The following is a 263,316-nucleotide window of genomic DNA, read 5'->3' as shown; positions in this document are numbered from 1 at the left end:
GTGGACCGTAAGAGCACTTTCGGGTACTGTTTCACCTTGGCATCTGCTTCGATATCCTGGATGAGCAGGAAGCAGAAGTCGGTGGCTTTGAGCACCGCCGAAGCAGGATATATTGTTGCTAGCATAACCTTGTGTGAGGCAGTCTGGTTGCAAAAGCTCTTCAGTAAGCTGTTTGGATTTACATTGGATACCACTGTGATTCTCTATAACAACCAGAGGTGGGATTCAATTATTGAGGAATCTCGTATTCGTCAATTGCTCCAGCAGATAGACATCATCAGGGATATGGTAAGTCGATGAGCAAGGAAGCTCCATCACATTAAGATGATGTACAGGTTGATACACCTTGTCAAAGCCTTGAGAAAAGATCTAATCTATGATTTTCCCAAACGACTTAGAGTCGGCAAGAAACCTTTGTACAAGGGTCCTGCATGTTGCATACATTGAGATTTGGGAGCTCTGAGGGCTTGTGGTTCCTACTGGAGCAACATATGACCACAGGGTGACTCACCCTCCCCTGGTGGTGCACACTGGAACAAGATGATTCGCTCTCTTGTGGGACATGATGATTCGCTCTCTTGTGGAACAGGATGATTCGCTCTCCTGTGTAGCAGGGTGATTATTTCTCATGTGAGGCCTGGATTGATGTGTTCTCCATGGCAGCCTGGATTGATGTGTTCTCCACGGCGATTGTAGCAGGATTGATGTGTTCTCCTATGAGGACAGGATTGATTAGTTCTCCTGTAGAGGCATCCTACCCATGCAGTCTGGGACTCATGGGAAGTACCTCTCATCTGATCAATGAGCAGGGAAATGAAGTTAGGGACCATAGTAGTACCGGTGGACGCATCATTGTATCTACCGTACTCCCTACGCTAGGATGACCTCCATTGATCTGGGATCAATGATACTGGTCTGGGACCAGTGGTAGGAGTTGTACCATACTATGACGCTGACTTCGGGTCGGTTGAGACTGGTCTGGGACCAGTGGTACATACTCCGAGATTGACTTCGTGTCAGTGCAGTACTGGTCTGGGACTAGTAAGAGTGGTGCATACTATGACGCTAACTTCGGGTGGGTTGAGACTGATCTGGGACCAGTGGTACACTCTCTGAGACTGCGATACTGGTCTGGGACCAGTGGTAGGAGTTGTACCATACTATGACGCTGACTTCGGGTCGGTTGAGACTGGTCTGGGACCAGTGGTACATACTCTGAGACTGACTTCGTGTCAGTGCAGTACTGGTCTGGGACCAGTGAGAGTGGTACATACTATGACGCTGACTTCGGGTCAGTTGAGACCGGGCTGGGACCAGTGGTACACTCTCTGAGACTGCGATACTGGTTTGGGACCAGTGGTAGGAGTGGTACTTACTATGAAGTTGACTTCGGGTCGGCTGAGACTAGTCTGAGACCAGTGGTACGCACTCTGAGACTGACTTTGAGTCAGTGGAGGATGATAATGGTCTAGGACCAGTGGAGTTGTACTCACTATGACGCTTACTTCGGGTTGGTTGAGACTGGTCTGGGACCAGTGGTACATACTCTGAGACTGACTTTGAGTCAGTATGATACATCCTCGATCATTTCTTCTTCTTCATAATTCGGACAAAAGCAGAGAAGAACAGAACAATGCAAGAGCAGAGGAAAACAGAGAAAAACAGTACATGTTATGAAACCAGCTCACAAAAAGATAGAAAAGAGAGATCCACGCCTTAGAATTCAGACTCTTCAAGGGGGCAACCTCCTTTACATTACATAAATGAACAATTCTTGGATGATACAAATGAAAAGACCTCCTTTCTATATATAGGAGTCCAAGGGGTTATAACATAATCAGAGCCGACATAACAATAATAATGTAAGGGCACAATAATAACAATAGTGGGCTTCTATGGGGCACAATAGTAACAATATTGGCACTACATGGGTACATCAATATAATAAGTGGGTTGTACTAATAACAATAAGGGGCTACACTAGTAGTATAGGGGCCTAACATGCCCCTCTCCTTCAAAAAGCGTTGTCCTCAACGCTTGAGTAGTTCTTGATGCTTCTGTATAAAATTCTTGTCCTCCCATGTGGAATCTTCAGCAGGTAAGTTCTTCCACTTGATGAGATACTCTAAAATTGATTGATTTCGCAGCTGTCGGGTTCTTGTTTCTGTGACTGCTCCAGGTTCCATATGATTTTTCCTTCCTCTTCAATTTTTTGCAATATTGTTTGAATTGGGATCTTTTGCAACTTTTGAATAAGTGGCCATACTTCTTTGTCCTTCTTCCATTCATCCCTTGCTTCGTTTATCCAATCTGGTTGGATAATATAAATAGCACAAAACAATGCTTCCACATCCTCATCCTTGAAGAGTCTTCCCATTCGGTAAGGTCGCCATTTTTTAAGTGCATGTAGTATTGCCAACATTTCCTTCTCATAAATAGCTTGCTTGAGATGTAGCAATAAAAATACCCAATCACCTATATCAAAACATTTTTCACTACGATGTTGATCTACCTATTGTTTCGTTTGATTTTTGCACCGAAGTGTCGTTATCCTTTAAAATTTGGAGAACTTGTTGTTGATGCTCAATGTGATCTTTCACTGCTTGAACCTTTTTCTTCTTGATATGTCCTTCTATCTGTGGAGTTTGAGGAGTGGTAATTTCTTGCAATCCTTTACAAGATATGGTCGGATTCATTTCTTGATGCTCGATGTGATCTTTCACTTCTTGAACATTTTTCTTATTGATATGTCCTTCTATCTTGATAGTTTGAGGAGTGGTAATTTCGACCAATGAATCACAAGATATGGTTGGATTCATTTCTTCTTTCTCGATGTGATCTTTCACTTCTTTCACCTTTTTCTTCTTGATATGTCCTTCTATCTTGAGAGTTTGAGGAGTGGTAATTCTTGCCAATGCTTTACAAGATATGGTTTGATTCATTTCTTCTTTCTCTGGGGTGGGGTCATGGCGTATATCTTCTTCTTTTGATGTTTCTTGATCGTTTTCTTCCTCCTCTTCATATTCTATGTAAAATAATTTCTTCTCAGCACACTTATGACCTTTAGTGTATTTGCTATCACAATTGTAACAAAGCCCTTTTTCTCTTTTTTCTTCCAATTGTTGTGGTGTAACCCTTGTAGGTTGTGGAAGGCTAGGAGAAACATCACTTCCATATTTATAGTTGTGAGGGGTACGCTTCCTGGTTTCCATAATTTTTCTTTCCACTATGTTGCAAAGCCCTTTTACTCTTTCCAATTGTTGTGGTGTTGCTCTAAAGAAGGTGTTTCTCTTTGTATCCTCATAATGTGCTATCATTTCCTCCGTGAAAATTGACCACGTAACAAGTTTTTTACGAGAACAAAGCCCTTCGTACCATAAAAATTGATCTGGTTCTAAATATGAAGATGCAATACATACCTTTTGTAACAGTTGTACACCATGTAGATCAAAATATTGCTCCATCTGAAGTATCCAATTTACCGGATCCTTGCCATCGAACTTCCTCATCTTGCTTTTCTTGATTTTAGGAGCTCGACCTTGAAATGAATATAACTCCGTACTTTCAGATCTTTAAGTTCTGAAATTGTGACCTATAGTAGCCCTCTGTGTCCTCTTTCCAATGCGACCAGTCTGATCCAAATTGGATTCTCTAAGAAAGAGTTATACACAATCTCCCAAGATGACCTGATTATAGACCTTTCCAGAAGAGCGAACTTGTATGAAGTACCACGTGTCACTGTTTCAACCTTCGACTCTGAAAACTATATAAAATAAAACTACAGTCCGTCCCCTTTCTGTACCTTCTTACTAAATTTCAATCCGATGCTCAGAGAGAAAGTTATGACGATTTTCCCCAGGTCACCTGTTTTGAGTGTAATTCAGGAGTCTGCAAAAATACCAACTTCCTCAGTTCATATCTCCGAAAATATCGTGCAAAAAGCTCTGAAATTTGGACCCAAGGTTCAGTGCGATTTCTTCTCAAATGGGTTTTTTTTGCGACTTCTGAAACGTCACAGAAAAAAAGTTATAGCGAAAATGCCACGATGACCTGTTTGGAGCAGCGAAACCCTAGAATCCAAAGCTCTGATACCAAATGTTATGAAACCAGCTCAAGAAAAGATAGAAAAGAGAGATCCACGCCTTAGAATTCAGCCTCTTCGAGGGGGAAACCTCCTTTACATTACATAAATAAACAATTCTTGGATGATACAAATGAAAAGACCTCCTTTCTATATATAGGAGTCCAAGGGTTATAACATAATCAGAGCCGACATAACAATAATAATGTAAGGGCACAATAATAACAATAGTGGGCTTCTATGGGGCACAATAGTAACAATATGGGCACTACATGGGTACATCAATATAATAAGTGGGTTGTAATAATAACAATAAGGGGCTACACTAGTAGTATAGGGGCCTAACAGTACAGATCAGTGCAGGGCAGAACAAGACAAAGCAAAACAGGCAGAATAGAGAAGAGCAGGGCAAGGGTCAGGCTGTACAGGGCAGTGCATTTGATGGATGAATAGTAATGATCGATAGACAGATTGCAGATGAAGTTCTCCATGGTTGAGAGGGAGTGTTAAAATTGGCAACCAGGGCAAAACTTCATGTGGGTCATCTTATTCATGGTTGATAATATTTTTATTAGATTCCTCTTGTCGAGAGGTGTAGGATTGATATAAAGATCATCTGATTCCGATAAGTATTCATGGAGACATGAATTTATTTTGATTATCGAATTATTATCAAGCCGACCTACAACTCATGTAGGCTCAGAAGCCCAACAGTCGCATCTATTCACCCACCAACGTTGTGTATAAATATAAGAGGACTTTTCCTCATTTGGACTCACTCATATCATCACATCTCTCTCTCTCTCTCTACTACACAGAAATGAGTCTCTTCTCTACTGCGCTGAAATGGGTCTCTCTCTCACACATGTGAAGCCGAAAGCTGTTGAATTTGAAGCTGCAACTGCAAAAGTAAAGATTGGAACTGCGCTGTAGGTTCATCTGAACCTCCTCTGAAAGCCTCAACTTTTGGTGGTGGAATGAAGTCAATCCGATGAACAATTTGCAAGATATCAATTGCCCTAGTTTGAAGCCAGAAACTGTTGAAACTGAAGTTGCAATTGCAGAAGTAAAGATTGACCTGCATGGCCTAGAAGATCTCCTCATCTGAACTATGTTGTAGGTTCATCTGAACCTCCTCTGGAAGCTGAAACTTTTGGTGGTGGAATGAAGTCAATCCGACGGTCGGTTTGTGAGATATCGTCTGCCCTAGTTTGATAATGAAGCCGCTAATGCTGATGCTGCTGATCTAGGGTTTGCTACTGCTGATATGAATCAGATTTATTGTACTATTTCTCTCTGCTGAATTATTGAAGATAAAAGAAGATTTTATCAAAGGGTTTCCCCACACATTGTGGGGTTTGTCCCTAGCTAACCGCCACATCTTGTGTCTCTTGTCTTGGCTTGTTTTCTGTCGATCGTTTAATGTTCTATCTGCACTTTACTTTATGTATATGTGATTGCTAATATGTGGAATATAATAAGAAAAAGAAGTAAATTGTTATAAGCATAGAACATACCATAACTTAACACTTTTCCACCTTTCTTCCACCATCAACCCTTCAAAATCCCCTTTTGGAACATCCTGTAGAACCCTTGCAGACTTCCTGTAGAAGATCACGTGAGTTGTTTTTCGAGGTCTGAACACTGTGAAACTCTCTGGAAGGGTGTTAGGGTCCCCTTAGGCCTTCTTCTTACCTTCCCGACCTCCTGCAAGCGCCTACCCCAGTTCCATTCGCCAACCAACCTCTGCACAGTTAAAAACAGTTAAAGCACATGCACATATGATTTTTACAAAATTACTCAAAAATACAAAAAGATGTTCCTTTTCAGATTTCACTACAGAAGTAGCTTAGACACATGCACTTTACCTCCCCAAGAGTCAATGGCATCCCTTTCTGTAGTTTCATCCTCTTTTTTTGCACCAGTAGGGGTAGTCAATAAAACTAGGGTTTGCTAGGGTTTGCATTTCCTTTCAGCTTTCAGCCTCTTTCTGCAAGTAGATTAGCTTCCTTTGAGTTACTTTCATCCATCACAGTTAAAAGCTTCTTCTAATAGGTCATAGAAGTTGGCTTAAGCTCCTAGCGGACTTGTACCAGCTGATCCAGTGACAGCCTGTGGCAAGAGCTAGTACTTGTGCATATGGCACCGTCGCTTCCAAGTTTGTTACGAACTACCGGGTTGATAAAAGTAAAGAAGGGAGTCCCAGGAGTTGCAACATTATTGCTGCAATACTGGAGCCCACCACCATATTTGGCCTTACTTCATGCCATATTTTACTAAGGACATTTCATCCTACTACATGGTCATCATCATTGGAAGACATTCATAGCTCTTCCCTAGGCAACCATGCATAAGCCCATCCAAATATCATTCAAAAATAGGAAATGAACATTAAATCAAAATTACCTTTGTGATGGTCTCTCATCATGACATCTTCTAGTTTGCATCAACATCTTGCATATTGACACATATTCAAAAGATATTAATTTTCAAGTGTCTCCATCTTTTTTAGACTTCCATCAGAGTCTTTATATCTTTTCTAGAGATATCATAGTCAAATATTTTAGTCCTTGGATCTGGATTTCCTTCATAGTTGTGCATTCCAAGATCTCTTCCTTTCTTTCTTCACACATTTTCTTCTAGGAACTATTGATCATAGTCCTTCAAATCAACCACCTCATATTTCAGATGAGGACGCATTATGTTGACTCCATCTAATCAATGTGTGACCCATTCCTTCATGCATCCTTTCACTGGAGGAGATCCTCTTTTCTTGATCATGCTCTTGAAGTAGAGAATTCATCCGCGTTGCCAACAACCAAATGACATGACTCCAAATTATCGGAAAAATCATACATAACTCATTCTTCTTTATGTCATCCATAATTCCTTCAACAACTTCCTTGATTGAAAAGGGCTTCAATCCCATGATATTAATTGCATCTAATGTCACCATACCATTATCCCATCAATTCCACAAGTTTGGAATTCTTGATGAAACACTTTCTTCCTCTCTTTATTGGAAAACCTTTCGATGAAGATTCCATTAGAGAATCTTGAGGATCTACAATATCCTAATCCAGCATATGTTTCCCTTTTAGATGATGTATGATGAGCTTTCTACTAGATGACTTCCTTTTTATTCTTTTCCCATAAGTACTATTTATGCTTCTAATGAGGTTACCAAGAGCTATATCCTTTCATGGATCTAATTCAGCTACCATTCATGCTTCCCTATGATGATGTCATTATCTCTTTTCTTTCAATTCTTCTATGATGCCATGATCCATCCTATCATGCTCCTACTTTACAATAGGAAAACTTAGAAACAGAAACTATAAAAGAACTAGGTGAGGAAGACTATCTCAATAGTGGAGATCTATTACTTCCTCCTTCTTGGATTTCTTCTTTTCAGCTTCCTCCACTTCCTCGGTGATGTGGGATGCTTTTCTCTCTTTTTTTATTTTCCTTCTTGATCTTAGGAAAATCTCTCCTATAGATCCCATATTCTTGACACCCATAGAATTGTATTTTAGCCATGTTCTTCTTCTTTTTTTGAGGATCAAACTTTCCAAATCTTCCCTTTCTTTTTGTCATTGTAGCATATGCTTGATTATGCTCACTTGATCCCACATCAAGTTTTCCCTTTACCCTGGATTCTTCAATCTTGCATAGTGACCACAGCTTATGGAATGGAGTAGCTTCTTTCTTCCCATAAATACTTGAAGTAAAGTTACCCCACTCCTCAGGTAGTGCATTTAGTACAACTGTAGTCATTTCCCTGTCAGAAATTACTTCTCCTATATCTTGAAGTTGATCCATGATCTCAGATATCCTCATAAAGTATGAGACTATACCTTCTTCTTTTGACATTTTCATCCTGTAAAGTTCTTTCCTTAGAAAGGTAAATTCCATTGTAGTGCTTACGGAATACAACTCTACCAATTTTCCATACATTTTTTTTGAAGTTTCAAGTTTAGATACATATGGGATGAGGGGATCATTGATGGATTCAATGAGAATCCTCTAAGCCCTGATTCCCCCCTTCATAAACTTTACAATTTATTGAGCGTCTTCTTTTCCTGGCTTGGTGATGGATCCTTTGACATGATCCATGACCTCATTTTCAATGAGATTCAAATCTGTCCTTTTCTTCCATGCAAGATAGTTTGAAGCCCCAACCAATTTTTTGCTTTCCTTGCAAAAAGACATTTTGACAGATTCAAATAAGGTCATATACTTACTTGTTAAGATGTTTCTTCCACTTGTTTCTTTCTTGAATTTGATGATGATATAGATGATAGAAACCTTCTCCTTGATGAAGGTAGATTTCTTCTTCAAGATAATGATGTGATCTTTGTTCTTGAAGTGCTTCTCTTGGATTTATATACTTCAAGCTACCTTGCTTTGTAGATATTTCCAACTTGATGAGGGTCTGTGGTATTTTGATGATGACTAGAGGATCCAAAACTTTTGTTGGTGTAGACTTCTTCTTCGATCTAGGGTTTGATATTTTGTTGTATATCTTGACTTCACTTTGATATCTTTCAATTTTATTTGATGTCTTTCTCGATATCCTTGTGTGTATATTCATAAGATGCCCTTCCTTTACTTTGTTACCTTAGCTCTGATACCATGTTGAGAAATCTAGGGCATCAAGTATTAGGTGATTTCTCTTCTTATGATAACTGCTTGTGAATTTTTTTTTCTTTCTCAGATTAGGGTCTTCTCTTTCTTAGATTATTTGTGTTATTCTTCATCAAATATCTACCAATGCATAATCCATAAAGAGACAAGAGACATAGAATATAAGATATCATCTAGGGCCAAAACCTCTCCCACTTGAGAGGAAAACCTGAACAAATTCTTCTTCTTATAGAGACTATGATTGACGAATACTGAGACCAAAACCCTTAACCTATTTTCCTCTCCAAGACCAAGTCACATGCATTTCTTGATGAGATTCTTCCTTGAATCAAACTGATGGCTCTTTCCTCCTCCTTTGGCCAATGCAAGTCAAATTGTTTGCACTTCTGAAACTTCAGTCTCTTTCCACAGAACTACAATACGTACTTTTGTAGTTTCACACGTTTGAGGAGAAAAAAAACTTGGAGATTCCTTCCTTCCTTTGCTATTCTTGAGGACTCTTCTAGGTGAACTCGGCTAGAAGTAGAGCTAATAAGAAGGCCATTTTGGAGACCCTTTCTTGGGCTAATATGGAACTGCATAAACCCTAGTTTTTTGCCATATATTTGAATATATTAGCCCAAAGACAAACCCAAATAATTTAGTCTTCCTTTCTTCCTTCTCGTTGATTACAGTGTTTCTCTCCTTGACTCTTCGCACTCCTTCTAATGCAGACCATTACCAAATTACTTATCTAACATTTTGCATTCAAATGAAATCCAAATTTCCCTATTTATAGTCGTTGGAGCCTGTAATAAGTCAACTTGAAGAGGGTGAACCAACATGTCTCTTTTGTGTATATTATTTACTCTGTCCTGTCGTTGATTTGAAGGAGAGGTCTTGTGCTTGTCTTGGAGGGATTTCATACTTATTTAATGACTCATACAAATGTGTAACATGCCCAAGAAGGGTCCTTCATACATGACATAGACTCAAATTGAATTTTATGACTAGATGACAAATCCTAAAGGTTCACAATGGGAGCCATCACTAAAAATAAAAATCCTTGCTCATGAAACTCATGAGACGAGCATTAAAATAGTAATTTTAGTTTCCTTATTTACATCTTACATAAAATCACAATTACACATGTCATTATGAAGACCGAACCTAGTTACACTTTTCAACAGGGAGAAAGGGAGGATCACTCTCAACTCATCCTCCTTGTCAGTGTCATAAATGGGAGCACAGTCAAATTGAGAACCAACAATTTCCCAATTCTCCTTTTCAATATGGAAATAATTACCAATGTCATTTTCCAAGGGGCCAATGGGATTACATTCCTCAAGGTTCTCAAAAGGAGAATCATCAAGAGTATTATCCTTGCGAAAGGTAAGGTTAGTTTCAACTTCACTTTCCATAGACTCATTCTTTACTACACACATGTTGTTAGAATCATCTCTTTCATTGCGTGGATCCAACGATGACTCGCCTTCCTACTCGTTACTTAGATTCTCAATGTCTTGATGATGCTTGATGAAGGATTCCTCTTGGACGGTTAATGCAAGGTATACTTGAAAGTGTCTAATAAATCCATCAACGAACTCCTCAATACATGAGATTCTCTCAAGTTCATGATCATGAAACCATGAGTTATGACCACCAAGAGATCCCATGAAAAAGAACAAAAGGACATCCTGGTGAACCACTTTCTCTTTTGAAGCATGTGCATTAAATATTTCTACATGGTCAATTGTGGAGAGTAGATTACCATCAAACATGGGCACCTCATGTACCATCCTTCTTATGACATGATTAGGGTGTCCAAGGACGTTGGCGATCTCAAAAGCGGGAAAGTCATCAAAGAAAGACAACCTATTTGAGGTATACATGTAAATTATGTAGGAGTCACAAGGGTGAATTTAAATATGCCTAAAAAGTTGCTTGCTTCACCCTACAAGCATCGACCTTAAAGTTCAATGAAGAAATAGGGCTTTGTTATTCCAATGGAGTCGCCAATAATGATATGTCCATATGTCATATGGGGAACAAAACACATGTCTCGTGTCCCTAGCAATGGCACCAAAATGTTGCTGCTCAAACTAGCAGGGGTCCTAGAAGGGGATCCTAGAGGGGCAACTACTAGGTCAATGGAAACAATGGAGAAATAACCCACTGTCACCTCAGCTAAACTCCCTACTCTTTACGGACTTTCACCGATGGGAGGAGACCCGATATGAAGGGAATCACTAGATGAATGAGTAAATTAAGAGGTAAGGAGTGATTCCTTAGGCATATTCACAATAGAGACTCAAATGCATGGCTTGCTTGAGAAACAACGCATAAGGATCTCTAAGAAGGCCCAAGGGGATTTCAAGGCCTAGGGTTTTTAAATAATACTTATGAAGGAGGGACGTAGTCCTAGAAACCATTCTGAAAACTTGGTTCCAAAATGGTCTTTGTGAGATTATCTTCCAAAGGTTGCGGGACCACCCGGGACCAAGTGGGCCCAAAATTAAGTCAAGTAAGAGGACTTTGTCACTCAAGGCGGGGGGGGAGGGCTTGACCTAATTGTGCAATAGAAAAGGATCAATGGACAAATATTCTTGGAATGGAATGCAATGATCCAGATGAGGTCACTAGCCAAAGGAATCCTAGGGAAAGAATGGTCCCTGGACTAGGGCTTGCAATATCTCGACATCAAAACATTGGATTTTCTTTGAATTTGGATGTCCTCTAGAAAAAACTCCATCACAGTTGTGGACCAAAAATCGAATTGTTTGGATGGCTAAATTGTGATAGAATCGATGCCCTAGGTGACCTATGTAGGTTAGACCTAGAGAGAAAGAGAGAGGTGAGAAAAAAATGTTTTTTAGGTGATCATCTATGGAGGACCAGTGCCTAATCCTTTGGGAGAAATGGATTCAAGATGGTTCCAATTCTTAGGATGGTTTCATTCAGTCAACGAGCCCTCTAGAACAATTTCGCATGTCAATTAGGGCATGAGAAGAATTGCTTCAAGGTATTTATACTTCAATGTGCAATATGTGATGACTTGTATAGATAAATTTAAATGAAATATCTCTAGGAGCATTCACTTATTCAAACATGGCCCATAACATGATGCAATGCTAATAAAGACAAATTTATACCCTTTTACCAAAAAGCAGCAAAAATTTGGCCTAGTATAGCGAAAATCTCAGCATCATTTGTGTGACATAGAAAAGAATGACAAAATCAAATTAAAATAGAACTTACATGTGATAAAAAGTATATCCAAACATCATCATATGCCAATATAGAAGCTCCAAGATAAAAATGAAGATATCCAAACATCAAAATTCATCCATCCACCCAATTTAGCCCTCCAAGAGAATAGAAAAAATCTCACAAAAGAATATGATCAATCCAAGTGATGATGAGAGAATGAATCAAATCATCATATATTTATACAATGTCTAATGAATTTGATTTAGCTTATCTTGGCCTAATTTATCCCCTAGAATAAAATAATGTGCAAAATAACAAGTACTTTTGGTGACAAGCCTACCAAACTAACTCAATAACAAAGGAGTAAGTCTCTCAAGAAGGTCAAATGATCAATAACATGTGTCTTTCAGCCTTAAAGGGGGGCTAATGAAGTCCATAGGTTCCATAATGTGAAATACGACTCCGAAAGTAGTGGACAAGGGATTGGCCCCTTGTTTTCCAAGTAATAAACCTGTGGTGCTTCCAAATGGATGCGAGGGCACACAAGTGTCCTCGTGGGTCTCCAAACAAATTGAACATGCCTGTAGCCCATCTACAAGGGCTAGGATGATGGTATAGGTCATGCCACATCATCATATAGATCTTGTATCATCTGTCAAGTGTATGGTGTAATTGTGGAGTCGGTTGGGCATGGTGAACTAGGTGCATTTGCCTTGTCCAATAGGTGAACCACGAGAAATATTTGAATGAATCTAGGGATCCATGGAAGTTTATTTGTTGTTGTGGAGTCCCATGCATATCTGCACACACCCTACATGTACCAATGTAGCCCTCTTGAGGGTGAGGACCCCGTATAGGGAGACAAAACCCAAAATGGAGACCATTTGTAATCTTGCTTAAGATCCAATGCATCCCCTTGCCCTCCAGTACACCAAATCATTAAATAAATCAAGTAAAAGAGTTTAAAAACCATCGAAAACATGTGGTCACTTCATAATGGCATGCCCTTCCATAGTGGGCTTTGGCATGTGCAAATGTCTCCAAGCTCAAAGGGGGGTTAACCAAGCACCCTATTAGGTGGTTTCTTCTTCTAAAGGGGTGGTATGTCCATGGTGCATCCTTCAAATCGTGGTGACATGTGATAAAGTGGTGGAACAAAGTAGGGGATAAAGAGGAAAACCTAGGTCACATGCCATGGTGCAAGGGTAGCTAATAAAAGGGAACCCCATATTTGGGTAAATGATGTGTAGAGGGAGAAATCGTGGTACATGAGTTATCCCGACCTTGATTTTCCGCCATTATTCATATGAATTTTGTCTTTTATGATTTATCTTTGGCTAATTGATTGGGGCTCAAATGAATGGGAGCATGATGTGTAAAGTATAGTTGTGGATACCCCCTTTAAGGTGGGGAAATTCATCACCCACAAGGGGTTAAGACAATCATGGGTTCCTAAATGATAGAGGATTCTCATCTAGGGCCTACAGCAACCATGGTGATGAACATGGAAGTGGATAGAGCTCATGTATTGGCTTTTTCCCACATGCTAAATGTGTTTGTTCCGCCCATTTTTCATTTTGTCGTACAATTTCCTATTGAATGTGGCCAATTATGCTTTTTCTTTTCTTTTCTTTTGCATTGACCTCTGGGCATCATTCCAGGCCTAACCCAAGGTGTGGGCAAAGGGAAGGGGATGGCTACCCTTTTTGGACCTTGTGGAGGAATGTGGACCCAGGTGAGAGTAGTGATGAATGGGATTGTAATGAGCGGAAGGGGTGATATATGTGGATCAGGGAGTGAGACCACGCAACCAAAATCAGGTTTTCTCATGTAGTGCCATCTCTAAAGCCCAAACGTCAGTAAAAGAGATCCCATGGGACTAGGGTGCAAGGTTAACATCCAAACGAGACCTAGGGGACAAGAGCATAGACCTAGTCCACTCTTTCCGCCAAATCCCCCCATTAATCCATGCCCAAGAGTTTCCATGATAAGTAAACTAAAATACTCAATCACCAAATGAGAAGGCGTACCTTTAGGTTTGGGAGGCCCACCTTCAAACATATGATCATGAAAGATGGGTTATAGGCACCACATGGCTGACTTAGGTGGCGGAGAAATGGCACAACGAACTAGATGGTGGCTACAAGGCGCTGCTGCCTGTCGGTTGAGGACCATCATGGAGAAAAAAAATCTCCTAGGGATATCACCCACAAAATGGTGGGTAACACTTCTCAAATCTAACATAGTAAAATAAATAGCATCCTTTAATTGATCTATAAAATCATCAATGTGAGGAAGAGGATAATGATCCTTTACCGTGATCTTGTTCAAATCTCGAAAATACACACACATGCGCCATGTACCATATTTCTTTGGAACCAAAACAATAGGATACCCACAAGGAGATGTACTAGGTCTTATGACCATTTTACCAAGCAACTCTTAAATTTTTCTTTTGATCTTTGCATTCTCTAAAACTAACATTCTATACATGCCAATATTTGGAAGTGGTGCATCATGTTGCAATTGTATTTCATGTTGGATTCCTCTTTTTGGAGGTAACCCTTCAGGTTCCTGAAACATCTTGTCATAAGTATTGATAACTTCATCCAATTAATACCTGAGTTTTGAATCACATCCTAAGAAAGCTTCAGATTCAAAAGTATCTTTAGCTTTTATCATCAACAACACAATTCTTACTAGCATTCACAAGCATTTTCATTTGTCCTACACTAACAAGAGATAAGTTCATCTTCTTGCAATGTGCTTTAATAATATACTCAACTCCATCTTTGAAAAGATGATACTTGTTTTCGTTACGATAGAATATTGTTTTTCGGATATATCAATATGGACTCCCTAAGACAATCCCACAAATGTCAAGCAGTACAATATCAAGTTCAACCTCATCTATAAAATTAGCAGTGATGGAAAATTTGATTTTACATTTTCTTATCACTTGCAATTTGGCATAATCGCATACCCAACCCAAAGGGTAAGGTTTGCATGAGGTATAGTCTCTAAATTAAGTTTCTTGACAATTGCTTCAAATATAATATTGACTTAAGATCCACTAGAAAATAGTGTATCAACCTTTTTAGGTTTTGTAATGACCTTGATATGAAAAAGCTCACTTCTTTATTTATCATTTTGAGATTCAATATTCCTGCTATAGGAAATGTTACTTGCGTTAGAAGCTATACCTTGCATCCCCATGGCGGTGATTTTAGTTTCATCGCCTGAATCAGAGCCTATAATTTGTTGAGTTGTGGCGACAGTCTTTTGTTTCCCCTTGTTATTAAACTTCTTTGGTCTCAATTCTAGATGTAATTTCGAACAATGGTCTTCATCGTGGTCATATTTTGAACAATGTACGAAAGTAAGTTTATCTCCCTCTTTCTTGATTGTAGCGCTCTTCTTTCCTTTGCCTTTAGCTTTCCCTTTTCCTTTGACTCCAGATTTAGAGGGTTTCTTGCTAGACTCTTGAAGAACATTCTTGCCTCTTGATTCTAAATGCGTAGCTTGAACACATACTTCATCCAGATTGGTGGGATTAAACATAAGTATGGTATGTCTCAAATAACTATGCAATCCACCAATGTATTTAAGAAGAGTATCTTGTGAGGTCGAATCAACACCCAAGATTAATGCTCTTTTTCTAAATTCTCGTGTAACTTTGGACACTCTGACCTTTAGCTTGTCTAAAAATTTCCAATCCATTATTGTTTTTTGCATGTAAGCTAATGGATAAAAGTGTTTCCTTAATCCAGCTATAAAATTATTCCAAGAAGAGATAATTTTACCAAGTTTCTTCCAATCTTCTTGAGTTCTGGCTTCCCACCAGATAAGAGTTGCATCTCCCAAATGAAGAGAAGCTACCTAGATCTTTGTGACATCATCATCAATCTTTTGGATGTTCCAATAAACTTCAATTTGACAAACCCAATTATCCAACTTTTTAGCATTTACTTCTCTGCCACACAACGGAAATTTAAACTTGACATCAAGCTTAAGCAAAGGAGACTTAGCATGTCCTCCTGGGGATGTAGGAGGAGTTGGTCTATGGAAAGAAGGACGTGTAGAAGGGGGTGAAGAAGGAGGAGGAGATTGAGGCTTGATCCCCTCACCACCATCAACTTTTGGATGATTAGAACCTTCTCCTTGCCACTATGTTGTTCATTCATTATACAACATTTTCACCATCTCAGTCATATCAAAGAAATATTTTCTAAAAGCTCTTTCATCCTCCGACATCAATTATTGTCCTTGTCATTCTTCATGACCCATGACTTGCGGAGTATGTGGTTTTCTTGAGCCAATTTGAGGGTTAGATTCTTCAAGTGTTCCTTCTTCGCTTCTCAATCTAGACCTTGTAAGCATTCAAAAACCTTGCAAATTCTATCAAACCTTCACAACAACCATGCTCTGATACCAAACTAATCCAAAAATGAAAGTGTAGGTTTCAATGATTAATTTTCAAGTTTGTTTATGTCATTTTAGACAACATATCAAAATTGCAAAAGTACACAAATACAAGGTAATCTGCAGAAATTTTACAGTAATAAGAGGACAAAAACACAGCATAAGACAAGATCAAATTGATAACAAAGTTCACCCATCTTGGGTTATGTCTCTGGGTCCAACTTTCAATGATGATCACTTCATTAAAATGCTCAAATACTCATTACTTTAGTTAACAATCTTCAAACTGAGAATTTGACACTTCCACGTTGCTCACAACACTCAAAAACCCCCATCTAGGCTCTTCTTGAGCTCAAAAAGGCTTAAAATTGAGAAAAACACCCCCTTTTAACCAAATTGGTCTACAATTGCAACTCAATAGGTCTCAGCCCTGCTAACTTGGCAACAAAATTGTCCTAGCCAAATTAGTCGGGAGTTTAGGTTGGTACTCTGCAGGTCAGGGTTTTGATCCTCCATGCCCTTCGTTCATTGCGTTTGTTTTAAATAATAAACAAAAAAATTAATATGGGTCGAAGCCCCCACCAATGACCCTGCTCCTAGTTCCACATTAACCACGTGGCCTTGGGCCATGTTACCTGTCACCTGTGTGTAGTGTATATAGGAGAATTTTTTTCTCCTAGATGGTCTTCAATTAGCATCCAACATCCCCTTACAGCCACCAAATAGCTCAATATGCCATTATCTCTGCCACCTGAGCCAACCATGTGGTCCCTCAACCACTTGTTATGATTGTATGTTTGAAGGTGAGCCTCCTGACCCCGAAGGTATGGCTTTTCATTGGTATAGTTAAGTAATTTTCCTTAATTGTCATGGGCACTTTTGGGCATGGATTGGTGGGGGGATTCTATGGAAAGAGTGGGCCAGGTTTGTATTCTTTTCTCCATTGCTCCATTTTGTGGTTAACCTCGTATCCTTTTCTACAAGGAGAAAATCCGTAATTTCCATTAATTTCATAAAATTACATGTTGTAGATGCGAGAACGCATATGCAGAACTGTGGTCAAAGCCACTTACAAAAACTATACTTCAAAAGAAGTATACCAGAAAAGCCCTCAGACAGGGCAGCAAGTAAATGGGTATGTAAACCCCAATGCAGTCTGCAGAAAACAGACCAGTGGAGGATACCCATACCCATAACCACAAATAGCAAAAATAAAGCTCCTGAAGATGGAAAATGTGAACAGTAAACTCTAAATCTAGCCTCCCAGACAAGTAGGAGAGGCACGAAATGAGGAAGAGAGTAGCCATGGTAGCCACTCCTCCCCTGCCCCCTCAAACTCTCCACCTAAAACCGAAGAGACCAGAGGTAGAAACCAAACTGCCCCCTACATCCTCAGCATCTGCAGAAATCCCAGCAAGAAACAGCCATGATGAAGCGGCATGAAACGATGCAGAGACAGTCACCTCCACATCCCAGTTCCCTCAACGCTCCAAAAAACCGCAGAGGTATGCTAGCAAGCGACCAAAAATAGCACCATCTTCCATAGCAGAGGAACCCATCAGGTCCCAACCAGAGCAGAGGCAAGTACAGGGGCAGAGGCGGCTAGGGCAGCCACCTCGCCCCCACGAAGAGTAAAACTAAGACCAAAAATCCCTGCACCCGCTCTGCGACTCAGATCAAAAATGCCAAAGGTCTACTCCTTGGCTTGACCGCTAAAGCAAAGCGGCACGGTAGGGTCGAGCAGAAAACCACCGAAACCTGCAAGACACGAACACTCGCCGCAGCCTCCCGACTCAAAACACAATGCAAGTCCCCCGGAACTCTTTCGTTGTCAGAGCTCAAGACGAGCAGACCTCCAACCCGGAGTCTCAGAGCCGAAGACGAGAAAAAAAACTTAGTGTCGTGCTTTGGTAAATGAATATATTGCGCCTCACGAGGGTTCAGATCTGCAGGATAGCGGGGGCCGAAGATGTAGCTCCGCCACAGGCTGTGCAGGAACTGTAAAAACTTCAAACCCAACTGAATCTTCCCCCGACACTCAAATTCAGACAGCAGACTTCGGCAGCACGGCAATGGCGTCGAAGCTCCCAACACCGGCGTCAAGAATGGCTGCCAGAAACCTCACCAGAGGCGGCCCTGCTGCCTCAAGCGCAACGGCGGCAGCAAAGGGCAGAAGAAAAAACCCTATTTCCCGGTTAACCTCGTATCCTAATCATGTGGAATCATCTTTATTGGCCACTAGCTTTAGGGTTGGCACTACTTGGTAAATCTCGACTTTGGTTGCGTGGTCCCACTTCCTGACGCCACATACATCACCCCCTTTCACTCATTTTAGCATCATTCATCTCTTTTCCCATCTAGGTCCACGTGTCCACTGGGTCCACATAGGGTTAGCTACCCCCTCCCCTTATCCGCACCTTGGGTTGGCCCTGGAACGATGCCCCAAAGATTGATGCAGCTAAAAAGAAAAAGAAAAAAGCATAATTTGGCCACTCTCAATAGGAAACGTACCACAAAATTCAAAATATTGTTAGGACATACAATTTAGCACGTCAGAAAAAGTCAAACATGAGCTCTACCCCTTACCCATGGCCATCACCCTGGTTCCTATGGGCCCTAGATGATCCCCCTCCATCATTAAGGAACACTTGTTTGTCCCAAACCCCTGGTGGGCGATGAATTGCCCCACCTTTAGAGAGGGTATCCACTGCTATATATTACACAACATACGCTCATCCCCTGGAGCCTCGGGAAGTTATGAAGAAAAATCAAAGGCAAGGGGCATATGAAGAAGGGTAAGAAAACAAAGCTAGGGGTAACTCATGCACCACGATTTGCTCCCTTCCACACTCATACACCCAAGTGTGGGCTTCCATTATTATAGCTAGCCATGCACCATGACATGTGGTTTGGATTATTCACCTGATCCCCACTCTGCTCCATTTCTATATCATTTGCCACCTACCATTTGAGGGATGTACCATAGACATGCCACCCCATTTAAAGGTTGAAACCACCTAATAGGGCCTTGATTAACCCCCTTATTGAGCTTGGAGACACCTGTACATGCCAAAGCCCACTATGGAAGGGCATGCCACCATGAAGTGCCCTAATAGTTCCATGACTTGTAAGCTCTTTTACTTGATTATTCTGATGATTTGTTGTATTCTAGGGCAAGGGGACGCATTAGATCTTATGCAAGACTGCAAGCGGGTCTCCATTTAGGGCTTGGTCTCACTATACAAGTTTCTATCTCTCCAGAGGGCCACATTGGCACTTGTAGGGTGAGTGTTGAGAGCCATGGGAATCCACCATAGCAGAGAGTACTTCATGGATCCCCAGTACCACTCGTTGATTGCTCGTGTTCCACCTTTTGGATGAGGATGATGCATATGGTTCACCATGCCTAGTCGACTCCACTCATGCACCATACACTTGGCAGATGATCTAGGGTTAAAGGATGTCTCCTGCTGCAGAGGGAGGGCTTATGTCATCATCCTAGCCCTTACAGATGGTCTATAGGCATTTTCGATCCACTTGGAGACCCATTAGGATGTCCTTGTGCCCCCACACCCACTTGGGAGGACCACGGGTTCTTGCTTGGAAAAAAAAGGGCCAACCCCTTGTCTGCTATGTTTGGAGTCCATTTTTGCATCATGGCACCCCTTGGACTTCAATAGGCCTCCTCAAAGGCCCAACAACTCACTATATTGATTATTTTGCCCTCTTGAGAGGCTTATTATTCTGTTATTGAGCTATTTTGGTGGGTTGTCACCAAAAGTATTGTTATCATGCACATTATTTTATTTTAGGGGCATTATTAGTCAAGAATAGGCCATTAGAATCCCATGATTGTATAAATAGAAGTGAGCAAGATTCATTCTCATCGTCATAACTTGGATTGGATTAGTATCTCTTATGAGATTTTCGCACTTTTTGCTGGAATGAATTTTTTGAGCTTTTCTTGATGCACTATGATGTTTGGATTGTGTTATTGTCTTTGGAGATTCTCTAATGAAAAGTTGATAAATGGATATACTCTCTCTCATGTATGTTGAAATTTTGACGACAATCGCAATTATTTCTCTTGTTGCCCTAAGACCCAGTTCTGCGAATGGGGCTTTGCACTAGGCCTACTAGATTTTTCAACATGTCTAACATTGAACATCTACCCCTATAATGCGTAAAACACTCAACATGTCATCTTCTACCTCTAGATGAAAGTGGAAACACAACTCAAATTTGTGGTTATGTTTGTTTTATTAAAAAAAAATTGCATTGCCTTTATATAGTGGTCATGTGAACCTTTAATCATTGTTCACATTAATTGCTTATAAATCCATTTGAGGTAATTGGCCTCTACCAAGTTAAAGAGTCTAAAAATTATCAATTTTGGTTCATTAAAAATATCAATGGTTTCGATATCACCGTCCTTTAAGCCCTTTGACATGAAAATATGTTAATGTCAAGATGGTGTTGCAACTAGAAAACAATCACTGTCGTTGATGTTGCACTAGCCTAGTTGCCCTATGGTTATTCTACCAAATGTTGATTTCGAAATCCATTGGTGATCAACAATTGCATTACTTTCGTTATTTTGTGTTGTTTGTGTCGGGTTGTCTAACAACAATAGACAATTGATACCCTAAATTCTTTTATAAATATTCCTGAATGAACATCCATGGTAGCTCTAGTGTTCCCTTCTATAGTAATCCCCCTTGCTTCAATTGTTCATTCCCAAGTTCAACTAGTGATAATTGTGGCAACATGAGCATGAATCCTTCTTAGTTATGATCATTGTGATGCTTGACAACTAGTATGATTTACATAACATGTTTGGGGATGACAACAAACACACTATTGTAAATGTTTGTGTTGACTCTTTACTATCCATGGCGAATTATTATCTCCGGGATTTTAAACATATCATTTAGGAGACACTCGTGTGTTTGTCACATGGTAGTATTTGCAACAATAGTTAGGGTTTAGGTGCAAGTTCTAGGAAAATTTGGCAAAATACTTCAATGAACACATATTCGCTTTCTTTCAAAAGTCCATGTGTCTACATTCGTTTGACTTTTTAAGCCATCAAGTTATGATACTATAAATAATTCAGGACTCTTAGTGATACTTCATGAAACATATCATAGAGGATGGGAAAGTATCTATGTTTAACCTTGAAACAAAGAAGTTTCATCAACATTGGTTTATAAGAACATAAACTATTTGATAAACAAAATTTTGCAACCATTGCCATAGATAAAGAACCCTATCAACCATTGTCATGGTATATCTAAAACATAAGATTTTTGCAGCCATCAGAACTTGCAATTTCTCAATCCTTGTACCTAAGAATATAGTCAAAAGCATTTTCCTATCATCGCCCATGAACTTGAGGCACGAACTGAATCCACACTATCAAACAATGTGAGATCCTTGATCACAAAACTCTAGTGCCAACCTAGCATCTACACCATCCCACAAAATTTGTTGTGGGGAACTCATCTACACCATGAAACAATGTGAGATCCTTGGTCACAAAACTCTAGTGCCAACCTAGAATCTCTTCTTCACCCCACAAAAATCGTTGTGGGATTTCACCACAAGCCCTCTTGGCTCTCACTTATTTTGGAGGCAACAATGAGTTTATCCTCAACTCCTTGTACTCAGTGAACTAAATCAATGCCTTTGAACCCCCCTATGTGCCATTACATCTCTAGCAACCTCTTCCACTAGATCTCTCCAAAGTTGGATGCCCACACAGGCAATGTCTGTGAAGATATTGACAAACATAATTAACATTCCATATAAGACATTGTACGTGATAAACTATAAGTTTATTTTTTCCCCATTCTATCCCATTCCAACAATGTTCACCTAGTCAATAAAACGCTAAGCTTTATTAGTAGAGTTAGGAATGAACACATACTACACAACAAAGCACCCATGCCAATCATCCAATGGACAACAATGCAAACTACTTGTCTAAGTAAATGCAAGTGAACGACCAAGATAAAAAGCCCAAACCTAAGAAAACTAACAAGGCAACATGCATTGGCATCCTCTGTTCAATCGGAATCCAAATGAATGATCATGATGGAATCTTAAATCTTGCATGATTAGAAATTGAGCAACAAAGACAATGACAAAACAAAAGAATTTGCTCTAATCTATCCAATGGACTCTACAACACATATTGCCTCGACCAGCCATGATAAACAACCTTAATTCCTGCATAATTAGAAATTTGACGATAAAAAGTACTTACGATCATGTTTTCAACATGCTTAAAAACACGATACTTTGCCCAATACTTGTACAGCAGAATTTATACTTTTGAGGCCAAGTTCATGCACGACGTGAGTGAACTTGAACACAAAAGTTGTAACAAAATAATGGTACTACCTATCTGACAAAATCATTTTGGTTTCAGAAGATCCATGCCCGTATACTTGAATTTAAAATCTCTTAAAAAGAATAGTGATCATTGGTGTGAAAATTATTAAAACTGTCATCAAATTGAAGATTAACTACCAACTAAACAACAATGAATTGGGTTCCATCTAGGAATTATCTCAACAGTTTCATAAACTGAACTGTAAGGACCATCAACAACAAAGCAGCTTGTTTTCAAAGCTATTTTAATGCAATTTAATGTTAAGAAACTATAGACTATCTGATTAACTTGCTTTAGATTTGTATCTTTTAGCATGATGTTAGTTGGAAAGCTCTCAATGTTGAAACAATAGTTCATTAAATGAACACAGAAAAATGGAGAAACTGGTAAACTGCAGCAATTGTAGTTTGTATAAATATAAATTAAATAGTTGAAACAAAAGAGCTCTTCTTTAGGAGATGCCTCCCTAGAAAAACTACATGCTGCAGAACCTGCATCATTGATAATTCAGATGAAAAGGTTTCATCATAGAAAATAATGACACAATAACTTTGGGGCTAATGTGCTTATCATCTCAGATTTCTTGTACATCCTTACACTTGAGAGCATTTGCTATGCTTCTTCGAGCAATGAAGGCTCACTAATAGAGTATCTATATTCTTCAAACAAAATTGAAGAGATTTCTAATAGGCGAAGCAAGTAAATCATAGGGCACACACTAGCTGTTTGCTGCCAATTTCTCATTGCTCCTTCCAAATTCGTCCAGTGACTCTCAGTTTTAGTTCTTTTCTGTCACCTCCTGAGAAAAACAATGCCATGTTTCTGTGGATGATCAAACCATCATGGCTATCACGCACCTTCCTGTGGCTATCTCTGATGCTTCGTGGAACACCTTGCCAAAGTAATTTTCGCCCATTTGCTCCAACCTCAAGACTGTAGCTAAAACTTTTTGCTTCATTATCATCTCCCATGAATCGCAAGAAAGCTATATAGACAGGTGCCATGCCCAATTGAAATGCTTCAAAATGTAGGCAAAAAAACTGCCCAAAGCAATTGAATACCTGATAGAAAGTGCCAGAAACAGATGAAAAAAAGCCATATATATCAACTGACAGCAGTATAAAAACAAATTTGAAGCTCAAAATATAGGACTCACAGTTAACATCCAAGTAGCATTCTCAACTTCATGAGGATTTGATTTTACATATCGATGGTTGAATGTACTGCCACTATGCATATCGACTTTATGATCATCTCTTAAATGAGCTACTAGAAAAGGAATATCACCAGTAACAGTACATTCAGAACCCGCATATGGGCAATTGTATGGCCTGAAAGTGCACTGGGCCTCGTGTTTTAACTTGCTGTAGTATGGAAATATCTCCTGGCAACCATAGCTCTGGTACTTGCAAGGAAGTTCAAGAGAAGCTGCCACCTTTTCCAAGGCCAAACATCTGATATTACCAAGCTCATACCTGCAAGTTGGACAGCGGTTGTGGACTCTAGATTTGCATCCAGAGCATAGCGTATGACCATTTGGGCACTGCCACCACAGCCAAACAGAAATTCATGACACTATTAACTTCAATATAGCATTCTGATATTCCCAAAATAAACTAGATAATGGATAGAAGACAAGTACAAAAGAGTTTTGTCATGCCAAAGCACAATAAATACAGAACAACTAAAAGATGACATCTTACAGATAAACAAATCTCTAGAAGGGAGGGAAACAGGTTAACCATAAATCATTCAAGCAATTCAACTAAGAGAAAATTGCTACATAGAAGACACCCACAACAATGTAATACACTAAGTCACAGCACAACAATAAAAGAACTATTAAGTGGAATGAAATGTCCGAAACGCTGCTGCCACAAGTTAAATTAGTCCACAGGAAACAGTAATCCAGGAAGACGTTTTATGCAACTGTCAGCAAGTAAATACGAAATACTGTCCACATCAACATACTGAGTTTCTCACTTCCTGCCATGGATCAACAAGAAGAGTTATTTCAACCCTCTACTGGCTGTATATCAGGTATATATTTCTAAAATGATATATCTCAAGTAGAACGAACAATCTACATACCAGATCCACTGCTATCACATAAGATGTAGCCTTCAATTGCAATTTGCAAGGTAAGCAATACCTTATCATCATAAATTAGATAGCTAAAAATGACTCTTTACAAGGTGCTATTGTGCCTGTAAATGACTGTCAGTACATAACTAATTATAGAGTACTGGGAGAACCGCATTGAGCACAATAAAACTGTTTGACTCATTCTAATATTTTTGTTATTGTTAATGAGTGGCAAATTAACCAGACATATCTCCATAACTGCAATTGACATTGATATAGTCAGAAAACAGGCATCATGCAATACCCAGTTACCAAAGTTGAGATGATAGAAATGAGTTATATAAAGTGGTGGAATATAGGAGTAAATAAACTATGTTTATTATATTCATATCCTCTCTATTTCTTGTTCAATTAAACAAGCACTATTAGACATGTAGGAATATACACTGTAACGCAAAAAATTGCAGCAGCCAAGAAAATTCAGCAGTTCTTCAGACAATGACAGGAATTGTCAATCAACATATGCTATTAGACAGGGAGTATTACATCCCATTATGCCAAAGATCCAACAGATGAAAAAGTCCAGCAGCTCTTCAGATTGTGACAGGCACTGTCAATCAATCATAACTCCACACAGCCTGGTCAAAAATGAAACTGTCCTATCTAATCACAAAGTCATGAAATATGGGAGAATGTGCTCACATGTAAACTTGCCTGTAGAGTTAAAGCCTTATCCAGCATTTGTCAAGCTCATTCCAAAAGATAGTTAACTCCTAACCTGTGTTATATTGAAGTCAGGTACTGGTAATATGTTCATGGTAAATGTTAGTTGTTAGTTAGTCATTCAGCAGAGGACTTTTAATTCCTTGCCAGGGTTCTATTTGTCTGACTGAAGTGTTAGGGAATCTGTCATCTTGAGGAATAAAGTATAATTCTCTCTGCCAATTACTGGTTCTTGGTCGATTACCTCCAAGCACCTCTCATCCTCCAGAGGCATTAAGCATCCAGCTGATAGTGTTGTCATTGGCATGGACAGTAATAGATCACTGAGGGCAAATAAAATCCACCATGCTCTCTCTACACATATACCAATGACTGGAAAATGTACTGAGATATATACCACCCATCACCAGATGAACAGTAAATATCCCAACGCATATTCCATCCATTGGTATATGTGCATAGATAGCATGGTGGATACCATTCATAGATCAGTCACCAGTGAGACAGTACCCCCTGCACAAAATACCATGGGATCACCTCCTTCTACTGCTCTCTGCTCTCAGCATAAAGTGCCACCTTTCCTTGTTCTCATCACAGAGCTCATGGACAGAAGCCCATCAGTAGTGTAAGGTTCCCTAATTTACTCATACATGAATATAAAGCTCTAATTTATTCAACAAGAATTAAGGTTCTGATTTACTCATATATTTTTCTTTAACAAAATATGGAAACTACCCAGCCAAACTGGGTACAACCTAGGTACTCAGTCCCAAAGTGCGGCTCAATTGACGCAATCTGGTCCCCCGTGCCCAAAAACTTAAGAACAATTGAACTCTTCCTCTCAGTAAGTAAGATTCTCAGAAATTTCCCTTTCTCAGCCTCCTCCCCTTCCTCAAGATTTTCTTCTCCTTTTATTTCTCTGCCCACCGCCTTCTTCCCATCTCCGTGTCATTATTTTTGTTACGTGTAACTTTTTATAAAAATCAAATCTCATTTGATTTTATGGATTTTATTTTGAATACGTAGGATTTGATTTAATTAAAGTTTATTATTATTTTAATAAATTAATTTGATTTATTTAGTTTATAATTTTAATTAATTTATATTATTATTTTATTAATTTTAATTTTAAATATAATTTGTAAATTAAAATTAACATTTTCTTTTAGTTTAAGGATTTATCATATATATATATATATATATATATATATATATATATATATATAGGTATTTAAGGTGGTATACGTATTACCTACCTAATTTGATATATATGATATTCTGGTGGGGTAGGGATTTATTTCGATAATTAATTCATTACTTTAATTTATATCTCTCCCTGTAGTAACCAGCCTATATCGGTCCATGCATACGTAGCTATTGTATGGAGGTCTCGTATGTATGCTAATATTCATATTTTATTTATAGTTGTAGGTGGGTGATTACAAGCAGGTTTCTTCCCTCCTAGAGGGACTGGTCGCCCTTGGATGTTAGTGGAGGGCTGGAGTCACAATAAGGACTTGCCAGCTTCTCCCCGGATAACACAAGAGGGCAATATCAGGCCTCTCTCTCTCTCTCTCTCTGGTACAATGTGGAGATGTAGATCCAGAATTCCAAATCACAAAATAAATGCTATAAAATGCATCTAACAATGGGGAGGGGCCACCATGTTGTTAGAAAACCTGGTTAACATTAAGTTCTGTAATCAGCATTGAGCAAGCAGTCAATAAGGTCTGTTAATACTAAATATTTCTATAAATTTCAATATTTTTCTTGTACGCTCATCATAGAATCCATATATTTGCATGAGTTGCAGGCTTACAGAATTTTCATGTAGCATAGTATTTCTATCACTCTGGCATCTCAGTTAAGTCATTGCCCTGTATTTTCTATGTCTAGTCTGAATTATATGGCAAGATGCAACGGATGTCCTTCATTGCCGAAGGTTTGCACTGTAAATGCAAATGTTGTGCAAAAATATTGGAATATTGTGGGATCCTTCAAGTGAACCACAAGATATGCCACTGTCTATGATTTCCATGAGCAGTGCTTTCAAAGAAGAATTCCGGACTCCAATTTAACTAACAGTGTCTCTTTTTAACAAAGTAATGTCAAGAGTGTGGACCATTGCCCATTAATGCAATATGCTAAGCATTAACCTACACACTCCTGCCTCCATGTCATGGAGAAGTCCCATGTGAAATCCTCTTACATCAAAAAAAGATGTTAGCATTCACAGCCCCCCTAGTGTCAAGCCTTGAATTAGAGGTCTGTACCAGAGTTGCAAACATCCCAATTTTATCACGAAATCTTGATTTTTTGGGCTAGACAATGTTTACCGATTTTTACTGATATTTTCTCAATTTTTACGATTTTTAGGTTGTTGAGAAATCACCAGGACAGCAATTAGGGTTCATTTCTCTTTACTTTGATAATTGTTTGTGATTATATGTTGCCTTCTTATTAGTTTGTTATGTTCTTTTCATCAAACAATTACCAAAACCATAAACCATGAAGATCACAAAAAGACAATGAACACAAGCTATAGGCTCCAAGCCAAGGCAAAACCCCACAAGGGGGGAAACCCAGTCAAATCTTCTCTTCTTATAGAATCAGATCAAAGTGAGAAATCCAAGACCCAAACTTCAAGACCAAGACCTCCCACATGACCCAAGCCAGCCCTCCTTTCAAGCTCTTCCAGCAAGTCAAAGTCAACTCAAGTCAACAATAGTAAATGCCTTCCAAAACTGATCAAACCTCAGATTTTCAGCCCCTGCAATTTCGCATGTGTGACAGAAAATAGGGCAGATCTCTCTCTCATTTGACTTTTGTTCTTCTCCTTGACTTTTTTGCTGGTTTTCTCTCTCTTATTGGCACAGACATCAAACTTGCTTGTAATGCTCCAAATGAGATCGAGTTGCACTGTATTTATACACATCCAGGAGGTCGAATTGGTCCCTTCCAGGGCCGACTTGTCCAGGCAGGGCCAACTTGGCCTTGGGACAAAATTGACATTTTTGGCTCAAATAAAAATCTTTTTCTTCTTTCTTTCAAAAGTCCAAATGGGACTTGACTCCAATTCCATAATTTGACTCGTGACAAATATCTTTTTTTGACTCAATAAAACCTAGAAGCATGAAGAACATGCTTGACCTAGAAAACAATTTGACTTGAGCATGAAACCCATGCTTATAAAATAAAACTTATTTTTCTTCTTTTGGCTTTTTACATGAAATATATAATGACAAGTACAATGATAACTATGAAAATCAAACCTAGTTACATTTTCCAACATACGTTTTCCAAACCCTTGCCGATTTTATCCCAATGCTGATTTTTGCATCATTGGTCTGTACAAAAGAATCTATGCACAGAATTATACATCTTCTCTAGTTGTGAAAGATTGTTGAAACAACAAATATGATGGTACCACTGTTGCAATCAAATCTGTTAACAACAAAGCATCAATGCTTACATGATACAAGGTAATGTCCAGTGTCCACTAATATCGGACCTCTATGTGAAGACTTTTATTCCTGAATAACGCCAATATTAGACGAATAGCTCCAAGAGTGTGTTGGTTACAGTTAGTTTGTTAAGACACCTATTGTCAAAGACGTTGGCACCAGCACAGTGGTCGAAAATTGGAGACTGATCAGATCTATCATTGAAGCCATTTATTCTGATGGACTCATGAGTAGAAATTATTGCTCTTTCTGGTTATAGTCAGTTGGTGGACATTTGTTTGGTACAAGGTGCACAAGATATTTATTTGGAGAAAAATTTGGTTGACAATTGCCGCCCAGAAGCTGCACAAGAAAATCTGCTTAAAGAGATTTTTTTTTTAAACCTTCACCTTGGAGTACCATTTAGCCTTGCCTGAAAGTTGTCCTTTCAATCCAATTTGTCAAAGGTCTTGCTAACCTTGTCTTGTAGTTATAGACCCCTTCTGCAAAATTGTATCATTTGCCAACTCTACTTGAGCATCTGGTGTCAAATCCTATATGAAAGGTAGGACCTGTTATCCACCAAAATGGGTAACACCATATGAGAAAACTTTTCTCCTACTCTTGGTAGCCAGCCAATTAGCCAGATAACAAGCAACCCCTAACAACCACCATTAGTTGATGATATGCGCTATATCTCCACCACTTTCATCAGCCACTTGCTTCTCACCCATCCAACCTGAGCACATGGGCAAAGCTGGGCTTCCACTCAAAAGGTACATTGATCATTTTGCAATCACGTACTTATGCTTGTTTGTTTTTGGCATTTAGTATGGATTAACGGGTGATTTGGAAGATTGTCAAACTAACCGTGATCTAGTTCTCTCACTTTACTTGGGAGATTAATCTTTGATCCTAGTCCAATGGGAGCTCCCTTAAGGCCCTTTGGGTATAAGAGGGGCACTACTTGGGAAGCCCTGATTGAGATAGAATAGTTCCATCTTCCCATATCTCATCATTAACACCTTCCATCTTACATTACAAGCCCATATCTCACTTCCATTCTTCGGGTTCAACTTGTCATTGGTTCTTTGGACTTTGGCACTCATATGTCCACATCCCTGGGTAAAGCCCGACAACTTTTCCCTAAGAAGTTGATGAACCTAAAATAAATAGAAAGAGCATATCATGGCCACAATAAAACTAAAGAAAAGAAAAATCAAAATGCAAAGGATGGCTAGGGACTTAAAGACTGGCACATGGGCAAAAGCCTAGCATGAGCTCTACCTCGCTCATATGTCCATCACCTAATTCCTGGGCATTTATTGTTCCATCACATCGAAAGAAGGAACGCTTGCATGTCCCAACCCAGATGAGCAATAAACCAACACATCCTAAAGGGGTAATACCAATGTTGCACGATGTGGGGACATTTTTTTGGAAGTGGGGACACAGAAGCATCATTTCCCAAAAATATAGGAAGCGAGGCCTCTTGGAAGCATCTACTATATATATATATATATATATATATATTGCATTTATATTCCAAAAAAACATCCCAAATACAAAATTAGTTGTAGAAGATATGATAACAGGCATATTATTACATACATCAAGATAGATATGGCATCCATGATTCCATTGTACATCAATGATTAACTATTCGAGCATCAACCATCTAGATTCTAGCAATTACAAACAAACATCAAATTTTTAAGCATATCATAAAACATTTAGAAGATCAAATCATCAAACATTCAAGTAACTTATCTAGCGAGTGAGCAACTTTCAACATGAGTCATGTCCAAATTCAAATAATAATGTTTACAAAATAGGCCACTTGGCCACCACTAAAACTCATGTACACACTAAACTAGGAAGAGTAAGACAAAAATGTTCAAATTCACAACAAGACTACAAGTCTAATCTATGACAAAAGTAGTAAATTGTGAATATATCTACTAATCCCTCCTTCCACCACGAACAGGACATGAGCCTCCACGTGGTGGCAATGAAGAAGATGGTGAAGATGGTAGCTCTGGTAGTTGTGGCGGTGGAAGTGATGAAGATGAAGCCCTTGTTGTTGGTGTTGAAGCATGGAACCTGGGAACCAAGCAACCAAATGGGGGTGGCATCTCAACTCAATCATCATCATCTTGGATAAGAGCACCCTCCAATTGCTCTAATCGCAACACTCCATCCTCCAAATCGAGCTCCTCTAGATTTTTGTCCCAAACCTTAAGGTCTTTATTAGTCTTTGTATCATCACAATAATTTGCCAACAAACGCAAGTTGTAGTAAACATAAACCAAGCTCTTCGCCTAGTCTAAACTTAACCTGTTCCTTTTAACACTATGGATGAAAGAATAAGAGCACCAACACCTCTTTGTAGAAGAAGTATTTACCACCTATGATAGCACCTGCAATGCCAAATTTTGTAGAAGTGGAGTAGTACCTCCATGCATGTTCCACCACTCGAGAGGAGATAAATTCTCTCAATCTCTAATTGCATGCATGCTCCCAAATGGACCACTGCTAAGCATACAATTGCTCAAATGTTTCTGTAGCATGGCAGACTCCTCCTCATCAAGGACTAAATAATCCAATGCTTTCATATAACTAGATAGAACCTCAGGATCTAGGTGTTGTTTTCTCCTGCTCACCCCCCCAAGTGCTAGTGTCGAAAGCCATGATGGTTAATAGCATTAGGTGTCAAAACATATCCTAAGGTATGCAATGGAATGTTTAGCATATCCCATTGTTTATCCACCTTTGCATGAATATAATTGTACAAGGCGATATCTCTAGGCTCAACAATGTCTTTAATCTACCCCAACATGTTATCCATTTGCTCATACACCTCCCCAATTATTCGTTGATCTTAATTTGCAAACTTGATCATGTAATAAATTGGTTTGGTGAATTGCAAAACATATTTAATTTGTGACCAAAAGTAACTGTCAAGAATAGTGTCCTTGGCTACATTTGCACCATCTCTTGTGAAAATTCAGGATATCTTTAGGCTCAACAATGTCTTTAATCTACCCCAACATGTTATCCATTTGCTCATACACCTCCCCAATTATTGGCCAATCTTAATTTGCAAACTTGATCATGTAATAAATTGGTTTGGTGAATTGCAAAACATATTTAATTTGTGACCAAAAGTAACTATCAAGAATAATGTCCTTGGCTACATTAGCACCTCTCTTGTGAAAATTCAGGATCTCGAATCACTACTGCAGCAACTAATTAAGTTCCTTCTATTTGTTAATTACTGAACAAATTATTTATTGTTTCCTACAGTAAACACCAAAACTAATACAGTGCAATCTTCACCATTTAAATTATATGTGGAAACAAGAAACTAAGCAAGAAAGAAATATACAACACATTACACCATTATTTTTGGACAAATGTCCCTGGAAAAACCCAATTCAAGAAAATCGGTGCAACAAATGAGGGTTTGTATTATTAAGCAGTAGTTTTCAGAATACAATCTCTGGATGCCTTGTTGGTTATCCAGTACAGAGAATATGCCTGACAGAGAGATGAGTGAGATGTACCTTACACTATCACTGGAGATCCTAACTGATTCAGCCACAGAATGGCTAGTCCTTGTTGCCTCTGTGTTGCCTCTACGCAGTCACCACATAGGACCAGCGTCACCCGCTCTGCTGATTAATTTTCCTTTCTGAGACTTTGATTTTGTCCTCTTGGTCTCATACCCCGGCTCCCGGCTTCAAAACTCGACCTCTCCAACAAAAATACGGATCTCCTCTCAGGCTTTGCGCTGCTTTTGTGTCAACCTACAATACCCAACGCAACCTCTACGTGGCCCTGTGTTAGCCTCTCTGGATCTCTCCCTGCCTTCTCTGCGATGTATCCCTGGATCTGGAACCTCCAACCAAAAAACTATCCTTGCCCCTCACTGCAAGAAATCTCCTCGATCACCTCTCTGGCAACTGTTGCAGCTGCTCTCTTGAGAATTCGATCCCTAGATCTCACTCGATGTCTTTTCCAAATGCCCATCGAAGTTTTTATAATCCTCCAATTGAGAACCAACGGCCTAGATTAGATACTAATCAATGGCTCAGATCATTTGGACTCGATCTCCGTCTTCTTCTAAAAGTTTCACCCACAGTTAGATTAATGCCCTTTAATTATTTTAATTTCCTAAGTTTATACTTAGGCACCCATTAAAAATAATTAATTATTTTAATAAAATTGTCTCTGGGTGGAATTTCCCAAAACGATTTCTAGGTATTGTGGAATACATGTGTCCTAGCCTCCCTGCAAATTTTGAGACTAAGAGCACATCCAATGCTACCAAAAATCAACACTCCCTCTTAGCGAGGAATGTTCTCTAGTAATGCAACCTGTTGAAGCATCACTTTGATTCTGTTACATCTCCCTCTGCGCTATTGATGTCTAACATCACTACCCGTCAACTGCTGCACAAATGTTGCATTTGTACTGTTATTGACCCTGCCACTGCCAACACTGCATCTGTACTGCAAATCCCTCTGAAATTTTGCATTTGTGCTACTGTTGGCCCTGCCACTGCCAACACTGCATCTGTACTGCAAATCCCTCTCAAATTTTGCATTTGTGCTACTGTTGGCCCTGCCACTGCCAACACTGCATCTGCACTGGAATTTTCTCCAATTGCTGTTGCTACTGCATCAGCAACAGAAAAGTATCCAACATTACTAAACAGGTGTTCAGTATGATGCATCTATTGTTGAAGTTCTGACTGTTGCTAGTCTTTGTGCTGACCCTTTGAAGCCTCTACGTTGTTGCTGACTTTGCGTTGTGCCAACTGCACTACTGCCATCTCTGCTCTGCGCTGCTCAATCTCTGGCGCTCCTAGCCACTGCTACTGTCACTCCAACACTCCTTTGCACCAACTAACACTAGTCCATCCTACTACTTCTGATATGGGCTCCTGTAGCAAGGTATTGATCTAAGAGTTGGACTCCTCAAGGATCCTGCCCAACTACAGTCCTTTCAAACTACAATTCTAGATCACCCCACCTCCCTCCTGGAGGTATCTAGGCTCTCATGGCAAACTCCTCCTCGATCTTCGCGGATGCAGCCTTCATCATGCTTCTCGTCTTTGTCCTTCTTCTTGAGAGGGCATTGTGTAGCATAGTGACCAAATTCACCACACCGAAAGCGCATGATCTTCGAGACATCCTTCTTCCGCCTCCGCTACTCGTGTTTCCCCTTGGATGCAAGGACTGCATTCTCTTCCTCCTCCTTAGGCTTCGGCCAACTACTGTTGTTGTTGTCAAGTTTACACTTGACCAAGTCTCTCCTCATCTCTTCTTGCTGAAGAGCGGCCCACATTCCTTCCCAGTTTGGCAATCTCTCTCTACCCAGGATGCTTTGGACAAATACTTGCCACTCCTCTGAAACTGAATTCAAGGCCAGTCTTACCATCTCGGAATACTTGCGACGGTTGCCAACAAATCTCGCGTTTCCTAAAGCCTAGTCAGGAACGGATCAATGTGCTCCCCCTTCTGCATCTGCGTGGATCTCATCTTCTGTTGCAAATACATCTTCCACTGCTCGAAAGATCCTTCGTATGGTGTGGCCAATGCTTCCCACATCTGTCGGGCAGTATCCTTGCCAACAATGTGACACACTACGTGATCTCTCACTTCGTCGAGAATCAATCACTTGGCCTTTGCCATCTCAACCTTGTATTTCTTGAGCAGATCTGGATTCGCGAGCACACCTACCACATTGCCGACATAGGTCTTGAGATCGTGCTCATCCAGAAGGCATGTGATCCTTGCCTTCAAATCACATAGTTGGATGCACAATCCAACCAATCCTGATCTCATAATCCACTAGCTGCCATCTCTGCCAATGAAAATGTCGAACTGCCTCCTCTCTCCTCTGTGCAGCACTAGGATGGCCTATGCACTCCCTGCTGGAGTTAGTAGATCTGCTCCTTTCCACTGTTGCTCAACAATAGAGAAATCGAACTTCTTGGCTAGAAGTCCTCTGAGGAAAAATACCCTCAACAGTGTTTCTCTTCTTCCTTCTCATGTTTTTCTACCCAACAACTGCTGCAAAAAACTACGTCACACCAGAAAGCTCCTCTACGCTGAACATTCTGCATTGCTCCCTCTGACACTGGCAACCTTCGATCTAGAAGTCTTACCTCTCTATCAACTCACTCAGAGAGAGACCTTCCTCGAAAAAATTTCCCTCCTGCCCTGCACTGCGCAATCCCTCTAAGAATTTGATTTGCTGCCTACGCAGCACTTCGACTTCCCTTCTTCTCTTCAACGTTGCATTCTTTCGGTTCTGCTCTCTTATTTCACCTATAGCTCTGATACCATGTGAAAATTCGGAATCCCGAATCACTACTGCAGTAACTAATTAAGTTCCTTCTATTTGTTAATTACTGAACAAATTATTTATTGTTTCCTACAGTAAACATCGAAACTAGTACATTGCAATCTTCACCATTTAAATTATGTGAAAACAAGAATGAAATACACAACACATTATAACGTTATTTTTGGACAAATGTCCCTGGAAAAACCCAATGCGGGAAAACCAATGCAAAAGCTAAGGGTTTGTATTATTAAACAGTAATTTTTTAATACAATCTCTGGATGCCTTGTTGGCTATCCAGTACATAGAATATGACTGACAGAGTAATGAGTGAGATATACCTCACACTATCACTAGAGATCCTAACTGATTCAGCCACAGAATGGCTAGTCCTTGTTGCCTCTGCGAAGTCACTACGTAGGTCCAACATCACCCCTTTTGTTGATCGATTTGCCTTTCTGAGACTTCGATTATGTCTTCCCGGTCTCACACCCCGGCTCCTGGCTTCAGAACTCGACATCTCTAGCAAAAATACGGATCTCCTCTCAGGCTCTACGCTACTTCTGTGTTAGCCTACGCTGCCCAACATAGCCTCTGTGTGGCCCTGTGTTAGCCTCTTTGGATCTCTCTTTGCCTTCTCTGCAATGTATCTGTGGATCAGGAACCTCCAACCAAAAAAACTATCCTTGCCCCTCACTGCAAAAAATCTCCTCGATCACCTCTCTAACAACTGCTACGCTGCTCTCTTGAGAATTCAACCTCTAGATCTCTCACTATGTCTTTTCCAAATGCTCATCAAAGTCCTTATTATCCTCCAATTGAAAACCAACGACCCAGATTAGATTCTAATCAATGGCTCAGATCATTTGGACTCGATTTTCGTCTTCTTCTAAAAGTTTCACCCACAATGAGATTATTATCCCTTAATTATTTTAATTTTCTAAGTTTAGACTTAGGCACCCATTAAAAATAATTAATTATTCTAATAAAACAGTCTTCAGGTGGAATTTCCCAAAATGATTTATGGGTATTGTGGAATACATGTGTCCTAGCCTCCCTGCAAATTTTGAGGCTAAGAGCACATCTAATGCTACCAGAAATCAACATCTCTATCAGTGTTAATGTCCTCCCATGATTCAAAGGTCACCATATTAGTTAAAGCTTGTCACACCTTCACTAGTTGCCTAAAGGTGAGGTAATAACTTGCAAATCTTGTTTTTTCAAGTTTAAGCAACTGCAACTTGGAGTAAGTTCCATAAAAGTAGTTTACCCTTGTATGCCCGGTGATAAATTTATTTAGTTGCTTCCCTCTCTTGTAAAGCTCATTAATCCATCCACATTCTTTATGCTTCACAATATCATGCATCAAAAGGTTCAATGTGTGCACCAAGCACCCGGACCAAAAGATGTGTGGATGAGTACGCTCAATCATTTTTCCTACTGCCTTACAATTTGCTGCATCATCAATGATCACTTGAACCACATTATTAAGACCAACATCTTTGATTGATTGCAATAGGAGATCTGCAATGTTTTGGGAAGTTGCACTGATGGAGGAGGAGCCATGACATGCAATAAACATTGCACCACTAGCAGAAACACAAAGAACATTTATCAAATGTTGGTTTCTAACATTTGTCCATCCATCTGATACAATGGATACCCCACAATCCACTCACTCATTTGTAAAACGTGTCAAACCTCTTTGAACCTTTGTTTTTTCTCTTTCTAATAACATTGTTCCAGCATTCTCATAGTTGGGGCTCTTGTATCCTTTTCGGGCTACATTGATGGCCTTAACCATATCATGCCAATAGGGAGAGCGCAGCGCATTGAATGGTACATTGCAAGCACAAAGAAACTGGACTACCTTTCCATCCACATCATCCCTCCCAGCAGCATTCAAGAAATCCCCTATTATTCTTCTACTTCCAGAGCTTGCAGAAGTACCATGAAGAGATGAGCTACCAAATCTAGAGGTTGCTCTTGATTCAGAATGAGTTTTTTGTTTCCTGTTTTTCTATTGTGCAGCCTACTTTATTTGGATCAGTGTTACTTGGGAGCGAGAGCAAAAGCGGGGAGCGGGAGTGAAAACGGGTGCAAGAGCGACATTTTCAGAAGCTCCCAGTTTGGGAGCGAATCCTGGAGTGTTTTTTAATATAATATGTACAATTTTTATATTTTGATACATATATGTCAACAAAAACATGTAAAATGATGAATTAGATATAAAAAACATAAAATAAAATAAAAAACAAACAAACAAACAACATAGATTGTCATTGAACCATATAACAACAATCATCTAGAAGTTATAATCTTCATCAACCACGTCCACAAGTTAGTACCATAGTAACATACAACATATTGAGTCTCATGATTCATCGATCTTAAAGTTTCAAGCTTTCAAAATTCAATATATAACATTTATCATCATTGATCACCAAAGTTGTACTTGTAAGCTAAGTGTAACCATTACAACAAATAATATCTAACATGAAATGAAATGTTATAAAATGAAATGAAACAACTTTCAACTTTCATAAAGCATCATATTCATAATTCATTACTAATGAGTTATAATTGCCAACTTCAAACATAAATTGTCACATATTGCTTAAAAAAATATCATAATAAATATGATATAGTCAATAGTTATGAAAAGTTAAAACTACTAGAAACTAGAAAAGACAAGTAAATCTATTATCTATTGCTTATGCTTGGGCCTCTTGCCACCACGAGAAATGTCTAAATTTTTAGTCTCGTTGGAAAATCAGGATCTTTGTCATTAATATCACCCTCTAAGCATTAATATCCAGAGGTATCTTTGTCATTACCTCTGTATTTGTATAGGGATCTTTGTCATTAATATCACCCTCTAAGCGTTAACATAAGATAGAAAAAGCATAGCATGTCAAGTCAATATTTTGTTTGAGTGTTGCGTACATTTTTAGGAGGGTCATGATAGAGGAGTTCAATAACCAATGTCACTAACATCAAGGTACATAGAGGGATTGGTGCTCTTGATTAAATACGAGTTCCATACCCTAACACATGACAAAATTCAATGGAAACATTACAATCCTGAAATCCTGAAAAACTGATAAGTCTGCTGGATTTTGAATGAAATCTAAAATTCTACTTTCTCCATATGAAATCCAATGAGGTCGGAACCACTCTCAAGCATCCTAAGTCATTTCATGGTAATTTTAAAAATTGAAGTAAAAGGATGAAAATGAAGATCAAGGAGAATGTCACTTTTATTTTAAGAATTTAACATTACCATGAATCGCATATCAATACTAAGGCCATAGACTTGATCATTAAGTTGCCCCACTCAAAACTTAATTTTTTCTTTGAAAACAAATTGCATTTGGAACATTACTACAAAAAAAATTTGCAAAAAAGGCTAAACGCTCCTAAAATGCAAGGAGCGTTTTTTTCTAGGGAGCGCGCTCCTGAGTCGCTCCCGCCCAGAGCGCGGATTGGGAGCGGGATCGGGGGGGTGCTCCCCCGCAACACTGATTTGGATGTATTTTCTTCTTTGTTCAGTGGAAACCTTTGGGCAAATTGCTATCACCATGGCACCCTTTTTGTCATCACTGTCCAACACCCCACAAAGATGCCTCCTCACACAAGTATATGAACATGAGGGCGCAAAAAAATTGTAGCTTGCACCACCTTTTCCCCCTTCAAGTTTGGTCACATCATTCCACAAGGGTGTCAATGCAGCTTTCCCCTCTAGAATTTCAATGTCCTCTTCATCCCCTTCCTCTTCAAACCCTTCCTCCTCATCATATATTGGGTCACTCATATGGGAACCACTATCCTCTTGTTCTTCTTTCCTTTTATTCCTACTCCCCCTTGCCATCATGAAATCCAAAAGTGGAATGATACATAGAATCCAAAAGAACACCATTTTGGAATATGAATATAGATGGACAACCTGCAATGAAATGAGCAAGAAGAAAGAATGGGAAAGAGTAGGAGAGGGAGGAGAAAACATACAAACAACCATGACAAAAAAATGATGGAGTTTGGGATTTACACTTACCTCTGTAGCTCTTGTAATGGAAGCCCTTCTTTACTCCTCCAAGCTCCTCCTTCTTCACTGCTCCTAGCTCCTCCTCCTTCACTCCTCCAAGCTCTCCTCAAGCCTCTCTTCTCCAAGCTCTCCAAAAATACAAGAGTGAGGAAATGAGAGGGAGAAATGAGCTTTATCTCTATTTATTATTTCCCTAACTCAACCTAAACCCACCCCAACTCACGTCAAAGAAAAAATAAATAAATAAAATTAGTTTTATGGGTCAGTCGTCACAAAACCACCCATAGGGCATCAGATCTACTCAAGATTCGTACGGATCTGTGTCCTATCTGCCGTGGATCCACCGTCGGAATCGCGGATCAAGCCGACACAGTTCCAACTTTCCAGGAACCATGTTTGTCGATCCGATATGCGGTTCTTGATTTCTGAACCGCGGATCCGAAGGCAGAACCCCCTCGGATCCATACGAAACGCAATCCTATATTTAATCCTTTTTTTGGGGGGGGCGGGGTGGTTGTGCAACATTGGGTAATACAACTGCTACATCATACAAAGCAAACTCTAACCCTTGAGCTACAAGCAGTGATACAAAAAAAAAAAACAAGAAGGTGCATAAGAGGGGTGGAAAAACAAAGGTCGAGGTGGTAACTCATGCATCCATGAATGCTCCCTCCTCAAATCTATAGACTTAGGATGTAGAAAACCCCATTAGCTAGTCCCTTTGACCGTGGCACTTGGCCATGAAATATTATCCCCTTTGTTGCCATTGTTACTAATCACTAACACCTATCAATTGAAGGGTGGACCAAGAAAATGTTACTTCCCATTAAGGGCTGGAAACACCTAATAGGATTGACCTTTAGCCACTCCTACCTAGGGAGAAAACACCATTGCAAGATCAAGAACCTAATTTTGGAAGGGGATCCCTGTTTGAAGTATTTAAGTGCCCTTAACATTCAAGTTTGGTTCACTTAGATGCATTGATGATCTTTGTCCCAGATGATTGATTGCTTTCACTAGAATCTTTGTTGTTATTGTCAAGTGGTCCTGCAACCTATGTCTTGGGCACCTTCTCCATAGGTAAACAAGTCCTTCAAAGAAGTATATTGGTACAAACAAGTAAAGCATTGAGACTATTGGGCCTGCTACCAACAGCATCTGATGACAAGTCTCAAAGCACCTCCTGCACCGAAGACATTGGAGGATTTTGTACCAAATTCGATGATTCTTCAGAATGACACCACTGAACCTAGCATGCCCCCAGGTTGACATTAACACCAATTGATGGATGGCAACTAATTCATAGCCCAAATGAGGATCGTCTCACATTAAGAGACTAGGGAGGTCTAGTTGCACCTAAGAAGCCCTCAATGTTGGAGCAAAGGAGGCCACTATTAGCAGTTGGAGACCCATCGATACCACTTTGTGGTGCCCAAGCTGAATCTTGGGACCCCACAAGATGCAATGAGCTGGATTGAGGGCCTATTACCACACAAACTAGTAGGGGTCGTAAAGGGAATCCTAAAGTGGCAACTGCTAGGACAAGTGCAACAATGGAGACTTACCCCACTGTCACCTCAACTAAGGCTCCCTACTCTTTACGAACTTTCACCGATGGGAGGAGACCCGGTATGAGGACTCACTTACAAATAATATATCAATGCAATGGATAAGAAGTGATTCCAATCACCATTTCCAAGGAGAAACTCAAAATTAGGGTTGTGTGCTTTGTAAGCAAGGTGTACGATTTTTCTAGGAAACGTTGATGAGGATTTGAGGGTTAGGTTTAGGGAGTATGTCATGCAATGGAGCTTCCTATTCCTCAAAATCCTTATGGAACTTGGATTCCTAAGTGATCTTTGAAAAGTTAGCTTTGATAGGAAATGGGACCACATGGGACCAAATGGACCCCAAGTTAGGTCAAGGGGAGAGGCTTTAGCAACCAATGATGAGCTTGACCTAATCAAGAAAGAGAAGGGGATAGAAGAAAAAATTCAATGAAAGGTGGCACAATGATCCCTATGAGGTAACTAGCTTAAGAAAAACCAAGGGGAAGAATTGGTCTTTGAGCAAGGGCTTGCGATATCTCAAGATCCCACCATCGGAATCTCATGAAATTTGGAGAACTTTTTGAGGACACACCAGTGCAGTTGTGGACCAAAAATCGAAGTATTTGGATGGCTATATCATGAGATATTTGATGCCCTAGGTGACCTATGGGGCTAGACCCAGAAAGAAGAGGAGAAGGTGAAGAAAAATAAGTTTTAGGGTGATCACCTATGGTAGACCAATGCCTAATCCTTCAGGGAGAATGGAGTCAAGCATGATTATGATTTCGGATTTGATTTTCTTGGTCAAGGAGGCCTTAAAGGAAACTTCACTTGGCACTACGGCAAAGGAAAGCAACTTCAAAGACTTTATACTTCGTTTTGCAAAATAAATGGCTTATCAAGATAAATTTCAACCATGAAATATCCCTAGGATCAATCACTCATCATACATGGCCCATACATGAAGCACCACTATCTAGGAACAAAATTTCCACAACTTCACAATAATAGATGCAGCAAATTAGCCCTAGAATAGCGAAATCCCCACAACAATGTATGTGACAAAAATAGAGAAAATAATAACATTAAAATTTCACTTACATGTACTAGAGTATATCCAACCATCAAAAATTTGCCTAACAAGAAGCTCCAAGACAAGAGAAAATGACACAAACATCAAAATTCATTCCATGCTCCAAAATTTCGTCCACTAAAAAGGATAGCGAAGTTGTCTAAAGAGATACAAGTCCAACCAAGTGATGATGCTTAATTGAATTCACATCATTTGTATTTATACACTTCTAATGAGTTTGATTTAGCTAATTAAGCCTACATTAGCCCCTACAATAAAATAATGTGCAAAATAACTAACTTTTCGTGACAAGCCCACCAAACTAGCTCATAAACAAAAGAGTAAGCCTCTCAAGAGGTTGAATAATGAATAGTGCATGTTGTTGGGCCTTGGAAGAGGCTAAATGGAGTCCATATGTGCCATGATTTATAGTTGAACTCCCAAAAGCAGTGGACAAGGCGTTGGCCCCTTGTAATAACCTGCGATGCTCCAAATGACATGTGGGGCACACAAGTGTCCTCATGGGTCTCCAAACAAATCGAAGATGCCTGTCGATTGCCTGCAAGGGCTAGGATGATGGTGTAGGTGATGCCACATCATTGTGCAAGTCCTAGATCACCTACCAAGTGTATGTTGCAACTCTGGGGTTAGCTGGGCATGATCGATTGTTGATTTGGGGTAGCATCGGATGTGCTCTAGCCACGAAAATTGGTGGAGAGGCTAAGGCACATGGGATCTCCAATAGCCAGAAAGGGTTTGGGAAGATTCTAAACAATTTGGGAGAAATTTAAATAATATTTTTAATGGAGTCCATATTAATGTGAATTAATATAAAACTATGTTAGAATGGTCCAAAAGTCATGGATCAAGCCAGATCTAATCTTAGCCATTGATTAGGGACATAATCTCGGCCGTTGATTTGTCAACGAGAAAAGTATAAGAGGAGGCTTGAGGGTCACTTGGAGAACACACCAAGAGATCAAGATTTAGAATTTCTGGTGTTGGGTTTGCTGAGAAAGTTGAGAGAGTGATCTGGAGTTGCAGCTGAGGGGCAGTGAATACAGAAGCAGAGAGGCAGAGATAGTGCCGGGAGGATCAGCGCAGCAGCCGAGAAAGCTGACGCAGAGGTCAGAAGCCGGAACTGTCAGGAGCAACCGGAACTGCTAGGAACTCTTGGAACAGCCGAGAACACTGACGCAGAGGGCAGAAGCCGGAACTACCGGGAACAGCCGGAACCGTCGGGAACTGCCGGAACTACCGGGAAAGCTGACGCAAAGGGCAGAATCCGGAATTGCTGGGAACAGCAGGAACTGCCGAGAAAGCTGACGCAGAGGGCAGAAGTCGGAACTACCGGGAACAGCCGGGAACTACAGTGAAAGCTGACGCGGAGAGTAGAAGAGTAGAAGAGGCTGACGCTGGCATTTTTTGTGGGGCAGATTAGAGCTGAGGAGTTGTCAGAGTGTTTATCTGGGGTTTCAGCTGGAGTATCTGTCTCTGAAGGAGAGGTACTACGACCGAGATTTTTCTCTATTGGGTGAGCCGGATTTGGCACCCAGATTGTATTCTAAAACTGCTTAATAAATTAAACCCTTAGATAGCTGCACCGGTTTCTCCGCGTTGGGTTTTTCCAAGGACATTAGTCCAAACATAATGGTGTCATTTGTGCGCTTGTTTCTGTTTCCTTCAATTGATGATCTGTAATGTGTTGAGCATGTACTTGTATTTATTTCCAGTATTTACATGGTAAATAACTTGTTAACTAACAAAACAAGTAGGTAGGAATAAATCAGTAAAGTGCATGAAGGGTTTCTAATGTGTCAGACTTAGAAATTCCAACATGGTATCAAAGCGTGATTGCAGATCACAGTAGAACTGAGGACATCAGTCGAACAGAGAAGCAACAGCAGAAAACAGTTGTCCCGAGGGACAAAAGTTGTTCCTAGCAGAGAAGCAGCAAGGAAGAGGTGACGCAGTGCCTGGGTCATCAAGTTTGAGCCCGAAAGAGGATCAGCATAGTAGCAGAGGGGAGCAGACTCGACCTAAGTAGTGCCCAGTCATCCTTCTCAGTCAAGAAGGATTGACGCCCGTAGCCAGGAGGTGCGAATTTTGTTGGTGTCGAGATTGCGCAAAGCCTAGAAGCTCTAACCTTCAGTTTGTTGGGGCTTAGGAGGTTGTGGGTAAGTTGCAGAGTGAAGCTGGTGGGGTACTGTAGTCAGAACAGTACCTAACAAGGCAAGACCAAGGGGAGAAGTTGTTGCCAAGGCGGATTTCTAGCCAAGGAATCCAGATCAGTGGTGCAGTTGCACAGACAATCGGAGATGGGCAACTTGACAGTTGGCAAAAGGATTTCCAGGAGGGAAATCGGGACTCAGAGCGAGTCCAGAAGAGAACTTCCAGGCGGGAAGTAAAGAGACTCGGAGGAGTCAAACTGAGAACTTCTAGACGGGAAGTAGAGAGACTCAGCAGGAGTCAAACCAAGAACTTCCAGGCAGCAAGTAGAGAGACTTGGAGGAGTCGATAGAGAAGAGTAGAGAGATGGTTGTGAATGGGCTGAGGGATCAGGATAGGCTAGACAGAGCATCCAACTTTGTGGTATGCAAAGCCAAGATCCTGTCCATTCTAGATAAACATCGTATCAAGGCCTTCGCCTTGAGGGATGATCATTGTGCCATGAGTGCTCACACACCACTTGAGCGAAAGTGGGGAGACATTGAGTTGTAGACAGACGGGCTACAGGCGATGAGGGGCAGGATCCTCGAGGTACCTAGCCTTTTGGATTAGACCTTGCTACGGGAGCCCCGAAGAGGAGTAGTAGTACTGGCAGATGTCAACAGAGACGGATGAGGATGGAGCGACAGAGGGAGCTACAGTGCAGGATTCCCAGGACAGCGTGAGGCAACAGTGCGAGAAGCACAAGAGTGTTGCCCTAGTGCAGGATGGCGCAGAGAGGTGTATGATAGTGTGAGATGCACAGAGTTGTTGCAGTAGCGCAGAGGTCAGAGAGGGAGCACTTATCAGTGTCAAAGGGAGCTTCAACATCAAGAGTGTTTCTAGCCTGACGGAGACGTCAGAGTTGGGGGATCAGTTACTTCTCAGTAACTGAGTTGCAGTGCAGTAGTTAGCAGTGGTAGTGCTATGGGCAGCACGATGCAGCATGTGAGAGGGGTTGCAGTGCAGATGCAGCAGTCACAATGGCAGGGCCATGGGCAGCAGCACAGATGCAGAGGAAGTTGCAGTACAGATGGAGCAGTGGCAGTGGCAGGGCCATGGGTAACAGTACAGGATGCAGCAGTGCAGAGGATGGTGGGCAGCAAGCCTATCATCAGCACAGGGACCAATGTCGGATGATCAGAGTAATGCTCAGTGAGGAGTGTTGATTTGGGGTAGCATTGGATGTGCTCTAGCCATGAAAATTGGTGGAGAGGCTAAGGCACATGAGATCTCTGTTAAAATTGGCAACCAAGGAAAAACTTCATGTGGGTCATCTTATTCATGGCTGATAATATTTTTATTAGATTCCTCTCATCGAGAGGTGTAGGATTCATATAAAGATCATCCGATTCCGATAAGTATTCATGGAGATATGAATTTATTTTGATTATGGAATTATTATCAAGCCGACCTACAACTCATGTAGGCTCAGAAGCCCAACAGTCGCATCTATTCACCCACCAACGTTGTGTATAAATATAAGAGGACTTTTCCTCATTTGGACTCACTCATCTCATCACATCTCTCTCTCTCTACTGCGCAGATATGAGTCTCTTCTCTACTGCGCTGAAATGGGTCTCTCTCTCACACATGTGAAGCCGGAAGCTGTTGAATTTGAAGCTGCAACTGCAGAAGTAAAGATTGACTTGCGTTGCCTAGAAGATCTCATCTTTGGAACTGCGTTGTAGGTTCATCTAAACCTCCTTTGAAAGTCGCAACTTTTGGTGGTGGAATGAAGTCAATCCGACGAACGGTTTGCAAGATATCGACTGCCCTAGTTTGAAGCCGGAAACTGCTGAAACTGAAGCTGCAACTGCAGAAGTAAAGATTGACTTGCGTGGCCTAGAAGATCTCCTCTTTGGAACTGCGCTGTAGGTTCATTTGAACCTCCTTTGAAAGCCGCAACTTTTGGTGGTGGAATGAAGTCAATCCGACGAACAGTTTTAAAAATATCAACTGCCCTAGTTTGAAGCCAGAAACTGCTGAAACTGAAGCTGCAACTGCAGAAGTAAAGATTGACTTGCGTGGTCTAGAAGATCTCCTCATCTGAACTGTGTTGTAGGTTCATCTGAACCTCCTCTGGAAGCCGAAACTTTTGGTGTTGGAATGAAGTCAATCCGGCTGTCGGTTTGTGAGATATGGTCTGCCCTAGTTTGATAATGAAGCCGCTAATGCTGATGCTACTGATCTAGGGTTTTCTACTGTTGATATGAATCAAATTTATTGTACTATTTCTCTCTACTAGATTATTGAAGATAAAAGAAGATTTGATCAAAGGACTTCCCCACACATTGTGGGGTTTGTCCCTGGCTAGCCGCCACATCTTGTGTCTCTTGTCTTGGCTTGTTTTCTGTCGATCGTTTAATGTTCTATCTGCACTTTACTTTATGTACATGTGATTGCTAATCGGTGGAATATAATAAGAAAAAAGAAGTAAATTGTTATAAGCATAGAACATACCATAACTTAACATGGTATCAGAGCTGAGGTGAAGACAAAGCCCGAGCAAGAGCAAGAGCAATCATCGAAGAGAATATTGGCAAGGCTATCCTAAAAGAACTATGGGGTCCTCAACACTCTTTCCTGCTGAAGACAAGCTCCGTGAGAAAGATGACTATCACGGATGGAAGATGTCTATCGATCTAACCCTTGAGAATCAAGGAGTGTTGGATCATGTTGTTGAGCCTCCATCAAATGCATCCGCTGCTGCCTGGAACAAATGAAAAATGGAGAAGTCAAAACAATAGAAGATCATCCTGGACTCTATCGACAAGCACTTGGTGGCCTACTTCTCTGAACTGGACACCTTCAAGGAAATATACAATAGACTGGTGAGTTTAGTTAAAGTTAATGATGCAAATCAAGTTTTGTTTCTTAGAAATAAGCTGAGGTAAATCAAAAAGAGTAAGGATGAAAGTATGCAAGCATACTTCTTAAGAATCACCGAGATCAAGAACGATTTCCTATATATTGGGGAAACTATTACTGACAGAGAAATGGCACTCACAACTCTTGGAGGATTACCATCCAAATGGTACGTGTTCAAAACTACTCTTCTGAACTATAATGTAATTCTTGGTTTCGAGGAATTAAAGGCTAGATGCATTCAAGAAGAAACAAGGAAGAAGTGCAAGCAATGTTCATGCCAAAAGGTCCTCCTGCTGCCTTTTCTTCTCATGCAAAGAGAAGAAAGGACTCACACCGGGACAATGATCAAAATCCCTCTGATGGCAAATCAAAGGAATGTCAAATTCAACAGCAAAGGTAAGAGGAGAGCTGGAGATCGAGGAAGAGGACAACCATTCAAGAAGGCTAGAAAGTCCAGGATGTATTAAATGCACCAAACCTCAAAAGGAACCTGGTGTCCATCTTGGCAATGGAAGACAGAGCCTACAAGGTAACCTTCAGCAATGGCAAGGTATGTATATAATGTTAAAGATGCCTTTATTCTTGGGTTTAGTGTTGATTCATTATATCAGGTCGATGGAAGTCCGCTAGGTGTCATGTCTTGTGACAGAACTCTTTAGTCCGAACTTTGGCATCAGAGGTTTTCCCACCTTCATTACAAAGCTCTACCCGATGTAAGACAGATGGTAACAGGGATGCCCGAATTCCAAGTAGAGAAAGAAGGTGTATGTCTGGGATGTGCCAAAGGAAAGCTGAAAAGGGGACCATTCCCTTCAAGTCAAAGCATGACCTCCGATATATTACAACTAGTTCACTCAGACATATCAGGTATGATGCCTGTGAACTCCTTGGGAGGATACTCATATTATCTCACTTTTACAGATGACCATTCTCGAAAGACCTGGATATACTTCTTGAAAAAGAAGGATGAAGTGTTCCCTTGGTTCCGACACTTCAAAGCCCTAATCGAGAATCAAACCGAAAAGAAGATCAAGATCTTAAGAACTGACAATGGGACTGAATATGAATCTAATGAGTTCCATGATTTTTGTAAAGAGGCTGGCATTAAGAGGGAGACTACTACACCACATACTCCTGAGCAGAATGGTGTGGTGGGAAGGAAGAACCACACGATGATGGACGCTGTCTGGGCCATGCTACATGATCAAAGACTTCTGAAGTTTCTATGGGTTGAAACTACAATCACCGCCGTATATGTACAAAATCGATGCCCTCATCAAGCATTGGGTTCCAAGACTCCTGAAGAAAAGTTCACTGTAAGGTGAACAATCTTCCGACTTTGAGGAGCTCTCAAGAAGCCGACACCAGGGAACCAAAAGAAAAGGATGATGAATCAATGCCTGATGTAGAAGAACCCATGGATCTGATTGATTCTCATCCACATGAGCCTTCCTCTTCTAGGAAGAGGCCTTCATGGTTTAGGGGGATACTTGATGATGTTGAAGGACATGCTGCACCCTGAGGAACCTTCCATCAAAGTAAGAAACTTAACAGGAATCAGGGATACCTGACCATCATGAGCACGATCATATAAAATGAGCCTTCGTCATTCTCAGATGTCGTCAAGCATCAAGTATGGAAGGATGCTATGACCGAAGAATATGAATCTATCATAAAGAATGATGTTTGGGAAGTAGTTCCCAGACCCCAGGACAAGACTATTGTTACTTCCAAATGGCTTTACAAGATAAAGCATGCAGCAGATGGAAGCACGGAAAAGTATAAGGCTCGTTTTGTTGCTCGAGGTTTCTCCTAAAAGGAAGGTATAGACTATGATGAGATATTTTGCACCTGTTGCCAGATATACGACCATCCGCTCGATCATAGCCCTTGCCGCTTCACAAGGACGGAACCTACATCAGATGGATGTCAAGACTGTGTTCTTGCATGGCTCGATCAAAGAAGAGGTCTACGTCGAGCAACCCGAAGGATTTGAGATTTATGATTGAAAATCTCATGTATGCAGGTTGAAGAAGGCTCTCTATGGGCTGAAGCAAGCACCTCGAGCATGGTGTGAGAGGATCGATAGCTACTTGATGAAGCTGGGATTCACTAGGAGTGAAGTTGATCCTAACCTTTACTTTAAGGTTGAAGATGACAAGCCTCTCATACTGGTGTTGTATGTGGATGACCTCTTTCTAACAGGTGCAAACCCTCTCATTCACAAATATAAGAGGGAGATGGCTTCTGAATTTGAAATGAAGGACCAAGGACTTGAAGTGTGGCAGAAGCCAAGGGAAATTTTCCTATCTCAAGGAAAATATGTGGTAAATATATTGGAAAGATTCGGTATGATGGACTGCAAGCCTTTGACTACCTCGAGGATCTTAACTTTTAGAAGTTATATGGTAGTGATGTCGGACCAGACTTGGGAAATGCCTCTGAGTTTCAAAAACTCATTCGCATTAATGTTCTTGGTGAACCTCCGTCCGAACATATGTTTTGCAGTTAGCATTGTGAGCTCATATTTGGTTGAGCCTCATTGGATTGATGCCAGGATTCTTCTGAGATGTCTTCAGGACACAATCTCTCATGGATTAAGATACACTACCGGAGATGTGAGACTACTTGGATATACTGATGTTGATTGGGCAGGCAGTGTGGTGGACCGTAAGAGCACTTCTGAGTACTGTTTCACCTTGGAATCTGCTTCAATATCCTGGATGAGCAGGAAGCAAAAGTCGGTGGCTTTGAGCACCACCGAAGCAGGATATATTGTTGCTAGCATAACCTCGTGTGAGGTAGTCTGGTTGCGAAAGCTATTCAGTGAGCTGTTTGGATTTACATTGGATACCACTGTGATTCTCTGTAACAACCAAAGGTGGGATTCGATTATTGAGGAATCTCGTATTCGTCAATTTCTCCAGCAGATAGACATCATCTGGGATATGGTAAGTCGATGAGCAAGGAATCTCCATCACATTAAGATGATGTACAGGTTGATACACCTTGTCAAAGCCTCGAGGAAAGATCTAATCTGTGATTTTCCCAAACGACTTGGAGTCGGCAAGAAACCCTTGTACAAGGGTCCTGCATGTTGCATACATTGAGCTCTGGGAGCTCTGAGGGCTTGCGGTTCCTAATGGAGCAACATATGACCACAGGGTGACTCACCCTCCCCTGGTGGTGCACACTGGAACAAGATGATTCGCTCTCTTGTGGGACAAGATGATTCGCTCTCTTGTGGAACAGGATGATTCGCTCTCCTGTGTAGCAGGATGATTAGTTCTCCTGTGAGGCATGGATTGATGTGTTCTTCATGGTAGCCTGGATTGATGTGTTCTCCATGGAAATTGTAGCAGGATTGATGTGTTTTCCTGTGAGGCCTGGATTGATGTGTTCTCCATGGCAATTGTAGCAGGATTGATGTGTTCTCCTGTGAGGCCTGGATTGATGTGTTCTCCATGGCGTTTGTAGCAGGATTGATGTGTTATCCTGTGAGGACAGGATTGATTAGTTCTCCTGTCGAGGCATCCTACCCATGCAGTCTGGGACTCATGGGAAGTACCTCTCATCTGATAAATGAGCATGGAAATGAAGTTAGGGACAATAGTAGTACCGATGGACGCATCGTTGTAACTACCGTACTCCCTACGCTAGGATGACCTCCATTGATCTGGGATCAATGATACTGGTCTGGGACCAGTGGTAGGAGTTGTACCATACTATGACGCTGACTTCGGGTCGGTTGAGACTGGTCTGGGATCAGTGGTACATACTCTGAGACTGACTTTGAGTCAGTGGAGGATGATATTGGTCTGGGACCATTGGAGTTGTACTCACTATGACGCTGACTTTGAGTTGGTTGAGACTGGTCTGGAACCAGTGGTACATACTCTGAGACTGACTTTGAGTCAGTATGATACATCCTCGATCATTTCTTCTTCTTCATAATTCGGACAAAACCAGAGTAGAACAGAACAATGCAAGAGCAGAGCAGAACAGAACAAAACAATACAGATCAGTGCAGGGCAGAACAAGACAAAGCAGAACAGGCAGAATAGAGCAGAGCAGGGCAAGGGTCAGGCTGTACTGGGCAGTGCATTTGATGGATGAATAGTAACGACCGATAGACAGACTGCAGATGAAGTTCTCCATGGTTGAGAGGGAGTGTTAAAATTGGCAACCAAGGAAAAACTTCATGTGGGTCATCTTACTCATGGCTGATAATATTTTTATTAGATTCCTCTCATCGAGAGGTGTAGGATTCATATAAAGATCATCCGATTCCGATAAGTATTCATGGAGATATGAATTTATTTTGATTATGGAATTATTATCAAGCCGACCTACAACTCATGTAGGCTCAGAAGCCCAACAGTCGCATCTATTCACCCACCAACGTTGTGTATAAATATAAGAGGACTTTTCCTCATTTGGACTCACTCATCTCATCACATCTCTCTCTCTCTACTGCGCAGATATGAGTCTCTTCTCTACTGCGTTGAAATGGGTCTCTCTCTCACACATGTGAAGCCGGAAGCTGTTGAATTTGAAGCTGCAACTGCAGAAGTAAAGATTGACTTGCGTAGCCTAGAAGATCTCATCTTTGGAACTGCGTTGTAGGTTCATCTAAACCTCCTTTGAAAGTCGCAACTTTTGGTGGTGGAATGAAGTCAATCCGACGAACGGTTTGCAAGATATCGACTGCCCTAGTTTGAAGCCGGAAACTGCTGAAACTGAAGCTGCAACTGCAGAAGTAAAGATTGACTTGCGTGGCCTAGAAGATCTCCTCTTTGGAACTGCGCTGTAGGTTCATTTGAACCTCCTTTGAAAGCCGCAACTTTTGGTGGTGGAATGAAGTCAATCCGACGAACAGTTTTCAAGATATCAACTGCCCTAGTTTGAAGCCAGAAACTGCTGAAACTGAAGCTGCAACTGCAGAAGTAAAGATTGACTTGCGTGGTCTAGAAGATCTCCTCATCTGAACTGTGTTGTAGGTTCATCTGAACCTCCTCTGGAAGCCGAAACTTTTGGTGTTGGAATGAAGTCAATCCGGCTGTCGGTTTGTGAGATATGGTCTGCCCTAGTTTGATAATGAAACCGCTAATGCTGATGCTACTGATCTAGGGTTTGCTACTATTGATATGAATCAGATTTATTGTACTATTTCTCTCTACTGGATTATTGAAGATAAAAGAAGATTTGATCAAAGGACTTCCCCACACATTGTGGGGTTTGTCCCTGGCTAGCCGCCACATCTTGTGTCTCTTGTCTTGGCTTGTTTTCTGTCGATCGTTTAATGTTCTATCTGCACTTTACTTTATGTACATGTGATTGCTAATCGGTGGAATATAATAAGAAAAAGAAGTAAATTGTTATAAGCATAGAACATACCATAACTTAACAATCTCCAACGCCCAGAAAGGGTTTGGGCAGATTATAAACAGTTTGGGAGATATTAAAATAATTAATATTTTTAATGGAGTCCCTAAGTCTAAACTTATGGAAAATAAAATATCAATGTGAATTAATATAAAATTGTGTTAGAATGGTCCAAAAGTCATGGATCAAGCCAGATGTAACCTTAGTCATTGATTAGGGACTTAATCTCGGTAGTTGATTTGTCAACGCGAAAAGTATAAGAGGAGGCTTGAGGGTCACTTGGAGAACAGAACAAGAGATCAAGATTTCGACTTCGAGGTGTTGGGTTTGCTGAGAAAGTTGAGAGAGTGATCTGGAGTTGCAGCTGAGGGGCAATGAATACAGAAGCAAAGAGGCAAAGACAGAGGCAGAGATAGTGTCGGGAGGATCAGCGCAGCAACCATGAAAGCTGACGCAAAAGGCAGAAGCCGAAACTGTCAAGAACAGCCCGAACTGTCGGAACAGCCGGGAACGCTGACGTAGAGGGCAGAAGCCAGAACTGCCGAAACTGTCGGGAAAGTTGACGCTGAGGGCAGAAGCCGAAACTACCGAGAACAGCCGGAACTGCCCCGAAAGCTGACGCAGAGGGCAAAAGCGAGAACTGTCGGGAACAGTCGGAACTGCCGGGAAAGCTGGCGCAAAGGGTAGAAGAGGCTAACGCTAGGGTTTTTCGTGGGGCAGATTGGAGCTGAGGAGTTGTCGGAGTGTTTATTCGGGGTTTCAACCAAAGCGTCTGTCTCTAAAGGAGACGTACTACTGTCGAGATTTTTCTCTGTTGGGTGAACCGGATTTGGCAGCTAGATTGTATTCTGAAACTGCTTAATAAATCAAACCCTCAGATAGCTACACCAGTTCTCCCGCATTGGGTTTTTCCGGGGACATCAGTCCAAAAATAACGGTGTCATTTGTGTGCTTGTTTATGTTTCCTTCAGTTGATCTGTAATGTGTTGAGCATGTACTTGTATTTATTTCCAGTATTTACACGGTAAATAACTTGTTAATTAACAAAACAAGTAGGTAGGAATAAATCAGTAAAGCGCATGAAGGGTTTCTAACGTGTCAGACTTAGAAATTCCAACATGGATCAGGTGCATCTTCCTCATCCAATAAGTGAACCGCAAGCAATATTTGAATGGTTGTGGGGATCCATGGAGTGATGTCTGTTGTTGTGGAGGCCCATGGCTGGCTCTCTACACACACCCTACATTTTCCAATGAAGCCCTCTAGGGTCAGGACCCCATATAGGGAGACCAAACCCAAATGGAAACCACCTGCAATCTTGCATAAGATACAATGCTTCCTCGTGCCTTCCAGCACACCTATTCATTAAAGAAATCAAGTAAAAGAGTTTATAAACCATGGATAACAAGTGAGCACCTCATAATGGGGTTTGGCATGTGCTTATGTCTCCCAGCTCCAAATAGGATTAACCAGGCATCCTATTAGGTGGTTTCTACCTCTAAATGTGGTGGTATGTCCATGGTACATCCTTCAAATGGTGGTGGCACGTGGCATAATGATGGAATGGAGTAGGGAACGAAAGGAGGCAACTTGGATCACATGCCACGGTACAGGGGTAGCTAAGGATAGGAGGGAGCAATCATGGTGGATGAGTTACCCCAGCCTTGAATTTTCCACCCTTATTCATATTCCTTTTGCCTTTTTATGATTTTCTTTGGTTAACTAATCAGGGCTCTAAGTAATGAGAGCATGATGCGTAAAGTATAGCAATGGATATCCCTTATAAGGTGGGGAAGTTCATTGCCCACGGGGGGTTGGGACAACATGGGTTCCTGAATGATAAAGAAGGTTCATCGAGGGCCATGTAGGAACCAAGGTGATGGCCATGGAATGAGGTAGAGCTCATGTCATGGCTTCTGCCCACGTGCTAAATGCTTTTGTCCTGGCAATTTTTTGCATTTTGTGGTACAATTTCCTATTGAATGTGGCCAATTATGCTTTTTCTTTTTCTTTTAGCCGCATGAACCTTCGGGCATCATTCAAGGCCCAAGCCAAGATGTGGGGCAAGGGGAGGATGCGTTTGACCCTATGTGGACCCAATGGAGGAATGTGGACCCAAGTGGGAGGAGAGATGATTGGGGGTGTAATGAGCGGAAGAGGAGTAAATATGTGAATTGGGGAGTGGGACCACGCAACCCAAATTAAGGTTTCCCACGCAGTACCATCCCTAAAACCAATAGGTCAGTAAAAGAGATCCCACGGGACTAGGGTGCAAGGTTAACATCCCAAAAGAGACTTGGGGTACAAGATCGCAAACCTAGACCACTCTTCAAGACGAATCCCCTCATTAATCCATGGCCAAAGTTTCCATGATAAATAAACTAGAATACTCAATTACCAAATAAAAAGGCATACCTTTAGGTTTGGGAGGCTCACCTTCAAACATACAATCATGACCGATGGGTGAGGGACCACATGGCTGGCTCAGGTGGCGGAGAAATGGCACATCGAACTAGTTGATGGCTACAAGGGGTTGTTGGTTGCCAGCTGAGGACCATCATGGAGAAAAAAATTCTCCTAAGGATATCACCCACAAAATGGTGGGTAACAGGGCCAGCTTTTAAATCAAGAACTTGACATGCTTCTACACCACTTTGGACACCTCCAAGTGACCCTCAAGCCTCCTCTTATACTTTTCTCGTTGACAAAATCAACAGCCGATATTAAGTCCCTAATCAACGGGTAAGATTAGATCTGGCTTGATCCATGACTTTTGGAACATTCTAACACAGTTTTATATTAATTCACATTAATATTTTATTTTCCCTAAGCTTAGACTTAGGGACTTCATTAAAAATATTAATTATTTAAATATCTCCCAGACTGTTTAGAATCTGTCGAAGGAGATCTCATGTGCCTTAGCCTCTCCACCAATTTTCGTGGCTAGAGCACATCCGATGCTACCCCAAATCAACAACATCCTCTAATAAACCAACCTACATCTTCTTACATCCTAGGCTAGTACACATACCTCTGCAAATTGGTGATTTTCTTCCTAACACCAAAATGCCTTACAACCTTGGAGGTGTAAGTCTCTCTAATCAATTGCGGTTGCTCCCCTTTAGGAACACATAGCTTATCTAACCTGTAGAGTAGCACATTCTGGGGATGATAGTCAATTGTATTGTCACTATCGTCCACATGACTCTAGCCCTGTAGCTATTGATACATCTCCTTGAAGTCCTCATCCTTATATGCCCCTTTGTATGCATCATGGGTGAAAGGTTCCGTGTGCATCAACATTCCCAAAGTTGTGATTTTTTAGGCAAGTGGCCTTAAAAGCATGTTGGCCAATTTGTTTGTGTTGCGCTTCTTATACTTGACTACTAAATGAAACTTTTATAAAAACCCCATCCACTTGTAGTTTTTGGTCTATTGTAACTTACTCTAGGACTACAGGTACTACAGTGGCTGGTGATCTATGTGGATGACGATTTCCTTTCCCATTAGATAATGTTTCCACTTTTCAATAGCTTGTAAAATAGAGCTCCATGTCATCAATAGGGCAGTTGAAAACCGCACCATGAAAAACTTCAGAATGATAGCATACATGCCTTCCCCCCTGTATCAAGACCACTCCCATAACATACCCACTCACATCCATCTCCACTTTGAAGGGTTGTTGCATGTTTGGTAATGTAATAACCAATGCTTGATTGATTTTCTTCTTCAATTCTTCAAAGGCCTTCTATTGAACCTCCCCTCACTGGAAACTCCTGCCACTCATTGTTATGATGTGGAGTGGTGTAGCTATTGCAAGAAATGAGGCTATGAATTTCCTTGCATATTATGCCACCCCAATAAAACTCTTGACCTCAAAAACATTTGTAGGCACAAGTCATTTCATGATGGCCTTCAAGATCTATCTTGATCTGCTTTCCACCAATGACATAGTCTAGATAGTAGATATACCAAAAACAACTATGCAAACCCACATTTCTTGAGATTTGCTAACAATTAATGCTTCTTCAAAATATCTAGCAACCAAATCAAGTGTGAAATTAAATGTGACATAAGACAAATGTTGGTTATGAATGCAATTCTCAACATTTTTATGTGGTCATTTTCTTCCATATGTTCTTTTGCTTATAATACTTCAATCCAAGCCTTGTTCCACATTTATCCATTCTAGCTCCAATTACTCAAGTTCTAATCCTTCTCTTGTAGATTTCCCTATGCAAATATGTTGCATTGTTCTACTAGGCATGGTATAATCATCTCATTTATTTTCTTCAAATAATGTCATTTGCTCCATTGCAAAATCTTAAGATTGAAAAAAAAAAGATATTTTGTTTTGAAAGTTGCAACCAATGTTAGGATATTCCGACACATAGGATATAGTTAAGTTCAACTTGGTCTAGTATAGAGTTAGGTTAGAGTTAGGTAAAGTGTGTTTCTTTACCGTTGTACATTTTGTAACTTACAATCCGACGGTCACGATATGTAGTGATCCGACGGTTCACTCTCACCTCGGTATTACCGACACTTGATCCGTGGCTTGACACCCGATTGGTCCATGAGTTCTATTTAAAGCGCATGGAGGGTCATTGTTCGGGTAATCCGTGCATGAGAGAAGCTTATGTAAATTTTCATTCTTTGATTAATAAATTGCCTGTAGTACCCACGTTGGGACAGGCCGTGGACTGTTTCCCTCCTTGCACTCTGAGGGTTTTAACCACGTCAAAAATACTGGTGTATTGATTTGAGATCTGGTTGTGAGCGGTGTCCTTTTGGTATTCTTTCTGTGGAACTTACCCTGTAAATTCCTACATGGTATCAGAGCTATTTGAGGGCCGCGTCCGTTGGTGATCCAAATCTGAAGCCGGTAGAACTGCATGCGGCTGTCGTTTCCTAGATCTACTGTTTCTGACTGCTTTCGGGCCGAGAGGACTGCTCTGTTGCGTTCGGAGCATCTGTTCCAGTGAGGAACCCCTTTCGTTTCACGCGAAAAGGTTTCCGGTAGCCCTAGCTGCGTCATTTTTCAGATCGGGAGGTATACAGTGTTTTTTTTGCAGTTCACTGTTATTTTCTCTCTGCTTATTTCGGTCTCAGTTTATTTAGCCTTTTTTTAACCGGATCTATACCTTTCATTTCTGCGTATGCTCTTTGCCCTGCGACTCTGTGCGATCTGGGCAAATCAGAAACAGAAAGGAAGGATTTTTCTCATGCGTATGCTCTTTTCCCTGCACCTTAGTGTGATCTCGGAAAATCAGAAACATTGAGAAAAATATTTAGTTTTTCGGCTAAAGCTAACTTTGAGATTTTTTTTAAAATTTCTAGTTTTTTTGCTAAAGCTAACTTCGAGCCGTAAGGTTCGTTTTTCTTTGCATATTCGTGTTGGGTTTTGTGTTTTGTGTTTTGTAGGGAAAAAGAGCTTTCTCAAGGCAAGCACGCAAACCAAGGCCCCCCCCCCCCTCTCTCTCTCTCTCTCTCTCTCTCTCAAATTTTTTGTATAGATCAATTGGTTCAAAGCTATTTTAAGAGAGTAGAGGTCTTGGGTTCAAGTCTCCATTTTGTGGGGGCGGATTTTTTTCATTCCCGCACATTCGCGCACTTTGCCGGCAACGTCAACATTTTTTTTCAAAAAGCCATAACTTCTTCATCCGGAAGCCTTTTTCAGAGCCGTTTTTTTTAAAACCGCCTATTTTTTCGAGATCTATCCATTGGAACACTTACTTTCAGCATCTTCAGCTTCAGTTTTTTTTAAAATGGAAAGTCCATGCCAAGTCATTCTTGACAGCACTAACTACTTCCAATGGGTAGCCTACATGGGAGATTTACTTAGAAGTAAAGGTCTCTACAGAATAGCCACAGACCAAGAGAAGAAACCAAAAGATGAAGACAAGGCGGCAAAATGGGAAAATAGACAAGATCAAGCACGTGGTTTGATAGGGATGTCTGTTTCTCCTGATCTTAGATTCCACATTGCAGAACTTGAGACTCCTCATGAAGCATTAGAAAAACTTGCTAAAGTTTTTGGAATTAAAAATGAAATTAGAGCCCATCAACTTGAAAATGAGCTGCTTACTTTGGATCCTAATAATTTTTCTTGCATTGAAGATTTCTTGTCCAAATTCAAGACCCTTAGATATCTCTTGGAAGGTGTTAAAGTTAAGAAAGAAGATGGTAACCTTATTTATTCCATCCTTACTAAGTTGGGACCAGCCTACTCTGTATTTGTTTCCACTTTCCATTCTACAAGGGAAGCTTTCATTTGTCAAGGACAAGACTACAAGGCCCCTTCCTTTGACTCCTTTTGTGATTCCTTAATAAGAGAACAAGAAAAACTCTTACACCTTGGTCTTCTTAATCTTGGAAACTCTTCCACGAAAGCGTTAGCCGCCCAGCAGCAACCAAATTCAAAGAATCCTAAGAAGTCATATCCTCAAAAGAATGGTCCTAAACCATCTCAGCCTCAAAATGAAAGATCATTTCAGCAAAATGATAAGACCAATAAAAACAAATGGAAGAAGACTGATAGACATTGTAACTTTTGTAATCGAGATGGCCACTTAGAATCTAAATGCTTTAAGAAGATGGAAGCCTTGGAAGCCGCAATGAAGAAACATAACATCCATGTGGAGCCTACTTCAACTTCAACTTCCGGAATGGCACTTTCTGCATGTCATTGTCAATCATCTCAGTCTGGTTATGCATTAAATGTATCTTCTTCTTCTTCTCATTCTCATGAGTGGCTCATTGATTCTGGAGCCTCTTGTCACATGGCCAAAAACCAAGCCATGTTTTCTTCTTTAAATGATTGTAACACCAAAAATATATATATTGGTGATGATAGATCTCTTAATGTTGTAGGGACTGGAACTGTTCATCTAGACAATGGTCAGTTTAATGATGTATTATGTGTTCCAACCTTATCCTGCAACCTTCTATCTGTCTATCAGATAACTCATTCAGGTGAAGGTAAAATTGTTGAATTTTCACCTCATGATGTTGTAATCAAGGATCTAAAAGATCCTAAACAGATTCTAGCTACTGGTCTTGCTGATGATTCCAAAAGGTTGTATAAGTTTCACAACTTTGGGTCATCCAATCTTCCCTCAGTATTTGTTGCTCATAATGATGAAGTGAGCAAACTTTGGCATGAGCGATTTGGTCACTTAAACTATCGCTCCCTTCAGCATCTATGTAAAGAAAATATGGTGACAGGTCTTCCTATGGTATCTTGCAGAGATGGTGTTTGTTCCGGATGTGTACTCGGAAAACATCATCGGGACAGTTTTGACAAACGTGCCTCTTGGCACGCCTCAGCCCCTTTACAGCTTGTGCACAGTGATTTATGTGGTCCTCTTCCTGTTGCTTCATTCTCTGGCTGCAAGTACTTCTTAACTTTCATTGATGATTTCTCCAGACGCACTTGGGTATACTTCTTAAAACTCAAGAGCGAAGTATTTAACACTTTTTTGGCCTTCAAAGCCTTTGTTGAAAAACAATCTGGACATCAAATTCTTAAGCTAAGAACTGATAATGGTGGAGAATATGTTAAAAACACATTCATCAACTTTTGCACCGAAAATGGAATTCAAATGCAACATACTGTTCCATACACTCCACAACAAAATGGTGTAGCTGAAAGGAAAAATCGCACCTTAAAGGAAATGGCTAATTGTATGCTGCAATCTAAAGGACTCAGTCTTAGTTTTTGGGCCGAAGCAATTAATTGTGCAAATTATATAATCAATCGCACTCCTACTAAGGTTCTAGAGAATATCACTCCAGAAGAAGCTTGGAGTTCCATTAAACCAGATGTAAGTCACTTTCGTGTGTTTGGAAGTGAAGCATGGGCCCATATTCCAGATGAAAAGCATAAAGCTTTAGAACCTAAGAGTGAGAAATGTACTTTTGTTGGATATTCTGAAGATGTAAAAGGTTATAGACTTATTCCATTTAAGTCCAAAAATGTTATCATTAGAAGAGATGTAAAATTTGATGAAAATAAATCGGCCTGCGAGCCTAGTCCGGCGGATGTGCCACCTCTTCCTATCTCTTCTACTTTTGAAAACATTTCTTCTTCAGATGATGAAAGCGAGGATGATAATCCTCCCCCACCTTCTCAGGATCCTCAACTTCCAAGATGGGTCCGTGCTACTCGGGATGCAGCAGGTGATCTTGCCGGTGATCCTACAGATCAGCGACGTACACGTTCTCAGTTTGAAAGAGCCTCTTCTTTACTGGCTCAAGCTCCAGTAAATCATGATCCTGACACTTTTGCAGAAGCTTCAGGCCATCCACATTGGGAAGCAGCTATGAATGAAGAATATCATTCATTGATGACAAATGATACATGGGATCTTGTTCCTCTACCAAAGGGACGCAAACTTGTTAGATGTAAATGGGTTTACAGAACCAAGTATGGACCAGATGGGAAAGTTGATAAACATAAAGCTCGTCTCGTTGCTAAGGGCTTTTCACAGGTTGAAGGCATTGACTACACTGAAACCTTCTCCCCTGTTGCCAAAATGAACTCTATCCGCCTTGTTCTTTCCCTTGCTGCCTCTTTAAAATGGGAAGTCCATCAAATGGATGTTAAATCTGCCTTCTTGCATGGGGACTTGCAGGAAGAAATCTATATGGAACAACCCATTGGCTTCATACAAACAGACTCCAGCCTTGTTTGTCGACTTAAGAAATCCCTTTATGGCCTCAAGCAAGCTCCTCGGGCTTGGTATGCCAAAATGGATAGCTTTCTTTTAGAATCTGGCTTTTCTAGGTGTCATTCTGACAATACTGTCTACACCAAGAAAGTGGGCAACTCTCTTATCATCCTTGTTCTTTATGTTGATGATCTTATTCTTACTGGTAGTGATCCCAACCTTATAAACCATGTGAAGTCCAGCCTTAAAAAGAAATTTGAAATGACAGACTTAGGACACTTACACTATTTTCTCGGTCTTCAAGTCTTGCAATCCCAAGAGGGTATTTTCCTTTCCCAGTCCAAGTATGCTTGTGATATTCTTCGTCATTTTCACATGGAAGACTGTAAGCCAGCCCCTTCTCCCTTTCAGTCTGGAGTCAAACTTTCAGTCTCTTGTACTTCTCCTGAAGTTGATGCTACCTTATACCGTCAACTTGTCGGAAAACTCTTGTATTTAACCCATACTCGTCCTGATCTTTCCTTTGTTGTTGGCCTTGTTGCTCGTTTTATGCAAAACCCCCGTGAAAGTCATTGGAAAGCAGCTAAAAGAATACTTCGTTATGTTCGAGGTACAGTACAGTTTGGGATTCATTACAGTGCCAAAGCAGCTCCTCTGTTAGTTGGTTTCACTGATTCTGATTGGGCTGGTGACCCTGATGATCGGAAGTCTACTGCCGGTTATGTCTTCACTCTTGGTTCAGGACCTATTACATGGGCTTGTAAGAAACAGGCTGCCATTTCTCTTTCGTCAGCAGAAGCAGAGTATCGTGGTGCCGTGGAAGCTAGTAAGGAAGCCTTGTGGCTTCGTCAGATCCTATCAGAGTTTGGCTTTGAGCAGCAGCATCCAACCACACTTTGGTGTGATAATCAAAGTGCCATTCAGCTATGCAAAGATCCAGTCCAGCATCAGCGCAGCAAACACATTGAACTACACATGCACTTCATCAGAAAGCTCATTCATGACCATGTTCTTGAAGTGCAATATTGTCCAACAGATGATCAGGTTGCAGACATCTTCACAAAGGCTCTCACAGAGGCGAAGTTCACTAAACTTCGATATATGCTTGGAGTTCAGGAAGTTGTCACTAAGGGGGGATAGGCTCTAGTGCCTCCTTCCTTCTCCTATTGTGTCATATTTGTAAATCCTTCAATCCTATCCCAAGTTGTTCTTAAGGGGGGATGTTAGGATATTCCGACACATAGGATATAGTTAAGTTCAACTTGGTCTAGTATAGAGTTAGGTTAGAGTTAGGTAAAGTGTGTTTCTTTACCGTTGTACATTTTGTAACTTACAATCCGACGGTCACGATATGTAGTGATCCGACGGTTCACTCTCACCTCGGTATTACCGACACTTGATCCGTGGCTTGACACCCGATTGGTCCATGAGTTCTATTTAAAGCGCATGGAGGGTCATTGTTCGGGTAATCCGTGCATGAGAGAAGCTTATGTAAATTTTCATTCTTTGATTAATAAATTGCCTGTAGTACCCACGTTGGGACAGGCCGTGGACTGTTTCCCTCCTTGCACTCTGAGGGTTTTAACCACGTCAAAAATACTGGTGTATTGATTTGAGATCTGGTTGTGAGCGGTGTCCTTTTGGTATTCTTTCTGTGGAACTTACCCTGTAAATTCCTACAACCAAATGCAAGAATGCACTTAAAAGGATGTAATGTTTGTGTTTTCATCTTTCAAAGAGGGGTTTTTCCAAAGTTTGCTTTGTGGATGGTTGGAACCAAATAGGGTGCTTGGATGCATCTTTCCTACTCGGTTGCAATGAATGGCAAATGGATTGTTACATTTGACACAAGTTTCCAAAATGAAGCCTCATCATGAACCCATTTAAACAATTTCTTCTCAAGGTGAGTAGTGTTAGGTGTCGGCAGATGTTAATGGTAAATTTTATTAGTGATTAGATATTGCGTGATAAATGTTACATTAACTGCTTAACAAGGTTGCATTTTTGTGGATAAGTTAGGGAACGCAACATCTTATGGAGATATATAGTGCAGATTCTTTTTTGCCCATTGTTGGCTCCTCTCTCTCTCTCTCTCTCTCTCTCTCTCTCTAGAGAATGTGACAACAGGCTCACAAATAAACCCCAAATAAAGAATACAACAAAGAGTGACAACAGTGACAACATTCTTGCAAATAAAACCCAAATAAATAATATAACAAATCTATATAATCCAATAGCATTCTCCCTCATAATCTTTTCATTTGCATACTTATGATTTAAAGGATATGTTAACTGAATGGGGACACTTTAGTCAATAAATAAAAGGTTAACATCCATTAAATGTATCACAAATTTAAATTTCATTTTAGGCAAACACCCCAATGTTTGTTAGTCTAAATCATCACCCATATAGCTTGTGAATATGCCTGACATCGCCCATAAGTCAATGCATTCTACCCTCGCTATTGATTGGGGACGACCGAAATCGGGGAGGCTACCCACTATGGCAAGGGCTGGTCAATTCAACCTGTCCAAGTTCTAATCTCTTTCTACAGTTTGAATCACGCCTCAAGCAAGCGAACCAACAATCACAGATGCAGGTTCCCCCAAAAAACTCCCCAACTTAAAGCGAGGCTCATCTTTACTACCTTTCCTCCAACATCAACTATCAAGAGGATAGCACGGGCATTGCTCAACCAATATATAAGGGGTCAAGGAAGAATTTCTCCCATGACTAAAAGAAATGGGAGGAAGCAATGCATCTTCGTATTAGGTTCACAGTGATAGTTTAGGTATCATGAGAAGGAAAAAGAAATTTTTTGGTGTGCACCCACCAATGTCAAGCATGGAGTTAGATAATTTTTTCCTGCACCCATATATAATCTAGATGCGTCATAGCATGATGCTAACTTCTAAGAAATCAATATGTGAAAGTTGAAACAACGACTTTGTGAACCATTGCTGAAAAACTCAACTCAGTTAACGACTCAGCAAGGGTGGAGTGTAAGAATTCAACTCAAACTTGGCAAAAACTTAATAATGAAAACGACTCAAATGCGCAATTTTCTCTTCCCTTTTGGCATAGCTGAGCTTTCACATCCACCCACAAGTTGGACTCATCAAGCATCAAATAACCTGAAAGACTCACGGATCAGCATCTGGCCCAATACATACAGGTTTGACTGGTTGTTGATGAGTTTGAATTACCAACAAAGAGACAAATTCAAGAGCCATTACCCACCAAAAGTGGATGACCCCATAGGAGAATTTTTCCCCTTGACATTTCTTTAGCTGGCAACCCCTAATAGCCACCAGTGTAGCCGATTCATAGTGCCATTTGATCTTCGCTCCCTGAACCAATCATATATCCCCTTGCCCACTTGTCAAGAGCGTAGGTATGAAGGTAGGCAATCCAGTCGTAAAGCTATGTTTTTCATTGTGCAAATGGGTGCTTATGCTTGTTTCTCCTTAGGCATATTGGGCAAGGATTATTGGATGACCTTGAAGGAGGAAGGGTTTTGACTATAGTTTTGTTCCCTCACCTTAAATGGGGTTAATCCTCAATCTTAGTCATGTGGGATCTCCCCTATTGGCCTATGTCTTTAAGAAGGGCACTACTTGGGAAACCCTAATTTTGGTAGCGCATATCCATTTTCCCTTCCACATTTTTCACTCCCCTCCACACATTACAAGCCATGTTTTATCATATTTCCTCTTTTGGTCCACATGACCACAGGGTCCACAAGGCACTGGTACACCCCTCCCCTTGTCCACATGTTTGGGTCGGACTTGGAAATGTTGCCCCAAAGGTTGACGTAGCTAAAAGAATTTTAAGAACATATCATGGCCACAAGCAAGAAACAAAAGAAAAGAATATTATAAATTGAAAAAAATAGTTGGGACATTTAAATAGCATGTGGGAAAAAAGCCAAACATGAGCTCTACCCCATAGCATTATGGCCACCACCCTAGTTCCTTGGGCCCATGAGCCCCGCATCATTAACAAACCCATCCACATCCCAACCCATGGTGGGCGATGAACCACCCCACCTTAAGGGGGTAATAGTTGTTTATATCATACACAGCATGCTCTCATCTCTTGGAACCCCGAATAGTAATACAAAGAAAAATCAATATAAGGCAAAAGGCGAATGAAGAAGGGTGGAAAAACAAAGGTCGGGGTAACTCATGTGTCCACGATTGCTCCCTCCTATATCTATACACCCAAGTATGTGGACATCCCTCATCATTACCAACCTTGAGCCCGTGGAATTTGGCTTTGAGACCCGTGTTCCCATCAATCTCATCATTTATTCACATGACCCATATCACTTGAAGGATTTACCTTGGACCTATCCTTCCCATTAGGGATTGGGAACACCTAATAGAGTTGTTTATTAGTCACTCCTACCTAGGGAGTTAACACTTTTACGAGCTTAAAGCCCCAAATTTGGAAGGGAAACCCATTATGAAATCTCAATGTGCCCTTGATTAACAAGATTAGTTCACTTAGATGCACTAATGAATTATTGTACCCGATGGTGAGGAAGCACATTGGATCTTATACACTAATGAATCATTATACCTGATGGTGAGGAAGCACATTGGATCTTATATGTAATTGGCAAGCGGCTTCATCATGGGTTGGGCAACTTAATTGGAGCCCAAGCGCACTAGAAGATCATATTGACACTCCTAGGGGAAGTGTCAAGAGGCATGGGACTCCATCATGTGTTAAGGCACCATTTCATGCTATGGGCACCTTCAACAGTCTATTCATTGCCCCACATTATACGTGAGATGATGCACTTGGACCAATGTGCCCCAATCAGCTTAGCATATTATGCCAGTTGATCCAAGGCCCATAGGCAGTTTTGTCTCACCCTTGAGACATGGGAGGGAAAGCACCATCATCAAAGCCCTCATTGGGAGCATTATACAAGCTATTCTATCACTACGAGACAAAATTTGTGTCCCAAACCCAATTTGGGGCCCCACGTTATGACTTGCATGGAGATCAAGGGGTCATGCCCTTGTTCGAGATAAATAGAGCCCTCTCTAACATTTTGGCACAAACAGGACTCCATATGGTCTTCCAATAGCCCGACATCAGCATGACATCATCAACTCAGCTTGCATTTCGATGGCTAATTTATAATTTGTAAAGGCTATTTGGTCGACCTGTTACCTAGGCTTGTTTCTTGCACATTGTTTTAATGTTTTGGGGGCCAATTAGGCTAATTCGACTTAGTGAGGTTCATATAAATAGAACTCACTCCCATTTGTGAGAAATCATCATCATAACTTGGATTCTTCTCTTGTAAAAGAACTTGCACTTTTTCCTTGCATCTATTGGAGGTTTCTTTGATGCATTTTGACTTTTGGAGCTAAATTTTCAATCTTCTTTGGAGCTATCTCATGATTTACGAAAGGATATATCATACTATCATCATGTAAGTGCTTTTTGTTGAATATGTTCTTGGAATAATGTCTAACATATGGAATTGATGTAACTAAGTTAATGCTCTTGTGCCCTAATTTGTTGAATATCATTTTGGAAAGCTATTTGGTTCTCAATTGCATATGTTATTGATTGTATGCCAAATGATCAATGTTCCTAGTGGATGCAGTTTTGTCATTCTTGCATGAAACTCCATAAATTTTGAGTAGGTAAATGTTGAAGGTTGGTAGTTGGGGCATCAACCTTTAACCTCCTTAAGGAGGATTTTGGCCAATTTAAAAGCATCTAGAACAACATAGCCCAAAGGACTAGGCACTAGTCCAAGGATTTTGCTGATCAAACTCCTCTTTCTCCATATTTCTCCTCCTAAATTTCAATCCCCTAAAAGTAGGGCAGAAATCTAAGGCTTACAACGAAATTTTAGGAAGGTGATTTTTTGGGAATCTGAGGATCCAAACATCAAGCTCAGGGTCTAGGCTACCTATGCTCCAAGTTTCGTGGGCATTCGCCCAAGTTTCATCCATAAAATGTCTTGCCCTAGGTGCTACTCAAAGACAGAAAACCTAGGCCTTTCTCTCTCATCTTGGGGCCTTCTTTGAAGGTTGTATGAGCATAGTATTCGATAGAATAAATCTCAAGAAGCCCTTTCTTCTCTTTTCCTTGATCTTGGGAGTGCCTTGGAAGTATTTCTTCCCACTATTATTCATAAAACCCTAGGTCTAGCATGAGTCTTTCCTAGGTCTCTCAAAGGGAGCACAGAGCCTCTTGGAAGTGGTAAAGTATCACATAGAGCTTATTTGAGAGGTCCTACACTATCATTTGGAGTCTTGATCTTAGGAATACATATTACCATAACAAGTCTCAAACCCTACATCTTGATCTCCTCCTAGGCCTTTTTCTTGGAAAGCGTTTAGCTTCCTTGAAGCATTGAACCATTTGTTGTGTCTCTCCTTGAATGGGCTTTGCGGAATCACATCGTACCTAAATCATTGATCTATTCATTCTAAGTGATTCCCTTCCTGCCGAGACTCCTACCATCAATGAAAGTCCATAAATAGCAGCGGGCTTTGACTGAGGTGACTAACAATGGGTCATTGTCCCATTGTTAGCACTTAGCCTAGCTCTCTATCTTGTAGGGTTTCCCTCTCCAAGGGCTGCTAAATTGTGTGGTAACAAGACCGAGTTAACTTAGCTCAATAGCAAGTCAAGCATGTTCAAAATTCAAATTATGTAGCTGCGGTCAGTTTTTAAGTCAACAAAGTCAAAGGAAAAATAATTATTATTTTAAATTGTTCAAGTCAGCCCCAAGATGACAGGTCAGCACCACCTCTTGAAGGGGTTTGACCCATATATATTGACATTCAATCCTCCTCATTTGGCATCGTCTCATCATTAATTCGGATCTGCTCAAGAAGGCTTCTGCTCACACGTGCGAAGGACAAAGAAAACATTTTGACCAGCAAAGTTTGACCTATTCTATCTCTGTTTGACCAGCATTGACTTGGCATTTTCTGGGCTGCATTGACTGAACCTTTCACTAGTTTCTTGGAGCAAATATTCTGGCATCTTTGACTAAAGGTTGACCGATTTTCTGGACAGAGATTCTGGCATTGACTTTTCTGCTTTGACTAGCTTTGTCTGCAGGTCAAACTGGGCAGTTTGAAGAAATTTTTCAAAGTACCAGCAGGGCCAAAAGTCAGACCCTTTGACCTCAGTTGACCAAGGGCGGCAAAAGGCCAAATTTCAGCCTCTTTGACCATATTTGCCCTGTAAGCAAAAGCTTCACTTTCTCTTTTTTGACTTGGTTTGACTTGGAATAACTTATGGTCAATGTGATGATATTTTGACTGAAAAATCAGATGTCCATTTTGATTGAATTGAAAATTTTCCCCTAGGAAAGGATTTGCTAGGTTTTTCCCTGGTTTAAGTTTACACAGGATAATTTTTTCTGGCTCTAGTGCGTTATTTGTCTTACTGTGATTTCCACTGCCCTACTGTATTTATAGTTGAAATTTTCTGAAGTGTAATTGCTATATGATCTGGAATGTGCTAAACAAGTAATTGTATCATTGGAAGTAATTATTTGGCAGAAAATTTGTGTTTGTTTTAATTGCACTATAAAAATCAACAAAGCAGAGCTTCAATTAGGGTATTCAGACATCCTAGTAATTTTTTCAACCATGATATTAATATCTTCGAAGGGCTTCATAAGCTCACATGTTCCTGGTAGATCATTATTTAACTGAGAGGGCAGTCATTGCCAGATTCATTGGCAAATGGCCATGAAATAATAGTTCATTTTTCCTTCTATCAAGACTTCATGTAAAAAGGAATAAGCATTTTGGCATGAAACTTTAAAGCTGTAAAAGCCACCTTTGCAATATTGGTATGGGTAGCTTCAACTCCAAAGGAAATTTAGACTCAATACCATCCTATGTAAACGTAGTTAAACTCCATAAAATTGGGCTCCTAAACTAGTTCCAGCCAATCCCACCATCTATATACTAGCTACAAATTGTTTAAAATAAAACTCCATGTAATTAGTAAAAGAAGCAAGGCTCTAGAGGGGCTTGGATGGAAAAACATAGTAACACCCATTAAAAGTTCAAAAGTTTGCTTCTTTTTTTGTGTGTGTGTGTATGGGTGTGTGTGTCAAATTGCTAGGTATTTGTTTTATGATTTTTTGTTCACAGTTTGCCACTGGTTGATTTCACAATTTCAACTTCTAAAGTTAATTGTTGTTTTCAATCTTAAAAATTAACTGTAGACAAGCATAGGTAGATGACAAGAATTTGTCTTCTGTTCTTAAGATTGATATATTACACACAATCAAAACATAATTTCCCGCATGAAAGTTAGATAACTACTACTGAAAGCAAATATTCTTCCATGTAAAAAAGAAAATTCCTTCTATTAACATCAAGAGAAATATGCCTATAATAACTATCAATACTTAGAATAAATATAAGGAATCAGGATTTGCCAAACCTGATGAATGGGAGGATACATGGAATTTGTGCACACTGGACACTCCAACAGTTCATGGACACTACTAGCAGCAGTAATATTAGATTTGACAGTAACACGATTGGTGTTCTTCACTTCACCCATTTCTGGATCTAGTGAATTCAGTGGAGATGGATCTAAAACTTCTGACAAGTCATGTATGTCTGCACAGTGGATCTTGCCTGATGCCATCTCTCAATTGAAACAACGAAAGTGGTTGTTATTGCAACCTTAAAATTGAGTAGATATCCCCAAAGCCTCTAGAATGCTATCGACCAACAACTAGAGCAACATCCTCAGTTGAAAAGATATGCCAGCTTTTTGGAAGCAGAAACAAATTTCAAGTTATGCCAAGAAGTTATTCAAGTATCTTAAGCAACAAAATACCAAAGTTCTATTAAAGAACTTTCTAAATGTGACAGATACACTTCAACGTGCAAAATATTGAAGAAAAGCTTCCCATACCTGCAAGAAATGTCAATCAGCAAATTAAACCAGTCTGTTAAAAGAAATGTCAAATAATAACACCAAGTTATTGTTTTAAATGAATGAAACAGGCAGTGAACTCGTGTGTGTCTGTGTGTGTGTGAAGTACCAAACCAATCAATTTAACTAGTTATTTCTTATTGTATGCTATTTAACTTACAATAAGAACACGACAAGAGCAGTAATTTTTCTAGACTTTTAAGTTCTGTTCATAAATGGTGATATTATAAAACACAAAATCCCTAAAGTATTGGCCAAGTCAACAAGTTCTCAATCCTTGATACCGAGTGAAAAAACAATTTCATAAAAAGAATATAAAAGCAGTTTACAATTACATATCATGTTATATAAGGAGCCATCATGTTCTGAAACTATGACAATAGAAGAAATTCCAAGCAAGGTTAATAACAATGAACAATATATTCATTTTGAAGGGTTCAGGCAAAATATGTAATTAGCACTCAACATGAGTGCGAAAAATAAGTGAAACCACGCCAAAATCTCATCCTTCAAAATTTTCAAAACCATAAAAATTCTGAAAAAAATGATAGCTCAATGTTCCAAGCAAGATTGAGACTTGGTGCAGCAACAGAGGTAGACCCAGTGCAACAGCATAGACGGACTTGGTGCAGCAGCTGAAGTGGACTTCGTGCAACAACAGAGGTGGACTTGCTGCAGCGGCAGAGGTGGACTTTGTACAACAGTAGAAATTGAACGGATGATTGTGAAAGGGGACTGAAGACTCCTTCAGACTAGGTCTGCAAAAGTCTTCAGAACTTGAGGAGCATTAGATTCTATAGGGAGTGTTTTACTTACATCCAGCTTCACTGGTAAAGTTTTGTATGTACATCATACATAAATGAGCTTTTTGTTGAGCCAATTATTGTGTGCTCTTCTTGATGTGATGGTTCATATTTTCTGAATTGCTGTTGATGCTCTGAATGTTTAAGGAAAGATTAAGTAATCAATTGACAAAGTAGGAAACACTGATTCACCCCCTCTCAGTATTTCCAACTCAATAATAAGTAAAACTACATATCAATTAACAGGTTGAGCCACCAAGGGGCTACTTACTTATGTGGAGGGGGTGAGGTAGGGAGAAACCCCACTTGGCTCTTTTATTTTGCACGTGGATCACTCTGAGCAATTGGACCTGTTGCACCTATTTTGTCACAATTCCAAGGAAGCAATTGTACAAAAATGTTCAAAGTTCTGAATCATCAGTCAGCCAGCACTTTGATGTATCATTGTAAACCCAAATTTTGTAAATTGTAATGTAAATGATGCTAGTACGATAGTTTAATTATGTAACAGTATAGGTAAGCCTATGATTTGGGCGACAAATTTCATCCTAGGAGGTTTTTCATCTTATCGCATTATGTGTATTTCTAAACATAGATAATCAACAAAGTTTTTCCCTCCAGCTTAAACCCCAAAGCTAGGGTGGAATTTATTGACAAAGTCTTAGTTGAGTCTTAGTGTTATATCGAGCCTTCATAAAACTGGTTTGGGAATAATTTAAGTTATTTGGTTAAATTATTTTATTACAGATCACTTGCTCTAATAGATCATATTGTGTCGTAGAATTTGGTAAACATTATGAGGGTCTATAACGAATGGGCATTCCCCCTTTGAAGATTGAAATTGTAAATATCTATTGTAAAAAAAAAATTAGGGCATGGCCCCTCGCAATCAGACAAGATGGCTAAAGTATTTGAGGGTGGAAAAATAATTAATCCCCTCAACTGTCGATTAATTAATTTTTCTAGCAAAATAAAAATTAAATCCTAAACCAGAAAATTAATTAATATAGAGACAAAAATAAATTCTAGAGAAATTAATTTCTCCAACTCGAAAATGACCAAAAAAATTCGTCAGTCAAAAAGAAGTTAATTTTTTGAGGTCCACCACCACGGCAAAAATAACTATTTTAAAAAAAATTGACCCCTTGGACCTTGGTGGTTAAATCAAAGTCAAATTTTTGAAAAAATTAATCGAAAATATTTATTTTTGGGTTAATAAAATATGGTTTTTATGAGAAATTCGAAAATCCCTAAAAGATAAATATTTTCGACAGCAGAGATTAAAAGATGATCAAATATTTATCAAAGGCCGAGATTGTATTGATAGGGATCAAGCCAACTAGACGTTATTTTTCACTTGGAGGATTTATCTATAAATTAGAAGTCATTATGTTGTCATGTCATGATGAAATTGGTGACTCTAGTCTATGTAATTTTGTAACGTTGGTGTTGTTCCACTGATCTACTGATAACGTTTGAAATATCATAATAAAAAACTTTCGGGTTCAATTCATGGTGTTCTTTGTCCGATGATCTGTGGTATGTGTTGGTTATGTGCTTTCTGTGAAAATTCCGAAATCCGGAATCCTATTGCAGCACCTAGAAATAATTCTCCTAATTTTCAAATTAATTTTATCAATTTATTTATTGTTTGCTACAGCAAATATTGAATCAATCACACTGCAACCTACACAAATAAACTGCAGAAGAAATAAACGCAAGAAGAAATACCGCACACACACATAAAATGACAGTTATTTTTGGACAAAAGCCCATGGAAAAACCCAACTTGGGAAAACCAGTGCAACAGCTGACGGTTTTATTATTAAATAGCAGTGAAATCTGAGTACAATAATCTGGATGTCGAATACTGGCAATCCTGCAGAGAAAACTGGAAAAAATATCTTGAGCGAAATTACCCTCACTGCCAGCAATCCCAGCGCTCTACATCTCTCTGAAAATCAAGTCGTCCTCCTAGCTTTGCACAACCACTGTGTCATCTCAGCACAGTATGCTACACACTCTACCCAAAACAACTAAAAATCAAGCCATCCCGCCTTTTACTGACTGGGAAACTGGCCCTCCGACACTTTAGAAATACTTTTCAACCTCTGTAACTAAAATCCAGCTTCACCCCACCAAAATCGAACTTGCTCATTGAAGCCTTTCCGCTGCCTCTACACTACAACTTGGAGAAATCTCTACCTTTCTATGAAACTACACTCGTTGGACCTAGAATGCCTCCTCCAGCCTCACTGTCTCTACCCCTTTGTCACTACTTCAATCTCACTGGTTCTCTCTCTGAAAACTGACTGTTGCTATTCTGGAAATTGATCTGCTCATGAAATTGAAAATTGTGAAGTGTCTTCTCCAAGCCCCAATGACTTCTTCTTATAATCCTCTGTCGAGACTTCAATGGCCAAAATTAGATCTTAATCGATGGCTAGGATTCTTGAAGTCGATCTGTGTGAGTTTCTAAAAAATTCATACCTTAACTTAATAAATTATGATTAATTAGTCATATTCCCTAAGCTTAAACTTAGGAAATATTTAAAAACTTACTAATAATCTAATTAAGTCATGCATTCTAGCCTCTCCAAAAAAATTCTAGGCTAGAACACATCTAATCCTACAAAATCTAACACTTTCCTATATTGTGCTTAAAATTTTATAAGCTTATTTATTCATTTGATGGTGATAAGAACCAATGTTGCGAAAATCACAATCGGTATTAAATCGACGAAGGGAAAAAATCGAAAAAAATCATAAAAATCGAGAATCAGAAAATACAAAAATATTCATTTTTTTTTTTTTTTTTTTTAATATCTAAAGCATCTTCAACATAAAATAAATACATTGACACATAAATATGATAAAAAAAACTAATATATAATATGTGTAATATCATTTCTAGTGCTACATCACACATAACAATGAATCATGTCCTGAATAGTAAGTCCTGACTCCTAAGTCCCAGCTCAGCCTCAAAATATCAACAAAAAATATAATAACGTATCTCATATCATGAGTCATAATGTCATATACAATGAAATGAACCAAATAACTAATATTATTGATTTCCACTGCCCCTCTTGCGAGAAAATGCAATAGCTTTCCCTTTCCCTCTAGATGCAGATGCCAGTGGAATTGGAAGTGGACCCTGTTGTACTCTAGAAGTTGAAGAACTAGGAGCTATAGGAGGTAGACCACGTCCTTTACTGGTAGCAAGGGTAGCCTGGGTAGGTGGTGTCACCTCCTCCTCCTGTTGCTCCTCCTCCTCTACGTCTTCCACTACCTCCTACTCTAACCAATCATCGGCAGACTGCATGAGAGGCCTCTCGACCTCAACCCTCCATGCAGCAGTGGTGTCAATCCCATCCAATGAGATGGCCTCCATATCAGGTATCCTCTCAAGTTGCCTCACCCACAATCGAAGATTGTTGTAGATGTAGACCATGTCATTAAGTCGTTGGAACTCCAACCTTTACAAAGATCATAAAATAATAATTAAAAAAAATAAAAATATATATATATATATATATATATATATATATCTTATTTAATGAATTCAAAAAATTAATTGGAAATTTAGAATATTTTAAGTTTTAAGTTTAACCTGTTGCGCTTCTTGTTGTGTATTTTTTTAAATACACTCCAGTTGCACTCGCATCCTGAGGAGCTACATGTTTGGTTGAGGATTCCAATGGCAAGCTTTCACAGATAGGGTACTCTCGCACCATAGCTTCTCCACCATGCATCTACAACAAAATTACAAATAAGATAAACATAAAACAAAAAAAATTGAAATTTAAAAGTTGAAGGAAAGTATGAAGTTATGAACTTGAAGAGACAATGAAATTTGAAACAAACTAAAAAATACCTGGCATTTTAGTCTTCCTATCAACCAAAGCCATCTCAAAGCTAAATGTGCCACCTGCCACCCTGTGTATCTCCAATTCTTTGGAGATTTTTGCACCTTCTGCTGGAGATCGCACCATCCTCTGAACACAGGTTAAGAATCCATCCATGATCTCAACATCGTATAAAAACCCACATGGGTGAGAAAATGCGGAGTTCAAGTGGATCCCTGCAACATGAATGGACGATGGAGTGTGTTGTTCCATCGTTCATCAATCACTTCCCATAGGAGGAATTGTTTCTAAAACCCCTCATCTCCCTTATCATCATAGTAGGCCCGAATGGATTCTTTGGCCTTGTCCATGATCTCATACAAATAGCCCATTGCGGGCTTGTCACCTTCAACTAATTGAAGAACCTTTACTAAAGATTCAGTAACGTTGCACACCTCCGCACTCCCACCCAAAAGTTTTCTTGGTATGAAACTAATCTGCATATGGCCTCTCCCTCTAGTTTGCGGCTAAATGTCAAAACACGCCACTCATCTGAAAGAAACATTCTCTTCACATCCCACATAGAATTCAAGAGGGATTGAAGAGATATGAAACTAGTGGCAAACCGTGTAATGGCGGGGCGCACCAACTCCTTGTTGGTGAATTTTCTCATCAAGCTAAGCACCGATGCATAATTATATATAAATTTTGTAATGCTTTTTGATGAGTCAACAATATCTTTGACAAAGGAAATTTTTCTATGTCGTCCAACATCAAATCAATACAATGTGCAACACAAGGTGTCCAAAATAAAGTAGGATGTCTCACCATAAGCATCTTGCCAGCAGCAACATAATTCGCAGCATTGTCCGTTATGACTTGGGCAACATGTTTTGCACCCACCTCCAAAATAAACACATCCAGCAAATCACATAATAATTTTGCATCTTTGATATGTGCAGATGCATCAACAGATTTCATAAACATTGTCTGCTTGGGACAATTAACCAAGAAGTTTATAAGGCTTCTCCTCTTTTGGTCGGTTCAATCATCTAACATCGCAGTGCGTCTTGTTTGTGCCCATGATGCCCTAAACTCCTCCAATCTTCTGGTGTAGTCAACATTTTCATCTTCAAGAATGTGGCCTCTAAATTCATCATAAAAAGAGATTTTGTACCATGGGCCAACAATTGCAATAGCATCAACAGCAGGCTGAAAAAATGGATTATTCCTTCCAACGCTGAAAGGAATATCACTCCAAAAGAGAAACTTGCCCAACAACTTGTCAGCTTGTTCTTTCTCCTTTTTTTTTAAGCATTGAAGAGATAGATTGTTGTGAACCAATCGTGGTTCTAGGAACAAAAAATGATCAGATAACTACAGGGTTGGTTGTAGATATTGATGTTGAAGTAGAACCAGTGCCACTTTCTTATTCACCTCCTAACACTCTCCCTGCTAGTTGCTTCCTCAAATCTGACTTGGACAGTTTGGCTTGCTCTAATTCTTCCAATGATCTGAGGGCTCTTCAGATGATTTCCGCATTTGTATTGGTGCAAGGCCCTACCTCATGTTCAGGGATTTGTGCAAGGTGATACTTCAATCTATAAACTCCCCGTGTCATATGATGCCCACACAACTTGCAAGACAAATTTGATCTATCAAACCCTCCATCAGGTTCACCAAATTCCCACAGAGAGTCCAATTTCCTTAGCATGTTTGTAACTTGGTTGAACTCTTGAATTTAATGTAAGATGAAGCTTGAAGTTGAAATTTGAAACTTGAACCTATGGCACAAGAAGAATTGCAAGTTAAAAAAATTGCATACATGACACAACACATTGAAATTTTGACAACAACAAAAAAAAACTCAACTTAATCGAACAATAATAGAAAAAATGCACATTCAAACCCAATTAAAAATGATGAAAAAAAATAAAGCACAAGAAAAAATTAAACTAATAAATCTAACAATCAAGTTTTTGCATTTTTAACCAAAATGAACCCTCTCCACTCTATGCAACCAAAGAATAAAATATTAAAAACAAAAACAAAAACAAAAAAAACACCATCAAATCCACTCAAAAATCATTGATAATCAATGGGTTATAGAAACCCAAGTAAAAACAAGAAAAAAATCAAAAAAAAATTGGCAATTTTGGTGCCCATACCTGGAAACCACGGTTTGCCGAAGAAATTTGGTCCAAACATGAATTTCTCTTGCTTGGGATGCTTAAAACTCTCGTTTTTTTCCTCTTATGCCCTAGTAGCCACCTTCCTCTCCTCAGCTCTCAAACAAGTCTGTTATCTGCTAAAAATGAGAAATAAAACTCACGAAATCGCTTATAAAACGGGTTGTCCCAGAAGGTCACGATTTTTACCGCTCGAATCATGATTTTTTCAGAGAAAAAATATATATATATATAATAAAATAAATTTGTAAAAATCGGGCGATGTTATCGGCAGACTTGAAAAATCGCAATTTTTTTAAAACATCGCGATTAAATCGCAATGTTCACAACACTGATAAGAACATTCTATTGGTAGATTTTGGGTCCATCTTAAATAAGCTAGTTCACCATATGTCTAACAAGTTTGCTTGAAGAAATACATAGAGTTTGCAAGTACATCGGCCCTTGGGCTCCAAGTTCACAGACTTTGGGAGAGAGCCGACCTTGTTTGGGCTCTAGGTAATTTTCTATGTTTTTCTTGCTTCGCTAAGACTGTGAACAATACCATAACTTTCGAAACACATTTGAACTATTGTCAATATTAATCATTTAAAAAATTATTTATCAAAAATATTTTTACTCTCAAGCATTGTACATTCGTAAATAATTGTGATTTTTCTTTTTTGTAAACTAACTTTTCTAACCCTTGTTTGGCAGCTAGTTGGTGTTTGGCATTTTATTTTAAGTTTTTTTGTATATATTGGGGTTTTGGGTGTTTTTATTTTCATTTGTGCAAGTGAGATTCAAGGTCCTCCACAGGATTTGATGGGGTTTTGAGCTAGATCTAGCCCCATGAGGGTAAGATCTAGTCTCTATTCTATTTGCAAGGCCAGCATCAAAAAATATGAAAATCTGAAGTGGAATAATATTTTTGTGCGGGTTTTTCCAATTTTTTTAGGGCCTCAAGGCCCAGCGTTCCCTTTAAGCCCTAGTCTCTCCCCTTTTCTGGCCTCTTCTTCCTAGCGATGGCTCTTGATCCCCTTGTAGTCACCATTTAGGGCCTGATTAGGCTTAGCCATAGGCTCTCAGGGTTGTGTCTTCCCTTGTCATGAGTTTTTAGCCACTCAACCTACCTCCATTTCCATTGTCGTGAGCTAAATAGGCCTCGACCTCTCTCTTCTTCCTCATCTCCTGCCCTCAGCTTGCCTTATCTCCTCTTCATCCTCCTTTCTTGCTTTCTCTACCTCAGCAACAGCCTCTTCGAGGTTATCCCTTGGGTGTCGCAGACCTCTACAAGGCCTTGGCCTTGAGCCACAGGGCCTTAAGGCCTTGAGCCCTCCTCACTGTGGACCTTTCTTGGCCTTTGGCCCTTCTCTACCCCAACGCTCACCTCCCAAGGCCAATCATTGCCCGATCTTAGACTCTTAGCCTCATCTTGCCTTTATGTTGGGTCATCCTTTGATTTCAGAAGCTAACATTTGGTGTTTGCAGCGAAGTTGGCTAAATTTTGTGGTTGCAGGTAGACTCTCCATTAGAGAAATCTCGGACAAAGGCTTCTAGCAAATCTTATAGGCCTTGAGCCTAAGTGGTTTGCCCTCAAAACCTATATTCTCCTTACTGTTTTGCTACACCTCTCTGATAATTTTCTAACAATGGTTCAATAATCATCAAAATAGCCTAAATCACCTAACAAGTTATCTAAGTAAATTGACAATTCATTCCAATAAATTGGTTAGTTACTTTTTGGCCTGTTTCATGAAAACTGGATGACTGTCATAAGCATTTCCAAGTCTGATTATAACAGTGACAATGCCATCTAAGCTCATCAAGAATTTTGTTTTGGCAAGGCATTTTGACTCTGGGTTATCTCATTTACATCCTTGCATTTGTAGGCATCTCATATCTTGCAAATAAATTACTTTGTTGCCATCATAGCAAAGTCTGATATAAAACATTGTCATAAGCATCTTTTCACTGTTTGCATTTTATCCCAACTTCTCCCATATAGCTCAAGAGGAAGTGGTAATTTTGGTATTGTTTAGGCATATTTATCACTAATTTGCTCACTGCTGTCATAACCTGCTTACTGTTGTGTCCTAAAGGTCTAATTATTCCTCATTAAAGATGAGTAAAATAAAAGTTTTCACTTGTTTATGCTCCATTAATCACTCATTGTAGAAAGGATAGCTAGCATTAAAGTGAGTTTATTGTTGGGCTAATTGCCATATTACTTCTATTATTTCAAAGGCACTAACATATCGTTGTAATGTGTGATTTCAATAAGTTCCAAATTTGCACTAATAAGCTCACTCCCTAAAGAACTGAACATATAGTCCAATAATCTTGTTCAATGGTTGCTTAAGTTAATCTAGAATTTTGTTGGATATTGGTGTCCCTTGTTCTCTTACCCATCGTCATTAAAGACCCAAGTGTTCTTAACTTGAGGACTTGCTAATCCAATTGAATATTTCTTGAATAATTGGCATTGAGGAATCTAATTGCAATTATGCTTCGAATTGTCTAAAGAGCATTGATAATCTTATTTTCTCTTTTGAGTAAGCATCATTGGCAAATTATCTTAAGTGGATAAGTGCTCTAACTGTCATTAGATTTACAGTTCTTGCCTATGTTGCATATCTATTGTGAATGATAATTCTATATTGGTAAATCATTAGAGCATCTATCTTGTTGTTTATTATATCTTGGTTATCTCTTGTATCTTGTGGGCACTAAGAGATACTGAGCACCTTCATCTTGTGTATAAGATTGTTTTATCATTCATTGACTAAGTAATCTTGTTATAACATAATCATAAGGAAGTACTTAAAATCAACTATCAATCTTAACTCAAGATCACTCACATCATTTTGCACTACATTCTAGGATTAGCCTTGCATTAATAACTTCCCTCCAAGCATAAGCTTGGCTGATAGAGAATAGAACCACCTTTCTCATCTAGCTTGAGGAACCTAGCACCTCTTTAGTAGTTAACACGGTGACCTTGCAGTCATCAGAGCCACAATCTCTACAGCGCCAGAGGCATCGAGTGGCTACAACCTAAGGGGACGTATCATTAACCAAGCCTTTGCTTGCTTCCCCTTGGCTACTTTCTCACAACCTACCCTTAAGACTAGCTTCAAAATAGTTAAGAGGAAGGATACATTTAGGTAGGCATTTACTTAAAATAAACCAAGATCTTGCATTTCACCTAAGTCATAGGATTTGCAAAGCATATAGGATAGACAAGCATGTGAAAATTCCAAATTTTCGAGGAACCCCTATTGCAGCAAATCTAAATCTACTTCACCTACTTGATTTTAATTATCAAGTTATTCTCTGAATACTGAAGCAAATTACTTCTACAACCTCCATTACTTTAATATTTGATTACATGACACAGAAAACTGAGCAAAGAACAAGATACATAGCACAATTATTTTTGGAGAAAATAGTCCCCGAAAAAACGCAATACAGGAAAATTGGTGCAGTAGCTCTAAGATTTTTCTATTATTAAGCAATAATTATGAATACAAATGTTGGATGCCCTCCCAACAATCCAGCGACAAAGAAAATACAATGGCGGAAAAACTGAGTGAGTTTTACCTCACTTCACACGGTAGATTCTAGCTGACGCGGCAGCGAAACTAGATAACCCTGACTACTTCTGCGTTGGCCTTGTGTAGGCCTTACATTAGCCCTACAAGCTATGCATCAACCCTGCGTTATCCCTCTTCTGCCCACTGCGTCAACCTTCCCGGTTGTTCCGGCAATTCCAACTTTCTGCGTGGAGGGCAGCTTCTGCTTCTGCTTCTGCGCTGGCCCTTCTGGCACTGCGTCAGGGCTGCATGGACCTAGATTGGCACAGTGTCAGTCCTCTTAGTCGTTGCGCTACCTCCTGTAGCTTCTCTATGCCTCTCTGTCAGTACTCCTGAACTCTACATGCCGCTTAGCTAAAATTGATCACTCAGTTCGAATTCTCAGTGTCCTAGCCCTAGAAATCGAACTCCAGATCAATTTGTTCTCTCCATGTGTGTTTCTAAATGAAACCCAAGCCTTCTTATACTTTTCTCGTTGAGACTTCAACGGCCAAGATTAAGTCTCTAAGCAATAGCTAAGATTAAAACTTGACTTGGTCCGCCTTCTAGATCATTCTCACCCTTATTCTGATTAATACCCATTAATATTTTAATTTTCCTAAGTTTAGACTTAGGAACCAAATTAAAAATATTAATTATTATAATAAAATACAATCTAGGTGGAATTTCACCAAACGATTCCTAGGTCCTTTAGAACTCATGTGTCTTAGCCTTTCCACCAATTTTCATTGCTAGAGCACATATGATGCTACCAAAAACTAACACTCCCTCTTAGCAAGGAAAGTGCTCTAGCAACAATGTCCAACTGCATGTTGCTCTATTTCTGAATCATCTCCTTTTTGCACTATTGCTACCACAAACACTGTGTTGTTGCTACAATTGTGCTGCTACACGACACTGCCACTGCCACTGTTGCATCTGTACTATAGCTCCCTCTCAAACGTTGCATTTGTTATGCTACTAGCACTGCCACCGCTAACACTGCATTTGTACTGCAACTCAGTTGCTAATAGAAGCAACTGAAAAATATCCAAAGTTACTGAACTTAATTGTGTTCAGCATAATACCACAAATGTTGGAATCTGACTGCTACTAGTCTCTCACCCTCTGAATCGTCTGCGATGTTGTTGACTCATGCACTGTGCCATCGGCACTGCTACCAACCTTGCTCTGCACTAATCAATCTCTGGTCTCAAGCTACTGCATCTGACTCTCCAAACAATCCACTGCATCATTTGACACTAAGTCCATCTCGCTACTGCTAAATCTCGAGCTTCCGTAGCAAGGAATTGATCAAAGAGGTGGACTCCTCAAGGATCCTGCCCACATGTAGTCCTCCCAACTACAGCTCAATATCGCCCCATTTCCCTCCTGGAGATGCATGGGCACTCATGGCAAACTCATCTTCGTCAATCTTTGTCGGAGCAACCTTAGGATCATGTTTCTCATCCCTATCCTTTTGCTACAAAAGACATTGGGATGCAAAGTGGCCCATCTCGCCACATCTAAAACATTTCACCTTCGAAATGTCCTTCTTTCGCTTCTGCTTCTATTGTCCCTTGGATGCTAGAGTTGTGTTCTCCTCCTCCTTGGTCTTCGTGCTCCTCCCACTATTGCCATTGAGGTTGACCTTTACTAGCTCCCTCGTTAATTCCTCCTATTGAAGAGTTGCCCATATCTCCTCCCACAAAGGTAGTCTTTCCCTGCCTAATATACTTTGGACGAAGACTTGCCATTCATCCGAGACTCTGTTCAGGGTTGTCGTTACCATCGTGGTAGACTCAGGAGTAGACCCCACTAAAACAAGTTGGTCTCTGGTGTCCTGAAGGCGTTGAAGATAGGAGTTAACCCCTTCTCCCTTCTGTATCAATGTCTGCTGCAACTTTTTCTCTAAGTACATCTTTCGTTGTTCGGAAGAACCTTCGTACAGTGAAGACAAAGCTTCCCACATCTCTCGGGTTGTATGCAAGTGTGAGACCACATGATCTCGAACTCCATCGACTATGAACCTCTTCGCCTTCCCCTGCTTGGCCTTGTACTTCTTCTCCTGATCATTGTCAGCAGGAACAACCACAACACTCTTGACATACGCTTCGAGATCATACTCCTCCAGAACAACTAACATTCTTGTCTTCCATATGACATAGTTGGAAGCTCCTGCCAACCTATCTTGATCTTTGAGCCCATGTGATGTCATCTCACCCAAACTGTCGAACTGACTCCTCTAGTCACTGCTCAGCACTCCTGCCCAGCAAGTGAATAATTCGAACTTTTTGCGAGTAAATTTCTCTAGGGAGAAAATTCCCCTTCTATGTGTCTTCGCTCTTTTCCGAAGGATTTCTGCCCAAGAAGAATTTGCGTCCTTCAAGCACTGCGTTGAGGCTCTGTGTCACTCCCTCTACCTCTGCAAACTCACGAACTGGAAATCGTACCTCTCTGTCAACTCTCTCAGAGAGAGATTTCCTCGAAATCCTTGCTTCCCGAAAGGACTGTGCAATCCCTTCAAGGGGATTCGAATTACTACCAAATGCAGTTATTGGCCTCTCTGCTCAGTGTTGGATTCACTCTTCCTGTTTCAAAATCAATCCTCTGATACAATGTGAAAATTCTTAATCCTCAAGGAACCCCTACTGCAGCAAATCTAAATCTACTTTACATACTTGATTTTAATTATCAAGTTATTCTCTGAATACTAATGCAAATTACTTTTGCAGCCTACACTACTTTAATATTTGATTACATGAAACAGAAAATTGAGCAAAGAACAAGATACACGAGACAATTATTTTTGGACAAAATAGTCCCTGGAAAAACCCAATTCAGGAAAACTGTTGAATTTTCTAAGTCTATCTGTTAGAAAATTAATCTGTATTTTGTTGGTTTATTTCTTCTTCTTGTAAATTCTGAACAAGTTATTTAAAACATTTAAATACCGAAATAAACACAATACAGTCACAACATCTACAGATGATCAACTGAAAGAAAACAAGCACACAAGTGACACCATTATTTTTGGACAAATGTCCTCGGAAAAACCATTAAAAATATTAATTATTTTAATATCTCCCAAACCGGGTACAAACTGTCCAAACCATTTTTGGGTCTTGGAGATCTCATGTGCTTTAACCTCTCCACCAATTTTCATGGCTAGAGCACATCCGATGCTACCACAAATCAACACTCCCTCTTAGCGAGGATTGTGCTCTGGTAATACTCCTCACTGAGCATCACTCTGATTGTCTGGCACTGGTACCTGTGCTGATGCTAGGCCTCCCCGCCTAACATCCTCTGCACTACTGCATCTTGTACTGCTGTCCATGGCCCTGCTACTACCATTGTTGCATCCATATGGCAGCTCCCTCTACATTCGTGTCGTTGCTAGTCCATTCTCCCAACACTACATTCGCACTCAATCCCCTTCACATCATGTTGCATTGTGCTACTGCCTACTGCTATTGCACTGCAACTCAATCACTGAGAGGTAAGTAATTGATCCACCCAACTTTTGACATCCCTATCAGCCTAAAAACACTCTCGATCATGAAGCTCTCTCTGTCGCTAACAAGTGCTCCCTCTACTGACCTCTACATTGCAGCAACAACTCCCTGCATCTCGCACCGTTGCACACCTCTCTGTGCCATATTGCACTGGTGCAACACTCTAGCGCCTCTCGCACTGTTGCAGACTGCTAGCCTCACGCTGTCAGGGGACTCCTGCACTGTAGCACTCTCTATCGCTTCATCCACATTCGTTCCTACCAACATTCGCCAGTCCTGCTACTCTCTCTTCGGGGCTCTCGTAGCAAGGTATAATCCAAGAGGTTGGGTACCTCAAGGATCCTACCCCTCATCGCCTGTAGTCCTCCTGACTACAGCTCGATGTCTCCCCACTTCTTCTCAAGTGGCACATGAGCACTCATGGCACAATCGTCATCCTCCTCGACTTCTTTCTCCACCTTCGCTAGTGCTACCTTAGAGTTAGAAGCCTCTCCCTTACTCTTCTTCCTCAGACATTGGTTCGCATGGTGACCCAGTTCCCCACAATGGAAGCACTTGACCTTAGAGAGGTCCTTCTTCTTCCTTTTCTCCTGCTTTCCCGCAGATGCCAGAGTTGCATCCTCTTCCTCTTCCTTCTTGATCCTGGCCCCTTTGTCGCTACTCCCCGTCTTGGTCAGCCATCTGATCTCTTCTTGACGAAGAGCTGCCCACAGTTCTTCCCAATCTGGAAGATTCGCCCTGCCCAGTATGCTCGGACAAATGTCTCCCGATCCTCGGAGACTGCGTTAAGTGTGGTCCTCACCATCAACTCCTGATCCGGCGTGGCCCCTATGGAAGTCAGTTGGTCACGGATCTCCTTCAACTGACCGAGAAAGACATCTATCTACTCTCCCATCTACATCTGGTATGACCTTAGTTGATTCTCCAGGAGCATCTTCCTCTGCACGTAAGTATGTCGGTACAATGTCTTCAAAGTGTCCCACATCTCCTTTATCATTTCCTTCTTAGCAATAGGTGGTACCACATGATCCTTGACCCTATCAAGGATGATGCACTTTGCCTTAGCCATTGCCTCCTCGTACCTTTCATTAGCTATCGAGTCAACTGGGATAGCAATTACTCTCAAGGTGAAGCCCTTGAAACGATGTCTGTCTAGAGTGGACAAGATCTTGGCCTCTAAACCACAAAGTTGGATGCTCCGTCCGGCCTGTCTTGATCTCTCAGCCCATTCACAACCATCTCGCTGCTTTTTTCTGTCGACTCCTCCAAGTCTCTCTACTTCCCGCCTGGAAGTTCTCGATTCGACTCCTCTCGACTCTCTCTACTTCCCATCTGGAAGTTCTCGATTCGACTCCTGTTGATTCCCTCCACTTCCCTTCTGGAAGTTCTTGGTTCGACTCCTCTGAGTGTCTCTACTTCCTGTCTGGAAGTTCTCTTCTGGACTCCCTCCAAGTCCCGATTTCCCTCCTAGAAATACTTCTGCCAACTGTCAAGTTGCCCCTCTCCAATCGTCTGTGCAAATGCAACACTAATCTGGATTCCTTGGCTAGAAATCTGCCTTGCCCTACCTTGGTCTTGCCCTGTTAGGTATTGTTCTAACCACAGTACCCCACCAGCTTTGCTCCCGCAAACTGCCCACAGCTTCCTTCGCCCCAGCAACTAAAGGATTGAGCCTCTTGGCTCTGCGCAATCCTGGCACCAGCAAAACAACTCCCTCAGCCAACTGCGTCAACCCTCCTGGCCTCTGCATGAGCCTCTCTCTGCCCTCCTCAGCCTCTGCGTTGGCCTCTCTCTAGCCCAGACTGATGACGCAGTCCCTCTGCATCAACCCTTCCTCTATCGCTTTTGCAAGGATCAACTATTGTCTCTCGGGACAACTGATTCTGCTGCAAATGCTCTGCTCAGCTAATGCCTTCAGTTCTCCTGTGATCTGCAACCACGCTCTGATACCATGTTGAATTTTCTAAGTCTATCCATTAGAAAATTAATCTGTATTCTGCTAGTTTATTTCTTCTACTTCTAAATTATGAACAAGTTATTTAAAGCATTTAAATACCGAAATAAACATAATACAGTCACAACATCTACAGATCATCAACAGAAAGAAAACAAGCACACAAGAGACACCATTATTTTTGGAGAAATGTCCCCGAAAAAACCCAATGCGGGAAAACTGATGTAGCTATTCTAAGGGTTTATTATTATGCAGTATTTCCTTGAGTACAAATGGGTGCCTAAGCAACTCACCGACAAAGAAAAATACACGACAGCAATACCTCTATATTCGAAAATAGGTATTCAGAAAACTTGTGCCACGAAACCCTCTCCGGGGACTTTAAAGCTCAGCGCTGACCCTTCTGGCCTCTACGTCAGCCTCCTACTGACTTGCGTCATCCCTAGAACACTCTGCATCAACCCTCTGAGAAACTGCGCAGCCTTTGGGACCCTCTGCGTCACTCCAGCAGCCTCTGTGTGGATGATGCAACCCCTCTGGCCTCTGCGTTGTATCTGTTGGACTCTGCGTGGCCTAAACTGGTTGTTCCTCTCACTCTCCCTACTTCTGGATTGGTCTCTCAGTATTGTCTCTGCCTCACTGTCCCTCGTTGCTGATCACTAATTCACTTTTGCTTAGCAACCTTGCTCTAGCAAAATGAATGACTAATCACTCTGGTGTGTTCTCCAATTGACTCTCAAGCCTCCTCTTATACTTTTCTCCTTGGTCCTTCAACGACTGAGATTAAATCTCTAATCAACGGCTAAGATTAGATTTGGCTTGATCCATGATTTTTCGAACCTTCTAACCCAGTTTTATATTTATACCCATTAATATTTTATTTTTACTCCATTACAAATATTAGTTATTTTAATATCTCCCAAACTCGGTACAATCTGTCCAAACCATTTCTGGATCTTGGAGATCTCATGTGCTTTAGCCTCTCCACCAATTTTCATGGCTAGAGCATATCTGATGCTACCACAAATCAACAAAAACCAGTGCAGCAACTCTGAGAGTTTTCTATTATTAAGCAGTAATTCTGAATACAAACGCTGCATGCCCTCCCGGCAATCCGGCGACAGAGAAAATACAATGGTGGAAAAATTGAGTGAGTTTTTCCTCACTTCACCCGACAGATTTCGGCTGATCCGACAGTGAAACTGGCTAACCTCGGCGACTTCTGCGTTGGCCTTGCGTCAACCCTGTGCTGCCTCTTATGCCCACTCCATCAACTTTCCCGGTCGTTCTGAAAATTCCGGTTTTCTACGTGGATGGCAACTTTTGCTTTTGCGCTGGCCTTCTGGCTTGCGTCAAGCCCGTGTGGGTCCAGATTGGCCCAGTGTCAGTCCTCTTAGCTGTTGCGCTGCCTCCAGTAGCTTCTCTCCGCCACTTTGTCAATACTCCCGAACTATCCCTGCCCCTCAGCTGCCACTGATCACTCAATTCGAATTCTCAGCATCCTAGTCCTAGAAATCAAACTCCAGAAGAATTTGTTCTCTTTGTGCGTGTTTCTAAATGAACCCCAAGCCTCCTTATATTTTTCTCGTTGAGACTTCAATGACCAAGATTAAGTATGTAATCAATGGCTAAGATTAAAAATTGACTTGATCCGCCTTCTAAATCATTCCCACCCATATTTTGATTAATACCCATTAATATTTTAATTTCCCTAAGTTTAGACTTAGGAACCCCATTAAAGATATTAATTATTTTAATAGAATACAAATCCAAGTGGAATTTCACCAACCAATTTATGGGTTCTTTAGAACCCATGTGCCTTAGCCTCTCCACCAATTTTCATGGCTAGACCACATCTGATGCTACCAAAAACTAACACTCCCTCTTAGCAAGGAAAGTGCTCTAGCAACAATGTCCAACTGCATGTTACTCTGTTTCTGAAGCATCTCCTTTTTGCATTGTTGTTGCCACAAACACTGTGTTGTTGCTACAGCTATATTGCTACCCATGACACTGCCACCACTAACATTGCATTCATACTACAACTCAGTTGCTGAGAGAAGCAACTGAAAAACATCCAAAGTTAGTGAACTTAACTATATTCAGCATAATACCATGAATGTTGGAATCTGACTGCTACTAGTCTCTCACCCTCTGAATCTTCTGCGTTGTTGCTGACTCTTGCACTATGCCATCTACACTGCTACCAACCTTCCTTTGCGCTGATCAGTCCCTGGACTCAAGCTACTACATTTGTCTCTCCAAACAATCCACTACATCATCTGACACTAAGTCCATCTCATTGCTGCTGAATCTCAGGCTCCCGTAGCAAGGAATTGATCCAAGAGGTGGACTCCTCAAGGATCCTGCCTTCATGTAATCCTCCCGACTACAGGTCAATATCGCTCCATTTCCCTCCCAGAGTTGCATGGGCACTCATGGCAAACTCATCTTTGTCAATCTTTGCTGGAGCAGCCTTAGGATCATGGTTCTCATCCTTAGCCTTTTGCTTCAAATGACATTAGGATGCAAAGTGGACCATCTCACCACATCTGAAACATTTCACCTTCGAAATGTCCTTCTTCGGGTTCTGCTTCTACTGTCCCTTTGATGCTAGAGTTGCGTTTTCCTCCTCCTCCTTGGTCTTCGTGCTCCTCCCACTGCTGCCATTAAGGTTGACCTTCACCAGGTCCCTCCTTAATTCCTCCTGTTCAAGAATTGCCCATATCTCCTCCCATAAAGGTAGTCTTTCCCTGACTATTACACTTTGGACGAAAACTTGCCATTCATCCGAGACTCCATTCAGGGTTGTCCTTACCATCACGGTAGACTCATAAGTAAACCCCACTAAAGCAAGCTGGTCTCTAGTGTCCTGAAGGCGTTGAAGATAGGAGTCAACTCCTTCTGCCTTCTAGATCATTCTCACCCATATTTTGATTAATAACCATTAATATTTTAATTTTTCTAAGTTTAGACATAGGAACCCCATTAAAAATATTAATTATTTTAATAAAAAACAATCCGAGTGGAATTTCACCAAACAGTTTCTGGGTTCTTTAGAACTCATGTGCCTTAGCCTCTCCACCAATTTTCATGGTTATAGCACATCCGATGCTACCAAAAACTAACAAAGTAGCGATTGTTCATCTGGTTACCTGGTTCATAATTGATCTAAAGCAAGTTGACTCCATAAGACACTAGTCTCCTAAATAATTTAATCTAATCACTAAAAACTTGCTACAATCAAGCAAGTTGCCAAGGCATTCAATCGTGTCTCTCAGACTTGTTTGTTACCAATTAGTCTTGCATTTCCATCTACCATAGGGACTACCCCCCATAGCCTACTATTGGGAGGTCGCTAGAACGAAGAGGTCAAGTATTAGAGTGACAGCCCCCAACTTGAGTCGTTGTTGCAATTCTTGTACAATCTAAGTGAAAACATTTTCTAGCACCTTTGCCGGGGACCAATTTATTGGGCTTTGGCATTCCAGCAATTATCATTACTCTTCTTAACCTGCTAATCAATGTTATCTTCCTTATCCTACCAACGACACAACATTTTTTGGCATCGTTATCATGGATATCTTATTCTTGGCGCTTCAACGAAATCTTCTTAATCTTTTTCTCATTATCTCATCATTCCTTATCCCATCAACACCACATTTTTGGGCGCCATTGCGATATTTTCCTTATCTTTTCATCTTTTCATCACCTTTGTGAAAATTCTATCACTGCAACCATTGATTTCTTTTACCTACTTATTTGCCAATAAGTTATTTACGAAAAACCCTTCAATAAATATTAAAATAAATTCTGCTGCAGATATCACACCATAATACAGAAACAAACACATGTACAAGAATCTTCAATCAACACATCAACACAAATATTTTGGAGAAACGTCCCTGGAAAAACCTAATGCGAAAAAACTGGTGCAGCATAGGAGGATTTTATTATTCAGTGATTCTTGAGTACAAAGGGGTCCCAACCTGGCTTACCCAACACAGAACAAATTCTCCAGTACTTCTCCCAACCGCAGCATCAAGCTTATTGGCCTCTACGCAGTTCCCAGACATACTGCATCAGCTCCTGCCTCTCTACGTCAGCACTGGGCTTCTCTACGTCACCTACGCAAGCCTTCTAGTGACTGCGCAATCTGCTGCCTCTACATCTACCTGAGAAGCTCTGCATCTACCTCTCCAACCTCTACGCTGGTCTGGTGCTGATCCCGACTCTCTGTTCCATACTCGCTGCCTCCTGCTGCTCCCTAGACCACTAGTTCGAATTTCTTAGCTAACCCCGCTCCAGAAATCGAACTGACTGGTCTCCCTCAGTGTGTTCTCAAACTGACCCTCAAGCCTCTTCTTATGCTTTTCCTGTTGGTCCTTCAACGACCTAGATTAAATCTCTAATCAACGGCTAAGATTAGATTTGGCTTGATCCATGACTCTTGGAACATTCTAACCCAATTTTATATTAATACCCATGGGCCATTAATATTTTATTTTTCCTAAGTTTAGACTTAAGAACTCCATTGAAAATATTAATTATTTTAATATCTCCCAAACCGATTAGAATCTGTCTAAACCATTTCTGGGCCTTGGAGATCTCATGTGCTTTAGCCTCTCCACCAATTTTCATGGCTAGAGCACATCCAATGCTACCTCAAATCAACACTCCCTCTTAGCAAGGATTGTGCTCTAGTAATACTCCACACTGAGCATTACTCTAATCATACGGCATCGGTACCTGTGATGATGCTAAGCCTCCCTGCCCAATATCCTCTACACTGCTGCATCCTGTACTGCTGCCCATGGCTCTATAGCTGCCACTGCTACATCTGTACTGCAGTTCCCTCTTCATCTGTGTTGTTGCTGGTCCATCTTCCCAACACTGCAACTCCCTCTACATCCATGCTGCTGCTGGTTCTTCTTCCCAACACTACATCTGCACTGCAAAACCCCTTCTCATCATGTTGCATCGTGCTACTGCAATGCAACATCATACACACTTCTGCTACTGAAATGGATTCTTTATCATCCCCATCTTCTCCCTGAAATAATCAAACTCGGTTCTTCCAAGGGCCTTGGTAAGGATGTCTGCCACCTATTCTCCTGTAGGAGTGTATCTCAATTATACAACTCCTTGTTGGACACAGGCTCTGACAAAGGGAACCCAGATATCAATATGCTTTGACCGATAGTGAAACATTGGATTCTCAGAGAGCTTGATGCAACTATGATTATCACACATGATCCTGGTCACCTCCATATTTCTTTTGAATAGGTTCACAAGCAGTTTTCTAAGCCATATGGCCTCGCACAAGGTTGTGCTTGTGGCCATATACTCTGCCTCTGCTGAGCTTAGAGCCACGGATTTCTGTTTCCTACTGCACCAAGAGGTCATTCCTGATCCAATGTTTAAACAGTACCCAGAGCTACTTTTCCTATCCACTGAACTTCCCGCCCAATCTACATCAGTAACTCCATTCAATCTGATATCCTTACTCCTAGTGTACAAGAGTCCCTAATCGATTGTTCCCTGTATATATCTGAGAACATCTTTCACTGCTACCCAATGCACCCTCTTGTTGGGTTGTGTTATATTCTTTCCACGACTAGCCTACATAGTTAACCGGGGGGCTAGAGGGGGCTGGAACCCCCCTTACTTGCGTTGATTGTGCAGTGGGGCGATAATAGGGGCGCGGTAGCCTCCACTGTCCGAGGGTTTGAGAGGGACGGGTAGCTCCCCTCTACGGGGTCCGGGGCAGCGCTCTAGGGGAAAGATTTTGGACCCTATATTAGGTTGGGCAGACCTACCTATGGTTTTGTGCATGGTTTACGCACATGGTTCTAGATGCGATGGTTGTCGGTCCATGGTTTTGGACGCGGTGGTTTTCGATCCATGGTATTGGATGCTTCAGCATGTATAAATATGTATTGTAACATTGAAAGGAACAAAATCAAAAATCAATCTGGTAGTCCCGGTTTTGGGATCCAGGGGAAAATCCCTGTGTATATGTGTTTTATGTGTTATTCTCTCGCAATGTTTATTTTCTGTGTTTTAGAATTCATATGCAGGTAATTTCTGTACAGGGTTAAAACCTACACCTCATAGATTCCATCATGAACTGACTGAGCGTGTTGACAGCGTAGCAAATGTCGGGCCTGGTATTGACCAGATACATCAGAGACCCTATGAGTTGTTTGTATAAGGTGGGATCAACATCCTTGTCTTCTGATGCATCAATCTTCTTCCAGTTGGTAATCATTAGAGTAGACATGGGTCTACGGTCCTCCATCCTAAATCTTTTCAAGATTTTTGTAGCATATCTCCCTTGCCCAAGGAAAATCTCCCCCTTTTGCTGCCAAACTTCCAACCCTAGGAAATTATGCATTCGTCCAAAATCCTTCATATCGAATTTCATGGCTAGATTCTTCTTGCAATCCCCGATGAGCCTGGATGATCCTGTTAGAAAGAGATCATCCACATACAATACTAAGATTAGAGGCTCATTCTCTACAACCAAAGAGTAGAGATTTGGATCTGCGTCACTCTTGACAAATCCCATCTTCTACAAGTAGCCACCGATTCGACCATACAATGCTCTAGGCGTCTATTTCAGCCCATACAAGGTTTTCTTCAATCTGCATACATGAGACTTCTTCTCATGTGCCTCAAAGCCCTCTGGTTGTTCAATGTATACCTCTTCTTCTATCACCTCGTTCAGAAATGTCGTTTTGACATCTATCTGATGAATCTCCCACCCCATCTGTGCTACAAGAGATATCATAGTTCTAATAGATATATACCTGGCTACCGAGGCGAAGGTCTCTTCATAGTCAATTCCTTCCTTCTAAGCATACCCCTTAGCCACAAACCTGGCTTTGTATTTCTCAACACTGTTGTCGGCAGCGTATTTAATATTATAGATCCATCTCGAACCTACAACTGATCTGTCTTGAGGCCTTGGCACTACCACCCAAACATCGTTCACCATTATGGAGTTGTACTCCTCTACCATCGCATCCAACCAAACCAGATGTTGAGCTGCCTCCTGGAAACTAGCAAGCTCCCCATCCTGAGCTACTAATGCCTAATATAGTTGTTTTCGCTCCCTCTTATTGTTCCTCGGCGCACCGATAAAGCCCTCTGCATCTCGCAGAATCTAACGAAGTTCCTTGCTCGTTCTTCCTCTGCCAGCAGGTGCTTCTATTAGCTCCTCCTCATCCTGAGATTTATCCTGATCCGAGGAAGAATTCTTCACTTCCTTTGGTTGAAGAGGTTTGACCAACGGCTCCTCCTTTTACTACTCGGAAGGTATTCCTCGAGATTTTCTGAAAGCCCTGTCCTCCATGAACTTCACATCTCGTCGAACTACTACCTTCTTGATCCCTGGAAGATAGATTTTGTATGTCTTAGCATTCTCGCTATATCCCACTAGATATCCTTTCTCTGCAGTTTGATCCATCTTCTTCCTCTTTTCATCAAGTACGCAACAATATGCTAAACTCCCAAATATCCTGAAATGACTGACTTCAGGCATCTTCCCTGTGAAAACTCTCTGGAGTAATCTTGCCCAATGCCCGATGAGGAGTCTTGTTCTGAACATAGACTGTTGTGTTGCATGCTTCTGCCCACAAGAATTTTGGCATATCCTGATCATACATCATGGCCCTAGCTGCTTCTACAATAGTCTTGTTCTTCCTTTCTGCTATTCCATTCTGCTCCGGATTGTAAGGAGTTGTCCACTCTCTTCTGATGCCTTCCTTAGCGCAAAAATCAGTGAAGTCCTTATCGACATACTCTCCACCATTATCTGAGCGCAAAAATTTTATTTTCTTTCCCAATTAGATTCTCCACCGGAGCCTTTAACTCTTTGAATCAACAAAAAACCTCGTCCTTGGTTTTCAGAAAATAAATCCAAGTTTTCCTTGAGTGGTCACCAATGAAGGTAAGGAAGTACTCAGCACCACTAAGAGCTTTAGCGGACATAGGACTGCAGATATCTGAGTTATCAATCCTAGTACGCTCTTAGCCCTGTTCTTACTTTTAGGAAATGCTGCTTTAGCATACTTTCCCAAAGCACATCCTTTGCATACATCATCTCGTTCCATACTAAGATCTGGAACTCCTATTACAGTGTTTTTGAGAATTCTCAAAGCCCCATGGTGCAAATGTCCCATTCTTCTGTGCCATAATTCGTTCAAATCCTTGTCACCATGACTGCCTATTAGTGCCATTGGTGATTCTAGTTGTAGTTTGTACAACCTGTTACTTTTGATCCCGATCTGCACTTTCTTTTTCCAGCTTGGGTGTTTGACACATACTTTCTCCTTGATGAAGAAAATGTCATAGCCTTTGCCTTGAAGTTGCGACACAGAAAGAAAATTCATTTCCAATCCTGGTACATGCAGCACATTGGTAGCACATAACCGCTCTCCCGTTTCTGTTTGAAAAACTATGGTACCCCTCCCTACTCGAGTACACTTTGCCTTGTTCCCCATGGTGATCTGAAAGTTCATCCTCTCCTCCCGATAATCTGAGAAACATTCTCGGATTCTCGTCATATGCCAAGAGGCTCCACTGTCTATATACCATACTTTTGATGATGCAGAGCTAGTCACACAAGCCACTTCTTCTTCCAGCTTGGAAGCCAACATAGAGAAATCGAAGTCACTATCTCTTGTGCAATTTTCTGAAAATCTGTGCAAGTCTTCTGATGTAAATGCCTCTGCATCATCGTCTCGACCCATAATTGATTTTCCCTTCCTGTCTCTGATTACTTGCTCTGATACCATGTGAAAATTCTATCACTGCAACAACTGATTTATTTTACCTACTTATTTGCCAATAAGATATTTACAAAAAAACCCTTCAGTAAACATTAAAATAAATTATGTTGCAGATATCACACCATAATACAGAAACAAACACATACACAAGAATCAACACAGATATTTTGGACAAATGTCCCCGGAAAAACCCAATGCAGGAAAACCGGTGCAGCATAGGAGGATATTATTATTTAGCAATTCTTCAATACAACTTGTGCCAAATTGTCTTACCCAACAGAGAACAAATTCTCCAACACTTCTCCCAACCTCAACGTCAAGCTTATTGGCCTCTACGCAGTTCCCAAACCTACTGCGTCAACTCCTGCCTCTCTGCGTCAGCACTAGGCTTCTCTGCGTCACCCACGCAGGCCTTCCAGTGAATGTGTAGTCTGTTGCCTCTGCGTCTGCCTCCCCAACCTCTACGCTAGTCTTCTGGTGCTAATCCTGACTCTCTGTTCAGTACCCGCCACCTCCTGTTGCTCCTTAGACCACTAGTTCGAATTTCTCAGCTAACCTCGCTCCAAAAATCGAATTAACTGGTCTCCCTCAGTGTGTTCTCCAACTGACCCTCAAGTCTCTTATACTTTTCCTGTTGGTCCTTCAACGACCGAGATTAAATCTCTAATCAACGACTAAGATTAGATTTGGCTTGATCCATGACTTTTGGAACCTTCTAACCCAGTTTTATATTAATACCCATTAATATTTTATTTTTCCTAAGTTTAGACTTAGAAACTCCATTAAAAATATTAATTAATTTAATATCTCCCAAACCGGTCAGAATCTGTCCAAACCATTTCTAGGTCTTGGAGATCTCATGTGCTTTAGCCTCTCCACCAATTTTCATGGCTAGAGCACATCCGATGCTACCCCAAATCAACAATCTTATCCTTCGTCCTCTCACCAATCTTTTCATCTTCTCTATCCACACCTTTAGCACCTAGACATCTCAGCTGATTTCCTTTTGGGTGGCGACTCCACTTATTCATCCATTTACAAGAGCTTACTCTAGAAGAAATTATGGTCGCTTGGTTAACCCAGCTCCTGATCCTGAAAAGGCTCTAAGAGCTCGGTTAAACAAGTTACATTCTAGTAAGCATTTGATCATTCTCGGACATGGAGCCCTCCCTGATATCCACTTGCTTTTCCTTAATCCCATCAATCAAGACTTCATGGGTTACTTTGGGCCTTACAGCTTTGCCAACATTCTAGGATATCCTCATGACCTTCCAGATGATTCTACTATGAATAAGCTTCTGATATTCCAGGGGAACAATGCAATCAACGTTGATACGCACATAAGAGAGTTCGACAATTTTATGCAAAGATATGCTCATGCAACTGCATACAATCATGAGGATGTTAGAATGAGGCTTTTTGTCCTTTCATTAGAAGATGACACATTGCAATGGTTTTAGGTCAAGCCTGATAATACTTTTGACTCGTTGCAAGCTCTTACCACTGCATTCAGACATAAATTTGGGGACAAAAGAGAAGAGAAATATTTGGTTAAAGCGCTTAATTCCATCAAGAAAATGGAAAATGAAATAGTTTTAGAGTTCATTCAAAGATTTAATTGTATCCTTAAATATATGATTCAATACTACAAGCCACTTGACAAGACAATGATGGAGCAATACTTTGAGGCCTTTTGTGTTGACACTCAACATGAGATAAGACGTGCCAAACCTGCCAATTTGGTTGCTGCTTAGAAAGTAGGTGAAGAAATAGAGAAGGATAAGAAACCTTCAAGTAAATCTGAGATTCCTAGTTTTGAAAGAGGTTCAATTAAGCCCAAAGGAAAATCAATAAAGGAGGTAGAGCATGATCACATTAAAGAGTTAACGCAAATGCTTAAGGAAATGAGAGTTGAACATGGTCGAGAAATAAATGCCATGCAGTCTAGGATTATTCATATGGAAATAAATCAAATTCGACCTAAAAAGGACAACAACTCATTGCCACAAAGGAATCCTCCAACTGAGCAGAGACCTCCTAATCCCTTGGAATCTACAAATATAGTGCTCCATCCTTTTTGCAGACCATATCAAAATTTCCATCATGAAGAGTCTAGTGTTGTTGCTAAGAATATCTTAAATAATAAGATAGCAACAGTTGCAAATCAAATCAATATGTTTGGAAAAGAGTTCCATTTGCCTTTAGAAGATTGGATGGAGGTTATTGAAAATAGCCATGATGTTAAAACTCTTAGCATAAACAATGTCGAAGATGAAAGTTAATTTTTGCTTGAAAATCGGTCTAAGCAAAAGCGAAACATGGAGAGAGTTGCTTCTAATGTTTCAGAGGTGAATTTGGATTTTGACTTATGGGAATGGATCAGCCATGCAAAAATAGTTGTACCTATCAATGAGATGATCAATAGTCTTGTTCAAAGAATTATGGTCCCAAAAACTATCAACGCCCATCAAGTAGAAGTTCCTAAAATTGAGCACCATGCTCCCTCACTTTCTCTGCGATGTGGTGGTTCGATTGACATAGAGAAGGTTCTAGAAAAGGTATCTTCCCCCAAGGATCCTCCAAAAGAACCCATTGTGATGCAATCTAGCATTGGGAATTATGTTGTCCTTTCTGAAACTATAACCTTACCCGAAGATAAAGAATAATCTAAGGAGCAGATCTAAAACATCAGTTTTGATGGTGCTCGATCTCAACAAGGCAAAGGAGCTGGAATTGTTTTGACTTCACCTTCAGGGCATGTTTTCAAGTTTGCTTTCCGATTAGAGTTCGAAGCTACTAACAAACTAACAATATAGCTGAGTATGAAGCTTTGTTGATGGGCCTTGAAATAGACAAAGACTGCAAAATAAAATTGAGTGTGAAAGGGGACTCTAATCTTATGATCAACCAAATTAAGGGTATATTCTCATGTAAAAGTGATAGACTTAAAAAGTACATAAATGTTGTATGGGAGACCATTGAATTATTTGATGCCTTTGGTCTCAAGATCATTCCTAGAGAAGAAGATAGTCAAGTAGATGAACTTCTTATATCTGCCTCTACTTTCCATATATCTGATAATTTGATAAAGGACAAGGCCAAAACGGAAGTTATTTTCAAACCGTCAATCCCGTATAATGCAAAACATTGGCAAGAGTTTGATGATGAGAAAAAAATTGTTCGTTTTCTTAATCATTTGGATGAGTCTGAAAATTTTCAAGTTTGCTCTAAGGAGGAAGGTTCTAATTATAAGGGCCAAGATATAGCAAATCCTACTCCTCAAAAAATGGTGCCTATGGAGCCATTTTTTGACAAAATTGATGCTACCAAAAGGAGTGATGAAAAGAAGATGGACCCTGGTGAATTTATTGAAGTAAATATTGGTTTCCCCAAAGACCCAAAGATTGTCAAAATTGGTAAAGGGGCTTTTGAGGAAGAGAAGGAAAATTTTATTGATCTACTCATTGAATACCGTTATGTCTTGGCCTTTTCCTATGATGAACTCAAAGGCTACAGAAGATGTTATTGAACATACAATTCCTTTGAAAGATGAAGATGCTAAACTATTTAAGAAGAAACTTAGGCAAATCAATGCTAAGTTGGCCCCTCTCGTTCAAAAGGAGTTACAGAAAATGCTTGTCGCTGGTATCATCAAACAAACTCGGCACTCTTCCTAGTCTTCGAACTTGGTGATTGTTATAAAGAAGAATGATAATAATAAGTTGTATGTTGATTTCAGAAATCTTAGCTTCGTCTGCAAGAAGGACAATTATCCTTTACCTAACATGGAGAATATGCTTCAAAGGATAACTAGATCTAGTATGATGCCATTATTGTATAGATTCTCCGCCTATAATCAAGTCTGGGTTGAATAGGAAGATCGTCACAAGACTACCTTCACAATGCCTTGAGGTACCTTCGAATATCTCAAAATGGCTTTCGGGTTAACAAATGCGGAGGCTACTTTTCAAATGGCTATGGATTATGCTTTCAAGGAATTAATTAGCAAAATCATTGAAATTTACCATGATGATCTCATTGTTTTGTCAAAGGATGGTACAGCGCATATTAACCATCTTAAGTAGGTTTTTAACAGATGTGGAGAGTTTGGCATGTCATTAAAGCCCACCAAATCTGTATTTGGGGTAACCGAAGGAAAATTACTGGGTCATATCATTTCCAAAGATGGTATCAAGATTGACCCTGAAAGGGTTGAAGTTATTCAACAAATTCCATTGCCGCACTGCAGTCTTTCTTAGGAAAAACATATTTCCTTACAAGATTCATCCCAAACTATTTTGAAATTGCTAAGCCTATATAGTGTCTTTTGAAGAAGGATGCAAAGTTTGTTTGGAAAGATGAAGGTAAAAAGGGATTTCAAAATATCAAACATGTTATAGCTAAAGCCCCAGTCCTGGTTTTCCCGAATTATTCAAGGGATTTTATGGTCTTTTCATTTGCTTACGAAGGTACTACAGCAGGTGTCCTCTTGCAGAAGAACAAAGATGGTCATCAGCAGCCAATTGCTTTCATGAGCAAGTCTTGGCAGAATTCAAAATTAAATTATATCATGATTGGAAAGCAATCTTATGCATTGGTCAAGTCCCTTAAGCATTTCAGAACATATGTGGGTAATTCCAAAGTTATTGCCTTTGTTCCACACTCTACTATCAGGGATATATTGACTCAAACTGATTGCTTAGGAACTCGTGCTAGATGGGTAACTAAAATTCAGGAGTATGATCTTGAGATTAGACCAACCAAGATTATCAAAGGCCAAGGATTAGCTCATACGTCGACAGAACGTAACAAAAAGGATTTACACTTGGTCTGCCAAAATGGAGTGGTTGAAAATTTTGTTTCCCCCGAGCTTCAAAAGAAGGAAAAGATTGAATGGTATAAGATATCATTTATTATTTCATAAATCTAACATGCCCTGATCACCTGGTAGCTCATAAAAGGAGAGCTCTCAGATTAAACGCATCCAAATATTGTATTTTAAAAGATGGCCTTGGATAGAGAAATCCGAATGGGATAATACTCAAGTGCGTAAATGAAGATGAAGCTAAGAAGCTTATCAATGAGTTCCATGCAGGATTTTGTGGAGGTCATTTTGCAGCAAAAACCACAGCCTACAAGATTTTGCTTGTGAGATATTATTTGCCTACCATTTTCTCTGATGTGCATAAATTTGGCAGAAATTCCAAGGAGTGCATCGTTACACAGGAAAACATAAGTTAGCAGCCTTGCCTCTTCAACCAATTATAGCAAAAGCCCCTTTTCAGCAATGGGGGTTGGATTTCATTGGTAAGTTTAATCAGAATTCCAGTAATGGTTATTCACGAATTTTGACTGCAACAGAATATTTCACATAGTGGGATGAGGCCATTCCAAGAAAGCATGCCACAGAGAAGGTTGTCATGGATTTTATTGAGAATTAGATTATCACTCGATTTAGTGTTCCTGCCAAAACCACCACTGACAATGCGAAAGCTTTCAGTTCTTCCAAGTTCTCTTCTTTCTACTTCAAGTACGGTATTATTGAAGAAAAACACCAACACAACAAAAAACATTCAACAATAATGACATAGTTCTCACATACCAACTCAACTTATTTCATTAACATGGAGATGTATATATACATGAGGAGAGGTATTAGGATTTTGTCAACTCCACAAATCACTCCTTAATTCTCTCAACAATCATCCACAAATTTCTCACCTGTCATTCCATTAATTTCTCCATAAATCTCTCACTAAAAGCAACAACTTTAATTATTTAATATTTGACAAATGATCCATTATTCCATCATTTCTCCCCCGTAATGATCATTTGGAAATATTCCAAGATCATCTCTGAATTTGCAGAACTTTTCCTTAGACAGTGCTTTGGTGAATATATCATCTACTCGTTCATATGTTCTGTAGTACTTGATCTCGATCACTCCTTGTTGAACCAGAACTCGAACAAAATGATACTGAATATCAATATGCTTGGTCTTCTTATGGAAAACTGGATTCTTGATCATCTAAATAGCACTTTGATTATCACACATCAATTAAGTGGGTTTGTCTTGTTGTTCATGTAGATCCTCTAGAAATCTTCTTAGCCAAATTGCTTCACATGTCGTTGTCGCTGCCGCTTTATACTCTACTTTTGTTGTCGAGAGAGAAACTGTCGGTTGCTTAGTAGTACTCCAAGCAACTGTCGTTGAACCCATACTGAATGAATACCCTGAACTTGATTTCATGTCATCCATACATCCAGTCCAATCTGAATCTACATAACCAATCAACCTAAAATCTTTTCTAGTCCTGTATACCAAACCATAACCAATTGTTCCATGCAGGTATCTTAAAATCCTCTTTGTTGTTTTCTAATGCAATTCCTTGGGTTATGCCATAAATCTTGATACCATACTGACTACAAAAGAAATATATGGTCGAGTTGTAGTTAAGTAGATCAAACTTCCAACCAATTGACGATACAAAGTAACATCAACTGAATTGGAGTCATCATGTCCGTATAAATTCAACCCAACTTCCAAAGGAGTTGTCGTTGGATTGCAACTCAACATTCTAAACTTCTTCAAAATGTCCCAAGTATACTTGGTTTGTGACATGAAAATACCATCTTCCTTCTGCCAAACTTCAATACCTAAGAAATAATGCAACTCACCAAGATCTGTCATCTCAAACTCAGCAATCATATGTGACTTAAACCTTTGAAATAGTTTTGTATTGTTCCCTGTGTAGATCAAATCATCAACATATAAGACAACTATCAAAATGTCATGTCTTCACTGAAAGATATAGAGATTGGGCTCAAATAAACTTTTAACTAAGTCGTGGTCATGAAAATACTTATCAATTCTTGAATACCATGCCCTTGGCACTTGCTTAAGACCATACAAGGCCTTCTTCAACTTATAAACCTAATCTTCTTTTCATGGCACTTCAAAACCTTCAGGATGCTCCACATAAATTTCTTTATCCACATAACCATTCAGAAAAGTTGATTTTACATCCATTTGAAAAATTGGCCACTTGTATTGCGCAGCTAATTCAAGAGCCATCTTGATTGTATCCAACTTTGCCACTGGGGCAAATGTCTCAATATAATCAATTCCTTATTTCTATGCATAGCCCTTTGCAACTAAACGAGCCTTATACTTATCAATTGTGGCATCTGATTTATACTTGGTTTTATAAACCCATTTAGTGTCAATTAAATATTTTCCCTTTGGTAATTTAACCAAGTCCCATGTATCATTTTTCACTAAGGCATTCAATTTTGCTTCCATAGCTTCATTCCACTCTTTCTTTCTTGATGCTTCTGCATAATCCTGTGGTTCATCCATTTTCATTACCTATCCCATAAGTGCATAATTCACTAGAGAACTTTGAGATCTAGTAACCCTTCTTTCAAAATTTATATCCAACATATTGCTTTCTAAATGACCCCTTTCAAGCCACTTAGGCTTCTTCTTAACTTCATCTTTTTTTACTAACTTGGAATTTGATTCATCACCAATATTCACTACATCTTTCTTCAATTCAAATTGTACCTGTTCTGGATGATAGATTCCCTTCTCATCAAACACAACATCTCTACTTATTATCACCTTCTTTGACTTTGGATCAAACAACCTATAACTTCTTATTTCAGTACTATATCCAATAAAGATACACTTCACACTCTTATCATCCAATTTCTTCCTATTTTCCTTAGGAACATGTGCATATGCAGTACAGCGAAAAACGTTCATATGTGAAACACTTGGTTTCTATCCTGACCATGCTTCTTCTGGAGTCAAATTCAACACTGCCTTTGTAGGACATCGATTAAGAGTGTATACTGTTGTGTGTATTGCTTCATACCAAAACTCATTTCCAAGTGACACAGTTTTTAACATGTTTCTAGCCATTTCAACTATGGTTCTATTCTTCCTCTCTACAACACCATTTTGTTGAGGAGAATATGAATTAGTAAACTCTCGCTTTATTCCATTCTTCCTGCAATAATTCAAAAACTCATTTGACTTGTATTCTTCCCTGTGAAAATTTTTGAATCTACAAATCAGAAATCCTACTGCAATCATTGGTTTAACATCGCCTACTTGTTATTTCATTTAACAAGTTATTTAATTACATAAACATTGATGTAAACACTACTGCAGACTACACTAGTATAGAGATCATAAACTGAAATAATAAATGAGACACACACATAAGGGACACCGTTATTTTTGGACAACATGTCCCCAGAAAAACCCAATGCGGGAAAACCAGCACAGCAGATAGAGGGTTTTATATTATTAAGCAAGCAGAATCTGAGTACAACAGGTTGCCTCTCACACCAGCAAACCTTACAGAGAAATCACGATAGCAAGAAATACATACGAGGGTTTACCTCGTCCCCAAGCCCCAATTGATCCGATGAGCGATCTAGCACCCTCCCAACAAATACTACGCAATCACTACATGGACCTGCATCTTGCCTCTAGAGAACTACGTCACCCCAACTGCTAGATCAATCTGTTGGATGAAGACTGTCGTTCAGCCCTCCCGACTCAGAACTTTACTTCCCAGCAAAATCTCGAACTATAGACGACACTCTGCACTGCCACTGCGTGAGCCCCTCCTGCCCTGCATCTGCTCTACATTAGCCCCTCCTGGGCTGCGTAGGCCTCTGCGTTGTCTTCCTGTCATTCAAGTTGCCTCTCTGCCACATACTCTTTGGCTCAAAACTTACTTTCCGATCCAAATCTCTGCTTCTGCCCCTCTCACTGCAACAGATCACTAGTTCGATTCTCTCAGCAAACCGTGCCCCAGAAAATCAAACTGACTGATCAATATGCTCACTTGGTGTATCTCCAACTGACCCTCAAGCCTCCTCTTATACTTTTCCTGTTGATGAATCAACAATCGAGATTAAGTCTCTAATCAACGGCTAAAATTAAATTAGACTTGATCCTCGTCTCTTAGAAGCTTCTCACCCATATTTTCATTAATACCCATTAATATTTTTACTTTCCTAAGTTTACACCTAGGAACCCCATTAAAAATATTAATTATTTTAATAAAATACAATCCGGGTGGAATTTCACCAAACGATTTCTAAGTCTTGGAGAGAGAGCATATTTGATGCTACCCAAAATCAACATCCCCCATTATTTGTTCTTAGGGTGAGAATTTGTAGACCACTTTGCTTTTCAACTAAAGCCTTAAACTCAAGAAAATGAGAAAACACTTCAGACTTCTCTTTCAGAGAATACACCCATGTCTTCCTAAAATAATCATCAATGAAATGTGAAAAAACATTGTGCCTTTCCAAAAAACACAATCTCCATTGGACCACACAAATCTGAATGCACCAACGCTAGACATTCTAGCCTTCCATGTTCTATCTGAGAAAATTTCACTGTGTTGTTTCCCAAAAATGCACCCTTCACATACATCATCATCCAACTTGGTATAAGGAAGACCACTCACCATGTTCTACTCTCTTAACAGCACCAAACTCTGAGAATTTAGATGTCCCATCTTATAATGCCAAATCTTACTATTTGCTTCTTCTGTTGTATTCAAACTTTGTGAATTACTTGAATCAAAGGAGAGCTTGAAAATTCTATCTTCAGTCATTTCACCTCTTGCTACAACTGCATTTTTATTCAACTTATCCATGATTAAGCATTCTTTATTATCAAACACTAACTTGTAGTTTTGCTCTATCATCTGTCCTATAGAAAGTAGGTTCTTCTTCAATGTTGGTGTCAACAAAGTGTCCTTAATTAACTTCTTCTTTCCATGTAATGTTGGTATTGCAACTGTGTCTTTCCCTTTTGCCTCAAAACACTATCATCACCAAATATGACTTTACCATAATAATTGCTATTAATTTTGGTAAACAACTCCTGTTGAGATGTCATATGAGTTGAACATCCTAAATCAATATACCATGCTTCACTTTCTTCACCATGTGCCATCAAACTTGAGATGAATAACTTCTCATTCCTAGTTTCTTCAACAACTATATTAGCACATTTTCGCTCCATATCTCGCATTTTTGCATAACAATCTCTTTCAAGATGGCAAAACTTTTGGAAATAATAACACAATAGATGATTCGAAACGTTGACTCCAAAGCAATGTTGTGATTATTCTGAAATTCATTTTGATAATATTTCAAGTAGCATGTGTGACAAGCAACTCTAGAGTGACATAGAGCCTGCGCATGCCCAGTTGGATGGTTAGCTTTTTAGGGATAGTCAAGTGTCGAGATTGCTCAAAGTGACGGTAATTTCTCTCAGACAATTTTTGCCAATATATTTTCTGCAAGATAGCCAATTTTCGGCGTCCAAACTGCACTCAGATAATTTCACTGCTGCATAATAATAAAAACCCTCAACTGCTACACTGACTTTCCCAAGTTGGGTTTTTCCAGGGACTTTTGTCCAAAAATAACTGTGTCAATTTTTATTTGTGTATATCAGTATATTTCTCAGTTTCCAGCGTTATTATTTTTCCGCAGTGTTTTTGTGAAGATTGCAGTGAGTTTATTTCATTGTTGTCGTAGCAATAAACTGCTAATTTAATTAACAGTGAGAAGACATAATACCAGTTGCTACAATAGGATTTAAGTTGTAAAATTTTCACAACAAGCACCCTTTTTGGGGAAATGCATCCCCCACACTAGGGAGAGATTTTCCCCCTACATCTCCACAAAAGGGGGACGTGGGAAACATTTCCCCAGGTATCCCCTCATCCCAATTGCATGGGAAGCGATAAGTGCATACACCCTATTAGCCACCATTTTGTGGGTGATATCCCTAGGAAAATATTTTATCCAAGATGATCCTCAACCAACAACCCCTTGCAGCCACCAACTGGCTCATTATGCCATTTCTCTGCCCCCTGAGCCAGTCATGTGGTCCCTCACCCATTTGTCATGATCGTATGTCTGAAGGTGGGTCTTCCGAACCTAAAGGTATGCCTTGTCATTTGGTAATTGAGTATTGTAGTTTGCTTATCATGCACACTTCTAGGCATGGATTAATGGGGGGATTCGGCAGAAAGAATGTGCTAGGTCTATGTTCTTGTCCCCTAGACCCCTTTTGGATATGAACCTCGGATTCTAGTCCCATGGGATCTCTTTTACTAACCATTTTGCTTTAGGGATGGTATTTCACGGGAAACCTTGATTTTGGTTGTGTGGTCCCACTCCCTCATCCGCATATATTACCCCCCTTTCCACTCATTATGACCCCATTCATCATTTCTCCCACCTGGGTCCACATAGGGCTAGTTTTACCCTTTGCCTTGCCCACACCTTCGGTTAGGCCTGGAATGATGCCCTGAAGGTTAATATAGGTAAAAAGAAAAGCAAAAGCATAATTGGCCACATTCAACAAGAAAATGTACCACAAAATGCAAAAGATGGTCAGCACAAAAACATTTAGCACGTGGCAAAAAGCCAATACATTAGTTGTACCCCATCATCATGGCCATCACCCTAGTTCCTAAAGGTTCTGTGAGCCTCCTTCATCATATAGGAATCCATGATTGTCCCAACCCCTCGTGGGAAATGAACCGCCCTACTTTAAAAGGGGGTATCCACTACTATATCTCACACACCGTGCTCTTACCCCTTGAGCCCCGAGCGGTTAATTAAAAAAAAGTCATAAAAATGCAAAAGGCATATAAAGAAGGGTGGAAAAATCAAAGTCAAGGCACCTCATGTACCACGATTTCTCCCTCCTATACAATATATACCCAACTATGGGCTTCCCTTCTACTAGCCACCCTTGTACCTCAGCATGTGGCCCAAGGTTTCCCCTTCTCATCCACTACTCTATTCACCTCTATATCACATACCACCACCTTTTAAATGATGTACCTTGGACATATTATCCCCTTTAGAAGTAGAAACCACCTAATAGGATACTTGGTTAACCCCATTTGGAGTTTGGAAACATTAGCACATGCCAAAACCCATTATGGAAGGGTAGGCCATTATGAAGTCCCAACCTGTGGTCCATGGTTTGTAAGCTCTTTTACTCAATTTCTTTAATGATTGGTTGTACTGGAAGGCTAGGGGACGCATTGGATCTTATGCAAGATTACAAATGGTCTCCATTTGGGTTTGCTCTCCCTATATGGGGTCCCAACCCTCTAGAGGGCTACATTGGCACATGTATGGTGTGTGTTGAGAGCCACGGGCCTCCACAACAGTAGAGAGCAATCCAGAGATCCCCAAAGATGTTCAGAGATTGCTCGAGACTCACCTATTGGACAAAGAAGATGAACCCAGTTCACCTTTGCCCAACCAACCCCACAGATGTACCATGCACTTGGCAGCTGACCTAGGACTTGTAAGATGATGTGGCATCACCTACACCATCATCTGAGCCCTTACAGATGATCTACAAGCATCTTCGACTTACTTGGAGTCCCATGAGCTCACTTGTGTGCCCTCACAACCATTGGGAGCACCACAGGTTTATTATGTGGGCAACAAGGGGCTATCCCCTTGTCCCTTACTTATGGAAATCCAACTCATTATTTTGGCACTTATGAACTTCATCAGGCCTCTTAGAGAGCCCAACAACATGCATTATTGATCATTCGACCTCTTGCGAGGCTTATTATTTTATTTGTCAGCTAGTTTGGTTGGCTTGTCACCAATAGATAGTTATTTGCACATTATGTTAATTGATGGGCTAATGTAGGCTCAAATTAAATAATTCGAACTCCTAATGAGTGTATAAATAAGAGAGACATGAATTCATTTTTATCATTACTTTGGATTGGATCTCTCTCTTCTTTAGAGAATTTCGCACTTTTTCAAGACGATGAATTGGAGCTTTACGAATGAATTTTGATGTGGATATTAGTTTATCTTCTCTTGGAGTTTCTCTCTTGTCAATTGTGAATGGTTGGATATATTATGTTACATGTAAGTGCATGTTTTTGATGTTATTCTTGTTTTACTTTTTCATGTACATTGGACTAGGATTTTCATTATTCTAGGGCTAATTGATGCATGAATTTATTGCTTCAAATTATGGAATTTTGTCTCTATTATAGCATCTCTCAATGTATGGGCCATGTAATATGAATGAAATCTCCTAGGGGTAATTTTATCAAAGAATTTGACCTTGATATGCAATTTCCTTTGCACATCGAAGCATGAAATCTGCAAGATTACTTTGCCTCGACCTAGAATGCTAGCGACGTGGTCTTGAGGCCTCCTTGACTGCGAACCAAGAAATCCTACTCATATTCATCATAGACTCCATTTCCCAAAGACTAAAGCACTGATCTACCAAAAGGTGGTCACCAAAAATCACATTCTTGCACCTTCTTCCAAGTCTAGCCAATTTGGGGCACTTAGGGCATCAATTTCTCGACAAGTTAGCCATCCAAAAAATTCGATCTCCTAGGCTCCCCTACGTTGGGCTTCCTCTAGCTCTCCTCCAATTTTGAAGTCATTCCGACAGTGGAATTGGGAGAAAAGCCAAGCCCTGGCTCCGGGATCAAATCTCGCCCAAGCATCCCCAAGGCTAGCACCTCATAGGGTCAAACCAACACTTTTAAGTGAAAATTCCTTCGTTGATCCTTTCCCCCACCTTGTCTAGGGTAAGAACATCATTGGTTGCTATATTATTTCCTCATACCCTACACTGGGTCCACTTGTTCTCATTCCTTTGAAATGACAATTCTTTAAGAACCACTCAAGATACCAATTTCAACAAGGATTTTAGGGATTGGGAAACTCCTTCACAAGTCATATTCCATAAACCTAACCCTCAAACCTTCTTTTCCCTAGAATACATTGTACCTTGCTTGGAAAGCAAGCAAGCTCCATCATTCAAACTCTTCTAGAAAAGGGATTATTTGGGTCACTCATATCCATCCATTGACTTATCTTTCATTGGTGACTTCATAATATATCAGGTCTCCTTCCATTGGTGAAAGTTCGTAAATAGAAGGGAGCCTTAGCTTAGGTGACAGTGGGCTAAGTCTCCATTTGTTGCTTTTAGCCTAGCATTTGCCCTTTAAGGGTCCCCTTTTAGCTCCATTGCTAGTTTGAGCGGTAACACACCAAATCCTGGGGGATGCATACCCGTGGAACATTGATTACAAGGAAACCTCCACAATCTACCAAACTAGTTGTTGCACAATTAATCAAAGTCACCTCAAAAGCACATCTACATAAAAATTGTGAAGAAATAACCTATAAGGAAGACCTTACAGCATCCTATACGAATCCATGCGATTGTATTAATCTACGATGCGGCCTCGTATAATTAAACTAATTTGTTGTATGGATGGCTGTTGTACAACGTGCTACTATACTGTTGAAATTCAAGTGTAGCTAGGACTAGAATAGTTTTTCCCAATTGGTAACTACTTCTATTGATGCAATCAGTTCCTTCTTTATACTTTAATCAACAAGTAGCTATACATGAAAAACTTCAACCATTCAAATCTTCAAAAAGAGTGGTAAATAGAGATCACAATGGACAATAAACAATAAGTGACAAGAGATACCAAGATTAGGCTCACAACCAAGGGAAATCCCAAAAATTCTTTCCTTAGGAGAGAGAGGTTTTGTCAATCAAAAGTACATCAAAAGTTCCAATAAATTCAAATCAATCTTCAATGAAATACCAATCAAAGTTTGACAATAGGAAGAGAGATAATCAACTTCAATTTAGTTGTACTAGTCTGCACAATTAGGTCGAAGTTCAATTCCATGATCACTATGACAAGAGGCCAAAACTAATCCTTAAGACACCACAGACAAGTTAATGAACTGTCGAAAAACTCAACCCAAAATTTCCAGTCAAAACCCTCAATCAAATTCAAGTGAACATCAAAACAAAAGAGCAAGGTTATAGTAATCAAAAATCAAGATGCTTCTGAAGTCTTCGGCCTCCAAACTAAACAAAACTGAAGTCAATTTGATGTCGAAATCACCAAAGACAATTGTAGAAAATGAGCCTTGAAAGAGATAGTCAACGCAACCAAAAAAAAAAACATTTTTCTGATCTTCGCACGTGTGGATAAGCTCTAAAGTTGTAGATCGAACCCGTTTGTTGTTGTCATGATCAAATGAGAGCCAACAAGTAAATATATATATGAGTCATGTGAAGGCTAATTGGCCCTAATGGGGCCAACAAGCAGGTCTTGTTGATTTCTGATAGCATTGAATGTGCTCTTAGCCTCAAAATTTGCAGGGAGGCTAGGACAAATGTATTCCACAATACCTAGAAATCGTTTTGGGAAATTGCACCCGAAGACAGTTTTATTAAACTAATTAATTATTTTTAATGGGTGCCTAAGCCTAAACTTAGGAAATTCAAATAATTAAAGTGTATTAATCTAACTGTGGGTGAAACTTCTAGAAGAAGAAAAAGATCGAGTCCAAATGATCTGAGCCATTGATTAGAATCTAATATGGGTCGTTGATTACTCAACTGGAAGATTATAAGAAGGACTTCGATGTACATTTGGAAAACACACCAGGCATATACTCAGTTACCCAAGTAAGATTGATTTTCTCACTAGTCGAAGTTCAGAAAGAGGAAATCGAATCAGAGGGAGAGTTGCAAGTGAGAAGGAGAGAGGGCATCAGCACCAGTCGAGAGTGCAAGAGCACAAATAAGACGTAGAGCAGAGGAGGGACAATGTAGAGAAGCAGTGACGCTAGGACTGTGCAGTCCCTACGCAGACACTCACTCGATGTGACACAGAGGGGACAACAAGTCCTCTCCAGAGTCTGAATCTCGCTGAGAAGCATGAGAATATTGTTTGCAAAATTTCTCAGAAAAATTCATCTTCTATTCTATTGGTTGCATCTTGTACATGAGAATTTTTATAAAGATCAATAAAGAAACCATCATCTGTTGCACCGGATTTCCCACATTGGGTTTCTCCAAAAACAATTGTCCAAAAATAACTGTCATTGTGATTATACTTGTGCTAGTATTTTTCTTTGCATTTACTTTCTGCAGTATTTTAATTGTGAACGTTGCAGTAGAATTTATTTCGATATTTGTTGTAGGAACATTCTGAATAACTTATTTCTGAAGTAATAAGTAGATGAAATAATATCAATCATTACAGTTGGATTTCTATTTAGAGATTTTCACATGGTATCAGAGCTAAGTTATGCAAGAATGCAAACTGAAAGAGCCAACTTTGAAGAAAAGAAGGGAATTGCACAGTCCAGTCTAAAAGGGCAAAATTTTCATAAGAAAATATCTCTCTGAGAGAGTCGACATAGGAAGATTTCCAGATTAAAGTTTGCCAGTAACAAAGGGAGCAGCGCAAAAGCTTCATCACAGAGCAGTCTTCAAGTGAAGACGCATTTTTCTGCAACAGTGGCTGGGGCAAGAAAAGCGTCAGAGATCGATAGGAAAATAGCACAAAGAAGGATTGAAAATCAAGACGTCTCTTAATTATCTTCCAGATTGGAAGAAGAATTCGCATTCTTGTCGAGTTCAGCTTCAGTAGATGTTTGGTATATTCATAGCGGAGCTTCAGCCCATATGACTGAAGTACGAGAATATTTCTCGAGCTATCAAGAAGAACAAATGGACTTCCAGATTACTATGGGAAACAAAACGAAGTGTACTTCAGTAAGGAGAGGCACCATAGCATTTCAGACGGAAGCAAGAACCAGCATCAGAGCCACTAATGTTCTGCATGTGTCCAGATTAGGAATGAATCTAATTTCAGTGTCCCATTTACAAGACAAAGGATACGATGAATACTTCATTGGAAGGAAAGTATATGTCAAACATCCAAGCTAGAAGAAGAAGAGACAAATTGGAGCTCGAAGCAACAGAATGTATAGGTTGCAACTCAAGTCTCCAATGGCACTAATAAGTAGTAATCACAATGGTGAAAAGGAACTTAATGAACTGTGGCTCAAACAAATGGGACACTTACACCATGGAGCATTGAGGATGCTCAGAGACACTGTTATAGGAGTTCCAATCCTTAGTACTGCGCATGATGACGTATGCAGAGGATGCATACTAGGGAAGTACACTAAAGCAACCTTTTCCAGAAGTAGCAACAAAGCAGAAGGTGTATTGGGATTGATACACTCATATATTTGTGGTCCTATGTCCACAAAAGCTCTTAGTGGCAGTAAATACTTCATCACCTTTATTAATGATCACTCTAGAAAAACCTGGATCTATTTTTTGAAGACCAAGGATGAGGTCTTTGATCAGTTCAAAGAGTTTAAGGCTCTCATTGAAAACATGACAGGGAAAAAGATAAAGGTATTGCGTTCAGATAATGGTGGAGAGCATACGAACAAAGACTTCACAGATTTCTGCACAAAGGAGGGCATGAAAAGAGAATGGACAACTCCATATAATCCAGAGCAGAATGGAGTAGCATAGCGAAAGAATAGAACTATTGTTGGGGTGGCAAAGGCTATGTTGTATGACTAGGACTTACCTAAATTCTTATGGGCAAAGGCTTGCAGAATAGCGGTGTATATCGAAAATATAACTCTTCACAGAGCATTGGGGAAGAAAACGCTCGAAGGTGTCTTCACAGGGAAGAAGTCGGAGGTGAGTCATCTCAGGATATTCGGAAGTGTGGCATATTGTCACATTCCAAACAAGAAGCATAGTAAACTGGATCAGACTGCAGAAAAGGGGTGCCTCGTAGGATATATTGAGACCTTGAAGGCATACAAAATCTACATTCCTAGCAGTAGGAAGATGTAGTAAGACGGGATGTGAAGTTCATGGAGGATAGAGCCTTCAGGAAATCCTGAGAGATGCCAGCAGAAGGTCAGTCAATAGATGTTCCATTAGTCCAGCAACAGCAGGCGCCACGAAAAGGAAAAGCATGAGGACAGACACCTGGATCGAGCACAATGACCAACACCGGTATCCCTCAGAAGAAGGAAATCCAAGTTGTTGTCAGCAGATGCAACAGTGGGAACAGGAGGGGGGTTTGATTGAGCCTCCCACCACTAATGGTAGAACAAGCAAGGAAGTATGACAGACATTGAGGGACGCAGAGGAGTTTGTCGAAGCTCCTAGAACTGCGAAGAGGCAACGTAGACAACCCGATAGATACCAAGCCTTGGTAGCACAGTTTAAAGAACCCTCTAGCTTTTAAGAAGTTGTACAACACCAAGTTTGGGTGGATGCCATGGTAGAAGAGTATAGTTCTATCATGACGAATCATGTCTGGGAAGTGGTACCTAGACCAGGGGATAGATCAGTTGTAGGATCAAGGTGGATCTACAAGATCAAGTAAGCTACAGATGACAATATAGAGAAGTACAAGGCTAGGTTCGTGGCAAAAGGGTACGCACAAAAAGAAGGAATAGACTATGAGGAGACCTTCGCCCCAATGGCTAGATATACCTCTATCAGATTCGTTATATCCCTCACAGCTCAATTGGGATGGGAGATTCACCAAATGGATGTCAAGGCATCGTTCTTGAACGGGGTGATAGAAGAAGAGGTGTATATAGAATAGCCCGAAGGCTTCGAAACACATGAAAAGAGAACTCATGTACGCAGATTAAAGAAAGCCCTGTATGGGCTCAAGCAGGCACCTAGAGCATGGTATGATAGAATTGACAGTTACTTGCAGCAGTTGGGATTCGTCAAGAGTGATGTTGATCTCAATCTCTACTATCTAATGGTGGGGAATAAGCCACTTATTTTGGTATTATATGTGGATGATTTGTTTCTAACAAGGTCATCTAGGCTCATAAAGGACTACAAGAAATCTTGAAGCAGAATTCGACATGAAGGATATGGGGTTGATGCATTATTTTCTAGGGTTGGAAGTTTGGCAGAAGAATGGGGAGATCTTCCTTGGGCAAGGAAGATATGCTATAGAAATCCTGAAGAGATTCAGAATGCAGGATTGTCAACCCATGGCTACACCCATGATCACCAACTAGAAGAAAATAGATGCATCAGGAGACAAGGAGGTGGACCCCACCTTGTACAAACAGCTCATTGGGTTGCTCATGTATCTGGTCAACACTAGGCCAGACATTTGCTTCGTTGTCAACACCCTTAGTCAGTTCATGGTGGAACCAAAAAGAGTGCATTGGGCAGCAACTAGGCATATTCTCAAATATGTGCATGGAACAGTCGAATATGGATTGAAATACACCCGCGGAGATGATGTCAAATTGAATGGATTCATAGATGCAGGTTGGGCAAGTAGTTCAGTGGACCAGAAAAATACCTTTGGGTATTGCTTCAGTGTTGGATCAAAAATGATCTCTTGGTGTAGCAGGAAGCAGAAGTCAGTAGCTCTGAGCTTAGGAGAAGCAGAATATATGGCAACCAGTACAGCTGCGTGCGAAGCTATATGGCTTAGAAAATTGCTTGTGAGTTTGTTCAAGAAAAGGATGGAAGCGACCAGTACTTTCTACGATAATCAAAGTTGTATTAAACTCTCTGAGAATCCAGTATTTCATGATCAATCGTAGCACATTGATATCAGATGTCACTTTATCAGAGACTATGTTCAGCGTGGGGCAGTACAGCTGCAGTATCTCTCCCCAGGAAATCAAGTAGCAGACGTACTCACAAAAGCTCTAGGAAGAGCTAAGTTCATTTCAGTAGCAGAAACAAGTGGTTTCTCAATTGCAGTGGCAGGAAATGAGAGGGAGTTGCAATAGAGATGCGGTGTTGGCGGTGGCAGGAAATGAGAGGGAGTTGCAATATAGATGCAATGTTGGCAGTGGCAAGGTCAGCAATAGTACAGATGCAGCATTTGCGCAGTAGTTGGCAAGCAGTGATGTCAAACATCAACAACGCAGAGGGAGATGTTACAAAGTCAGGGTGATGCTTCAACAGGTTGCATTACTAAAGCACATTCCTCACTAAGAGGGAGTGTTGATTTCTAATAGCATTGGATGTGCTCTTAGCCTCAAAATTTGCAGGGAGGCTAGGACACATGTATTCCACAATACCCAAAAATCATTTTCGAAAATTCCACCCAAAGGAAATTTTATTAAAATAGTTAATTCTTTTTAATAGGTGCCTAAGTCTAAACTTAAGAAATTAAAATAATTAAAGGGTTATTCAGTATGAACCACGGTAGATGGTTCGAAACGTTGAACCAAAATCTGATGATGTGATTAATCGGAATGCATTTTGAATAACGATATGCATCATAGAAGTCTCAAATCAATAATAATTAAAGGGTATTAATCTAATTGTGGGTGAAACTTCTAGAAGAAGACGCAGATCGAGTGATTACTCAACCAGAGGATTATAAGGACTTCAATAGGCATTTGCAAAACACACCAAGCAGATACTCAATTACCCGAGTAAGATCGATTTTCTCACTAGTCGAAGTTCGGCAAGACGAAATTGAACCAGAGAGTTGCAGGTGAGAAAGAGAGAGGGCATCAGCATCAGTGAGAAGTGCAGGAGCAGAAAGAAAAAATTGAGCAGAGGAGGGATAGAGTAGAGAGGCAATGACGTTGGGACTGTGCAGTGCCTACGCAGAAGTTGATGCAGCGAGACCAATGTTTTAAAACTCCGACTCTGACTCCAACTCGATATCGACTCGACCGGTTTGATTTCAATGACTCATTCATTGTAAAAAATACATTAAATATTTATTTTTTTATAAAAAAACATAATTTTAAAGATTTTTGTTCATGTTTTCAAACACAAATCTTTAGAATATAGAGAAAACACAACATATGATCAAAGTAGGCTCATGAATATATCCATTATATCAAAATGGCACCCAGTGCACTATCCAATACAAAGTTCATACTTAGCCACCAATGCGAGGATTCTTTTTTGCCTCAGCCTAAGGACAATCACTAGACTACAACAACAATAATATCAATTCTCTGCCCCTAATGAAGTCTCAAAACCCTTGATTTAATTCTGGTCAAGCTCCAGAACAATCAAAGGTAAATATGTATTTATTAGTCCATTACCAAAACGTTTGCCTTTTTAAAAACATTGTATGGCTCAATGCATTGTTTCAGTTTTCTAATTCATGCCACTAGGATAACCATACTTCGGCCTTGTAATTTTCAAAACTTTCTCACAATGATAGATTACTTTCGGGCTATAAATATGCAATGAACAACAACCCAACCATTGATATGTAGGAGGCGGAACAACTTTTGACAAAAGTGTTTTAGGATTTTTGTCAAAGAGCTGAGCCAGCCGAGTTGTTACCGAGACATTATCGAGTCGGCCGAGTTGTTACCAAGTCGACCAAGTCAATGACTGGCTCGGTAACAACCCAGCCAATCGTTCTGTTTCGGCCACGAAGCCGACCTGGCCAGGTATTGTTTCGGTCTGACTTGACCAAGTCGGAGTCGACTCGAACGTTTTTAAAACAATGAGTCAGACGCAGAGGGAGCAACATGTCCTCTCCAGAATCTGAATCTCGCTGAGAAGCATGAGAATATTGTCTGTAAAATTTCTCACAAAAATTCCTCTTCTATTCTGGTAGTTGTATCTTGTACATAAGATTTTTTTCTGAAGATCAATAAAGAAACCCTCATCTGCTGCAATGGTTTTCCCACATTGGGTTTTTCCGAGGACAATTGTCCAAAAATAATTGTCATTGTGATTATACTTGTGCTAGTATTTTTCCTTGCCTTTACTTTCCGCAGTATTTTAATTGTGAAGGTTGCAATAGAATTTATTTCGATATTTGTTGTAGAAACATTGTGAATAACTTATTTATGAAGTAATAAGTAGAAGAAATAATAATAGTCACTGCAGTTGGATTTCTATTCAGAAATTTTTCTCTTGAAGCTGACTTGTAGGAGACAACAAATTAAATTCTTCACGTTTTTGCAATGAAAAATGCAAACCATAGTTGCATTATTCTTCAACACTCCCTCTTAACTAGGGAGGTAGTTTTTCATTCTCTCTCAAGATCAATCTTCCCAGCCAATTCATAGGTCTCATGGCCCACAGCCTAAGGAAGAGAAAATAATCCAAGTTTCTCTCTCTCAAACTCATCATAAGGAAAGATACATAACATGTATCGCAAAGCATCTCCATGAGGTCTCATGGCACACAGCCTAAGGGAGGAACCAACAAAGCTTCTCCTGAACCACAAGGTCTCACGACACACAGCCTACAAGAGGAATCATCGATACATCTCCCAGACAACAATGTCTCACAGCACACAGTCTACAAAAGGAATCATCAATACATCTCCCAGACAACAATGTCTCACAGCACACAGTCTACAAGAGGAATACATCTCCCGGACCACAAGGTCTCACGGCACACACCCTACAAGAGGAATCATCAATACATCTACTGGACAACAATGTCTCATGTCCCATATCCTACAAGAGGAATATATCTCCCGGACCACAAGGTCTCACGGCACACAGCCTACAGAAGGAATCATCAATACATCTCTTGGACAACAATGTCTCACAGCACACGACCTATGGGAGGAATCCATCTCCCGGACCACAATGTCTCACGGCACACATCCTATGAGAGATGGTCTATCCGAGATGCTATGTAATCAATGCTTCCTCTCACTCAAATATGGGTTCTTAACAACTCCAAGTTGATCTCTAAAATATCCAAACTTCATCCGAGACAACAACATTGTCAATACATCAACAACGTGCTCATTAGTAAGAAAATATTCAAACCTTACAACTCTTCTTTAGACAATATTCTAGATGTAGTGATATTTGATTTCAATGTGTTCTTTAGACAATATTCTAGATGTAGTGATATTTGATTTCAATGTGTTTTGATCTGTTATGGAACACTAGGTTCTTAGATAGCTTCACACAACTTTGATTATCATAATAGATAATAGTCGACTCTAACATTTGATCAAATAAATCATAGAACAATTTTTGAAACCATATAGTCTCGTAGCAAGCAGCATTAGCAGCAATGTGTTCAACTTTAGTTGTACTCAGAGCAATAGAGCTATGTTTTCTGCTAGACAATGAAACCATCGCAGAGCCCAGGCTTAAGCAATATCCAGAGTTGCTCTTTCTATCATTAGTGTTAGTTTTTGTAGCATCGGATGTGTTCTTGCCATGAGATTTGATGGAGAGGCTGGAATACTGTATTCTCCAATACCCAAAAATCGTTTCTGGAAATTCCACCTAGAAACGACTTAATTAAATTTATTAGTTAGTTTTTGATATTTCCTAAGTCTAAACTTACAAAATATGATTAATTAATCATAATTAATTAAGTCATGGTGAGAATGTTCTAGAAAAGTACATGGATCGATTTCTAGGTAATCCTAACCATCGATTAAGATTTAATTGTGGTCGTTGAAGTCCCAGCGGAGGATTATAAGAAAAAGTCAATGAGGCTTCAAAAAGATACACCAAATCAGTTGAGCATTTGATTTTGCTGGGAAATCGATCTCTAGAGTAGCAGCATTCATTTGTCGGGCGTGATTTAGTGGGATCAAAGCAATGAGAGAGGGGCAAAGATAGTGAGGTCAAAGGAAGCTTTTCCAATTCCAGCAAGTACATTGCAGAGAGGCAATGATTACCACAAAGAGGCAGCACAAAGCCCTCTTGAGGAGATTTTCATTTTGCTAGGGAGAATGAGAAATTTTGAGCTAGAAGTTGGGCAGAGAATCTTGAGGCAAAGAGTATCAGTTTTCCAAACAATAATTGACGAGACAGTGAAAGGAGACGTAGTTCCGAGCTTGTGGGACACAGTAACTGTGTAGGCTGACGTAATGATTATGCAGAGGGAGTAAGAAGCAACTCAATTCGAGTTGAGGTCAGTGTTGGATCACCTATGGAGTGAGAAATTTTTCTCACTAGTTATTATTGCCAGTTATTTCTCTATTTGGATTGCTAGTTTAAGCATCCATAGATTGTACTCAGATTTTCACTACTGCATAATATCAAAACCCTCAGTTGCTGCACTGGTTTTCCCGAGTTGGGTTTTTCTAGGGACTTAGTCCAAAAATAACGATGTCATATTGTGTGTGTGTGTGCATCTATTTCTTCCAGCGTTTTTATTTCTTTTGCAATATTTTATTTGTGAAGGTTGCAGTGTATTTAATTCGATATTTTTCATAGCACACAACAAGTAAATTGTTTAATTGAATTAACAATTAGAAGAATTAACATCAGTTGTTGCAATAAGGTTCAGGGTTAGCTGAATTTTCACATGGTATCAGAGCACAGATGATCAGTCGAAGTGCTCGGTAACAAAAAGGGAGTTTCATTGTTCACTGAGGGGCAGCAATTCGAAACCCCAAAGGCAACACAGTTACCTTAGCCAAGAGGTCAAATTCTTGAGGAGAATCGATTTTTATGAGAGAGGGACAGAAAAATTCGATCTCTACTTATCGCGAAATTCCAGAGGCAGAGGGAGCAGCCAGCAATTTGTCGCAAAGCAAATCTCTAGCTGGACGAAGCAATTTTCCAACAGTTTGCTAGAGCAGAACTAGCGTCGGGAGGAAGAAGAGCACAAGCTGAGAGAAAATTTTCCTCAAAGAACTTCTAGTCTCAAGATGTTCGAATTCCCTTGCAGATCAGCAGTCGTTGTGAGCAATTTTTCTCACTCCAGAAGGGAGTGCAAATAGCCTAGCAACAACCAAGTAGTAGGGAAGAGGAGATTCTCAACATCATCTGAGATGGCCACTGCCGAACTTAGTGATCAGGACAAGTTGGATGGAGCTTCCAACTAAGTCATCTGGAAGGCAAGGATGTCCTTCCTTTTGGATGAATATTGCCTGAAGACAAATATTGATGCAGTGGTCGCAGTTCCCACAAATGCAGATCAGTTGAAGGAATACCGAAAGGAGACAACGAGGGTAAAGAGATTGATCCTAGATAGTGTCTGGGATCATGTTGTATCACACATAACGGCCAAGGGAACAGCCAAGGAGATGTGGGATACACTTTCCACGCTATGCCAGGGCACTTCCGAGTAGCGGAAAATGTATTTGGACGAGAAGTTGAAATGCACCAAGATGCAAAAAGGGGAAAGCATAGGCCCCTTCCTCACCAAGATTCAGGAGATCCGAGATCAGTTGTCAATTGTTGGGGCAACGCCTCAACCCATAGAGCTAGCACGATTGGCCCTCAACAGTGTCTCAAAGGAGTGGCAAGTATTTGTCCAAAGTATCTTGGGTGGAGAAACCTTGCCAAGTTGGGACAGGATGTGGGTTGATTTGCAACAGGAGAAGTTGAGACGAGCTCTATTGAAGAGCTCCATTAGTGGCAGCAGCAGCGAGTCGAAGCAGGTGAAGGAAGAGGAAAATGTGGCCCTCGCATCTAAGGGTCCCAGTCAGGGACGGGGGCAGCAATGAAAGAAGAAGAAGGACCTGTCAAAGGTCAAGTGCTTCAGATGTGGTGAGCTTGGTCACTACAGCACTCAATGTCCTCTCAAGAAGAAGGACAAGGAGGAGAAGCAAGACCAGGCGGCAACTCATGCCGAGATTGATAGGTTGTTCTCCAAGCTGGAGGAAGGCTTCGCCATGTTTGCAGAAAATCTCCCAAGAGAGAAATGGGGTGACTTGATGTTTTAGCCCCAAGGTGCTACAGATGGGCAATATTCTTGAGGAGGTCCACCTAATGAATCAGTACCTTGCTACAAGAGCCCGCAATATTTAGTAGCATGATGGCTCAGTGGCAGTTGATGCAGTCAAATGCTAGAGTGACAGATGCAGAGTTTAGTTGCAGTTAAATGTTGGGGAGAGTAGTGCAGAGTGGGCAGCAGCGCAGATGCCTCAGTGATAGCCTAGATACTAGCAGCAGTTAGAGACTCAGGAGATAGATGCATCATATTGATCACAGTTGATTCAGTATTTAGGATGTTTTTCAGTCGCAGATGTTGCAGTTGCAGCAGCAGCAGATGGAGAGGGAGTTGCAGTGCAGATGCAGTGTTGTCAACAGTTCAACACGGTCAGCAACAACACATATCAGAGTTGCGTAGTGGTTGGTGGACAACAGTAGCCAAACATTAGCAGCGTGACAAGAGATGATCCAGAGACAGAGTGTTGTTTCAGTGGGTTGCAGCACTAGAACACATTCCTCGCTAAGAGGGAGTGTTAGTTTTTGTAGCATCGGATGTGTTCTAGCCACAAGATTTGGTGGAGAGGCTAGAATACATGTATTCTCCAATACCCAAAAATCGTTTCTGGAAATTCCACCTAGAGACGACTTAATTAGATTTATTAGTCAGTTTTTAATATTTCCTAAGTCTAAACTTAGGAAATATGATTAATTAATCAGAATTAATTAAGTCATGGTGAGAATGTTCTAGAAAAGTACATGGATCAATTTCTAGTTAATCTTAGCCATCAATTAAAATTTAATCGTGGTCGTTGAAGTCTCAACGGAAGATTATAAAAAGAAGTCGATGGGGCTTGGAGGAGATACACCAAATCAATTGAGCATTCGATTTTGCTGGGAAATCAATCTCCGGAGTAGCAGCATTCAATTGTCGAAGGTGGTTCAGTGAGAGTGAAGCAGTGAGAGAGAGGCAGCGATAGTGAAGTCGAAGGAAGCTTTTCTAGTTCCAACGAGTACACGACAAAGAGGCAGTGATTGCCATAGAGAGGCAGCACAGATCCCTCTTGAAGAGATTTTTGTTTTGTTGGGTAGAAGGAGAAATTTTGAGCCAGAAGTTGGGCAAAGAGTATCAGTTTCCCAAACAGCAGTTGACTAGACAATGAGAGGAGACGCAGTTCCAAGCTTTTGGGACGTAGTAACTGTGTAGGCTGACGCAATGACTGTGTAGAGGGAGTAAGGCGCAGCTCAATTCAAGCTGAAGTCAGTGTTGGATCGCCTGCGGATTGAGAAATTTTTCTCACCAGTTATTATTGCTAGTTATTTCTCTGTTTGGATTGCTAGTTTAAGCATCCATAGATTGTACTCAGATTTTCACTACTACATAATATCAAAACCCTCAGCTGTTGCAACGATTTTCCCGAGTTGGGTTTTACCGGGGATTTAGTCCAAAAATAACGGTGTTATATTGTGTGTGAGCATCTATTTCTTCCAATGTTTTTATTTCTTCCGCAATATTTTATTTGTGAAGGTTGCAGTGTATTTAATTCGATATTTGTTGTAGCACACAGCAAGTGAATTGTTTAATTGAATTAACAATTAGAAGAATTAACATAAGTTGTTGCAATAGGATTCAGGGTTAGACGAATTTTCATAGTTAGAGCTATTGGCCCAATCAGCATCAATGAAACCATACAATTGCCATTCACCATTTGAAGCATACATCAGACCATGCTCAATGTTACCTCGCAAGTACCTCAATATGGGTTTAGCTGCAACCCAGTGTACATGACAAGGCTTGGACCCCGTATAGGGAGGCCAAACCCCAAGATGAAAACCCACCTGCAATCTTGTATAAGACCCAATGTGTCTCCTCACCTTCCAGCACAACAGTTCATTAGTGCAATTGAGTAAATAAGCTTACAAATCATGGAACCAAGTGGACACTTCACAGTGGCATGCCCTTCCATAATGGGCTTTAGAATGTACAAGTGTCCTCAGATGCAAGGAAGAGGGTAATCAAGGACCCTATTACGTGGTTTCAGCCTCCAAGAGAGTGACAAGTCCATGGTAGATCCTTCAATTAGCATATGTCATGTGACATAATGATGGAATGGATTGGGGCATCAAAGGGAGGCTCCAAGCCACATGCCATGGTACAAGGGCAACAATAATGAGGGAAGCCCACACATGGGTGCATGGATGAAGGAGGGAGCAATCATGGTACATGAGTTACCACGATCTTTGTTTTTCCACCCTTCTCCATATGCATTTTGTCTTTTATTGATTTTTCTTTTCATAACTGCTCAGGACTCCAAGGAATGAGAGCATGATGCTTAAGATATAGCAATGATTACCACCATAAGGTTGGGCAGTTCATAGCCTACCAAGGGTTGGGACAATCATGGGTTCCTTAGTGTTGCAATGGGCTCATATAGAAGCCCTCGAAACCAGGGTGATGGCCATAATGATAGGGGGTAGAGCTCATGTTGGCTTTTGCCCACGTGCTAAATTTGTATGTCTCGACCATCTTTTGCATTGTATGGTACATTTCCTGTTGTAAGTGGCCAAATTATGTTTTTTACTTTCTTTTTAGCTACATCAACCTCTAGGGCATCATTCTAAGCCTAACCCAAAGTGTGGACAAGGGGAGGGGGAGGCTAACTCCTTGTGGACCCAATGGACAAATGTGGACCCAGATGGGAAATATGTGGAAAGGGGTTATAGTGAGCAGAGGGGAGCGATGTATGTGGTGTCAAGAAGCAAAACCACCCAACCAAAATCAAGATTTCCCATGTCGTGTCAATCCTAAAGCTAGTAGCCAATGAGGGAGATCCCACCGAACTAGGATACATGACTAACCACCAAAATGAACAAGGGGACAAGAGTACAGACCAAGCCCATTCTTTCTGTCGAATTCCCACACTAATCCATGTCCAGATGTGTCCATAATAAGTAAGCAAAATACCCAATTACATAATGAAAGCCATACCTTCAAGACTGGAAGACCCACCTTCAAACATACAATCATGACAGAATGGGCAAGGGCGCATAATGGTTGGCTCAGGTGGCAGAGATGGTGGGACATCAAGCTATCTAGGGACTACAAGGGGTTGTTGGTTGTCGGCTAAAAATAATCTAGGAGAAAATTTTCTCCTATGGGTATCACCCACTAGTGGTGGGTAATAGGCCACAAAGATCCCATCAGGTTTTCACCAAATTTCCAATCCCAAATAGTAATGCATAAGGCCAAGATCCTTTATCTCGAATTCGGAAACCAATGCCCTCTTACATTGGACAATTAGTACTACAGCTCTTGTCAGAAACAAATCATCTAAATACAATAGCAATATCAGGGGTTCACCTTCAACAACCTTGCAATATAAATTCGGATCAGCATCGCTCTTCTTGAAGCTAAGACTCAACAAATAACCATCAATACGAGAGTACCATGCACGAGGGGCCTGCTTCAAGCCATATAGGGCCTTCTTCAATTTATAAACATGTCTCTCTATCATGGACCTCAAACCCTTGAGGTTGTTCAATATAGACTTCTTCTTCAATGACCCCATTCAGAAAAGTTGTTTTGACATCCATTTGATGCAACTTCCAACCTACAATAGATGCAAGAGCAATAACAGATCTAATAGATGCATACCTAGCAACAAGAGCAAATGTGTCTTCATAATCCTCTCCCTCTTTCTGGGAGAATCCACGAGCCACGAATCTAGCCTTGTATTTTTCAACACTTCCATCAGCAACATGTTTTATCTTGTAGATCCATTTTGAAGACACAACGGATTTACCCTCAGGTCTTGGCACAATCTCCCAAACATTGTTTTTCAATATGGATTGGTATTCTTCAGTCATAGCTTCTTTCCATACTTGTTCTTCAACAACTTCTTCATAGGATGATGGCTCGAACTCAATGATCTTACACATCAAGGTTGTATAACTAGAATACTTCTTTGGCTTCTTACTCTCCTTGAAAGTTCCACGAGCAGCAGCATGACCTTCGGCTTCCTTCAATGTTTTCTCTAACCAGGTTGGTCTCTTTCTTGTCTTAGCCACAGGGGCTTTTGAAGATTCAACAAGTTCATGATCAATGTCTTCTACATGAGGGTCTTCATTCATAGGTTCAAGTTCTTTGGACCTTGATTCCACATTCTTTGGGGCTACTTGTACTTCATCATCAAAGTCCAGGTGTGAACCCTTGGACTTCCAAAATGCAGTATCCTCATCAAAAATAACATCCCTGTGAGTCTCAATATATCGTTGCCCTATAATATAGACCCTAAAGGCCTCTGAATTCTCACAGTAACGAACAAAGGTTCCCTTCTTTCCAGATGGTTCCAACTTTGCCCTTTTCTCTTTGGTTACATGAATAAAAACAGGACAACCAAAGATTCTTAAATGTTCAACATTTGGTCTCTCACCTGTAAAGATTTCCTCAAGAGTCTTGTAATCCAAAATTCGATGTCGACGCCGGTTTTGAACGTAGAGGACAGTTCGTACAGCTTCACCCCAAAGAAACATAGGTAATTTTTTATCATGAAGCATGGTTTTGACAGCTTCCATTATAGTTTTATTCTCTCTCTACAATTCCATTTTGTTCGGGGTAGTAGGGAACTATCAGCTCCTTCTTGATTCCAACATCCCTGCAAAAATCAATTTATTCATTTCATGCATACTCCCCACCATTATCGAACCTTAAAGTCTTGATTCTTCTTCCTGTAGAATTTTCAACTTGTGCTTTGAACTCACGAAATTTCTCAAGTACTTGATTCTTGGCCTTCAAAAGATATATCCATGCCTTGCGAGAATAGTCATCAATAAAAGATACATATTATAAGCATCTACCCGAGGTATCCACCCAAGGTTTTAACAGGCATGGGCCCTGTTGTCACTCAGATTCTATGACACCGCGACAACCGCTCAGGGCAGGGGTTGTCACTCTAATCCCTGCCCACTCCGTTCTAACTGTCTCCCAACAACAGGCTAAGGGGGGTAGTCCCTATAGAAATGAAGTGAAAGAAAACAAGTTGGGAACCAACTTGTTCGGGAGACACAGATAAGTGGCCTAGCTACTTAGTCAAATTTAGCAAGATTAATGATTAGATTAGATTTTAATTATGAGACCAGTGTCTTATGGAGTCACAATTCTTGCTTAACGTAAATTAATGTCAAGTAACCAGATGGACACTCATTGCTTGATATGATACACTAACTTATATGGGATGCAAGTCTTAAGAGTTAGGCATGATGCATGAATGTTGGTAAATTTTAGATTAAATGTCTATTCTAAGTTGAACCTCTCCCTTGACTGTTTTGAGAAACAGTGTTCAAAGTAGGTTGTGGGGTGGAAGCCGACAGAAAACAAGCAAAGGCTTGATTAATGATACCTCCCCCTGTGTTCCAACCACCCAGTGCCTTCGACGCTACATAGACTGTGGCTCTGACGATTGCAAGGTCACTATGTTAACCACCAAGAAGTGTTGAATCCCTCAAGTCAGATGAGAAAGAGTTTCCCTAGGAGTCTATCAACCAAGCTTATGCTTGCATGTAAGTTGTTAAGTGTGACTACTCTTCAAATGAAACACAAGATGGTTGAGTGAAGTGAGTTAAGATTGGTTAAGTCTTTAAGTACTTAAATTTGTGATTAGCCTTTAAAGACAAGAGTACTTAACAATGATTAGAAAGCAATCTTAAAACAACACAAGTATTTAAGGATACAAGTGTCAATGTTAACCAATATATCAATCCACAAGATGCCAATTAGATTTCAAATGCCCACAATGACTTAAAACCATCAACAAGATCAGAAAATTAGAGCCTAGATATGTGAGTGCTTTAAGTGCAAACTTAGATAATCAAAATCGACAATAACCTTTTAGAAATTTCAGCACTTATTAGCCTTATGACAGCAATTAGGAAATCACTTTAAATCCAAGAGATAACAAGCATATAGTGACTAGAGATGATTACTGAGATGTCCAATAACTTGCCGAGGTAAAACTATGATTTCTCAACCCTTTTAAGATATTTTGTTCAGCAAACATCAGATCTGAAAACTCATATTACAGCAGTAAGAAAATCATGCACATAGTGAGTTATTATTACCAAGATATGCCCAGAACTTCTTGAAAACTTAAACAAATTTACTAATGAGCTTTTATGAAGTTTTAGGGCTTCTTAATGTGCATGATTCAGAAAATATTCAGATCTGATATAACTTATTACAACAGTAAACAAATCATCAAATCAGTAAGTTAATGATGCTACAATAAGTGCCCAATATGCCCAAAACTAGGAAAAATTTACCAAAATTGAAAAATCTAGTTTTTTGGGGCTTTTAAAGTGTAATATTCAGAAAATAGCATATCTGAAAAACTTGTTACAGCAGTGAAAAAACCAGTGAACTATTAGTGCTTGAACAAATGCCCAAAACTTGGAAAAAACTGCCAAAACTGAAATTTTGAACCCTTTAGGCAAATTATTCAGAGAAGTTCAGATCTGATTTATTTAGTTATGCAGTAAAACCAGTGTTTTACAACCAGGACCAGGACTCCGACCAGGCCGAGGATCGACTCCGACTCCGACCAGGATTCGGTAATGACTCGGCCTAGTCGATTTCAATGACTCGGTCGTTGTAAAAAATACATTAAATATTTATTTTTTTTATAAAAAAACATAATTTTAAAGATTTTCATTCATGTTTCCAAACACATAGCATTATAATATAGATGGAAGACAACATATGATCAAAGTAGGCTCATGATCTGAGCTTATACTTAAAGAATCAACTCAAGTGCTAATCACTAATATATGAAGTCGATACAAGTGGGTAGTAACTTATGAAACCTTGTATTCTAGACTTAGGGAACCTGGTTGCTGTTAGAGAAGGTCCCTTTGTGTTGGATTCCCCAACCTAAAGTGAGGGGCAATAGTTATTGAGGTGACAATGACAACTCCTGTGAGTTACACTTGAGCTTAGTACCCCCTTGTGTTGGATTACCCAACCTAAAGTGAGGGGAAGTAGCTGTTGAGGTGACAATGACAACTCCTATGAGTTACACTTGAGATTAGTAACCCCTTGTGTTGGATTACCCAACCTAAAGTAAGGGTAGGTAGTTGTTGAGGTGACAATGACAACTCCTGTGAGTTAAACTTGAACGTGGTACCATGTGAAGGCTTTGCACTAAGGGCTGCAAGTTTGGGTGATAACAGGGACAATACTAATAAGTCAAACAACTAAGAGGAGGATTGGCAGTTACCCCAAGGGCTGTCAATTAGATCAACACTATCTGATTAGTTAAATCTGTGTTTTCCTTCTCTCTTTCTCTATGCATTTCTAGCGTAAATTAGCTGAACCCCATTAGACAACTTATAAGTTATAACTATGTTTAATCTATCAGAGTTATCCATAACATCAATTAGCATAATCTTAACCCACAAAGTTCCCACAAGAACAAACTGCCATACAATTATGTATGTCTGTATACTTATGTGCTTAACTCTCGAGATTCAATAATTGATTATGGTTATGATGCTTCACATAAGAAAATGTGGGAAAAAGACTCTGCTTTTACGATGCTCAACCTCTGGATCTTTCCAAAGGTCAAGTTTTCAATTCTGTGTTGAACATTAAAGAAATTTACCAGAATTAGGCAATATTCCCCTTACTCTACTCCATATTATCCTCAGATACCTTCTTCCCTACTCTATTACATAGCAAATGCAATAAATTCTCTTTAATTTCTAATCGTTAAATGAGAAACCAAGAATGTCAAAAATGGCAAAGGACAAATTGGATAAACTAAACCTCATGTTCTGTGCACAAAATTATCCAGCCCAGCACGGATACCATAAATTTAGTAGTAACACTTATCTGCCCTTCCAGACATGCACACAGCCAAAAAATCACTGCTAGCCAGGACAACTTGCACAGTAACTACATCAGAGTTCTATCATCACTGAATGGTGAGCCATTTTCAGCATTATGCCAATTTTTTGACATTGACATCATCAAGAACAAGACAATCCAATATCAGCATTCATCTCTTTCACAAGGTCCTAAATTTTTGTACTGGCTACAGCTGAAAATCAAAATTCATCGATTGCACTGAAGCATCAGAAGTGAGATCAGCATACATAAGGTAGAATTTCTGCAGTTTATTTTTACTGACTTCAAATACAGTGATTAATACCTGTACAAGAAACAACAAACAATCAGATCAACCCACTGTGTCCTCTCTGTAAATTACAGTTGAGATTTTGTATTCACAATCAAATACATGTCATTGAATTAAATTCACATGCCTCCAATTATAAAGTGTTGAATTAAATTCACATGTTTAACGCTGCCCAGCCGCTTTTTATTGACCCGGCCTGTTCAATGCGGACTCGGCCTGGTTGACCGAGTCAGCTATGACTCGGCCTGGTCATTAGATGACTAGGCCGAGTCATAGCTGACTCGGCCAAACTGGCCGGTTACTTGGCCTGGTCGCATTTTTTTTTTCCGACTCGGTATGACCAGGCCGTTTCCGAGTCAACTCGGCCTGGTTGTAAAACACTGATTTTGTCAAGATATCTCAAATTAGAGACCAACTCAAAGCCATTGATGAAGAAGTATTTGATAAGGAATTGGTAGCTATTGCTTTGGGTGGTCTCCCTAGATCTTGGGAGTCGGGACTCATTTGCATCAGGCAGTGTTACTTTGGGAGTGGGAGCGAAAGCGGGGAGTGGGAGCGATAATGGGTGCGGGAGTGACATTTTCAAAAGCTCCCGGTTTGGGAGCGAATGCCGGAGTGTTTTTTATATAATATAAATATTTTTTATGTTTTGATACATATATGTCAACAAAAACATGTTGAATGATGAATTAGATATAAAAAACATAAGAAAAACATAGATTGACCATTGAACCATATAACAACAATCATCTAGAAGTTATAATCTTCATCAACCACGTCCACAAGTTATTAACATACAACATATTGAATCTCATGAATCATGATTCATCAATCTTAAAGTTTCAACTTCAAGCTTTCAGAATTGAAAATTCAATATATAACATTTATCATCATTGATCACCAAAGTTGTACTTGTAAGCTAAGTTTAACCATTACAACAAATAATATCTAACATGAAATGAAATGAAATGAAACAAATTTCACAAAGCATCATATTCATAATTCATTACCAATGAGTTATAATTGCCAACTTCAAACTTCAAACTTAAATTGTCATATTTGTTTACAAAAAATATCATAATAAATATGAAAGAGTCAACAGTTAGGAAAACTGCTAGAAACTAGAAAAGACAAGTAAATCTATTATCTACGACTTCATGTGGCCCTTGCCACGAGAAATGTCTAATGTCTGAGCAGGTCGTGGTGGTCTTCTAGGAGTCTCCTCCTGAACAGATCGACGACCAGAACTAGAAGGCACATGCCCTCCACGTGAGGTTGTAGATGGAGACGACGACAACAAAGGAACAAAACTCGAAACTCGAGCAATGCTACTAGATGGTGGAGGTGACATGGTTGTTGCTTCATCTTCCTCTCTCATAAGTTCCGCTTCCAGGTCTTCAAGATGTATAGTGCCATCCTCCAAATTATCATCCTCTGAGTGGTTGTCCCAAATTTTATATGTTGGATCCTCATAAGCTCGATCACAGTAATGATTCAACAACCTCAAGTTGTAGTGCACATAAACCAAGCTTTCTGCCCAGTTTTTATTGAGTCTGTTTCTTCTCACATTATGTATGAAGCTGTAGGTGCTCCAACACCTCTTTGCAGAAGAAGTATTTACAACCTGCGAGAGAATTTTTTTTGCCAATTTTGGCAAAAGTCCCTGGCTGCCATATGCTTCCCACCATGTGAGGGCATCAAATTTGTCTCTATCTTCCATTGCATGGAAGGTACCAAACAAACCAGTGCAACTGAAGTATTTGCCTAATTCAAGACGCAGACTAGCACATTCCTCCCTGTCAAGTATGAAATTGTCTAATGCTTGCAAATATCCTGTAGATACCTCTTCATCTATATGGGGTTTGACCCTAACCCCACCCCCTAGTGTAGGTTGGCCCAACCAAGATGTAGAGTAGTATTTTGGCATAAGGATATATGCCAAGGCATGTAGTGGAACATTAAGTTTATCCTACCGTGTACACACACAATTGTGAATCAGTGTATACAAGTTGGGATCATCTTTATGAACAATATCTTTTATTTGCCCCAACATGGTATCCATCTGCTCATACACCTCCCCAATCACTGGTTTATCTGTATCTGCAAACCGAATCATGTGATAAATCGGCTTGGTGAATTCCAATACTTGCCTCACACATGCCCAAAACATACCATTAAGAGCGGTCTCCTCCACCTGTTCAAAACCTTGCCTGTCAGCTGCATTTGTAGCCCTTTCCTTTAATACTCGCCACTGTGGACTCGATACCATGCTAGCCAATGACTCTCTTACCTTCAAAAGGTGCTTGAAGGTGAGGTAATAGCTACCAAATCTAGTCCTTGCAATCTTCAACAACTCCAATCTTGAGTGACTGCGGAAAGGGCCATGGGTATTGCTATGATTTGTAATAAATTTTATCATTTCTTTGCCTCTCTGGTACAAATCACCAATCCATTTGTATTGTTGGTTTTTGTTCTTAACAATATCATGGATCAAAAGGTTCATTGTGTGGACCAAACACCCAGACCAAAATATGTTGGGGTATTTATCCTTAATAATTGCTCCCGCTGCCTTACAATTAGGAGCATTATCAATGATGACTTGTATGACATTGTATGGCCCAATACAGTCAATTGTTTCAGGTAATGGTTCTGCATAGTTGATGCCGGTCTTGAACTTGTCTCAGTAATCATATGCTGAAAGAATGATGGCACCACTAACAGACACAGCAAGAACACTTATCAATGGCTTGCCTTTTACATTTGTCCATCCATCAGATATAATGGACACCCCATGGTCAGTCCAAAAATTTGTCATTCTACTCAAAGAATGTGATATTTTTGCTTTTTCATGATCAAGTCCAACGGTTCTAGCCTTGTCATACCTAGGGCTCTTGTATCCTTTAGGGGCATCATTTATGGCAGAAACCATTTCATGCCAATAAGGTGAGTGAAGAACATTGAATGGTATTCCACATGCATAGAGAAACCTGTAAACTTTTGAATCCACATCATTCTTACAACCTTCATTAAGGAAATTTGATATGGTTCTACGCCTTAAACTTGGTGACCCTGTGCCTCCATATCCACTGCCATGGGAGGATGCTAAAGGAGTTCTTTGTGCATGTGATTGTGAGCTTGGTTCAAAGAAACCCTTTGATTTTTTAGATTTGTATTGGGCTTCCTCCTCTACCCTTATGTATTTGACTCTATTTGCTGTTGACACACCTGTACAAGTTTTGATTCCTATTTGTTTATCTCCATCCCATGGCCTTTTCCCTCAGAGGTGCTTTCTGGCACGGGTTTATGAACCTGTGTAATTATTACTGCAATGGGGGCAATGAAATTTAGTGGTTCCACAATGGGGTTTGGTCTTGTTTAGTTTTTTGAGCTGACTCATGTTCACTCTCCTCCAGCTCCCAAGGTACTCCTCTCCGGGGTTTTCATCAAATCCACTATAACCCACTTCTTCATCCCCTTCTTCATTTTCAACCCTCCTTTTTCTACTCTCCAACACCATAATAACCAAAAAAGGAACCAAGAAGAAGAAAATGCCAAGAAATATAACCATGATGTTTGAAATTTGAAGTTTTGAATCTGCAAAAAAATGGAATGGGAATGGGAATGGGAAATAGAGAAAAAAAATATTTATTTATTTAGGAATGAACATTAAAAAAAAATTGCTAGAATAGAGTGTAGAGCCTACCTCTTTGGCCTCCAATCTCCCCTTGCAAGCTCTTTAATCTCTCCTTTCTCCTTGCTCTCTCTTGCCCTCTCACTCTCTTGCTCTCTTGCTCTCTCCTTGCTCCTTGCTCTCTCTTGCTCTCTCCTTGCTCCTTGCTCTCTCTTGCTCTCTCCTTGCTCCTTGCTCCTTGCACTCTCTTGCTCTCTCACTCTCTTGCTTTCTCTCTCACTCTCACTCTTTCAAATAATGAAATGAATATGAGGGAGAGGGTTTATTTATATTACCCCCCTCCCCTCCCTTTCCTTCCTTTATTTTCCTTGCCATCGTATTTTTTTTGTTTTTGTTTGTTGCCTAAATCGTGGGAGTCGCTCACTGCTGTCGGGAGTGATTTTTCCAACTCGGGAGCGGTCAGGAGCGACACTCCCTAGTTTGAATTAGAAAATGGCAAGGAGTGATTTTTTTTTTTTTGTTATTTGGGAGCACGGATTGGGAGCGGGATCGAGGGGGGCGGGTGACGCTCCCCCGCAACACTGGCATCAGGTATTAGCGCAAGAGAGAATGCCCCAACCTTTGACAAGCTATGGGCAACATGAACTCAAGAGTCAAGACTCTATTCTAGAGGAGACATTGAAGATCCAAGTATAGAAGCATTTGCAACTCATGCGAAGGGAAATAAGAAGAAGAAACCAAACTTTGGCAAATTCCAAAGAAGTGTTGGTAAAAGACAAGGTCCAATATTTGCTTCAAGGAAAGATTCTACCTCTCATAGAAGACTTCCTCCTTCTCCAAATAGAAGAGATATAAGAGACTATAGAGATAGAAGAGATAGAAATGATTTAAAAAATGTTCAATGCTTTCGTTGTCAAGCTTATGGTCACTATCAAGCTCAATGTCCTCAAAAGAATCGAAGAGATGACTATGAAAGGGATGATGATCGTAAAAGAAGAAGAAGACATCATGCATCTGCTGTTGATCTAAATGAGCCATCATCAAAGAGGAGGCATAGGAGAAATGATTTTGAATCTGAACACTCATTTATTTATGCTCTTACAAGTTCCATTGAAAATCATGATGAAATTTGGCTTGTGGACAGTGGTGCTTCTAGGCACATGACTAGAAACTATGATCATCTATCTGAATTACTTGAAAAGAAGTTCACTCAAAAGGTCGAGCTTGGAGACAATGGAAAATATGAAGTCAAGGGCATTGGTATGTCATCCTTCCAATTGGAATCCGGAGGTAATGTATCCATTAACAATATTTTATATGTTCCTGGTTTAAAGAAGAATTTGTTGTCCATATCATCTCTTGAAGACAAACGATATATAGTTGCTTTTGTTGATGGACAAGTTTTATTATGTAAGAAGAATGCATCCTTTGAATCTGCAAAAGCCATTAGGGTACGAATTGGAGGACTATATAATCTCCTTGGTCATTCATTTCAAGCTCTTCTTTAAAATACTACAGAACTTAGTGAGATTTGGCATAGAAGGTACGCTCATATGCACTACAAAGCTTTGGGAAGATTGAAAGATTTTGTTAAAGGAGTACCTGAACTTAAGACAGATCATGATGGAGTATGCAAAGGATGTGCCCTTGGGAAAAATGTTAAAGGAAGATGCACTAGCAGTGGTAGTAGGTCCAAAGGAATATTGGTTCTTATACATTATGATGTTTGTGGGCCCGATGCACTCAAATTGTCAAAGTTCCAAGGAAGTGGAAGTACCAAATATCTCAACAAGATCGGATCACCTATTAGTAGTCCATGTGTCATGGTCAAGCCATTCTGCAAGTTATATAGTGTAAATGATCCTAGTAAGACCTTGAGTATATGTAACTAGTAACAACTTAGGTAAGCCTATGATTTTGGCGATGAATTTCTTCTAAGGAGGTTTTTCAACCTCACTGATTATTTGTGTTTCTAAACACAACTAATTATAAGAGTTTTTTCCCTCCAGCTTAAACCCCAAAGCTAGGGTGAAATTTATTGTCAAAATCTTATGTGAGTCGTAGTGTTTTTAGTCGAATTTGATGTAAAAGTGATTTGGGAATAATTTAAGCTAGTTGGCTTAATTAGTTTATTACAAATCACTTGGTCTACTGGATCATATTGTGTCACAGATGGGTTATGTGTCTTGAGGGTATAAGCCGAATGTGTATTCCCCCTTTGAGGGTTGTAAATGTAAGATCTCATGTGTTAGAGAGTGGAAAAATATCAAATCCCCTCATGTGTAAAATTTAAATTAATTAATTTTTCTGGCAAAATAAAATTAAATCTTAAGCCAGAAAATTAATTAATTAGAGTCAAGTTAGGTTGTCTTAGGAAAATTAATTCACCAAGTGGAAAAATTCGTGGGTCTCAAAGGAATCAATTTTTAAAAGTCTTCCACCAAGGGAATATTGTATATTTCAAAAAAATTTGGACCCTTGGACCTTGGTGGTTAATTCAAAGTCAAATTTTTGAGGAAATTAACTCAAAATAATTAATTTTGAGCTAATAAAAATGGAATTGAAAGATAAAATCGAAAATTCCTCAAAATAAAAAAAAATCAAAGGCCAAGATTAAAAGATTTTGAAGTGTTTATCAACGGCCAAGATTATTTTGACAAGGATCAAAGAAACTAGCCATTATTTTTCTACTTGGAGGATTTATCTATAAATTAGAGAGTCAGTTGAGTCTCTAGTCACGTGATCTCTGGCTAGAAAATTGTCGTTGAAGCATCTTTGTAACGCTATTGTCCCACTCCTAACTATTTTTTCTATCATAATAAAGACTTTGGGGTGTAATTCAAGGTGTTCCATGTTCATGATTTGTGTTATGTACTGACAACGGGCTTTCCGACATTGTGTTGAATATTGGTAAGATTTGTTTTTCATTAGATGGAGATATAATCATGCTATTGATAGTTTTGGGCTAATCTTAGGTGGTTTGATTTGCCATATGATTAACATATTGTCCTGAGATACATAGTTGTTTGCCAGTACTTCAGTCTTTGGCATAGTTTTAAAATTCGGCTGATTCGAAACGGAAACGGCCGAGTTGATCCGTTTCATTGCCCAAAAATGTGACTCGATGGAGGAAACAGTTTAGTAGGCCGAGTCAGCGATGAGTCGGCCGAGTCATGGCTGACTCGGCCAACTCGGCCGTTTCTGTATTGACTCGGCCGAGTCATAACCAGCCTGTAACCCCATCAAAACAACGATTTGACATTTTTTTAATGACATTTTGAAGTGTTTGCTGATGGGTTTGAACTCCAATGTGTTTTATGAATTAGTTAAATGTTATTTGAGGTCCATTTCCCCCTCCCAAAACCTATTTAACACACTCAAATGCTCTCTACTATTGATATGCTATTCAAATTTCATGGTAATGTTAAATTCTTAAAGTAAAAGTGACATTCTCCTTAATCTTCATTTTCATCCTTTTACTTAAATTTTTAACATTACCATGAAATGACTCAGGATGTTTGAGAGTGGTTTCGGCCTCATTGGATTTCATATGGAGAAAGTAGAATTTTAGATTTCATTCAAAATCCAGCAGACTTATCAGTTTTTCAGGATTTCAGGATTGGAGGATTGCAATGTTTCCATTGAATTTTGTCATGTATTAGGGTATGGAACTCGTATTTAATCAAGAGCACCAATCCCTCTATGTACCTTGATGTTAGTGACATTGGTTGTTGAACTCCTCTGGGATTCACTCCCAAACCAGGAGCTTCTGAAAATGTCGCTCCCGTTCTCGTTTTCGCTCTTGCTCCCAAGTAACACAAAGAAGAGAAACCGTTTGGATCAAAAACGGTTAAATGATCTAGTTTATGTCCAATACAACCTCCGGCTCAGACGAAACCATTTGCTGAACAAAAGACCTGATTCAGATCCCATTGTGTTGGAAGACATTGATCCAACATCAGATTGGGTAGTGGAGAGTCGTCCAGCAGAGTTTGATCTTGATGAGGATCTTGATTTAGATTTAGATATTGAGACATCAGTTGAACTTGAACATGTTGTTCAGTTGAATGCAGATCCCAATCCACCAGCCTCAGTCTCACAGCCAGCAAGGACTCCAGTTTTAGGTGCTTCCTCTGCTCAGCCACGACAGAAGCTCAGTCGCATATCTACTCTATCTCAGCTTGCATCTGCTGCAGTTGCACAACCTGCTAGTGGTACCACTTCTACCGCTGCAGTTGGAGATGATGATGATGAGGAGGAGCCATGGGGCCCCCTATCTGACTCTGATGATGATCCAGAGATTGATCGACATGATCTTGGCTCCTCTGGCAGTAGCTACTAGCCAATAGCTGTAGTACTAGTACTGGAGTCTGGTCACAGTTTACTTTTGTTGTAGAGGCCATTTCTAGCCTCCTTGGTTATGTGTTTTTTGTTTTGAGTCTTTGATCATGTATGACAGTTGACTATGTATTGCCATTGGGTACCATTTTGATATAATGGATTGGTTCATGAGCCTACTTTGATCATATGTTGTCTTCCATCTATATTATAATGCTGTGTGTTTGGAAACATGAATGAAAATCTTTAAAATTATGTTTAAAATCTTTAAAATTATGTTTATTTATTAAAAAAAAATATTTAATGTATTTTTTACAACGACCAAGTCATTGAAATCGAGCCGGCCGAGTCATTACCGTTTCGGAGTCGGAGTCGGAGTCGATCCTCGGCCGAGTCGGAGTCGGAGTCGGAGTTTTAAAACTATGGACAAAATATGATGTCACTGTGTCATTGTTTGTCATCTTGATATTGTGAAGCTTGTGAAAATTTCTGAATCTAATACATCTAAAACCCCTACTACAATATCTAGTTTACTATCTCCTACTTGTTCTTTACATTAACAAGTTATTTATTAACATAAACATCAAAGTAAACACAATTGGAGCCTTCACAAATATACAGATCAACAACTAAAATAAATTGAGACAACACAAGGGACATCGTTATTTTTGGACAATCGTCCCCGGAAAAACCCAATTAGAGAAAATCGATGCAGCATGTATGAGGGCTTTATTATTAAGCAGATTTTTGAATACAACTAGGGTGCCAGAAATGGCTCACCCTTCAGAGAATATCCTTGACAGTAGTACCTCTATCCGAAGACAGATATTCCGACAAATCAGCAACCGGATGAACTGTGTCACCCTCTCTGTAACTACATCACCCTCTCCCAGCTAATCTACTCTCATACTACCCCACAGAACCTCCTCAATGCAGCCTCTTCAGCCCAACGTCAACCTATACAGCCCTCTGCGTGGTCTACATCAACCTCTGCGGCTTTATGCATCAACCTCTGCGGCTTTCTGCATTAGCCTTTGCGTCCTCTGCATCTGCCTCTTCGACTTCTGCGTCCTCTGCACTGGCCTCCTCAACCTCTCCGTCAGCCCTTCTAAGCTCTGAGTTGCCTCTTCCGGCACTTTGTTGCCTCTCTGATATGTATTCTTCAGCCTTGGATCGAAATCCCTTGCTGAACTGCCCCTCACTGCAACTGATCACTAACTCGATTTCCTCAGCAAACCCAGTCCCAGAAAATCAAATTCTTGATCTCTCTTGGTGTGTCTCCAACTGACCCTCAAGACTCCTCTTATACTTTTCATGTTGACTATTCAATGGCAAAGATTAAGTCCCTAATCAATGGCCAAGATTAGATATGGCTTATCCTCGTCTCTTAGAACTTTCGCACCCATTTTATATTAATACACATTAATATTTTAATTTCCCTAAGTTTAGACTTAAGGAACTCATTAAAAATATTAATTATTTTAATATCTCTTCATCCGGGTGGAATTTCTCCAAACAATTTCTAGGTCTTGGAGATCTCATGCGCCTTAGCCTCTCCACCAAATTTCACGGCTAGAGCACATTCGATGCTACCAAAAATCAACACTCCCCCTTAGCGAGGAATGTGCTCTAGTAATGCCTCACCACAGAAGCATCACACTGATCCTCCCCATCGTTCCTCTATGTTGATGTTAGGCCTGCTGCCCCAAACCCACTACATTGTTGCTTCCTGTACTGTTGCCCATGACACTGCCAATGCCACTGCTACATCTGTATTGCAACTCCCTCTCAACATGTTGCATCATAATGTCCATAGCACTGCCACTGCTACATTTGTATTGCAACTTCCTCTCAACATGCTACATCATGTTGCCCATAGCACTGCCACTGCTAACTGTTGCACTGCAACTCAGTTATCGAGAAGTAAGTGACTGACTTCACCCAAACACTGACATCTTGGTCAGTCTGGAAGCCTCGTGATGCTTAAGCTACCTCTGTTGCTATCCTATGCTCCCTCTGCTGCCACTGTGCTGTTGCAACCTCTTTTGTGCCTCTCGCACTGCTGCGACCTCCACTACGCTGCTACAAACTTCTGCACTCTAGCACTGCCTTGTCCTTCCATCACACCTTGCTCCACCCGACCCCTGTCATCATGCTATTGTCGTTAAGGGCTCCCGTAGCCGTATGTGATCTAAGAGTTTGGGCACCTCAAGGATCCTGCCCCTGCATGTAGTCCTCTCAACTACAACTCTGTCTTCCCACCTCTTCTCTAGAGGTGCATGAGCACTCATGGCATAATCGTCATCAGTCTCGACATCCTTCTCCGCCTTTGTTGGAGCTGCCTTAGAGTCGGAAGCTTCTCCCTTGCCTTTCTTCCTGGGGCACTGAGATGCATAATGTCCCAGCTCCCCACAGTTGAAGCACTTAACCTTGGAGATATCTTTCTTCTTCCTCTTCTAAACCCCCTGCTGTCCCGCAGATGCTAGAGCTGCATCCTCCTCCTTTTTCTTGCTTTGAACTCCCTTACCGCTACTCCCCACCTTGGTCAACCTCCTGATCTCTTCCTGTTGAAGAGTTGCCCACATCTCTTCCCAACTGGGGAGTCACTCTGCCCAAAATGCTTTGGACAAACATCTCCCAGTCCTCGGAGACTGCATTCAGAGCAATCCTGATCATAAACTCTAGATCCGGTGTAGACCCCACGAAAGTAAGTTGTTCATGAATTCCTTGCAACCGGAGAAGGAACGAATCTATCTCCTCTCCTTTCTGCATTTGATATGACCTCAGATAATTTTCCAATAACATCTTCCGCTGCATGGAAGAGCCCTGGTACAAGGTGGTCAGGGTCTCCCACATTTCTCTTGTTGTGTTCTTCTCAGCAATATGTAGTATGACATTATCTTTGACCCCGTCTAGGATCATGCATTTCGCCTTCGCCTGGGCCACCTCATACTTCTCATTTGCATTTCAGTCAACTGGGACAGTGACGATTTTCAAGGCATAGTCCTTGATGCGATGTTTATCGAGGATTGCCAGGATCCTGGCCTTCTAGATGACAAAATTGGAAGCCCCGTCCAATCTGTCCTGATCCCTCAATCTGTTTACTGCCATCTCTGCTCCTCTTCTAGACTCCCTCTAAGTCTCGACTTCCCTCCTGGAAATCCTCCGGCCAACTATCGAATCACTCCTCTCCAATCCTCCTTTGCCGCTACAACTCGGATCTAGATTTCTTGGCTAGAAATCTATCGAGGTAGTGCTTCCCTTTACATTGGTTCTATCTCCTTAAACACTATTTTGCACAGACAGAAACAGCATACCACCAGCTCCTCAAATCACAATTTGCACAGTTCCCTTGGCCCCGACAACTGAATAACTTGAGCCCTTCAGGCTCTGCGCAATCATGGTGTAGGCTAAATCTGCTCCTCCTTGCCAACTGCGTCAATCCTTCCTGGCTGAGAAGGATGATGTGGCTCTGCGTAAGCCTATTCTGCCGCTCTCCCTCTGCGTTGGCCCTTCTCTTGGCTCAGAATGCTGACGCAAGCTTTGCATCACCCTCTTTGCACTGCGTCACTCCTCCTCTTGCCTCTTCATCTCTGGAACAGCATTGTCCCTCGGGACAACTGCTTCTCTACTACAAATTCTCAAATTTCTTCGGTTGGTGTCTTCAGTCCTCTTTGATCTGCAATCGCTCTAATACCATGTGAAAATTTCTAAATCTAATACATCAGAAACCCCTACTACAATATCTAGTTTACTATCTCCTACTTGTTCTTTACATTAACAAGTTATTTATTAACATAAACATCGAAGTAAACACAATTGCAGCCTTCACAAATATACAGATCAACAACTGAAATAAACTGAGACAACACAAGGGACACCGTTATTTTTGGACAATCGTCCCTGGAAAAACCCAATTCGGGAAAACCGGTGTAGCATATATGAGGGTTTTATTATTAAGCAGATTTTTTAATACAACTAGGGTGCCAGAAATGGCTCACCCTTCAAAGAATATCCTTGGCAGTAATACCTCTATCCGGAGATAGATATTCCGGCAAATCAGCAACCGAATGAACAAGCCCACAGTGACTCTAGTTGTTCCTTGTGCTGGACAGCGAAAGCTGCTCCAAGCACTCCTCTGGAACTGCGTCACCCTCTCTCGGCTGATCTGCTCTCAGTCTGCCCCACAAAACCTCCTCAACGCGACCTCTTTAGGCCAGCGTCAACCTAACAACCCTCTACGCTGTCTGCGTCAGCCTCTGCGGCTTTCTGCATCCTCTTCGGCTTATGCGTCCTCTTCGCTGGCCTCCTCAGCCTCTATGTCAGCGCTCCTAGGCTCTGTGCTGCCTCTTCTAGCACTTTGTTGCCTCTCTGATATGTATTCTTCAGCCTTGGATCGAAATCCCTTGCTGAAATTCCCCTCACTACAACTGATCACTAACTCGATTTCCTCAGCAAACCCATCCCCAGAAAATCGAATTCTTGATCTCTCTTGGTGTGTCTCCAACTGACCCTCAAGCCTCCTCTTATACTTTTCCTATTGACGATTCAACAGCCGAAATTAAGTCCCTAACCAACGACTAAGATTAGATCTGCCTTGATCCTCGTCTCTTAGAACTTCCTCACCCATTTTATATTAATACACATTAATATTTTAATTTTCCTAAGTTTAGACTTAGGGAACTCATTAAAAATATTAATTATTTTGATATCTCTTCATCCCGATGGAATTTTTCCAAACGATTTCTGGGTCTTGGAGATCTCATGTGCCTTAGCCTCTCCACCAAATTTCACGGCTAGAGCACATCCGATGCTACCAAAAATCAACAAAGTTGACCTCTTAGATTGATGAATTGATTCACATTATTAATGGTATACAACCCAATGATAGCATCGTACATAGCCTTAATAGTCTTATGTTCAGCAATATAGGGAATCAAATGATCCCTAATGGATTCCAATAAAATGCTTCTTGCCAAAATATCATCTTCGTGATACTTAACTTTTCCTATTTGATCAGATGGTTCAGTGACTTTACCTGTGACAATTCCCAAGACTTTGTTCCTTTCAAGAATGATCTCAACCCTTGCCTTCCAAGCCCTGTAGTTAGTGGCTCCTTCAAGCTTGCTTTCAGTCTTCATGAAGGAAGAATTCATGATGAAGATTGTTGGTCACAATAGAGGACAAAACCCAAAAACCTTTTAAGTTGTCTTCAAGATGTTCTTCAAGTGCTCTTCAAGACGATCTCTCTGCTCTTTTCCTTCACCAAAGCTCTAATACCATGTTGAAATTCTACTAGGACTAGAATAGTTTTTCACAATTGATAACTACTTCTATTGATGCAATCAGTTCCTTCTTTATATTTTAATCAACAAGTAGTTATACATGAAAAACTTCAACCATTCAAATCTTCAACAAGAGCAGTAAATAGAGATCACAGTAAACAATAAACAATAAGAGACAAGAGACACCAAGATTAGGCTCACAGCCAGAGCAAAACCCACACGGGAAAAACCCAAAAATTCTTTCCTTTTGAGAAAAAAAATATTTGTCCATCAAAAGTGCATCAAAAGTTCCAATAAATCCAAATAAATCTTCAATGAAATACCAGTCAAATTCTGCCAATAGGAAGAGAGATAATCAACTTCAATTCAGCTATACTAGTCTCTACAATTAGGCCGAAGTTCAGTCATGTGATTACTTTGACAAGAAGCCAAAAATAATCCTTAAGCCACCACGGAGAAGTTCATGAACTATCTAAAAACTCAGCCCAAAATTCCCAGTCAAAACCCTCAACCAACTTCAAGTCAATGTCACAATAAAAGAGCGAGGTTACAGTCAGTGAAAATCAAGATGTTTCTGAAGTCTTCAACCTCCAAACTTAACAGAACAGAAGTCAATTTGATGCCAAAATCACCCAAGACAATTGTAGTCAATGAGCCTTGAAAGAGAGTGAACAAAGCCAAAAGGAATCCTTTTTTTTGTCTTCGCATGTGTGGATAAGCTTTGAAATTGTAGATCGAACTTGTATATTGTTGTGATGATCAAATGAGAGCCAACGAGCACACATATATATGATTCATGTGAGGGCTAATTAGCCCTAATGGGGCCGACATGTAGGTCTCTTGAAGTCGATTTGTAGGAGACAACAAATTAAATTCTTCTTCATGTTTTTGCAATAAAAAATGTTGACCATAGCTACATTATTCTTCAACATATACGACCTCCTCCTTCCCTCTGTTATGGCTTCTCTCCTACTCTTCAATTCTACTCAATGGGTTATTATCATGTCTAACAAGAAAATGTGTCTAGACTCTATCTTGACCTATCTTTATACCTTTTAGATGAAAACCTAATCTCTCAGTGAGATGTATGGTTGCGATCAATCCTAGTCTAAGTCATTAATGCATGAAATACACTTTATTGGACTCAGCAACAAAATATAAGATTTTTCACTTCTTCCTCATGTGAATGACAAGATAGAATTACTTTTCTAAATATTTCAAACCAACACATTCCCACTAAACTTGTGCAAAAGTTTATGCATGAGCTATATTCCTCAGCAACAAACACTTGGGGATGGGGTTAAGTGAAAACCACAAACAAATTCATAGGTATAAACTAGGTATGTTTTTGCACTAAAAAAAGTGCTCCCAAATGAAGAGGAGTGTGCTCAAGTATGAAGCAAATTAAGCAAGTACATCAATAACATGGAATCTTTGCTAATTTGCTAATCTCATCAAATGGTGGAACATATATGCTTGTATACCACAAATCTACATAAAGCAACATGGGAGCTTTCACCAGGGTGTTAACACTTTTCCGTAAAGAAGCATTGGAACACCTACATGGTGTGAACTGAAATAGCCTAACCAGGCAGAAAGCTTGTTGTTCCATTATTGTGAGGCAGCGAAGAATGATAAAACAAATAAGACATGGGACAACAATCTAAAGGTGGTTATTTTGGACGATGGAACCATAGTTTTAAAGCACTTGGATGCCAGACTTTTGGGTGATCATATTTATGAAGTGGAGATGCCACCCCCATTCACCAACAAGTTTCCAAATGCAAGAGCTTTGTCCTTAGCTTCACAACCTCCAGCATTGCAATGGGGCCAAGTAGCTACTTATTCCACAACCACTTCCACCTACTCCTACTCCTCTTGTTCATAGATCACAAGAAAAGAGAGTAGAAGTTTCTCACGGCAAGAGGGAAGCTCACTAGATACTAGATTTATTTGTCTTTTCCTTATCTAGAATTAATTTACTTTCTAGAACTTAGTAATTTGTCTTTATTATGGCCTAATTTGTAAACATTGTATGACATTTAAAAATTTAAACCTTGAACTTTGAACCCAGCTTTGTAATTTGTAAACATTATGACTGTTAAAAATTTGAACCTTGAACTTTGAACCCAGCTTTGAATGGTTGACTACATCTTATATTATGGCCTATTTTGTAAATGTCATGATAGTTTATGTTTGAACTTTCAACAGTGAACTTTGAACTCACCTTCGAAGTTCAAACTATTGACTGCATCTTACAACTCCATGGTAATGAATATGATACTCTAATTCATTATGTGATTAACGTTATACATTACATTGTGTTGATGACAAATGGTCTATATTGAAACTCTAAGGTTGATTTGATGGCTGATCATTGATCATTGATGACAGTGTTTTATGTTACAACTGCTAGATGATTGATGTTATATGTGTCCAAAATGGTTGATGTTTTATTGATCATCATTAATCCAATAGTTAAATCTATGTTTTAATGTTTTCTGCAAGCACATTCTGCATGTTTTCTTGAATATATATGCATCAAAACGTATTAAAATATGTATTATATAAAAAACCTGGATTTCCAATCCCAACAGTATAGTGCTGATGCATTTATGCTTGTGAAACATTAAATTTTGTATTTACTTTGTGATGCATTAGCATTTGTACTTTCTACAATCATTTGGTACATTGGTTATTCTATAGCAGTGTATTTCGTATACTATTTAATAAATATGGAGGTTTGCACCTAGCCTTTTTCTATCACTCTCAAAGCATAATAGATCCGAGATTAAGATATTTATGCTAATATATTTATGGCCTTTTAAATATGGTAAGTGAAACATCTAACATAGTCTTTGTACATTATGGCAATTAATAAGCCATCGGCTATTTTTTTCATTGTATGCACACAGACAGACATCAAAGCACTTCACTTCTATCAGCGCAACGATTCCCAGCGCAGATCAGACAATAAGAAAGGCTTGACCAGATTGATTTAAAGCAATTCTGAGTTTGAAAAATTTATGAAGAAATGCCAGAAGAAATAGAGAAAAATCTCTGGTACAGGAAGCTCCATTGAAAAGAAAATGTAGCGAGTCGTGTGAATTGCTGACTTAAACTATAAGGAAATTAATCTTCCTTAGTTTGGATGTTATTAAAGCAAGTCAAACCATCTGTTTCCTTGAGTAAGTTTACAAACCAATGCGAACCTTGAGCCATAAAAAGATCACAATATCCTTAATGGACCCAATGCGGCTTTGGTTTCGTGGTTAGCAAGTCGGCATTTGACCAATCCCTGGGGAGTTTTAATGTCCAGTTAACAGACACATCCATTCTGCAGAGGATTCTGTTTTCATACCCTATTACAAATATCGCCCAAAATAATCCTTAGGCAAATAGAAGACTATGAACCCAGCATTGCAAAATAACTTAAGAACTTAATTCTTAGCACATAAATTATTAATTAATGGGTTCCGGGAATTGCATTCTCGCATGTGAATCAGGGAAAAACAAGCCTTACCTGTAAGTTCCCCAGTCTCGAAAATCTTGTAGGATGCAAAGAGTCCGCTCAAAGGGTGTAAGTTCTCAGAAAAATCTCCAAATGCGTCAGGGAAAATGAATTCTTGCGCTTTCCCCAATTAAAAAATTAAGAACCCGAACAGGGGAATAAAGAAATCTCGTCTTTCTTGTTCTGAGACAATTAAACCTCAAATCCCGCCCGCCATTCCTCAAAGTTCGAAGAATTTTGCTATGGATGGAGAGGACCCGAAGGGCGGGACATACAGCAGAAGGCTGGTCGATGGGCACTCAAGAAAACGCCTTGGAAAAATGCGGCAGACGCCATTGATATTCTCGTAGCGTTCGCTGCAGTGAGAATGATGCACGACCGCACCAACAAACTCGAAATAAATTAAGAAATTGACCCTCTGTCTGTTTCACCTGTAGATATGTACAGGCGGATATCAATACCATTATTCAATACAATTGATAAATATTTTCTGCAGTGATTTCATTATTTGTTATTGGTTGATTTTCAAGAATTTTGGGAGGGAATAATAAAGAAGCTGGTTTTTGAATTTGTTGGTGTGTCTTTTGATGCTTTTTATTTGATTTGAGTATTGAGTGGAGTGCAATGAAAGACACTTCGGGGGCCACAGAAAGGACATGCACTCCTCCAGGGGCTCGCAACTACCGCACATTCCATTCATGTTACTCTGTCAAATAATTCAGGAGGGGTTGAATTTCAAGCTCATGTCACTGAATAAAAAATTTAATTATTGATACCTTGCCAAAGGGTTCGGTTTGAAAGAAAGAAATTGAATAATAAAAAAATCGATCATTGATACCTTGCCAAATGGCAAGAGTTATGTTTGAATGAAATTAGTGATTGGTACTTCCTAAAGACTTTGCTTTGGATTTTTTTATATGATTGAAAGGTGGATTTTGTTTTTTTTATTATTAAGAAAATATATGTTTATAAAAATATTTATGGATTTGATAGTTGTATTTAGTTATAAAATATATGTTAATAAAAATATTACGGATTTGATCATTGTATTTAATTTGAGTGGTTAAAAGTAAGTTTTTGGAGCGTAAGTTAGTATATTATAAAGTATATTGTTAAGGTAATTTTTATAATTTTGTTGGTGACTAGTTTGTTTGGAGGTTATAATGGTAGCTTGTTAGAATGTCACAATAGACTCAGTCCATTTTACTTGCCAATTTTACTAAATATTAAAAAAAAAAATCACTTAAGTATAATCTATTTTATAGCAAAAAAATAGCTATCTCATTTATGTTTAAATTCAAACTTTTTAAGACATTGAATCGATGAAGCAAACCCAACTTACAAATTACACCAAATGCCAAAAGAAAAGTGACACTCAAATAAGAGTCCATTCTAATAGTCACATTGAATGGTACTTACCAATTCCACCAAATACAAAAAAAAAATAACACCCTACACACAAAAAACACCAAATGCCCAAAAAAAATCACTCAAATAAGAGTCCATCCTAATTGTCGTGGTGAATGCTACTTACCAAATACCAAAAAAAAAATGTTATATCTCCTTTATGATTTAAATACTACTTTCTAACGCATTGAATCGGTGAAAGACACCTTATTTACAAATACCAAATAAATAAATAAATAAAATAAAATGTCACTCAAATAAAAGTCCATCTGCATTACCAATTCCACCTAATATATATTAAAAATATATATATCTTCTTTATTTTTAAATTCAAATATTACCCCTGATGGGGTGATCCACCACGTATACACCTGTCACATGTGAGGTCATTGGGGCTCATCATGCCTCCATGTGGTCACTAAAAACTTGATAATATGTTGACCATGTATTCAATACACGTGAATGATGAGCTCACTCGCACATTTCGTAGTTAACTACATGAGTAGGCAAGTGTTGTGCTCTAGTCTCAACATTTGGGCGATGAATTTGGTAGGGAGGAGAACAGAGGTGCGCAAGACAGGTTCCATGGTAGCTCATTGGGGTCACGACCTTGGTTGAGTAGCGAAGTGGAAGCTTGTGTTAGTTTGGTTTGCGTTGGGGTAGGACTTCTGGCTTGTTCCTGTGATCCGGGCAATCGAGCAGTTAGGGCGTCGTATTGTCTCCACGCCATTCTTGGGACAACCTACCACAGGCCCTCAACAAGGAAACGAAAGCTCCAAGAACTCCCTTCTACTGTGTGGGGTAAGGTATCAGTGTCTACAACTTCTTTTGCTTGTCATAATAGGTGGGGGACTTTGTCTTTGTTTGTTTGGGGTTACTCTGCTGCCATTTCATTGTTGGGAAATACCTCTAGTTTTTATTTGTGGGGGGTTGCTACCCCGGTCTCTGGTCAGTTTTGTTGGTGGTCGAGGTGCCCATCTAAGATAAGTGTCACAGATTTTATCTTATCGTGCACTTGGGGCCATGTTGTTGGTTTCAGTGAGTTAATTAGGTGGTGGGAGGCATCTTCCCTGCACCGCTCCTAGGTTTGGGTGGATGCTTGCTCTTCCTATTTTAAATTTTGTGGTTTTTGGAATGCTAGTATGCACCCACCCAGGGCATCAAGTTCTTGGTCTTAGCTATTGTATTTGTTATTGCAGGTTCTATGAAGACTCTTCCTCGACCCTCCCTTCCATTCAACGGTTCCCTCTTGCCAAACTCATTAAGCCCCGCCAACAGGGTCGGCCTCGCCGAGGGGGGGGGGGGGTAACACCAGGGCGTCCCGAGCCAGACCACAGTTCGTCCTCTGACAACTTGACCAGTCGAGAAACAGAGGATGTTGCAAGTATCTCTCCAACTCACTCCCCAGGTCACATAGTGGCTCCTGCTACCATGGAGTCCATCGTTGAGTAGCTTCGGAATAGTCAAATCAACATGGACATTCTCAAGGACCAAAAGTATGAAGATCACAACGAAATTGTGGCCTACCTCAACGACATCCAATACAATCAAAGTGAAATTATGGAACAATTGGACACCCTTCGTCGCAGCCACTATCACACAAATGACCACCTATGCAACCTAGAAGCGCAGGTGGAACATACAGATTTCCATATGCATGATCATGTTGGTTATTTTGCAACTCCCCCTGTACTACCCTACAATCCCCCTCCCTGATATGCCACTATTAGTTTTGGTCCTCTTTTTGTTTCTTCCTAGTATGTTAAGGTTACAATGTCTCCCGAAAATGATGGTTGTCAAGTGTTTTCTCTGGTATCCTCCAGTCCCCAATCTCAACAAGTTTGGTCGAAATGAGAGAAAGGGGACGTTGACACTGACTTTGTAAGCAACGCTTTCCTGAAAATGTAATGAAAGTTTTTCGAACGACAAGAAAAACCAAATAATAATTTCTAACACATTTTACTAATTATAAGTATAAATGGATTGTTGTAAAAATATTAATCTAACTTTAAACTTTTTTGGTAAATATAAGGCAATACATTTCATTAACAAAAACAAGATTTACATCGGGAGTATCGACCCAAACATGGTCATAACCAGAGTGCAGATATCATCAACCAGCATCATTTCCCATACCTATAAACATATCCAGAGAAAATCCCAACAAAAATACATTAAGTTTGAACATTAATAATTCTCGAGGCCGAAGGCCGCCACCATCTCTGACAAAGAGAGAAATAACATGAAAGTCTAAACATTTTGTCTAAAAAACAACAGGGAATAACTTAGATAACCATTGCAACCTGGTTGTAGGCAAAAAACTTCTTTTCCTCCCGCTAGAGGTCGACATAGAAACTGGAGGTGCACTACTATACCCAATTTCATGTACCAAGACACTAAAAGAACGTCCAACAAGACAAGGAGTAGGAAATTAATATACCATACCAACTACCATGAACAACAAACATACAAATATACCAGAAAAAGACATTGTTCATCCTTACTCAAACCAAACAAGTGCACTCCCCTAAAATACCCTCAATTTCCCCAGTTGTGAAATCGTTATCCAGAAAAAACAAATTTGCATAAACAACCACCAACTCAAAAATAAGCTTGTTCGCTATATTATACAAATATAAAACAAAAAACATTGACACTCTGTGTTCATCGAGATGAAAGTAAGCTCAAATAAAAAAATTGTTTTGCCACCCATGTCTAGCTACTCAACAGAGAACCCAAAACAAGTAACACGCAGTCCAAAGCAGGTGTATCTCAGTACACCATAAAACCATAAATGAGAGAGTGAGGAGTTCACCTCACTCTAGTGCTATGCACAACGTACCTTCACCATAGTAACGTCACTCGCATGCATTTATATTAATAAAGGTGTAAAACCCAAATCCACCCACCTTCTCCATACCACCCCATGACAAAACAATGACAAGTGTATACCCATCCCTCCTTCCAAAAAAAATTGTTTCTATCCCGTATCTCACCCCACTGGAAAATCTAACTTTAAACTTTGAAAAACGTAACTTTATTTAAAATATGTCTTTTAACTAACCAAATTATATTACAACATAAAAATCCAAATAAACAAAACTTTTAAATTACAAGCCTATTATTTTTTTATACGATTGTTTTTTAAAACAAAGTTTGTTTTTATTCGATTATTGACTTTATTCAAAAACAAAGTTTTCAAAAACTACCTAAAGGAAAAATAGCTCATCTCCTTTGTGGAAATATCTAACGATGGATTATCATCATGGCAAATTTGAGTAATACCATGCGAAAACTCACACATGTTTGGTTTCCTAAAGGACGCAACAAATGCATTTACATAGCCGTAGCTTCATAGTTAACTCCCTTCCCACTATAGTTACATTAGACTCTTTTTAGAAATAAAATGGAACATGAATTAGATTCTTTGGACCAAAACAAATACTCAAAATCCTAAAACCCTTTGGCTCCATTAAGCATAAAAAGCAATGACAAGCGGGGTGCTCGATGAGAGCAATGACAAGCTGGGCTCAACAATGCTCGATGAGAACTTTAGCTTGGAAAAAGGGGAAATGTGATGAGAGATACCAATTAAAATATGTGATAACTAGAAAATTATATTTTAAAAATGTATATTATTAAAATGAAGTATAATTAGTAAATGGGAGGATTGTGTTTAATGTTTTGGGTGGACATTTTATTTATTTTTAAGAACCAAATGAAGTAATAATGATTAGAAAATAGTGAACGGGATTATAAAGATGCAGATTGAGACCAGCTGACATGGGGCAAAAACAATGAAGGCAACTTTAACCTCAAAGAGGCCAAGCGCATAGCCCTTGGGCTTGACTTTCCAAACCCTGATTAGGTATGGAAGGACCTATGGCAGAACCAAATCTGGATGAAAATCAAACTGTTCACGTGGTTAGTGCAGCATAAAAAAATTCTGACTTGGGAAAACCTTAAGAAAAGAGGGGTATCCGGTCCTTCTAGATGCCAACTATGTGAATTACAAGAAGAAACTATGGATCACTTACTCAACTTATGCCCATTCACTTCCACCTTGTGGAACTGGGTAGCTTCAATATTCAGACAAACAGACAGGGACATGGGCAGCATTACTAGTACTTTGAAGAAGTGGAGGAAAAATTTCTCTGATAATGATATAATCAACAAAGCTTGGGCTCTAGTTCCAGGCTTTCTAATATGGGATGTCTGGAAAGAACGCAACAACAGAATATTCAAGAATAGGAAAGGTTCTTCCCAGAACATCATGGCTCAGATTTTAAGACAGCTCAAGGAGACAGTAGGGACCCTCATTAAAAACCCCCCCGAGGACCAACCAAAGATATGGATGTGCAGATACTACTACATTTGGGTCTTTAGGGGCTTGTCCTACAGGGCAAAAACATGAATGTAAGTCATATAATAACTGAAAAGTATTTCTGGCAACCTACCCCTTAGGGTTTTATGAAATGCAATATAGATGGGGCCTCAAAAGGAAACCCGAGTATGGCTAGGTATGGAGGAGTAATAAGAGATGAAAAGGGTTTCATAAAAACCATCTTTCATAGCCATTTGGGGAAGGCCACTAACAATATGGCAGAGCTCATGGCCCTTGAGCATTGCCTATAAATCTCGAGGGACTCAAATCTTCATAATACCATAATTGAAGCTGATTCTGAATTGGTTATTAATTTGGTCAAGAAAATTTGCTATGGCTCAGCTCCAGATAAAGTCTCGAGACATTGGCAACTTCTACAAGTTTATCAACAGATTCAATCCCACCTGCAGATCATGAGAACCCTCAGTTTTACTCATGTTCGCCGAACAACCAACAAATTAGTGGACATATTAGCTAATGAAGGCGTTCTCTGTGCTAAGAGCAATAAAATATTTGACTGGATAAAGACTCCCCAAGGTAGATTGAGGGAAGAATGTCTCAGACAGGCAAAGGCGGATAGGGAGTTCTATCAGAACAGGGGAAACTAGCAGGATGCAGTCTAATGGAAACAGAGGAATTTTGATCTATATGGTTAAGCAGTGCATGGTTATATGCAGACAGGGTAGCTGGTCTTCGGGTGGGGATATGCACCCAGAACTCTACAAACCCAAAGTTCTCGGGTGGGAGTCAAATTATAAGACAAGTCTTTCTATGAAAATGAAATCCACTAAAGAGCGCCTTTGGATTAGCTATACCGGGAGATTGGTTAACTTGCTGGCAGATTGGCAAATTTGAAGCAATCCTAGGCATTTCGCTAGGCAAGTAGCAAGACGGTTACCATGCCATTTGGACCCGAAATTAGCTTAAGCGGTGGCTTTATTAATCTTTGGGTCCGGGTGCGTTGTTAATGAACGTGCTAGTTTCGCAGCAAGGTTGAGATCGGTGGATTTCAGGCGGATTACTTGCTCGAGGGTTAGCCTCCCAGGTGGACCCGAAATCTTTATAGTGTTGTCTCTATATCTGTATCGGGTCCGATTCTTTGATTAAAGGGTGTGCTTGTTTGCTATCCGAAATAGATCCTCGACCGACCGATCTTTGGAGGTGGATCGAACGGTCTTGGCGACAATTTAAATTATGGAGGTCATGATGTAATGGTTAGTGGGCCTTTGGCTCGGATCCCAAGGCCATGTGTGGCTCGATAACTATGTGGCCCACATCTCCTTCGGGTAGGTTGTACTTTATGTAACTGGATTTTATGTTATAATTAAATAGATGGATTGACTCTTGCTTCAGCCAAAAAAAGTAGGTTACAAGTATGTCGATTAATCTTCGGAAGTCTTTATTATCAGAAGTTGGCCTATTTAGAGAGGAATTTATTTTTTCCTAAAACTTATTTCTTTTCATTTCGCTAAACTGTGACGAAGGTTTAAAATACATGGGTTTTTACCTAAAGCTAAATGACTATTAAAAATCAGATTGGCTTTGACTCTTATCAAATATTGAAAAGAGGCTTAAATGATGGAGCTTTCGATGGTTAGCTTGTGCACGTAGACTAGTTCTCATAAAATCCATTCTTGAAGCCATCCCAGTTTTTTGGATGACTCTATCTTGGATTCCAAAGGGAATCCTAAATGTAGTATGAAAATCTTGTTGCGTATTTCTTTGCCAGGGATCAAAGGACGGTCGTGTCTTTTCATGGGTGAAATGGGATAAAATCTTCCTCCTAAAGAAGTGGTGGGGGGGGGGGTTGGTGGTTAAAGAATTTTTTTATGTTCTCAAAGGCATTGGCTTCAATGGTCGAATTGAGCCTTATCTCTACTGAAATTTTATGCACTGAAATAGTCCATAGAAAATATATTTACCCTTTCTCTACTGAAGACTAGATCAGGTCACCAAACAAACACAAGCCTAATGTATCTATCGTTTGGAAATTCGTTATCAAATATTTTAATGTAATCGAACATAGGTTAGCCTTGAAGGTGGGTTTTGGAGAAAGAGTGAGAATTGGTCAATATCCATGGATTAGATGTGGAGGTAATCATTTATTACCTCAAGAGATGATGGAGTTCTTGAATGCCAATGGAAGACGAACCCTGAACCAAGTGGTTGTCCCAGACAACACTTCTATATGGGCTCAAATATGGATGAGTGCACGTCAATTAAATTTACCAGAAGGCTAAGTTGAATGGTGGCAGAACTACAATGATTCACTCAATATCTCTCATGTCAGGTTGGGGGATAGGGAGGACATTCTGCAATGGGTTTTTCCCTTCTTAGGGAATATACTCCTAAAACTAGATAATTGTTCATCATGGCTAATAAAGAACTAGGAGATCTTTCTTGGTGGGGGGAAATGTTGTCGAAGCTCAAGTGCCCTACAAAATCCAGATTGTTTTAGTGGTGTATTTTAGAAAATAAACTCCCCACGAGAGAAAACTTAAAGAAGAGAAGTTTCGTTGGGCCAAATTGGTGTCCCCTTCATAAAGTAGTTGAGGAAACTATTGATCACCTATTTCTGTTTTGCCTTTATACCTGTGTTATCTGGAATTCGGTTCACAAATCTGTATATGTTGGTCATTTTTGGCAACGCATCTCTTGTAGGGATGCGTGGAAAATCTGGTGGGACGCAACAAATCCAAAAAACTCAAAATCATCCCATCATCATTAGTTGGGGAATACGACTTGCCTAGAATAAAGTCATTTTATAGGAGAAAGAAGTAATTCCTCATAGAGTGGTTGCTCAGTTTGTGGCTATTTATGAGATTATTCCAGATAATGACTCTAGCCATAGGCCTCGAAATGTAACAGTTGAACAAGTGGATAGGTTAAGACCCTGGTTATATTTTGGCAGTGCATCACAAGACAGGGGTGAATGTGGGGGTGGATCAATTCTTTATTTATGAGAAAATCACTCCTTTAAGCTTCAAAGCGGTTTGGGCCATGACTCAAATAATTTTGCAGAAGTCTTCAACCTCAAGCTTTTGCTTCTTTTTGCTATTGAAAAAGGTTGCACGCATCTTGAGATCTTTGGTGACTCACTCATTGTTATATTGGTTTAATGAGAATGTTAGGTGTCACATGCACACACTCAATCCTATCTTAGAGGAGGCTTTACTTCTTAAAAGAAATTTTGATTATATCTCATGTGTTGATATCTACAGGGAGAGTATTGTTATCGTTGATGAATTATTCAAGGCGGGTGTGCAACAGGCTATGGGCACATGGAAGGTTTCGAGTAGAATGGAAATGAACACCATTAATACTACCATCACCCATTTATAGATGGCTTGCAAGTGGAAAATTCTCAAGACTAAGGACTATGCATCACTTTTTTACATAGCTCATATAACTCTTTTTCGTCAGACTCTCTCCTCGTGTTGATGGGAGGCTATTTTGTTTATAACTCTTTTTTTGAATAATATGATTCCTTTTGTAATTTCTGATGCTTATCCGAAAGGGCTTAAGGTCGAATAATGTATGTATGTATTCACTTTTTTTATATTGGATGGTTGTAGCTATAAACAACCATCCCCTCATGCATTTTTGGCCAATCTTTGATCTGTAACAGGTCTCTGAAATACTATAGATATGATTTCTTTTGGTTTTTGCACAATGACTATTAGTCAAACAACACTTTTTTTAATGTACTTTTGTGCAACTACATGTAATTTTCACCACTTTTTAATGAAAATTATGATTTTTCCGTATAGATTGTAGTAGATATGGCTGCAATGAGGTCAGCTTCATGGCAATACTCGAGATATGGTGTATTATTATTGAATTTTGATAATAATTAATAGTCGTATTTGTGAAGAATTAATAATCACTCTTGATAGTTAATTGATTATATATATATATATATATATATATAAAGGATAATATTTTGTTAATTTAAAAAAAAAAAAAAAAAAACATATTTATCAATAAAATATTTTTATTAAAAATATATATGATAAATGAAATTTCAATTAAGACATTGATCCGGAGATCAAAATTTTGCTAAAAAATGAAAGTGACCAAAATCTTTCTAAATCGGTGTAAAGTTGTAATGTTCATCATTTTGATTCCAACGACACTTGAATCACCTCAATCCAATATCGTATGACAAAGTTATGATGTTCTGATCATTTGGCTCAACAAATAAAAAATTTGCAAGTGTGTTGATTGGGTTGTTGACTGCGCAGTCCGTACTGTTGATGTCAGCGTGTTTATTGGGCATACGGTCGACCAACTAGAACTCAGCATGTGTTGGGTTCGTACAGGTGCAGGTTGTCACGATTTGATTAGTCGAAGTTATGTTTTGGTGGCCCAATGGGAGGCTCCATGTGGCCCAATCGGAGGCCACTACATGGTGCCTCCACATTGGATAAAAAATTATTTATGGGCCTGGTGGCCTCTGCAGAAATTGAACCGATGACCTGCCACTACATAGTCTAGAGCATTACCACCTTGCCTACGGGTAGTTCTTAACCCATATACATCGCCACGTGTATTTAAAGCTTATACCTTGGCATGATTAGAAGAGGGGTCAGGCAGCGAGCCTCAACCTTCTGTCATATTACCCCCCACAGGACCTGGCATGGAGGCGAACGGAGCGGAATGTGATGGGGATCAACCCCTGGTCACAGGGTATTTCATACAACTGAGCACGCAAAGGGTTAGGAGCTTTCAGATAGGGGCGAGGATTCAGCCCCAGTCCCTGGTGTTATGACGCCATGCAACCTGGTGTGGAGTCAGGTCCAACAGGGGCAGTATTTAAAGCTCAACCTCACCTGTCAGGCACGTAACCTCCAATGGAGTATTTGAGGGTTAGTGGGGCGGGCGGACCGTTTGTCTAGCCCCTGGCCTTATGGATCGCCATGTGGCCATATTTTTGTGGCCATATGGATGCGGGCGGAATTGTCACCTCTCGAGCGGTTTAAAGGGAAAAAACGTCACTTATTTTATAGGTTCAACCAATTTGGAGGACAAATAGCATAAGAAACTTGGGAGAGCCATAATTTGATGATATTTTGGTATTTTTAAGCCCAAGAAGAGCCCAGATAGAGGTTTTGGACATTCTGAATCCAATGGAAGCCTCTCTTTATTAATTGGAGCACTTCTAGAAAGAATTTTTGCAGGTTTGAGTCTTTGAGTGCAAAGGACAATCAATGGGTTGAAGTAGTTTTGAAGGATTTTTTAGCATGGAGAGGACCTTGTAGGGGTTTTCCAACCTTCATATGTTATCTGCAATAGTTTTGAATTTTATGGTGAAACACCTTTTTATCTTTTCTCATTATGTATTTTTTAGGAAAGCTCTTTTTAGTACTTCAATATGGATTTGTTGTACATTTATGCTCATTTTCAGATGGAGTACAGGGCCTTGATGTGAGAGTAATTGTCTTGTTGACTGTTTCATGACTGAATGTAGGTGGTCATGCTTTTTAGAGCGAGAGTTCTTTGCAGGAGAATGTTTCCTTGAAGTGGAAACTAGCCACTCATCTGTCAACACATTTCATGTACTCTTTTATCAATAAATCTACGGAGCAGTCTAGCTCTGTTAGCAGGCCCGTAGATGTATCCTGGGAGGGGTGAACTCTGTCACAAAATTGTGTTTTGTCTCTCTTCTTGATTGACTTTTTGAGTTTCGTGATGATATGTTACTTGTTTAAAGTTCATATGAAAACTAACTCATCATCCTTGAAGAGAACATAAAACTTGTTTACATAAGACCCATTTTTGTTTACTTGCAAAGCGTCAGAGGACGGTCAATTTTTAGGAAGGAGAAGTTCTCCTCCAATTTCATATGAGACATCTTAAAAAATAATGAAATAAATATATGTTATACTATTATTTGTTGAAAAGTAACTAGGTTCGGTCTTCATAATGACATATGTAATTATGATTTTATGTAATTGATGTAAATAAGAAAAATAAAATTATTATTGTAATGTTTCTCTCATGGGTTTCGTGAACAAGAAATTTATTTTTAGTGTGACTCCCATAGTGAGTCCTTAGGATTGGTCATAAAGTCAAATTGAGTTATTGTCATGTATGAAGGACCCTTCTTGGCTACGTTACATTTTTGTATGAGTCATTCAGAGAGTCAAAAGACCCTCCAAGACAAGCACAAGCAACTCCTAGCAAGTCGACGTCAAGATGAATTAAATGATATCCTCAAATGACATGTCGGCTCACACCCAAGTCAAGTCAAATTATTTTGATAGGAAACAACTATAAATAGCCCAACTCAGATTCCATTTCAGAAATGAATTGCAAAGCAGTAATTCGATCAAGTCTGAAGTAAAAGAAGTGTGAAGGGAGCTTAAGGACCAGTGAGTAGATGAGAGGAAATTGCAAAGTATTCCAGCATTGTTTGGGATTGTTTTGGGTTAAAGGTATCTCCGCTAGTGTGAAGTTGCAGGCCTGTAAATTGTATCAAGGAGACCAAGAAAGTTACAACAATAAAAAGGTAACTAAGTTGGGTGAAGGACTAATCAAGAGGAATTCAAATTAAAGGGAAGAAGCTAGTTAAGGGCTAAAGTTGGTCAACCATACAAGCTAGAGTTTCTAATTTGGAACCAGAAGCTGCAAAATTAAATGAAGGGATCAGAATTTTGAAGAAAAGTCAAGAAGAAGAAGCAAAGGGTTTGACTATTGTTGACTGAAGGAAGAGGAATAAGGCTCGGTGTCTTGGTCTTGGAGTAGAAACTAGGTCAAGGGTCTTGGTCTTGGTCTTGGTACTCGTCAATTGAAGTCTCTATAAGAAGAAGAATTTATGTGGGTTTTCCTCTCAAGTGGGAGAGGTTTTGGCCCTCGCGAATAGCCTACATTATGTGTCTCTTGTCTCTTTATTGTTATGCATTGGTAATTGTTTGATGAAATAAGAACACAATAATAATCTAAAGAGAAGAATCTAACCAAAGAAGTAAAAAGCATTCACAAGCAGTAATCTCTCAGAGAAATCACTTTATACTTGATGCCCTATATTTTTCAACATGGTATCAAAGCTAAGGTGACAAAGATAAGGAAGGGAATCCTATCAAGGCACACTCAAGGATCAAATCTCAAGGAAGGCATCAAACAAAATATCATCTTTAAGACAAGATCTACAAAGGAACCATTATAACCCTAGATTGAAGAAGGAATATACAAAGAAGTATTGGGATCATCATCAAGAAAAGAAGGCCAAGTTGAACAGATCTACGAATCAAGGTTCTTACCATTAAATACATCACCAATAAGTCACCATTGATCTTCATCAAAGGATCCAAATAGATCTCACTCTTTGTGGGGTCAAGGATCACTCTTGAAGAAAACTACCTTCATCAAGGAGAAGTTTCTACTCTCTATATCATCATCAACATCAAGGAAGAAACAAGGAGAAATGAGCATCCTATCAAGTAAGTATATGACCTTATCTGAATCTGTCAAAATTTCTTTTTGCAAGGAAAGTAACAAATTGGTTGGCGCTTCAAACTATCTTTCATGGAAGAAAAGGATAGATCTAAATCTCATTGAAAATGATGTCATGGATAATGTCAAAGGATCTATCACCAAACGAGGAGAAGAATATGCTCAAGAACTTGAAAAATATATTGAAGGGGAAATTAGGGCTCAAAGGATTCTCATTGAATCCATCAAAGATCCCCTCATCGCATATGTATCTAAACTCTAAACTTCAAAAGAAATGTATAACAAACTGATAGAGCTGTATTTTGTAAGCACTGCTGGAGAAGTCATCTCATTAAGGAAAGAACTCTGCAAGATAAATATGTATAGGGAAGATGGAATAGACTCATACTTTATGAGGATATATGAGATCCGGGATTAACTACAAGATCTCGGAGAAGTCATGTATGATACTAAAATGACTACAGTTGTATTAAATGCACTACCGGGGGAGTGGGGTAACTTTACTTCAAGTATTTATGGGAAGAAAGAAGTTACTCCATTCCAAGATCTATGGTCACTATGCAAGATTGAAGAATCTATACTAAAGGCCAAATCTGACGTGGAAGCAGGTGAGAAAAATCAAGCTTATGTTGCAATGACACGAAGAAAAGGACAATTTGGAAAGTTTGGTCCTCAGAAAAAGAAAAAGAACATGGCTAAAATCCAATGCTATGGGTGTAAATAATATGGACACTAAAAAAGAGACTATCCTAAGATCAAGAAGGATAATAAAAAAAAAGAAGAAGAGATGAAGCTCCTATCATTGAAGAAGTGGAGGAAGCTGAAAAGAAGAAGTCCAAGATAGAGGATGTAAGAGATCTCTACTATGACTGAGATAGTCTTCCTCACCTAAGTTCTTTTCAAATTCCCAAGTCTTATATTGTAAGACATGGCTATCATGATTCACTAAATGGGATGCATCAAGGCATCATAGAAGAATTGGGAGCAAGATCTCGGGACATCATCATAGGGAAGCATGAAAGATGGTTAGAATCTATGAAATTCAAGAGTATAGCTATTGGGAATCTCATTGGAAATATAAGTGGCAAGGTCATCTAGTTCAAGGTTCATCATACATCTGTCAAAAGGAAACATCTGTCGATGGGGATACTTTAGATCCTCAAGAATCTCTGATGGAATATTCATTGAAAGGTTCACCGACCATGAGGGGAAGCAAGTGTTTCATTAAGAATTTCAAACTTGTGGAATTCATGGGATGATGGTATGATGCCATAAAAGTGAAGTAGATCAAGAGATTAAATCTCTTTCAATCAAGGAAGTTGTTGTAGGAAGTATGGATGACCCAAAGGAAAATGAGGTATGTATGCTTATAGTCTATATTGAAGAGTCTTGACATATGGTTGCAGTTATCATGAACCAATGATCTATCTTAGGAGCATGATCAAGAGAAAGGATTTACTCCCTCAAAGGGATGCAAGAATGCATGGGTCACACATTCACTAGATGAAATCAACATAATATGTCCTCATATGAAGTATGAGGTGGTTGACTACAATTGAGGAAATTTTATTGAAATCTCGTGGGAATGAAATGTGTGAAGAAAGGAAGGAAGAGGTCATGGAATATGAAACCATGGTAAAGGAAATCAACATCCGAAAGGCCAAGAATATTTGACTAGGATATCTCCATGGAAGATATGAAGACTCTGATGGAGTCTGAAAAGGAAAGAGACCCTTGACAATATATATCTTTGGGAGATGTGTCTATATGTATGCAGGATGCTGGTGTAAACTAGAAGATTTCATGATGAAAGACCATCACAATTGTCTATGATATTAAAAAACAAAATAATTCTAAGCATAACATAATACTAATTAGAGGGATCAGAGTCCATAGTTGTAACTTGAACGAGATCCTCATTGTTTCTATGGGTGGAATACCAAGGTGTTGCTCTGTGTGATTGAGCTATTGGTCCAAGTCCCTCATATGACGATGCAAATGCCCCAGAGAGTGTAGGATGTCTGCTCAATGCTCGAACCAATCCATCAGGATTTTGTTGAGGAGAAATTTCAAATGGAAATATAAGTCAATGGTGTACATGTATTGGTTGAAACAATTGCGTGTGTGTCTAATATCTAACACCCAATCTGCCAGTGCTATGAGAACCTCTATGTCCGAGAGTAGGGGTACCTTCTCATTCCATACATGTAAGCTCATCCTCGATGGGGCTCGAGTGAGCTCATGAAATCGAGCAGTTTTTTCCTCCAAGCGATGGTGGATACGTGAATTCCCTCAAGAGGTCTATTCCTGGTAATAGGTTTCTCCTTGGAGAACACGTGCACATTGACGGGGCATGGTGAGGGGCCCAACAAAGATTGAAGAGCAGGTTATCAGAGGGGGAAGGGTACAAGCGACAATCACAAAGAGAGGGACCACATGTATAAGGGAAAAAGCCTTGTGATAGAGCAACAAAGGAGACTAGGATCCAATAAGGCATTAAAAAAAAAAGTAATCCAAAAAAAAGGACGAGACAACTCGAGAGGGAGTGAAGAAGAAGACACAATTCCAACAAAAAAAATAGCCAAGGAAAGAGGACAACCTCAAGAGTCAATTAAGAGAGAGAGCATAAAAACAGGGAAGTGAGGCAAGAAATGTGAGGATAGCGCTAGACAAGAATGATAGGTGAGGATATATTAGTAACAAATTTAGATGTAGAAACAAAGACCAGATGAGGGAAGCAACTCAAACCAGAAGATATCGAGAGAACTCTCGTTGAAAGTATTCAACATCTAGATAAATGGTCATCTAACATGCAAGGTGAGCCAAAATCGGAGGCAACATCATGTGTGACAAATCTGTGAGGAGAGGGAAACTATTAGGCAAGTCTTATATTCCAAACTAACAATTAGAAGTTGATATTGAATCTATATTTTGTAAGGGATGGTTGAATAATTTTGGAGCAACAATTGCATGCTAGAAGCGGTAAAACAGGGTTTGGCCCAAGGCTTAAGAGGGTGGGTCGGCTAATGACCTCAGTTCAAATCAGCAAGAGCCAAAGCTTGAGGTGCAAACGGGGAGCTCTAGAATGTAACCACACAAAATGTGAATTGAACAATGAATAAGGGTGCCATAAACTGCATTGAAGTAGTATTGAACATCACACTAGTAGAGGCTTGACGAGCAGCGTGATTAGACGACAAACATTCAAGGCTATGGTAATGATCATGCATGAGTGCAAATGAATTACAATCAACTCACATGTGGCATTACCTCGTGATCAATAACGCCATTAACACTCTTTATGAGGGTACAATGTCATGTCCCCAACCACTTGGCTATGTGGGAAGATGAAAACTTACACCCCATCTAAGAATTATTAATTAACTTTTTATTTTTAAAAATTACAAATAATTAGTTATTTATATTTTCTATTAAGAATATTAAAAATTAACTACTATTTATTTTATATTTAAATTTTATTAATATTATCATTAACTTTTAAATATTTAGATGTTGCAATTTCTTAGTATTATTAATATTCCCTGAAACAAAGTTAAAATAAAATATTATATCATTAAATTATAATTAAAAAATAAAAAATAAAATATTTAAACTCTATTTAAAAAAACAAAATATATATTGTTATTTAGTGAAAAAAAATCAAACATTTTAAAAATAATTATGAAATATAACATATAGTTTTTTATGATCTAATTGGTTGACATTCTCATATTTTAATATATAAATAAATTTATATTACAACTTAATTTGGTTATATATATAAATATTTACATTTTCACGTTTCTCACTTAATAATTTACATATAATTTGCTTATTACACTTTTCAAGGTATGAATTTGATAGACACTCTTAGCCATCAAGTAAATTTTTTATGACTGGTTTCTTTGCAAAATTTCTCTTCACATGTGTTTGGTTTTTATTTTTACGCTGTAAGGCGTTCCTCTTTGAAATCAACTCTCCTAGGTGCCACCTTGCACCATTCTGCACCTTCAGATTTAATGTTAGATGATTGAACAATAATTAACCTTCAGATTAATAGTTAATAACAATTTCATGTTAAAAATGAGTTAATAGTTAATAATATTTAACTATTAACTACCTCCCTTTGAAACCCATATGAACAAGAAGATGTTGCGAAAAGCTTTCTTTAAGGTTTTTCTTCATTTTCAGGATTCGATTTTGTGACATGAATCACGAGTAGGCAATAATGTTGGCTTCTATTCCAGAGCCAGATCCAATGGAATGAGGCCCTAGTTAATGAATCGTGCGGTTGGGTCGAAGATACGGTGGTATTTCACCCTGCTTTGAGACAATGGCAAAGCGCCTTCTGAAATGGTCTTTATGAAGCTGGAGTCGGGCCATACAATGGATATAGTTTGGGACATGTCCCGAGAACTAAAATTGGTGGCTCGAATTTGGATAAGCTCCCTGGCTGATCTTTTGCAACATGCTAATTTTGCCAATCTCATAATTGTGTTGCATGCCATGGTTTCCCAGATCCTCTTCGCTCAAGCAGCACGAGGTTGGTCTCTTCCTCATTTGTCTTTTCTGCAAATCTTGATGAGAAGTTTTGAATTGCATTTTCTTGATAGAAGTTGTTAAAGATTTGCGGTGCCTTCTTGATCGAAAGTATTGAACGTTGATATGATTGCAGTCATTTTGTTGATAAATATTTTGAAGGCTTAGAAGTATTGCAGTGCATTCTGGAATCGAAAGTTAATAAAAATTAGCAGAATTCCATGGGTCATTTTATGCATTGATCGATCAGATATTTATATTCTCACACTTCCAGCTAAACGAAAAAAATCTTCCCAACCATCCCTGAGTGATATCTTCACTAGGGTTATCGAAGGTGGAGATATATACGTTATCAATTGCTCGAGGAGAAGGTTGGATTTACGAGGATAGGATTTGATTCGAGTGTGAATATATTCTGTAATTACTTTACTAACCATTTGAAATTGGACCGGTCTATAATTGTGCCCTTGCAGTCCTTTTGACAATTCTTTTTATTTGGCAACGCATGGGATAACGACGACAACTATTAATGGGTTTTGAATATTAGATCATCATCTGGTTAGTGGTACATGTGAGGAGAATCAATGTTTATCAATGTTTAGCTCGAATAATAGGTTCTCTATTTGAATTCTCCTGTTTTCTGTAGTATGAGACTTTATAAGGATAGTACAGGAAATTTCAAAACGTTGGACATATTTATATGTTAAAATATATTAATCTTTTATAATATATTTGTTTATACTTTATGCCTTGTAAAAACAAACATATTGGTTTATATGTCAAAATATATGAATCTCTGGTAGCACAACTCGTTGATAAAAGTTTTTTAGTAAAGCAGTCTGTATTCAATGTCTCGGTAATACAACTTGTTGAGAAAAAGTTTATTTAGTAAAACTGCTTGTATTCAAATTTCACTTGGCTACTATCTGTGCTGGACAAAAAACATTTGACTTAAAAAAAGCAACACACTATCTCTTAACATCATTATATTTTTTGTGTCTCTTTCTTACTATTACAAATTTAAAACCTTAACTACTTTATAAAATGGATTTCCCAAAATCCAATCACATTTCTAATATTTAACACAATTTAAAAAATATTAGTAAAATTATTTAATAAAATTGTTTTCTCAACTAAATTTAACAACCTAATTCTACAATCATTCATTTCATTAAAAATATTATTTTAAAAATAATCATTCATTTGATTAAAAAAATCACTTTAAAAATAATCATTATTTTTATTAAAAATATAACTTTAAAAATAACAATAATAATAACAACAACGAAATTGCTCCCTCTCATAATCTTACACATTTTCACCCCCATTTAAAAAAAAACCTAAATAATAATCGTAATTAAAACATGGTATATGCTCTAACATTGGAATTAACGAATTTAACGGGAGGCATATAGCCATTTTCACTTAGTTTTAGTGATGATGGTGTACAGCGTAATCGAAGTATTTTCTTTTATAAACTAATTTTTAAGTTTTGGAATGAAATTCAATTTTTTTTAATTTATTAAAAATTATTTTAAATAATATTGTTTTAGTTAAATAATAATATTTGTAATAATTAATAATAACAATTTTTTTTATAAGGTTTTGGAATAAAATTTGTTTTTTAATTTATTAATTAATTAAATAATATTTTAAATAATATTAGTTAAATAATAATGTTAGTAATAATTAATAATAACCATATTTAATTGATAATAAATTGAATAGTTGATAAACATTGATAGCTATTAAAATAATTATTAGTTGTTTAATTTATTAGTTATTTAATTGATGTAACACTAAAAATATATAACACTAAGAAATTATAACATCATCACATAAATTTTGAAATAGATAAATGTAACACTAAGAATTTAGAATATTAAAAATTTATAACACCATCACAATTTTTTTGAAATAGATAATTCATTTATAATCCAATTTTTTTTTTTTTTTTTTTTTTTTCTTTTATCAAACTAATCTTTTAGGTTTTGGAATGAAATTCATTTTTTTTAATTTATTAATTAGTTAAATAATATTTTAAATAATATTGTTTTAGTTAAATAATAATGTTTGCAATAATTAATAATAACAATGTTTAATTGATAATAAATTGAATAGTTGATCAACATTGATAGCTATTAAAATATTTATGTGTTATTTAATTTATCATTTATTTAATTGATGTAACACTAAGAATTTATAACATCATCATATAAGTTTTGAAATAGATAAATGTAACACTAAGAATTTAGAACACTAAAAATTTATAACACCATCACAAACTTTGTGAAATAGATAAATGATTTATAATCCATTGATTTCACGAGGTATAGGTGGTTTTTTACCAAGGCTATGGGCTATGAACTTTACCCAACATCAGGCTTATCCATCACCTCAACCACCACAGCCTCAGTAACCACCCACCAAATTACCCACTAAATGCACAAGTAGCACGAAACAATAAATCAAAAGAGCAATGAAAAATATTCTTAGATTATTATATAATCCATACATTTGTATTATGGAAATTCTAGAAGTCATACTCTAAAATAAACCACACCTATTAGCGTAACTATATTTGTATCTAAACATAATTTATAATTGAATTATTATTACAAACATAATATTACATTAAGAAATATATTTTTAATATTACATTAACCCACCAAATTACCCACTAAATGCACTTGAGTAACACCAACACAAGTGACACAAGTAGCAGGAAGCAATAAATCAAAACAACAATGAAAAATATTCTTAGATTATTAGATAATCCATACATTTGTATTATGGAAATTCTAGAAGTCATACTCTAAAATAAACCACACCTATTAGCATAACTATATGTGTATCTAAACATAATTTATACTTGAATTATTATTACAAAAATAATATTACATTAAGAAATATATTTTTAATATTACATTAAAAACAATTACATATCCTCTCCGATGCAATTATAAACCAGACACATAAAAATGTCCCTAATTTATCTTATTATAAATAAATAGATAATAAAAATTAATAATATTTCAATAAAAAACTTTAATATTTCTTCTTTCTATTTTTAATTTATTTTTATTTTTAGAAGCTTGAAAATCATATAATATATCTTTTAAATTAGATAATAATTCACTACATTGGGAGTAATTATATTTTCATTTCCTATAATCTTTCAAATCTGAACCATAACGTATGTTTATTGCACATCTCAATCACTTATTAGTCATTAATTATCTCATGATAAGAATATATGCTACACCAAGGAGGCTAGAGTTGAACTTATGAAAAATGATTAGCACTACTATTTCTATCAATCATGTGAGAAAATTTAGTTGAACTTATGAAAAGTGATTAACACTACTATTTCTATCAAACGTATGAGAAACTTATGGAGGCTAGAGTTGAACTTATGAAAAATGATTAGCACTACTATTTCTATCAATCATGTGAGAAAAATTAGTTGAACTTATGAAAGGTGATTAACACTAATATTTCTATCAATCATATGAGAAAGGTGGTTTTTTACCAAGGCTATTAGCTATGAACTTTACCCAACATCAGGCTTATCCATCACCTTAACCACCACATTCTTGGTAACCACCCACTAAATGCACCTTAGTAACACCAACACAAGTGACACAAGAGCAATGAAAAATATTATTAGATTATTAGATAATCCATACATTTGTATTATGGAAATTCTAGAAGTCATACTCTAAAATAAACCACACCTATTAGCATAACTATATTTGTATCTAAACATAACTTATAATTGAATTATTATTGCAAACATACTATTATATTAGGAAATATATTTTTAATAGTACACTAACCCACCAAATTACCCACTAAATGTGCCTAAGTAACACCAACACAAGTGACACAAGTAGCACGAAGCAATAAATCAAAAGAGCAATGAAAAAGATTCTTAGATTATTAGATAATCCATACATTTGTATTATGGAAATTCTAGAAGTCATACTCTAAAATAAACTACACCTATTAGCATAACTATATTTGTATCTAAACATAATTTATAATTGAATTATTATTACAAACATAATATTACATTAAGAAATATATTTTTAATATTACATTAAAAACAATTACATATCATCTCCTATGCAATCTTAAACCAGACACATAAAAATGTCCCTAAATTATCTTATTATAAATAAATCGAAAACAAAAATTAATAATATTTCAATAAAAAAGCTTTAATATTTCTTCTTTCTATTTTTAATTTATTTTTATTTATAAAAGCTTGAAAATCATATAATAATTCACTACATTGGGAGTAATTACCTTTTCATTTCCTATAACCTTCCAAATCTGAGCAATAAATCAAAAGAGCAATGAAAAATATTCTTAGCTTATTAGATAATCCATACATTTGTATTATGGAAATTCTAGAAGTCATACTCTAAAATAAACCACACCTATTAGCATAACTATATTTGTATCTAAACATAATTTATAATTGAATTATTATTACAAACATAATATTACATTAAGAAATATATTTTTAATATTACATTAACCCACCAAATTACCCACTAAATGCACCTGAGTAACACCAACACAAGTGACAAAAGTAGCACGAAGCAATAAATCAAAAGAGCAATAAAAAATATTCTTAGATTATTAGATAATCCATACATTTGTATTATGGAAATTCTAGAAGTCATACTCTAAAATAAACCACACCTATTAGCATAACTATATTTGTATCTAAACATAATTTATAATTGAATTATTTTTTTTCCAAGGAAAAAATCGGTAACTTTTTATTTAAAAAATGAAAAGTTACACTAGCAGATGCATTGAAGCATTTCCGTAAGATGCCCATTGGGCTCAAGTGCTTTCGCACCCCATGCAACGTTACAGAACTAACTTGCATTAGAAGGAGAAAAAGAGAAAGAGAGAAGAAGGGAGAAAGAGGCAGAAAAACTGGAATCCGGTAGTGAGTAAAGGACTCACCCTTCAAGTTTTTCTCCCCTTTTTCTTTTCGACCTTGTGCCACTCTCCTTGAGTGGGCTCAATCGAAGCTATGACTAACTGTGTTTCTGCTTTCTGTGAGGCTGTTTCCTTGTCTGAGTCTGAAGTATCTGAGTGGTGATGCCTTTTGATCCCTCCCATATTCAGATCCTCGCTTGCCTTCTCTGCCTGATTTGAGTGAAACTGTGAAGCCTTGTTGTCTGATGTGGTTCCCTTCTAAGTCTCCATTTCTTGAGAAACCTCGGCATTCTCTGCGGTGGTCTCTTCCTCCTCTGCTTCTGATTCTTCGTCCTCTGAGTCTGGGGGGGGAAATTGCCATCCTTTCCTCTGCATCCCTTTCTGCTTCTTTTTACTGTTTACTTTCTTGGATTATGGACATGTGCTTTGCAAGTGTCCTCTCTGCCTACAGAGCCTACATCTGAAAGCGGTGTTTTCATAGTCTAGTGCTTGCAGCCAATTTTGTTGTTTGTAGATCAGCCTTATGTTGTCCGGCAACCCTTTACTTAGATCTACTTCCACACAAATGCGTGCGAAAGTGTAGACCCTTTCATCAATCCTTTCTAGATCTATTTTGATATATTTCCCTATGCTGTTCCCAATGCCTTCCAATACTCGTTCACTCCAAAAGTGAAGGGGGAGGTTGTATAGGCGGACCCAGACCGACACTTTGGATACGGTCATTTTGTTTGGATCGAAATCTGGAAACCATGGGGTCATAAACAGCCTCAGTGTTCCCCAAAACCAAGGCCCAGCACTGATGACTGTATCTCTGACTTCCTTGGATGCAAATCTTACTATAAAAAACCCCTTGGAGCATAGATGTATATCACATTCCATGGTCCAACTGGTGAAGATCCAGTGGAATAGATCCATTGGTTTTGGCCAAAAACTGTTAAAACGACATATTAGGGCCTGCGTTTCATAGGACTTAACGAAATCATCAAGCCCTGTAGAATCAAAGTTAAGGGCTGGGGTTTGCCCTAGCTGATCTACTATGTATGGCCTAGGTGTATATCCGCCTTGTTCTGGAGAGGACCCTGAGTCTCTGTTGCCCTGTGAAATGTTTTTGTAGGAGGAACCTCCCTTGGGTTGGTGCTGAGGTGCTGTCTTTTTCCCCTTGGGTTGGTGCTGAGGTGCTGTCTTTTTCCCCTTGTCTCCCCCTGAGGAGCTTGGCTGTCCCTGAGGCAGAGCCCCTCCTCTCAGCCTAAGGTTTATGGCAATGATTGTTCCTGGACTAATCTCATAGCTTCTCAATGTTCTACTATATTGGAGGGACCACCTACCACTGACCAAATGTTGGATCTGAACTGGGTATCCCGTCTCTGCCCATATTTGTTGTTTCAGCTGCAAGATGGTGCTTCCTGCATGAACCCACACTAAACGGGTTTTCCCCTCAGGGGATTTAATAAAAATCTGAAAACAAGTTGTTATTACCTGCTCTAGCTGTAAACAATCTTCCAGATCTGGCCTCGTATTGGATCGTTTTTCCTTGTGCATGTCTAGATCTGCAAACCCTTTGCCCGATCTATGCTTGTTGCCAATTTGCTCTCCGCATTTCCCATTGAACATAGGCTTTAGGCTGCCGCACTTCAGATCTGCCGCCGCTGAAACCCCCGAAACCTCACGGCCAAACAAAAAGGAGAAATCATGCAAACTGCTGATCCACTTCGACAAGGGGAACCCGGCCATGGCGAACGAGATCGAAACAACAGCCGAATTACTAACCCCTGCCATGCATTTTACTCGAAGCTGCCTGCTGGTTGTTGACCTCTCCGCTGGCCTCCGTTGCAGGAGCGATGCTCCATTCATCGCCATTACTGATGCATTTACAGCGGCCATGATCGCAATCAGGGAATACCTTTATAATTGAATTATTATTACAAACATAATATTACATTAAGAAATATATTTTTAATATTACATTAAGAAATATATTTTTAATATTACATTAAAAACAATTAGATATCATCTCCAACACAATTATAAACCGAACACATAAAAATGTCCCTAATTTATCTTAGTATAAATAAATACAAAATAAAAATTAATAATATTTCAATTAAAAAACTTTAATATTTCTTCTTTCTATTTTTAATTTATTTTTATTTTTAAAAGCTTGAAAATCATATAATACATCTTTTAAATTATATAATAATTCACTACATTGGGAGTATTATCTTTTTATTTCCTATAACCTTCCAAATCTAAACCATAACATATGTTTATTGCACATCTGAATCACTTATTAGTCATTAATTATCTCATGATAAGAATATATGCTACACTAAGGAGGCTAGAGTTGAACTTATGAAAAATGATTAGCACTACTATTTCTATCAATCATGTGAGAAAATTTAGTTGAACTTATGAAAAGTGATTAACACTACTATTTCTATCAATCATATTAGAAACTTATGGAGGCTAGAGTTGAACTTATTGAAAATGATTAGCACTACTTTTTCTATCAATCATGTGAGAAAATTTAGTTGAACTTATGAAAAGTGATTAACACTACTATTTCTATCAATCATATGAGAAAGGTGGTTTTTTACCAAGGCTATGGGCTATGAACTTTACCCAACATCAGGCTTATCCATCACCTTAACCACCACAGCCTCGATAACCACCCACCAAATTACCCACTAAATGCACCTGAGTAACACCAACACAAGTGACACAAGAGCAATGAAAAATATTCTTAGATTATTAGATAATCCATACATTTGTATTATGGAAATTCTAGAAGTCATACTCTAAAATAAACCACACCTATTAGCATAACTATATTTGTATCTAAACATAATTTATAATCGAATTATTATTACAAACATAATATTACATTAAGAAATATATTTTTAATATTACATTAAAAACAATTACATATCATCTCCTATGCAATTATAAACGAGACACATAAAAATGTCCCTAGATTTATCTTATTATAAATAAATAGAAAATAAAAATTAATAATATTTCAATAAAAAAACTTTAATATTTCTTCTTTCTATTTTAATTTTTTTTTTTTTTTTAAAGCTTGAAAATCATATAATATATCTTTTAAATTATATAATAATTCACTGCATTGGGAGTAATTATCTTTTCATTTCCTATAACCTTCTAAATCTAAGCAATAAATCAAAAGAGCAATGAAAAATATTATTAGATTATTAGATAATCCATACATTTGTATTATGGAAATTCTAGAAGTCATACTCTAAAATAAACCACACCTATTAGCATAACTATATTTGTATCTAAACATAATTTATAATTGAATTATTATTACAAACATAATATTACATTAAGAAATATATTTTTAATATTACATTAACCCACCAAATTACCCACTAAATGCACCTGAGTAACACTAACACAAGTGACACAAGTAGCACGAAGCAATAAATCAAAAGAGCAATGAAAAATATTCTTAGATTATTAGATAATCCATACATTTGTATTATAGAAATTCTAGAAGTCATACTCTAAAATAAACCACACCTTCTAGCATAACTATATTTGTATCTAAACATAATTTATAATTGAATTATTATTACAAACATAATATTACATTAAGAAATATATTTTTAATATTACATTAAAAATAATTACATATCATCTCCGATGTAATTATAAACCAGAAACATAAAAATGTCCCTAATTTACCTTATTATAAATAAATAGAAAATAAAAATTAATAATATTTCAATAAAAAAACTTTAATATTTCTTCTTTCTATTTTTATTTTTAAAAGCTTGAAAATATATAATATATCTTTTAAATTATATAATAATTCACTACATTGGGAGTAATTATATGTAATAACGTATGTTTATTGCACATCTCAATCACTTATTAGTCATTAATTATCTCATGATGAGAATATATGCTACACTAAGGAGGCGTTAGAGTTGAACTTATGAAAAATGATTAGCACTACTATTTCTATCAATCATGTGAGAAAATTTAGTTGAACTTATGAAAAGTCATTAACATTACTATTTCTATCAATCACATGAGAAACTTATGGAGGCTAGAGTTGAATTTACGAAAAATAATTAGCACTACTATTTCTATCAATCACGTGAGAAAATTTAGTTGAACTTATGAAAAGTGATTAACACTACTATTTCTATCAATCATATGAGAAACTTTAAGTAGCACGTGCACAAATAAATTTGATTACTTAAGCATGACATAAAAAATTGCAGTCTCAACTTTTAATTGCAACTCGACTACGTAGGAAAGCCCACATTTTACAACATTTTCTTAAACAAGAGGGGCATCTATGCCTTTCTCTAACAAGAAAAGAGACAAATGGTTTATTATAATTTTTTTTAATATAAAAATGGCATGTGTGCAATTCTTGCAAATAAATTGTGTCATGGGTAGGGGGAGAAATTACATTTTATTTATAAATATAAAAAAATGTACAATGATGGAATTTTGACTATTAAATTAAATTATATTTTGACTATTTATAATATTTTTACATTATTAATTTGAATAGTAAATAGAGAACAAAGTAAACGTGAGATTTAGGTTTTCTTTGAAATGAGTGATTTATGTCCAGAGACAAATTCCATAGAAGATTTTTTTTTCGGGAGTTTCCAAACGAGGTTGGCCTTTTAAATGTTGAGGTGGCATGGACTTTCAAGGCGCCAAGGTGAAATGTAGTTTAAAACATTGGGTTGATGTGTACCTTTAAGCGTCGGGGTGATATGTCATGGTAGGCTTGGATAGACCTTAGAAACACCAGGGTAACGAATATGTTAATAGATGAAGATAGAAATATCTCTTCCCCAGAGGATTTTACCTTAGAAGCTTTCGAAGGAGGCACAAGTGACTCAGTTTAAAAATGTGGAACTCTGGGGTCTTGGGTTTTCAGTTGATGTAAATGAAAGACATTCTAGAAGTGGATAGAGGGGGACTCTTAAGCTTTTTCCTTATTTTTGGTGAATAAACCATTTTTTGGCAATGACAGAGTACAATGAGTGGTTTCCAGGTGCATATTTGTTCAAGTGGTTGCGAAATGTTGAGAAACATTTATTTTCTTCATCTTTTCCAGCACGAAGACTCAGATTGGAGTTGCCTATCCTTCAGGTAAATTTTGTCTAGGCATATTGTCTAATAATATCATTGAGTAATGTACTATGGAGCTTACATTCACAAGGAGGATGTATCACCATACTTTGGTGACTCTTACACTCAATGTTGACTCTCAACTCAGGGGATTTCCTTCCTTTTTGAGCCCAACAAGAAGAACAAGTTAGCCACTTATGTCTTATTGTTGATTATTGTTCTTAGAATGAGTAGTATTGGTCATGTCCAATGGATAAGCTTCTCATATTCTTTTAGATATTTATGTCTTCCCATTGTTAGCAGAAAGAAAGCAAAATGTGGAAGAGGAATTCTTGTTAGCTAACTTTGAAATCAACTTAGGTTGTGTCTACTAAAGGCCACTTGTATAGCAAAGAGCTCCTTATCCATATAATCACTCAATAGTGATTTCATTATTCAATCATTAAAACTTGTCACAAAATTTATATTGATATTATCCATTCAAATTTAAAATAAATTATGTATATTAAAATGAAGAAACATTCAATAAAATAGTCTATTAATTCTACAAATGGTGCTTTTAGTAATGAACCCATCTTGCAATTATAATCCATGATATAACTATATTATGCAAAATTTAAATTTGGAAGTTTTTCTCACATAAACACTAATAAATAAATAAAATTGCATAGAATTTTGACTTCCATCTTCTATGTTACTCTTTCCTATGCTCTTGCCTTACGATGTTCCCATTGCAACATGTGGTGCAATTGCTAGTTATCCATCAATTAATTATCATTTATTATGTGTTTTTGTTGTGTCAAGAGGCGTTCTACCACCCAATATGGCAAGAATGTTGTAAAACATTAGTTATGTATGGCGTTATGTAATTTAATATAATGTTACGTTGACTCAGTTAATATTGAAAAAAAATAAAAATAATAATTATATATAAGTAAAATTAAAAATTAACTCAAAACTTGATCCCTGTCGGCGGATCTGGATTTAAGATGAATCTAGACTGCTTAATTTTTTGTTGTGAATGTAAAAAAAAAAAATTGTTAATATAAGTTTTATGTTTTATGTTAATAATGTTTTTAATTCTAACTTGATCATGAAATAAGCTTCAACCAAGTAATATCATAGATATATATGTTTTATATCACTTTGAAAAGATCAAAAATATTCAACCATGCTCATTCTAAATGTGAAACTAGCGAATGATTCGATGCAATTATGTGTAGTCACTATTATGTAATTTCAAAGATTTTACAAATCATGTTAAACTCATTTTGAAAAAGAAATAAAGTAACTTACTCAAATCCATTAACTATATTGTATTTTGAAAAGGAACAATCAATCTTAGCTTTTAATTTGAAGAGTAGGATTTAAGGAGGACTTTATAAATAGTAAAACAACTTTGAAGCCACTTTTAAATAAGAATTTGAGAGGATTCTAATATTTCAAGCAATACTAATATGTAGGCATGCATTTTGAAGAAATTATGAATCTCCTCACACGAAAGAAGAACAAAGCATTTTGGCAAACATGCAAACACCTAAAAAGCACAAACCCAATTGTGTTTAAATTCAAGTGTGAATGTATTGAAAGCATCATAGCCTTGGTAACCACACATTTGAGATTTTCATATCCAACCACAAAATAAATTTGTTTTCTAATCAAACTAATAAATAGACCCATTTTATAAAAACTGAGATTTATCACTAGTGTGGTAACAATAAAGAAACTACATAAAACACTCAAAATCAAATGAAAAACAATTATTTCCCCTACACAAACAAGAAAAGTTAGTCAATGTTTTATATAGAGTACCAATGACCCATGGGTGTGGACATGTCGTGTGAGTCTCAACCTTTAAGCTTCATGCTTTATTCTTTAGTGTGGACATTGTAGGATTACATTGTGTGATTGAAGACATAGACTCTTCAGACATGCTTCTAATAAATCCAATGATCAACTATGGAATAGTTTATGCTTATTGAAAGCTTCATCTTAAAGTCTTAGTATTGTGGGTGTTGTATTACTGGGAATCTTAGCCAACAAAATCACTAACTTCTTTTTTCTATAATTTTATTTAAAAATGCTTATTTATGTGGATTTTTATGTCAGAGGTCAAATTGACAATTTGAAAAATTAAATAACTATGCTGAATAATATAGAGAATTTTGAAATATTCAATATTTAACTACTAAATAAAGAAAATATAAATAAATACCTATTACAATACCAATGTCATTAACAAACTAAATACCATTGCATATATTTTTTGCTAATTACAATACCAATGTCATTAACAAACAAAAAGTCAAACTGAGGGGGATTTTTTTTTTAATTAAATAAGTATATTGGGTCTACCTTCACACCTTTATAATATAATACATTCGATTTAAATTTTCCTAATTACAATGCCAATGTCATTGGTATACTAAAATGATCGAACTCAAGGAAGGAAAACATTTATATATGTATATCATGTCTATATCTCACCCTTCTAATATAATAAATTTAAATTTTGCTAATTTCAATGCCATGGCCATTGGTATGCTAAAATGGTCGCACGGAGGGGATATTTTATTTTAAATACGTATACAAATATTATATTCATTGTAAATGTGGTGTAGGAAATAGAATGATGTGAAATGAATATAAGATATAACTTAGAAAGCACGTGATATTTGTCTTTTACACGATTAAGGCTAAATGCACAAATTCAATTTTATATTGAATTACAATAATCTTATCAAATTCGGATACACAAGGGTGTTAGAGATGCAATCTCTTTGGGAAAAAGTCAAAAAGTGGCAGAAGGAGAAATCTGCCTCTAACAAAAAGGAACCGAAGGATATTTGCAGGGAATCAGAGCTTTTATCAACACTCTTTAAATTTCCAGACATGTCGTCTTTCACTAGAAAAAATATCTGGGAATTAGAAAAAAGAAAACAGAAAATTTTGGAGGCTGAAGAGGCAACATGGAGGTTAAAGAGCCGAGCATTATGGCTCAAAGATGGAGATAAAAATACGAAATTTTTTCATAGGTTTGCAAACAAGAGAAAGGAAACAAATACTATCTGGGAAATCAAAGATGAGGATGGAATCATTCATACTACTCAGGATGCCATATCTCGACAGGCTATGATTTTTTTCAAAAAGGCATACAGCAAGAACTCTGTTTGTGACATTGAAGACATTATACGGGGAATAGACCCATATCCCATTATGTTCAATGGTAATCAAAACAATGCTCTATATGCTGAAGTTTCTGAGGAGGAATTAATGACTACTATGAAATCATTCCAGAAAGACAAGTGCTCGGGACCAGACGGGTGGTCCATTGATTTCTTCATCCACTTCTTCGACATTTTTAAGACAGACATCCTAAATATGGTTGAGGAATCGAGACTCCAGGGCGTCATAAGCCAAAGGATTTCATCTACTTACATCGCTCTAATCCCCAAAAAGAAGATCTCATCCTCATTTTCTGACTATCGGCCTATATCTTTGTGCAATGTTTTATATAAAATCATATCTAAGATTATTGCAACCGGTATAAGGAACACTTTATCTCTGCATCTGTCTCAAGAGCAACACGGGTTTTTAAAAGACAGGAATATATTAGATGCGGTAGCACTCACCCAAGAATGCTTAGATTCTATGCACAGTAGGAGAATTGAGGTAGCTCTGTTGAAAATCGATCTCAAAAAGGCTTAAGATTGCGTGAACTGGGGCTTCTTACGTTGCTTGCTGGCTAGGATTGGCCTTAAGATCAGACGCATTAGATGGATCATGGCCTGCGTGGTGGAGGTCAACTATGCAATCCTCATAAATGGAATCCCGACCCCATTCTTCAAAGCTGCCAAGGGCTTATGTCAAGGCTGCTCTCTGTCGCCGCTTCTCTTCATATTAACCATGGATTCATTAAGCTTCCATATTAAGGAAGCGATTCAACAAAACAGATTCAAGCCCCTCCCCATAAGCAGGAATATCTATATCTCGCACAATTTCTTTGTCGACGATATCCTAATATCAGCGCTGCTGTGCAGAACTACATGGTTAAATCTTCATGCGATATTGGAGAGATTTCAGAAAGCATCTGGAATGTTTATTAATGATATAAAATCCTCCTTTCGTGTAGAAAACTTAAATGGAGATCTCATTACTTTTCTAACAAAGCTTTATAATATTAAAGCATATCCCATTCGAAACGGATTGAAATATTTGGGTTTTAATTTGAAACCCGTGCGATACAGAGTAACAGACTGGTCATGGATTCCAGAACGTTTCTACAAGAAAATAGCTGCTTGGGAATTCAAATGTTTATCATTGGGAGGCCAAGTCATCCTGACTCAATCTGTACTGACACAAATCATGGTTTATTGGGCGCACCTATACTTTATTCCTTCAGCTATCATCAATTGTCTCAACAGAACGATTGCCAACTTCATATGGGGAGGACAGAAGGACAAGAAAAAATTCCACTTGACTAAGATATCAAAGCTGAGTCGGCCAAAAAAGATGGGAGGATGGGGTTTATTGGATCTACAATTCTTTAGAAGAGCCCTTCTTTACAAAACCATGTGGAAAGCGATCATGGGAACATCTATCTGGAGCAGGGTCATAAGAGCCAAATATATCAGCAATCAGGATATGACTTTCTGGATCAAACAAAGACAAATTGGATCCTCAAATGGATCTGTGATATGGAGAGGATTTCAGAAAATGCTGCCATTCTTTAGGAAAAACTTAATTTGGAAATTCCAGACTGGATCTAAAATAATGATTGGCATAGATGATTTTGCAGGTGCGGAAGATTTTTTTTTTTCACTACCCAGTTGTTGAGAGCATTACACAACAGGGGTCTTTTTCTATGGGCCAACGTCATCCAAAAATGGGAAGGAGTAGTCCCAATATGGAAAACCGCCTCAAAAATACAACTCGATGGCGCATTGGCAACCCAATGGAATTCCATCATTCAATCTGTCCGCGCGAGGGGCATTTTTCGTTCAACGGACAACGATTTCCTCATATGGAAAGGTCTTGGTGGCACTACAGCCGTTCAGGCATTATTTACATGGGTACTCAATTACTGATCCAACATGTCCAACTAGTTAAATGGTTTTCCTTCTTTCACAATCTAATGCAGCAAGAATTCCCAACCTTCGGGAAAGATCTCAGAACCCTTTTAAGCATAGATCCAACAATATATAACTATCAAGTAATGGAATCCCTTCCTGATATATTTGGTCTTGTAAGTGTTTTTGTGTGTCTGGAAGAATTTGGATTGATCTTTCACCCAAATTTTGATTACATCCTTCCTGCTCAAGTAGATGGTGACTACATAGAAGTGGGAATCCTTGTAAGATTCTCGTAGTGACAAATGATACATAAAATGAAAATCATGTGTCATAAAAGAGGAAATCCTTCATCCACTATCATTTTTGAGAGTAATGGTCTTTGTATTCATGTGACGGGATCCAGTTGACGATGTATGCACATGGAAAGGATAGAAATCTATATGTAATCTTGTGTAATCCTACCTTTTTGACATTGTTGTAAACCTACCTATCTTCAAGATTTGCTTTGAAACTTCTTGTTGTGTAAACATATTTCGCTATGTGCCATGTAATGTTTGATTCCGTCTCAATGAATAGTTGAGTATTTGAAATAACTGACATAGTGCCAGGAACACTCTCAACTATCTCACTGGTGTTGTTTTCTATGGTGTCTTTCGAGGCGGATCTCCTGGGTGCCATGATGATAACAACTTAAAGAAAGATATACCTCAAAAAGATGTAGTACCTATATGACAAAATGCACTCATAGAAAACATGAATTAGCTTAAGAAAATTAATATTTTTAGCAAGATCAAGGAAAAAAATCACACATTGTGAGGAAATATTATGCAATTCATAAGATGAAGGTGGGAGACTAGCCTGATGAACTGTGCATTGCACAATCTCTGTAGTCAAGGAGGAACCTAGAGGCTTGAGACTGTGTAATGTGCAGTCCCAACTGGGCAGAGTGAGGGAAGGAACTACACATTGCACAATCCCAGTGGCCAGGGATGAGGGTTGAAGCTTGTGACTTCGCAATGCACAATTGGGAAATCTATCAGAGGCTAATATCGAGGCTTACATCTTGAATATGGGAAATGAACAGTTGGGGAAGGAAATTGATGGCCAAATTTGGACAGATCTGCTTGGGAAAGAGCGAAAAAAGTGAAATATATGAGTGTTGGGGCAGAAAGGAAAGTAGATCTGGCTAAGGGAAGGCTAGATCAGTGAAACTAAGTGCGAGAAACAATCATGTAAAAGGAAAAAATGATCATGCACAAAGTGACCCAACAACGACAACTGTTGGTGGGAAAAAAGCAAGAACTCGATGTGACACTTGGAAAATGTGAACGACAGACCGAACCAACACTTGTACAAGCTAATGTAAAGTAAAATTCCATCTACTGTGAAAAGAAACAGGAAAAACAACACTCATAGAAGAAAAAACGACAAAAGCGAGATCAAAAGCGATAAAAAAGTGACACATGCAAAAATTACCTGAAAAAGCGCCACAAACTTGACCAAAAGATCCTTGATCTTCTTGGGAGTGCTAGAGCTCCAAGATCGAGTGTGAAAATGAGCTCTAGGGGCATCTATTAAATAGATCTAAGAGGGTTAGGGTTTATGATGCACATGCTAAAATCAAGGAACAAGCACCACTTTTCTAAAAGTCATAATTAATATCTTAGTGGGCTTCATCGAACATTAATTGGGAAACCCATATTTTTTTGGGATGCCAAATCTACTTTTTCGGGAAAATACTTTTTCAGATTAGAAAAGGGGATTGCACAATTCCTACGTTCAAGGGCTTATGCAATTCCTCGACTCCGTGAATTGCATGATTTCTGAGGGGAAGGACAACTTTTTCTTAATTTCTGAGCTCCAGGTTTGCCTTCCTTCCATGATTGCACTGTTCAGATCCTCAAGGCTCAATGCAATTTCCAAGAAGGAAGACCAGTAATGCTGCAAGGTCAAGGCATGAGATGGTTTGTGTTAGATAGATGTCAAAACAAGACATCATAAGCATTGCATGGAATGATAAGTATTTAACATATCATGAATACTTGACGATAATGAATGATAGACTCTTGTAGATAGAATGGAGGATCCAAAATCAAAGCATGGGAAAAATTTTGGAGGGTGGTTGTAGTTGCTACAACAGGTTGTACCTGATAAGAAAATATGGACCACCTTGTGCAACAACACCAACATAAGGAAGATGACTCATAGGTGTGACAGTGCTAACAATAGGGTTTCCCCTAGGTAAACTAACCACTCCAGAATAGGTACTAGAGGGTGGCGTCCCTCCAAACGACGAACTATACCTAGTTTGAGAGATATTAGAAGCAATGTTGCCCCAATAGTGGCTAGGAGCAACAAATGATCCTCCCCACACATTTCTTGAGGTTACCATACCCATCCCAGGAATAGGAAGAATAGGTTGAGCAAAGTTAGGACTAAAAAATCCATGATCTTATAGGCTGAGTAAGGTTAACAACCATAGCTGACACAGATGAAGTAATAGGCATAGGAACACTAAGGAAATTTTTAGGAGCCATAGAAGAGATTGGTGTAATACCCAAAGAAGACGTGAGAGGTGTCAATGGAGGTGTAGGTCCTGCCATGTTCAGTGGCGACAAATATGACATAACAATAGAGACTGCGAATGTAGAAGGTAAAGAGGAACTAACATCCTCCATCAGTAAAAGAGGAACGTATGTTTAAGTGGGTGTAGAACCGTCTGGGTTTAACCACAATAACTTTGGCCCTGATGGATTAGTCAAAGGTGGATTGACAGGAGAGACAAAATGGTCCATCAATGTCTCAATTGATATCAAATCAATACTAGGAGGATCAAGAACATAATCCACAACTATATGTTGGTCTTGGTCTTGAACAACAGCATATACTCTATAAGCAGGAGTCAAAATTCCACCCCATTTAGGAGGTAAACCATGAATTCTATGTGATTGATGACTATTATGTTCAACTAGGGTGGATAAATATATGTTAACCAAAACAAGTTAGTACAAACACCCCTAAGGAAAAACTACCCACTCAAACTAAAGAGCACACACTAGAAAAGTCCTAAAAAGGTAGTCACATGCAAACCAAACACAAAGAAGCTACCGATGGGATAATTATTCTAGCGACCTGCTTCCCAACCCTTTTAGCTACAAACTCAGTCCAAGTTCCCTTATTAGCTGTGGGACACCCCCCGAGAGGACTGAGAGAGTATGAATAATATCTGTCCCAGATACAGAGAAGACGAGCTCAACCCTGCACCTGTGTATGAGCCGTAAAATAATTTCCACTATGGTCACCACTAACAATAACGTCCTAGGGGGACAATCATCAACTAAATTCACATGTAGGGGTAGGATTAAAAATTCTGAAACCCCCTTGAGAGATGCCTCCCAAGTGGCCCCCAAGTGCTACAACAAACTGGTAATAACACAATTTGTAATATGTGCAAATTACGCAATCCGCACCACCTGAAACTAAACGAAATGGGGTATGTCACCTCACCCAACCCAAGTGTGACCTCGTGATTAACCCTTGTGTTATAAGGGATTCCCAGACCACACTACTAAAAGTGGATTTAAATCTCTACCGCAGGTTGCTATGTTGGTTTTACGGTTTTGGAGCAGTTTACTCACACACATATCTCCAAAACCCTAGCCTAAGCTAATGTTGGTGTACTGCGATTAAAAATAAGAGACGAGTCTAGTGAATTTTATTAACGCATTAATTTTATGAGCTGCTATTTACTCAGTTGAGTAGCAGCGTGAAACTCATATGGTGTTATAGACTCTTTGTTAGTAACACCGTAATGCATCTATATGAAAAAATTTCTTTCAATTCAATGAATGCTCACTACATGAGGGTGAGAATATTTTCACTTTTTACCAACAAACAAATGCCTACCAAATAAAGCTCACACTAGTCACTAAATGAAAAACCCCAAATTTATATAAATTTAGACACACAAAACAAACCAAGAAATAAGAAAATAAGAAGAGGCCAAAAAGGTCACCAAGCTATATCGCAAAGCACTCAAAAAGCGTAAAATCTAGGAATCCAAAGCCAAATAGACCCTTTCAAGCAATCAACATACAAGCCAAAAAGTGAAAAACAAGAGGGCAATATCAACAAGCTAGGGTTGTAGGAAAATGTCTCAGGAAGAGTCAATGTTCTACAATGGTCAAAACAAACCCTAGAGGCAAGAGGGCCTAGAAAATCTCAAGTGGGAATGATAACAAGAATATGAAATAACCAACAGATCAAACACACCCAAATAAACTTCTTATGTGACAACTTGCACAACCAAAACAAAACACCACCACTTGCAATCAAAAGTAAGAAATCAACAAAATAATGAAATCACTCAAACAAAAAGGAAAAAGTCCAAACAAAGCCAAAAATGGTTGCAAAATTGAAATCAAAAGTATATCTTAGCTATTAACTATCAACCAAAAATATTTGAAAAATGAGATCAAAGGATGAGGACAATAGCCCCAACAAAAGCACACCAAGTCTCCAAGGAAAACCTTAGAGAGGTAAGCCAAAGAAGGATCCAACACAAACTAAGAAAAGTGGGCTCAAATCCAATACGTTCAACAACTGATAATATCAGTGACAACAGATCCACGAAACCAAACTCAAACCAGAGAGAAGACGAAGGATTGAAAGCCAATTGATGAAGTAAGAAACCATTTTAAAAGAACAATAAACAAATCCAATTCAGTAGACCACCTGGGATCAGATCTAAAATAAATATGGACTTTAGACAGAGGGTAAAAAACAAATCATATTTGAGAAAAAGTGCCCTGTAGGATCTCTTAGGGTTTTTGGACTTACATGCCCAATTGCATGGATGAGTGTCAAATCAGAGTGACTGCAGCCGCATGTAGAAGAGGGAAAGAATGTGTCCATAGAGTTCTAGCTACACAGTAACACAATCTGTGGGTGTGAACGAGAAAGGAATTCGTCTAACTAGATTCAATTGGCCATAAAATCCTCATACAAAGTCCATTTTCAGTGATTTTTTATTTAATTTTTGGATGAAATTTTTGGAGGAATCCAGCTATGTGGTTAATTAAACCAAATTATGTACGGAAATTTCTATAATTTGATTTGAATTCCTAGATTTTTTGTTCTCTCTTATAAAAAAGAAAAATAAAAAATCAGATCTGAGATATGCTTAGATATAAAGCAAAATCAAACCAATGAAGATCCATATGAATCCCTACAGCCACATAAAATTCAATGGGAGCACACAAAAGCTAAACCCAAGGCAAAAGAGAAGAGATCTCAAAATAAAGAGAGTAAAAAGAGAAAATATCTCATTAAAAGCACAATTTCTATTGTGGGAAAATTTACACACAATGAGCTATTGCTCCACAACCTTATGGCCCTAACAAGATTTCCAAACAACAAAATATATCACCAATTCAATCACGTTCAATGACGATCTAAATCCCAATCTATATGCTCAAGCATTCAATCATGCATGTAGCCCCTACACTAAGGGTTTGAGCTGACACCTACAACCCTCACAGATTGGTGAAGGGTGTCGGGTTTGATGCAGAAAGCTTCTGCTCCAACCAAGAGATATTACATCCTGCAATAGATCTACCACCTGAACACATGCGCCACCAAAAAGAGACCACAAATGGCCTTCTGCAGAAGACTGTTAGTTCAAATAATCATAAACATGTATAATTGACAATAAGCATAGATTAACAGGAAGGTACATGTAATTTCATTAATCATGAATCAAATTGTATAATTAAACCTTCAAGCATGGGATCCTTCTCACTAGAATCTAGCATAGTCTCCCCCTCGTTGAGTAGAATGACCTCAAAAATAAATGGAGCATAAATTATGAATCAAAGTAGCATCATGACAATAGAATTCTTTCCCTTGCTCTTTAGCTAGCTTGACCCTCTAGGATAAACCAACATATATATGACCATAGAGTCTCCAAGGATGGAGAATATGGATTCTTAGCATGAAGAGAAGTTAGGAAGCTTCTCCAATAATAGAACCGTAGCCAACTCATACACAAGTGGGCCAAGTTTATCTCCTTGGGAAAATAAGCCTTTAGGAACCTTTTTCTCAAGTATGAGATTTTTCTTAATTATGAAATAATTATTATCTCATAATTATAAAATTTTGGAAAAATAATTATGAGAAATTGCTCAATTATGTAATTTCACCCTTTTAACATGGAATAACCCCCATATAAGTAAATTTATAGGTGAAAAGGGAATGCATTCTAGCCAAAAATTGTGGTAAGTTGAACTTAGGTTTCTCTCACTATAATGGAGTGGCAAACAGGGTTATATTACCCAACATTTACTTTATGTGTGTTTTTGCTATGCATGTTTTTTGTAATTATTTCTCTCATTTTTTTTTTTAAATATCTCCAATAAGTGGTATCAGAGCCAAGGGATCATGGTTTGTAGAAGGAGGTGATTGTTGCAAATGCCAAAAAATTGTATGTTGATGCTAAAGGTAACATAGAGAATCCTGATTGGATTTGACATGCATACATGAATATTGCTTGAGAGGAAATAGAGGTACAATAGGGTGAGATGTAGCAACATATGAAACATTTGGTGAGGAGAGCACTTGGTGTGAGCAAGTGTGCAAATGTGAGAGCATGGTTTCATAAGTGTTGGAGAACAATAACAAGAAAATAAATTACTTTAGAGATGAAGTTTGTAAATTACATGCATATGGGTATGTGAATATAAGACTTGGTTAGGCATGTGTACCCATGTTGGTAAAGTCTTAGGGTATACGTAGGTGATAAGGGAGGAGAGCATGTGGATTTCCTGATCAAGTTTAAACATGGTAATGTTAGGGTCAACTTGACTTAGTGAAAGATTCAAAGTTATCAAGTCCACAATGGTGGTTTTAGGCACATGGTTTTGGTGGCCCATGGTATTAGAGCCTATGTATTACATGTGATGGAGCCTTTTAAAGGCTTGGGGTTTTCCCTTGTAATGTTCCTGAGTTAAGTAGAGGGTTCACTTGGCCAAGCCAAGATGTTGGGTGGCTTGGCGACTTTTAATCCATAAGATAATAATATATTTTAACACCCTCCTCCCACATCTACCCAAGCAACCGACCAGCCGGGGTAAACATGCGATGAGAGGCCACTATGATATGATTCGACCTCCTAAGTCACATTAAGAAGTGGAACCGATGGAAACACACCATACATACATTCAACATCAGCCTTAGGACCCTCAGGAACAAATACAACACTTCAGGCAGCTGGTCCTTGGGTCCCACTCAAATTTTGGATAACTTAACCCCTAGTCACTCTCATGCTATGGGCATGACATCATGTAGGGACCTTTGGATGCTCTCACAGGTCTACCTTCCAGCGTCCAGGGACTCTTTTGCTCAGTTATGTGCCAACGTCCTCTAGATTTGAGCCACTTTTTTAGGTCCAGAGTCCAGTTGATTGCCAAAAATTGAATGACACTTTCAGATCAATAAGATAACATTGAAATAGAAGTAATAATGAAATTACTTCAATAAGACCTTGACTGGACCCCTACTAGACATGACAAGTATTTTGTCAAACATATCACAAATATGTAATCTACAAGTGTAAATAATAGATCCGAGCATAAGGGTCTCATACTTATCTGAGATTCGCCATGAAGCATTGATGCCTCAACAAATTAACTACCATTGCATCCATTAGGTCATAGATACATTGTTCATTCATTTACAAGTAGAAACATGATGAGAGCCATACATAGCTGTTGCCATAAAAGATACATATAACCAACATAATAGCAACATAAATACCAATGAAATTACAACCATATGGTTCACATATAAATCAATATAATGCTCATAAAAATAAAAGGATAAATAACCTTACATTACTGATGCAAAATCCAAAGTTATGATGGGACTTCCACATTCCACCCAACCATAGAATGGATGAGCCAAATATTTCTTCAATCATTCACCCCCGTGCCATATTCCAAGCATGAATGTGGGACTCAAACCAAAAGAACCAACCAGGGCATACCAAGGCTAAACCACCTCACCCTCATCAATAGAAACCATACTTTACTACAATCTATCCCAGATCACTAGGCGAACACAATAAACATATCATAATAGGATTTACCATGATCTTCACCTGATCACGAGGCCAAACAAGCATGGATTCGATCAAATTTCTCCACCTACACTGTGAGGAATTTTCATGCCTCCTAGTCTCTCAACCTTTACTACAATCCAAACCCGGATCACTAGGCCCTAAAAGGAGACCCACTCTCCAGGCTTTACCGCATATCCCAAACCCATGAATACTAGGCCCAATGAAGAGAAAACCACCTCTTGGATTTACCATATATCCTGCCATTCACTGGCAATGATTCCTAGGCCCATTGTTTGGTCTAAAATGCATACGCAAATTAGAGTTTCATTTATTATCAACCTGGGTAAGTAAACTTCAAGGATCATCCAATATATATGGACTTAGAGACAAACTAAACTAATCTAGGTGAAGAAATTCCAAAGCTCCCCTACAAGATGTCTTTCATTGGGATTTCCAACACCTATTTAGTCATTTAATCAAAATCAAATCTAAAGACATTGTGACAAGTGTAAGAAATATTAAAGCTCCCTTACAAGAGATTGTCCATTAATATTTCTAACATCTCAATCAATTCACTAAGAAATGAAGGCATTTAAACATAATTCAAATTGATTATAGGAAATATTAAAGCTCTTTTACAAGAGACTATTCATTTATATTTCCAGCATCAAGATATTTAAACTAATGAAATTAAAAACATAAACGAAAGAAATCTTACTATATCAAAACAAGTATGCAAGTGAAGCAATGGGGGCCTTCCATAGCTCCACAAGCACACTTTAGAAAGAAGTCAAATGTAGAAGAAAATCCAATCCACTCCTTTATTTATCGTCAATTGCAAATTGCAACTACAAGCTCCAAGTTTTACATTCCAAGAAGTCCTAAACTCTACATCACAATGATTCTAAAATCTAAAATTACAAATGAAGAACTAAGTTTCTAAATTCTAAGAATTAAGATTACAAATGAAGGAGATAACACTCCTATTTATACAAAAGTTATGATAACAAACTCATAAATGTAGACCCACTATTCCTTGCTTTGACCCACATATTTCTCAACCAATGGTGACACATAACCCTATCCTCCATGATCTCCTCCACGAGGTCCATGATCTTCTCCATGAGGCCCATGATCTTCTCAAATTCGAATTTGAACATAGAGTGCAACATAAAGATGCCTTGGAAGCTTCCTTTGTACCTACACATGTCAACAAACTCATTCTAATTGTTAGGTATAAGTATATGGAGATTATTTTCTAAAGTTTAACCATAAATTCTCTTAAAAATACTAAGAATTAATAATGTTTTGGAAAACAAAAAGGCAACCCATATAATGATGAAAGTGAAGCTAATGTGGTGTTATGGTGGTGGAATAGAGGCGAGAAAATGTGTGAATGAAGTGAAAGTGGATGTATTTTAAGGATAATTCTCAGGCCCAACATACCCCCAAACTAAAGGTATTGCATGTCTTCATGCAATCTATTACATTAATTTTGATACTTGAGCTTTGGCTTAAACTTTGCATGATATCATTTACTTAACTTTTTGTAAAGTGTTTTTGATGAATTGCAACTTGGTTGGTTCTTGTGTTTCAACCATATTTTGTTTGTTGCATTCAATTTTAATGTATGATCTTTGCATATTGATAATCTGATTTTTATTGTAGAGTATTTTTGTTGGAATGCATCATAGTTGGTTCTTGTGTAACAACCATGATTGTGTTGGCATCCAATTAACTTTTAAATACTTTTTACAAAGCCATTTATATGCTCATGTAATAGTGAATATATTTTGAAGGTATGTGGGTTTTAGAATGTGATATATGAATATGGAAAAATATGAATGTAAATGTATCCCCCCCCCCCCCAAACTGATGGTTTTGGCAATTTTATGAAATGAGGAAAGGAAGTTTTTCCAAAAATTATCATTCTAGGTTTCAAGGAATTATATGGTTAAAAGTTAGAAAATATCATACCTCAACTTACCCTTTCAAAAATGGATGAGAGTTGTGCATGTGTGGCTGAAAAATTCTGATCATAGTCTTCTTCACTTGGCTGTGAAAATGGTGGATGAAGTCGAAAAAGTGAATCTTTTATTGTTGCTGCATCTACTGCTAAATCCGCTACTGGATCTTCTGCTGAATGTTTGGAATTTGCTGTTTAATGCGGCTGGAAATGTATAAGGCTTGGAAGGTATATAAATTTTAGAATTTACACTTCCCCTTAGCCTTTTTTATTGACTTGTCCTCAAGTCATTTACATCAAAAACTGAAAAAGAATGAAAGTAAATTTGCTTCCTCTGCTCCAAAATGATTGGTCTTCAAGTCTTCAATGCTCTTTGGCACAATTCTTGTCATGTGAATAAATGTTTTGGTGTCAAAAATAACAAGAATTTTTTAACTTAGTGGCCATTAATGCATGCCACTAGTTAACATGAGATCTCCCATCTTTGATTTGGATGAGAGTCAAGGTGCCCTTAACACATCTTTCTAAGTATGAATGAATTTGTTGTTGTCGAATACTTAGAAGATCCGATGAACAAGGGATATTGATGTATTCCCTTTGTTTATCAGCATGATAACTTGCCCTTAAGGCAGCTTCAAGGTGTTTTTAGAAAAATATTTATACTTAAGGACTATGGACTCAATGGCGTATGGAAGGAAGGTTTTATTTGCAAGGGTAGGAAAAAGGAATCTGACAATGAATATGTAAAGTGGAACGAAAATCTTGTAAATGAGCTTCGTTGGTTTTATTGGTGGGTTAAAATTGATGAAAATGTAATGAAGTGTATGTGGATTGTGAGAAATGGATAATGACTCTTGCTGGGAAAAAGTGAATTATGGCATGCAAAATCTCAAAAATAGCAAATCTGCTCATTACTTCTGGAATTTTTGCTGAAATAGCTGAGTTTAATCAGCGTTGACCAGCCACCTGTAGACATCATATTCAAGTGTGGATAGGTATTTCACCATCCTTGTACATTTAGGAACAACCCCCATTTCTTTGAATTTTCTAATTTGTCATGCAACATATCAAACCATTAAACCCTTACAGGAAGTTAAAAGAACTTGTAATTTTCTGGAAATGTCATTTTTATGATCATGGTCTTGTTCTTTTAAATTTCTCATGAAAATAGTCTTTTGAAGACTAATTGTCGTCACAATTTAATCTCCTTAATGATCAGTTGATCATCCGAAACCTGTTAAAAAAACTTGGCATAAAGAACATAAGTTTGTTCAAGAAGAGATGGCCATTCCCTTCCTGATTCTTACGCAAAAATTGTATGCCAAAATGAAACAGATTATGGAATATCAAAAGCATAATTTTAGTCTAATTCATGATGTTAATACAATCTATTTTTAATAAAAACAATAACCATAATAAATAAATCAACTTCCTGTTTGTGTCCGATGACTCATGGAATGTGCATGTAAAAGCTTGGCATTGTAGATTTGTGGTGTCAAGAATCTCAACATGCCTAATTCACCAATAGATGGTGGAATAAGTCCTTTCACTGATTTGCTTGAAAGATCTCTACAGAAACAACACAAATAACTCATTCAAGTAGAGTTCCAGTGAACATAGTCAGTCCAAGTTGGAATGTTTTGTGTAGGAGGAAAAGGTCTTCCAAAGAGGAATTCCCAACTCATAAGATAACAGGGCTTTCCATACATTCCATAAGTTTTTAATGTCACAACCTTTAGACCTTAATGACACAAATTTCTAATTTAATCTGCACTGAATATACAAAATCCAAGCAGTGGTGGTAAAAGGTGTAGGTACAACTCTTATTCAAAGGTATGAGAACACGGAATCCTTCTTTGCACTAAAAATAGAACCTTAAAGTTTCTGTCCTATTCATATGTCTGTGAGGAGAATTTTACAAGCCTCAAAGAGAGTTTTGTACTTGTTCATCATAGCAGTTTGCCAAAAACGCATAGCAATCTTGACACATCATTTTAAAACTCAATTTATAGCCAAATAAAAACGAATTTCTAAAAAATAAAATGTGGGTTTTTCTCAGAACAGGGGTAGTTATAAAACCCAGAAATGTTTTGTGCCAATTTGTAATCGATCGGGAGATATGTGAGGTTCTCTGGAGCCTCATTTGGCAAACTGCGTGTGAAGAAACAGTTTTTAATTCATGCAAGGACTCTCCAGGGATAATGGCCCCAAGTACAATCATTGTTCACTACTACAGCCACTGTCTCCTCTGCTGCTCACTGCTGCCCACTGATGCTACTGCTTCTCCTTATATACTCATTGCATGTTCATACTATTTACTGTCTGCAATTATCCACAATAATGTCACCAAGTTTTCAACAACAACAACTTCTGCTCAAACAATCAAACACTAGCTCAACTCAGCCTCATATTCCTACATAAATCATTTTTTTTGTTTTAAAATGAATGTTACTAATTGATTAGATGATTGTCAACCTTCACCAATCCTTAACTTGATTCACCTTTACTGCTCTATCCCTACTGACCAAGATGATGAAGCAAGTGCCAATGAAATTGTTGATCATGAAGTCTGCAAAGATAAAACCCTAGTTGTTGTACAGGTGGAATATTTCTACTACCATCCAGACATTGCACCACTACTTATTGCTTTTGCAAAAACTTAAAATGAAGCCAATATTGTAGAGGTGACAATAATGCCGCTAGGAATAGTAAGCTGGAAGTGGTAGAAACTTTATTCACTGATTCATGACTTGAGTCCTCTTGTCGGCTTAATTGAGTCAGCTTCACTTCTTCTTATCGGTACTAGAACAAGTGTATATAACTCATCAGACTTAGCAACGTAATCAAATCCTACTATTCAGAATTGAGTCATGAGTAGGGTTGTTGTTCACATTCAGGTCTACCAGACAGGTAGATTTTAGGTTGCAGAATACTTCACCCACTGAACACCACTGTGATTACAGAATGACTGCAAATATTAGGCTCATAAACTGTTTCTAATGCTCCTACAGGGTTGAGACTGTTGCACCCTTAAATGAGTCGTGATTTTGATGAATTAGTTCTTAATTGTTTCAACAGATTTTAGTTCTGCTTCTCATGCTACAAGCATCATCTTCTAGACTTCAGATAGTATACCTTAAGAAGAGAGAAATGACACAAAAATTAGAGTTATAAAACCTTGACTTCGTTCTGCACAAGTCATACTTCAAATAACAAGAATCCACACAAAAGTCTTTTAGTCAGAACCGCGGGACTGGCAGTTAATAATCTTCGCTGAATTGAGCAGAGCTGAAACATAAAAAGCTGCTTCAAACCAAATGTATCCCATAAGAACCCTCGCTGCTTCTGAACAGACCTGTAATAGAACTACCATACCCAAAATCCAAGAGCCAAAACAAGTATAATGACTTCCTTCAATCCTCTCGCTTGATTTTAATCATTGTTGCAAGGCTGTGGTTAAGAAATAGGTGTTGAATTTTTGTCTTAAAGGCCTACCACAGGTCCACACTTCACATTAAATTCAACAACTGCTCAACGAATTACAAAGGATTTGCGTCATAGGTTTGTTGCTCATATATTACTCTCTATACTTTGATTTTCCAGTCATAAGCAAATCTGCATAGTCAGTCAAGCACTCAAATTTGGTCTAGCACTAGCAATCTCTGGAGACACCAGTCAATGTATATGTGTTCAACTTCTATTTTCTTGTTATTGCTCCTCTACACTTCAGGTCAATATTCTGCCATACATTAACCCTCTACAATCAGACGTTATAGATTCAATTGCTTTTCAACTCATGCACATCTAAGTAATATGCATTGGACTGCTCTTATTGTTCTGTCCCATGTGCATAGATAAAAACTGAGTTCGCCAATGAAGCACGTTGACCCATACTGAATGTTAATTGCATTGTATAACTATTAGAGCTTTTGGAGATTTGGTTCAAAACTTCAAAAAGCATAATTGAAGGTTGGCGTATAGTGCACATGCCACATCACATTTTCTTGCCATGAGGCCAAATCAATAGGTGGCATTGTAATGTGACAGGAAGACAGTTACAAACACGTAAATGGTGGCATGTGGCCACGTTTTTATCAAGAACAAAACCCATGCCACAGTCCACATTATCATCAAGAACAAAACCCATGGCACTTTCAACGATTACTTAATGCAATCGTTGAGAATCAGCAAATTACTCAAATTGTGCCTGAAAATCTGCATTCTCAAATCGTTCAAATTGGAATATTGTTGTTGTAGGTTAGATAGATTCGTGCCATTACTTTTGGAAGTTTCCTGCTGACAAGAATTTGAAAACCTAATTCTTGGCTCCTGATCAAATATGCAATAACAATATGCAAATGAGTCCAAAATATGGTATGTGACTCATTGCATTGCGAGCCTGATTGATTTACAGATTTTAAATTTCCCGAGATTTTTCATCTTTTGAAGCTTTAAAGAATCTTGATTCACCGTTTTTGCAGGATGCTAATTTTCTCATGATGTGGGCCATCCATTAGGTCTGCGGGTTTCAGCTTAATGACTTGTATACTAGTGAGGATAATTAAAGTTTCCTGAGCAGCAGGATCCACCATGGCTTTACCTATAACCATTTCAAGAGTTTTATGGAAGGTTTCCAGGGGATTGAAAGCATGCGCGGCCCGATGCAAAAGCTTTATTATTCAACCATTTTTCGTATACACCATTATCTGGACAGCATTTCTGGCAGCAGTAGTGACAGTTGCATCGGTGAGCCCTGAATTGGCATTCACTTCTCGTTTGTCACCGTTTACAGAATTCTCTCTGGCGTGCGATGACCTTCAAGGGAACTCTTTTAGGTTTCCGAATAGAAATCTATTAATATTTGGTCACCAAAATGCTAAATTTATTTCTTCTAATAAGAATTGTTTTTAGTGTGATTTTTTTTTTAAAGCTTTTTTTTTTTTAATGGATTTTTATCATAAATTTCTTTCTTACAAATAAAAAAGAAAAAAATCAATGCAGAATTTTTTATTTTTAAATGTTTTCGATTTCTTGTAATGCTTGTAGTTTTAATGTTTTGTACAAATTCCTAGCAAGAGATTTTTATTTAATTTTGAAAATAAATCAAGAGATTTCCTGATCTTCCTGATCACTCGAAGCGTAGGAAGAGTGCATACTAACCTATTGATTTGTTTGTTTTTATTTTTATTTTTGTAGGTTAGCGTGGATGAAGTGACTCTTACCTAAATTTATTTATGAGAAATGTGGATGATTTTTTATTATTATTTTTATCTTTTGAAAACAAAACTAAAGGAAAACTCTATGAGATCTCATTTTATTTATTTTATTTTTTAATCTATTCTACCTTTAACTTGAAAGATTTTTTTTATTTCCTAGGTAAAAGAATGCTTCCAGTGAAGCCACCTACGGACTAAAAATTTGAAAATGCTCACATCAAGATTTAAAATGTTTACCTTATGATTTGCAAACATGTGAGTAACCTGTCTTATTCTTGGAGTTGGCGCAAGGTTCTTTTGAAACCAGTCCTCCTCAATATTGTCTTTGCTCTCCAAGAAGTACCTGTTCAACATCTTCAATTTTCTCATCTGTAGATGGATTAGTAAGAAATGGGGGGTTTTAAAAACTGAATTTGAAACTAAAAAAAAAAAATCAAAAAAATCAAACTTGAACTCCTTTATGAAGATCCTGTTGTCACCAAGTTTTACAAGTTAGTCCATAAAAAGAAATCGCAGTAAAAATAACTTCCTAAATCTATCTCTAAATCATCCTCCCTGGCAACAATGCCAAAATATTTGGTTTAAAATGCGGATGCCAATTAGAGTTTCATTTATTATCAACCCGGGTAAGTAAACTTCAAGGATCATCCAATATATATGGACTTAGAGACAAACTAAACTAATCTAGGTGAAGAAATGCCAAAGCTCCCTTACAGGAGGTCTTTCATTGGGATTTCCAACACCTATTTAGTCATTTAATCAAAATGAAATCTAAAGACATTGTGACAAGTGTAAGAAATATTAAAGCTCCCTTACAGGAGACTATGCATTAATATTTCTAACATCTTAATCAATTAACTAAGAAATGAAGGCATTTAAACATAATTCAAATTGATCACAGGAAATATTAAAGCTCTCTTACAAGAGACTCTTCATTTATATTTCCAGCATCAAGATATTTAAACCAATGAAATTAAAAACATAAATGAAAGAACTCTTACTATACTAAAACAAGTATGCAAGTGAGGCAATGGGGGCCCTCCATAGCTCCACAAGCACGCTTTAGCAAGAAGTCAAATGTAGAATAAAATCCAATTCCACTTTGTATATCGTTAATTGAAAATTGCAATTACAAGCTCCAAGTTCTACATTCCAAGAGGTCCTAAACTCTACATCACAATGATTCTAAAATCTAAAATTACAAATGAAGAACTAAGTTTCTAAATTCCAAAAATTAAGATTACAAAATGAAGATTACAAATGAACGAGATAACACTCCTATTTATACAAAAGCTATGATAACAAACTCATAAATGTAGACCCACTATTCCCTCCTTTGACCCACATATTTCTCAACCAATGGTGACACATAACCCTATCCTCCATGATCTTTTCCATGAGGTCCATGATCTTCTCAAATTCGAATTTGAACATAGAGTGCCACATAAATATGCCTTGGAAGCTTCCTTTGTACCTACACATGTCAACAAACTCATTCTAATTGTTAGGTATAAGTATATAGAGATTATTTTCTAAAGTTTAACCATAAATTCTCTTAAAAATACTAAGAATTAATAATGTTTTGGAAAACACAAAGGTAACCCATATAATGATGAAAGTGAAGCTAATGTGGTGACATGGTGGTGGAATAGAGGTGAGAAAATGTGTGAATGGAGTGAAAGTGGATGTTGAATAAAGTGAAAGTGGATGTATTTTAAGGATAATTCTTAGGCCCAACACCCACCGAGGAAACAAAATCCTGGATTTACCGCAACCCACAGTCTAGATCAGGTGTCACTAGGCCAGTGGCTTTACCGTGATCCACAGTATGGTTCAGGGACCACTAGGCCACGTTCTCTATCATTTGACGATCCACCTCACTTAGCTTCGAATCCATATGACAATCCAAATAAAAAAACATGAGAACCCTATCACACATTGGCTATTCAGAAATGGAAAGGCTAGGTTGAAAACACTGTTACACCTGGAAAAGCCTATGCCATAACAACAAAGAACCATATGCAATACCATGCATGCCAAATATAGCAAGGAAAACACACATGCAAATCGATACTTGCAGAGAATCATGTTGTAGCTACTTGATCCTGCTCTTCCTTGCTTGCTCCTTCCTTCCTCTTGCCTTCTTTTCCTTTCTTGATACCATACAAAACCATAACAAAAGCTTGAGACAAGAGCTTGCCAGCTGATCCTCATAAGCCTTTTTATTAACGAGGCCTCTATTTTCTTCATTTTCAATTATTTTCCTCCTCACATGCAACCTGTGACCTTTCACCTTCCTTTTCTCCTAATTTCCATTATTTTCATAAATAATTGTGCCAAAAATTCCATTTTGCCTTTCCAAAGCCTTAGCCATTTCCTTTGCCAATTTCCTTTAGCAATAATAACATAAATGAACATCCACTAGGATGTCTTTCCCACCATTCAACTTGGGATACATGTCCCATCACCATGGTCTTATATATTTTTACATGGGTTTTTTAATGAGGGCTGTTACAGAACCCTCCCCCTAGGGGGAACACCATCCTTGGTGTTCAATGACACATATAACCAACAATACTGTTGAAAACAAAACATACTATCCATGGAGCTTTATAAAACAACTCGTTGCAGTATTTACAATGACCATTGCTGAATCATGACAATCATACCATTTATAGGAGATTTATAACACAACTCATTATGGTATTTACAATAACAACCACATTTTCTTCACTCAAAAAATAATCATATTGTCTATGGAGCTTTATAAATCCAGCTCGATACAATATTTACAATAATACACACATATACACATATGCACATTTTCTCATCCAACAAATAAAATGATATGGTGCTTGCATCTGCAACAAGGGAATCCAAAGGCTCACATCTCCACCCTCAAAGTAATACCAGGGTTCACCTCCTTCTTGGGAAGTCTAGAATCCACTGCAAAGTCAAATCTACATCCAATGTCTAGTGCTATAACCTTGTGCCACTTGTCCTCTCAGCTGACAATTACCGATTCATTGTTCCAGGGAACACTCCCAATGTGCATTTGATTCCATCTGGAAATGTTGATGACTAAAAAAATTCGAACCCCAACCTTCCCTTCTCTGCTACACATTCCCTCGAGCAATTTGGTCACCCCTTCGATTTTGTCACTCACCTTCCAAGTTCCCTAACATCCCCTATCCTGGGTGATCCATCTGTTGGCAAGGATTCCTCGAATTGGAATATCAAACAACCAAGGCATATACCTACCTCAAAACCATCATACCGGTCATAGCATGCTCATGGCAATAAATGGACATTATTGGGTACTAGTGTCCCACAATGGCCCTGCTCCTGAATGCTTTACCAACGTATTGCTGCCTGTTCCAATTCCTTTTGTTGTTTCTGGTAATACTTGCAGCCAATTTCAACCACCCAACCAAGCATTTCCGTGCTTCCTATGCCAAGCACATAACTTCCATTAGATTTAAAATAAATTGAAATAAATTCACATCATACCTCACTGGTAGCTCATCAATAAGGTACACTTGCAATCCTGTTTACTTCCTATCACAACAGGTCAAACTAGCATCTTTGACCAAATCATCATGTATAAATATATCACATTAGGTTAGCTCAAAACACAATCATTATAAATCAAAATCATAAATCACATGTAACCATCATAAATAGAATCATAAATCACGTGCATAATAAAATTGAAATAAAATATTGATACTTATCATTTAATCAATCCTTAGCTTCTACCTTTGTATTTATTTTGTGCACACTCCGGATTGGTTGCCACACTCGACAAACACCTAGTGTCTTCTCCTCAACCATGTGCACATACACATAGTGTGCATCACACACATACACTCACACATGACATACAACACCATGCAATACATGCACCAATACTTGACATACCACACATACACCTACACCCAATGTAAAACACAATACATCCATCTATACCCGATGTACAACAACACACAATACATGTACCTATACCTAGTGTACAACACAACACAATACATGTACTACACAAATTACAATACAATGAGTACACGTGTCACAATAACATGACTACACAATGCACATACATAGTACCTCATGTACACAACATGTACAACATGCACATAATACCACATGTATACCAGTACCACATGTACAACATGTACACAGTGCCACCTGTACAAAGCACCACCTGCACAATGTGTGCACAACATCACATGTACACAACACCACCTGCACAATGTGTACACAATGCCACATGCACATCGCACCATTTGTACAATGTGTACACAATACCACATACACGACATGTACATGACACCTCCTGTACACAGCGCCACATGCACGATATGTAAATAACACCACCTACACACAATGCCACTTGTACAACAGGTACATAACACGACATGCACACAACACCATTTGTAAAATCATGCACACAACACCATATGTACATAGCACCATATGTACAACATGCACACAACCCCACATGCACATAGCACTGCATATCCAACATGTACATAACATCATCTATACACATCACTGCCTATCCAACATGCACACAACACTGCATATCCATCATGTACACAACATCGCATATCCAACATGTACATGGCACCATCTATACCTAGCATTGCATATACAACATTCACACAACAATATCAGTATCACCCTGTACATAACCTTGCATAAACAACATGTACACACACTAAATATACACCACACCACGTGCACACAACATCACATATGCAACATGTACAACATGTACAACATATGCACAACAATAGTACCAGACATCCAAAACCACACCGCGTCTACCAAGAAACCTTGCTTTCGATGTCTTATCCATGCTTGTCCCGGCATGCCACATAACACACTACTTTCATTCAGCTGACGTATCCATCAGAGTCACTTATCATAACACAAACATGATATAATCACATAATATCAACTCATAACCACATGATTGACCATGTACATTTATCAAGACTACTCTTCCTGCTTGATTCCTCATAAGCCAGGAACCTCTTCATGTCGTTCTCCTACATAAGCAATCATTCTTCGACAAGAATGATCCCTGACAACCCTTTTGAACAGTGACATATATACATGGATACACACATACATATAAATAAACATTAGCATAAACAATCATGATCTTGTTAGGAAATGATATGCATACATACACATACATACATATAAAAATCAATATAAAAAAAGATAATGATCTAGTCAGACGACGACATACATACATACATATGTACATATAATCATTAGCATTAATAATCACGATCCATGATGACCTTATCAGACATGAAATACATACACACCTTCATGTATACATATATAAACATCAAACATAATCATGATCATAACATAATTACCAGATATAGAGGTCAAAGTTAAGAGAACTTCCTTTATTCATGCACAACATGCACGATATTGGGAACACTAGTTCCCAACATAGCCAAGGCATATGACACCTCATATCCATTTACTTTACCTTTTCTGGTTACCTCTCTCGTGTCTTTACTGCCACCAACTATTTACCATAATGGACCTAGCCAGTCCAATGGATTGTCATAGTCTTACCTTTCGCTACGCTTACTCATGCACACATACTCATCTAAATATTACATTACCTTTCGGGTACCACACAACTCTCCCCAATCTCCATTAAATTTCCTCCCCAAACCAATTCCCAAGACTCAAAGCATAAAAGGAAAGATAAGAAACAAACAAGAAGAAGACCATGAAAACCAATAACAACATGACACCACTATAAAAAAGCAAGGCCTTGCACTAGGCATAAAAAAAATTGCAAATCAAGCTCAACAAATCACAAAAGACCAAAATCAAAAGACTAACAAAAGATACCATGACTCAATCCCCATGGTTCCTAGTGCTTCCAAATGAAAGCTCAACCTGAGCCTTCTTCAAGATTTCATGGTAGTCTCTTTTCCATGCAATCCCCTGCATCATATTGCCATAAACACATAACTGTTAGTGCATAAATAAACATAACAATATACAAGTTACCTTACTTTGTTGTTCCAAGCATGTTGCTTGCAAATTGAACACATCCACGCCATCTCTCAAGGGACTCCAATCCCCTTGATAGATAAACATGTGACTAGAGACTAGCTAATGTACTTGTCAAGTACATGTTCATGAGTCTAACACATATCCACATAATGCCAAACAAAATGAAGGTCAAGAAGACTTCCTATATGCAAAGCACTCATTCGTTTTGAATTAGGGTTTCCAAACATAGCCAAAGGAATTCTTGTCAAATTCCCTTATTTTACCTTTTTACCTTGTTGCAATCGAGGCTTACTATCTATTGTCACATCACCCAACTGTTAGTTATATAAACAAAGTCACGCTATACCGGGAATGTTACCGTGCAACTGCTCACACATGTCAGCCACATGTTTTGAATATCAAGAGAATCATATCTATAAATTTGAAATAAACTTTTACCCAAAACTAATAACCATGTCATAATTCATAGTCAACTCATAGTCATTAGACATAATGCTACATTGTCACCTACTACACTCAAGCACACACCAACTATATCAACACATATGTGTTAGCACAATAATATTAAAACAAGGTCATTCCTTCATGTAATCCTATAGACTCATACTGACATATCATGCAATAAATCAAACATTCGACAAACTATAAACGTGCCATGTCAGATAAATCAACTAGGAGACATAATAGACACCAAACACTCAAACACCAAATATACAACATAATCAATAATGAACAACCAAGTATACTACATAAGAAAACTTATACCTTAGTGTATCTCAGGGGAGGCTATCTTGTCTGCACAATCAATCTAGTTAGCACGATATAACTATACAACACATCATCTCAAGCATAAATAAGATAATGATATCCATAACATTAACTAACTAACATGTTCACATCATAAGCTCATAAACATATGTCATTCATGCATAACACTCACAAATGTACAAACAATCTAAATTAGTACAACACAATGTCACAAATAAGTCGACTCATACCTGAATGTCATAATCCTAACCATCTGCATAGGCCAATCCAATTTAGCATGATAAATATAACATCAAGATCTTAATGTAATAACCCTAATTATCAAGTTACTAGCATATAACAACAATAATTTATATATCATGCTCATCAACAACATATAACCTAATCATCAAATTATCTAATATAAATCAAAAATAGAAATGCATACAACCATAGGCTACCATCATTCTTGACTATCCGACACATGTGCTTATGACTATACTAATAAACTATAATCTATTATGTATGTAACCATAACATCAAAAGACATGTACATAAACATAATATATAATACCCTAATGCATATAACAATCCTTAACTTACATACCTGAATGCCAACATACAATACCTGTATGATGATCTGCTCTTACCCCAACGTTTAATACTACAACCTCATTTTGATGATCTACATTTCCTGCTCTATCTCAACTGACACATTAGCATCGTAACAATAAATAGCACCATGATGACCTAAATTGCATACAATGACTTCACAAGGCATGTTTGGCCTAATATTCATGCATAACTATAACCAAGACCATACATGCATAACAACTACATATAAACATATAACACATGAGTACAAAACCATATACACATCATTCTATCTAGAGTTTAGTCATCAATGCATGACCATATCAACTACACAAACCATGACCTCATGCATGACAACAACAACCACATCACGTGCACTTGATAACATGTGAACACTGATGTGCATAACAATGCATAGTCAACCATGCACACATGAAGACATACTCCATGACAACACCTTCAACCTTCACATGCAGACATCACTACAACCATGATCAACAACGTGCAAATGAAACAAGCAAATGGTCCTACAACACAAGATACATACATGCAACCAAAATGAATGCATGACCAACACAGAACCCAAGGAGAGCACAACCACGCTCTGATACCACTTTGTAACATTGTCCTCCCACATCTACCCAAGCAACCGGCCAGCCAGGGTAAACATGCGATGAGAGGCTACTATGATATGATTCGACCTCCTAAGTCATGTTAAGAAAGTGGAACTGACAGAAACATAATATATAATACCCTAATGCATATAACAATCCTTAACTTACATACATGAATGCCAACATACAATACCTGTATGATGATCTGCTCTTACCCCAACGTTTAATACTACAACCTCATTATGATGATCTACATTTCCTGCTCTATCTTAGCCGAGACATTAGCATGGTAACAATCAATAGCACCATGATGACCTAAATTGCATACAATGACTTCACAAGGCATGTTTGGCCTAATATTCATGCATAGCTATAACCAAGACCATACATGCATAACAACTACGTATAGACATATAACACATGAGTACAAAACCATATACACATAATTCTATCTAGAGTCTAGTCATCAATGCATGACCATATCAACTACACAAACCATGACCTCATGCATGACAACAACAACCACATCACGTGCACTTGATAACATTAGAACACTGATGTGCATAACAATGCATAGTCAACCATGCACACATGAAGACATACTCCATGACAACACCTTCAACCTTCACATGCAGGCATCACTACAACCATGATCAACAACATGCAAATGAAACAAGAAAATGGTCCTAGAACACAAGATACATACATGCAACGAAAATGAATGCATGACCAACACATAACCCAAGGAGAGCACAACCACGCTCTGATACCACTTTGTAACATCATCCTCCCACATCTACCCAAGCAATCAGCCAACTAGGGTAAACATGTGATGAGAGGCTACTATGATATGATTCGACCTCCTAAGTCACGTTAAGAAAGTGGAACTGACATAAACACACCATACAAACATTCAACATCATCCTCAGGACCCTCAGGAACCAATCCAACACTTCAAGCAGCTTGCCCTTGTGTCCCACTGAATGTTTGGACAACTTAACCCTGAGTCGCTCTCATGCTATGGGCATGACAACATCCGGGGACCTTTGGACGCTCTCACATCCTTGCCTGCTAACGTCCAGGGACTCTTTTGCTCAGTTCTATGCTATCGTTCCCGAGATTTGAGCCATTTTTCAGGCCTAGAGCCTAGGACACTACCCAAAATTGAATGACACATTTATATCAATAAGTTAACATGGAAATAACAACATTAATGAAATTACTTCAATAAGACCTTGACTGGACCCCTACTAGCCATGCCAATAATCAAACACTTCACGAATATGTAATCTACAAGTGTAAATAACAGATCTGAGCATAGAGCTCTCATACTTATATGCAATTCACCATGAAGCATTGATGCCTCAACACATTAACTTCCATTACATCCATTAGGTCATAGATACATTGTTCATTCATTTACAAGTAGAAACATGATGAGAGCCATACATAGCTGTTGTCATTAAACATACATATAACCATCATAATAACAACAAAAATACCAATGAAATCACAACCATATGATCCACATATAAACCAATATATTGTTCATACAAATACAAGGAGAAATAGCCTTTCATTAATGATGCAAAATCCAAATTTGCGATGGGACTTCCACATTCCACCCGACTGTAGAGTGACTGAGCCAAATATCTCTTCAGCCATTCACCCTTGTGCCATATTCCAAGCATGAATGTGGGAATCAAACCAAAATAACCAACCAGGGTATACCAAGGCTAAACCACCTCACCCCCATTAATAGAAACTAGGCTTTATCGCAATCCATCTTAGATCACTAGGTTAATACAATATACATATCATAACAGGATTTACCATGATCTCCACTCGATCATTAGGTCAAACAAGCATGGATGCCACCAGATTTTTCCAGCTACTGTGAGGAGTTTTCATGTCTCCTAGTCTCTCCGGTTTGACTGCAATCCAAACCTGGATCAGTAAGCCTTAAATCAATACCCACTCTCCAGGCTTTACGACATATCCAAAACACGAGATTACTAGGCCCAATAAAGAGCAAACCACCTCTTGTCTTTACCATATATCTTTCCATTCACTGGCAAGGATTCGTAGGCCCACCGAGGCAACACAATCCTGGCTTTACTACAACCCATAGTTTGACTTAAGGGTCACTGGGCCAATGGATTTACATTGATCCGCAGTTTGGTTCAGGGATCACTAGGCCATGTGCTCTATCATTCACAGATATACCTCACTTAACTTCGAATCCATTTGGCAATCTAGCTCAAGCAAAACATGAGAACCCCATCACACCATGCTATCCGGAAATGGCAAGGCTAGGTTGAAAACACTGTTACACCTAGAAAAATCCATGCCATAACAACAAAGAACCACATGAAATACCATGCATGCCAAATCTAGCAAGGAAAACACACATGCAAATTGATACATGCAGAGAATCATGCTACAACTGCTTGATCCTGCTCTTCCTTGCTTGCTCCTTCCTTCCTCTTGCCTTCTTTTTCTTTCTTGATCCTATGCAAAGCCATAGCAAAAAATTGAGCCAAGAACTTTCACTGACCAAGAGCTTGCCAACTAATCCTCATAAGCCTTTTATGAATGAGGCCTCTATTTTCTTCATTTTCCATTATCTTCCTTCATTTTCCTCCTCACATGCAACCTGTGACCTTTCACCTTCCTTTTCTCATAATTTCCATTAGTTTCATAAACAATTGTGCCAAAAATGCCATTTTCCCTTTCCAAATCCTTAGCCATTGCCTTTGCCAATTTTCTTTAGCCATAATAACCGAAATGAACACCCACTAGGATGTCTTTCCCACCATTCAACTTGGAATACGTGTCCCATCACCGTGGCCTTATATATTTTTACATGGGTTTTTTAACTAGGGTTGTTACATATATCTATTATTAGGTTGGTTTTTCCCCAATTGGGGGTTTTTAGGGTAAATCATGGTGTTTAAGCTTTACGTGTATTGTTATTATGCATAATTTTTTTTATCATTATTTCTCTTATATGATTTTTTATCTCTAATAGATAAAATGATTGAAGTTGAGGACAATGAGACTAATGCTATATTAATTCTCCCATCCACCACTGCATGGACATTGTGTGTGAAGGAGCCCCACAAATCCCTCTATTAATACTTATTTTTTTTAATTTTAAATTCATGGGATGGAGTATTTTAGGCCTCAATCCCACCTTTCCTTCCAAATCCGAAGGGTGTGTTTCCACTAATGCAGACCCTTATTCACTTATTCATTGATAAAAGAGTTCAAATATCATTGAATCTAGTATAAAAAGCACGCACTAAAGCCTAATAGAAGTGAAAGAATGTGTTTAATAGGATGGGCATGGCCACGGAATTGAAAGGACTCTCCTTGCATGATTATTGATTCACCACCAAGGAAAATAATTGTGTCCATTGTGTCCTTTATCTTTTATTTTAGTAGATTTGAAGAAGGTAACAAGGACCTTTATTTTATTGTTTGTTACTGTAACTAGATTTTAAGTGAAAACCATTTTATATTTTCTCTTTAGAACCAATTACAATTTCCTTATACTTGGTATTATATATACATGAAAGTTAACTTTTGTTATATCTGAGGATTCATCATGAGATTTTTGCACATACCACCTTTATATATAGGAGTGAAGTGTGGTGAGATCATGAGGCTTTGAATTCCTATCTCTTTGTCGGGTTATTGATTATCGTGGAAATGGACAAACTTCAAATATTTTTACAAAATGGAAAAGACACATCAATTTATAATTTTTTTCACTATTATTTATCCCTAACACATGCGAGTTTAATCCCTATGTTTTTCTTATAAAATAAGAAAAAAGTGGATTGGCTTTGATTATTATCTTTTCCTCCCCCTTGTTCTTCTTTTGGTGTGAGATCTCCAATTTCTTACTTTTATGTTTGGTTCAATCACAACAACATAATTTTTAATAGGTAATTGCAATCATAATCCCCTTGCATTCGCCCCTCTTACATATATAAGGGAGATATGTTTAGAGGGATAATGATTAATTTTTTTGGACAACAAAAATTAACAGGTGAGAGGGTGGGGGGCAGGGGTGGGGAATCTTGATTGATTCTGGAGGAAAATGGAAATTGGTTGGTATAGGGGATCATGATCAATTCTAGACGACGAATTAAATTGGCATAGTTAGGTGGTAGCTATGGGGGGAACATGATTGATGATGGAGGCCATTAATTGGTTTTGACTTGGGGCCAAGGTACACCAATGGAAAATGAGGCATGCGTGCACACACTCAAAGAAAGTGATAGAGAGAGATATAGAGTTTCACTTGGGGTCTAGGTACATCAATGAATAATGAGGCAAAAGTGCTCATTTCTTTCCTCATATCTCTCCTTATACTCTAAGAAAACCTCTCAGGGAAACTCAAGGGATGCCACCCCATATTCATGAGTGACATCCTCAGTAAACTTGTAAGTAAAGATTAATGCATCTATCCAAGTTGATTAGAACCAAATATCTACCAACATAGAACTAGCCAAATACTCAACAAAATTAACAACATTACACATACGCGCACGCGCTACTGCATCTATCCAAGTTGATTAGAACCAAATATCTACCAACATAGAACTAGCCAAATACTCAACAAAATTAACAACATTACACATACGCGCACGCGCGCACACACACAAACCTATTTCTCTCTCTCTATATAGTACATACATACATAAATTATAGTAGTTATGTATTGGTACAAATGTAGATACAGAAATTATAATAGTTATATATTACTATGTAGATACATAATTAAATAGATAGTTGTAGAAGTTATATACTTGTAAGCAAGTGTGAGATATTCCTCATGCTTCTTGAAGAGACTCAACTAAAACTTGGATCACAATGAGCAACACATTTCACAACCAAGGCTTGAAGTTGGATAGGAAGGATATTGATTCTTCTTGTCAACCACCTAAGCTAGTTTATCCAATTAACTAAAAAGTGTGTTACTATGCAACAAAACCTCTAACCCATAAACAATTGCGAAAAATTTCCCATGGTTAACAAAAACCCTCCATTAACAATTGGCTTACAACATGTTATCACTAAAATTTAAACTACAATTTTTCCTCTTAATACCAAAGACTCAATTCACATACATAAATAACAAAATTTACCTATTAAATACTTATAACATAAATTTAAATTAAAAAAATACATAATTTAAATGTTTTATAAATTGTATTTTTCCTAACCACTCAAAAAATATTAATATATATATAATTAATAATGTAACCTAAAATTATATTCAAAGTACCGAACCAATTTGTGATCTTTTAAAAATATTAATATATATATAATTAATAGTGTACCCTAAAATTATATTCAAAGTACCCAACCAATTTGTGATATATTAAAAATCAAAGATCTTAACCATTCAAAATTTCAGTTTTAATAAAAAAATTGATCATCAAATTATAAGGATGATAAATTAAAAAAATTAATACTCAATTAAATTAAAATAAATGAAATAACTAGAAATAAGTCATAGAGTTATGTAAAAACTTTAAGCTTACATTGTAATGCTTAAATGATAAAACACTTATGACCATACAATTAATTTCATAAACCATCATATCAATGTCACATGTTAAGGTATAAGTCATATCATTGTGATGATGTCATTTCATTTATCAAAACACAAGTTACATCACAACCCAATCATATCACTCGATAGATTATTAAGCACATATCCAATCATATCACCTTGATCAATCACTGTTGGGCTATACATCACATGACATGTCAAATAAATTATGATATCATTTTCCAAATTATATCATAAGATATATGTTATAGTTATAAATCACATCACATGCCCAATCATCATCATTTTTTCCCAATATTTCATTAGGAAAGTCCCAAGATCTTAAGCACTGTTTGATTTATATTAAGAATTTCGAAGCCAAAGAGTATTTGCTTTTGATATTAAGGGAGTAATTCAACGATGTGAATTTTTGGGTTTATTTTATAGAGGAATTTCGTAATATGTTTTTTTTTTTTTAAAATGAGATCGTAATGTTCTATCGTTTAAATTGCAGCATTGAATGTAGAATTGGATTTAGTGGTGTGGAAAATTTATAAAATATTTAAATTATGCAAATTGGGTATCTTAGAATTATATTTTTTCAATTTGGTAAATTTTGAAGTGAAATTGACTTGGAAAAAGGTTAAAAATTCATCTTATTAGTCCCTGCCATCTGGCATCCGGCAGGGACTATTGTAATCGATCGGCAGGGACTTAGCATTAGTTTGCAGCTTTCCTGCGATGTTATTCGGCGTTTATAATAAAGTTTGCAAATCCCTTTTCCGCCGATGTGCCTGATAACCTAAAGTTCCATTTGCAGCTCACCCTTCGCCATCTTATTTGGCCTCTTCCCGAGGCGGAAGAGGCCCGATCATAGGTTAAATTACCTTTATCCCAGTGCATTCTCCCCCTAACCGTCAACGGTTAGGTTTTAATGTTAACATTAATTCCATTAATTCCTATTTCCTGCAGGGGTATGCTAAAGTTTCCTAAGCTTTGGTGTTAAGCTGCAGGTGTCCGTGTTAAGCTGCAGCTGTCCGTGGATGCCGGCAGGTGTCATGAACCTGCTCTGCCTCTGTACGAGCCCGGGAGAGTTCTGGAGCACCGATAAATATCGCCTGCTGAGCAACCCAATTGCCAAACCTCTGCAAGTCATCCCCTCTTTCGTCTTCCACCTGCTCTTTTGTGCGTCTGGAGCTTTCCACCTGCTCTTTTGTGCGTCTGGAGATTTCCCATTGCAGGCTTCAGATCCTTGCCGTTTTGTTGCAGAGGCTTTCTTTTCTGAACTCGGCCATCTCTGAGACTGTCTCGGCTGCATGCCCATCAGTATTCATCTCAGACTTTAGCAGCTTGCTTTCGTTACCCAGAGTTGCAGATTCTCCAGTAGTTTTTGATCTCATTATCTGTTCTTCCAGGTAAATGGGATGCTATGTATGCCCACCTGCGCATATTTAATTCATTAATGCACTGCCCAGAACAAATAGAATGACAGAAAGTGTTTTTTTAGAATGATAGAAAGTGCTTTTCTTTCAGTTAGGCTGACGCAGCCCAATGTTGAATGCAAGAACAAAAGAAAGAGATGTTTTTTTCAGAGAGAACGAGAATGTAGTAGCCAGCAATGTCAGCAATATTCTGTTTACACTAGAAGCTAATGCTCAAAAAAGCCATAGTGTCTACGTTGATTATCCAAAATATCTACAAATTAATGCCTGCAAATTCTGATCTAAGCACATGAATTCAGATAACTTTAAAATTATTATTGGCATGGCATGAGGATGAGGAGGCCGAGCAAGCAAGCATGTGATAGGTAATGTACTGAACATAATTTTAGGCTTTACATCGATGAACTGATCATGTCAGGTCAATTTGCAGTGTAGAAAACACTGAATATCTGTAGTGGTCCCGCAATTCAGAAATTGTTGTTTCACATTATCTGTTTTGGTGTAAAAATCTAAATATAAAGCGATCACTGAAGCATAGCTATAAAAAAAAATTCTGAATATATTGCTAAAAAGTTCTTTAATTGTGCTGTAGAAAACAGGGACTTAGCAATTTATGGTGTTGCTAAGCAATTTAGGTTTTATGTTGCTGAGAGTTCTCGTGTTGTTTGGCAGTCTAGAGTAAAGATACTGGACTTTGTGAAAAAGGCCATGGACGAGAGAAAAAGACATCCAGACATACACTACGACGACCTCCTCAGCAATGTCATGGATGATGGAAGGCTGGCCATGAAACTCCTCAGCAATGTCATGGATGATGGAAGGCTGGCCATGAAACTTCTGCTGTGGGCTTAACTCTGGCCTTGCATTTTTTGGCCAAATCGCCATGGGCAGTGGATACTCTCAGGGTACGTACCGGTGTTAAAAAAATCACCTGGTTTTGTATACATATTGTCCAAAACATTTTCATTAGGTCATGTAATTTGGGCATTCTGTGCACTATACTACATCTAACTATATTTTGAAAAAATTCGTGAGTCAGAGCATTTTGCAAAAATTCGTGAGTCAGAGCATTTTGCAAAAATTCGTGAGTCAGAGCATTTGGGTATTGTCAGAACAAGGTAACAACAGAGCCCAGAGAGGAAAACTTTAAACTGGGACGATTACAAATCCATGGATTTCACTCAAAATGTACCTGCGGGATTGTTGGGTTCCATTTTTTCTCCATTTTGCTCCTGTCCAGCTAAACTTCGGGACTGCCCACCAGATGGGATTTGCCTCTTTAGCTCCTCTCTTAATTCTTCCTCACCCTTTGCAAGCCCTCTGCCTCCCAGTAACTGCCACAGATTGAATCTCTCCCTTTGCAAGCCCTCTGCATCCCAGTAACTGCCACAGATTGAATTTCTCTGCTCATTTCCTTCATGTCCAAAAAACCTAAAAACCCCATGACAAACGAAAGACATGCATCATGTAACAACTCACGATCTCCGAGGCTCAAATTGCAGACACAGTGCACACACAGAACCTCTACCTAGGATTTCAGTCAGTGTTCACCCTAGCTGCTCCCAGATTGCAAAGAAAAACTGAAAATATCGAGAGTCAATCACAATTCAAGGTGACGAAGGAGGGTATTGACGTGTCTAATGAGATGCAGCGGATCGACTTCCGAATACAACGACACGGGTGTAGGACATGCAGGAAAAAACGTGGCAGGCATTACGAGAACCATGAAAAGTGCGGGATTTGCTTGAATTTTCTAAGCTTTGTAACATTCTTTAAAAAATTACAAAGAGGGTAAGGGATTCTTGTAATCGGTACCTACTACAAAATCATGTAAACTTAACTTCCACAAAGACCTAAATCTTTTACTCACGTTTGAAAGATAATTGTCGTGATTTTAATGGTTTGGTATTGAAATGTGATTTTAGTTATTCACATGTGACGGTTCCAGAATACTTTGAAATACTAGTTTGGTTACAGGCATATAAATGTACTATTACCTTTTTGAACTGATTCGAGTGAATGAAAACATTGAACGCAAAATCGAACCGCGTGTTGTAATTCGCTTTATGTCTTTTCAATGAAGGTTTTTGTAAATCACGGCATTTGTAAATTTTGATGGTTCTACGTCTTCCTTTTCTTCTTCTCGCTCGTAATCTCTGCGGGAGCCGTTACTGACCACGTGCGCAGAAGTCAAGAAAACGTCAATCTTACACAGTACACTGTAGTCGATGGAATTTCAATTAGGTTGAACGATTAAATCTTTTCAAGCATTCGGTTAGTCCACAATGATTATTTTAAAGCTGCATTTCAAAGATAATGCAAGATCAGAATCTTAATTATTGTGACTAATACCACATAAAATCAAAAGATACGCGATTCGTTTTGTCTTTTGTTCCGGTATAAAGTCATATGCCAGGTAAAAAAGTAGACACCAGGACTTACCCATACATTTTGTGAAAGTACACTGACTTTTGCGATAGAGGCGGTTGATAGATGCACAGATGTTGTGTAAATTGATCGGAGCGAGTAACTAGCACTAAGCACTTTGCCTAGCTTACACAGTCTGGAGTTGGTGCTGTTTGTGGCAGTTTGAATATAATCATAATAATCGGGCGTTTCAATCGAGTGGAGCACATACTTCGGTCCAACTTACCCACCTTTCTGTTTTCATCATCGCCTTCTATATTGACCAGCACCATCTTAAAACCATTACAAAGGAGATCAAGGAGAAGTATGACTTCTGTCACTAAACTGCATTTTGATTTTGCATCTTTTGTTTTAGTATTTTTCACGTTCCTCTATGATTTGTCTATTCTTTTCATGTCCTGTTCTGATATGAAACTCTGTAACGGATAAGCTTTATTGGCAATGAGAATGTAACCAATCCAAGGCAGGGACTAGCTGCGATGCAGCCTCCCTGCCTTGGTTCGTTGATTTCATTAAATTGTAACTATCGAAACTTAATATAATATATCGAATTTACTTGAATATTGAAACTTACCTCTCACATCAATGTTTTCAATGTTTACCTGCATATGATGGCTAAGCTCCTTGAAAGTTTTTTCATAAAGTTTATAATTTCAACTTTCGGCTCCAATCTCGTCTTAGTCATCTCTTCTCATGACATGGCAAGGGAGCTTATGAAGACTACGCACAACCAAAACTTTGTATCAGAAGCTCTACAGCTAGGCCAAAGCCTGTTAACTATTTTTTAACAGTGATTCATGTACAATTCTTTAATGCAGTGGCACTAACTTGTAAAAGTAACTTTGTATCAGAAGCTCTACAGCTAGGCCAAAGCCTGTTAACTATTTTTTAACAGTGATTCATGTACATTGTTGCTGGGCAACTCTTTAATGCAGTGGCACTAACTTGTAAAAGTAACTTGGCAGGGACTTGCTGCCATGCAGCTTCCCTTGTTAGACTATATATTATTTTTAAGTAACACCAATAATTTTATGTTTTTTGGTTTGTTTGGTTTTGTTTTGTTTTTTTTTTAATTACACTAAATTAAAAATGATTTAAATTATATTAATAGGTTGTCTATTTTGTTTTATTGAAAGTAGTATGAAAACCATATAAACATTTTGATTACTAAGATTATGTAATAATATTTGTTAATTAATTGATTTAAAAAAATTAAAACAAAATTCTATAAAAAAATTTCAAACAAAATTTTATATTCTTTGTAAAAAATTTGAATTCTAAAACAAAATTGGTAAATATCGGTAGTAGCATTGGATACATGGCAATGCATAAAAGTTAATAAGATTATGTATGCCTATTCTCACCATGAGTTCTAAGCTACTTATTGATACTTAGACATAACTAAATTCAATACCTTTTATTAAAACATGGAGCTAGTGTTTGAATTGGTGGATGCTCACTTAATGATTATTATAAAATGGTTGATTTATGACTTAGAAGGTTTGTAATGATATTAACAATGACTTTATTATTATTATTATTGAGGGCTTCTATAACTTCAAATATAGGTTGTATCCAGTTTCCAATGGCCAATGGGTATTTCCACTTGTTATTGTCCCTAAGAAAAATGGAAAGTGGAGAGTCCGTGTTGACTATATGGAGATTAACAAAGCTACTAAAATGATAATTTTACCCTTTATTGATTAGGTCCTAGATACTTTGTATGGTAAAAAGTTTTTCTCTTTTATGGTTGGATTTAGTGGCTATAACAAGATTCATATCACCCGTGAGGACTAGGAGAAGACTACCTTCACTTTTCCTTGGGGTACATTTTCCTATAGGGTCCTACCTTGTTGACTTTGTAATGCACTTGCAACCTTGCAACGAGAAATGTTAAGAATCTTTTCTGATATGGTCAATAATTGTTTGGAAATATTTATGGATGACTTTACACCCTATGGGAATGAGTTTGATGAAGCCTTACACAACCTTGAAAACTTGAGCATTTTATACAAACCCACCTGTGTCTCATTATTGAAAAGTGTCAAATGATGATGATTGAAGGTATTGTTTTAGGTCACTATCTCTTTGGTACAGGGATACAGGTTGGTCCAAAAAAAGTTGAGGTCATTTTGAGAATCCCCACTCCTAAGATGAAGAAGGAGGTGCATAGATTTTTGGGGAAGACAAGTTATTTAAGATGATCTATAGAAAATTTTGCTAAGATTGCATTTCCATTGTTTGCCATCTTAACAAAGGATAAATATTTTGTATGGATTTACAAGTGTAACAATGCTTTTGTAGAGTTAACAAGATGTGTAACATCAACTCCCATTTTATGAGGACACAATTGTAGTTTGTCGTTTCACATCTCCGCTAATGATTTTGATACAACCAGTGGGGATGTGTTGGTACAAAAAAAGAAAAAGAAACCTTACACCATCTACTATATCAACAAGAAAATGACCGCTGCAGAGGTAAATTATACGGTGATAGAAAAAGAGTTTCTTGTTGTTATTCATTACATTACTCATTACCAAAATTTTTTACATACTAACCACTCAACAATACAATTTTTAATGAATAAACCAGTTACTAATGCTAGGGTTTCTAGGTGGTTGTTGTTACTCCAAGAAATCGATATTACTATTGTAGATAAACCTAGGAAGGATATTGTTGTTATAGATTTTCTTTCTATATTAACTATGTTGCTAATAATCTGCCAGTTGAAGACACTTTCCCAAATGAATATCTCTTTGCAACATCCACTTATTCACCTTGGTATGCATACTATGCCAATTACCTTGCTACAAGAAAACTTCCTAATCACCTTTCTCCTAGAGAGGAGAAAAATTGTTCAACAAAGTGCTTGGTATTTTTGGTTGGATGACTACCTCTTCTAAACTAGTTTTAATCAACAAATTAGAAGATGTGTGAGGGAGGATGAGATTCATGATATTATCAAGGCTTGTTGTGAAGGGCCTTGTGGAGGAAATTTTGTAGATAGGAGAATAGGTCATAAGGTGCTTCAAATAGGCTATTTTTTCCCTAGAGTTTTCCGAGATGCAAGGAAGTATGTGCAGGGGTGTGATATTTGTCAAAGATTAAGCCAACCTAATCAATCAGATGAAATGTCATTACAACCTCAATTAGTGATGGAGCCATTTGAGAGATGGGATTTAGATTTTGTAGGACCAATTAATCTTGCATCTTAATATAAGAATTATATTTTGGTATACACAGACTACGTCACCATGTGGGTGGAGGCAAGATAATTGACTAGGGAAACTGAGTATGTTGTTTCATAATTTTTATTTGAAGAAATTTTTTCTTGATATGGAGTTCCAAAGGAGATAGTTAGTAATGGAGGAGCACAATTTACTTCTCACCTGATATAGGACCTTGTGAGAAAGTACATGATTCATCACCGAGTCACTTCACCTTACCATCCACAAGCGAATGGGAAAGTGGAAAGTACTAATAAGGTGATTGAAGTTATTCTCATGAAGACTATGGTATGCCACCAAAGAGACTAGGATAAGAGACTTCCAGAACTACTTAGTGGAACACCACAAGATTCTCTCCCTATGAGTTGGTATTTAGTAAGATTCCTACATTTCCCATTGAATTTAAGATAAAGACACTCATAACTGCTTTGGAGGTGAATTTAGACTTGATTGTAGCATAAAGACATCGATTGGAACAAATGAATGAGTTAGATGAGAAACGCTTGGATGCTTTGCAACAAATAAATATCATATGACAACAACATTCCAAGTGGAATGATAAATTTATTAATAAGAAGGTGTTTCAGATGGGTGATTGGGCTCTATTATATGATTCTATATTTAAATATTTCAAAGGGACGTTGTGCGCGAGGTGGCTAGGTCCTTATGAGGTAGATACAATATTTGACAATGGGACTGTAAAATTGACAACCATTGATGGGTCTTAGACCTCTTTTATTTCTAATGGGCAACATCTATGGTTGTATCATAAGCCTACTTCTAAGGATTCATTTGTCTACATTGTCTTAGATGCATATTCAAATCTCGAAGTTGTTGGGGCAAAGGAAAATTTTCCTTTGTTGCCAGCCACTTAGTTTTCTCATTCTTAAAAAAAGAAAGAAAAAGAATAAAAATAAATAAAATGTTTAATGGTGAAAACCCCTCTAGGAAGCAATTAGATGAATGTGGTGGCTTAAAACCATCTTGTTGGCGGTCAACACATCTTGTTTTTCTTATGTAACAACGTTCTGATATCTCTTCTTATCTATTTGGAAATGGTTTACTGTTTGACCTTGTTATTCTTACATACTCAATATTAATCAATTATCATAAGCAACTACACTTATCACAGGCTTGCATTCAACGACTTTAACTGATATAGTTCTCAAAAATTTTGCTGACACATCCTTAACACTTTGTCGTTATCCCTTTGCAAAACCCTAAGCATTACTTCTCCAAAAAGTCTGAGTTTCTAGTTTAATCAACTCAAAAACTATATTTTTGGCCCCAATGCACCTTGCACTTCAGTCCACCTGCAATGGTTTCAAGTTTCATGACTGAGCACCTGCATTAACCAACATAGGTTGCTCTCTTTTACAGGTGTAACGGTTCTATAATTTCGGGAAAAATAAAAAATATTTACAAAACTTTTCCTTCCAAAAGCTTCTAACGTGGTTTTAACCATTTACCATTGATAGAGGTATAAAATTCCTACTCTAGAGGTCTTATCTCTTATCCTTATAACTTATCCTCCTTCGTATGTGAATCTCATGCCTAGATTGGTAATCTTAAACTACCACTCTTACCCTATAAATTCATTGCCTCCCATAGAGTCTAGGTTGGATTTTATAGGTTACTAGTGCCCTCATGCTACTACTTTGAGCTTAAGGAATCATCATCTATTGATGCATTAGGTTTTAGGTTTTATGTTTTCTCTATGGCAAGGAAGGGCAAGACAATTAGGGATACATCTAGAAAGTTAAGCATCTAAAAATGGTTGTAACTCTCTCCTTCATTTATTAATACAATAAGAACTATGTTTTCCTATACTTGTGTCATGTTGATGCTTATGTATTTCAATGCCTTTTGACTCATTGAATAGAGACATTATTTTATGCTATGTGGATATTGTAGTTCTCTTTCTTGCTTTAGTCATTTTGTAGGTTCCATTTATAACACTTGGTACTAGAGTTGGAGCTTACAAGCAAGGAGAAAACAATGTAAACTTTGAAATGGGAACTATAAACTCAAAACGGGAACTCTCGCCAAAAAATCCCAAAAAAACCTGAAAAATGGTGCTAAAAACGAAAAGTGTGTATATTGGAACGATGGTTTTTTTTTTAGGGTCAATTTTTAACATTTTTAAAAAATGAGAGTAAAACCGATTTTTTTTGTTCAAAAAACAATTGTTTTTGAGGAAAAAAATACACTAATGTTTTTGGCAGAATAACATTTTTTTCTCCTAGGTATAATTTCAACATTTTTTAATAATGGCGAGAAAGGTAAAATAATGAAATCTGAAACACATTAAAATTCTATCAGTTTTCATCTATGTTGTTAAACATATAATAACATGGCAGTAAAGATCGCTAAAATTCTAATTGTTTTCAACCATAACATTAAAGATACAAAAAAAATCGGAAAATTTTCAACCATAAAATTAAAAAACCATGATAGTATGAACAAATTGCATGACTAAATTAATCAAAATGTCATTACTTGTAGAAATTTGAATGAAACATACATTATAAGTTATTGTTGCATTGTAGATATTCTAAATAATAAAAATCATCATAATTAAAACATATAATCCAACAAACATAAAAATGACTCATAATTTCATTTAACACCATATGCAAATCAAAATTTTTATTTCAAGATATGATGCAAACATCAATTATATAAACTGTCTTAGACAACTATTCAAAATCAATCATATTTTCTTGCACACCATTAAAATTCACATCTTCAGATGAATGACTGGATGCAGATGAAGATGTTCCATATTCTTCTCTTTCATCAACTAGTGCCCCATCTGAGTCCACATGCATGCCCACCATTTCAGGTTTGAAAATTCTTCTGGATACACGACTGGTTTTAGCAGACTCCCATCTTAACATTGTTCTTTTTGGTAACAACCTCTTCAGAATCTCTATCGTCTTCAAGCGAAGAGTTCCTCTCTTTGTTAAATTGAAGTCATAAACAAGTATGTAAACATCCTCCAATTTTAAGAGGTCTGTGCAGCGATGATTTACATTTGTACCCTTTCTTTTTCTCTTTCTGCCATTTTTTTTTATCAACTACCATCTTTGGCTTATACACACCATTGGACGGGTGTGTGTTTGTGGCATACCAATGTACTTCAACACCTGCAACATCTTCATTTTCGTTAATGACCTTTATAACCTTAGCAACCCAGAATGGATAATCATTGGGATCTCCATCTGGTAGCAATGAGATCATACAACCCTCCTTAATATCCTGTACTGAACCCCTGTAAAGGTCTTCCATGGCTTCACGTTGTGCACGAGATCTTTTGGAACCAATATACATTTCTCTTTCCTCTGCCTGTGAAGAATTAATAATACCTTGAGATTGTTGTTGTTCAACAATGTTTCTTTCCTCATGTTCATTTGACACATTTTGTGGCCAAATAAATGGTTTTTTCAAAGGTATATCTTCATTTGTTGTTCTTGAAATGATATCACTTTGATTATTGAAAAAAGACTCCCACCAAACTGAATCAACAATATCAAAGTACTCATAAGTATATCTAATACATTTTTTAATTTATTCTATGCAATTAGAATAATTTATATCTCTATTCTGTGTGTGTGCATTATGAACTTTAGAAACTGGTCGTAATAACAATATATTTGATGCAAATATTGGCTGATCTAGACTGAACTTCAAAAATGCCAAACTTGATGACTGTGCCCATTCTGTAGTAGTTGAATAATTCTTGCCCCATATTAGTGTTTTCCCATCAATTTTTTTGATACGAAGTTGATGTTGGAAGGTAAAGTCATTAATTTGTTCAATGCATTTCTCCTCACCATGTGATCCCAGAATAATCTGGCATGTATGATTTCTTAATACATTCAATAAATGATGGAAATCTCCCAACTTCCTTCCTCCTCAATGTGACTGAAAACGACTGAACATCTGATCAATATGGCCATGGGTGTGCCCAACAAGAAGGAAACCAACCTTTACCTTCTGGAAAATTCTCAATTCAACAAGCATGTTTAGATATCCAAAAACAATCTTAATTTTTTTTTCATGACAAGTGTTGTCCAATTGTAATACAAAGCTTTAGGAAGATTACTAGACCAATGAGAAAGCACATCCTGAATTATGGTTATTTACATATTTGCATCATTATGGATATTTGGAGCTGTGCATTATACGGTTGCTAACATTTTCCCATTGAAGACCGTACAACCGACCAAGTGATACTAAATAAAATTTTCCTCCTGTAAATTTTTGGACGTGCGAAAAAAATGTGGTAGAAGTGTTTTCTTCTGGTCCATACCATCAATTATCAAACCCAAATATTTATTTGGATTATCATAACACTTCTTTTGATGCTTGTACAAATTTTTCCTTTCACTTGTTTGTTGTTCGCGATGCTCTTGAAGTGCTTTGACAATGGAATCTACACAACATAAAAGAAAGTCATTAAGAAATACGTTTTCATAGTTGATGACTATACAATTTTAAAAGTTAAAGTTATGAATGCTTACCTCTTTCTGACCCTTCACATTTATCCCTTTTTTATTTAAGAGAAGCACATGTACTACAAATTCCCATCCTTGTCTTCTGAGGAATACGGACATTGTTGAATTATTTCTTCCATATCTTCACAAAATATTGATATGTAATAAATCGACCATATCCCTTAGCACCTTCTGCATATTCTTTTATAAGTTGTAGATTTCTCATCTTGAGAAATTATCTGGAATTTGTATTGTCTCTCCATTTGGCATACACTCTCCATGCTTTGAAAATAAATCTTTCATTCATGACGTTGCAGTATTTGATAATGGCCAAAACTGTCATTTATGGCGTACTTCTGAATAAAATGTGGGATCCTTTTCCAAATTTTCTTGGATTTTTGACAGACAAAAATTATCCATTGAATGAAACATTTTGAAAGCCTTTCTACAGATAAATAAAGACCCAACATGATAATCATAACCTAACAATGTAGATTGCATGCACCCCACTAAATATGAATTTTTCATGCTTTTATTCATTGACAAATGGCTCTTCCTTTTCTCTAAAGCAAACTTGAAATCCATATGTTTCAAGCAATATTTTTGACAACATTCACTTGAAATGAGAGCGTTGATAGAGCTTCTTCATGTCAGATATTCTGCTCTACCCCTTGTATAACTAGAACATCTTGGATTGATGCGAAAAGGTCTTCTCCTACTCCTCAATCAATATTTCCTGGAAACATCTCAATCATTGGATCATCATTTGTATAAGGATTTTCATCATCATTATGAGGAATTCTATCCTCACTATGATCATCTGTGCTCTTTAAATACTGACTTGGAGGATATTCTTCATCTTTCCATTTTTCAATGCTACTCTCATAGTCCTTAGAATTAGGACTAAATGGAAAATTTGACTCAATGTTTATTGGATATTATTCATCATGTGCATTGTCAGTGTTGCTCTTATAGTCCATAGGAATAGGACTACGTCGAAACTGTGACTCTTTACTTACTAAAAATTATTGATCCTGCACTTCGTCACTGCTGCTTTCATAGTTCTTAGGATTAGGACTAAGTTCTTCATCGTGTCCTTCATCACTATCGCTCTCATAGTCATTATGATTAGAACTAGGCAGAAAATGTGACTCTCGATTTATTGGAAATTCTTCATCCTGGCCTTCATCACTACTGCTCTCATAGTCCATGGGATTAGGACTAAATGGAATCTGTGACTCTTTATTTATTTGAAAATCATAATCATGCTCTTCATCACTATTGCTCTCATAGTCCTTAGGATTAGGACTAAGTGGACACCGTGGCACCCTATTCATTTCAAATGATTCATCATGTTCTTCATCACTGCTTCTCTCATAGTCCATAGGATTAGGACTAAGTGGACGACGTGGAACTCTATTCATTTGAAATTCTTCATCATGTTCTTCATCACTGCTGCTCTTATTGTCCATAGGATTAGGACTAAGTGGACACCATGACACTCTATTCATTTGAAATTCTTCATCATGTTCTTCATCACTGCTGCTCTCATAGTCCATAGGATTAGGACCAAGTGGACACTGTGACACTCTATTCATTTAAAATTCTTCATCAAGCTCTTCATCACTGCTGCTCTCATAGTCCATAGGATTAGGAATAAGTGGACACCGTGACACTCTATTCATTTTAATTTCTTCATCATGCTCTTCATCACTGCCGCTCTTATAGTCCATAGGATTACGACTAAGTGGAAATTGCGACTCTTTATTTATTTGAAAATCTTCATCATGCTCTTCATCACTATTGCTCTCATATTCCATAGGATTAGGACTAAGTGGAAACCTGGCTCTTTATTTATTTGAAATTATTCATCATGTATTTCATCAATGCTGCCCTCATAGTCCTTAGGATTAGGATTGAGTGTAAGATGTAACTCTCTATTCATAGTGGAATAATTTATGTTATATTCATCAATATGAATAAATTTGTTACGCGACGAAGATGTTGATGCTTCACAAAGAGAAACTTCACTATTAGAATAATCCATGCATTTCAAACATAATAGGTTGAATGATACAAATGCGCTCTCTCCTAATGATAATATATAGCTTAAAGAACGAAAATTTCCCTCCAAAATTTTTCGCCAAATTTTTTCCCTCCAAAAATTTCGTTTCATGTATTTTCCTCCATAATTTTCTTCTACAATTTATTGAAAAATTTTAATTAAAATTTTCTTATGAAATAAATCTTTAAATTAAAATTGTAAACTAAATTTTTTACCTAAATTAATTTTTTACTTAAACTATATAATATTTACTAGACAATTGAATGTTTTTTTAAATTTTTATTATATCTTCTAAAAAAAATTAATCCCACATTCGCCATGTAAAACAATTTCGTTATGTTCACTTTATAAAAACAAATTAATCCCACATTCGCTATGTGGTAAAGCAATTCCATAATGTTCGTTTTATCATAGTTCCCTATATCGCCATAACAAAATTTACATGCTAAAGTTTTTATAAAAACAAATTAGTTCCACATTAATCGTGCGGCAAAACAATTCCGTAATTTCCGCTATAAAATAAATTTTATTATCACTATTCCTCACATCACATCAAGGTTTTTCAAGGTTCGTTAAAAGACTTGGAGCGAATTTGTGGAGCAGCTACATTGCTATCAACAACTTATTCAACGAAAGATTATCACATTTGAAAGGTTAGTTTTTCTTTTGTTGTGTGCAAGTTTTAAAATTCAATAGGTTTAATGGTTTTTTTTTTTTTAGAAATAAAAAATTTAGATGAGATAGATTTACCCACCACGTCTGTAGTGGGCATGGTGGGTCTGATCATGCTCCCCGATGGCTCAACGAGCCCATGGGGGGATGGGTGGGGGGGTTGGCCGGCCGCCCCCCCACCCCACCACGACGGCCCAACGACCGATTGGGGTGCTGGGCTGTTGGGCCGCTAGGGTGGCGTGGGGAGGTTGGCGCGGGTCGGGGGGGGGATGCATTTTTTTAATATCTTACTTTTTTTAAATAGTTATATTTTACAAAATTATTTAAGATTTATCGTTTTGTTTGCTGATTTAAGATATTATTTTTTTGTAATTTACTGATTTATATATATGTGTATTTTTTGCAGGAAAATGGCATCAAAGAAGATTTATGTGAATCTTTTTGGACCAAAGACTACTAAAATTAAAGGTGGATCCTCAAAAATCACTGTTGAATGAACCAAACCTGAGCTGATAGCTACAAATCTATCAAGTGCCTCAAACAATAAGAAGACGATTTCATACTGGAAGAAATCAAAAGAAGTGAGACTTCCAGAAAATGTATGGTATGTGAAAGAAAGAGAAGGCATAGATGTGCATATATATCTATATGTTGATATCCCTAATGATAGTGGAATTTATGAGGTGCTGGAAAAGGTCATAGACATGTGTTTGGTGCTGGACACTGAAGTTGTTTATATACTTACAAAACCGCCCAAGTCACAGGACATGATTAAATATCAATTATTATATTCACTGTATGACACGTGAGAGGTATCTACAAAGTTGTGTTAACAAATCATAAATGAGATTGCACAAGATAGCGTAAGAATTATTATTTATACTTGTGTTTTGCATTATTATAATTGTCTCATTATATTTTTATAACTTAGTTTTTACTGACATGTGATATTTTATTTGATAGAATTTTATTGAAAATATTTCGATTATGTTGGGAGGCATTAATTTCATAGAGCAAGATATTATTAATGTTGTCAGTGTTTATACTCAGGATCAGAAGAATATATGGCAAACAAGCAAAAATTAGTAATTCATGATGCTACAAAACTACATCCAAGGGATTAGAAAAAAATGTCTCTAGTGGATAAATCTAACAAAGGTAGATAGGTTACTTTTGAAGATGAGGAAGTTGAAAGTGACATTGAAGAATATGTTTTTGTTACTGAGGATGACAGTGGAACTGATGTTATAACGGAGAAGAGCCATAAAAGACAAAAGGTAACAAAGCCTAGGGATGTCTATGTTCTAGTTACTGATGAGAATGTTAGGAGGAAGAAAAATAAAGTTGAGCATTCTCAAGTAGTCATTACCAACAATGAATATCTTAGTGAAACTTCAAAAGAAAGCAAGGAAATCATTACACCAGGAGCTAATTTAGAGGATGGCATTATTAAAACAAAACAAAATGCCATTCGACAGATTTTGACAAAGACAAACTTAATTGAGGGTGGTTGTACATTTTAGCTTAATGTGAGACAAGTCTGTAAGGCAAGTGAGGGACAATGTAAATATCAAATCAGAAAGCCACACCACCTTCATGTTCAAAACTTGAAGACATTCACAACTTGAAGACATTGATGAGGTACAATCCATATGCTCATGTGGTTAATTATGTGCTTCTTGTTGATCCAGTTCAAGTTCCCAACAAAGAAGAATTTGATGAGTCAAAATGTTTTGAATGCAATTATTATGTGCTTGGGGGGAACCATTCTGTATAAGCTCAAAGGAAATTGATGGAGGAATATCCTAATAACCCATGTTTTGAAACAATGAAATGTATCATTTATGCTGGTTGATCAGATATACAAGAAAAGTTATTAGCATGGGATCAAAATTCAGATAATGAATATAAGATGTCTATGACTTTCATCCAAAGGGTTAGATTTATTCATAGTGAATTTGAAGAAAAATGTGGTGGGGATAAGATAAATGTTCCTGTAGATTTTCGAAAGGAATTTTGTATGGAAATAGGCTATCAAATTGAGGAGAAAATCAATTCAAAAAGCGACATAGTAAATAGTCATATATTTAGAGGTATTGATAACATTTTCTAGTTGGAATTTAGAACAGGAGAGATATGGGAATTGATTAACGAGATTTTTAGCATGTGGGAGAACATTGGCATTAAAAACTAGAAGTTCAAATAGTCTAAACCATTGATATGTAGCAATAGTAAATTAGGTCCTGAAATGAAGTAGCTTCCAGAAGATATGACTATCACACCTTGGAGAGCAATGCAAGGAGTGAAGGATGAAAAACTTGTCAAAGAAATATTATGTTGTGTGAGGTTTGGGGAATTAACATTGGAGGAAATGTCTGAAGAATTTCAAAAGTAAGTTTGTTGAATTATTTTTACTTATTTCTAGATTATATATATTTTTTTAATATAGCTATTGTTCTTGGTAGTATGTGTTATACATATCATTATATTAACGTTTTTTACTTTATCTATTCAGTCACAAAGTTTACATGAAAATACAAGAACAAATGGTCAAATTGTTGAATGAAGATAGTTGGGATGATGTTGTACGCAACTATCTAGATTCAAGTTTTACATCAACACTAAAAGATTTTTATCTTGCATTTAAAAAGGTATGTTGATTTATACATTCATTTTCATTTATCTGTATGCTATTTTCATTTTATAACTTATGCATATATTTGTTTATTTGATTAAATATGAGTAAGGATGCAAATGGAGCACCAGATAGTTTTAGAACTTTTATTGAAAAAATTAATATCCAAAGACTGAAGAAGCAACATCTTAAGAATGTTGAACTTGATCCAACTCTTACTCATTTCATTTGGAATGGGCTTGACACTATTCAATATCAAGTATTACAATGTGACTGCGAAGACATTGTTAAACTCATACCTAAAAGGGATTATTCCCTTTTCATTGTAGATATTCCCCATGGTTTCAATATCCCAAACATTGACTATGATAGTGACCCTTATACTTATCAAGCTCTTAGTAAAGTGGTTGCGAGATTTGTAGAAGTCACATCATCACTGTTATGGAGATTTGTGACATTTCATTCAGACACACAATTGGCAATGTTATTGTCAAGCTTCAAGGGGAAAACAAACTCAAGGATGCAACTTACATGGTAAGACGTTGAAAATGTATGTTTGATTAATGTTAAAAAATTCATTTATGTACAAGTTAATTGAACTTTTACTATTTCATGTTACAGGCAAAAGTCAAATCTTCTTAACCGTGAAGATCAACCATTTATAAATGATTGTGAGTTCATCCATATTGATAGTTGGGCAAAAATTGATAACTATATGTTTATGCTTTTTAATCAGGTAGATGGAAAGAGTCATAGCCAAGTACTGATTTATGATGCTGTTGTGAAAAAAATAACATATGTAGACAAAGAAGCAAAAGGAGAGATATTTAACATTTATAAAAAACCACAGTCATTGATTAACTATCTTATGGACATATGTTCAAATGAATGAGATTGGGTTCTGGATTTATTTTCTATCTCAGGTAAGTTTTATTATATAGAATATAATTTCAATATCTTCTTTCTTAATTTATATGTAATTATACAAATTTACTTCATTATTACTTTTGTGCTTGATAATTAGGTATAACACTAGCATGTTGCCTGCAAAAAGGAAGAAATTGCATTGCAAGTGAAAAATATTCAGTACAATGTAAATTTGTTCAGCAAAGAATTAATGTTCTTCAATTTCTTCCAGATGTAATGCAATAAATTGGGTTGAAGAAAGGATATTTTAGTGAAACACGTGTAGCAAAAAAGGCAAAAGAACCTCAACCACCATTACATGGAATGATTGGAAAGGCATACATTGGGAGATTCACAGACATCATAGATCCATTAGAAGAGGAAAACGAGCAAAATGAAGCTAAAAATATTGTGGAAGAAGACAATAATGAAACTCTAGAGGATGAAGAGTTTGGATTACATGATATTGTTGATTAAATTTAAGTTATGCTTGGAAATCAAGCTCATTTTTTGTAACTATTAATTAGTTATACTTGTAATGTTTTTGACTTTGACATTTTATGAGAAGAATAAACATTCAATTAATGTTTTAATGTGTTCAATATTTGTATTATGTGATTTTCACTTTAATTTTTATGTGAATCATTATTTTTTGAAAAAAACAATGATTGTTATTATTTTTTGACATGAAATTCATAAAAAAAACTATTATTTAACCATTTTTTGTTAAATTTTTTCTATAAAAATTGTTTTTTGACATGTCATTTCTAGCAAAAAATGATCAAAATGTGTAATTTTTTAGTTATATTTATGTTAAAAATAGTTATTTTTATGTCAATTGTTAAAAAATATTGTTTTTTAGTGACAATTGTTTGATGTGCATTAAAAAATTAATTAACGATATATAAATATGTAGAATATAGAAACTTTAAAATATCAACCTTCTTCTTTAACTATGCAAAAAATAAAAACCTCTCTACAAAAAAATAAAAATAAAAATAAAAACATGAAAATATGAAGAATAAGACTACTTAAAAAATTGTTAAATTTAGAAAATAATTATTTACGTTCAATGCATTAGAAAATTTAAAGTCAAAAAATAGGTATTTTAAGAAAAGGGCCTAATGCATAATCAACACTTTTGAAATCAACATGCAAATCACTAACGTACTAAAAACTAATGTACATAAAAAATTTAAAGTGTCAAAAACTATGCCAAAAAAAATATGTGTATTCTACATCACCACTTTTCAAAATCAGGTCACTTTTTTGCTACCTCTATGAAACGGGTAATCGTATCAGTTCTCGTTTCAAAGTTTACATTGTTAGAAGATAAGGGCCTACTACAGATTATAGTTAGGGCTGTCTTCCATATTCTAATTTCTCTAAGGAAAACTTAGATCTTTTGCCCCCGTTGTTTTTAGATTAGGCCACTAGATCTAGGGAGTTTCCTTTTGTCTGCAGAAGAGAATTTTCCACATAACAACTTGGAAACTCCACTGGGGATCAAACCCAGAATGGAAGTAAGAAGAAAGGTAAAGGAAATAAGAAGAAAGATAATTCATCACAGGGAAAACAAAATAATCAATATCTCGATGAAAAATTTAAGCCTTTTTACCCTTGCCTTATTTGTAGTGAGGAACATTTTACTAGGGACTGTCCACATTAGGTAGTAGTTGATAAATTCCTAAAATCATCATTTAACATGCTTGTTGTATTAACAAATCCATTTTCAAACTAGGAGAGAAATATGGTTACACGAGAGAAAACTTACCCTTCCCAGGTAATGATGCTATCTTCCACCAAACATAAGGATGATGTCATGGTGAATACGAGGAACAAATATTGTGGCAACCTGAATCCTTTGACTGGAAAGGCTAATGATCAACCTTCTAGTTCCACTCAATCTACCCCAGATAATCATCCAGGTGTAATATTGGCCGAATTAACCATTAAACCTCCTAAAGAAGTCATTCTTAAATCGAAATTAAATCCTCGTGCAAGAGCTACACAAAATTACAACATAGTTGAGGACTTAGCTCAATCTCCTTCTGCTATGTCAAGTCTCGAGGTATTGAAGAACCATCCTTCCCAAAATAGTTCGTTACTTGTAGCAATTTTAGGGATAAATTCTTCGGTTTCAAATATTTTTCATCTTTAATCACAAGAACCATACTCCTAAATTTCCACCCCTACTGGAATTCATGATCCAAGTTGTCTTTAAAAGTGAAAATATTCATCGAACCATCATAGATGAAGATGATTCAACTTGTATAATGTCTCTTTCATGTTGGAAAGCTATTGGTTCTCCACAACTTAATCAGTCACCTACCACTATTAAGGCTTTTGATGGAAGAGGTTTCAAACCTTATGGGATTTTGAATTCATTGCAAGTAAAATTAGCTATGAAAAGGGTTTCAGTAGAGTTTGAAGTCATATATGGACCTTGGATTATAACCTCCTATTGGGCCAGACATGGATTTATGCCATGGAAGCCATGGTATCAAGTAGAGTTTGAAGTCATATATGGACCTTGGATTATAACGTCCTATTGGGCCATACATGGATTTATGCCATGGAATCCATGGTATCAACCTATTTTAGGATGATTACTTTCCCTCACCAGGGGGGCATCATGGTCATCAATCAAATTGGATTTTTTGTTGGTAATTATCAAAGTAATGGAAGCATTCCACTTGTGGGTGAATCCCCACACCCTTATAAACATGTTGGGATATGATTGCTTAAACACTAATCTTTAATGGGAAAATTTTCGCTCCCTCCTCCTGACACTCCAAATCCAGTTTCCCTTGTTAATATCGTATTGTACTATTCCATCTGATCCTTTGATAGTACCCGACATTTCTAATGTTGATACATTTAGTGACCATATGCTGCTCAGTCCTATTGAGATTGAATATGAAGCGATTTATTTGGCATGTTCGACAAATTTTGATATAATTCCTCAATAAATTGGGTTGATCATTCCCAATATTTCGGTTCATCTTCTGACTCTTTCACCGATACATTTTCCACTGATGAAAGCATCATGGAAATCATGATGTCAGTCGAAGGACCATGGTATGATAATCATCATCGCTTCTCATTACCTGAAACTCTTGAAAATAATCTTGGAGATGTTTATTCACCCAATATTGCTGATACATTTAAGGATTCCATTCCCATTCATGACGTAAATTCCAAGAAGAACTTAGAAAATATTGAAGAAAACACTCCCCTCGATATTTCAATTAAATTCAGAGTAATTGAAAATGTCCATATTGGTGCATCTTTTTCTCCTGATGAGATTAAAATTTATAAAGCCCCTTTTCAAGAATTTCATGATGTTTTTGCTTGGACATATGAAGAGATGCCAAGTATTGATTCGAATATTGTTGTACATGAAATCAAAACTTATCCAGATGTTAAGCCAATCAAATAACGCTTACGTCCGATTCACCCTAAGAAAGCTACTATGATCAAAGTAGAATTTGAAAAACTTTTGTGTGTTGGTTTTATTTACCCAGTTCCTATCACCAATTGGGTTTCAAACATAGTCCCTATGATGAAGAAACACGAAACAATTCGAGTATGCATTTACTATTGAGATATTAACCATGCTTGTCCCAAAGACAATTACTCAACCCAATTCATCGACCAAATTGTTGATGACTGTCTCGGAAGAGATTTTTTTTCATTTATGGATGGATTTTACGATTACAACCAAATCAACATACTACCATCGAACCAACATAAGACTGCATTTATTTTCCCATGGGGTACATTTTCCTATTGTAAACTTCCTTTCGGTTTGAAGAACATTGGTGCAAATTTCCATAGGGCCATGCATTATGCCTTCCATGATATCAAGTATATAGTACAAAATTATTTGGATGATTTACGTGCCCACTCCAAAGATCGTGAGGATCATCCAATGCATCTCAAATTGATTTTCGTATGTTTTCAACATTACAACATAATATTAAACCCGCACAAGTGTGTATTTTGTGTCCAATTCGATAGACTTCTTGGGTTCATTGTGTCAAAACAAGGAATCTGAATCGATCTACTCAAAGTATAGGCAATTCTTGTTTTTCATGCACCTTCCTCACTAGTTCAGTTACAATGCCTCTAGGGGAAGGCTAACTTTCTACAAATATTTGCCCCGAACCATGCAAAACTTACAAAAATATTTACTCGCTTATTCAAAAAATGGGTTCTCTTCCATTATGATGATACAACCCAAAATACTTTTGATGCCTTGAGAGATGTCCTAGTTCAAGCATCATTACTATATCCCCCTCACTATTAACGAGATTATTTCCCGTATATCGTTGTAGATTTTGTTGTAGCATTTTTTGGTTTTGATTATATAGAATATTTCAAAAAATGTTAAGTTAGGATATGGACATAACAATAGTGAATAAAATGTTAGTTTAAAAAATATTTTGATAATGATTTCCATATCAAAGAAAATGTTAGGGTGGCTGCTCTAAAAAATAAAGGCAAAAAGAAAATGTTAGGTAGAAATAAAACAAATAAACTCTGAAAGTGAGCAAGTCCAAATGCCACTACTTTTTCTGCAAAATAATAGTGGCATGCAGCTTGTTTTAAATGCCACAACTCATGACAGTCAAACTATTTAATCTTGACTGATTCATGCTTTAAATTTGATGTTCTAGATAGAGAATAAAGATCTGTCCAAACTGTTTAATCCTGGCAGAGCAGTAGTTAGGTAGAGAATAATAAGGTGTTCATCAGTTTAATCTGAGCCTTTGGAAGTTATAAGGGTAGATTTATATAGTTTGTTTTTGATAAATAAGAAAAAAGGATAAGGGTTTGCTAGCTTAAATGCACCCATTAAATGAAGAAAAAATGATAGGGTAAGAAAGGGTAAGTAGAGAAAGGTTGCAGAAGTTTAATGGTTGATTGGAAAAAATGTACAATTATCATGTTTCTAAGTCCATGAGGCAGTTACACGAAGCAAATGAAGGACTACAAATCGAGTAATTAACTTCCCATTCATCCTCATTCATTCATATATTTACTAATTTCCTACCTTCATATATCCACATTCATTCATTTTCCATTAAAAACCCCTTTTCCTATGGTAAAAACCATTTTACCTAGGAAAAGTAAAAATCCCATTCAAAAAACCTTTTTACTATGTAAATTCCCTTTTTATTCGAAAAACCCATCAAAATACCTTTACCCTAAGATTTATGCATATATGAAAGCAAAAAGCCATAGAAAACATAATACTTAGTGTTATCCCTCTTTTCCGCTATATTTCATATTAACATTGACTTATGTATTAAATCCTTAATATTTTCCCTTTCCCGTATATAATAGCTCCATTTATTTAAAATACCCCGAAAACCCTTAAGTTTCATTAGAAACTGCATTATACACAAATATCGCATCGGTGGACCGAGGGCCTTTTAAACAATGCATATATCATAGTTTTATTAATAAAACTATGCAATAAACATATCACATCACAAATCGGTGGACCGAGGGCCTTTTAAAATATGCATATATAATAGTTTTGCAATAAAACTATGTATTATATGAAATATCGCATCGGCGGGTTGAAAGTCCTTTATATAAATAACCCTCCCCACATTACAAATACCGATTGCGATATGCGATGGTAAGCCCGGACCCGACCAGTTTTATGTTATATTTCATAACATATCGCATCCGCCTCATCGCAGCCTCCCACTATACCATAAACCTTTGCCCATTGCGATCTCTGATTGCGATGGGATACAGACCCGACGCTGATATATACCATATTCCATACCACTTCGCGTCCGCCCCTCCATCGCAGTCCCGCTAAAGAAATAAACCTCCTCCTCTTGCGATTCCCGACTGCGATAGGGATACGGACCCGACCCATATATATATTGCAGGTTATATCCACATTGCATCCACCCATTATTATATGCCTTTGCGAAGCGCTTACCCCCGTCCACTCCGACTACGATATCCGATTTGAAACCGGACATGATATCATTTATCCACCCGATTCCATTAAAATTCAAGTCTGCCATATGCGATTTTTCAAAGATTTTCTATGTAAAATCAATTTTCGGTTTAAACACGGAAATCACCCAAAAGCATCATTTTTAACACTAATCACGTTTTAACCATGATTTAAGCCATTCCCGCCTTTATTAATCCCTCCGTACTCTTTCCGCCACTGTTCATTTTTCGCCCGATGGTTAAAAAGAAGACTGTTTCTCTCCATTTAAACAAAAAACACCATTTGCTCTATTTTTCCTGTTTAAACACAGCGCAACCCAATAATGCCTTTGCGACCCATTTAAGCCATCATTTAGCCTCCAATACGCCCCAAACTCCTCCGATAGCCTTTGAAAGCTTAACTGAGCCATTGAAAACCTCCTCTGTCACCACGTTTTTCTTGATGAGTTCTGTATTTTGTAGGTAATAAACGTTGTTTCAGGTTTATAAATAGCAAACCTGCATAACTATTTGAAGAAACAAATGAGCGATTTACTGTGAAAAACACAGTAAAAATTGGAATGCACAGATAGAAAGGAGTGCATTCAAAATCTACTCAGCCAGGTCAAAAAGGATATACAGAGTTTAAAGCAGCATCATATAAAAGGTTAAAATGAAGCAAATCTGCTAGCGTAAAGGATTCAAACAATATATCAGCATAAGGGAAAAAATATCAAACAAAAAGCTAGCACAACCTGAATAAAAGGGGATAGCAAGAAGATCTCCTTGATTCCTAGAATAAATCTTAAACAATTTTAAGATATTGTAGTTTTATTATTGTATAAATAACTCTTTTTTTAGAGTTGTAAATGGTTCGGAGTTGAAGATTCATAGCTCATTGCTTGTAAAGTTTTTGACTGTTAATGCTACTTTGAACCTGGAAGCCACCTTTGAAGGAAGCTTTTGCAGACTCTTGATGTACTAAATCTTTCTGGAACCTTAATACAAAGCAAAGGATTCTGAATATGGTCTTGCACAGTTTGTGTTATCCTGTAAGTTTTTCCAGTTTTGCAATCATTATGTCTTTCTTCACATGCTTATGACTTTCATAGATATGTAGGTAGGAACAATTAGAGTTTCAATTGATTCCTATAAGCTCCTGAAGTGATCATCTATTAAGAGACTGGATTAATGCAATTGTTTGTGTAGCTAATCCCCTCTAATCAATAAATCATCAGCATCTTGTGTAAGCATTAAGTATACTACCTTGAACCTCTAGAACGTAGTTTAGGAGGTTTTCCAACTTGTGATTGTTCTGTTTTACAGTCTAGAAACTGTGATAATCATATTTTTTGTTGTCTTCTACTCACCACTATTTTGATCTATATCACTGTGTAATGCTTTATAGCAACCCCTTGCTGAAGTATTAATATACCCAAAAGGATTTATTACTTCAATTTTGCATCTGTCTTCATTCATTGGTCTTCCATAAATTTAAACCAAAAACCCCCCAAAACAATTATTTTAGATGCTCTGGCATTGGTAGCCTAACCTACTACTATCTCAGAGGTACAACATCAGACTGGTGCCACTGCCGGAGACTCGAATTTCATTTAAGTTTCCCTTGGGAAAATGATATTCATTCATTCTTTTCCTTTAAAGGTGATTAAAGGATTTAGAAGGTTAAAATCACTCACCTTGGCGCCTCCACACTCCTAAGCTGGCACCTTATAAACATACCAGATCTTGTTCAGAAGGCGACATAGTTAGTCCTTTGTCAGATCCTGAAAAGATTCTAAGAAAATCCAGATCTAAAAGGGGACACCAACCATCTTCTTCTTCCTCTTCAGTCCTACAGTCTAAAGAATTAGAATCATTTGACCCCTATAGTAATATCCCATCTGATCCTGATTATTCCCATTTATCACCCAGGGTTGCTGAACTTCTAAATAAAGGAGTTGATTTCAAGTCAGCATACCTTATTCATTCATTAGAATCTCATCCAAGACCCACACTACCACCAGGATCACCTATCACTGAATCTGATTTGGGTGTTAATCTACCTGAATATAAACCCACAGATTTCATATCCCCTACCACCTATCCATTCCCTTCCATTTTTGATGAACCTGAAGCTTCATCTTCTAAACAACCTGAAGAGACTTTTTCTGTGTATACCAATCCTCTATTTGAATCAAAATAAGGTATTCCTTTACAGGTCCCAAAGTTAGTTCTTAAGACTCCTTTGAAGTTTTTTAGAATATCTCCTCCCCCTTCACCTCCAACTAGTTCACCAACTCTTAAAACACCATCTTCTTCCTCTTCTTCATCCTCTACATCCACACAAACACCTCATACTCCACCTGGACAACCTCATACACCTCAAGCACCTCGTACACCACCTGCTATCATGGCTTTCTGACCAATTGTATAGGCTAGATATGCTGCCTTAGTCTTACCTAATAACCTTGATGCGTTCCCAGCTGAATATTTAAAATACCTTCCCAAGTACAATGGAGAAACTGGTCCCTCAGTTGAAGACCATCTTCAAGATTTCCTTGACCTTGCAGACAACATGAACATAGAAGCAGAGAATGTTTATATGAGATTTTTTGTACAATCATTAGAAGGAAACGTGAGGATTTGGTTTAAGCAGTTACAAGCAGCTTCCATTAGAAATTTGGAGGAGCTTACCACCATATTCAAAAATCAGTGGGGTGTCAAAAAGGATCCTCTTTATTTTCTCACAGAATTTGAAGAGCTTAAAAGGAACTTCGGTGAACTAGTTGCAGATTTTATCAAAATATTCAACAAACTCTATCACAAAATTCCTGCTGATTGTAAGCCTCCTGTAGCAGCAGCTAAGTCCAAAATTTCCAAAGCTTTCAATGATGACTTTGTTGTTATGTTACGTGAAAGAACTTCAAGAACTCTTGAAGACATGCAAACAAACACTATAGAAGTAGAAGCAAATAGAGCAGCCTCAACTTCTTTAAAGCTTAAGGAAGAAAAGGCCCAAAGAAAACTTAAATCTTCTCAAGAAGCCTCTAGTTCCTCAAAGACTAAGTCAGAAGACTCAAAAATAGATGAAATAACATCTCTTCTTAGAAACCTATCGAATAGGATTTCAAAGATTGAGACCCAACCTAGGACCATACAACAAACAATTGCTAGACCTCAAAACCAAAATCAAGGTCAGTATAAGAGAAACCAACCACTACAAATTCTTCAGAGACCTACCAATGATCAACAGGTTCCTACTCCTCTATTGATAGATGACCAACAACCTGATGATAATACTATGACAATTACTGAAGATATTAATAGTATGGATTCTTCTTCTTCCAATCAAACAACCATCATTCCTCTCTCACAATAGAATCATGTTCAAGAGGATCAGGAAGCTGCACAGGTATCTAAATATCATGCTTTTTCTAGATTTTTTAATTGCAGAATTAAACAAAAGGTATGATCTTAGACCTAGGCCTGGTCCTGGGAGACCTCCAAAGGAAACTCCAGTGATTGAACCATGTACCAAGACTGCTGAAGCTCAAACAAATCTTATTTAGCTCTTAGATCAGTCAATTGATACTACCCAAGCTGGTAAAAACATTTTGATTGCATTTAATGTTGAAAAGGAATTAGAGAGGGTTAAGATCCCAATTCCAATGTCAGAACTTTCTAAAAACCCTGGTTACAAAAGCCAAGTGACAAAATGGATACAAAACACCTCAGTTGATGCTGAAGGTGATGTCATAAGTCTACAAGATGAAAAACCAACAGTAGTCTTTGGCCCTAGTTCAGACATGATAGATGAGATAGTGCCTCCCTTCTATGTAACTCTTAAAACAAATGACTCCATGTTATACAATTGTATGCTTGATTCAGGAGCATCACACAACCTTATGCTGAAATCGATCATGGACCTTTTGAAATTAGATATCACTAAATCCTACCATGACCTGTACACCTTTGATTCCAAAAGGGTGCCCTATTTAGGATTGATCAAGGATTTAGTGGTTACCCTTGCCCAAATCCCAGTTAAAAGTGTAGTGCTTGACATTGTTGTTACATATATCCCTCCCAAGTTTGGAATGCTCCTTTCTAGGTCATGCTGTGCCAAACTAGGGGAAACTCCACAGATGAACATATCATATGCTACTATTCCTGTTTATGGAGGAGAGCAATTGAGATTATATAGAGAGGTAATATTTGCGCATACTATTTGTAAAACTAACCATCCAATATATGCAATAGATCAAGACTTTGGTTGTTTTTAGCTCACTTCAAGCCAACACAAAACTCAAGTCAAAATTGAAGAAGTAGTTGAAATTCTTGAACCAAAGAAAACTGATATTTGGAAACTGTTCTTTGATGGCTCTTGCACGAAAGATGGGGCAGGAGCTGGTGTTGTTTTAATTTCTCCTAAAAAGGAAAATATAACACAATCATGTAAATTAGATTTTGAAGTTACTAATAATGTTGCTGAATACAAAGCTTTCCTTTTAGGATTGCAGCTAGCCAAAAGCCTGAAAGTTCAGAACTTAAGTGTTTTTACCGATTCTGAGCTTATTGTTAAACAAGTAAAAAATGCTTGCCAGACCAAGCACCCAAGACTTCGGTCCTACCGAAATGAGGTATGGGATTCAATTGAAAATCTTTTTGATGCCTTTAATTTGACTTACATTCCCAGAAATCAGAACGTTCACGCAGATGCCTTGGCTGTCTTTGCTAGCACTTTTAAAATCCCTGATTATACTAATGTATTATATCAGATTCAAGTCAAATACAGGCCTTCTATCCCAGATAACCTCAAACATTGGCAAATATTTGAAGACGATGAACAACTGAAATCATTTTTACAGGTAATAGATGATTTTTTTTCTGCAAATTGATGATGACAGAACTGAAAATGCAGAACGAAATGAAAATGCAGAAGAAAATGACACTTCAAATTTTAAAGCCCGGATTACTAATCATGACGTTATCCAACTATCAAATAATTTTATTCCAAAGGGACTCATTCCTTTAGAAAAATTATTCTATCAGAATGATGTTTTCCAAAACCCCCAGTGCATTTCTTCAGAAGATGATGTTGAAGAGATTAACATTATAACTGTTGAAGATGTTAAAAACATCAAATTGTGCGCTTCTTTAGACCTAGAAATCAAAACGCAGTATTTTAAGTTATTGAAAAATTATAAAGACGTGTTTGCCTGGAATGACATTGATTTAAACCTATGACAAATCTTTAATACAACACAAGATCCCTCTGAAGCCAGAAGCAAAACCGTATCAGCAGAAGCTTAGAAGGATAAATCCAGCTCTGCTACGAACTATAGAAAGAGAGATTAAGAAAGTTTTAGATGCGTAGGTCATCCTCCCTCTTAGATATTCTAATTGGGTTGCAAATTTGGTTCTTGTTAGAAATAAAAATGGAGAAATAAGACTCTGCATGGATTTTAGAAATCTGAACAAGGCATCGTTAAAAGATAATTATCCTTTGCCCAAAATGGACCAGTTACTGCAAATGGTTTCAGGATCACAAAGACTGTCTATGCTTGATGGTTTTTCAGGCTATAATCAGGTAAATGTTGATACAACAGACAGAGAGAAGACAACCTTTACAACACCCTGGGGTACATTCATGTATGCAAGGATGCCATTTGGCTTAACAAATGCTGGAGCAACGTTTCAGAGAGAAATGGACATTGCTTTCATGGGTTAGGTAAATAAATTTGTGGTTATTTATCTTGATGACATAATTGTTTTTTCTAAATCTAATCAGAAACATTTAAAGCACTTGATGAAGGTTTTTGACAGGTGTAGAAAATTTGGAATATCACTGAACCCAAAGAAGTCCTTGCTTGCTGTCAAAGAAGGAAAATTGTTGGGCCATATAATTTCAAAGGAGGGCGTAGTAATTGATCCCAAACGAGTATCTGCCATAGAATCATTGACCTTGCCTAGAAACAAAAAGGAGATTCAAGCCTTTCTAGGCAAGATTAATTTTCTAAGGCGAATCATTCCCAATTATGCAGAGATAGTGAAGGATATAACAGATATGCTCTGAAAGAATCGTGAATTCAAATGGACTCCCTCTTCTAGGCATGCATTTGAACAAATAAAAAAGGCCATCTCTAAAGCTCCCACCTTAGCCAATCCCGATTATACAAAGCCATTTAGTTTTGTCTTTTGCCTCTGAAACAACCCTTGCTGTTGTTCTTTTACAGAAAAATGAAGATTCCCATGACCAACCCATAGCCTTTTCAGTAAGGTTATGAGAGATGCATAGATGAAGTATGACATCATTGAGAAGCAAGCCTATGCCCTTATTCAAGCCCTAAAATCATTCAGGATGTATGTCTTACACTCACCTATTACAACTTATGTCCCAAATAGTGATGTCAAAATTTTCTTAACCTAGCTAGACACCGATGGGAAAAGAGGTAGATGGATCACTCAAATTCTAGAATTTGATCTAACTATCAAGACTACCAAGCTAGTAAAAGGTCAAGGATTAGCTAAGCTTCTAGTTGAATCCAACTGCAAAGTACTCAGAATCAATTTTGTTTTAGAAATACAAGGGAAGAATCCACAAGAACCTTCCTTTCAGTCTCAAGGGAAGAATACGCAAGAACCTTCTGTCCTTGCAGAAGGGGAGAATCCACAAGAACCTACCGTTCATTCTACAGGGGAGAATCCACAAGAACCTCCACCTTCAGAGCATATTAGTCCTATACACATTGATGAGAAATATTTGTTGTCAAACTGGTATCAAGATATTGTAAATTTCTTGATCAATTTTGAGTGGCCAACATCATTCTCCAAAACCTAGTGTAAAACTCTCAAGTTGAAATCAGTCAAGTATTGCATTATTAATGCAAATTTATACTGGAAAGATCCACTTAACATTTTGTTATTATGTTTAACAGAATAAAAAACTGAAGGCATCATTGATCAGTTTCATACAGGATTTTGTGGGGGACACTATGCTTGGAGAGCTACAACATACAAGATTCTGAGGGGAGGATTTTATTGGCCCACATTGTTTTTACAAGTAGGAGCAAAGGTAAGAGGATGTGTTCCTTGCCAAATGTTTGCTGGAAAACAGAAATTAGCAGCTCTTCCACTTGTTCCATCAATAGTTTCAACTCCTTTTTCTCAATGGGGATTAGACTTTATTGGAGAGATTCACCTCATTTCAAGTAATCAACATAGATGGATCCTCACTGCAAAATATTACTTTACTAAATGGGTGGAAGCAATTCCAGTCAGAAATTCTACTAATGCAGTAGTAATTAAGTTTATTGAGGAGAACATCTTAGCTAGAGTTGGTTGCCCATCTCAAATTGTTACTGATAATGCAACCTCTTTTTCTACTGTTAAAATGATTGACTTTTGCCAGAAATGTCAGATTTTGCTACATCATTCAACTCCATATTACCCTCAGGGTAATGGCCTTGCAGAATCATCAAACAAAAGCTTGGTAAAGGTAATAAAAAAGACACTAGCTGGTCATAAGAAGAGCTGGGATTCGCATTTGATTTATGCAGTATGGGCAAATAGAATTACTCCAAAAAGATCAACTGGAAAATCTCCATTTCAATTAGTCTATGGTAAAGATGAAATCTTCCCTACCAATTTGGCTTTCCCTGTTTTAAAATTTTTGCAGGATGCAACAAATGAACCTGATGTTTTTCAATAAGAATCAATCAGATTATTGAACTTAATGAAAACAAAGATGAAGTTCAATACAAATTGTAGAAATATCAGAATAAAATGAAGGTCTTATCTGATAGAAGATCCAGGGAAGGGATTTTAAGGAAGGTGATCTAGTTTTGAGATGGGATGCCAGGAGAGAAGAGAAAGGAAAGCATGGAAAATTCAAAAATTTATGGTTTGGACCTTTAGCAATTTCTGAAGTAAAGGGTAACAACACTTTTGTGCTGCAAAATCTTGAGGGGCAATATTCCACTTATCCTGTAAATGGAAGGTTTCTCAAACATTATATTCAGTACTAAGAAGGTGAAATAGTTTTCATTGTACATAACTCCAGTTTTCTTTTCCTTTCCAAGATGTCAGTGTGATATTTTTTACAGCAAAGACTCCATAGCTCAAGGAGAAGGCACATGGATCTGCAGGTTCTTTGCATTCTACAGGAGAAAACAGTCCCCAGATGGAGCCAATGTTGTAGCATTTTTTGGTTTTGATTAGATAGAATATTTCAAAAAATGTTAAGTTAGGATACAAACATAACAATAGTGAATAAAATGTTAGTTTAAAAAATATTTTGATAATGATGTCCATATCAAAGAAAATGTTAGGGTAGCTGCTCTAAAAAATAAAGGCAAAAAGAAAATGTTAGGTAGAAATAAAACAAATAAACTCTGAAAGTGAGCAAGTCCAAATGCCACTACTTTTTCTGCAAAATAATAGTTGTGTGCAGCTTGTTTTAAATGCCACAACCCATGACAGTCAAACTATTTAATCTTGACTGCTTCATGCTTTAAATTTGATGTTCTAGATAGAGAATAAAGATCTGTCCAAACTGTTTAATCTTGGCAGATCAGTAGTTAGGTAGAGAATAATAAGGTGCTCACCAGTTTAATCTGAGCCCTTGGAAGTTATAAGTGTAGATTTATATAGTTTGTTTTTGAGAAATAAGAAGAAAGGATAAGGGTTTGCTAGCTTAAATGCACCCATTAAATGAAGAAAAAATGATAAGGTAAGAAAGGGTAAGTAGAGAAAGGTTGCAGAAGTTTAATGGTTGATTGGACAAAATGTAAAATTATCATGTTTCTAAGTCCATGAGGTAGTTACACGAAGAAAATGAAGGACAAAAAATCGAGTAATTAACTTCCCATTCATCCTCATTCATTCATACATTTACTAATTTCCTACCTTCATATATCCACATTCATTCATTTTCCATTAAAAACCCCTTTTGCTATGGTAAAAACCATTTTACCTAGGAAAAGTAAAAATCCCATTCCAAAAACATTTTTACTATGTAAATTCCCTTTTTATTCGAAAAACCCATCAAAATACCTTTACCCTAAGTATTATGCATATCTGAAAACAAAAACCCATAGAAAACATAATACTTAGTGTTATCCCTCTTTTTTGCTATATTCATATTACCATTGACTTATGTATTAAATCCTTAAAATTTGCCCTTTCCCATATATAATAGCTCCATTTATTTAAAATACCCCGAAACCCCTTAAATTTCGTTAGAAACTGCATTATACACAAATATCACATCAGTGGACTGAGAGCCTTTTAAACAATGCATATAGCATAGTTTTATTAATAAAACTATGCAATAAACATATCACATCGCAAATTGGTGGACCGAGGGCCTTTTAAAATATGCATATATAATAGTTTTACAATAAAACAATGTATTATAAGAAATATTGCATCGGCGGGTTGAAATTCCTTATATAAATAACCTTCCCCGCATTACAAATACTGATTTCAACATGCGATGGTAAGCCCGAACCCGGCCAGTTTTATGTTATATTTCATAACATATTGCATCCACCTCATCGTAGCCTCCTGCTATAGCATAAACCTTTTCCCATTGTGATCTTCGATTGCAATGGGGTACGGACCTGACACTGATATATACCATATTCCATACCACTTCGCATCCACCCCTCCATTGTAGTCCTGCTAAAGCAATAAACCTCCTCCTCTTGCGATTCCTGACTGCGATAGGGATACAGAACCGACCCATATATATATTGTAGGCTATATCCACACCATATCCCCCGTCCACTCCGACTGCGATATCCAATTTGAAACCGGACCCGATATCATTTATCCGCCCAATTCCATTAAAATTCAAGTCCGCCATATGCAACTTTTCAAAGATTTTTTGTGTAAAATCTGTTGGAAATAATACTGAGAGGGGGGGGTGAATCAGTATTATTAAGTCAATAAAACTTTTTTATTTCCATACTATGATTCATATATGCTGCTTCAGTTAAGAATACCCGCGTATATTCAGTAAACTTATGATTCAGTTAATTGATCTTCAATGAGTGCATTAGAACATTATGAACCATATTAACAGTAAACAGGTGCAGTAAAATAAAACAGAACATCACACATAAGCCACACACATGAACACCATGATATAAGGTGGAAACCCAATGTGGGAGAAAACCACCTGCTGCAAGTCATCTCAATCTTCTTCTTAATAAGAAAATCCTTTTACAAAAGTTCTGTACTAGTGCAGTCCTTTACTAGTACGCATGCTACTACCTGCAGAGAGCTACAACCCTCTCTCGTTCTCCAGTCTCTCCTGGAAGGGAGCTACAACCCCCATAGTTCTTGTACTAGCCGATCCATTTACTAGTATGCAAGCTGCTACCTGCTACAATGCTCCAAAGTTTTCAACTGCTGCTGGAAGGGAGCTACCACCCCCTTAGCTCTTGTACTAGCTAAGATACTAGTACGTAGGCACTTGCCTACAATCTTCTCTCCTCCAGGTACCACGTTTCATACATTTTCATACTGGATACTCCTGAAGCACAACACATAATCTGAAAGGCCACGTTTCATCCAATTTTCATACTGGACCCATTAATATCATTGAAGCACATAATCAATCAATCTTCTGAATCACCCAAACACCAGATCAATACATATACAAGGATAATATGTGTGTTAGCAACCCGATCTAGTCCATTATATCACATAAATATGAGTCATTATGATCCTGATCCATTACTAGCTCTCATCCATCAACACAATCAATCAAACTGAATATGTAGAATACTGACACCATTAAACAGTCATCAGAACACATCAACAACCTGAACCACTTGTAACTTTAAACATCATAGCTCAAATGGTATATGCTACTACAATGAACCATACCTGCATACATACGCGCTTTCACCAAAGCCAACCCGCGTACAAATCTATAAATATTCAATCATGACTTGCAGCGATTTCAAACTTAAGTTATACCCAGTTCAGATCATTACAAGCGTTAGTATACAAATCTAGAATAAGCATAATCAACTATATAGAGATAGTTCATTTCAAACCATTTGATCCCAATCTATCCTTAGATCTTGTTCTCCATCAACCGGTGAGATCCCTCTTTAGCTCAGATCCATATCTGCACCATAACCCAATCACAGTATTCCAGATCTAGCACTTTATCAGATATTCAATAATTCAGATGATGCTTTGCCAAATGATCTCCTTCCTCTTTTATATTCTTAGGCCTTTCACAATACCACGGTCCAAAACCATAATAACACAATACCATGGACCCAATACTTGGGATCAACACTTTTGGATGCAATACCACAGACCAAAACCATAGGATCAAAAACTGTCGGACTAATACCATGAACCAACCATCAAAGTGCGTGAGATAAACACTTTTGGATGCAATACCACGGACCAAAACCATAGGATCAAAAACTATTGGACTAATACCATGAACCAATCATGAAAGTGCGTGAACTTTTCTCTTGCATGAAGGGAACTTTTCTCTGCATGAAAGTGCGTGAACTTTTCTCTACATGAAAGAAACTTTTCTCTGCATGAAAGTGCGTGAACTTTTCTCTACATGAAAGAAAATTTTCTCTGCATGAAAGTGCGTGAACTTTTCTCTACATGAAAGAAACTTTTATCTTCATGAAAGTGCGTGAACTTTTCTCTACATGAAAGAAACTTTTATCTTCATGAAAGTGCGTGAACTTTTCTCTACATGAAAGAAACTTTTATCTTCATGAAAGTGCGTGAACTTTGAAAATAACTTTGCTGCACTATAATTTATCATCTGTGTGATTTGCCATCAAGGACAACACTTGTCTCATAATGCCAACAATCTCCCCCTTTGGACTTGATGGCAAAGCTAACTTGTCATACTGAGAACTGTCATTTGATTCCTTTGAGTTGTCCGGCATCCCATGCATTCTGTCACATCTGATATCTCTTCCATAGATTCATCTAGATATATATAAGTGAGTTGATCTTCTACGAGATGGTTGCAATACCAATAATACCAACAATACCAAATCACTCTCCCCCTTTGACATCAAGGGCAAAGGGTGGACCAAGATATTCTCTTCCTTTGCTGTCCATACTCCCCCTGAGTACTTGCTGAAATCTCTGAATGAGCTTCCCCTTTGTATATGCCATGGTGCACCAATCTATCCATGCTCTTTCTGAGAACATGCTGAAATCTCTGCTCTGCTGAAATATGCTGTTCATGCTCCCCCTGACTGTAAGCAAAGTCTGCAAAAAGATGTTCTACAAAAAGAACATGACTCTATACATCATAAATGACCTTCCTATCACCAAAGAATCATACATCTATCTCCCATCACAATGGTGATATACCAAAAGTTTACATATGATAACATAAGAGAATAACATCATTCATCCTAGGCATAGTGGGGAAACCAACATAGGCCGTTACATGACCTGAAGAGATCTCATCAAATGAATACAATAGATAGAGACACACTATTACATCATGAGTCTTGATATGACCTTTACATCGAATGATATACATGACATTTATAACAGAGACCAAACACCTAAATAAGATCATGATAAACATCAACAACAACACTGTATGATCTGCTCCATAGCATCTGTCAACAACAACTAGACCAACAACTTGTATTAGTGCATGAATCATCAAGGTATGTCCGTATCAACTCATCCTTTTGAACGGAATTCTGTATATACAGAATCATTCACATTCTATCATATGTGAGAAACACCATAGCAATCCATATCTGCATGGACCAAGTATCATCAATTGGGAATATCTGCATCAATCAACATATGTATGAAACAACCTATCATCATATAGGTAAGAACTCATCATCATCATGTCTCCAACAATGCAACTTTGAATAATCATCCATGTATCCAGCCAACAATCCTCATTCATATATGTGCCAAGAACAATAGGAATCCTGCATCATAACTGTAATATATGATCTTTATGCATATGACGACAACAACATATGAGTGACTCATCATCAAGTAAAGAAGATGTGAATTCAAGCTATGTACTTCTCCTTATCCTTATGAAGATCACCATGTAAGCACCATTAGAGAATCAACCGCAAATCTGATCTATATAACCCCAAGAATCATCTGAACGACTCATAACCATATCATAGCAAGATGAATCATTTATCCATATAAGCATCATCACCAAGGACCATAATGCCAACAATGCATTAAAAGCATATGCTCCCCCTAAACCTGTGCCATCTTGTTTACTGTCAGATTTGATCATGCATATCAGCAAGAAGTATCAAGACATCATCATTATCAAGTTAGAAGCAAAACACTTCTAACCATCAAGTCATTTCCACACATCATCAAAAAAATCAACCAGAGCAATAAACTGAATCATATCAGACCCTGCTAACATATACGTGACTGAGCAGTGACTAACTCGCGTATATACGCGACTTCCCTTTATGAAACTTGCATATGAGATTTAGGACACTGAAGTTTTACACTTCTAGCTCCCTCTGATTCTGTTATGTCTGTATGCTGTGCTGTGCTGCCTTTTTCTGACTGTACTTCTTTCTTCTTCCACATCTTCAAGTGTGATGATGATGTTTTCTTCTTTTGGTATGGTGGCCATACTTTGTTTCTGCATTCCTTAGCTATATGTCCAAGCTTGTTACATGTGTAACATCTTACATGTCTCATATTTCTTCTATAGCAATCAACAGCTCTGTGACCAAACATATTGCAACCAAAGAAATATCCATTAAAGTACCTTGAATGTGATGATGTTTCTGCATGATGGTCTTGAAACCTTATTCTTCTACATCTGGCTACAACATGTCCAAGATTATGACATACATACATTCAACATTATTCATAGGAGGAGTAAAAAATTTTCTTTGAAGAATTTCTTTCCTTGGTTGATGATGAGATTGACCTTTCATCTCCTTATTGAGCATTTCAGATTTTGCAGTTGAGTCCCTTGTCTTACATTGTGAACTAGATTCACCTTCAACAGATTCATGAAAACCAAGACCAGTTTTGATAGCGGGAGATCTTTGACTATTAAGAATATCATCCAAGACTTTAGTACTATCTTGAAATCGTAACAGTTTATCCTTTTCTTCTAATTTATCTTTTAGAATATTTACCTAAACTTGATGTTGCTCTTCCTTTTCAAGATACTGCTTCTTCACGTTTTCTTCAGCATTTCTTTCTTCTTCCAACTGACGTCTTAGTTCAAGAACTTCATTTTCATGAGCTTGGAGTAGTTCTTTATTCTGCTTCTTTGATTCTTCAAGATCTTCTTTTAGCAAGTGGATCGTGGCTTCAAGACTTTCATAGTAACTGGATCTATCTCTGAGTTTCTTGATGGTTGTGCTTCTTTCATTGACTTCGTCTCTTAGTGATGTTACTTCATCCTGCAACTTTTGATATTTGTCCTTGAATAACTTCCTTACCTTGTTTCCTTCCTCTAGTTGAGCTTTTAGTTTGGCAGCTTCTTCTTTGAAGACACATTCTCTTTTGTTCAATAGATCTTGTTGATCTCTAATTTTGTCTGTAAGCATTTTAAATTCTGCCTCTATTTGATATCCTTCTTGCTCACCCATAAAAGCAAATTCAGTTGTTTCGCTATCACTTTCATCTTTTCCAAATGGATAGATAGCTGGAACATCAGAGGATAAAAAATTCATACCTGATAGTTCATCTTCATTCTGAAATGATTCTGAATCTGAAGTGCTTCTTCCACATAATCCCCAATCGATTCTCCCACTGTCATAGTTCTTCTGAGATGTCTTCTTCTCCTTAGGTGCTTTCTTCTTAAGCCTCTTTCCCATTGTTCCACGGATCTCCTTCAAGCGATAAAGCTTCTACAAAAGGACCTGCTCTGATACCAATTGTTGGAAATAATACTGGGGGGGGGGTGAATCAGTATTATTAAGTCAATAAAACTTTTTCATTTCCATACTATGATTCGTATATGCTGCTTCAGTTAAGAATACACGCATATATTCAATAAACTTATGATTCAGTTAATTGATCTTCAATGAGTGCATTAGAACATTATGAACCATATTAACAGTAAACAGGTGCAGTAAAATAGAACAGATCATCACACATAAGCCACACACATGAACACCATGATATAAGGTGGAAACCCAATGTGGGAGAAAACCACCTGCTGCAAGTCATCTCAATCTTCTTCTTAATAAGAAAATGCTTTTACAAAAGTTCTGTACTAGTGCAGTCCTTTACTAGTATGCAGGCTACTACCTTCAGAGAGCTACAACCCTCTCTCATTCTCCAGTCTCTCCTGGAAGGGAGCTACAACCCCCATAGTTCTTGTACTAGCCGATCCATTTACTAGTACGCAGGCTGCTACCTGCTACAATTCTCCAAAGTTTTCAACTGCTGCTGGAAGGGAGCTACCACCCCCTTAGCTCTTGTACTAGCTAAGATACTAGTACGTAGGCACTGGCCTACAATCTTCTCTCCTCCAGGTACCACGTTTCATACATTTTCATACTGGATACTCCTGAAGCACAACACATAATTTGAAAGGCCACGTTTCATCCAATTTTCATACTGGACCCATTAATATCATTGAAGCACATAATCAATCAATCTTCTGAATCACCCAAACACCAGATCAATATATATACAAGGATAATATGTGTGTTAGCAACCCGATCTAGTACATCAGATTACATAAATATGAGTCATTATGATCCTGATCCATTACTAGATCTCATCCATCAACACAATCAATCAAACTGAATATGTAGAATACTGACACCATTAAACAGTCATCAGAACACATCAACAGCCTGAACCACCTGTAACTTTAAACATGATAGCTCAAATGGTATATGCTACTACAATGAACCAAACCTGCGTACATACGCGCTTTCACCAAAGCCAACCCGCGTACAGATCTATAAATATTCAATCATGACTTGCAACGATTTCAAACTTAAGTTATACCTAGTTCAGATCATTACAAGCGTTAGTATACAGATCTAGAATAAGCATAATCAACTATATAAAGATAGTTCATTTCAAACCATTTGATCCCGATCTATCCTTAGATCTTGTTCTCCATCAACCGGTGAGATCCCTCTTTAGCTCAGATCCAGATCTGCACCATAACCCAATCACAGTATTCCAGATCTAGCACTTTATCAGATATTCAATAATTCAGATGATGCTTTGCCAAATGATCTCCTTCCTCTTTTATAGTCTTAGGCCTTTCACAATACCACGGTCCAAAACCATAATAACACAATACCACGGACCCAATACTTGGGATCAACACTTTTGGATGCAATACCACGGACCAAAACCATAGGATCAAAAACTGTCGGACTAATACCATGAACCAACCATCAAAGTGCGTGAGATCAACACTTTTGGATGCAATACCACAGACCAAAACCATAGGATAAAAAACTGTCGGACTAATACCATGAACCAATCATGAAAGTGCGTGAACTTTTCTCTTGTATGAAGGGAACTTTTCTCTGCATGAAAGTGCGTGAACTTTTCTCTACATGAAAGAAACTTTCCTTTGCATGAAAGTGCGTGAATTTTTCTCTACATGAAAGAAACTTTTCTCTGCATGAAAGTGCATGAACTTTTCTCTACATGAAAGAAACTTTTATCTTCATGAAAGTGCGTGAACTTTTCTCTACATGAAAGAAACTTTTATCTTCATGAAAGTGCGTGAAATTTTCTCTACATGAAAGAAACTTTTATCTTCATGAAAGTGTGTGAAATTTTCTCTACATGAAAGAAACTTTTATCTTCATGAAAGTGCGGGAACTTTGAAAATAACTTTGCTGCACTATAATTTATCATCTGTGTGATTTGCCATCAAGGACAACAGTTGTCTCATAATGCCAACAAAATCGATTTCGGTTTAAACACGAAAATCATCCAAAAGCATCATTTTTAATGTTAATCACGTTTTAGCCATGATTTAAGCCATTCCTGCCTTTATTAATCCCTCCGTACTCTTTCCGCCATTGTTCATTTTTTGCCCGATGGTTAAAAAGAAGACTGTTTCTCTCCATTTAAACAAAAAACACCATTTGCTCTATTTTGCCTGTTTAAACACAACGCAACCCAATAATGCCTTTGCGGCCCATTTAAGCCATCATTTAGCCTCCAATATGCCCTAAAATCCTCCGATAGCCTTTGAAAGCTCAGCTGAGCCATTGAAAACCTCCTCTGTCACCATGTTTTTCTTGATGAGTTCTCTATTTTGTAGGTAATAAGCGTTTTTCAGCCCTGAATAACTATTTGAAGAAAAAAATGAGCGATTTACTGTGAAAAACACAGTAAAAATTGGAATGCACAGTAAAGATAGAAAGGAGTGCAGTCAAAATCTACTCAACCAGGTCAAAAAGGGTATACAGAGTTTAAAGTAGCATCAGATAAAAGGTTAAAATGAAGCAAATCTGCTAGCGTAAAGGATTCAAACAATATATCAGCATAAGGGGCAAAATATCAAACAGAAAGCCAGCACAACCTGAATAAAAGGGGACAGCAAGAAGCAGTTCAATAGCTGCCCCTATCTTCTTGCCAAGAAGATCTCCTTCATTCCTAGAATAAATCTTAAACAATTTTAAGATATCGTAGTTTTATTATTGTATAAATAACTCTTTTTTAGAGTTGTAAATGGTTCGGAGTTGAAGATTCATAGCTCATTGCTTGTAAATTTTTTTTATTGTTAATGCTACTTTGAACCTGAAAGCCACCTTTGAAGGAAACTTTTGTAGACTCTTGATGTACTAAATCTTTCTGGAACCTTAATGCAAAGCAAAGGATTCTGAATATAGTCTTGCACAGTTTGTGTTATCCTGTAAGTTTTTCCAATTTTGCAATCATTATGTCTTTCTTCACATGCTTATGACTTTCATAGATATGTAGGTAGGAACAATTAGAGTTTCAATTGATTCCTATAAGCTCCTGAAGTGATCATCTATTAAGAGTTTGAATTAATGCAATTGTTTGTGTAGCTAATCCCCTCTAATCAATAAATCATCAGCATCTCGTGTAAGCATTAAGTATACTACTTTGAACCTCTAGAATGTAGTTTAGGAGGTTTTCCAACTTGTGATTATTCTGTTTTACAGTCTGGAAATTGTGATAATCATATTTTTTGCTATCTTCTACTCACCACTATTTTGATCTATATCACTGTGTAATGTTTTATAGTAGCCGCTTGCTGAAGTATTAATATACCCCAAAGGATTTATTACTTCAATTCTGCATCTGTCTTCATTCATAAGTTTTCCATAAATTTAAACCAAAAACCCCCAAAAGCAATTATTTTAGATTCTCTAGCATTGGTAGCCTAACCTACTACTATCTCAGAGGTACAACAACGTTACCACCATTGCTATGATGATGGTCCAAGAAGATCACCTAGGAGATGAAAATCCTATATATTATTTGAGTCAAAATTGAAATTACAGTAAAATAAAATACTTTCACGTCAAAAAGTTAGCTTTGGTAGCTATGTAAGTTGTCCAAAGATTTCACCACTATATTCTGTGTCAAAAGACTATGGTGGTTTCCGATTGCAACCCAATGAATTACATTTTGTAACATTAATTTTTGGGGGGGAAATACTCTAAATGGATCATTATTCTCTAGGAGTTTGATTTGGAATTCGTCAAACCCAAATCTAAGAAGTATTTAGTCTTTATCGAATTGATCTGCGACCTTCCCTCATATGAAACCAAGTCAACATCCGATGATTCTATTCCCGATGAATCATTGTTTCTCATTGATTCCTGCAACCCTTGGTATGAATATAACATCATCTATCTACAGACCCAAACTTTCCGGCTTAACACCTCTCACTCTGATTGACAACATATTCAATACCAGGATCAAAATTACATTATACTTGGAGACATTCTATATTTCCATGGTGTCGATATGATATTCAGATAGTGCCTCACTCATGAGGAGGCTAAGAAAACTTTAAACAAAAGTCACACTGGAGTATGTGGCATACGTATCTCTAGTTATGCCATCGCCCAAAATATTTTGCAAGCTAGTTAATTTTGGCTAAACATGTTTCAAGATTGCATTCTTGCAGTTTAAAAGTGTCACACTTGCCAGGTTTATAACCATAAATCCTATGCTCCACCTACTCCTCTGCATCCTGTTATCACTATTGGACCCTTTGCAAAATGGGGCATTGACTTCATGACTTGTAACCCTCATTCGGCTGGGGCGCATGGCTACATTATCATGGTTGTGGACTATTTTACTAAATGGGTTGAAGTGATGCCTACATACAATAACAACAATGAAACAACTGCATTATTTCTTTTCAACCATGTCATTTCCATATTTGGTGTGCCGCAATCCATCATTACAGACCATGGTAAACATTTTCAAAGTTACATGATGTCTGAACTTACCGCTAAGTTGGGCCTTCAACAAGACAACTCAACTCCCTATTACCCACAAGCCAATGAACAAGTAGAAGCCATTAATAAGGTTTTGAAAATGATGTTGAAACACATGATAGGGATTGATAAGATGAATTTGAACCTCATTTTTTTTTTATCTGATTTGTGGGTATACTGACCATTTGTTCGAACTGCGACATGATTCACACCCTTTCAGTTGGTGTTTGGTCTAGAAGCACTTCTCTCGATTGAGAGTGAGATTCAATCTTGATAATTTTTTGTATCTAGCTCGCTTATATGAAACCCGGTGCGATTTTGCAATGGCCAACAAGGCCGACAAGAAACACATCAAAGCATAATATGACAAAAATGTCAAACTTTATACCTTCTCGAAAGGTGGTTGTTCCTTTTATATGATCATGAAGCTGAAAAATTAGGAGCTAGAACCAATGTGGTTGCGCCTGTATATAGTCAAACATGTACTTGAAAAAGGGTATTATGAGCTCATTGATTTCGATGGAATCCCTTTGGCGCAACCCATAAATGGGTTGTACATGAAAAAGTACTATGGCTAGATCACTTTTGCATAGTCATTGTGTACATACTATATAGGTGTGTTAGTGTGTTTACAGTGTGCTTCCTTCGGAGTTTCCTACCACTTATGCTAATCTTGAATTACATTTGATTTGCAGATGTCAACATTCCCTCAGCTATATGTTGGTTATGATGATGGTGCTAGTTGTGTTACTCAAAACCTTTCCTCTTTAGTGTGGGCTATTTATGCTCCTAGTGGCGAGTTAGTAAGTTTACAAGGAATTTGTATTAGTAGCTCAATTAATAATATTGATGAGTATAGCATGGTGATAGAATTATTTCTTGATGCTATTTCTCGTGGCATTCACCATTTAATGGTCAAAATTGATTCATAACTCTTAGTACTACATATAAACAACGTTTATTTAGTACAAAGTCAAACTATGTTACACATGTTTTAAGGGTTTGCCTTCTAGAATGACATTTTGATTACATTCAATATCAAAATATTCCTAGATGTCTAATTACATTAACTGATGCATTAGTCAATTATGTTTTAGACAAACATTTGGACCACACGTAAATAATTCAATCAACAGCATGCATTGAACAAGAGAATAAAGGAAATAGGAGACATCAATGTTAACTATATATAGTGTTTGGTTTTACAAAAGCTGTGTCTAGGACACATATGGCCACATGACCTATAATATCCAAATACATGTAGAAAAAATATGGCTTAAATTTCTCCTAATTACTAATCCCAATGATGATCGTGATAACACACAATCATGTGGGAAAATTATAAGTTTTAACCCTGTAAAAAAATTACCTGCAAACAAATTCTTAAAAAACAGAAAATATACAATGGTGAGAAACACAAAAAAAATATGCATAGATTTTCCCTTGGAACCAAAAACTGGGACTTCCAAATTGGTTTTCCCTTTCAATGTTACTGATGAGGCTCATCAATAGGTATATCATAAGGGTCACAATGCCATCCTCCAGCTTTAAAATTATCTCTCTCACACATTTATTTACAAATTATGCTATATTATGCTTAGTGTGAGGGGTGAAAGATGTGTTGCTATGTCATGTGGCCTAATATGTTTTAAATGTAGGAATTGGAGCGATTTCGAGATAATTTCAATGTAGGAGCTTGGAGTAGTAGCAGGGAGAGATTCTAGGATATTTTCCACCTCCTTAACTCCTCTAATCAGTCAAAGATCACCACTTTGTCTCTCATCAACTCGAGGTCATTGGAATCCAAGCCAATGCAGTTCAAGGAAGATCTAGATCCACCTTTCTCGAATTTGGAAGACAAACATCTCTATTTTTAGGGAGATGTTTGTAGCTAACCTTTTGTATAAATAAACATGCCAAGGAACTCATTAGGATTCAAATTTTGGTTACAGCTAAGTGCCTATTAAGCTCAAGCACTTGTGACTACTATTTTTGACTTATTATGTGATGTATTTGACATTTTCTGCAATGATAATGAGAAGTTTTGTGTTGATCCATCACTGAGTTAGTCCAGAGGACTGAGGTTCTTGGGTTTGGCCCCAACCCGGGTAGCTTAGGTCCCTCTTCTGTATTGATATTTATTTTAGCTTAGAATGTTTTATTACTTGCTACATCTTAGTAGGATATATTTCCTCAAAAAGTTTGTGACTGTGGCCTCTATCTCATCTCTCTCATGGGAGCATGATTATAGGACTCCACCATCACAATCCAAAAAAATTATGTGATTTCTTGGAAAAGTATCCATTTGATATCTTGCCTTACATATGATTATTGTAGCTTAGAAGTTAATTCATTGCATAGATCAAAGTTCTTAGCATCAGTTATATAGTTTCACAATTCAACTCATCTTTTCCACCATTGGTTGTAATATTTTGTAAATGAAAAGAAGAACAAGTGCATGAAAATTTGCAGTATTGTTGCACTTGCAGGCAAGGGATCTTTTCACCATCTTCCTCCAAGTCTTCTCCACTCCCTTTTGATGAATTCCAACCAATGTTCTTGGTCTTTGCTTTTTAGGTCACTGTGAGTAGCCCTCTTAGTCCAAAATTGGTGTTCCTGAAGTGTTGAACTTGGCTAGGGGTGTTGGTCACCTTACACCCATCCAATAGAACCTTCATCCATCTTTCCATCCCTTTATTCCATTATTCTTACCTTCCAAACCCTCTCGGCACGCTTCATGTAGAATTTCAAGACTTCCTGTAGCAATATAGGGATCATGTAGTATCTTACTGTAGCATGCCTGTAGCAACCTATTTTGCCCTTGTTTTGACCTGTAATTCCAGTATGGCTTAGTATAGGAGTAGGTTGACCCCCCAGCTTGGACTCCATGATCAGAGGTACCACCTAGGCCATTCCCTCCATTCCTTTTCCTCCACTGCAAGAGAAAATAACATTAGTTTCTTCATCACAAATTTGGCAAATAGGACATTACTTTATATGCAAGTGTGAATTAGATAGATGATGCATGAAATCTTGAGTTGTGAGTTGGTAGAATAATTTTCTGTTTTCAAGTGAATTTGATAGCTAGATGGTTGATTGCAATTAGTGTAGTTTCCTTTCTGTAGGTAGCATAACTCTTGTGTTCTTTCATGAATTGATTCAGTAGCATTTACAAGTTGATAGCATTTACAAGTTAGAGTTGAAAAGCATTTACTTTTTCTACACTAGGACTAGCTTTTGAATTGTGATTTCAGTAGTTAATCTCCCCTAATTTAGTAGAATAATGGTCTTGGAGCCCTAATCATCAAATGACCTAGTTGAGGGTGGCAAGAGTAGAATTCCATATAATGTGTATATATCACTGCCACCTCAAAGTTTTTACGAACCCCGGGTTGATAAATAGAGTTGAGGAGCCTTTAGGAGTTGCAACACTCTTGGTGCAATACCATGCTCACAAATTTTTGGCGTCGTTGCTGGGGAGGTGTTTAGGTAAATGTTACTTATTCTTTTCTTTATGTTTTGTATTCAGTTTTGAAAAAATCATATAAAAGAAGAATTTTTTTTCTTTCATGCCTCGTAGGAATAGAGACACTCAAGGACAATTCTTGCCAAACACCCCCACACCATCAAATAGTCAACCTTCACTCTTCTTTGGTGACTATAAACTTCCCTCTCTGACTATAGGGGAGTTAGAAAACCCCTTAGGTGAAAAACCTGAGATCTTTGAAGAATCTATTGGGGAAGAAGAAGAACCCATTCCGCATATCCAAATCATGGCTGAAAGCAAGAATAAGGAGGTTTTCCATATCACAGAAACTAATGGAGAGGATAGAATGAAGGATATAAGCCCTACTACATTTCCTCACTTCCATGGATTAACCTCTAAGGACCCTGCTAATTTTATGTTGGAGTTTGCTCCTATCTGTATGAGTTATGACTATACCTCTGATGACCAGAAGCTCAAGTTATTCCCATCTACCCTTAAGGATGTAGCCTTGTGTTGGTTTATGGGTCTACCTGGGGATAACATCAATACCTGGGCTCAAATGTAGCAAGCCTTTAACAATAAGTACATGGACTATTGTAGGTCCAAATAGACCAAAGAGGAAATATTTAGAATGACTCTTAGACCTGATGAATCCCTAGAAGGTTGTGAGGAAATATTCCAGCTCAGTTATAGGAGGTCCAGATGCACTCTTGATCCTGAATCACTCAAGTTAGTACTTCTCTGAGGAATCAAGGAGGACATGCTGGAAACCATCAACATTATGTCTAGGGGAGATATCTATCAGTTACCCTATGAAGACATCAAAACAATGTTCAAAAGCCATTCTAGGGCTACTAGGAAGAAGGGTAGGGTTAGTCAAGCTTTGGTCAGTTCCTCTCCCTCCACAACATCCATCAAGAATGAAATTGGAAACATGTTGGAGGACTTTAAAAGTGAAATGTTGCATACCTTTTCTTTGCAAATGGATACCATGCAGATCAAGATGAGACAAGAGGAAGAAAAGAGGGCCATAGATATATTTTGCACTAAATTCACTAGAAGGCACCCCATAAATGAATTTCCATTAAATGTTATAGAGGTATGCTTAGTCTATTGCAAAAATAATGCCACAGATAAGTTCCCTTCATTTCCTGGATTGAAAGTTGTATACCAAGGGGTAGAAGGTGGGGTTGAGAAACTCTATTTCATTAATTAAAGGAGGCCTCAAGGACCTCAACCATACCAGTAGGGAATGCAGGTTGCATTCTACTCTTATTACCATCCCAACCTGAATGCACCCTTGCCACCTTGGTACTCTTCCACTCATCCATCATGGTACACACCTCCTTCTTGGCCTTATGAACCTCAATATCCTCCCAAAACTACTGTTGAGTCTTGAAAATGTCATTCATTTGCATTATACTTTCACTATTATGTCCATTATATCACCTCCATTTCACCTCCATTTCACTACTATGTCACCACATTCATCCCACTTTCATTATCATTGGGCTACCTTTATGTTTTTCCAATATTTATTATTTCTAAGCCTTTTAAGTGAATTTGTGGTTAAACATTAGAAAATAATGTGCATATGCTTATACCTAACAAATGGGTTGAGTTTGTTGACATGTGTAGGTTGAAAGGAGACTTCTAGAAGACCCTTATGTGGCACTCTAAGGCCAAATTCGAATTTGGTTGAAAAGAATCATGGGATCATGAGGATATGTGTCACATCTCCTAATTGTATTGTAACTCTCAAAAGACATGTGTCTTATCAGTTCCTATTTTGATTAGGACTCTAGAGGTAGAGGGAGAGATTCATGGATTATCATTAATGAGACGGCTCTCATCTTTTTGTATAAATAGGAGATCTCTCTCCTTCATTTGCTAGTCTTTCCTTTAGTTTTTTCTTAGTCCTTTTAGCTTGTTAGTCCCATGGCTTTTGAAAGCTTTTGTACTTTGCACTTTTGAAGAAATTGAATAAAGCTTTGATGTTCTCAACATGGAAGGAGATGTGAAGTAGATGTCATGGAGCATATTAGGATGTAAGTAGAGTAGATTTCATTTTGTAAATATTGCTTTGTAGAATGTAAGGTAGATTAGATTTTCATTCATGCAATTTTAATTTATGCAAGTTATTTTCTCCCGGGATTGTGTGTCTTTGTTGTATTTGCTTTAATATCTAATGGTAGTTGCAGTTGTCTTATTCGTAATGCTGCCCTTTTTACTCTGTTTTCTAGATTAGTTTTTAGCTTATTTTTACAAGTTGGATGCTAACTAATTTATGCTCTCTTTATCATGAATGGTTTATCTTTCAAGAGAACAGAACACTAATTAATTGCAGCTTGTTTTTAAGTAGTCTTGGCTTGTGGCACTAATACTTTTTCCACTTGTTACACATAATCACATATGTAGGAAGCAGTATGATGGAAAAGGCTTAGTAGTGTTATAATTTGTCATTTAGAGTTTTTATCAATTCTTGGATTTGTTTTCAGCTACTTCCTAATCGTGTTTTACGCAGTACTATGTGGTAGAAGCAGGGAGTTAGGAAGAGATAACCATTATCATCAGTCCTTGAAGTGATTTTCTTGTTTCTTTTATTTGCAGCAATATGGGTAGAGACTAATGCCATTAGAACGTGGTTTTTATGCTTTGCTTTCAGTTTCATTTCAAGTTATTTCTTTCAAGCTCTTTCTTTGCAGTTTAATGTACAGTTTGAATTACTGCATGCTTTCAAGTTGATTGTAGATTAGTGATGCACTTAGCCTTCTAATGAACTAATGACATGATAGAATCATCTTGTCCTTTTGCTGCAGCAAGGATACTTGGTCTCATAGTCATTTTCTCATTATTTGATTATTGCATGTTAAAACAAAACCCCAAAAACAACATAAACTATAAAACAACGAAGTAAGAGAAAGGTTAACTAAGCACATATAGTGCACCACACTTCATCAGTTTACGATACCCGGATTGATAATTTATGTAGAGCAATTTAAGACATTAAATTGACTAGACAACTACCAATCAACCATTTCATCCACATGCTTCTCCACATCCTAAGTGGAATAACCCATCACAAGGGTGGAGACCTCAACTCAACCAACCTCCTGCTTTACTGCCTCCACCTCTATCTCAACCATATCTCACTCATCCTAATCCACCCAAGAAACTGCAGATGCCTACTCAAACCAAGTTGAACCCAAATAATAAGGAAGGACAACAGGTCTATAGTGGAGAGACATCTTACCCTGCATATGTTGTGGAAATTCAATAAATCAACCTCAGGTTTGGAAAATGCTCCTAGATAACCAACCTCCATCTCAACCCGAGGAGCTTGAAGAAGAAAAGGAAGATAGTAACCCTCAGGTAAATCCACCTCCTTTTCCTGAGAGATTGATCCATTCTAACAAGCACACCCTAGAAGAGATTGAACTTCTGGGGGAATTGAAGAATCCGTGTTAAAATTCCCCTCCTCCAAGATATCAAGGATGTTCCCATCTACAATAAGCTCATCAAAGAGAAATGTTTCAAACATCTTGGGAGGAGGCAATAATACACCCCCACCATCAATGTTGTTGGTTAATTATCTGATTTGATGCTCGGGAGAGTGATTTGCCCAAAATATCTAGACCTTGGAAGTCATGTGGTATATGTGCACATTGATGGCATCATTGTCCCTCACACCTTTATTGATCTTGGGGCTTCCATCAATGTGATGAATAAAGAAGCCATGATAAAGCTAAACCTCCAAGGATCCTTGAGAAAGACCAGTACAATGTTGTAACTTGTAGATAGGTCTATAGTGGCTCCCAAGGGAGTTGTTGATGATTTAATAGTCTCTATTGACTCCTGGGAGTATCCTATTGACTTCTTGGTTCTCTAGCCCAAAACCAAATTCAATGGTTATCTTCTCATCCTTGGAATACCATGGCTAGCCACTCCCAATGCTTATATAATTTACAGGGTTGGGAACATGACCATTAAGAATGGACATGTTTCCAAACAGTTGGTATTGGACCCTCCTACTCATCCATCCATCGAGCATGAATTACCCCCATGGTTGGAAGACGAGGAGGAATATGAAGTGTATCACACAACATCCCATCCAATCTGTACCCTAGATGTTGTTATAGGATGGGGGAAACCTGATGACGATGACCTCATTGACCATATCCTCCAGAACCAACACCCCAATACCATGCCTCTTGATGAGCTTGTGAAGGAATATGAGGGTAATCCTTGTACTGAGTTATCCCTAGTTGACCCAAGTCCTCCACATGTCAAAATTGTAAAATTTGGTCCATCTAGAAACTTGAATATTAACCTCTCTCTCTCAGCCAACCAAGAAGGGAAGTTGTGCAAAATGCTGAGAGAGGGCTTAGATGCTTTTTCTTGGAGCTATAAATAAATTAAATGGGTGAATCCTTTGGTTTGTACTCATCACATCTACATCAAGGAGGGATGCAAACCTGTGCGCCAACCTCAGAGGAGATTGAACCCAAACTTCAAATGCATAGTAAAGGAAGAGTTTCAAAAGTTGTTGGATGCACGGTTCATATACCCCATCTTAGATAGTGAGAGGGTGTCCTCTCTAGTTTTGGTCCCAAAGAGGAATGGGAAGTGGAGTATTTGTGTGGATTACAGAGAGGTGAACAAAGCCACCAAGAAAGGCAATTCCCTTTACATTTCATTGATTAAATTTTATATGGTCTTGCACGGAAGAAGGTCTTCTCTTTCCTAGATGGATTCAACGGTTACAATCAGATCCAGATAGACCCGAGGACCAAGAAAAAACTACATTCACTTGTCCTTGGGGTACCTTTGCTCATAAGGTCCTTCCTTTTAGATTATGTAATGCCCCTGCCACTTTTCAAAGGGTAGTTCTGGGAATCTTTGCTGAGATGGTCCATGATTCTGTAGAGATCTACATGGATGATTTCACTCCCTATGGGCGTGACTTACTAGAGGCTCTCTCTAATCCGGGGAAAGTTGTGAAGAAGTGCATTGAAAAGAACCTCTCAATTAGTCTTGAGAAGTGCGAATTCTTAATGAATGCAGGGACTGTCGTTGACCATTCAATATCTCAAGAGGGAATACAAGTGGACCCAAACAAAATTGCCATCATAAAAAGGATCCCTACTCCTTAAAAGCAGAGGGGTGTTAGGATTTTCTTGGGCTTAGATGGATATTATAAGAGGTTTATCAAGGAATTTAGAAAAATATCCTCCCCATTATTTGGATTGCTGGCCAAGGACTTAGAATTGTGCTCGAAAGATAGATGCCAAAAGGCCCTAGAGGTCTTGGAAGACAAATTAACCACTGCACCCATACTTAGAGCCCCAAATTGGACTCTGCCTTTACATATCGATGTTGATGCATACGATAGAGTTGTGGGAAAAACTTTAGGCAAAATAGATGGTAAGTTGCTTTATGCCATTTACTTCATTAGTGAAAATTTGTCTAAGGCTGAATTGAAGTACATTGTCACTAAGAAAGAAATCCTAGCTGTTGTACACTCTTTGAACAAATTCAGACACTACATCACTAGATACCAAAATTTTGTGCATACTAACCATGCAACTAACAAATACTTGATGAACAAGCTTGATGTGAATGCTAGAATCATTATGTGGTTGCTATTGTGACAATAGTTTGGTTTAACTATCATTGACAAGCAAGGAAAATAAAATGTAGTTGTAAATTTTTTGTGTAGACTTTATTTGCCTGCAGGTGATGAAGGGATGGTTGATGATTAGCTTCCATATGAGCACTTATTTTCTATCTAAATGCTCTCTCCATCGTTTTTTTGACATAGCCAACTAACTAGTTGCTGCAAGATTTCCTTCAAATTTGTCATCCAGAGAGAAGAGAAGAATTGTAAGGAAGAGTGCCCCTTTCACTTGGATTGTAGGCAATATCTTCAAGATGGGACTAGATCAAATCTTGAGGAGATGTGTTAGGGAAGAGGAAGTCCTTGAAATCCTCTCAGCCTATCGTGATGGGCCTTATGGAGGTCATGTTTTCTGCCAAGAGAACAAATTTCAAAGCTCTACAAGTTGACTATTACTGGCCCACTATCCACCAAGGTGTAGGAAGGTATACCAACAGATGTGATCAGTGCTAGAGGGTGGAGAAACCCACACCCAAGGATGAAATTCCCCTACAACCCCGGGTGAGTTTGCAGCCATTTGAAAAATGGGTCATGGATTTCATTGGGCCAATTGATCCACCATTAGGGCAGAAAAAGTACATCATTATGTGCACTGATTATTTGACAAAGTGGGTTGAGGCAAAGGCTGTCAAAGCAGAAAAAGAGGAGAAAGTGGTTGATTTCTTTAGGGAGAATGTGTTCTAGAAATCTGGATACCCTAGAGAGATAGTCACCAATCAGGGAGCTCAATTCACATCACATTTGATCGAGAATATATTAAGGCAACGTCATATCAATCACATAAAATCTACTTCTTATCACCCTCAAGCCAATGGAAAAGTAGAGGTCACAAATAGGGCATTAGAGGGCATCCTCACCAAGGTTGTGAGTAGCAGTAGGAGGGATTGGGTAGACAGATTAGTGGAGGCCACTTGGGCCTATAACACAACTTGGAAAATAACTATTGGTTTTATTCCATATGATCTGGTCTATGGAAAGAAATCTTTTCTCTCTATTGAGTTTGAGCATAATACTTTGAGGGTGGAAAAAATATTGTATTTAGATGTCACAAAAGCACAACAAGAGAGGCTACTCTATTTAAATGGCTTGGATGAGTTTTGAATGCAGGCCCTCCTACACATTGAAGTTATCCAATTGCAGAGGAAGGTCTGGCATGATAGGCATATCAAGGACAATTTTTTTTAGGAAGGGGATTGAGCCTTACTATATGACTCTAGGTTCAAGGATTTCAAGGGAAAATTGATGACAAGATGGTTAGGCCCATACCTGATAGAGAAATGTCATGATAATGGAGTTGTTCAAATCAGGACCATTGATGAGGAAGGGATTCCCTTGCTTGTCAATGGCTACAGATTGAAGGTATACAGAAAGCCTATGTCTAAGGAAGAATTCATCAACACCATCAACAAAGAGGTTAATGTGATTAGAAGTGTCATAGCTTCCAAGCCACAACATTCCTAGATATTGTTTTTTTAAGAGAAAACAAATGAAAAAAAAACAATAAAAGGCTTGGATGAAAACCTTTATGAGGTGTCTAAGGCCAACTCTTGGGTTGAAAACCTCCCTTAGGCAGCCCAGGAGTAAAGAAATAAAAAATAAAGATCCTTGGGTGAAAATCTCTCTTGAGGCGCTCAGGGTAGGCATATAGGTTGAAAAACTCTCTTGAGGTAGCTTGTGTGTCTCAAAAAATAAAAAATAAAAAAAATAAGAAAAAACAAAGAAGAATCTCAGGACATGGATCCACAACATTCCTGTTATTTATTTTTTTCCTTTTGCATATTTGAGGATAGTGGCGAATTCCATAGCTACAAGGCCAAAATTCTTAAGATTCTCTCCACATCTCCCACCATCCAATCCATATCCTCCATCCAAACCCATGTTCTCACCACTCCATCATCCCAGTAGCTCAAAAATCAAATTTTAGCCCCTCTCTGGATTGTTACAGGAAGACTGTAATTGCCACAGGAAGATCCTGTAGCACTACATGAGGACCTCGAAAGACTACAAGAAGAGAATCTGAATGAAAAGACCAAAAATCATGACCTTGAAAAAGGTAAATAATGTTCTTCCACCTTGATCCACCATCTATCCATCACTCGTACATTGGAGTTCACAAGAAAAGTTAATATTTTTCAAAACTAACTATCCACTCTGTCTCATCCTAAAATTTTTCTTGAAAAACACAAAGCATATACTCACATTTTCACAAACCTACACTACTCAATCATATCCCTAGCATCCTCCTCCAAGCCCTCTAAACCCTTATTGATCACTCCCATGCAGTTAAAAGACCTTGGAAGAGAAGAAAAGGACCGCTATAGGAAGAAAACCTCCTCCTGTAGCAGCCTGTGCAACCATTACAGAAAAGCCATAATCCTAGTTTTTTCCTTTCCCATCAAGTAGAGGGGGTGATACCAACTCATGAGGCACTTTGTAGTAACCATACCACTCCAAGCAAGACTCTTCACCAGTAGCAGCAATGCCTGGAACATCAACAAATGGTCTGCACACATAGAAACAACAATAATCAAATACCATGAGGAGTAGAGAAGATATACACAGGAACAGAAAAACACAACAAGACAACTCCCTTGGTGACAATACAAAGGTCCAACACTCCAACATGCACACCCCTGCATCAGTCAATCACGAGGTAGGCACATGTATGGAAACCTCTCATCTCCTCCCTATGTGTAAATAATGAAAAATGTATGAATGTTGAGAGGAGGTATTTTTATAAGTTGGAGGTGGCCAGTTAACTTGGCCACCCTCGGTTAGTAAACAAAAAGTGATTATGAGCCCTCATGCAATGTGGAGGTGTCACATTAGTCAATATTAGATCATAGAGAGTGGGTGGTGATTACGAGGGACAAGGGAATGATTACTCCATGTGGGGACAACGATCCAAAAAAGGAAATCTGGTGCCTCTTCCAGGTCATCCCAATGCTCCGAGCCCTAGTAAAAAATGGCATATAATGTACTGAGGCTTGAATAAAAAAATAGTTAAGGTGAGGACGATTTTGAGGAGCTATCGAGGAGAGTGGAACCCTGCTCTTCCATTTCTATAGGAGGAAGCTACGGAAGCTATAGGAAGCCCGCAAATGCTACAGGAAGCCCGAGAAATTGCTACAAGAAGCCTCAAATGGTGAAGGAACACTGCCAATTGGTAAAAAGTAAGTGCACCCTCTCATTCATCTATCCATAACTTGTATGCTAGTGCACCCTAAATTCTACAGGAAATATCAGTCATTTTGTGAATTGTTTGGTTATAGAATAGAGGGATTATAAAAAAATGTCATCAAATAGAAATTTCAACCCTCTACTTTCACTGAATTACACATCAAAACTATTACAAGAATCATCCCTCCTTCACTTAGTTGAAAACATAGGAAAGGGATGGGGGGAGAATTCAATAAAAGGGAGCCTTCAGATACTAGAATAATTCATCTTTTCCCTCCTATATTAGACATTTTTAGAAAACATCAATGGCTAGGATTCTTTGAACTGTTGAAGGGATATGATGATGACATTGCACATGAATTTTCCATGGCCCTAAGCTCTCAGAAAAAATTTAATTCCACCAATGTGGTGAGCGGATTAGCTATTTCAATAAGTCCTGAGCTAATTAATAGGGTGTTATATGGAATTTGCATCTACGGATAAACACATTTTCCCTAGGTGGGTGACTACACCTAGAACAACCAAAAGAAAGTAGTTTACCCTTTTCCTATAGTAGATAGATGAGATGAAGGAACTTACTTGTAGTATTTCACTTCCTTGATCTCTTTTGAATCGCTTTTGTCACTCCCACT

At 38.0% G+C, this 263,316-nt stretch overlaps 1 protein-coding gene across 4 annotated transcripts; it reads right to left on the bottom strand.

Annotated features, from left to right (window-relative positions):
- Positions 1–23,111: 23,111 nt before the first annotated feature.
- LOC149182388 (E3 ubiquitin-protein ligase DIS1-like) lies at positions 23,112–145,698 on the bottom strand. 4 transcript variants are annotated; one of them, XM_089416832.1, is made up of 5 exons: positions 145,255–145,698; positions 144,944–145,093; positions 69,594–70,076; positions 23,893–24,279; positions 23,112–23,797 (listed from the first exon to the last, which is right to left on the bottom strand). In XM_089416832.1, the coding sequence occupies exons 3-5, from the start codon at positions 69,801–69,803 to the stop codon at positions 23,477–23,479; spliced, it is 918 nt and encodes a 305-aa protein (XP_089272958.1). In that variant the 5' UTR covers positions 69,804–70,076; positions 144,944–145,093; positions 145,255–145,698; the 3' UTR covers positions 23,112–23,476. The 4 variants fall into 4 exon arrangements, with proteins under 4 accessions (XP_089272958.1, XP_089272959.1, XP_089272957.1 ...); XM_089416833.1 differs by having other exon boundaries at positions 69,594–69,928; XM_089416831.1 differs by lacking the exon at positions 144,944–145,093.
- Positions 145,699–263,316: the final 117,618 nt, after the last annotated feature.

Source organism: Pinus tabuliformis, chromosome 3_2 (assembly GCF_031772625.1).
Source record: "Pinus tabuliformis cultivar Carrire ecotype Pingquan chromosome 3_2, CPIR1, whole genome shotgun sequence".
In the NCBI taxonomy this organism is placed as follows: domain Eukaryota; kingdom Viridiplantae; phylum Streptophyta; class Pinopsida; order Pinales; family Pinaceae; genus Pinus; species Pinus tabuliformis.
Note: the sequence above shows the minus strand (reverse complement) of the source record. Positions and strands in the feature narration are given on the sequence as shown.

Excerpts from the sequence above, each read along its gene's own strand:
- LOC149182388 (XM_089416832.1), bottom strand. The coding sequence starts at position 69,803 with ATGGCATCAGGCAAGATCCACTGTGCAGACATACATGACTTGTCAGAA. Across the intron at positions 24,280-69,593 it reads TGTATCCTCCCATTCATCAG|TGCCCAAATGGTCATACGCT; the intron begins GTTTGGCAAATC and ends CTGTGGTGGCAG. Across the intron at positions 23,798-23,892 it reads ATGCTACTTGGATGTTAACT|GTATTCAATTGCTTTGGGCA; the intron begins GTGAGTCCTATA and ends ACTTTCTATCAG.